At 38.0% G+C, this 246,575-nt stretch overlaps 3 protein-coding genes and 1 pseudogene across 3 annotated transcripts; 3 read left to right on the top strand and 1 right to left on the bottom strand.

Annotated features, from left to right (window-relative positions):
• Positions 1 to 10,818: 10,818 nt before the first annotated feature.
• On the top strand, positions 10,819 to 96,896 carry LOC104653785 (microtubule-actin cross-linking factor 1, isoforms 1/2/3/5-like). The gene is given in 43 exon segments (XM_030940156.1): positions 10,819 to 10,958; positions 11,151 to 11,301; positions 17,161 to 17,238; positions 17,845 to 18,006; positions 19,660 to 19,762; positions 20,397 to 20,494; positions 22,115 to 22,240; positions 24,699 to 24,725; positions 24,727 to 24,852; positions 27,037 to 27,191; positions 33,795 to 33,921; positions 34,472 to 34,655; positions 35,058 to 35,227; positions 39,702 to 39,877; positions 40,584 to 40,722; positions 41,408 to 41,601; positions 42,636 to 42,798; positions 44,134 to 44,217; positions 47,032 to 47,139; positions 47,334 to 47,360; positions 47,362 to 47,433; positions 48,624 to 48,776; positions 49,077 to 49,165; positions 51,655 to 51,790; positions 55,610 to 58,158; positions 58,160 to 59,670; positions 59,673 to 60,624; positions 60,626 to 61,055; positions 61,582 to 61,731; positions 64,995 to 65,220; positions 65,299 to 65,441; positions 72,037 to 72,270; positions 74,500 to 74,649; positions 75,808 to 76,041; positions 78,644 to 78,705; positions 78,707 to 78,774; positions 78,777 to 78,868; positions 83,380 to 83,898; positions 84,793 to 84,969; positions 85,247 to 85,370; positions 86,997 to 87,314; positions 90,668 to 90,859; positions 96,689 to 96,896. Coding segments are annotated over 41 exon segments (10,662 nt in total). The 3' UTR covers positions 87,050 to 87,314; positions 90,668 to 90,859; positions 96,689 to 96,896.
• LOC104665655 (10 kDa heat shock protein, mitochondrial-like) lies at positions 28,162 to 28,761 on the bottom strand. The gene is made up of 2 exons (XM_010367548.1): positions 28,711 to 28,761; positions 28,162 to 28,419 (listed from the first exon to the last, which is right to left on the bottom strand). Exons 1-2 carry the CDS (start codon positions 28,759 to 28,761, stop codon positions 28,162 to 28,164), a joined length of 309 nt encoding a protein of 102 aa, XP_010365850.1.
• A 51-nt stretch (positions 96,897 to 96,947) lies between the features above and the next one.
• On the top strand, positions 96,948 to 231,075 carry LOC104671823 (ankyrin repeat domain-containing protein 30A). The gene is given in 56 exon segments (XM_030941288.1): positions 96,948 to 97,267; positions 101,142 to 101,256; positions 101,461 to 101,634; positions 103,476 to 103,582; positions 105,163 to 105,300; positions 107,905 to 107,960; positions 111,055 to 111,395; positions 111,397 to 111,523; positions 117,102 to 117,132; positions 119,901 to 119,973; positions 127,331 to 127,424; positions 129,342 to 129,403; positions 129,676 to 129,766; positions 131,332 to 131,393; positions 131,680 to 131,770; positions 133,332 to 133,393; positions 133,668 to 133,758; positions 135,322 to 135,383; positions 135,670 to 135,760; positions 137,322 to 137,383; positions 137,658 to 137,748; positions 139,312 to 139,373; positions 139,660 to 139,750; positions 141,312 to 141,373; positions 141,648 to 141,738; positions 143,303 to 143,364; positions 143,651 to 143,741; positions 145,303 to 145,364; positions 145,639 to 145,729; positions 147,294 to 147,355; positions 147,643 to 147,733; positions 149,293 to 149,354; positions 149,629 to 149,719; positions 151,281 to 151,342; positions 151,617 to 151,707; positions 153,271 to 153,332; positions 153,620 to 153,710; positions 155,269 to 155,330; positions 156,770 to 156,860; positions 162,607 to 162,635; positions 162,729 to 162,801; positions 168,570 to 168,600; positions 171,502 to 171,574; positions 177,607 to 177,685; positions 177,910 to 177,971; positions 180,139 to 180,229; positions 182,408 to 182,436; positions 182,524 to 182,596; positions 187,525 to 187,586; positions 190,539 to 190,641; positions 205,916 to 205,941; positions 205,943 to 206,130; positions 207,763 to 207,946; positions 209,009 to 209,926; positions 221,880 to 222,105; positions 231,036 to 231,075. Coding segments are annotated over 55 exon segments (5,652 nt in total). The 5' UTR covers positions 96,948 to 97,043; the 3' UTR covers positions 221,889 to 222,105; positions 231,036 to 231,075.
• Positions 106,534 to 106,634, top strand: LOC115900543 (annotated as a pseudogene).
• Positions 231,076 to 246,575: the final 15,500 nt, after the last annotated feature.

The following is a 246,575-nucleotide window of genomic DNA, read 5'->3' as shown; positions in this document are numbered from 1 at the left end:
AACTACATATTGTATTACAGTGGCCTATGTATATCAATCTCCAGGCCCCTCCTTGCAGAAGAGAACATCCTTGAGGGCAGATACTAAATCTTATCTTTTTATCACCATTAGTTAACATAGTGCTTGACAAAATACTAATTGCCCAGTAAAAGTTGAATGAATCAATGAATTTTCTGCAGAAGACTGGAAGATCTACAAGGATGCCTTGGAGGCATGTGAAATCAGGGGTTGTGCTGCAGTGGAAAACAGGCTTAAGGCACCAGGATCCAGGGTTACCACCAGGTATTCAGAGAGAGGGGAAGTGTGGCCTCAGGGCCACAGCTTACAGACCCCAACTTATTTCTGACTCTGGGCAGCTTTAGGACCCTGGGAAAATTTCTTAGGAGGAAACATGGCGCCCTGGTCTCTAACTGTGGCCAGTGAAGTGGGTGAAAAGCTTGGGGTTCACCCTGGAGCTTGGGGAGCAGAAGGATGTCCCAGCTTGGGGCAGGAGGGATATGCCACAGCAACGCAGCAGAGAATGTGGCAGTGGCCATGCCAAAGAGGGCAGCAGAGTGAGCTGGAGGCCCCAGCAGCTCGGGAGGGGAGCAGCTGTCCATTCAGGGGGAGCCCTGATACCTCCAGCTTTAGCTGCAGGGGGCGGGGCACTCCCCACCTCAGAGTGTCTGCTTGTTACCATTCTGCCAGGATGGTGAATTGGATGCCACTTTAGCTGATGTGAATCTTTTCCAAGGCACTTTCACGGTCCCAGTCTTGTACTCCAAATCCTTCAAAGACCCCTATCTGAATAAACAGAGTAATTTGTGCACAAAAGGCCCACCACTATCAGGTTCCCAGATACATTTTTTTTGAGACAGAATCTCACTCTGTGCCCAGATTGGGGCTCGCTGCGATCTCTGCCTCCAGGGTTCAAGTAATTCTCATGCCTCAGCCTTCCGAGTAGCTGGATTACAGGCATGCGCCAGCACACCCGACTAATTTTTGTATTTTTTAAGTAGAGACTGGGTTTCACCATGTTGGCCAGACTGGTCTCAAACTCCTGGGCTCAAGTCATCTGCCCACCTCAGCCTCCCAAGGTGCTAGGATGACAGGCGTAAGCCACCGTGCCTTGCCCCATAATATACTTTTCACCCTTTCCCTCCGGCCCACTCACTTCCAAGAATCTCCAATTCCACAAAGCTTGTTGGTCCCAGTGCTCCTGTTCCTGCTTCCTGCACTTGCTCCTTGGGACACCCTGCCTGAATTACCCTCAGCACCAGCCTTAGGATGCAGGGAAGAAAAGCTATTGTTCTCAGCTCCACACCATCGCTGGGCTCATGAGGATCCACAGCAGCAAAGGGAGGTTGTGCTGGCAGGCACACATGCACACACACACACACGTGTGCACTCACATATACACAGACACGTGCAGACACTAGCGTATCCAAAGCAAAGAGGGCCACACTCTCCACTTTCATGGCCACCTCATACATTGCATTCAGTGTTCACTTTAAAGCTTTTGAGATACTTTCCTCTGCACTAAATGTTCTCTTGACATTCATTTTAACCTGATTTCAATTACATAAAACTAGAGGGGACCATGTAATTCACTTGCCAGTATTTAGGCCCCACATCACACTAGGAATGACCGAAAGTTCAATCATCCATTACATAATTTATTCAACCCATGAATTAAGAACTTTTTATGGGCCGGGTGAGGTGGCTCATGCCTGTAATCCCAGCACTTTGGAGGCCGAGGTGGGCGAATCCCCTGAGGTCAGGAGTTTGAGACCAGCCTGACCAACATGGAGAAACCCTGTCTCTACTAAAAACACAAAATTAGCAGGGCGTGGTGGTACATGCCTGTAATCTCAGCTACTTGGGAGGCTGAGGCAGGAGAATCATTTGAACCTGGGAGGTGGAGGTTGCAGTGAGCCAAGATCGACCATTGCACTCCAGCCTAGGCAATAAGAGTGAAACTCCATCTCAAAGAAAAAATTTAGTACTGATTTCTAGTGTCTCACATTGAATATATTATAATACCTTGGCTCTAACTGGTAGACAAGTTTGAGACAAGTAGTGGCTCTCAAATTTCACTGTGTATTAGAGTAACCAGGAGGTCATCCTAAAATATAGATGACCAGGCCAGGCACGATGGCTCATGTTTGTAATCACAGCATTTTGGGAAGCCATGGCAGGATGATGGCTTGAGGCCAAGAGTTCAAGACCAGAAAGGTAACATAGTGAGATCCTCGTCTTTTTCTTTTTTCTCTGTTTTTTTTTTTGTTTGTTTTTGTTTTGTTTGTTTGTTTTTGAGACGGAGTCTTCCTCTGTCACCAGGCTGGAGTGCAGTGGTGTAATCTCAGCTCACTGCAACCTCTGCCTCCCAGGTTCAAGTGATTCTCATGCGTCAGCCTCCTGAGTTGCTGGAACTACAGGCGTGCCACCACGCCCAGCTAATTTTTTTGTATTTTAGTAGAGACGGGTTTCACCAATGTTGGCCAGGATGGTCTCGATCTCTTGACTTTATGATCCGCCTGCCTCAGCCTCCCAAAATGCTGAGATTATAGGCGTGAGCCACCTCACCTGGCCTAGATCCCCATCTTTAAACTAACTAACTAACTAACTAACTAACTAACTAACTAACTAAATAAATAAATAAAAAGAAAGGCTGGATGCAGTGGCTCACACCTGTAATTCCAGCACTTTGGGAGGTTGAGGCAGGAGGACCACCTCACAACCAGCCAGGACAACATAGGAAGACCATATCTCTACAAAATAAAATTTTAAAAATTATCTGTGCATAGTGGAACACATCTGAAGTCCTAGCTACTTGGGAGGCTGAGGCAGGAGGATTGCTTGAAGCCAGGAGTTCGAGGCTGCAGTGAGCTATGATTGCGACACTGCACTCTAGCTTGGGGTAAAGAGCATGCCTGCAAAAACAACAATAACAACGACAACAAAGAAAGATTTCTGCGGGTTCCGGATCTACCTCTGCAGATTCACTGCCTTGTGTTCCATCCAAGTAAACCTCCCCAGCTGGAACAAGCATGTTGCCTCTGCCACGACACTGAGCGAATGAAATTCCAAAACACCACAGAGAGTTTTTGAAATTGAACTCCCGTCTTAACAGAGTAACTTGACAGAGGAGGGAGGGATGAGTCAGCCATTTAAAATCAGGTACAGGGGATTACTGGGGCTGGATGTGCACTGGTACAGCATACCAGAATTATTACAAAGAATGTCAGGGGCCCCGGGCCCCGGGCCTCATCTGAAGCAGCCTCAAAGCCACTCACCTCCTCTGACACCCGTAGTCTGGCTCTGGAGAACCTATTGGGAAGAGAACTTTCCTGCTCCAGGTAAGTTAGAGGCAGTGCTGGAGAGGCTTGAGGCTGGAAACCCAGATAGGGCCATCAGTCCTAGACCTAATTTCTTTCCACCACACACTGACTCCAGTTAAAGCATTCCTTCCTTCCTCCCTCCCTCCCTCATTTTTTCTTCTCTTTCTTTCTTTCTTTCTTCTTTTCTCTTCTCTTCTTTCTTTCTCTTTTTCTTTTTCCTTTCTCCTTCTTCCTTTCCCTCCCTCTCCTCCTCCTCCTCCTTCTCTTTCTCTTTCTCTCTTCTTCTCTTTTCTCTTTCCTCTTTCTTCCTTTTTTTTCTTTTTCTCTCCTTCCTTCCTCTCTCCTCTCTTTCTTTCCTTTCCTTTCTCCTCCTTCCTTCCCTTTCCTTCCTTCCTTCCTTCCTTCCTTCCTTCCTTCCTTCCTTGAGAGGGAGTCTCGCTCTGTCGCCCTGGCTAGAGTGCAGTGGCCGGATCTCAGCTCACTGCAAGCTCCGCCTCCCGGGTTTAAGCCATTCTCCTGCCTCAGCCTCCCGAGTAGCTGGGGCTACAGGCGCCCGCCACCTCGCCCGGCTAGTTTTTTGTATTTTTAGTAGAGACGAGGTTTCATCCGTGTTAGCCAGGAGGGTCTCGATCTCCTGACCTCGTGATCCGCCCGTCTCGGCCTCCCAAAGTGCTGGGATTACAGGCTTGAGCCACTGCGCCCGGCCTCATTCTTTCTTATTTTTTTAGAGATGGATCTCACTGTATTGCCCAGGCTACGCTGCAATGTGCCATCATAACTCACTGCAGCCTTGAACTCCTGGACTCAAATGATCCTCCTGCCTCAGCTTCTCCAGTAGCTGGGATTATAGGCTCCAGCTAAAAGTATTTCTTTCACCCCATCCAGATTGTTTCAGGATTTGAGAATTTGAGCCATTTAAGTAATTATTATTATTATTATTATTTTTTTTTTTTGAGACAAAGTCTCGCTCTGTTGCCCAGGCTGGAGTGCAGTGGTGTGATCTCAGTTCACTGCAACCTCCACCTCCCGGGTTCAAGGGATTCTCCCTGCTTCAGCCTCCCGAGTAGCTGGGATTACAGGAGCCTGTAATCATGGCTGGATACTTTTTGTGTTTTTAGTAGAGATGGGGTTTTGCCATGTTGGCCAGGCTGGTCTCCAACTTCTGATCTCAGGTGATCTACCTGCCTCAGCCTCCCAAAGTGTTAGGATTACAGGCATGAGCCACCACACCAGCCGTTCTCAAAGATTTTTAAAGGAGAGAGAGAGAGAGAAAACAACAACAACAACAACAACAACAAACTTTTGGTAGATTTTTTTATTTTTTATTTTTTGTCTTTTTATCAAGATAGGGTCTCACTCTGTCTCTCAGGCTGGAGTCCAGCAGTGCAATCATAGCTCACTGCAGCCTCCAACTTCTGGGCTCAAGCGATTCTCCCATCTTGGCCTTTCAGGTAGCTGGTACTACAGGCATACACCACCATGCTTGGCTAACTTTTTAACTTTTTGTAGAGATGTGGTCTCACTACATTGCCCAGGTAGGCCTTGAACTTCCGGCTCAAGTGATCCTCCCATCTCTGCCTTCCATGTAGCTGTGATTACAGGTGTGAGCCACCATATCCAGTTAACTTTCAGTACCTTATGTTTCTGATAAAGCCATGCCTGCCTCAGAGGGAAGGCAGGATGGACTTTTACCCACCAGAGAATCCTGGTTCAAATGCTGAAATTCCCCCAAATAGCAGCAATCTTACTACCTGCACCTTTGGTTCCTCCCCCAGCAACCTAGAAGGCCAGGACTCTAAGCCTCACCAAAGAACTTGACTCTGAACTTCACTCTCGAAGATCAGGCTGAAATAACTGCCATTTATATTTATATTTTATTTTATTTATTTATTTTGAGATGGAGTTTCCCTCTTGTTGCCCAGGCTGGAGTGCAATGGTATGATCTCAGTTCACTGCAACCTCCACCTTCTGGGTTCAAGCAATTCTCCTGCCTCAGTCTCACCAGTAGCTGGGATTACAGGTGTCCACCACAACGCCCGGCTAATTTTTTAATATTTTTAGTAGAGACGAGGTTTCACACGTTGGCCAGGCTGGTCTTGAATTCCCGACCTCAGGTGATCCACTGGCCTCGGCCTCCCAAAGTGCTGGTGAAGGGGTGGCCTGCCCCTCCACCCCTGTGGGCATTTCTCGTTAGGTGGAACGAGAGACTTGAGAAAAGAAATGAGACACAGAGACGAAGTATAGAGAAAGAAAAGTGGGCCCAGGGGACCGGCGCTCAGCATACAGAGGACCCACGCCGGCACTGGTCTCTGAGTTCCTTTAGTATTTATTGATAATTAGGTTTACCATCTTAGAAAAAGGGAAGTGACAGGATAATAGGATCATCGTAGGGAGAAGGTCAGCAGTAAGACATATGAATCACATGTCTTTTGCAAGGACAAGGTTGGGGGTAGGGTCACAGATTAACAGCATCTCAAATACAGAACAAAATGCAGTCTCTTATGTCTACTTCTTTCTATACAGACACGGTAACAGTCTGACCTTTCTTTCTTTTCCCCACAGCTGGGATTACAGGCGGAGCCACTGTGCCCAGCCCTATTTTATTTTTTGAGACAGTGTGTCACTCTGTTGCCCAGACTAGAGTGAAGGGACATGATCATGGCTCACTGCAGCTTCAAACTCTTGGGTTCATGTGATCCTTCAGTGTCAGCTGCCTGAGTAGCTGAAATCACAGGTGTGTGCCACTATACCCAGCTAGTTTTAACTTTCATATAGATGGAGTTTCACTATGTTACCCAGGCTGGTCTCAAACTCCTGGGATCAAGTGATCCTCCCACCTCGGCCTCCCAAAGTCTGCAATTACAAGCATGAGCCACCATGCCCAGCTAGAACTGGCATTTATAAAGTATCACCAGGAAGCACCTCTTCATATCACTGGACTCTCCAAATCCTCCCTCCAGTCAAGCTGGACCACCAGAAAGTGAGTGGCTTAGGTGGTTTTATTCCACTTTGCTGCAGATTTGTCAGAGTTGAATGTTGACATCACCAGCTCTGCTAGCCTCCACCTTGTTCTGCCAACTTTCACGGACTTCACCAAAAGCTCCTTCATTCTTCAGCTCTAGGACCTGGAAAGGAGGGAGATATTTGACCAGGGACTTGGGCTGTGAGTGGTGGGTCATGGCAAACATGGGTGCTTGCTTTCTGCAGGGAACCTGGGCCTTTTCCAGCATTGTGAGGCTGGGTGACACCGGGGCTTCTAGAAGTGGTGATCTCAGCCCGGACTCAAGTTTTGCAAGATGGGCTGTCTCAGCAGGGCAGTGCTGACATACCTTCCACAGCAGTGTCTGGGAACCGGAACAGGAGAATGAAAATGCAGAGAAGGGCCAGGGATGGTGGCTCACACCTGTAATCCCAGCACTTTGGGAGGCCGAGGGGGTGGATCATTTGAGGTCAGGAGTTTGAGACCAGCTTGGCCAACATGGTGAGACCCTGTCTCTACTAAAAGGACAAAAATTAGCTAGGCGTGGTGGTGCACGCCTGTAATCCCAGTTACTTGGGAGGCTGAGGCGAAAGAATCCCTTAAACCCAGAAGGCAGAGGTTGCAGTGAGCCGAGATCGTGCTACTGCACTCCACCCTGGGCAACAGTGAGACTCTATCTCAAAAAAAAAAAAAAAAGGCAGTGGATACTTTGGTGATGGTTGCTGATGGACTGGTTGAGGGCAACCCTGAAATATTTTGAAGGAGGGTCTATTTGGGTAGGTGAGAACTTGGATATGTATTCCCAATGTGTCATGAAATTTTATGAATTAAAAAAAAAATTCATGAATTTTGACTCGACACCAAAGTCTCTGGCATCTAGAATTATACAGTACTAGTTTCTCATCAATTATTAACATAAAAGAAATCACTGCATCTAGATAAACTAGGTAGATTTAAATACAGCTGTAAGGCTTTATCTGGTTGGTGGAATCAGTGTTATTAATTCTCTGGATCATATTTTTAAATAACCATCTATACCCTTATTAGGTATTGAATAGTTAAAGGAATTGATGTACATAAAATGGTACCCACATATCCTGATGTCATCTGTATTATGAAAGCTTCCCCCCTCCCCAGTACTGCCATAAACGCTTTGCTGGCACTGAATATTTAATGTCTTGAATTGTAGCTATTGGAATAGCTATCTTATTCTGACCTCTAGATTGTCCTTCTTTTACTCACCTTTATAATTCTGTAATATTTAGCCAGTGCTTCCTGCAAGGAAGGTCTTTACTAACTGAATGTGGAATCAAATTTAAGTGAATTGAGTGCAGGCGTGAGAGTCAGAGCTGGAGTTTTTGGTTGTAGTCCTGGCCCAGTCACTGGAAAGTCGTATCACCTGGCTAGTCATTTCTTTGAGCCTTGGTCTTCTCCTCTCCCCTTTATCTCTCCCGCCTCCTCCCTACTGTCATCATTTGCTATCCTGTCCTGGACTTTGTTACCCTCTGCCTTCTTCACGGTAACTGCACTGTACTACGCTATACGTTCCCATGTGGCAGCGTGGAAGCACGTACTGTTTTGTTTTTTTTAATTTTCTTTTGTGACGGAGTTTTGCTCTTGTTGCCCAGGCTGAAGTGCAATGGCGCCACGTCGCTCACTGCAACCTCCGCCTCCTGGGTTCAAGCGATTCTCCTGCCTCAGCCTCCCGAGTGGCTGGGATTACAGGCATGTGCCACCATGCCTGGCTAATTTTGTATTTTTAGTAGAGACGGAGTTTCTCCATGTTGGTTAGGCTGGTCTCAAACTCCCAACCTCAGGTGATCTGCCCACCTCGGCCTCCCAAAGTGCTGGGATTACAGGCGTGAGCCACTGTGCCCGGCCGTACTGTTTCCAGACACATTATTTTATTTAATGTTCATAACTTGACTGGGTGCTGTAGCTCACACCTGTAATCCCAGCACTATGGGAGGCTGAAGCAGGAGAATCGCTTGAGGACAGGAGTTCAAGACCAGCCTGGGCCACATAGTGAGCCCTTATCTCTACAAACAATTTAATAATTAGCTGGGCATAGTGGCATTTGTCTGTAGTCTTAGCCGCTCTCCAGGCTGAGGAAGGATTGCTTGAGCCTGGGAGTCTGAGGCAGCAGTGAGCTAAGATTGTGCCATTGCCCTTCAGCCCGACAACAGAGCAAGGCTCTATCTCAAAAAAAAAAAAAAAAAAAAGAAAGACTGACTCAATCTATGAGATCTATGAGATGGATATGAATATAATAAGCTCTACTTCTCTACTTTTCAGCTAATAAGACGGGCTGGAGAAAGAGTGAGAATTATGTCTAAGGCACTAGTAAATGGCCAAATATGGATCTGAACCTAGATCTGTATAATGTCCTATGTACTCTGGTTATTACTGAAAAATGACGTTCCATTAGAATTATTTTGAGAAAGCCCCACTCTAATTTATTATACTCAAGCTAGTATACCCCTCTGAACTAGTATAGCATGTAAACAGTATACATTCTCTGCCACGCAGTGGCTTGAGCTGTAATCCCAGCACTTTGGGAGGCTGAGGTGGGCGGATCTACCAGCCTGGCCAGCACGGTGAGACGTTGTCTCTACTGAAAATACAAAAATTAGCTGCACGTGGTGGAGGGCACCTATAATCCCAGTTACTTGGGAGGCGGAGACAGGAGAACCGTTTGAACCCAGAAGGCGGAGGTTGCAGTGAGCAAGATCACTGCCACAATCTTAGCTCACTGCTGCCTCAGACTCCCAGCCTGGGCAACAGAGTGAGACTTGGTTTCAAAATAAATAAATAAAATAAAAATACATAAATAAATTAAAAAAAAAATAAAATAAACTAGTACAACATTCTAAACTAGTAGTATACTCCTCCCATGCATAAAAACAGAAACAACACCTATAATTATCAGTAATTGTTGTTGTGGATCCAACTATCTATGTAAGAAGCAAAAAACCCACAGCAACAGTTGTTGTCATCGTTGTCACAAACTTAATTACTGGGTAGAAATGTCTAGTGCTGCAGCCAAACAGCATAGGAGGAGCCTTTCCCAGGACTGAGTGGAAGGAGGGAAACCTAGACTATTTCTGGGTCTGCCTTGAGCTTTCTCTGCTGCCTTGGTTGGGCAAGTGACTTTGGCCCTTGGTCAATGTCCTGGTGTAAGATGGGGCTAGCACCACTGCACTGATTTGCTGGACAGGTGGTGGAAAGTGGTGGTCCAGGGCTGGGAGAGGAGAGGAAGGGCAATGTTTCCTAGGAGAAACTGCACTGTGCTGGGGCAGCTGTGGTGCTGCAAAGCGCAGGGAGTGTGGCAAAGCGGACGAACCTCGTGTCTTGTTCTCCTTGTTTTAAGATTGGAGGTGGAGTGGGATGGATGGTCAATCGCCAGCTCTTCCAGCTCTAAGTGCTCAAGTTCTGCGCCAACCCAGGACAGCTTGATTGCTTTCACGTCCCTTGGAAATAACTGGCAAAAAGAATTTCACATAGTCTGGAATGGGCTTGGGACAGGGACCATCTTTGCTGACATTTGTCATTCTTTAAACATAATGACATACATTTATTAAGGAATCATAGTCCATAACTAAGACAAAATGAGCTTCAGCTAAGTTCCCTAACTCGGTTCACGTTCCCTCAGAACTTCTCAAGCCCCGCATGTCACTCATCGCGGAGTCAGAGCCTTCCTCGGGGTTCAGGCGTCTGCGTTAAGCGCGGGCACATCGTGGGGATCCCCGCGTGAGATTTCTCCACGGGCGTCAGAATAGACTGTTCACGGATTCGCGTTAGGATTGCTTATGCTGCAGAACTTCAAAGAAAGAAATGTATCAGAATTGCGATGTTTAAGGTCTCAATCTATTTAAGCGAGTGGGTCAGCGGAGGGTCAACAGGAAACTTCAAGGTAAACAGTGACAGCTGGAAAACGCCGTCGCTCACAGCTTCCCCACTGCCTCCCCAGAGCAGACTATTAATTCTTGCGTTTCAGGCAGAATCCGCCGCTGCCCGACCCTGCAGCCGAGCTAGGGAGCAGGCAGGGCAGACACGCAGCAGAGCAAGCTGCAGGCTCGAGTCCCCGAGGGCGGAGGGCTCGGGCTGGAGCCTCCGGGGCGATGAGGAGGGGACTCGCCGCGCTGAGCAAAAACTGCTTTCCCCGGGAGCGCCTGCACCCGAAACCCTCCAGTCCGAGGAAGGGGATTAAAAGTGACAAAGGAAAGGGAAGGGGGGGGCTCCGTGGAGACCTCTGGAGGCGTGGAAGGGGCGTCCCCGAGGAGGGGCGAGCGCAGCCCTGCAGGGTGCTGGGCGGGCCGGGTGAAGGAGGCTGGGGGACGCCCGGGCCAGGGTTGCTGGGGGCAGATGGCCGCCTGCCCGGGTTGGCGGTGGGACCAGGGGTCCCGCGCCTCCGGAGGGAGGGAGGAAGGCCGGCCCCAGAGGGCGGTGGCGGGGGGCGCGGGCTGCGGTCGTGCGCTCCGCCCCGCGCGGGTAGCCGGCCGCGCCTCCCCCTGCCGCATGTGCGCGTGTTGTGTGGCCGGCCCTGCTCCTCTCCCTCCCCTCCCCTCGCGCCGTCCCCTCCCCCAGCGGCCCCGAGCGAGCGCCAGCGCCACACAGCCCCGGGCCGCCGCCGGCGAGCGCGCCGAGACGCCGAACAGGTGGCCGGAGGCTGCGGGCGCCGCGGCGGGGAGAGGCGAGGCGAGCCCCGGGCGAGGCGAGGGTGGCCGGGCCGGACCGGGCATGCGAGCTGAGCGGCTCGCCGGCGTCGCCGCCGCCTGCCCTCGCCCTAGCCGCCTCCGCGCCCAGCGTCCCTGGTCCCGGCCCCGGCTGCTCCGGCTGCGCTCGGCGAGGGGGCGCGGGCCCGCCCGCGGCGGCGGCGGCATGAAAGTGACCGTGTGCTTCGGACGGACCCGGGTGGTCGTGCCGTGCGGGGACGGCCACATGAAAGTTTTCAGCCTCATCCAGCAGGCGGTGACCCGCTACCGGAAGGCCATAGCCAAGGTGAGGGGCCGGGAGCGCGGGCGGGGAGGGGGCGGCGGCGGGGACGGCGCCGGGATCAATATGGCGCTTCCTGGAAGGGGGAGGAGAGGCGCAGGAAGGCGGGGAAAGGGAAAGTGCGGCCTGGCCGGCCTCGCGGGCGCCCCCCGCCCCGGGCTGCTGGCGCCAAAGTTCTCAGCGCGGGCCGGGACGCAGCCTTGGGGGCACTCAGCCGGGTCCCGCGGCTCCCGCCATCCCCCTCCCCAACCCCCTCTCCCCGGGAGCTCCGGCCTCGGGAGCGCGGGGCGAGCCGGGCAGCGGCGCTCAGGCCGGCCGGCGCTTCCCTGGAGTCTGTAGAGCCAGCCAAGCCCCGAGCCGGCGCGCAGGGGGCGCGGGCCGGGAAATCCAGCCCCAGGCCTCTCCCAGCTCCCAGGCCCCGCGGGCACAGGCCGGGGACTGGGAACTTTTGGTGTGAGGAGAGTTCCGTGACTGCCCTCCCGACGGAGGCGGGCTGCGAGCCTTCTGTCTCCTCTCCCTTCCTCGGGCGGGGGCGGGACCGCGGCGGGGGGGTCTTTTCCTCCACTTCCCCCGCGGGCAGGGGCGGGCAGGGGCGCGCGTCCAGGGGCTGCAGGGTTTGGGGAGTAGCGGGCTTGGGATCGGGGAGGCGTTCCCGGGAGGGCCACCGCTGGCACTCCGCACTCGCTTGCGAGCATTTACTGAGCTGATCCCCCTTGCTGGGCTCTGGAAAGCACAACCTTGAAACAGTCGCGGAAAGAAAAGTTTTCCTGCGAGGACCTCAGCTCCTACCTATCCTGGGCTGCTTCCATGTGGCTGGGCTGCGGAGCCGGGCCTGACTTCAGAGTTGAGTGGATTTCCCTTTTTCCTGCTGTAGTGATAACATTGTCTCCACTTCACAGCATTCCTCTACTGTGTCAGAAGTGAAAAGGCATTTTGTTAAATTGTTTTACCGACTGTGTCTGTGTTTGACAACAGCCCACGCTGAAGTTTCTCCCAAGCACCCGGGTATATTTCCTTTGTAGTAGAGTCCTCTTTAGTGGGGAGTGCATTCACTTCGGTGCAGTATTTCCCATTTGTTCCCGACAGTGGCCTGGCCCCTGTGGGCTTGGGGGCTGCAGATGACGTTGGAAAGTGGCTTGGTCAGCCCTATTGAGCGTACACAGGGTACTCCGGTGGCATCTTCAGTTCTCTCAGAAATTAAGAATACAAAGCTTTTTAGACTGCTGTTTTGCTGTTAGTATACACTGGAAAAAATAGCATAAATTTGGGCTTTTAAAGATAATTTTGGGGGACGTTTAGGAACCCGGCACAAGGATGGAAGACTTTGGCTTTAATAGCTCTGTTATGTTCTTTACAGTTGGTTGAACTCTTTTATTGAAAATCAAATAAAATTAGTGGGAATTGGGTACCTGTGTATCTTACAAAGCTGGCAAAGGGAAAGAAAACCATCTCAATGGGCATTTACCTTTTTTAAGTGTTGTTTATGTGTGACAGTTCATGCTTTAAGTGTTCCGAAAGAGTACTCAAATTGTTCAGACACTCTGCAAACCAACAAAATACTTTGTGCAAGGAAAGAGAAATAAAGTAATATGCACTCTGCAGTATGTCTAGGCTCCTGAATAGGGAGAGGGTGATCGACATTTTCTTTCACTTTATTAATTTTATGTGATTAAAATTGTTTTACCTACTGTGTCCCATGTTTCATCGTGCACAAAATAGACATAGGCTGAACTGCCTATTTGACAGTAGTTCAAATGTAGTTGTTTGAGGCATTCGTTCCACAGAAATTCTGAAGCTTTGACTGTGTCCACAGCACTGTTCTGGGTGCTGGACATCTAGGGGACCCACCGGCTGTGAGAGGCTGAGCAAGAGGCTGTGCAGTCCTCCAGGTGAAGGTGCTGGTGGTGACATGGGGAGAAGAGGGGCCTCTGGGATGCTGGGTGGCTAAAGCGCAGGGCCTTGGTCACAGACCTGGTCCTTGTTATTAACAATTAGCAGTGGTTGTTTCACAGGGCATAGAAAAGGGAGTGCAGTTTTCTTACGGGTGTCTGGGAAGGTGTCACAAAGAGAAAAGGGGGCCTGTGAGCTGAAGGAAGGGAGGGTGATAGTGACATGGGAGTTGGAGATGAGAGGGAGGGTCAGAGATGGATCAGGGGTTCCAACGCTTACATGCTCTTTAAGTACAACTTAGAGTTCAGTAGGTGAATTTTACCGGGGGCTTTGCAGTATACCAAGTTCAATCATTGGAACCCAAGACTGTTGACCCTCAAATGTTGCCAGAGCTTGAGTGTCTTCTAGGTCTCCTTTTTCTCGTTTTTATTCTGAAATTGCTAGACAATGATTGAGATTAATTTTCAGTCTTCCTTACTACTTTTCCCATTCTATATTAAGTGATGAGGAAGTGATATTATGTATTTAACACTGTTTTAAGTTTTATTCCCTGTTCCTTACCGGTATTGCCTAATAGAACAAGAGAAATTCTGTATGAAGAATTAAGTGGCTGGATAGTTGTGAAGTGGTGTTTAGGTTGCTAGGTGACATGTGGTGTGATGAACTCCCATCTGGTGGGGAAAAATGTGGGCAGATCGTGTTTATGGCTTTGTATAATAACCAACCAAGCCAAAAATAAAAAATAAAAAGGAAAAGAGAAAGGTCCCAACTCTCAAATCACCAAGGCTTTCTCTGCAGTAAACATTTTCTGGTGTGGTGGGGCTAATTTTCTGGCATTGCATCTGGGCTGTTTTCTCTTCAGGTTACACAAATCAATTTTTCTGGATAGTGAAATGTCATGATTTAATACTAGACATGTCCTCAGTGAGTAGATATTTGAAGGCTTACGCTTAGTCATGTGTGACATTTCTTTTTTCCTTTCATGAAAGATGTTTTGTGGTTGTGATCACTGATGAGTGGGAATAGCTCTTCATCCTCATCCACCCATCTGCATTAGGAGCCTTGCTGAGGACAGTGCGGTGCTAGACATTGGGAACCATGTTACATGGACCATTCTCATGGTGGTGTAGGATGGGAGGATGGACTGTGTCTGCATCTGTTCTTCTGTGCTTGCGACCTGACACCCATGATTATGGTGCTGAGCTGCAGCGCTAAATGTGGGGTCGGTTGAAGGGCTGCTGTGTATAAAAAGTCATGCTGTATGAAAAAAATATAAGATTGAATTCGTGCACATTTTTAAAACAAGTATAATCTAGGAGACAGGAAGAATATATAACAGTGTAAATAACAGTAGGTGGTAGCATTATTGGCACCAGTGTGATACAGTCAGTAATCGCTTCTGAATATTGGAGATGGGTGCTATCATTATGGGGTGTGTGTGGGAGTCTCATTTAGTCACTAGGATTTGAACTGGGCTTGGTTGGTGGGAAGGCTGAGCTTGATATAGGGCAGTGCTTGCTAACTGGGTAAGGCATCTGCCTGCAGGGGCAGATGGGCTCTGGGTCTGTAGGTCTGCAGTTGGGGTCTAGGTGTGTGAATCTGCAGAATGTCTGCTACGATTCTGAGAAGTGAAAGGGAGGGCATTCCAGGAAGGCAGTATGGACAAAGGCAATTCAGGCATTCAGCCCAGGGGGTCAGGATCAAAGTGAGGAGGACTGAATGCCAGGGCAAGACCCTGGGACTTCATGCAGTAGGAAGGACTGTGGCATTCAGCTTAGAGTCAGGGTAACAAGTAGTTCTAGGAGGATGACCTGAGCAACTGAGGTTTGTATGGATAATTTCTTAGCATTTCAGTCTAAATGAATGTTGCTGAGTGACCAAAAGGGGAAGGAGAGAGTGAAGGGCAAAAGTGAGGGCGAGGAGGTGCTGGAACCCCGTTGCCGTCTGCTTCCACCTCCCTCATAGCCTGTAGCCTCTCAGCCTGTAGGGGAGCTTTGGATCAGGTTTGGTGACCTAAGTTTACAAGCCATTTAACCTTGGGTGCACCAACCCTATAGAGCCCCATTATCTCAAGTGGAATATTCCCTGGCAGGGTTAGTGTAAGTATTGAATAGGATGATGAGAGGGAAACTCTGAAGTCCTGAGCCCAGCCCATACTAGCTGCTCCGTAAAGATGAATGGAATCACCAATATGTTTTATCCACCAAGCAGTTTTACACCCTGGGAACTTTACCAAGTGTCCTACTATTGCTGCTTGGATTTTTCCCCTTTACTTAAAAAGGCAGCATGTAATTTCATTGAAGGATGGGTAAGAATGTTAGATTGAATGATGTGCAGCACCACAATCAGGAGAACAAAATTGTGTGTTGCATGTGTGTTTGGGCTGAGGAAGTAAAAGCTGCGGTTGTTGGCTTGATTACAGGTTGATTATTGGGGCCTCTGGCTTCTGTCCCCAAGCACATCACTTTAGAGTGATTTAATGGCAACCTGTTGTTATTACAGGTTGAGCATCCCTTATCCAAAATACTTGGGACCACAGAAGTGTTTTGGAGTTTTCTGGACTTTGGGATATTTTTGTATATCTAATGAGATAGGTTGAAGATGGAACCCAAGTCTAATGTATTGTTAGAATTTATGTATGTTTCCTATGTACCTTTTATACACTGCATAAAAAGGTAATTTTATGCAGTATTTTTGTGCTTGAAAAGAAGTCTGTGTTAAGTACTTATATGTGGAATTTTCCAGTTGTGGCGTCATGTGGGTGCTCAAAAAGTTTCAGATTTTGGAGTATTTGGATTTTGGATTTTTCAATTAGGGATGCTTGACCTGTGTTTTTTAAAAAGTTGAGTCCATGGACAGAAACTTTTGAAAATGTACTTTTTTAGTGGCGGGATACTGTTGATTAGTAACATAATGACAGTCATGGTTTTTGTGAAAAATCTTGTGGTTGGTTTGGAATTTTTCTGTGAGTATGTGTATGACTGCATGTTATTCATTTACAAGCGTATTGAAACTTTTAGGAAAATAGTTGTATTGTTGCAGAGATTGAAAGAAAATAGAGGCGAGCATAAAAATAGTGAAATGAAAGCAGCTTTATTATTATTTTTAACATTTTCTGCCTTCTCAAAAAGGAAAAAAACTACACAATTTTGAAAGGCTGATCTAAAGCATTCAAGTCACATTGTCCTCTGGTGCTGAAGCACCTTTGTTCTGCGTTCTCCAAGTCCTGCCTTCTGAGCACAGCCTGTTCCTGTAGGGACCCCTTTTGCCTTCCAGCCACCCCCTGGGACTCACAGACCCTTCGCTGCCTCTGTTCTGGCATTTTCTGTTTCTTCTGCCTGGAACGTTTGCTCCCTCCTTGCACTCATTCGTGAGTCTCGGCCCATACCAGCCATCTCTGGGAGGCTGGCTCTCCGTCTCAAGCTGCTAGAGGATGTTTCTCCCTGCCTGCTGCCTTACTAAAAAGAAAAGTGATACTAGAAGCTGAGAGGTCAGAATTAGTAAGTAGTGGATGCAGATCCAAACTCAAGCCCTCTGCCTCTATAAATTCAGGCACTTTTTACTTCCCCATCTGCCTGCAGTTGAGAGCTGGTATAGAGAAACTATTCACACAGTTTTCTCTCTCCTTCAGTTTCTGTTCTATCTTCCTATTTTATATTTCAACTCTTACCTTCAAAAAAACAATTGAGTGGGAGTCATCAGGCATTAGTTTTGCTTAGAAGCTAGCTACCAGAATTGCTGGAAACATGGGATAGTGAGGTCTGTTGTTTGTAATTACCATGCTCAACAGTTGCCCACTTAGTGCTGCTCCAAGCTATAAAATGTGACTCAGAAATTTGTTGTCCAAGCTTCTGTTTTCTTAGAGCAACCAATCCATATCTCTATCTAGACATAATATTTGCATAGTTGCAACAATAACACATAGTTTACTTACTCTTTCTCTAATGTATTTTTATTTCATTCTTTTCTAATCAGGGAAAGATGTCCCAGAATTTCCATACCAGCTATGCTGAAACTCTTAGAAAGCTGGAGACACAGTATTGTAAATTGAAGGTAAGTTTCTGTCGATTGTCTTACGTTCTGCTCATACAGAGTCTGGTGTCCACCAATCAATTCTCTTACCTAATTCAGAAATCTCCTGGTTTGGCCCTGTTTTGGTTTTCTGCTTATTAGGTTATGCCATTTACTATGCACTTATTCATATGTATTATAACATTTTCTCAGTTTTCTTAATGGGTCAGAAACTACTGTTCTTGAAAGTTTTAAATAAATATAACCTATCCTAGGTATTATGCTTTAGCAAACCTGTGGCTATATGCACTTTGAGAGACTAAAAGTTTGAGATTGTAGAGAGGTGGCTTTCCCTCTGATCTGTTGTTTTTCATCCCTGTTTATCAAGATTGTCCAGAGTAGGACAGCCCAGGACCATTCTTTATCCAGGGAGCACCACAAAGGCCTTATGAATTCTGTCTTCTACTTAGGATTGACAAGAGTTCTGGGAGTCTTATATCAAACTTATACAAAACTTGAATCCATGGGGAAAAAATCCAGAGATTAAAAGCAAATTCATTTCCTGAGTTACTCTCTCCTTTGATGTCAAATGTGCTATCTTCTACACAAAGGCTAGCAGTCTAACCTTATAATCCTTGCTTTGTCTAGGAAACTTCTAGCTTCCGGATGAGGCACCTTCAGAGCCTACATAAATTTGTTTCTAGAGCTACAGCTGAGTTGATCTGGTTGAATGAGAAGGAGGAGGAGGAACTAGCATATGACTGGAGTGACAACAATTCCAGTATCTCAGCCAAGAGAAATTACTTCTCTGTGAGTCTAGCACAGTGGCATATTTATTTAACAGCAGAAGGAGACAGGGGCTAGTCTGCTGAAAGCTTGGGTGGCTGGAGTTGCATTCTGCTAGATAGAAATAGGGGCCCTACTCAGTGCATCCATGCATGTGAGAAGTGTAAATGGAGAGAGGGACAGTAGAACCCTAGAATTAATTTATCTAGAATGCATTTAGAATGGCAGTGTGGTGAATACAGCAGCAATCTGTAAATTGAGTCATTTCAGAAGCAATACAGCTTTGTGGTTAAGATTATAGGCTTTGGAGCGCCTAAGTTCAAATTTTTATTCTTCCACTAACTAGCTCTGTAACCTTGGGAAGTCATTTGATCTTTCTGGATCTCCATAAAATGAGATAATAGCACTACTTCAAAGCTATCCCCTTCCCTAATAGCACGTATTCCCAAAGGGTTGTATAAAAGATTAAGATTTAATAAGCTAACCTAGACAAAGCATTTAGTATAGTATTGTTTAACTGGGATATACTCTGGACTTTCCACAAATTTCTGAATTCTCCTTAATTCATTTATTAACTTTTTTGTTTCAATCTCTTTGTTTGTAAAATGGGAAGGGAAATTTAACATTGGACAATAGGACACTGCTTTTTATTCTTTTCACTGAAAGATGTAGACAAGTTAGGATTAGTTTTTGCTACTTTTAGTATTTTCACACTCAGAAGATTTTTAAAGATTTTGTAAACTATGCAAATAGGGAGTTTCTTGTTTTTGTTTTTAACATGCACTTTAGATACTTTAGAAGGAAGAATGCATACTATAATACAATAAACAGGCTATGTGAGAACTGAAATTAGGCTATAACAGAGATATGAAGAAAGTGCTCTGAAAGCATAGTAACGATCAGTATCCAGCTTCACAGAAGAGCTGGCATTTAACTTGGGTCCTGCAGTTAATAGAATGTAGTCAGTGGAGAGCATTGTAGGCTGAATAGTCTAAGCAAGGCCAGCCAGTCACTGATACCCATGTCCTGGTGTGTCATGTACTGGTGTGGGTGCTGATGTGCAGGAACTGTCCACTCCAGACAAATTATCTCCTTTCTGTGGTCCAATGCTCATTCTGTGTTCCCGCATTTTACTCACATCTGGGTCAGGTCCCATGTCCTTTGTGAATATTTTCCAGTAATTCTAGTGTTTGTGCCCTTCTCTGCAATCCTCTGGCATGCACTGTTTATACATCTCATTTTGCCACCAATTCTATATTGTAGGTTCCTTTAAAATAGGGGAGGGAAGGCCAGGCACGGTGGCTCACACCTGTAATCCCAGCACTTTGGGAGGCCGAGGTGGGCGGATCACGAGGTCAGGAGATCGAGACCATCCTGGCTAACATGGTGAAACCCCGTCTCTACTAAAAATACAAAAAATTAGCCAGGCGTGGTGGTGGGCGCCTGTAGTCCCAGCTACTTGGGAGGCTGAGGCAGGAGAACGGCATGAACCCGGGAGGCGGAGCTTGCAGTGAGCCAAGATGGAGCCACTGCACTCCAGCCTGGGCAACAGAGCGATACTCTGTCTCAAAAAAAGAAAAAAAAAAAAAAATAGGGGAGGGAACACAGCTTTTATTTATGCTAGCCACTCCCCACTGCAAAGGGCACTTATTCTGTAAAATTGAATTCAATTTTCAGGAGTTGACAATGGAACTGGAGGAGAAACAGGATGTGTTTCGTTCTCTACAAGATACAGCAGAACTACTTTCACTTGAGAACCACCCAGCCAAGCAGACAGTGGAGATGTGTGACTCGAGAATATGTGGAGGTCAAATGTTGAGAGGTTGTTGTTATAAAAGTGTTCAAATTAGAGACTTTGTTCAACTGAAAGACTTCGAGGAAGTGTCAGGGATCATTTGTCTTGGGTCTTCTCTCTTTTAATTTCTGACTGTTCCTGTGTCCCTCAAAAGCCTGCAAACATTTCTGTTAGTCTGAGGAGACTGCTGAGAGAAACAGTAGAAGGTACATTGGCTCCCAGCTTTCGGAGAAAAAGCAGACCTGACCATATTTCTTCAAGTAACTGTCCAGACAGATCCTGACTTGACTCTTGTTGGTGTGGTGCCTTTGCCAAAAGAAGAGAAACAGTGGAAGAATTCTGGAGGAATTTATGCCTGGGTTTTGCTGCCTGGATCATTTACTTACAACTGAGTGTGGAAGAGGCCTTTTCTATGTAACGCCCTCTAACAAAACCATTTTGGATTAAAGGAACACCTCTTACACATGGGAAGCATTGAGCAGATGCCAGTTAAGTATCTCCACATCTTTTCTGTTGGCTTCTCGATCATTAGCAGAGTTGTACTTGGAAAATAGGATTGCACATAAATATATTGAGTCTGTTAAACTCATGCCCTTCTGTCTGTGTGCTTGTTTATTGCAGGCTTATAGTGCTGCTGTCCAGTCCCAGTTGCAGTGGATGAAGCAGCTGTGCCTGTGTGTTGAGCAGCATGTGAAAGTGAATACTGCTTATTTTCAGGTATGATGGATTTCTGTGTTTGTGTGTGTGTGTACATATGTATGTTGAAGGTGAGATTACAAACACATCTGCATTAGTGTGCTTTTGCTGTATAAACCACCACCTTAAAATTCAGTTGCTTAAAACAATAGTCATTTAGATAGCTTGTGATTCAGTAGGTGGGCACTTTGGGCAGGGCTCAGCTAAGTGGTTCATCTTATCTTGCCTGTCTTACTCATGGCTGCAGACAGGCTGGGGGCTGGTTGGTCCCAAATGGCATTGCTCATGTCTAAGAGTTGGCTAGGTGCTGGAGCACCAAGCCGTGTGTCTCTAGCATCCAGCAGCTTTCTTCACGATGTGGCTGTGTTTCATAAGCAGCAAGAGAGAGCAAGTCCTAGAGCACAAGCCCTTTTTTTCTGCTTCTGTCACATTTATTAATGTGCCTTTGGTTAAAGCCAGACATGTGGCTATGCCTAAATTCAAGTTAAGGAGAAATAGACTCCACTTCTTGATGGTAGGAGCTGTAAAATATTATGATCTTTTTTTTTCTTTTTTCAGTCTGTCAGAACATGAAAGAATGTACTGCTGGTCGGGCGCAGTGACTCATGCCTGTAATCCTAGCACTTTGGGAGGCCAAGGCGGGCAGATCACTTAAGGTCAGGAGTTCAAGACCAGCCTGGCCAACATGGTGAAACCCCTTCTCTATTAAAAATACAAAAATTAGCTGGGTGTGGTAGCACACACCTGTAGTCCCAGCTACTTGGGAAGCTGAAGCAGGAGAAATACTTGAACCTGGGAGGCAGAGGTTGCAGTGAGCCAAGATCACACCACTGCACTCCAGCCTGGATGACAGAGCAAGTGTCTTAAAAAAAAAAATGTACTGCTTATTTTCAGGTGAGGTGGGAGGAGGAAATAAGCCGTTATCTCTGTTTTTGCCCTAATTTTTTTTTTTTTTTTTTTTTTTGAGACGGAGTCTCACTTTGTCGCCCAGGCTGGAGTGCAGTGGCGTGATCTCGGCTCACTGCAAACTCTGCCTCCCGGGTTCACGCCATTCTCCTGCCTTAGCCTCCTGAGTAGCTGTGACTACAGGCCCCCGCCACCACGCCCAGCTAATTTTTTTTGTATTTTTTTAGTAGAGACGGGGTTTCACCACGTTAGCCAGGAAGATCTTGATCTCCTGACCTCATGATCCGCCCACCTCAGCCTCCCAAATAGCTGGGATTACAGGCATGAGCCACCATGCCCGGCCTTTTGCCCTAAATTAAATATTCTCCCTGATTATTTATAATATGAATTGAAACATTTGATCACTCAACCTTAGGTTTTTCATGAAATACACCCCACAGCCAACTACTGTACCTAGCCAGAAGTCAAGAGGAAAGAGCAGTGATTTCTGAGGGGGTGAAACATCTAACTTTTCTATAGGGTAGGGTTTGGGGTAGTCAACACTAATATTTTGATGCATGGCTTTTTAAGCCCTTCGGTTTATGTTTCAGTGGTCCTTGTAATGAACTCTCACTAATCCAGTAGGGTGTAATCAGCTTTGCTAAGCTCTGCATGGTAAAATTGTTCTTTCTCAGTTAACATTCCGGGTGTTCTGATGTTTTGAGCAGAAGGCATCCTTCCTTTGTATTCCCATAGTTCTTCAGTGATGCGCGAGAACTGGAGTCATTCTTGAGGAACCTCCAAGATTCCATTAAACGAAAATATTCCTGTGACCACAACACCAGCTTATCCTGCCTTGAAGACCTGCTCCAGGACTCCATGGTGGGTGTTGCCTCAGTGGGGATGATTACTTCTGAGAAAGAGAGTAAACCATATCAGCTGCTGCTGTTTATATCCTTGAAAGCTCCAGGGCGGTGGGCCGTTGTTGTAATAAAGTTTGGCTTACATTCAAATAGAGTTTAATCGATGTTGTTCTGTCTCTTTCCTTTTTTCCTTTTCTTTTCTTAAAGAAGTTGCTAATAAGATTTCTTTGGGTATGTTATTGAAGTAAAGGCCTAGTCTTCTCCTCTGAGCCACTTTGAGCCCCTTATACTTTCTTTGCATTTTTCCTGTTTTAATGTAATAGTTGGAGCCAGGGATGAGGTGTTGAGCATGAAAAAAAGGTTGAAGGGGATTAGTTTATCAAATTCTTTGTTACTCTCATATGCAAAAAAAGAACTAAAAAAAACAAAAACAAAAACAAAGAAATACACCTAAGTCAAAATTTTCCTCCTTGGTAGTTTTCTTTTGGATGATAATTAAAATTGATTTTAATTCAAAGAAACATGTAATGTAATATTTGTGCAGTTATTTATGAAGCAATATTAATTTTAAGAAATAGTTTTATATTCAGTATTTAGTTCAAATCAATTTTATATTCATTTTCTCCAATGAATTATTTCTTCAGGAGTGCTGGTAATTAGCGGAAAGACTACTTGTGTTTAGTGAATGTACGTTACACAGAGTTGGCAAGACAAGGCTCAAGCTATACCTCAAATTAAGATAGAAATGTATATGTAATAAGGAACTTACTTTTCCTTTGTGAGAAGCAAGGGGAACCTCGCATTTCAATAGAAAAGTCTAAATAAGAGAACTAGAGTAACCCAAAACAGTTCATTTTTTTTAGGGGGTAAGATTTGAGCATTTGTGAATATAAGGTTTTTTTATTTTTATTTTTTTACACTTTCAGGAATTGTAAACCTATGAGTGGTTTTACATTCACCTGGGCAAATAGTCTGTTAATTTAATTTGGAATGAAGGATGAAAACCTGACTTTTCAGATGTTGTCTCTAAAATGTCTCTCTCGGAGGTACTACAAATATGAAGGAGGAATATAATCCTTGGCTATTATCTCCTCCCTCCCACAGAGTACCTTCTGTCATAGGGTAACTCCTCTGCAATGGTTGTCATAGTTGTCATATCTTCTCTTCTCGAGGGTCGCTGCTCTGTTCCCTCCTCTCCAGGTCAGGGTCATCGGGTTGGCGGCGTCATCGGGGCATGGAGTCACCTGGGTCTGTTCCTCAGCTTGTCCGTCAGGTTTGGGAGCATCTGTCCTGGCTTCTGGTTCTTTTCTGAACTTTTACCATGCTGAGCACTTGGTCTCTGGAGCTTGAGCTGTTTGGCTGTGGGCTAGACAGAAATTGACATCTTATTTCAAGGAAACTGAAATGGGTAGACCAGCTCTCAAGTATGGAAATGTGGCTGTCGCCCTGATGTATTCCATTCCTCTTTCTTAACTAATAAGTTAAAGTTGTATTTCTTCCAATCATGCTCCCGGGGACAGGCACAGGTAGTTTATTTAAGCATTTCTTTTTCTTTACTTGCATATTCTTAGTTCTTTAATGGCGTTTCCTAACATTATTAACTCTTTACTCTCATCGCATCTATATCCATCCTAAGAAAGCCATCTTCTGGGGAGACTTTTACACCTCAAAATGGGCTTGAAACATCCGGGTTAATGGATAAAGTTTATCTTTTACTCTTTAATGGAATTAAAATGGTTTACTACCAATTTTGTTAACAAGAAGTTTATTCGTTTTTAAGATTATTGGATTTGCAGAGATTTGAGAGTTTCAATTTTGCATGATACTTCTTTCTAACCAATCAAATTTATATGAATATAGCACAGCAAATACTGAGAGGTAAACCCTAAATCATTTGTCTTGATACCTTCACCAACAGCATTGTTGGCTGAAGAGCTAAGATCTTTCTCTAGAAAGCTTGACTTAATTTAGGAAAATAAAATATTTAGAGTAGAGCTTGGGAGATATAATTATTTTTAAAAATTTAAATGAGTATAACTAGCTTCTCCTAAGCAAAAAGGGAAGAACTAGTTTCTACCAGTGAGAAATTGACTAATAATAATATACCTATTACTGATTTTAACTTTCATGTTCTCTGAATCATGTTTAGATAAATTTTTTATTAGCTATATAGCTGTATTTGGAAGCTAGAAGTATTTGTTTTTATTTTGGTTTTTGCATGTGACTTTATGGTTCATTGAAAGTGGCACAGGGAGAAAGCTGCAAAGTTTGAGTGCAAAAGCACTTGATAGAAGACAGAAACATTCTCTCCTTTTTTCTTTATCCTTGTCTAAGTCTTTAAGATGGCTCCACCAACCATCCCTACTTAACTGAGAGATGACATTCTCTGAGGGAGTGGAGTATTCAGTTTTCTTTGTTAACTTAGTCACCCTGAGTAGCAACATTAATGTCATTTTGTTTTTCTTCTCATTTTGTAGGATGAAAAGGAGCAGCTTATACAGTCTTAAGAGTTCCGTTGCCAGACTCGTTGGGAGATCAAAAACCATTGTTCAGCTAAAAGCACACAGTCCAGACCATTTGTTAAAGAGCACCATTTCTGTTAAGGCCATCTGTGACTATCGGCAGATCGAGGTGAGGAGGTAGAAAGGGTACCTCTGGGACACAGAGGGAAGGAAGAAAGAAGGGAAGCCTTCAGTTGGGGTTATGATGATAAGGAAAGATCAAATTACAGAGTTTTTAAAATTTAAACATGCTGAAGTCTCTCCTATCATTAAAAAAAAAAAAAAAAAAAACTAAAAACTTCAACCCTATAATCTTGACCTGCTCCCTGCCTCAGTGATTGGCATCATTATCTACTCAGTTGCCTAAGTGTTGACAGAGATGGTACTTTGTAGCACCTGGGAGATATCCTTGACTCCCCCACCCCTCTTATCCTCCACAGCTAATAGGACCATCAAGTTTGTACTAATTTGTAAATATCCCTTAAACATACTTTTTCTGTCCCTGCTAGTATTTCCCTAAGAGCATAAGCAGCTGGGTGCAGTGGCTCATGCCTATAATTCCAGTGCTTTAGGAGGCCGAGGCGCGTGGATCACTTGAGCTCAGGAGTTTGAGACCAGCTTGGGCAACATGGTGAAACTACATCTCTACAAGAATCGCTTGAGCCCAGGAAGTGGAGGTTGCAGTGAGCCAAGATCGCGCCATTTGCACTCTAGCCTGGGTTACGGGAGTAAAACCCTGTCTCAGAAAAAATAAAAGGCATAAGTTTATTTCACTTGGTTTATTGTATCAGCCTCCCCATTTAGTGCACAAAGGATCCTACCACCAGCATGTTCTTTTTTTTTTTTTTTTTTTTTGAGATGGAGTCTTGCTCTGTGACCCAGGCTTGGAATGCAGTGGCACCATCTCAGCTTACTGCAACCTCCGCCCCCTGGGTTCAAGCAATTCTCCTGCCTCAGCCTCCCAAGTAGCTGGGACTACAGGCATATGCCATCACTCCCAGCTAATTTTTTGTATTTTTAGTAGAGACGGGGTTTTACCATGTTAGCCAGGATGTTCTTGATCTCCTGACCTCGTAATCTGCCCGCCTCAGCCTCCTAAAGTGCTGGGATTACAGGCATGAGCCACCGCGCCTAGCCTTTTTTTTTTCTTGAAATTACAATCCTATGCTTAAATCTTATACTAATTACTCATTGCTCTTGGGGAAAAGCCTAAACTCCTTACGGTGGCTTTAAGTTCTTGAGTAATCTGTCTTTACCCCTCTAGCCAAGACTGGGTCATATCCTTTATTCCCTGGTAAATTGCATTTGTCACACAGTATTATAACTACATACACCACCAGAATATGTGGAAATACAGACTATGTTTGTCTGCTTACCACTGTACCTTTTTATTTATTTATTTATGTTTTGTGATAGTGTCCCACTCTGTGCCCAGGCTGGAGTACAGTGGCACTATCATGGCTCACTGCAGCCTTGACCTCCTCGGGCTCAGGTGATCCTCCCACCTCAGCCTCCCGAGTAGCTGGGACTACAGGCATGCACTGCTATACCCAGCTAATTTTTGTGTTTTTTGTAGAGATGAGGTTTTACTATGTTGCCTAGGCTGGTCTTGAACTCCTGGGCTTAAGCGGCCTGCCTACCTTAGCCTTCAGAAGTGCTGGGATTATAGATGTGAGCTGCTGTGCCTGGCCAATTGTACTGTCTCCAGTATCCTAGCACAGAGTAGACGCTCAAGAAATATGTATTATACAAAAGAATGAATGAATTAAAAAATGGAAAAAAATAAAAATTTAAAAATGGGACTGCACTTTTGTGTGTCTCGATATTTCTGCCTATAAGTTAGGGATAATAATCTTGATCACTTGTCTCTCAAGAGAAAGACTTGATAATTCTAAAATGCTTAAATGTTTTCAGGGGTTTGGGTGGTATAGGAAGGGGGGAGAGGAAATATCATAAAAACAATGTTTTGATTATTCACGTTCCATTAGTTTTTACTCTAGTGGATTTTTGTGCTGAGATCACTCTTGAGCCTTTATAGTCTTATTATAACTTTCATATTCTGGGTTACTTGACATGTAACATGTATTTAATACATACTTGTTTCCTTGATTTATTTGGTGTCACAGTTTTTCCTGTGTTGTAGATTTATACCCATTATCTTTTGGCAAAAATGAGAAGCCCTCACTAAGTGATAGCAGAAATTTTCTTACGCAGATTTTTTTCTTAAGGATTTGATAGTTTTGGGATGAGGCACCAGGTAATAATGGGTTGTTGCTTTATCCATTAGCAATAACTGGTAAATTTATCTCTTCAGATTACTATTTGCAAAAATGATGAATGTGTGCTAGAAGATAATTCTCAGCGGACCAAATGGAAAGTGACCAGCCCCACAGGGAATGAGGCAATGGTGCCATCAGTCTGCTTCCTCATTCCCCCACCCAATAAGGATGCCATTGAGATGGCCAGCAGGTAACTTGGCTCAGCTGCCACTGGTACACCCACCTCTGCTGTTGGCCTCGGTGAACCAATGGAGGGATGAGTGTGCATTTGTGATCTTCTTGCACACAGTTGTAAAGTTCCTCCTGGGAGAGGCTTCTCATTGGAGATATCGAGTCTCCTACTGGCAGTCACATAGTAGATCTTCAATAAATACTTCTGTTCAACTAGAGTATATTCAGTGATATTTCTTTTTTAAAGAACTCTTGCTTATAAATAGTTTACTCTCAAAAGATTTTTTTACCAGCCTGGCCAACATGGTAAAACCCCGTCTCTACTAAAAATACAAAAATTAGCTGGACGTGGCGGCGCCTGCTTGCATGCTTGTAGTCCCAGCTACTCGGGAGGTTTAGGCATGAGAATCACTTGAACCCAGGAGGCGGAGTTTGCAGTCAGCTGAGATCGCACCACTGCACTCCAGCCACCTGGGCGACAGAGCCAGACTCTGTCTCAAAAAAAAAAAAAAAAAAAAAAAGATTGGGCTGGGCACAGTGGCGCATGCCTGTAATCCCAGCACTTTGGGAGGCCAAGGCAGGCGGATCACTTGAGGTCAGGAGTTCAAGACCAGCCTGGCCAACATGGTGAAACCTCGTTTCTACTAAAAATACATAAAACACAACAAAAAAAAGCTGGGCATGATGGCAGTCGCCTGTAATCCCAGCTACTCGGGAGGCTGAGGCAGTAGAATTGGAGAATCACTTGAATCTGGAAGGTGGAGAATCGCTTGAACCGAGATTGCACCACTGCACTCCAGCCTAGGCGACAGAGGGAGACTCTGTCTCAAAGAAAAAAAAAAAAAGGTTGATTTTTTTTGGGGGGGGTCATTAGTTATCATTAGTTTATTATAAAAGAGAGATATGGAAATTGTTTACATGATGAAAGATTTCAGAACTTCAGTGGAATGGCCAGCTTCACGTTGATGCCATTTCAATAGTGACTTATTTCACTCTACATACTTTCTAAGAATGTCATTGTCTTTAAATAGGAAATAATCCTTGTCATCTAGAACTACTTTGGTGCCTCCATATTCTGGGAGAAGAACTTTATCTCCGACTTTCATGCTAACTGGTTGAATCTCTCCACCCTTTCCTTTAGAACCTGATCCAACAGCAACTACTGTTGCTTGAAATACTTTTCCTTGAGATTTTTCTGGAAGCATAATGCCTCTTTTGGTTATAGTTTCAGCAGCACTCCTTTCAAACTTTTTTTTTTTTTTTTTTTTTTTGAGATGGAGCCTTGCTCTGTTGCCTAGGCTGGAGTGCTGTGGTGTGATCTCAGCTCATTGCAAGCTCCGCCTCCCGGGTTCATGCCATTCTCCTGCCCCAGCCTCCTGAATAGCTGAGACTATAGACGCCCACCACCATGTCTGGCTAATTTTTTGTATTTTTAGTAGAGACAGGGTTTCACCATTTTAGCCAGGATGGTCTTGATCTCCTGACCTTGTGATCCGCCTGCCTTGGCCTCCCAAAGTGCTGGGATTACAGGCATGAGCCACTGCACCCAGCCTGAGTGGAAGAAACTTTCTAAATGCTTGTCCTGCCATGACTCTCTCTGCCTGAGACTCTGATTTTTTTTTTTTTTTTTTTATGGCAGCTAATTTTCTTTAATTTTTTTTGAAGTAATATATGGGCCGGGCACCATGGCTTATGCTTGTAATCCCAGCACTTTGAGAGCCTATTTTTGGATTACTTGCGGTCAGGAGTTTGAGACTAGCCTGAGCAACATGGTGAAACTCCGTCTCTACTAAAAATACAGACAATTAGCCTGGCGTGGTGGTGCACAATTGTGGTCCCAGCTACTTAGGAGGCTGAGGCAGAAGAATTGCTTGAACCCAGGGTGTGGAGGTTGCAGTAAGCCGAGATTGCGCCACTGCACTCCAGCCTGGGTGACAGAGTGAGACTCTGTCTCAAAAAAAAAAAAAAAAAAAAAATATATATATATATTTATATGTATGTTTATGTACATATTTTAGAAAGCTGGGTTATACTACAAAGTTTATTATAATAAAAATTAGCTATCACCTCTCCTGTCCCAAAGTTCCACTTTCCAGAGTCAACTGTTTTCAGCAGATTTTGCTGGGTTATAAACCCACATTTCCAAATATAATTTTTTCCTGCTCTTTCCTTGTTTGTTTTCAACTTCAAAAATTATCTATTAACTTCTTACTCTAGGAAATTAACGTTTAGCTTTCTCTACATGCATATATGCATACGCTTCTTTCATCTTCCAAATGTAGTTATGTCACAGTTTTTGTTTAAGTTGATATTTTTTGTTTTATTAGTACATGCATTGTTTAAAGCTGAGCCAGATAGTACTCTAGGGGACTATTGTGAGGCGACTGTGCCTTACGTCTCTGAACTCATCCTCTGCCACTCTCCTTGCTTGTACTTAGCTGCAGTCACTCTAGTCTTTCCTCTGTTTCTCACACACAGACAACATATTCTTGCCTCGGGGCCTTTGGACTTCCTGCTTGCCTCTGATATTTACATGATTCACTCCCTCACTTTGTTCAGTTTATCTTAGAACCCTCATGGACCACCATCCCCACTCACTGCATGCCACTCTCTGTCTTCTTTACTCATTTTTTCTTCAGAACTTTTAATACTGCCTAACAGATTATGTGTTTGTTTGTTCTCTCCTATTACAGATTTTTGTCCATTTTGTTTACTTCTGTATCTTTAGCACTTAGAACCATTCCCAGCACATAGCAGGTATTCAATAAATGGTTGTTGAATGAAAGAATGAATAAGTAGGTGAGTGAATATATTCACGAATAGATTATTTTATTTACTTTCTTTTTTTTTTTTTGTTTTGAGACCGAGTCTCCGTCTGTCACCCAGGCTGGAGTGCAGTGGTACAGTTTGGGCTCACTACAACCTCTGCCTCCTGAGTAGCTGGGATTACAGATGTGTGCCACCACGACTGGCTGATTTTTGTAGTTTTAGTAGAGACGGGGTTTCATCATGTTGGCCAGGCTGGTCTCGAACTCCTGACCTCAAGTGATACCTGCCTCAGCCTCCCAGAGTACAGGGATTACAGGCATGAGCCACTGTACCTGACCCCTGTTTTATTTATAGGCATGAGCCACTGCACCTGACCCCTGTTTTATTTACTTTCTTATATGATTTTTGTTTCCTTGGAGTGGGTAATCGTTTTTGTTTTTTACTTTGCTTAGTTGTCCCCAAACTCTCCTACCTTACTGTAAAAGGATTCCCAATATGGCCAAACACCACAGACAATTTTCATATTTCTTTTGGAAACATTTATTCTAGACCATTCTATCTGTGTGTGTGTGTGTGTGTGTGTGTGTGTGTGTGTGTGTGTGTACCTGTTCTGTAGGCCTGATTTGGTCACATCTCTGTGATATTTCACACTATGTTGGACCCACTGATTGCTAGATTCCAAGTCTTATTTATTAGTGTACTCCTTGGTTTGGTGGATTACACTCTCCAGTGCCTTATTGAAAAAGGCTGCCGGGTGCGGTGGCTCAAGCCTGTAATCCCAGCACTTTGGGAGGCTGAGACGGGCGGATCACGAGGTCAGGAGATCGAGACCATCCTGGCTAACACGGTGAAACCCCGTCTCTACTAAAAATACAAAAAACTAGCCGGGCGAGGTGGCGGGCGCCTGTAGTCCCAGCTACTCGGGAGGCTGAGGCAGGAGAATGGCGTAAACCCGGGAGGCGGAGCTTGCAGTGAGCTGAGATCTGGCCACTGCACTCCAGTCCGGGCAACAGAGCGAGACTCCGCCTCAAAAAAAAAAAAAAAAAAAAAAAAAAAAAGAAAAAGGCTGAGTAGGAGGTAAATTTTTTGAGACCTCATATCTGAAAATGTTTGTCTTCTTCTTCCTCTAACTGGCAAGATATATATTTTTTGGAAATTATTATTATTATTGAGATAGAGTCTTGCTATGTTGCCCAGGCTGGAGTGGAGTGCACAATCTTAGCACACTGCAGCTGCCACCTCCTGGGCTCAAGTGATTCTCCTACCTCAGCCTCCCAAGTAGCTGGGACCACAGGTGCATGTCCCCATGCCCGGCTAATTTTTGTATTTTTAGTAAAGACAGGATTTCACCATGTTGGCCAGGCTGGTCTCGAACTCCTGACCTCAAGTAGTCTGTCCGCCTCGGCCTTCCAAAGTGCTGGGATTACAGGCGTGAGCCACCATCCCCAGCCTGGAAATTATTTTTACTTTGAACTTTGAAATCATTGCTCTATTGCTTTCTAACTTTCAGGATTTCTTGTTTAGATGTATAGTGCCATTTTCATTCTTTCTCTCTCTCTTTTTTTTTTTTAGTCTTACATAATAGTAAAACTCATCTTTTGTCATGAGCAGTACTATTGGTTTTGACAAAGGCTTAGAATTGTTTATCCTTCACCACTATCATGATACGGAACAGTTTGATACTTTCACCTTTTGAAAGAAATCTTTATTTCTCTGGAGGTGTTTAAATGCTTCTCTTTGTCTCTAATCTTGAAAAGGGATGCTGTACCTTTGAGTCTTTGTATTCATTATACTAATGAACACAAACTAGAAACTTGCTTTCAGGTTTGAGGAAGTTTTTTCTTGCATGATGATGATGATGATGATGATGATGATGATGATTTGAGACAGTCTCGCTCTGTCGCCCAGGCTGAAGTGCAGTGGTGCAATCTTGGCTCAGTGCAATCTCTGCCTCCTGGGTTCAAGCAATTCTCCTGCCTCAGCCTCCCGAGTAGTTGGGACTTACAGGCACGCACCACCACAGCCAGCTAATATTTGTACTTTTAGTAGAGACGGGGTTTCACCATGTTGGTCAGGCTGGTCTTGAACTGCTGACCTTGTGATTTGCCACCTTGGCCTCCCAAAGTGCTGGAATTATAGGCATGAGCCACCACGCCCAGCCTGGATTATTTCTTTTTTTTCTTTTTTTTTTTTTGAGATGGAGTCTCGCTATGTCACCCAGGCTGGAGTGCAGTGGCGCGGTCTTGGCTGACCGCAAGCTCTGCCTCTTGGGTTCACTCCATTCTCCTGCCTCAGCCTCCTGAGTAGCTGGAACTACCGACATGTGCCACCACGCCTAGCTGATTTTTTATATTTTTAGTAGAGACGGGGTTTCACTGTGTTAGCTAGGATGGTCTCTATCTTCTGACCTCGTGATCTGCCTGCCTCAGCCTCCCAAAGTGCTGGGATTACAGGCGTGAGCCACCACACTGACCTTATTTCTTTAATTATTTTATTCTCCTTTTTTTTTAGTTCTTGCTTTTAAGAACTCCCATTTGTTGAATGTTGGACCTCCTGAACTGATTTTCTAATGTTCTCTTATTTTCTTTTTTGTTGTTGTTGTTGTTGCTTTTTTATATTTTTATTCTTCTTTGAGATTTCCTGAACTTTGAATTTCAACTCTACTGAAATTTTAGTGGGACTTTTGGAGAGAGGGAAGATTAAACTTGCGGATTTAATGCCTCTTGTTTAACTGATGTCCTGGCTTCTAGTTTTCCATCCTGTTCTTTATATCTTGCATGTTTTTCTCAACTTGAAGAAATTCAAGGTAACATAGTGGGTGTGTAAGAAAGAGTGTGTCTGTGTATTTGTGTATTCGTAAGTCTTCTTGAAATCAAGATTGAATTAGACATGAGATGCTTGGGGAAAAAAAATCTCAAACCCTTCATACTGCAGTTTTCTTTTTTTCTTTCTTGAAATGGAGTTTTGCTCTTGTTGCCCAGGCTGGGGTGTAATGGCACGATCTCAGCTCACTGCAACCTCTACCTCCCAGGTTCAAGCAATTCTCCTGCCTCAGCCTCCCAAGTAGCTGAGATTACAGGCATCTACCACCACACCTGACTAATTTTTGTATTTTTAATACAAAATTGTTGGTCAGGCTGGTGGTCCATGTTGGTCAGGCTGGTCTTGAACTCCCGACCTCAGGTGATCCACCCACCTCAGCCTCCCAAAGTGCTGGGATTACAGGCGTGAGCCATGCAGTTTTCTTTTATATACCAGGTGAATTTCTTAAACTGCTCTTAGCTTCTCAGTATTTTAGCATTTTTATAAATATTTGGAACACAGCAAATCAGTTTGTAAACATTGATATAATCATTTTTCAACAATTCTGGATGGGATGTTGTTTATGCCTTTCCCTAGTATTGTTCTCTCTGGCTTGTAATCATCGTATTATAACCAGGTAACATTTATGAAATTACTAAATATGTGCTAACGTAATATGCATAATGCTATAGCAAAATCCAAGTTGAAGATCCCAATTAATTAATGTAGTTTAGTTTTTTTGTTTTTTTGTTTTTTTTTCAGTGGAGATGAGGTCTCACTATGTCAACCAGGCTGGTCTTGAACTCCTGGGCTCAAGCAGTCCTCCCACCTTGGCCTCCAAAAGTTCTGGGATTACAAGCATGAGCCACCATGCCAGCCTCAATTAATTTAGTTCTAAAAATTCCTGGGATGTTAGTATTTGACTTGTTGCCTTACTCTGCTCAACGTATAAGCTCAGTTCTGCTAAGGCAATCACATTTTTCCTTAGAAGATCTCTAATGTGGAGCTGAAGTCTTACAAAGGTAATAGTCAGGTTTTGTGTTATTTCTAGGGTCAAACAATCTTATCAGAAGGTGATGGCCCTTTGGCACCAGCTACATGTTAACACCAAAAGCCTTATATCTTGGAACTATCTGCGTAAAGACCTTGACCTTATACAGACCTGGAACCTAGAAAAGGTAATTGTGAAAACCTTACCCCAGGCTCACATTCTGTTGGCAAGATTTTTTCAGAAGGATCTTTTTTTCCTTACTGTGAGACTTTTCCCCACCCAAATGGAGTAAAGTGGACTCAGGGATACCATTTTAGAGTTAGAGACCTGAGGTTCTTACAAGTTAGAAGTAGCAATTTGAATGGTAAAGGAAACTCCTAATTAGAATAAGTAACATCTTTGGTCTTCTTGGCAAGGGTAGAAGGTTGCAGGCTTTTTCTCACTCTGTAAGACAAGCATGTCTTTTGCATAAGAATACGTAGTAGGTGAATACTTCTGAACAATTATCAAGAGTTACGTCCAGTGGGGGCACAAAGGGTGCTTCTGGGGTGCTGGTAATGTTCTGCTTCTTAATCTGAATGCTGATTAAATGGAGGAATTCAAATTATAAAAATCCACATGTTTACAATTATGGTTTGTGCACTGTTTTGTATATATGTTACTTCAATAAAATGGAGGAAAAGAGAAAGTGTTATGTTTTTATTCTGTTGCAATTTCTTCTGGCTTTTTCTTTCTAGCTTCGATCCTCAGCACCAGGGGAGTGTCATCAGATTATGAAGAATCTTCAGGCCCACTATGAAGACTTTCTGCAGGATAGTCGTGACTCTGTGCTGTTCTCAGTGGCTGATCGCTTGCGCTTGGAAGAGGAAGTGGAAGCTTGTAAAGCCCACTTCCAGCACCTGATGAAGTCCATGGAGAATGGTGTGTGCACCGGGAAGAGGGAAAGAGAATAGTAGAATGAGAGCCTTTCAAGGGGTTGCTATGAAACCCTTCATATAAATGAGAAAGCATCACTGCTTTCTTCCATTTGAGTTGCTACGAACTTGAGATAGAGAAGAACTTACAGATGAATTCTCAAAATCAGATCATGGAAGAAGAGGTCTGTTGATATTTCGTTTGTTACTGCTAATCAACCTATCACATTGTCTTGTGGCTGTAACATGTTTGGACTCTCAAAGATTAGTATGCAATATGTGAAATTTAGGATCAGGTAGAATCAGGCAGAAGATTCCCTATATAAAGCCTTGCTTTCGTCAGTAGGATATCAGGTCTGCTTATCTCTGATGTCGAACTTACTGGTCTTTTGTGTTTGTTCATTCACAGAGGACAAAGAGGAGACTGTGGCCAAGATGTACATTTCAGAGTTGAAGAACGTCCGGCTACGCCTGGAGGAGTGTGAACAGAGGGTGGTCAAACGAATTCAGTCTCTAGCCGGCTCTAGGACTGACAAAGATGCCCAGCAGGACAGTGCATTAAGGATTGCAGAGCAAGAAGTAAGCCCTAAGAGCAGTGCGGATGCTGGTTGTGTAGTGAATGCTTTCAGAGTTCATTGGATGGCAAGAGTATGGAACCTAAGAAATAAGGCAATAGACTCAAGACAGTCCTTCTCAGGACTTCTTCTTGCAGTCTGTAAATGTCTTTTACCTGTGGAGAAGTGTGATTTCAGCTCCGTGTGTATTGCTGAATGTTGATTAGTTTCCTACAGAGTTGAGAAGGCAAACAGACTAGTAAATTGTTCTAAGCAGTATATTTGGGCTATGTATTTTGAAACTGCTTTCAATTTTGAAATTCTATCCCTTTTGCGCCTGTGTTACTTTCAGTGACTTGGTTACCTTCAGTCATATGACCAGTAAATACAAGGAATGACTCTGATTTGAATGTGGGCTCTGATATATGCTCTGTCTGTGACTTTGAGCAAGTGAACTCTCATCCCTAGTTTACTTTCTTGTAAAATGGAGATGGCAATGCACGATACAGGGTTATTTTGAAAATTAAATGGTATAGTACATACAATGAGCTTCCTGAAAAAGTAAAATACTATGAAAATGTAGGATAGTATTCTTGAAGTAAAAGCAGCAAATATATATTGCTTTATTAAGTCTTCTGAGGCATACAAAGAAAAGTAAGCCAAGGTCCTTGTTTTTTGGCTTATAGTGTAGTGAAAGAAAAATAAAAAGTTAAAATTACGATTAGAGACTTCAGTATAAGATATAAGAGATGTCATGAATATAGTAACTAGTATATTTCCAAGCAAAGATTACTGTAGGAACTTAGAGTGTTTCTAGAACATTTCTAATTAGAATGGTATGAGAGAGCTCTATGAAGGCTATTAAATTTGATCTGGGAGCTTAAAGGAGATGGAAAGGAACGGCCAATGAGGAGGAGTGATGTTTCCAACTTTCTATTTTTTTCCCCCAAACCTGAAGAGAAGGGTGAGAAGGAAGTATAATTTTTACTGGTGGAGAGGGAGGTAATATGAGGCATATTATATGAGCCTGGGAATTCTCATGTGGGAGCTTTTTACTTTTCTATAGGGTGATACAAAATCTATTTGTCCCTGAAAAATAGGACACACTAAGAAATAAAGGTCGACTGGATGCTTTGGGAGGCCAAGGTGGGAGAATCGCTTAAACCCAAGAGTTTGAGGCTTCAGTGAGCTATAACTGCACCACTGCACTCGAGCCTGAGTGAAAGAGTGAGACCCTGTCGCAAGATACATATATACACACATACATCTAAAATACCTCTTTCTTTTTAAAACTTTATTTTGAAATAATTTAAGATATATAGAAAAGTTTTATTCTCTTATACGTCTCACCTAGAGTCCCCAAATGTTAACATTTTTGTACATTTGCTTTATCATTTTATTCTATGTATTATACATAATACTATTCCTTTTTTATCTTGAGAGGAAGTTCCAGACATGAAACTCCTTTATTCCTGAATACTTCAGTGTACATCTTCAAAAAACAAGGACAGCCTCTTACATAACCACGGAGCAATGATAAACATCAGGAAATTAACATTGATACAGGTCGGGCGTGGTGGCTCATGTCTGTAATCCTAGCAGTTTGGGAGGCTGATGTGGGCGGATTGCATGAGACCAGGAGTTGGAGACCAGCCTGGCCAACATGGCAAAACCCCATCTCCACTAAAAATACAAAAAGTAGCCGGGTGTGGTGGCAAGTGCCTGTAATCCCAGCTATTCAAGTGGCTGAGGTATGAGAATCACTTTAACCCAGGAGGTGGCGGTTGCAGTGAGCCAAGATCACACCATTGCCCTCCAACCTGGGCGACAGAGCAAAACTCTGTCTCAAACAAACAAACAAACAAACAAACAAACAAACAAACGTTGATATAATACTGCTATCCAAGCTCACACCCCATTAAAATTTCATCAGTTGACCAAATAATGCCCTTTATATCCTCATACCATCCATCCCTGGCAACCCCAAGAAGGAAGGTCCAGGATTCAGTCCAGGATTACATATTGCATTTGGTTGCTGTGTTTCTTCAGATTTCTTTAACTTGAAACAGTTTCTCAACTTTCCATCATCTTTCATGACCTTAACATTTTTTTTATGAGTGTAGGTCATTTATTTGGTAGAATAAATGTAGAATATTTTGTCCTTCTGTTTGTGGTTATCTGAGGCTTCTTCCTGATTAGCGTTAGGTCTTACAATTTTGGCAGGAATCCTACAGAAGTAATACTGTGTCCTTGGTACATTAGTGTGTCATATAAGGATGCATGTGACGTTACTGGTGATGTTAACTTTGATCTCTGGTTCCTATTTTCCCTTTGTAAGTACTAAGTATCTTATGGGGAGGTACTGGAGACTATGTAAATATCCTATTTTTCATCAAATTTTCACCAACTAGTTTTAACATCCATTGTTAATTCTTGACTGAATCAATTATTAGTATCATAGTTGCCAAAAGCTGCTTTTCTAATTCTGTCATTCCTTCTACATAAAAAACATTTACGTTCTATGGAAAAAGAAAAACCAACCTTCTTTCCTTTTCTGTAGTTTGTCTTCCTTCCTTCCCTCCCTCCCTTTTTTTCTTCCCTCCTTCCCTTGCTTTCTTCTTTCATTATTTATTTATGTCAATATATACTCATGGATTCTTATTTTATTCAGTGGTGTGTAATTTGTTACTGTCATTGTTTTCATTGTTTTGATGCTCAAAATTTCTCAAAGTTAGCCAATGGAAGCCCCTTCAAGCTGGCTTTTTTGTCCTTTTAACATGTACCCATCATTTTTTGAGTTATTTCTTTCTCTTTTTTTAGATAGAGATGAGGTCTCACTATATTACCCAGGCTGGTCTCCAACTCCTGGCTTCCAGCAGTCCTCCTGCCTCAGCCTCCCAGAAGTGCTGGGATTACAGGCATGGGCCACGATGCCCAACAAAGTTCTTTCTTTTTGGCAAAATAAGATCTTCCAGGTTCATCTTGCTTTTTCCAGTCTCAACCCTGGAAATCAGGTTTCTCCAAGGAGTTCTGATTCTTTTGGGCAGAGAATATTATTTAGAAGCTAGGATCTGGGTGCTGAATGTACTCATTGTTGTGGGGCTATTATTGCTTATAGGCCCACTTAGCAGACAGAACTAGAAAACATAGGCTGGGTGTGGTGGCTCACACCAATAATCCCAGCAGTTTGGGAGGCCAAGGCAGGTGGATCACCTGAGGTCAGGAGTTGGAGACCAGCCTGGCCAGCATGGTAAAACCCCCGTCTCTACCAATAATACAAAAATTAGCCGGGCATGGTGGCACGTGCCTATAATCCTAGCTACTTGGGAGGCTGAGGCAGGAGAATCGCTTGTACTCAGGAGATGGAGGTTGCAGTGATCTGAGATCGTGCCATTGCAGTCCAGCCTAGCAACAAGGTGAAACTCTGTCTCAAGAAAAAAAAGAAACATATTTACAAATATATATATGTGTATACACATACATGTACACACATGTGTTACATATACACATGTATGTAAGTTTACAGATATAAATATAGGTCAGTATATTTATTGATCTCTCAATTTCTCTCTCTCTCACACAAACACATACACACACACACGAATTCATATGTATTTGTCTCCATCCAGTTCCCAACCAATAGCACAGGGATTATTCTAGCCTCTTTCCATATTTTTAACCCCCTTCCCCAAGTCTGAAAAACCTGCTTTATGTTATCCACAATATATTTACTTATTGTTCAATCCTAGCATTTACAGATAGTAGTTTCAGCATTGTTAACTCACTGCAATAAACAAACCTACCAAACTAGAGTTTAGCATTTATTTATAGTTCCTTATGTCTTTAACCTAAAGGTATATCTATAGTTCGAATACTATGTTTGGAAATTACTTGCATGTGTTCATACCCCTTATTCCCTTTCAGTGTGATTATGTTATTTATCTGAAACACAGTTAGGCTTATATATTTCTGTTGTGTTCCATTTGAGAGCCACCCTTCAATTTTCCTTATTTATTTCTTTATAAGAATGTAAAACATTAACATGGTTCTAAAAGTCAAATCTATACAAAAAGAAGTGTATTGCCCTCTAGCTAGTCCTTTTATCCCATTTGCCTTCATTTGATCCTTTCAATTCCATTCTTTTAATCTCATTAGTTTCTGGTTATTCTTTCTGTCTGTCCGTTTGCATAAACATATACACATATATTTTCTCATTTTCTGTTCTTTTATATACAAAATATAACATACTATACTCTGTTGACTTTGCTTCTTCTACTTAAAAATATATGCTAAAACCACTTAATTCCCAGAAATCTTTCTCATTTCATTTACAGCTGAATAATTCCCCATCATATGGCTGTTTCATAGTTTATTCAACCAGCCTCCTGTATATGGGCATTTAGGTGGTTTCCAATATTTAGCTATTACAAATAAGGACTTCTTTCTACCTTTTTTGTTCAGTTTTGTCTCCCTCTTTATGTGTGTCTTGTTCCTGGCAGCACACCCAGGAGGATTTACAGCAACTGAGGTCAGAGTTGGATGCAGTTTCTATGAAATGTGACAGCTTTCTCCAGTCTCCATCTAGTTCAAGTGTCCCAACTCTGCACTCAGAACTGAATCTTCTGGTGGAGAAGATGGACCATGTCTATGGTCTCTCTACTGTATATCTGAATAAGTGAGTGAGCTGAGGTTTTGGGTCCAAGGGCAATATTTTTCATTGGGATAAGAAAGAGAAAGGCTTAGAGTGTTTCATGAATAATAGAGAGAGATTATAGATCCTGAAGAGCATGTACTGATAATGAGAGGTCTTGGCTTTAGTTCCTGGTAACATTAAGTAGGTTCATTTGGACTGCAGTGTAGAAGTGCCAGTGATACGGATGGGGAATTAATTTGCAGTGTTAGGACTATGATTTACCTCACTTCTGTTTGATTAAATATTTCTGAAAATAATACTTAATGGCATGAAGAGAAAGGAAGAGAAACTAAAGAATAAAAAGAAAAGTTTTTAGTTGAACTAGGTATTAGACTTTGAAGGTCTTCCCTTTTCCCACCCATCTCTACCCATGACCTTGAAGAGTAGCACATCTTAAACTTTATAGTGTAAAATGGGTTTCTGGCTTCATGCCTTTCCTCCATGAGTCCACCACATGTATACATGTTCCAGTGCCACTTAGAACTTTATTAACTTTATTTTGAATTGGCTTAAATTGGCAGCATAAAAACCATGTTTACTTGTTTTCAGAAAACCCTGTCAATATTTAAAAATGGTGGCATTGATTTTGGTCATTTTGTTTTATGAACCTCTCTATAGCACTCCAGGGATATAACCCTGGCTCCTAAAATTCATGCGTTAATGAGGGAATGTGTATTTGTCCCCATAGGTTAAAGACAGTTGATGTTATAGTACGTAGCATACAGGATGCCGAACTCTTGGTCAAAGGTTATGAGATTAAGCTGAGTCAAGAAGAAGCAGTACTGGCAGATCTCTCAGCTCTGGAGGCCCATCGGTCGACATTACGGGTGAGTTGCTCTGAGTTTCTTAGGAGGCCGACTTAACATATTCATCACTTTGGGTTAGCAGAGAAATGCAGTTTTCGATGGCATGACACTGATTTAAATTAGCATTTGAATAAGGCAGAATGCCATATTAAACATATTTTAATATGTTTTCGAAGAAGAAGGGACTGAGAAGTATGTCTAGCTAGAAAGGCAAGAGAAAGGACTATGTTTTTCTATTTATTTTTTCCCTTTTCACCTTAATAAAATCATGGCTTAATTGGATACAGTCAGTGGTTGTGCCGTAAGTTTATAAATCACTTAGCTGTTATCTAATTTGATTCTCACAAGTCACTCTGTGAGGTGGACAGAAGAGATTTTTATTTCCATTTACAGGTGAGAAAACCAAAACTTAGTCTGGCTAAATGACTTATCTTGGTTTCATATGTTATAAGTGGGGAAGCCAGGTTTCAAACACAAGTACTATGCACATTTCTCCATAGAGTACTGCCTGTCCTTGACATCCCAGTGTGTATCAGGAAAGCAGAGACCATGACATGTGGAGGCAGTCCTGCCACAAACATTCCAGGGCACCATCACAGATACCATGTGGAATTAGCTGTAGACCGTGTCCTTGTTTCCTACCTTAGACTGACTCCTTTTTAGCATGGAAAGTACATAGCCTGTTTCTGTACTTATGTTTCCATAGCACTGGTTTAGTGATGTGAAGGACAAGAATTCAGTGTTTTCAGTCCTGGATGAGGAAATTGCCAAGGCCAAGGCAGTGGCAGAGCAGATGAGTCGTCTGACGCCAGAGCGAAACCTGGATTTGGAGCGCTATCAGGAAAAGGGCTCCCAGCTGCAGGAGCGTTGGCACCGAGTCTTTGCCCAACTCGAGATTCAGTGAGTGGTGGCCCCACCTTTTTCTCCTATCAGAGTTCAGGGACTAGGTCTTAAACAAAAACAGAGTTATATCTGTACGTTTATATTTAAAGGTAGAAATGTATACGGAGAGGTGGAAATTTAAAAACCACATAAATTCTGGACAAGGTAAGTGACAGAAAGGTGAGACCCGCAATCCCAAAGCAGATGTAATGCCTCTCCTGTGTCCCAGGTCTTTTCTAGTTAAGACGTTGATGTCAGTGGCTTCCTGGAATGTAGACTTGAAAGGTCACTTCTCAAGGACAAAAACCTATACTCTAGTTCTTGTTTTATCAGCTTTGTATCCAAATATGAGCCATTTTTTCATGATGGGGCTTTACAGAATTTCTTGCTTTCATCTCATTTGCTAATTCAGTAATTTTTCATCTCTGTTGCTAGAGGTCCTGCTTCTAATGACAGATATAAATAGGAAGGATAGAAACTGTACCTTTTGGAGGCTAAGCTGGTTAGGGAAATTTGTAGGGAGAGGAGCTTAACAGCTCATGTAAGTTTTCATTCTAATTGGAGTACTATCACAAAGCTGGTTAGACCAAGAGAAGTCTAACCAGGAAGTAACAGGAAATAATGACTGTTTTTCAATTCTCTCCCCTCTCTGCCCTGAGAAATTATAGTGATTCATAAATCATAGCTGTGCTATACTGACAGATACTCTCATCAGGGAATAGAACTGTACAGCCAATACTGACTTATTGGTCACCCCGGTAATTCTTGGCAACGTAGGTGAAAAGCTTGACAAGGATTATTGTGGGATGCTAGACTACAAGGCAGCATCCACGGCTAGCAGGTCACAACTGGTTTCTACTCACTTTTTCGACCATAGTGTGCTGATACATGCATAGGTCTCACTCAGCCTTACATCGCTGTTCCCCATAGATAAAGATGGATCATTTGTGGTCAAGCCCAACTGGACACATGGGTTAAAGAGGGAATTACCTCATTTACTTTAATGTATTTGTACCAAGGTATCTGATAGCAGTTTCCCTTTGTTCTTCTAGCCAATCTGAACTAGAAAGTATCCAGGAAGTTCTGGGAGATTACCGAGCCTGCCATGGAACTCTCATCAAGTGGATTGAGGAAACCACTGCCCAGCAGGAAATGATGAAGCCAGGCCAGGCAGAGGATAGCAGAGTGCTTTCGGAGCAGCTCAGTCAGCAGACAGTGAGTGTGGTATTAGCTCTGGAGGGAAGAGTTAGAAATTTAAATTTTCTTTATCATAAAAGAAAATGATGTACTAGCAATTAAAGCTTCCTCCAAATGGAAGATATTCCAAGTTCCCTTTTCTTAGCGTGGTTTGAACAGGATGGTCCCAAGATACTGGCTTTGCATTTAGACTAGAGAACCTGTAAGGTACCTTCAGTTCTGAGTTTCTGTAACTGTATTGAAACCACTAGATGGACAGATTAAAATTGTCTTTATTTTGTTTCTTTAGATTACATTTTATTTTACTAGGATTAGATACGGGGTTTTGAAAACCAAGGGAAAATTCTAAGTAGATGAAAATGATTCTTTTTTTTTTTTTTTGAAAATGATTCATTTTAAGCATTTTTGTTGTTGGCGTTTTGTTTTGATTTGTTTAGCATTATGGTTAAGAGTATGAGGCCAGGCGCGGTGGCTCATATCTGTAATCCCAGCACTTTGGGAGGCCGAGGCGGGTGGATCACGGGGTCAGGAGATAGAGACCATCCTGACTAACATGGTGAAACCCCGTTTCTACTAAAAATACAAAAAATTAGCTGGGCGTGGTCCTGTAGTCCCAGCTACTCGGGAGACTGAGGCAGGAGAATGGTGTGAACCCAGGAGGCAGAGCTTGCAGTGAGCTGAGATCACTCCACTGCACTCCAGCCTGGGCAACAGAGTGAGTCTCCATCTCAAAAAAAAAAAAAAGTATGAGATCTGGAGTTGTATTGCCTGGATTCCAATCCTGGCTCACTTATCTGCTATAAGCCTTTGAAGAAGTTATTTAGCCTCGCAGTGTTCTACTTCCTTATCAATAAAATGGACATAGTTTGTTATTTATTTAACCTTATGAGATTATTGTTGCTAGGATTAACTGAAGTGATACGTATAAAATACTTAGAATAGTAGTTCGCAAAGTGTGGACCCCAGATTAGCAGCATCCATATCATCTGGGGACATGTTAGGAATGCAGGTTCTTGGATCCAGCACAGTGGCTCCTGCCTGTAATTGCAGCACTGTGGGAGGCTGAGGCAGGGGGATCACTTGAGGATAGGAGTTTGAGACCAGCCTGGTTAAGCAAGCGAGAACTTGTCTCTACAAAAGATTAAAAAGACAAAAAAGTACAAATTTTGTGAACCCAAACCCACTGAACCAGAAACTCTGGAGGTGAGGCCCCACAGTATGTGTTTTAACCACCCTTTCCAGCAATTCTGATGTAGCTAAGGTTTGAAAACTACTGCCTTAGAACATAGTAAATATTCAGCTGTTTTAATGGTGGTAATGGCAATGATAATGTTGTGATATTTTGCTTCCTAGGCTCTCTTTGCAGAAATTGGGAGAAATCAGACAAAACTGGATCAATGTCAAAAGTTTTCCCAGCAGTACTCTACTATTGTAAAGGTAACTTTACCACATCTCAAAAAGAACATGAATCATCACCAGCTCAGGAAAAACTACATCTTCACTGTAGGTTCTATTTCTGGACAAATTAAGCAGAGTTCTTATGCTAGAAGCTGGCCTGATCCTTCAGTTAAGCAGATGTATATTTCCTGCAACCCCATGTTTGGGGTTGCTTGAAGAAGTAGTAGATGTTGGCTGTGATTTGAGGAATCTCCATTTGCACGATGTAGGCCTTTTAAACTTAACATGGCAAAAACAGAATGTTTGAGTTTTCTTCTTAAATATGCTTCTTACTTGTCTTTCCTATCTCGGAAATAGTATTGCCATTTTTTTGTAGTTGCTGAGGCAAAAAACCCAGGAGTCATCCTAAACTCTTCTCTTTGCCTTCAGCTTTATATTCTCCGTTGGCTGTGTCTTCAGGCATGTCCCAAATCTGACTACCTGTCATTATCTCCCCCTATATTTCCCTAGTTCACATTCCAGTGAACAATCTTCTACTGAAGACTACTACAGTACCCTCTGAGCTGGTCTCTTGCTTCTGCTGTGGCCCCCACAGGCTGTTTTCCCACACAGTAGCCAAAATCGCCTTTTTAGAACATATTGCATGTCACTGAATCTTAGACTCCATTGATTACAAGCTACACCATAATTTTCTGCATGCCAAAAAGAGGAAAGAAGAAGAAACTCTGCCAATTATGTGACATGCCATTGATTCTAAGATATATTCCAATTTGAAAGACTAAAATGTGGAGAAAATGTGTACCTTAGCATAGATGAAATATGGTAAATAAGATCATGTGAATAAAAGTCATAATAAAATTCTAAATCCTTACATGGTTTGTAAGGCCGTGAATGATTTAGCTCTCCCCTATTTCTCTTAGAACATCTTTAAAGAAAAATGACTTGAGACCAGGTGTGGTGGCTTATACCTATAATCCTAGCATTTTAGGAGGCCAAAGCAAGAGGGTTACTTGATTCCAGAAGTTTGAGACCAGCCTGGGCAACACATCAAGATCCCATAATTACAAAAAATTTTTAAAATTAGCTGGGTGTAGTGGTGTGCACCTGTAGTCCCAGGTCCTCAAGAGGCTGAGGTGGGAGGATCACTTGAGCCTGAGACATTGAGGCTATTGAGCCATGATTGTGTCGCTGCACTCCAACCTGGGCAACTCTGTCTCCAAAAAAAAAGAAAAAAAATAACTTGAGATTATTGTATATTTATTTGTTTATTCTGTGACACTTACTAGAATATAAGTTCCAAGGGAGCAAAGTTTTTCCTGACTTGTTTCTCAGTATGTGTGTGTAGCACTCAAAACAATGACAAGTACATAGAAGATGCTTAACAAATACTTTTGAATGAAGGCATTCCTTTAGTTAATAACAGAACACTCACTGTAAGAAAGAGTTGAGTTCAGACCCTTCACCATTTTCCAGGCTTACTTTGAGTATGCGCTTAGCGTATGTTTCTGTTACTATATCTATAAAATGAGAACAATAATACCTCACTGAGTGATTGCAAAGATTAAACGAGATAATGTATACATAGGACCATGCCTCAAACTTAAAGTGCACTCATAAGTGGTAGCAACTGCTTTGATTATAATTATTTTAATGTTGCTACTACTGTTTTTTATGGATTCCTTTACAAATTCATTCCTTGTTTTCCTTGTACTCAGAGTTTTTTTAAGTAGACAGCAGAAGGACGTTTTAGGCAAAGGAACTGCATAATCCCAGGCAGAGAAGAATGAAAATACTTGATTATAGAGGAAATAGAGAGTATTCTGGTATAGCTAGAAGACACAGTAAGGAGCAGTGACTATCGAAGATGAGCAGTGAGATTGGGGCCAACCCATGACAGGCCTTGTTTCATTGTTTTGGCTTTGTCTTCTATTCTTGCTTCTCAAAGTGTTACCTTTGAACCAGTAGCATCAGTATCGCCTGGGAACTTATTAGAAATGTAGAGTCTCAGACCTGCTGAATCAGATTGTGCGTTTTAATAAGATCCCCATGTAATTTATATGCATGTTGGTGTTTGAAAAGCTCTATTCTAGATCACTGAAAGCTTTTTAAGGAGAAGAATGATGTGGTCATCTTTGGGGTTTTAGAAAAAGTATTCTGGTGGAACAATAGAGAATAGATTGAGATGAGACTAGAAGCAGTGAAAGTACATAAGAGGCTACTGCACTCATAAGGCTACTTCATGTGAGAGAAGAAGCGAGTAGACTAGGGCAGAACTTGCATGGTTGCAGAGGAAGTGGCAGAATAGTATGGTAAAATGACAACACTGGTTTAGGGATTAGAAAACTAAGATTCTAATCTTGACTCTGTTACTTACCCACTTTGTTAATTAGGGAAATTCACATCCCCTCTCTGGGTTTCACTTTCCCCACAGATGAGATGAAAGGGTTGGTCAGACTGCAACTAAGGCGTCAGCAAACTATGACCCACAGGCCAAATTTTGTCCACACACCTGTTTTTGTATGGCCAATGAGAAAAGGTTGAAAAGAAAATCAAAAGAATAATATTTTATGATGTGAAAATTATATGAACTTCAGTTTTCAGTATTCATAAGTAAAGTTTTATTCTAACAACCACACTCTTTCATCTATATATTGCCTATGGCTGCTTTCACTTATAATGAGAGAGAGAGTATGGCCTGATATTTTCTGCCTGGCCTTTTACAGGAAAAGTTTGCTAACCTCCAGCCTGAGTGGTCACCAAAATGCTTCCAGCAATAAAAAGCTATGATTTATTACATGATGTATGTGAATTATAAAACCCTGAGTAACTGTAGTGAAATTTATCCTTTCCTAGGACTATGAATTGCAACTGATGACATACAAGGCCTTTGTGGAATCGCCGCGGAAATCCCCTGGCAAGCGCCGTCGCGTGCTTTCCTCTTCAGATGCCATCACTCAAGAGGTGAGAGGGTGGCAAAAGGAAATACACCACTGTCTTCCCTTAAGGAAAGATTCATTTGCCTGGGCCTTATATTTTGGTTTAGGGCTCACTTTTCTGGTGAACATGTGACTCCATGAACATTTCCTCTTGTTTTCAACTATTTACATTTCATTTTCTGGCAGATGATTTACTTAAATTGTTCTTTTGAACCACAGTTCATGGACTTAAGGACTCGCTACACTGGCATTGGTGACTTTAACAACTCAACACATGATATACATCAGTGATGCACTCCGGCGTCTGGAGGAGGAGGAGGTGAGGACAATTGGGTCCAAAATTATCTTGAAAGTGCAGTAAAACAGCTTAGCCAGCATGGTGGTGTGTGCCTGTAGTCTCTGGTACCCAGGAGGCTGAGGTGGGAAGATCACTTGAGCCTAGGAGTTTGAGTCCAGCCTGGGTGACATAGGGAAATCCCCTCTCTACAAAAAATGTTTAAAAATTATCTGGGCATGGTGGCACATGACTGTGGTCCCAGTTACTTGGGAGGCTGAGGTGGAAGGATCACTTGGGCCTGGGAAATTGAGGCTGCAGTGACCCATGATTGTGCTACTGCACTCCATCCGGGGCAATAGGCTGTCTCAAAAAAAAAAGCCCAAACTATCCCATGTACCCCATAAATATATACACCTACTATGTACCCACAAAAATTAAAAATTTTTTAAAAACCAGCAAAAAATTATATATGTTATATGTGTAAGATATATTATACAATTAAATTGTTATATAATATTTGAGAGACGAGGAAGTTAGAATACTATGTATAGTTATGGTTTCATTAAAAACAAAACTGTATACTACAAAGACATAATAAGGCATAGAAAGAAGTTTATAGGCATTTATACCAAATTTCTGTGGAAATAAGATTAAATTACATAATTATGTATTTTAGACTTGTTTGAATTTATTGTAATGAGCATGTCATCTTTTTGTAATTATAAAAATCTTCTGTCTTTGTAAAGTAAGTTTCTGCATATTCAGTCTCTCTTATAAAAGAAAAGCTGTTAAAACATTAACCATACCATCTTTTGCTTTTTAAATTAGCAAGACTTTCTTTATATCCATACCTACATGATATAATCTCAGTAGGCTTCAGTCTCTTCTCCTCTTCTTACAGATTCACCTGTAAACCTAAGAATTATGAAAATGAGTAAGATGCTATATGTGAAGAGATTTTTAAAAATTCATTAAATAATTATTGAGTGCCTATTATATTTGTTTGTATTTTTCAGAAAGGTATTAAACCTAGGTATAACAAATTCAGCTCACAAACACCTGTAAGCAATACTGTAGCCTGGCTAAATTATACTTGGGGTTATTTTCACAGCCTACTTATTTAGGTAACTTTTGTGTCTGTTTTTAGGAAGACTTCATTTAAGAAAATCTGAAGTCATGCCAACCTAATAAAAGACATTGCTAGAATACTGATTTTCTATTTCCTATTCTAGAAAGTGGTAGAAGAGGAGAAACAAGAACATGTGGAGAAGGTTAAATAACTTTTGGGCTGGGTGTCTACCCTAGCGAGAAATACACAAGGAAAAGCTACCTCATCCCAGACCAAAGAATCAACAGACATTGAAAAAGCTATTTTGGAACAGCAGGTGAGAATAAGGTCCATCTCTGTTTATCTGGGTAGAATAATATGTGTTAATGCATTAGGTGGAATAGTAGAAGTCACATGTGGGCCATTCCAGAAGTGATTGCTACCTAAGTAAATGTTAACTTAAAGAAATTTAAGAAGCCATCTTGTTTGTTCTTGTACCTTTTTATCAGCTGTAGCTCATTGGTGATAATTTGACCTAAGCTGCATGTTTTCTCTAGGATTAAAAAAAATTTTTTTAATACATTTTGACTGTTTTTCTTGGGTTTTGAAGCTTTTTCTCTTTATTTCTACCATGTAGGTTCTGACAGAAGAGCTGACAACAAAGAAAGAACAAGTCTCTGAAGCTATTAAAACATCACAGATCTTCTTGGCCAAGCATGGTCATAAGTGAGTATTAAATGAGAGATTATGGCACATCTGGGGCACCTGGTCTATCAGGCTAAAACTTATGGCTGTAATGAGATTGCAGACTGGAGAATTCAGGGCAGCAAGAGTCAGATTATGGGGGATCCTGTAGTTCATACTGAGGAGTTTCCATTTAATTTGTTGGCTATGGGAAGAGATTTTAAACATGATTGTGTTTTGCTTTTAAAGGTTGCTAGAACAGTTATATAAAGAAAGGACATGTAGTGAGAATAGAGGCTGAGAGGTCTGTTAAGAGGCTATTCTGATAATGTAGGCAAGAAATCATGAGGAATGGAAATGAAGAAACTAATATTCAAGAGATATTAAGGATAGTGAATCTATGGGTTTGGTTACACATGAAAATTATCACATAAAGTGACAGATTTGAATTATTAGTGTATTAGAAAGCATGAGGGTAGATTACCTCAAAGGGTTTTTAGGTCTTCTCAGCCTGTTGAGGAAGCCTCAGAGAAGGAAAAGGAAAATTATGAATGATAACTCAGAACCCAAGAAAGAACAGAGTTCTAAAAAGGAGAGAAGTTCAGAAGTCAAGAAAAGTTGAGAAATATCTGTACATTTGGCAAGTTAGAAGTCTCTGGTGCCTCTGGTGACAAGTTGTGGGATGAGGTCAGATTTAGTATGGTGAGGAGCATATTGGAGGCAAGGAAGGTGAAACAGAACTGCTCTTTCAAGAAGCCAGGACATAGGAGAGGAAAAATGTAATAGAGTCAATATTTAAAAATGGAATATATGATCAAGAAGGTTTTGTTTTCTTAAAAGCTACAATGGACTTAACTATGTTTTGGAGTAAGTCGCAAGGACAAAGGGGAGGAAATAATTAGAGAAAGGTCCAAGTGGACATGCAAGAGGATGAAACTCATTGATCATTAGAAAGTACAACCTTAAACAGGAAATTGGGACCACTTTTTTTCTGAGGTGGAGATGAGGGAAAAGAGATTAAGAAAGGTAGGGATAGAGGTAAATTTGTTAGGACTGAAGCCAGGAAGTAGGAGAATTAGTGCCCAGTGGTCTGTATATTCTCTTTGAAATAGGCGGAAAGGTTTGTTGAAAGGATGGTGCCCAGGAGAAAGGAAGAAGAACTTGGCTGGAAATTTACAAGAGGATTGTCAGGAAATATTGTGGCCCAGTTGAGATTGGAAACCAGTTGGCTCTCTCTGTGTGGTTGTGGAATTTTTTTTTTTCCCTCTAACTGGATTTACCTAGCAGCCTTAGTGTAGGAGCAGAAGAGACTGATGGTTTGATTGAAGGGGGTTGAGCATTTATCAGGTTAGTGAGTGGAGAGTGCAAGGATAATGGTAGGGAACTGATCAAGAATGTGGATTGTGGGGTCTGGCCTCTGTAGAAAAGAAACTTAATAGAGAGGACTGATAGAATAAGAGGAAATGGAGGTGTTAAGGAAGGCTTAGGACATATCCATGAGTTGATGGATAGTTCCCATTTGAATCAACAGAGTTCATTCTAAGAAACATAATGTGGAATGGAAAAAGAAAGTTGCAGGATTCATCAGATTCAAGAGGTGGTTACCTTTGGGAAGAAAGGGAAAGGAATGGACTTGGTGATAAATATACAGTGGGCTTTAATTATATCTGTAATGTCTTATTTCTTAGAAAAGGGGTCTAAAGTGGCCAGGTGCAGTGGCTCATGCCTATAATCCCAGTGATTTGGGAGGCTGAGGCAGGAGAATCACCTGAGGTCAGGAGTTTGAGACCAGCCTGGCCAACATGGTGAAACCCTGTCTCTACTAAAATTACAAAAATTAGCTCAGTGTGGTGGCGGGCACCTGTAATCCCAGCTACTCGGGAGGCTGAGGCAGGGGAATCACTTGAACCCGGGAAGTGGAGGTTGCAGTAAGCCAAGACTGCACCACTGCACTTAAACCTGGGCGACAGAGCGAGACTTCATCTCAAAAAAAAAAAAAAAAAAAGAAAAAGAAAAGGGCCTAAAGCACATATGTAAAATAGTAAATCATGAAATGAAAGCTGGGTAGCTAGATAACAGGTAAATGAGAATTTGTTATATTCTTCTGCCTGTTTAAATATTTTATTTTAAAAAGAAAATAGGTATAGAAGGAGTAAAGAAAGATAAAACTGGAAGGTAGAGTTATAATCATATAGTGGATTATTGAAGTCTAAGATTTCAGAAGCAGAATAATTTCAGATGATAGAAGGGTCTAAGTTTGACATTTGTAGGTGGGGCTAAAGTGGAGATGAGGTCATTTGAACTACAAGCATGGGGTGGACATAGCACTGACATCACCAAGAACCGTGACTTGATCTGAGATAGACAGAAAAACTGAGTGAAATGCCAAAGTCTCCCATGAATATGGAAGAAGATCATCCATCCAAGATGAAGAAGTAGTAATTTTGAAGCAATAGAGCAGAGTTTGGAGATTGTTTTTTTTTTTTTTTTTTTTTTTTCCCCTAAAAAAGCTTTAATGCTTCATCTTCCAGGCTCTCAGAAAAAGAGAAGAAACAAATATCTGAGCAAGTGAATGCCCTAAACCAGGCTTACCATGACCTTTGTGATGGTTCTGCAAATCAGCTTCAGCAGCTTCAGAGCCAGTTGGCTCACCAGACAGAACAAAAGGTACTTTTAGTTTTCATCTCCAAATATTGGGTGGATACCTTTTGAATGGTATGAAAGCAGCTTTGCTGATTCAGAGTCATGATCACTAGCTTTCCATGACCAATGTGACTTAATTTTTAACCTCACCTTAGCAGTCATGTGTCTTGTGTTTCTTTACTGGGGTTCCATGATGTGTTGGTCAGTCAAAAGCACTAGAAGACACAGTTAACCCTTTAGACCTGGTTCACTTTTTTTGTCTTGTGCCATTTTCTGGCAGACAGCAGTTGAGGAGAACATAAATTCTGTATTGTATATGATCACAGGCCAGTAAGATACTCCCTTGTGGCATTGTCACACGAAAGTTGATAGCCAAGAGTTCTGGATATTGGAAAGAAAAACCTGTGAACCTCTTCCCTCCATACTAAGGCAGTGAGAAATATTAAGTTCCAAAGCAAACTAGTAGAGTAGTTTCACTGACTAAGACGCTGGTTCCCCTCACCCATAGTCATCTCATCATGTGGCATCTTTACCAGTTCCCCTCCATGTTCATTTCCTGGACCATATGAAAGTTGTCATATTTCCTGCTGGTTGTCCTAAGTTCTTCCTGGATACCTGTGCGTGTGTGTACACTTACCATATTATATACATGTGTCTCTGGGATATATATGTGTGTTTGCCTGCTTATTTCCTATGTTGTGAAGCAATGGCCAACTTATATGGGGCAGGCCAAAATTAAGCTCATGTGATAGTCAAATTTGGTCCAGATGATGCTCAAAATGATATTCAGACAAAGCATGTCTTGATTCTGGTCCTTGGATATAAATTTTGTGCAACAGGAGCTGGAGTTGTAAAGACCACAAGACAGAACCAGCAATGATTTGATGGTATATTTCCAAAAACAAAGTGCTGGTGTAACATTCTCCATTTAAGGTAGCCCACTTCCAGTGGCTTGTTGCTTCACCATATAAGGGAGTATGTGAAAAGTTTTAACAATTGCTTGCTGAGAACATCCAGTTCTCATTTGAAAGGTTAAAAAAGGGGGGGAAAGGAAAGAAAGAAAAAAAGGAAGACAAGCTGCTGAGCATCACTACATTGAGCATGATGTGTCTCCTGTACTGTTTGCGTGTTTCATGTGAAGTATTGTTCTGATTAACTGACATCCTTGCTTACAAGTTTCACTAACCCTTTGGAGTTTAAGCACAAATGCACAAAGGGAAAAGAGGACGACCTGTTTGGGGTTCTTTTTTGCAAAAACAAATAGTCGCATGCTGGACGCTAACACCAAGCTTACACTGTGTGTGTGATACGGCTGAGCTGCTCCATAAGGCTCTATCTTTTGTCTGCCTGAAGCGTGCCCTGCAACTCCGGTAAGTAAAAGCCTTTTATGTTTTCTTTCCTCCTCTCCTTCTATCTCTTAATGCTTGTTTAGGTCAGAATGTCCATGTTTGGTAGGATAGAAATGAGTTTCTCTGGATTTTTTCCCAGCTGAGTGTTTCCTGCCTATTCTCCAATTATGAGGGTGTTGGAAGTAACATTGTAGACTTTTCTCTTTGGCTAGACTCCAGGCATTTCTTCAGTGTCAGCATTTTTGAGACTCCATGAACCTCACAAAAGAAATGAAAAGTTCTCAAAGGAATGTTTTTCTTTGTCATATTGTCTCTTCTGAATAGTCTTTCATGAATTTTCTAAAAGGAATTTTTCAGGTATCTTGAAATTTTTCAGGTATCACATTCCAGTGAACTTTTTCCTTCAATTTCTTTAAAACAGACACATAGGGAATTTGCATAATATATATATTTAAATTATACAGATTGAACTTTCTCTTCTTGGTCAGAAAACAAGGAGATAGGGGATAAATAATACTTTAGTGTAGAGAAGTCTGTCAGTTATTCCACTGATTGAATACATATGTAGAAATGGAGATGAGAACCAAATATACTGTTCTTTCATTTGCTGTCCGTACTGTATTCTTATTGTGTGCACGTCATCAAGCTTGAAATCCTCAGTGCATGTTTCTAAAATCTGAGGGGAAATGGTTTAATGATTTTAAGGGTTTCCTTATTATTTATCCATATTCGTCCCATGTTTATTGAATGACAGCTACTGCTCCTAGACCTTCATGGGCAATGGATCAGCTCTTATGGAACTTACTCACTGAGGTAAAATGGAATGCTATTATTTAGAAGGCAGGGAAGTAATTGGAAACTGCTTCTACAAGATCCTCCATCAGTAAGGTAGAGAGTTAAATAAGTAATCAGAAAGTAGCTCTGACCAAAGAGGGACAGATAAAATTATATACAGAAAATGAAAATAATGAACATAAACAAGAGCTGAAAAGTTGGAGAGTAATAAAAATGATGAAGTGTTGTTAAGTGGTTAAACACTTAAATAATTTAAAATCTGAATGTATTATTCTGTGATAAAAGATCTCAAAATGAGAATTCTTTAGGAGCTCTTTCTAGGATTTGCAAGGGTAATTTTGACAGTGTATATGCCTTATTCACTGACCTTAGGACCTAACTCCTGTGTTAAGATGTGACTCCACTGTACTTGTCTTTTATAGTTTTCTGGGTCTGTCTGTGGGAGGGCATACAAGATTTAAAGTCAGACCTTGATTTATTTCTGGAACTTACTAGTTTTGTGACCTTGGACAAGTTACCTAAACTCTGTGCCTCATTTTCATTTCTTCAAACTAAAGGTTCAAACAATTGTTTTCATAGGACACTGTGAGAATTAAATGTCAGTGTTCAATAGATCTAATAATAAGTGACGGCTGTAGTCATGGTTATTGTGCTACCCATTCTAGCCTGGACCAGAAGAAAAGTTACTAGTGGTTCCGTAGGCAAGGGTCCCCGATCTGTTTCTTCCTTGTCTTGCTACTTCCAAGTCCTAGAACTAATTTAGTTTAGAGCCATTGCCTTGGGAGAAGCTAGCATTGTCCAAGAATACGAGTATCCCAGTTGCTAAAATACTTTCTTGAGTAGTATACACAGGCCTGTTTACTGGGATGCACAATTCTTCTGGAGCTATTGGACTGCATAAATCTCTCTTACTCTGTGGACCAGTCCTGCTATGCTCATCAGCAGGGAATTGCTACTTCCAGAGTCTTCTGTGTGGTTTACAACAGCAAAAACTTGTTTTATGGGGTTGAATTCTCACTTTGGGGGAACTGTTATGCGTCTGTAAGAAACTTTATGATGATTTGGTCTTAAAAATAAGATTAAATCCTGTCACTTTCACTGCTTGCCACCCTGTAGAGCTTGTCACTCATATGCTTAATGCCACTATCTCTCAAGTGATCTAGGAACTTCTGGTCTAGTAAACATTCTGTAGTGTAGAAAAACTCTTTTTTAGTATTAACACTGGGTGGCTTGCTTCAGAATATTTCCTACATGTTGGGGCTTATCCCATGCTGGGTTTTTCTTGTGGTCAATTTTATATACTATAGTTCTTTTTTTTTTTTTTTTTTTTTTGAGATGGAGTCTCACTCTGTCACCCAGGCTGGAATGCAATGATAAAATCTCAGCTCACTGCAACCCTCCACCTCCCGGGTTCAAGCAATTCTCCTGCTTCAGCCTCCTAAGTAGCTGGGATTACAGGCAGGCACCACCAAGCCCAACTAATTTTTGTATTTTTAGTAGAGACGGGGTTTTCACCATGTTGGTCAGGCTGGTCTCGAACTCCTGACCTCATGATTTGCCCGCCTTGGGCAGATTATAGGCATGAGCCACCATGCCTGGCCTAAATACTATAGTTCTTTGGATGACTCCTTTCAATAGTTGTGCTTTGCCATTGGCTCTGATTCAGTTTTCTTTTCCTTTTCTTTTTTTTTTTTTTTAGGATTGCAGAGCAGTTGCTGGGGTGATTGACCTAGGCACAGTGGAGATATTTCCTATCTTCAAAGCCATGCAAAAGGGCCTCCTTGACCAAGACACAGGCCTTGTGCTTCTGGAATCTCAGGTTATCATGTCTGGCCTCATTGCCCCCGAGACTGGTGAAAACCTCTCTTTGGAGGAGGGCCTAGCCAGAAACCTCATTAATCCCCAGATGTACCAGGAGCTCCGGGAGCTACAGGATGCCTTGGCCTTAATAAGCAGGCTTACTGAGAGCAGAGGCCCTCTTTCTGTGGTGGAAGTAATCGAGAAGAGAATAATCAGTGAGAGAGTTGGAGTGAAAATCTTAGAAGCTCACCTGGCAACTGGAGGTTTCAGTCTTTCCCCTAGTGAGAACTGTATTAACCTGGAAGAGGTTTTTCATCAAGGTCTCATTTCTGCATGGCTTCATTCAGTATTAGAGTCTCATCTTAGAACATCCAAGAATTTGATAGACCCTAACACAGCTGAGAAAATTGGTTTGCTGGATCTGATGCAACGATGTATTGTCCACCAGGAATCAGGATTCAAATTGCTGCCTGTCAAACAATTGGCAGGGGGGATGGTGAGCTTGAAATCAGGCCGGAAGGTTAGCATTTTCCTTGCAGTTCAGGAAGGGCTGATAGATAGGCAGGTCACTGTCCGGTTGCTGGAAGCTCAGCTTTTTGCTGGTGGCATAGTAGATCCAAGAACAGGACACAGACTTACAGTGGAAGAGGCTGTAAGACATAATTTGATTGACCAAGATATGGCCTGTGGTATCCTCATAAGGCAGCTTCAGACAGGAGGCATCATAGACACTGTCACGGGGCAAAGGCTAACAATAGATGAAGCAGTGAGCAATGATCTAGTAGCTGCTAAGATCGCCCTTGTGATTCTGGAGTCCCTCTGGTCATTCATGGGTTTGCTGTGGCCTGAATCTGGAGAGATCCTCCCAATTACAGATGCCATAGAACAAGGTATTGTGTCTACTGAACTAGCACATAAAATCCTTAGTAACCGACAGCATATTAAGGCTCTGTTTCTACCAGCAACCACAGAGATTATGTCCTGGAGGAAAGCAATAGAAAGTGGTATCCTGGACAGAGATCTTGCCAATAACTTAAAATCGATTTGTATACCTGATATGATGCCCCACATGCAACTAGCAGACTCTGCAGAACAAAATATTAATCCTGGAGCAGCAGTTCTACCGTGCACCAAGAGCCAACCCAAGGCCATAGCAAGCAAGAGTGAGAATCTGTTGTTCCAGCTGATGACTCACAGCTATATTAATGTACAAAATGGACAGAGGCTGCTTCTGTTAGATAAAGAGCTGATGGGGATACTAACATCCAGAGATGAGTATCAAACAAGTCCTCCAGAAGTGGTTGAAACTGGGCATCAAAGGCAAAAAACTCCTGAGGGATTGCAAGAGTCAGCTAATGTGAAAATCTCAGGAACTTTCAGTGATGGGTGGACTGTGAGGCTGCCTGAGTTCCAGTTTTCTTCTCAGAACAAAGAATATCCCAATCAGGAAGATTGCACTACAGAAAAAGGCAAAAAGACCACTGTAGAAACAGAAGATTCTTCTGTAGAGAACCCTGAAGAGGATCTGTTTGTAGAACAAAAAGAGAGAAATTCAAATGTTGACTCTTTGAAGGTAATAAATAAAGTCAAATTAGAGGTACAAAGGCAGTTGATATATACCAAAAGGGAAGACCAAACAGCAGTGTCTATCAAAGAAAATGCCAGCAGGGGACACCTCCTGACTGTACCTTCTGCGGAGGCAGAAGGTGTGCTGTTGGTGGTTGACAAAGATCTTTTTTCTGTTGAAACACCAAAGAAAGAACATCAGCCTCTCAGAAACACTTCCTTTACATGTCAGAATGAACAAGCACACACTCTTGAGACTGAATATATTCGTGATGAAACTGGAGGATCTCACATAAAACCCCAAAGCAAAAAGTCAGAAGTTCAGGTAAAGAAAACTCTAGGTGTAAAGTTAGAACTAAAGTCTGAAACTGATGTGAACATTCATCCTCTGGACAAAAAGCAAATGTTAAAGAAAACATTTTTGGCTAAGGATGACCATAAAGAAAGTCAAGAAGCACAGAACATCGCAGGTGGTAGTATGATGATGTTAGAAAAGACTGATGAGGAAGATAATGGCAGGGAAACTTTTCTGTCCTACAGTCGTCCATAAGAATTGCTTGAAGAAGCTACCTTAAATGTATTATCTGCACAGTTACTAGATGGTGGTATCTTTCATGAACAAACAGGTCAGAAGCTCTTACTAAATGAAGCAATATCCCGAGGCATCGTGCCAAGTCACACTGCCGTGAAGCTTATGGAGAAGCTGAACATGTTTCAGGGGTTCTTTGACTCTCAGACGTATGAGTCTTTGACAACTGAAGAAGTCATTAATGAAGGTCTGATGGATGAGAAATTATTACATAATGTCCTCATGGCAGACAAAGCTATAAGTGGTATCTTAGACCCCCGTGCCCATACACTATGCTCTGTAAAGGATGCAGTTAACGGTTCTTGACAAGGAAATAGCCACCAGAATTTTAGAGAGACAGGTGGTGACTGGTGGAATTATTGATCTGAAACGAGGCAAAAAAGTTTCAGTAACTTTGGCCTCAACTCTTGGCTTGGTGGACATTGCTAACCAGCCAGAGCTTATAAATCTGGAGAAAGCTTCCAAAGGTAGAGATGCTGAAAAAACAGTTAGGGAGAGATTAATTAGTTTACAAATGGAAACAACAGGACTTATAGACCCTGATAGTAAAGCCCCTTTAACAGTTGTGCAGTCCATTGACAGAGGTCTTTTGGAGAGAGAGGAGGCCATTCGTTTGTTGACTAAGCAGGTGCTAGATGGAGGTATCATTCACCATATATCTGGGATGAGACTTTCTGTTGATAATGCCTTCAGACATGGCTTAATTGGTGAAGAGTTAGCCAAGAAACACAAAAGAGTTGAGAACTTAAACATCCATCAGATTTTTAATCCTGAAACAAAGGAAACTGTTTCCCTCCCTAAAGCCATAAAATTAGATCTTGTTACCCCAGACCTGAAAAGAGAAATCCAGGAGGTTCAGGCCTTTACTGGAAACTTTGTGGATCTAATTTCTGGTCAGAGATTGACCTTGGCAGAAGCTAAAAAAGAAGGACTGTTAACTAATGAAGCAGTGTTGTCTCCAGGAATGATGCATGGCATTGTAGATCCCGAGAACTGCAGAATTGTCCCCTACTCAGAATTAGTCAAGAAATGTAAGATTGATATTGAATCTGGACAGAGATATCTAGAAGTAATTCCCTTCTCAGACATTAAAGATGGAGTGAGCGACAAAGTGCTTACATTGTCTCAAGCAATTCGGCTTGGAAAAGTAGACTTTGCATCTACACTGAAGGTTCTGGAAACCCAGGCAAATACTGGTGGAATCATAGACACTGCTACTGGAAAAAGACTGACATTGGCATCAGCTTTGGAAGAGAAACTGGTGGATGAAAACATGGTCAGAATTATTGCATCTCATCAGGCATTAAATGGAGGAATTGTTGACATATTTAGTGATCAGAGAGTGACTTTAGCGGAAGCTATTGAGAAAAGACTGATCAGTCCTGAACTGGCAAATATGATCCAAATAGATACTTCAGAGTTCAGCGATCACAGGGCTCAGATTGAAAAGCAAGAGGGGATTGAAGGGTGTGCATTGCAAAATGAATCTCTAAGAAAGGATATGTTAATTGCTTGTAATCAGACTGCTGAAATGAGTTGTAATAAAGTAGAAGAGAGTGAGAGATTACTTCAAGTTGAAAATCAGTCTGCACAAGAAAAGGTTAAAGTGAGAGTTTCTGATAGGGAGCAGGCAAAAAAGAGCAGGGAAATTTCCTTAAAGGAATTTGGGTGCAAGGATCAACATAAGCCAAGAATGTCTCCAGATGCTAAAGAATTTATCAGTATCATAAATCCTCATAATCTTAAAGGTAAATCCTTGAGCCAAGTGTCATTGACACATACTTACTCTGAAGTTTGTGATTTAAACTCAAAGAAATGGCTAGAAATAACATGGGAAATGATACAAATGAAGAGCAGAAAAAAGCAGTGACAAAAATAGAAATTATTTTTCATATGAAGCAGTCTCCCTCATGTCTAGATTCTGAAGAAATAAGAGAAAATCGAGGGGAAGTGATTTTGGAAGTACAAGAAACATATTGTGAAACATCAGGCAAATTGCCGAGTGAGCAGGTTTTGCAGCAACCAATGAATGCTGGGGTGAAAAGTAAGAGAGAGAAGAGGGAGGTGATTGTAGAAGAAAGCATCAGAACATGCAAATCAGCATTTCTTTCTGAAGAAAAGTTATATCAGGAAACTGCCATTAGAGATGAGCATGACTCCCATATAAAGAGCCAACCTAGGGAAATGACCTCAAGTGAAAAAGGGAAAGAAGCTGATATAGAAAAGGGATTTTCTGTTATTTTTAAAATTGAAGACTCTTCTTCCCAAGTGGTACCTCAAACAATTTCTGTAAAACATCTAGATGCTTTAACACTCTTCAGCTCTAAACAGGCCAGTGAAGGAAAAGTAAACAATTTAAGTCTCTGCTTGACTTTAAAACCAGAAGAAAACTTATCTCAAGAAATTACTTGTGGGGCCCAGAGTGAACCATTCCCTTCTATGATGCCAAGACCTGAAGGATTGCACTACCAGGAATCAGATGGAAAAGCCCAAGTGACAGGCTCATCCCAAATTTCCAAAACAGACAAGCCTTTCCAAGGAACCACCGGACAGGAGACCAACTATCATCAAGATTCCTGTGTTACTTCTAAAACCAAGGAAACCAAACATCTCATTTCCTCATCTAATGAATGTAAAGAAAAGTTATACCAAGAAGTATCCTTTGACCCAGCAAGAGGTCTTAAATTGGAAGAAATTACTGTTTCTAGACCAGATTCAAAAGAAGTCAGTTATCTAGAATTCTCAGACAGACCTTCATCATCAGGGCAGCAAAAGTGATGATAAACTTTGTGGAACTCTCAAATCTGAAATAGCAACACAGGAAATAACTGGAGAGAAATTTCTAGAAATGGCAAACCCTAACGTTACAGGTCTACAAGCAGGATCCATTGAGGACATAGTGACTCAGAGAGGTTCTAGAGTCTTGGGATCCTTTCTTCCAGAGAAACTATTCAAAGGAGTGTCTCAGAAAGAGAATACAGGGCAACAGAATGCCATCATTAGTCCTACTGTTTCAGAGACCAGTGAAGAAAAGACAGTGTCCCTAACAGTATGCTCTACAGTGAAGACAGAGAAGACACTACAGGAAAAGCTCAGAGAAAGCCCTGGCATTGAACAAACTCCCTTCATGACTGCACTTGGAGGAAAGGGAAATGGAGGTTTAAACCCAGAGCCCTTCAGAGCAACTCAAGTAAGTGGTGTGCTTTTTTTTTTCCCCTAAAGATATAATTAGTTTAATGCTAAAATTCTTAACTGGGTACAGAGTTTACATATGTATAATTGTATACCTATATACATTTTAAGGCACTAGATGATTCTCTAAGATATAACTTAGTTTATCGTCATCTGTTTGCAACAAAGTTGTTGAAAAATTAGGCATTGGCTCTGAATGTCTTTCTGAAATCTGCAAGGGTTTTAAATAGAAACAAGCTAATAGAAATACTAGGATGATGCTACCTAAAATCGGAATAACTTTTGGAAATTTTGGTAAAATGATGCTTGTAGATTGATAGCTCTGAGCTTCTGCTCTCTAAGGAAATTAGTAAAATCACCTTTGTCTATTGATTTGAAATGACTTAAACAAAATGTTTTATTTTATCCTACTCTACATGCAGTAAAAATTGCTTCTATTTGTCTAACAAAAAACCCTGCCTGCTTCTAAAGCTGACTTACAGGAGAATGTCAGAACTGAGTCAGTTTTCTTTTTGGCTCCACAGAATGTATTTACCCGGCAACTCTGTTTAGAACATGATGAAAAGCTAGTATCCTATCTGTCTCTGTTACGGAACATTGAAGTGAGGACCAGACAGATTCAGCCTTTGGAGCTAAACCTGGCAGAACTACAGGATCTGCTGTGTCAGGCCAAGGTAGGTTCCCAGAGACTTCCACCACAGACATCAGCTTCAAGATAGCTGCCTCCATCTTCCTTGAAGATTTCAAGACTTACTAGGACCTGCTTGCACTCTATTCTAGGGTAAACAATCTCAGTCAGACCCTTGTCAGATAATTATGGGATGGGCCACATTTGGATAGATTGGATAAGATTTATAAAGGATAGACTTTAACAGACCTTGGATTTGGCTATGAATGTAATTACTACCAATTGTTTTTTTTGAGATGGAGCCTTGCTCCATCGCCCAGGCTGCAGTGCAGTAGCGTGATCTCGGCTCACTGCAACCTCTGCCTCCCAGGTTCAAGCAATTCTCCTGCCTCAGCCTCCCGAATAGCTGGGACTACAGGTACCCGCCACCATGTCTAGCTAATTTTTTTTTTTTTTTAAGTAGAGTTGGGGTTTCACCAGTTGCCCAGGCTGATTTCGAAGTCCTGAGCTCGGGCAAGCCACCTCCCTCGGCCTCCCAAAGTGCTAGGATTACAGGCATGAGCCACCACACCCGGCCCTACCAGTTGTTATCTGTGTGGTTTTGGATTGATTTAAGTAAATTCAAAGGCAGAGTGATTGGTTATGAAACTATTGCAGTAATTCAAGCAAGAAATGTTGGAGGCTTAAAACAGTAGATTAGATATATAAGTTAATCTCTCTTACTTCCTAAAACTATACTAACACATCAGGAAAAAGGGTTTTTGTGTTTTAAGCTCGTAAATTCATAAAGAAAAGAGTAAGAAAGGAGAAAACAGCAGTAAAGTTTTAGAATTTAGAAAGCAGGTGGATGAGGAGGTAACTACCTTAGCAAGCTAGAGTAAACCAGATCCTCAACTTACAGTGGAGGAAGCTAAGGAACAACCTGATTTACACTACAGAACTCCCCAAAACCTCAAAAATTGGGAGCACCAGAAAGAGATGAAAATGGATATGCAAACAGGCTTCTAATTGGTTTAACGTCTGTTTAAGAAGCAATTAGACCTTTAGATTTTCAACTTACTTCACATAGCCTGGCAACTGCTCATGCCGTGCACTAACAGAAGACTGGATGTTCATCCTCTGAGGAAAGTAATTCAGAGTGTCTCTTGACTAGGGAGAGCAGCCATTTATTGAAGGTAAATATTCCATACAAAAATCAGTAGGATTAACTGGAAGTTCACATACATACTGAATTTTGAGCTATATCCTTGCTCCCGCTATGGTTTGACCAGCCCAAGGAGAAGGACCTAATGGTACTGATATAAGTGGTTTCCCAACTGTATGGCCCAACTCCATCACCCTCAGTGAAGACTACAGCCAGTAGAGTTTGTAGTCAGCTTTTTAGGGCATTACTGTCCACTTGAGCATCCGGAAAGCTTCTGTTACAAAAGGAGAGGCTAAAACAAAGAAAAAGAAACTTGGACAAAATAGAGACTATTTAGGAAGAAAAACATACTCAGGGCCAGTCACAGTGGCTCATGTCTATAATCCCAGCACTTTGGTAGGCCAAGACAAGAGGATTGCTTGAGCTCAGGAGTTAGAGACCATCCTGGGCAACATAGTAAGAAATTAGCCAAGCCTGGTGGTGTACACCCTAGTCCCAGCCACTCAGGAAGCTGAGGCAGGAAGATTTGCCTAAGCCCAGGAGTTTGAGGTTTCATTGAGCTATGAATGCACCACTGCACTCCAGGCTGGGAGATGGAGTAAGACCCTGTCTTAAAAAAAAAGAAAGGGCCGGGTGCGGTGGCTCACACCTGTAATCCCAGCACTTTGGGAGGTCGAGGCGGGCAGATCACGAGATCAGGAGATCGAGACCATCCTGGTGAACATGGTGAAACCCCGTCTCTACTGAAAATACAAAAAAATTAGCCAGGCGTGGTGGCGGGTGCCTGTAGTCCCAGCCTCCCTAGAAAGGGAGACTGAGGCAGGAGAATGGCGTTAACCCAGGAGGCGGCGGAGCTTGCAGTGAGCGGAGATCGCACCACTGCACTCCAGCCTGGGCGACAGAGTGAGACTCTGTCTCAAAAACAGAAAAAAAAAGAAAGAAAGAAAAGTATATTAGAAAGTACTACCATTTAAAGGACAAAAAATAAAATAGATTGGAAAAATCTAACTGGAGATCTCTGAAGAACACCTGGAAACACTCATCTCACAGAAACCAAAGGAGAAGGAGTCAGTCCTAGCAACTGCCGCAGGGAGATTGAGTACAATGAGGACTAAAGGGGAGATTCAGCTCCTGAAAGTTATTGGTGATTTTGAACAATTTCAGTGGAGCGATGGGATATAAACTAACTTGCAACTGGAATAAATGGGAGGTTGGAAGGTGGAAACAATTAATATAGGTCATTCTTTCCAGAAGTCTTAGGTACAGGCAAGGAATGAGGTGGGACACTACTTGAAGGAGATGGATTGAAAGGAATGTTTCGAATGGGTTTTGGACTGAGGAGAAAGAACCAATTGAAAAAGAGAACTTGAAGTTAGAAGAGAGAGGAAGTGGTAACTGATAGAACCAGTCCCCTAAAAACATAGAAAGACAGCCTTGAGAGGGAGGAAGAGTGGCTATTTCACTGAAATTGGAGGTTAAGAGTTGTCATAGGATTGGAGTCACAATGAAGACAGATTGTAGTGGTTTGCTGGTTCTCTCAATATCTAGTGTGTGGCCTTGGGTAGGATGGCTGAACCGGGGCTGAGGATGATGCACCAAAGAACTATATCAAGTTCTTCCACAGCTTATTTCTGGCTTCTGTGTTGAGGACCAGAAAATGACAGACTAGATGAGTGGGAAAGCTGGTTGGGGATAGCTTTGTGTTCTTTGGTTCCATGACCCTGGAATTTAGAGTGGAAGAGTCATCCTTTGGGTTTATTTTGTAGCACATTAATTCTGCACAGTTGCTCCTTGGAGAAAGGCATAATGACACTCTCAGAGAGGCAGTAAGTTACAGTGGAGGGAGTACACTGCACTGAGTCAGAAAACCTGAATCCAAATCCTGGCTGTACTGCTTACCAGCTGGGTGACCTTGGACACTGTTCACATTTTTTTAAAGCAATGAGACATCTCTTCTGTAAATCCAGAACAATAACGTCTACCTTGCCTACCTCATGAATTAGTGATTGCGAGAACCAAGTAAATTAATGAAAGTACATAAAAACATTTTCTAAGCCCTAAAATGTGTGTAGACATGGGGTAAGAGAGAAATGTATTCACAGCTCATTCCCAGAGGGTTTCAAACTAGTCTTGCTTTTATAGGTAACTCCACTTTATTCCCTCAGGTATTAGACAGGGAGTTAAAGGATCTGACCACCTTGGTCAGTCAGGAATTAGAGTGTGTGAATCAAATTATCATCAGCCAACCTCAAGAAGTTCCTGCTCCACTGTTGAAGGCTCTAGAGAAAGATGCCAAGAATCTTCAGAAGTCTCTCAGTTCTGTGAGTGGCACTTGGAATTCCAGGTTACTCCACTTCCAGAATGCTGTGGAAATAGAAAAGGTAGCATTTTGCTTTTATTCATAAAAGCTCACAAAGTCTGGGTGGCTGGGAGATTTTCATAATGTGATTTGCCATTTATTTCTTAAAGTGTTAAATCAGCACACACAGCTAGAAGGCAGACTTCAAGATCTGAGAGCCTGGGTTGTCAATACCATTCTTATTTTGAACAGCAAGGCATCTAACAGTGAAACAGATGTTGACAGCCTGAACCGCTGTCTCCGACAATATGAGGTAAGCTCTCCACCCATTCTCAAGCATGTTTTCCTTGTCCTTTGAGTTGTATCAATTTTATTTTCCTGCTAGGCAAACCAGTATCCATATTTATCTTTCTTTTTGAGATGGAGTCTTGCTGTGTCGCCCAAGCTGGAGTGCAGTGGCACGTTCCCAGCTCACTCTAACCGCCGCCTCTCGGGTTCAAGTGATTCTCTTGCCTCAGCCTCCTGAGTAGCTGGGACTATAGGTACCTACCTCCACGCCTGGCTCATTTTTGTACTTTTTAGTGGAGATGGGATTTCATCATGTTGGCCAGGCTGGTCTCAAACTCCGGACCTCAGGTGATCTGCCCACCTCGGCCTCCCAAAGTGCTGGAATTACAGGTGTGAGCCACTGCACCTGGCCATTTATCTTTCTTAGAAAGATAAATTTCCAAGAAAGTCAGCTATGTTTAGGTTTTTAAATTATCATATCCCTGGCTGGGTGTGGCAGTTCACACCTGTAATACCAGCACTTTGGGAGGCCAAGGCAGGTGGATCACCTGAGGTCAGGAGTTCAAGACCAGCCTGGCCAACATGGTGAAACCCCGTCTCTACTAAAAATTCAAAAAAATTAGGCGGGCGGGGTGGCAGGTGCCTGTAATCCCAGCTACTTGGGAGGCTGAGGCAGGAGAATCGCTTGAACCTGGGAAGCGGAGGTTGCAGTGAGCCGAGATCACACCATTGCACTCCAGCCTGGGCAACAAGAATGAAACTCCGTTTAAAAAAAAAAAAAGATCATATCCCTGGAGCTTCAGTGATTATGATCATTTCTCCCTTCAGCTGTTCTCTGAGATACCGTCTACAGAATGACCTGTTATTATCAGTCTCATCTTCTCTTTCTAAATGAGCATCTAGGATCCATCCTTTGTTTCTCTTTTGACCAAGATCCAATCCTACATACACACACATATACCAGTTTCAGGGGATCTTTTTGTTGTTGTTTGTACATGTGCAGGTTTGTTATATAGGTAAACTGCATGTCATGGGGATTTGCTATACAGATAATTTTATCACCTGGGTAATAAGCACAGTACCCAATAGGTATTTTTTCTGATCCTGTCTCTCCTCCCACCACCTCACTCTCAAGTAGGCCCCAGTATCTGCTGTTCACCTCCTAGTATCCATGTATTCTTGTTTAGCTTCCACTTATAAGTGAGAACATGCTATATTTGGCTTTCTGTTCCTGTGTTAGTTTGCTTAGGATAATGGCCTCCAGCTCCATCCATATTGCTTTAAAGGATATGATCGCATTCTTTTGTATGGCTGGATAGTATTCCATAAAATGTGGTGTCCACATTTTCTTTATCCAGTCTACCATTGATGGGCATTTAGGTTGATTCCATATCTTTGCTATTGTGAATAGTGCTATACGGAACATACACGTACATGTGTCTTTATGATAGAATGATTTATATTCCTTTGGATGTATACCCAATAATGGGATTGCTAGGTCAGATGGTATTTCTAAGTTCCTGTGAAATCGCTGCAGTGCTTTCCACCGTGGCTAAACTCAGGAGAATTTTTGATTGGTTATTTAGAGCATGGGTTGGCAAACTTTTTTTTTTTTTTTTTTTTTTTTTGAGACGGAGTCTTGCTCTGTCACTGAAGCTGGAGTGCAGTGGTGCGATCTCGGCTCACTGCAACCTCCATTCCCCTGCATCAGCCTCCCAAGTAGCTGGGATTACAGGCACACACCATCGTGCCTGGCTAAATTTTTTTTGTATTTTCAATAGAGACGGGGTTTCACCATGTTGCCCAGAGTGGTCTCAAACTCCTGACCTCAGTCAATCTACCCACCTTGGCCTCCCAAAGTGCTGGGATTACAGGCGTGAGCCACAGCGTCTAGCCACAGCGTCTGGCCACAGCGTCTGGCCAGCAAACTTTTTAAATAAAGGGCCAGATAATAAATATTATAGGCTTTATGAACCATATGCAAAAGGCCTATTTCTGTTGCAATCACGCAAAATTAAAGCAGCCATAGATAGTACATAAACAAATGGCTATGGCTATGTTCCAATAAAACTATTTACAAAAACATGTGACAGGCCAGATTTTGCTTGGGGGCCATAGTTTGTTGACCCCCCTGCTCTAGAGAGATGCTTTTCTTCTTCTTAAGCCCCAGATTAATTGATTCTTTTTATTAGTCAATGAGAGAAAAGTTAGGACATGAGATACATGTGAACCAGAGAGTTTTCTCCCAAATATTGTTCTCTTTTTTTGTTCTATTTAAGATTGTATCAGGTATTACAGTGGTTTATCAATCCTCTGCTATAGAGAGAGATCCCTCTCCTTCAACTTTTTAGAACGTCAAAACAGAACTAGAAATGACCCCTTCTTCTGTTCTATCTTCTCCCTCTTCCCCAGTCTTAAGAGAAGCAGACATAAAAGTTTGTCCATGATCAACCTTGTACACAATGTCATCCCTCTTTATCACGTAAGAGTTGACCGGCCTCCTTTTTTTATACCCTTTATCCAAAGACATCACTGAGGGAGAGAGTTTCAGACTTTATTCAGGCTTTATCTGTTTGCTAAGATATTACAAAGAGGCAAGCATGAAAAAAATTCCCATGACATAGTATGAGATATAAAAACATAGAGACATAGAGCATCTCATACATTGGTGCCCTCCCCTAGTTATAACATACGAATCCTCTTGTTGGCAGAGAACAGTCTGAGCCTTGTTTTCCCAGTGATAGTTTCCTAAATTATTATGTTCACAGAGGAAGGAAGCTTTGTCTTATTGTTAGCAGCGGCAAATTCATGTGAGTCTGCAATAGCTCGGTTCTTGCCTCCTCACGCGAAAGAATTTGACCAAGGGGCATAAGGCAGAGGGAGAGACTGAGGCGAGTTGTAGAGCAGGAGTGAAAGTTTATTTAAAAGTTTTAGGGCTGGGCACGGTGGCTCACGCCTGTGATCCCAGCACTTTAGGAGGCCAAGGCAGGCGGATCACGAGGTCAGGAAATCAAGACCATCCTGGCTAACACGGTGAAACCCCATCTCTACTAAAAATACAAAAAATTAGCCGGGTGTGTTGGCAGGCGCCTGTAGTCCCAGCTACTTGGGAGGCTGAGGCAGGAGAATGGTGTGAACCCAGAAGGTGGAGCTTGCAGTGAGCCGAGATTGTGCCACTGCACTCCAGCCTGGGCGACAGAGCAAGACTCCGTCTCAAAAAAAAAAAAAAAGAAAAAAAAAAAAAATTAGCCGGGCGTGGTGGCACACGCCTGTTATCTCAGCTACTCATGAGGCTGAGGCAGGAGAATCTCTTGAACCCGGAAGGCAGAGGTTGTGGTGAGCTGAGATTGCACCATTGCACTCCAACCTGGGCAACAAGAGGGCAATTCCGTGTCAAAAAAAACTCCATCTCAAAAAAAAAAAAAGTTTTAGGGCCGAGCGTGGTGGCTCATGCCTATAATCCCAACACTTTGGGAGGCCAAGGTGGGAGGATCACCTGAAGTTTAGGATTTCAAGAGCAGCCTAGCCAACATGGTGAAACCCCGTCTCTACTGAAAACAAAATACAAAATTAACTGGGCATGGTGGCAGGCGCCTGTAATCCCAGTTACTTGAGAGCCTGAGGCAGGAGAATCGCTTGAACCCAGGAGGTAGAGATTGCAGTGAGCTGAGATCATGCCACTGGACTCCAGCCTGGATGACAGAGTGCGACTGTGTCTTAAAATAAAAACCAAACGTTTAGAGCAGGAATGAAAGGAAGTAAAGTACACTTGGAAGAGGGCCAAACGGGCAACTTGAGAGATCCAAGTGTGTTGTCTGTCCTTTAACTTGGTGTTTTATATGTTGGCATGCTTCAAGGGATTATGTTTTTCCTCCCCTGGTTCTTCCCTTGGGGTGGGCTGTCTGCATGTGCAGTGACCTGCCAGCACTTGGGAGGGGTCGCACGCGCAGTGTGTTTACTGAAGTTGTTGTTGTTGTTGTTGTTTTTTTTTTTTTTTTTTTTTTTTTGAGACGGAGTCTCGCTCTGTCGCCCAGGCTGGAGTGCAGTGGCCGGATCTCAGCTCACTGCAAGCTCCGCCTCCCGGGTTTACGCCATTCTCCTGCCTCAGCCTCCCGAGTAGCTGGGACTACAGGTGCCCGCCACCTCGCCCGGCTAGTTTTTTTTGTATTTTTTTTAGTAGAGACGGGGTTTCACAGGGTTAGCCAGGATGGTCTCGATCTGCTGACCTCGTGATCCGCCCGTCTCGGCCTCCCAAAGTGCTGGGATTACAGGCTTGAGCCACCGCGCCCGGCCTGAAGTTGTATACGTGCTCACTTGAGGCATTTTTCCCTTACCAGTCGAGCGTTCCTAGAAGTAGTTCATATACCGATTTAAACACCGCCACTTTGCCTCTTAGTGTGCAAGCTTGAGCCCACTTGCCCAGCTCCTGAGATCTTATCGGGAAGCTGCTAATCACCAGCTTTACATGTTTTCTATCTATTAAGAGCATGCCTTTCTCTGTTGCCGACTACAACCAATTATTATTTTAGAGAGATGGTTGAACAACCACCTGACCATCACTTGATGGTCACCTGACATTCTTGGAGGTGACCATCAGGTGATGTGGAGGTGGGCAGGGCCTCTCATGCCCTGCTCATATCTGCCTAACTACCTACTGTAACATTATGATAAATATTCAAGAAGTCGTTTCTGCCTGCTTTGCAGGATTGACTACTCTCAGTTGATGTACTCTCAGTTTCAAAGTGATGGAGATCCAGTATAACATAACTGATAATCACTGAATGTTTGTGGGAAGATTACTTGCTTTTAATAGTCTGAAAATAGATGATTTTAGTGTTTGGATAGTTTTTACTACTTTAAGGGAAAAATACAACTATAACACAAAGTCTGAGTGTAATCTTTCACAGTTTTAAAAATAGTATGAACAGCATCATTTACTCAAAAAATGAAAATTTAGGCTGGGTGTGGTGGCTCATGCCTGTAATCCCAGCACTTTGGGAGCCTGAGTAGAAGGATCGCTTGAGCCCAGCAGTTCAAGACCAGCCTGGGCAATGTAGTGAGACACCATGTCTACAGATAATTTTAAAAATTAGCTGGGCATGGTGGTGCACACCTGTGGTCCCAGCTACTTAGAAGGCTGAGGTGAGAGGATTGCTTGAGCCTGGGAGGTCCAGGCTGCAGTGAGCTTTGTATGCATCACTGCACTCCAGCCTGGGTGACAGCAAGATCCTGTCTCAAAAAACGAAAATTTTAGCAAATCACAAACAAAATTATGTATTTTCTCAGTACTGGCCTACCAGTAACTCATTGCTGGATGGATACAAATAGATATTTGAACCTAAGAAAGTACAATTAGATACATCTCAGATCAGAAATTCATGTTATATTTTCCAAAACTTTTTGAAAAAATTTATGGCCAGGCGCGGTGACTCACGCCTGTAATCTCAGCACTTTGGGAGGCCAAGGAGGGCGGATCACTTGAGGCCAGGAGTTCAAGACAAGCCTGGCCAACATGGCAAAACCCTGTCTCTACTAAAATACAAAAAATTAGCTGGGCGTGGTGGTGCACACCTGTAGGCCCAGCTACTCAGAAGGTGGAGGCATAAGAATTGCTTGAACCAGTGAGGCAGAGGTTGCAATGAGCCGAGATTGTACCACTGCACTCCAGCCTGGGCAACAGAGCAAGACTCTGTTTCAAAAAAAAAAAGACCGAGTGCAGTGGCTCACACCTGTAATCCCAACACTTTGGGAGGCTGAGGTGGGCAGATCAAAAGGTCAGGAGATCGAGACCATCCTGGCTAACACGGTGAAACCCCTTCTCTACTAGAAGTACAAAAAATTAGCCAGGCGTGGTGGCAGGCGCCTGTAGTCCCAGCTACTTGGGAGGCTGAGGCAGGAGAATGGCATGAACCCAGGAGGCAGAGCTTGCAGTAAGCCAAGATCGCGCCACTGCACTCCAGCCTGGGCAACAGAGCGAGACTCCATCTCAAGAAAAAAAAAGTCTCTCTCACTTTCAGTCTCTCCAAACTCCTCATAAATTAGAATTAAGTTTCCTTTACTGGACCTACCTTGATTTCCAAATGCAGTAAGCAGCTCTATTATTTATGCTAGCATAATTATACTATTGCTAATCCAAAATATCTGTGAATTTATTTATTTATTTTATTTTTATTTTTTTGAGACGGAGTTTCGCTCTGTCGCCCAGGCTGGAGTGCAGTGGCGCAATCTCGGCTTACTGCAAGCTCCACCTCCCGGGTTCACGCCATTCTCCTGCCTCAGCCTCCCAAGTAGCTGGGACTACAGGCGCCTGCCACCACGCCTGGCTAATTTTTTGTACTTCTAGTAGAGAAGGGGTTTCACCGTGTTAGCCAGGATGGTCTCGATCTCCTGACCTTGTGATCCACCCACATCGGCCTCCCAAAGTGCTGGGATTACAGGCATGAGCCACCGTGCCCAGCCAAGAGAGACTTTAATTCTAGTTTGGCCCTAGAATCATTAGTGCCAGTTATGAGAGTACAGGAAATTAGGCTCTCTGATTCTGTTGGTTTTCTTCATGGACTGAGAAATGGAAGTATCATGGTTTTGTTTTGCTTTTTGTTTCCTTTTTCCATTTACCTTACGATTTGAAACAGCCCATGGCTGAAAGGAAATCTCAGCTGGATGCTCTTGCTTTTGATGTTCAGTTCTTTATCTCGGAACATGCCCAGGACTTGTCCCCTCAGCAGAATCGACAGATGCTGAGGCTTCTGAATGAACTGCAGAGGTCCTTCCAGGAAATTTTGGAACAGACTGCAGCTCAGGTGGATGCCTTGCAGGGCCATCTTCAACAGATGGAGCAGGAGGCCCTGGTGAAGGTCAGACTGAACCAGCAGCTGGGCTCAGTTTGTCTGTGGGGATGTCCTCTGTCATTGGGTTTTCTGGCCAGACTCTGTGCATCATGATTGCAGGAGCTTGGGTTTACCAGTTTTGAAATTTCGTGTCATGCAGGCCAGTATGGTTCTAGTCCAGGAGGCACCTGTTCTGGCTGTTTTTCTTGCCATGTCTTTGGTTTTATGTATGTGTGAGAGAATGTATGTGTTGACATGTGTATACATATGCAAGTGTTTTCTTTTAGTGAGACTTTTCCTTCACTGTATCTCATTGTCTCTGACTTTCAAATGAAAATCATGTATCTAGTCCTTTCCCTACTTTACTTTCTCCTTTAGCATTGTTTTGAGGGCTCGTAAGAACATCTAGATACTCTGAGCTCTTGAGGAGAAGCGTTCTGAAATTAGTTTCATTCTATTTAATCTATTTCAAATGATTTACAGTAAGGTTCCCTGACAATCCTTAAGTGGCTGACAAGGACATTTTTATTAGAATCGTATTAATTTTTGGTTCTTTAAAAATTAATATTATTTTCTTGCACCTTTCCTCACACTGTAGTGCCCAGTGCTTATTCAATCATGGAAAATAGTATGTAGAAGCAGGCATGATACTAAAACAAACAAACAATTAAAAAACTGACCATCCTACCATCTTCCATCATAACTCACTTCTTGCAAAGCTCAGCTCAACATAATTGCATAAATAATAACATTAAAACCTTAGAATACCTAGAATGGTGTTCATGCCATTTCTGCTATTTGAATAGTAAGTTGGCATATAACAAGATGATATTAGAGTTGTCATTATCACCATAAAATTTGTCTCAAGGGCTCCTTTATTAAATATTGTGCAAAAAATTGAGCTTTTGAGTCAGACTTTAAGGGAATTAGGGTAGTTTGTGCCATATGTTCACTTTTACTGGCTAATTTTTTCAACTGTATTGAAATTGAGACATACTAATGGAAAGCCTTAGGTTACCTTCGAAAACTGAGCGAGTTTATATAGCATGATATAACCTTTGGATAATTAATGAAGTAAAATTCGTCTGAGCCACCTTAAGACAAGACCCAGCCCAGATTCAGGGTGGATGCCTGAGCTGCAGCAGGTGATAGAAGTGCATGTGAACATTCTCCCTGAGCATGTAATTAATTCCACAATGCTTATTAACCTTGTTATTATCAGAAATGCTCTGCTTCTCTCAATATTTCCCCTGAATGTGTGTGTATGTCTCTGTGTTGTTTGCTTTGCTTTTTTCAGATTCAGTCTGCACCCATCCTAACCCATGAAGATACTGTTTTACAGCTGAAGAGCTCTTAGGAGTTCTCTTCCAGAGCCCTTCTATTTGTCCTAAAGAGGGGGAGAGAGGGCCAGTTGGGCACCTGTTTGTAAGTGTAGGTGACTAAAGCGCCATCAGAAGGTAGAAACTGGTGGAAAATGGTTTTAGAAGGATGGTCAGGAGAACACATCATGCTCAATTGCTCAGTCAGGTGCTTCAATGTCATACAACTGAGATAAAATCTAGAGAAAGGATCAGGCACAGAAACATATTCCCTCTCTCCTTGGGCCCTACCTGTTCCTTTGATATTAGTGTAGACACCTAAAGGACTGAGCCAGTTGCTATTCTTGGGCACTTTCCTTCTCAAAATAGCCAAATCTAGCCCTTCATGCCTGGCATGTAATCATTTTATTTAATGAGTCTCTGGATTGGTGAGATATTTGATTTATAAAGTCAGCTCAATTATTAAGAAGCTCAATTAACTTGTGAATTATCCAGGTCTTTGATTTTTCTTTCTACTCCAATTCTTCTACTTTTGCATATTATGTAGCAAGTCTCTGGTTCTAGTGGAGGGATTGATCAGAACCACTGAATTATTATCATCACCATTATCGTGTGGATTTCAAGCATCTGGGCTGTTTCTTCTCTATTTCCCAAGATAATAACAGCAGTCTGGTGAAGGAGCCCCCAAACCAAAACCTGAACTAGAAGCATTCTCATAATTATCCTGATTATTATCGAATCCATAGACCCAGATCAATGGACTGTCCAAATGAGGGGAGCTTTCTGAATATGACTTCTGTGTCTTTTCCTATTCTAGTCTCCCATCAACGTTTCCATCCTTGAGATATAACCTTCTTGTTTTACATTTCAGGGAGTTTCTTGTATTTGTAAAATGTGAGTTAGTGAATGTTTTTTGACCCCTTTGCATTTTAGTTAGACCCTGCAGAAACAACAAAATACCTGTCACCAGCAACTGGAGGATCTTTGCAGTTGGGTAGGACAGGCAGAAAGAGCACTGGCAGGCCACCAAGGCAGAACCACCCGGCAGGATCTCTCTGCTTTGCAGAAGAACCAAAGTGACTTGAAGGTCAGTGTGAATCCGTCAGTTTTGACACAAAGTCTCACTCTATCGCTCAGGCTGGAGTACAGTGGCATTATCTTGGTTCACTGCAGCTTCGACCTCCTGGGCTCAGGCAATCCTCCCACCTCAGCCTACCCAGGGGCTGGGACAAAGTCATGAGCCACTGTGTCCTCATTTTTTAATTTATTTTGTAGAGATGGGGTATCACTATGTTGCCAAAGCTGGTCTCGAACTCTGGGCTCAAGCATCCTCCTACCTTGGCCTTTGCCTCTCAAAATGTTAGGATAACGGGCATGAGCCACCATGCCTGGCGATGTTTTCATTCCTTCGACAAATATTTAGTGCTTAAGGGTTAGCAATAATGGTAAACAGACATCATCCCTGGCCTTGTGAAGCACACAGTCTAGCAGGGCATACAGAAATTTTACAGATTATTATAAAAATGAACATAAAATTATTAACTGTTATATCTGTGACGGAAAACTCATATGAGAACATATAGCAGAAAGACCCAATCTAGAGTAGAATTTCAGAAAAGATTATCTTGAAGAATTGTCACCTAAACTTGAGAAATGAAAGATATGTAGGGGTTAATGCATGAAGAGGTAGGAGGAGGAAGAGAACATACCAGGCAGAGGCTTATGTATTGGTCTTGAGGTGGGAATGGTATTGAGCACAACATATTCAAGAGCTGAAAGAAAGCTAGTTCAATTGGACTGCAAAGAACAAGAGGAAAATTAGGGAAAGTTGAAGTTGGAGGGGTAAGTGGGACCTATATCACACAGGACCCTGTAGGCCACATTAAGGATAAAGAGTGATACCCAAGAGAGTATAAAGGCCCATCAGGCCTCAACTGTGCTAAGATCATGTTGTCAACAATTCTTTATGGAAAGAATGATCCCTTTGAGGATAATGCATTGCAAAATGAAAAATCTCTCATGCTTATGTTTGTGGACAACCTTCTTTTTTGGCTTCACTAAATACTTGCTTAGAAAATGAAATAAAATTTCTTTGCATTGATTTAAGCCTAAACCTGAAAAAAATTGTAGTCAGGGACTATATACAGGACTATATGTCATCCTAGCCACTCCAGTCTTTATACCATTAGAGGACTTAGAAGCATGAAAGTTGAAGGCTCTGCCATTCCTATTTTCTTGTGTTAAGGATTTACAGGATGACATTCAGAATCATGCCACCTCATTTGCCGTTGTTGTCAAGGACATTGAGGGGTTCATGGAAGAGAATCAGACCAAGATGAGCCCACATGAGTTGACAGCTCTTCGGGAAAAGCTTCATCAGGCTAAGGAGCAATATGAGGCGCTCTGGGAACAGACACGGGTGGCCCAGAAGGAGCTGGAGGAAGCAGTGACCTCTGCCTTACAGCAGAAGACTGAAAAGGTAATAAACTGCTATGACACTTGATGGTTTTCAAAAAAGAATTTTGGTACCAACACAAAAGACAATGAGGGGAAAACAGTCTTATAGCATGCACAGAATCATGAGAAAGGGCTACTTCAGGAGCTAGTCTGGTTTTTGTTTTTTGAGACGGAATCTCTGTCACCCAGGCTGGAGTGCGGTGGCATGATCTCGGTTTACTGCAACCTCTGCCTGCCGGGTTCAAGTGATTCTCCTGCCTCAGCCTCAGCCTCCCAAGCAGCTGGGATTACAGGTGCCCGTCACCATGCCTAGCTAATTTTTGTATTTTTAGTAGAGATGGGATTTCACCAGGTTGGCCAGGCTGGCTAGTCTGTATTTTTACAAGAATCTTTATTTTTAGAAGAAACGTCCAGGAGGAGTTTGTAAAGGAGTTTGTCAGTACAGTTGGTAAAAAGTACATATTCCTCCCCCGACCCCAAAACATCTTGCTATCTGTATACTCAGTCCTCTCATTGAAAAATATCAGAAAGAACTTAGTGAGGAAGGGTATTATTATGGGGAGGATAAAAGCAAATGGCTTTTTTTTTTGAGACAGAGTTTTGCTGTGTTGCCAAGACTGGAGTACAGTGGTGCAATCTTAGCTCACTGCAGCCTCTACCTTCTCGGTTCAAGTGATTCTCGTGCCTCAGCCTCCTGAGTAGCTGGGACTACAGGCACATGCCACCACACCCAGCTAAATTTTGTATTTTTAGTAGAGTTTAGGGTTTTACCATGTTGACCAGGCTGGTCTCGAGTGATTCTCCTCCCTCGGCCTCTCAAAGTGCTGGATTTACAGGTGTGAGCCACTGTGCCCTGCCAAATGATACTCGTGCCTCAGCCTCCTGAGTAGCTGGGTCTACAGGTGTGCACCACCACGCCCAGATAATTTTTTGTATTTTAATATGAATCTAGACTGGTGATCTAAGAGTACTAGGGAAAAATATCTATGAAGTCTTAGTGAGCCAAAAGTTGTCCCTGAACTGCCTCTATAGTTACAGTGGGAATCGTGGCACTGGGATAAACCACAGAGAAGCCAAAGTCTCAAATGGTCTTCTGCACCCCACTCAACACTGGCGGATTGAATTTGAATCTTTTGTTTAGCCTTGGATGCAGACACTAATGAGGAAAGTAGAGAACATGGAAAAGAAAAATAAATTACCTGAAGATGATTTTTTTTTTTTTTTTTTGAGACAGTCTCGCTCTGTCGCCCAGGCTGGAGTACAGTGGTGCAATCTCGGCTCACTGCAAGCTCTGCCTCCCAGGTTCACGCCATTCTCCTGCCTCAGCCTCCCGAGTAGCTGGGACTACAGGCGCTCGCCACCTCGCCCGGCTTATTTTTTGTATTTTTTTTAGTAGACACGGGGTTTTACCGTGTTAGCCAGGATGGTCTCGATCTCGTGACCTCGTGATCTGCCCCCCTCGGCCTCCCGAAGTGCTGGGATTACAGGCGTGAGCCACCATGCCCGGCCCTGGAGATGAATTTTGAAATAGATAAATATATAACTTGGCATAACCTATTTAATTTATTAAAATACATGTAGAGCCAGTAAATAGCATTTCAAAGGCAAGTTGAAGAATTAAATGTTTCCCTATAGCCTCAGGTGAGAGAAAAAATTTAAAAAGATCTACATGTTCTGTTTAGTTGAGGAAAGGATGAAAGAAGTTTGTCTTTCCTTTAGGAAAGAGCAGCCAGGTAATTGGATGTGACCGTGCTATTTCTTACCCTACCAAGCCAGTCCAGCACTTCTGTGTACCTTGAAAGATTCTGTGAAGCATTGCTGAGGTGGCAGGACTAAATGATCTCTTAATAAAATATTTCTGAATCCTAAGATTTGTTTTGTTTTGAGACAGAATATTGCTGTGTCACCCAAGCTGGAGTGCAGTGGCACGATCTTGGCTCACTGCAGTCCCTCCACCTCCCAGGTCCAAATGATACTCGTGCCTCAGCCTACTGAGTAGCTGGGTCTACAGGTGTGCACCACCACGCCCAGTATTTTTTGTATAGTAAGACGGGTTTCGACCATGTTGACCGGCCGGTCTCAACTCTGACAGTGATCCCCAGGCTTCAAGTGCCTAATAGCCTGGCACGGCCTCCCTTTTTTGTTTTTAGCAGTAGAATCTGAATGTAGAGATATTTTAAACTTTTTTTTTTTTTTTTTGAGGCGAGTCCGCTCTGTCGCCGGACAGTGCTGGCCGACCAGCTCATGCGCTCCGCTCCCGGTTTAGCATTCTTGCTCAGTAGCGGGATACAGGCGCCCGCCACCTCGCCCGGCTAGTTTTTGTATTTTTAGTAGAGACGGGGTTTCACCGTGTTAGCCAGGATGGTCTCGATCTCCTGACCTCGTGATCCGCCCGTCTCGGCCTCCCAAAGTGCTGGGATTACAGGCGTGAGCCGCCGCGCCCGGCAGTAATTTTTCAAAAGATTTTAAAAGATGTGAATTCTCTTTTGTATGTGCAAAGACTGTTTATACCCAGTCTTAGAATTAGCATAAAATTATCTCCTCCCCTTTACCCCATTGCTTAACCTGTGGTTGTATGATTGAGTATGTAAAGCCTTCTCACTAGACAACCTCTGTGACTTCAGAGTAAAGCAGCAAAGGAACTGGCAGAGAACAAGAAGAAAATCGATGCTCTCCTTGATTGGGTAACTTCGGTAGGATCATCTGGTGGACAGCTGCTGACCAACCTTCCAGGAATGGAGCAGCTCTCAAGAGCTAGTTTGGAGAAAGGAACCTTGGACACCACTGATGGTTACATGGGGGTGAATCAAGCCCCAGAGAAACTGGACCAGCACTGTGAGAAGATGAAGGTAAGGGTGTTAGCTTATCCTCACTATGCTAGAGAAATCTCTCCTGCCCTGAGCAAGTAACCACAATCACCTTGCCCCTAAATCCAGTGAGAACCTCTCAGTTTGTGTCTTCTTTGATGTCTCAGCAGCTTTGACACTGTTGGCCACTTCCTGAAATACTTTGTCCCTTGGTTTCCATACTACTACTTTGCCCTGACCATCTTTCTTACTTTCCCCTGGCCAGCTTTTCAAATACTGATGTTTCCAGGTGTATCCTAGGCCCTCTTTTTATCTTTCAGAACATACTTTCCTTGGGCAGTCTCATCTACTCACAACACTGTAATTGCCATTTGCACTAATGAATTCTGTGTATGCATTTCCTTCTAGCCCTGATTCCTGTCCTGAGCGTCAAACCAGTATATAAATCTGTATGCCTATTTGCAACTTGAGCCCACAAGCACATCAGCCTGAAAATGGAACTCTTGTTTCCTATGATACTCCTCCCACAATCAAACATTCTCTTTCTTTTATTCCCACTTCATTGTCTGAACTGGACATCATCCTAGATTCCATTCTCTCTCTCACTCTCCCACGTCAAATCAGGCATCAGATCTCATGCTAATTATATTTCTTTCAAAGTCAGCTACACTTCTTCATCTTTATTGAGATATTATTGTAGTTTAGAACCACTGTCTGCTTTCACTGGTATTATTATAGTAGCTTCTACTGGTCTTCTTGCCTTTTGGTTTTTACCTTCCAGTCCATTCTCCTTACTACTAAGGAGTCGTTCTAAAATGCCGTGTCCTTGCTTAACCCTTTTTATGATTACCTGTTGCCCTCAAGATTACATGGTTAACTCTCCTCTCAGCCCCTACCCACTGGGATCTAGTCTACTTATTTGGCCTTATCTGTCACCTTCCTTTATACTTGAGCATCTGCTTATATTGATTCCTTTCAGTTTATTGGCTAAACTGTGCTCTCACTTTCCTCTGGGCCTTTATGTGCTCTTGGAACTTACTTGCTTCTCCATTGCATAAAGTAAGGGAGGGGCCCAGCTATTGGTTAATTTTTACTCATTCTTCAGATCTCAGCTTAGAGTTCACTTCCCCTAGGAAGCCCATATTCATCACCACTCACCAAAGTTAGGGTATATATTCCCCCATATGCTCTTCTTTCTCTCTCTCTCTCTCTTTTTTTTTTTTTTTTTTTTTTTTTTTTTTAAAGACAGAGTCTTGCTCTGTTACCCAGGCTGGAGTGCAGTGGCATGATCTCGGCTCATCGCAACCTCCATCCCCTGGAGTCAAGCGATTCTTATGCATCAGCCTCCCAAGTAGTTAGGATTTACAGGCACGTGCCACCATGCCTAGCTAAGTTTTGTATTTTTAGTAGAGATGGGGTATCACTATGTTGGCCAGACTGGTCTCAAACTCCTGACCTCGGGTGATTTGCTCACCTCCCAAAGTGCTGGGATTACAGGTGCCCAGCCTATAAGCTCCTCTTATACCCTTTCCTACTTTGTAACATTTCTCATTCTATATTGTTTTGTTGTCTGTATTGCCCTCTAGATGCCAGGCTTGAAAACACACACTGTTTCTTACAGGCTTCCTGTTCTGTAACAAAACAAAACAAAAAAGCAGAAGTCACTTATTACTGTTTATTGCTACTCATTTATTTATTCATTTAGCAATGACTGAATAGCTGCCATATGCCAGGAATTAGAAATAAGCCAGTGAGTCAACCCAGTAAACCATCTTCAAGGGCATCAACTGGCGTATACAGGCACATTCTATTGAGTGATTGAAAGAAGATTACATATTTAGGACACTTACAACACATGGATCATATATTTTAGTGGTGGCACCTTTGTAGAAAGAATATTGGCTTAGTTGGAATACTTGTGTTGAGTGGCCTGTGTGGACCATTGTCATATTTTATATTAATAGGATTTCTGCCTCTTGCATTACGCTTTTGGAAGGTCCATCATAATGTGTTCCCCAAAGCCCTGGTAGTCTTATAAGAGGACAGAGCAAAAATGGTTCTGCTGTCATAGGGCGCTTCTGACACCTTTTGCTGGCAGCAGTCAACCTAACCAAGTGGTATCTCCCTTCCAGGAAGGAAACTGCCTTATGGGTAGGTGAGTTGGAGGGTGAGAATGGAGGACACCTGAGTGATATACAGACAAAGTTGTAGTACTGCTCCTGTTTCGCTAATTGAGCAAGATATATTTGTCATTCCAGCTTTCTTTTTTTTTTCCTTCTGCTTTTTTTTTTTTACTTTTTTTTTTGTTTTGTTTTGAGACAGAGTCTCACTCTGTCACCAGGCTGGAGTGCAGTAGCACAATCTCAGCTCACTGCAACCTCCGCCTCCCGGGTTCAAGCCATTCTCCTGCCTTAGCCTTTCGAGTAGCTGGGATTACAGGCGCACACCACCATGCCCAGCTAATTTTTGTATTTTTAGTAGAGACGGAGTTCAACCATGTTGGCCAGCATGGTCTCGATCTCTTGACCTCGTGATCCACCCGCCTTGGCCTCCCAAAGTGCTGGGATTAGAGGCGTGAGCCACTGCGCCCAACTGTTTTTTCTTTTGTAAAGAGATGAGGCCTCACTTTGCCACCCAGGCTGAAGTGCAGTGGTACGATCATAGCTCACTGTAACCTTCAAGTCCTGGGCTCCAGTAATCCTCTCAAGTAGCTAGGACTACAGGTGTGCACTCACCATGCCTCATTCATTTTTTTTTTTTTTTTTTTTTTAAGAGACAGTTTTGCTATGTTGTTGCTCAGGCTGGTCTCAAAAACCTAGCTTCAACCTCCTAGTCACTCAGCTTTCTTGAAATGATGTGGGAAGCTGAGGCGATCAGGTTGCTGTTGATACAGGCTAAAAGTAGACGATGCTCAGTAGTCCTTCTCTAAGTAGTGGCATAAACAGTATAGGTAGTCAGGAATACTGACAACTCCCACTGTCTTCTAGACTCGGGAAGAACATCTTGTGTTTCAAAACAGAAACTCACAGCTCTCCTCAAAGAACTCGTATTCCGTTGGAATAGAAAGAAGGTCTGTGTATAAGCACATAGACAAAGTACATACAAATAGAAAGTACCAATTACTTATTATTACCCAGAAATACAGTTTACTCTCTAATTATCGAATTAATTTTCCATGGCCTTTCCTAGTAGGGACAGTCTTCATGGACACATGAGTGACAGTTAAGAACTTGCATTTTTTTTTTTTGAGATGGAGTCTCAGTCCGATGCCGGGCTGGAGTGCAGTGGCATGATATCGGCTCACTGCAACCTCTGCCTCCCAAATTCAAGCAATTCTCCTGCCTCAGCCTCCCAAGTAGCTGGGATTACAGGCACATGCCACCATGCCCAGCTAATTTTTGTATTTTTAGTAGAGACGGAGTTTCACCATGTTGGCCAGCATGGTCTCGATCTCTTGACCTCGTGATCTACCCACCTTGGCCTCCCAAAGTTCTGGGATTACAGGCATGAGCCACCGTGCCTGGCCGAACTTGCAGTTTTTATATTGTCGTATGTATGATTTATTCAGCTACCCTTCCACTAATGTAGATGATTATTAGTTGTCCATTTGTATAGTTTAGCTAAGAGAGTCAGGTTTGAGTTGCAGTTCTGTTCCTTAACAAACTGCATGACCTTAGTCAAGATATATAACGTCTTTTTGGTATTCAGTTAATCCTTTTTTTTTTCTTTTTTTTTTTTTTGAGATGGAGTTTCGCTCTTGTTGCCTAGGCTGGAGTGCAATGGCATGATCTTGGCTCACTGCAACCTCCGCCTCCTGGGTTTAAGTGATTCTCCTGCCTCAGCCTCCTGAGTAGCTAGGACTACAGGCACACACCATCACACCCAGCTAATTATGTATTTTTGGTAGAGATGGGATTTCACCATGTTTGGTCAGGCTGGTCTTGAACTCCCGACCTCAGATGATCCGCCTGCCTCGGCCTCCCAAAGTTCTGGGATTACAGGCGTGAGCCACTGCACCCGGCCGGTATTCACTTATTCTTAATATGGGTATTATATTGTCTACCTATATTATAGGTTGTGCCACAAAGCAAATGAGATAATACATGTAAAATCTCTTTGAAAACCATAAAGTCCTATACATGTCAGTTCAGAGGGGATTGGCATGTGGCATACTATTTAGAGAGTGACTGATATTGATGATTTCTGAGCAGCTGGAAAAGTGGTCTATTGAGTAGAGATAGAGACCTCTCCCTACTTCTAGCTTATATGTAGATGGTCCTTAAAGATTATAAGTACAATTTAAGAGTCAGCATCTAAATTAAAGGGCTATACCTAAAACAAGGGGCTGAACTGAATAAAATGAAGTTAACGGAAAAATGTGACATGCAGCAAAACTGAGAGAGGTGTATGACTTGACAGCAATGTGGGTGAAAAGACCAAGGCTTAATGTGAGCAGACCTCACATGGAGTATGCAGTCCAGTCTTGTATACCTCAAATTATTGTGGATTCCCTACTGATTGTCCTTTGTTTGGGGGGATATTTTTTTTACCAGGCCCGTCACCAAGAATTGCTGTCCCAGCAGCAACATTTCATTCTGGCCACCCAGTCAGCTCAGGCCTTCCTGGATCAGCATGGCCACAATCTCACACCTGAGGAACAACAGATGCTGCAAGAAAAGCTGGGAGAGCTAAAGGAGCAATATTCTACTTCCCTGGCCCAATCAGAGGCAGAACTGAAGCAGGTGCAGACACTTCAGGATGAGTTGCAGAAATTTCTGCAGGATCATAGAGAGTTTGAACGCTGGTTGGAACGATCTGAGAAAGAGCTGGAGAACATGCATAAGGGAGGCAGCAGCCCCGAGGCCCTTCCCTCCCTGCTGAAGCGGCAAGGAAGCTTCTCAGAGGATGTCATTTCCCACAAAGGAGACTGGAGATTTGTGACTATCTCAGGACAGAAAGTCTTGGACATGAAAAACAGTTTTAAGGAAGGCAAAGAACCATCAGAAATTGGAAACTTAGTAAAGGACAAGTTGAAGGATGCAACAGAAAGGTACACTGCTCTCCACTCAGAGGTAAGGGGGCAGTTCCTGGCATCTTTGTGAAACAATCATGGCAGCCCTCACACAGTGTAGGTAGTGTCTGGGGCTCAGAATAAGAACCCCAGGTTTTTTTTTGAGATGGAGTTTCGCTCTTGTTGCCTAGGCTGGAGTGCCTCTCAAATACAGTTGCCTACGACCCTGGAGTTCTCCAGCAGCAGCTTGCAGGACACAGTAGGAGAGCTGATTTATACTTGAACCATGGGCAGAAGGTCTTCACAGACAATGCAAAAAAATGTAACATACATAGGTATTAGCCCAAAGGCCTGATAGCTAGCTAATACCTAATACCTAGCACTGGCAGGAGTATGTCACACTGATGATGAAGGTGGAAGTATTCACCTTCCTGTATCCTGACTAGCAGACTTGGGCTCCCAAGAGACATAGCACACAGAGGAAATTTAAACCAACTGCACAGTTTTTATTTCTGGACAGAGCATCTAGGGTATATCCTTACCTTCCTTCCTATCTAAAGAACTTCCTCTTTCTTCTAAAGTTTAGAATCCAGTCAGCTCTTCTTACCTGTCTTATGCCTTCTGCCAACACTTCTAATCCCCAAGAAAGAAAACTTTTTGCACTTCTTAACCCCTACCTTTGTCTGCAACCTGCTGTTCATTTCTTTGGGGGCTTGTCATATATCTCATTAAATTTTCCTGGATATGTAAGAAGGTCGAGGTGGATAATATGGAGCAAACAGTGGGGACCCACACTTACAGATCATTGCTACCCATCTATCTATGGGTTCTGGCACTACCCTTTTCTGAAGTTACAGTGAGTTCTCTGTAATAAAGCCAGGCCTCTTTCTTTGGGCAACTGCTGCCTCTGGCCTGACCTTGCTTAAGTCTGCTTACCTTCCTTTCTTTGGCACAGTGTACACTATTAGGATCTCACCTGAATATGCTGTTAGGCCAGTATCATCAATTCCAAAACAGTGCTGACAGCCTGCAGGCCTGGATGCAGACTTGTGAGGCCAATGTGGGGAAGCTCCTCTCAGATACAGTTGCCTACGACCCTGGAGTTCTCCAGCAGCAGCTTGCAACAACAAAGGTAAGTTAGGATACAGGCTGTGTTGTGGTGTCAAGACCTAGTATTCCATGGCGTAAAGTACTCCAAAATAAAGCAAATGCTTACATAAAATAAAGGCAGTAGTTGGGATGCCTTGGACGAGATCTGAGTGCTAAATACTTGCTTCTAATATTTATGGCTATGGGTAAACTTAGAATTTTTCTGTAAAGCTGTTCAGTAGCTCCGGATTCCTAGAATCAGCTTTGATTACTTACTTAGATGGTTTTTTTGTTTGTTTGTTTTTTTCATGGACAAGCAGTAGTTGCAGGAGGAATTGGCTGAGCACCAAGGACCTGTGGAAAAACTCCAAAAAGTAGCTCGTGACATAATGGAAATTGAAGGGGAGCCAGCCCCAGACCACAAGCATGTTCAAGAAACTACAGGTATAAAGCAGCAACAGTATAATAGTACTCCTTAATTCCTAGTATGTACCTCTGTTCTGCAATATGTCACATTGGGTTGTGCAGATATCTGTGGTGCCAGGCTAGAGGCTGAGAATGTAAACATGAATAGACATAGATTGTCATCAAAGAGCTCATCCTCTAATGAACTTTATTCTTGCACCATTGAAGGACCTTCACAATCTGGCTTCAGTCCCTTTTCCCCAGGCATCTATCTTCTAGCCACACCTACTTCTTTTCTTTCCCAAGTAAACCACTTACATTGTATTACCCCTGAAATTTTTCCTATTGCTTAGCTGCTAACATTTATTGGTTGCTTACAAAGCATGGTGAAATCTTGCCCATGCTTCAAGATGTCACCATGCTTTGTATACAGGCCAGGCGTGGTGCCTCACGCCTGTAATCCCAGCACTTTGAGAGGCTGAGGCAGGTGGACCACGAGGTCAGGAGATCGAGACCATCCTGGCCAACAAGGTGAAACCCCATCTCTACTAAAAATACAAAAAATAAAAAAAATTAGCCGGGCATGGTGGCGGGCGCCTGTAATCCCAGCTACTCCGGAGGCTGAGGCAGGAGAATAGCGTGAGCCTGGGAGGTGGAGCTTGCAGTGAGCTGAGATTACGCCACTGCACTCCAGCGTGGGCAACAGAGCGAGACTCCGTCTCAAAAAAAAAAAAAAAAAAAAATGTATATATATATATATATATCTCGTATGCTTGAAAATTGCTGTGAGAGTATATTTTAAGTGTTTTCACCACAAAAAACTGGTAAGTATGTGAGGTAATGCATGTGTTAAATAGCTTGACTTAGCCATTCCACTCCTGAAAAGAAACGAAAGATAATTATTCTTCCTTCTGGGCTTCTCAAGGATAGTACTTCTAGTATTAATATACCACTTAAGATTTTATTTTTATCATTAATTATGATGTGTCTTCCTCTGCCTATGCTCTGTTTCAAAGTCTTTAAGTTGTAGATGTCAGATAAGATACTTCAGTATCTTTAGTCCTCAGCATCTAGTACAATTTCTGGTTCTTTGTATGCGGTAAATAACTAATGCTTATTGAACTTGGCTCTAATACTAATTCATTTCAAGCTTATTTCTTCCATTGGTCTTAATGTCAATTATTATTACAATTATTATGTTCAGTGTAGGACTGGGCATGGTGGCTCATGCCTGTAATCCAGGCACTTTAGGAGGCTGAAGTAGGAAGATTGCTTGAGGCCAGGAGTTCAAGACCAGCGTGAGCAACATATTGAGACCACATCCCTATAAAAAAAGTGACAATAGTGAAGATTTTAAATGAGCAGTTTAAATACATTCTTTAAAAGCATAATACAAAAATTGTCTCCAATCTTAAAACAAGATTTAGAAATGATAACTAATCCATGTAAAGATATTTCTACCCAATTGAGCTGGAATGAAAGTGGTGATAGCAAAGTCATGTGGTAGAAGGAGTGGAGAGCTAAGGGGATGAGATGTGTGGTCTTCTGAAGGCTCAATTGCAGTCCTCCAGTCCCCCTTGTGATATAGCATATAGTTATTAGTTTGTGGCTCAGATGTCCTGGAATAAGTGAGCCAGGAGCTGACAGACGTGTTCTTCATGACAGAAATTGAAACAGGACATTGCTCGGCAAAAGAGCAGCTTGGAGGCCACCCGTGAGATGGTGACCCGATTCATGGAGACAGCAGACAGTACCACAGCAGCAGTGCTGCAGGGCAAACTGGCAGAGGTGAGCCAGCGGTTGGAACAGCTCTGTCTACAGCAGCAAGAAAAGGAGAGCTCCCTAAAGAGGCTTCTGCCCCAGGCAGAGATGTTTGAACATCTCTCTGGTAAGCTGCAGCAATTCGTGGAAAACAAAAGTCGGATGCTGGCCTCTGGAAATCAGCCAGATCAAGATATTACACGTTGCTTCCAACAGATCCAGGTGAGGATATATCTGCCATGTTAGCAGAATAAAGGGAAGAGAAGGGCCGGGAGAGAACCAGCATTTACTGAGCACATACTACGTCAGTCAGTATGCTGGAAACTTTACCTGCATTATCTTTGGGAATTATTACAGTGATCCTGTAAACTAGGTATCATTTGTCCATTTTTTAACCAACACAGTCAATATTTATTTTTCATTCTTACTACATGTTCAACCCAAATCAGCGGAGCCACTCAGCTTACCATAGTCACTCAAGGAATGCAGATTGATGGAGATTTCATCCTGATAAAAGCTTTCATGATTACTGCTTCAGTGGGAAAAGGGCATATTTTATCCATTTACATTTTATTAGTCAAATCACTTTCCACAAAACCACCTATACCTTTCAAGAGGGTGAGGAAATGTAATCTCACCACATACCTAGAAGGTGCAAAGCTAGAAATATTTGGTAAAAAGTATTAACAACTACCACAGATATATACCCAGAAGTAGAATTGCCAAGTCATAGCATATGCATATATTAATTTAATTTGACTCAATAGTGCCCAATTTAAGCTCCACAATGGCTGTAACAGCACACATTCCCACCTGTAGTACTTCAGCATTCCTATATCTCTGCATTGCTGCCTTCGCTTTTTCCAGCTTTCTAACATTTTCCATATTAAAGTGGAATCTCGTTGTTTGGTTTTGTTTGCTCTTCTTTTTGCTTTGAATGATTTCAAACTTTACAGAAAAGCAGAAGGAATGGTCCATTAAACACCAGCGTACTCTTCATCTAGATTCACCAGTTGCTAATTGTTTTCCCTCTGTTATAAAAATATAAAAGAGTATCATTATGGGCTTCTATATTTAGTATTACCATTATTCTTTATGATACTTAACGTTTTCCCAAATGTGGTCCGTGGGAGCCCCTTCAAGCTATCTCCTGTGGCTTTTTTTTTTTAATAATTTCACATTGCTATATTTTATATTCAAGTAAGTTACAGCAGACATGTACTAAATTGAAAGTACAAATGGGAACAGATAAAACTTTTGTTCCTGTGGCTTTTTGACATGTCTTCCTCAGCGTAAGAGCACTTTTGGCACTTCAGGTATTTGTGTCATAATAATGTATTTTCTTGTCCCCTATCTGAGATCAGCTATTTATCCAAGGAGCCCCACTTATAATGGGGAATGATATTTAGAAACCAAATCTGGACACCAGGTGAGCTACTGGAGTGTCACTACTTTAGTCCTTTTTAATAGATAGTGTTAGGAAATATATGCGTATGTTTTTTATATCATAAAATCATACTGACAGTCTAGTGTCAACTCAACACCATAGGAATCTTCCTTCTTTCCACATTTGTATCTTCCTTTCAAACTGTAGGGAGAACCCTAGTTCCCAGCAACAACTTCAATATATTTACTTATTTGTTTTATTCTACAATAAATATAAGATAGTTTTAGGATTACACTAGTATTTCTACCAATCACAAACCTGCTAAATAAAATTGAATATTTCTTTGGATTTGTTTTAGTCCTTAGCCTATGACCCATTGTGTACTGTATTCAAAAATTACCTGAATTATTTTTTCTGTAATTTCATATATAATTAGATTTGTTTCTATTTGTATTCAACTTTAGGACTTTATTTTTCTATCTTTGTTGATTAAACTTATTTTTAAATATGTAAAGCATTAACATAGCTCAAAAGTTAAAACTATTCAAAAAGTTATACTCAAGGTATAGGAAGTGAATAAGGATACATTCTCATTGTCTTTCCTGTCTCTTCCATCCCATTTTCACCCATCCACAAAGTAACACATTTCAGGTTTATTTTTTTCTATTTCTTTTTACCAAAATGAACATACACACACATTCTTATTTCCCATTCTTCCTTACAAAAAAGAAGGGTATATTACATAATCCTTTGCTTTTTTACTTACTATGTCTTGGAAATCACTTAATATGGATTCACAGGCATCTTCATTTTTTAAGCCATACATTCATTGTGTAGAAGAATTATAGTTTAATCAACAAGACTCTTTTTTTTTTTTGGAGACAGAGTCTTACTCTGTGCCCTGTAGCCCAGACTGAAGTGCAGTGGCATGATCTTGTCTCACTGTAACCTCAACCTCCACCTCCTGGGTTCAAGCGATTCTCCTGCCTTAGCCTCCCAAGAAGCTGGGATTATAGGCGCCTGTCACCATGCCCGGATAGTTTTTTTGTATTTTTATTAGAGATGGGGTTTCACCATGTTGGCCAGGCTGATCTCCAACTCCTGACCTCAGGTGATCTGCCTGCCTTGGCCTCCCAGAGGGATTACACGCGTGAGCCACCACACCTGGCCAACAAGACTTATATGTGTGGACATTTCAGTTGTTGTTTCCGAAATTGTGCTATTACAACTGAATAACTGTGTGTATTTTTTCCTATTAGAATAAGTTCCTAGAGTGGAGTTGTTGCATTAAAGGGTAAATACATGTGTAGTTTTGTTAGAAATAGCCAAATTCCCCTCCTTTGAGATTTCACCATTTTGCATTCCCACCAGCAGTGTATTAGAGTACCTGTTTCCCCTACAGCCTCACCAACAAAATTTATTATCAAGCTTTTAAATTTTTTCTGATGTGATTGGTAAAACATGATAAGTGAATGTGGTTTTAATTTTTATTTCTCTTATAAGCGAGGTTGAGTATATTTTTACATTTAAGAGTCATTTATTTGTGAACTACCTGTTCATGCGTTTTGTCCTTTTTTGGTCAAGATTTTTGGTCTTCTCTCAAGTTTTAGAGTTTAAAAAATTTTTTTAGAGTTCTTATATATTAGAGAGATTAATTCTTTATCTATGATACATTAGAAATATTGTTTCCTAGTTTGTGCTTTTGACTTATGGTGTTTTTTGACATGTAAATGTGGAATTTTTGTTCTAAACAGAAGATTTTATCAGTATTTTATTAAATATGTATTTTTAGTCAAAGTTTGAAAGATTTTTGTCACACCCAGGTTATGAAAAACTTATGCTTTATTCTAAAACTTGTTTTAATTTTTTTTACATTTGAATCTTTTAACAATTTAAGCTTATTCTGAAGTACGAATCATGTTTATCTTTTTCTATCATGTCTATCTAGTTCTTCATAATACAAGTTGAGTGTTCCTAATCCAAAATTTGAAATGCTCCAAAATCTGAAATTTTTTTTGAGGCGGAGTCTTGCTCTGTCGCCTAGGCCGGAGTGCAGTGGCGTGATCTCAGCTCACTGCAAGCTCCGTCTCCCGGGTTCATGCCATTCTCCTGCCTCAGCCTCCCAAGTAGCTGGGACTACGGGCGCCCACCACCACCCCCGGCTAATTTCTTTTTGTATTTTTAGTAGATGGGGTTTCACCGGGTTAACCAGGATGGCTACGATCTCCTGACCTTGTGATCCACCTGCTGTGTAGAGGACTTCTACAGGAAATTGAAAGGACTCAATGACGCGACCACAGCAGCAGAGGAGGCAGAGGCCCTCCAGTGGGTAGTGGGGACCGAAGTGGAAATCATCAACCAACAATTAGCAGATTTTAAAGTAAGTCTTAACCTTGTTTTTCTTTTTCTTTTGCATGTATTTATTTGCTTGTAACTTGGAAACCATTCGAGTATACATTTTAACTTCTGTCCCTAGTTTTTTTATTGTCACTTCCATCACCATGAAAGCACACTGTCTGAAGACTAAATAGTCTCTTGGACTTCTGAGCAAACTGGTTGGAGCATTTTCCTTTTTTTCTTTTCTTTTTTTTTTTTTTCTGAGAGAGGGTCTCCCTCTCTCACCCAGGCTTGGAGTGCAGTGGTGCGATCTCGGCTCACTGCAGACTCGACCTCGTAGGCTCAAGCAGTCCTCCCACTTCAGCCTCCCAAGTAGCTGGTACCACAGGCGCCACCATACCTGGCTAATTTTTTGTATTTTTTGTAGAGATGACGTTTTGCCATGTCTCCCAGGCTGGTCTCAAACTCCTGAGCTCTGGCAATCTGCTCACCTCAGCCTACCAAAGTGTTGGGATTACAGGCATGGGCCATCAAGCCCAGCCAGAGCATTTTTCTATTGTAGTTTATTTCAGTCTAACCAATTAAGGATATAGAAAGAAATGTCCAAGTCTTATCTCTTACTCTAAGAATTTCCTCTTAGGATTTCTTGAGATTTCAGATTACCAGATTTTGTAATAGCAGTGAATGTATCTTCAGGTCTCTGTTTTTCTTTTTTTTTTTTTTTTTTTGGAGAGAGAGTCTTGCTCTGTTGTCCAGGTTGGAGTGCAGTGGTGCGATCTTGGCTCGCTGCAACTTCTGCCTCCTGGGTTCAAGCGATTCTCCTGCCTCATCCTCCTGAGTAGCTGGGACTACAGGCGTGTGTCACCACGCCCAGCTAATATTTGTGTTTTTAGTACACATGGGGTTTCACCATGTTGGCCAGGATGGTCTTGATCTCTTGACCTCGTGATCCACCTGCCTCAGCCTCCCAAAGTGCTGGGATTACAGGTATGAACCACCACACTCGGCTGCAAGGTGACTTAAATTAATCAACAATTTAATCTTAATGCACAATTTTTGTCATTTGTAATATTTTCCAATAGCTTATCTGAAATCATTATGATCAGATTTCAAACTAAGATTTCAAAGTCAGATTTCTTTGAAATCACAATTCAAAGATATTTAGATTTTAGAAAGGTAATGTGGTAAATATACTGCATATTATGGAATATCCCTAGTGGCAAATCATATGAATAATCACATGAACTGGGATCAGTAAAGACTACCCTTGCCTGGGTGCGGTGGCTCACACCTGTAATCCTAGCACTTTGGGAGGTTGAGGTGGGTGGATCACCTGAGGTCAGGAATTCGAAAACTGCCTGGCCAACATGGTGAAACTTTGTCTCTATTAACAATTAGCTGAGTGTGGTGGCAGGTGCCTTAATCCCAGCTACACAGGAGGCTGAGGCAAGAGAATTACATGACCCCAAGAGGTGGAGGTTGCACTGAGCCAAGATTGTGCCATTGCACTCCAGCCTGGGCAACAGAGCAAAAACTCCGTCTAAAAAAATAAGACTATAAATACCTCTACATCAGCATAGATCGGATTTTACCAAACTTATGTTTAGGTATTCATAAATGTTGAATTTTGTAATTCCATATGAAGAATTGTAGATATGCATATATTTTCAAATACTAATAGTTATAATTCCATAGTTTATAAGTCAAATTTTTGGTTATTTTCATTATTAATACTTTTCCATTCATCTACCCTTTCTAAGAGAGAATATTTTCTTTTTTTTTTTTTTATGAGATGGGCTCTCGCTTTGCCCTCCAGGCTAGAGTGCAGTGACACGATCTCGGCTCAGTGCAACCTCCAGCTCCCAGGTTCAAGCAATTCTCCTGCCTCAGCCTACTAAGTAGCTGGGACTACAGGCGCGTGCACCACGCCCAGCTAATTTTTGTATTTTTAGTAGAGACCGGTTTCATCATGTTGGCTAGGCTGGTCTAGAACTACTGACCTCAAGTGATCCACCCACCTCCGCTTCCCAGAGTGATGGGATTACAGGCACGAGCCGCCGCACCTGGCCAAGAATACAGTATGTTTCTAAGTTGATAGTCTATCATTTATCCACGTTTCTGTGATGAATTTAAGTAATTTGTAATTTCTCCCTATTGAAAATAATGATGCAACAAATAATTTCATTTATGTATACTTTTGTTCATTTGAACAATTTCCTTAGAATAAATTCCAAAGCATAAGCCAGTAGATCAAAGAGAATTAAATCCTTTTATTTTTAAAAACATTGACAGATTTCCTCCAGAAAGCACTATGCTAATTTACAATGCCCCCAGAAAAATATTAGTGTGCCTTTTTGGTAGTAGTATTAACTGGACCATCAGTGTTCCTTTCTTATGCCCCTTTAATAGTGTAGGATGGTTCATTTACTCTTTTTTATGTTAGCATTTCTTTAATTGCTACTAGTGAAAAGAATACAGTCCCATGTATACATGTATGTGTTAAAAGTGCATTCATTTTCTTTGTCCTTTTATTGATCAAGGTCTTAGTGGTGGCCATGTATATTTGAATATGTTTTTATTTATTAACCCTTCTTCACGTTGTAGTTATTTTGGTCATTTTACTGATGCTTAATTGGTAAGAATCAATTTCACTAGGGATAAAAGTCAGAAGAACAGAAATTGTGAGTTTCTTTGTGAAGATCCAAGGACCTTCAAGGACTCCTGAAGAGCCAAGAATAATCATTCCTATTTTTCATCTCCAATGGAAAAGAGAGCACATTATACCTTTCTAGCCTATTCTGAAATAAATAATTAAATTTTAGTGTAAACTAACAAAGAAAACACTGCAAGTTAATGAAATGTAGTCTCTACAATTTGTTAGACTTTTTAATTTTTATTTTTATTTTTAGTTAGACTTTGTTTTTGAGATGGAGTCTCGTTCTATTGCCCAGTCTGGAGTGCAATGGCTTGATCTCCACTCACTGCAACCCCTGCCTCCCAGGTTCAAGTGATTCTCCCTGCCTCAGTCTCCCTAGTAGCTGGGATTGCAGGTAGGCAGCACCACGCCCGGCTATTTTTGGTACAGACAGGGTTTTGCCATGTTGGCCAGGCTGGTCTCCAACTCCTGACTTCAGGTGATCTGCCCGCCTCGGCCTCCCGAAGTGCTGGGATTACAGACCTGAGCCACGGCGCCAGGCCACAAGCTAATTTTTGTATGTTTAGTAGAGATGGGGTTTCACTCCATGTTGGCCAGGCTGGTCTCGACCTCGACCTCAGGTGATCCACTGGGCTCAGCCTCTCCAAGTGCTGGGAGTACAGGCCAGAGTCACCGTGCCCGGCCAGCATTTATGTTACTTAAATTGCAAAGTAATTGGCCAGGCATGGTGACTCATGCCTGTAATCCCAGCATTTTCAGAGGCCGAGGCAGGTGAATCACCTAAGGTCGGGAGTTTGAGACCAGCCTGACCAACATGGAGAAACCCTGTCTCTACTAAAAAAAAAATATATGTATATACAAAATTAGCTGGCGTCGTGGCACATGCCTGTAATCCTAGCTACTCAGGAGGCTGAGGCAGGAGAATCGCTTGAACCTGGGAGGCGGAGGTTTCAGTGAGCCCGTCACACCATTGCCTTGTAGCCTGGGCGACAAGAGCGAAATTCATCTCAAGGAAAAAAAAAAAAAGGAAAAAGAAATTGGATGGCTCAAGCCTGTAATCCCAGCACTTTGGGAGGCTGAGGCTGGCGGATCACGTCAGGAGATCGAGACCATCCTGGCTAACATGGTGAAACCCTGTCTCTACTAAAAATACAAAAAAATTTAGCCAGTTGTGCTGGCAGGCACCTGTACTCCCAGCTACTCTGGAGGTTGAGGCAGGAGAATGACGTGAACCCAGGACGCGGAGCTTGCAGTGAGCAGAGATTGCGCCACTGCACTCCAACCTGGGCGACAGAGCGAAACTCTGCCTCCAAAAAAAAAAAAAAAAAAAAAAAAAATTACAGCGGGGCACGGTGGTTTATTCTTGTCTTATAGTCCCAGCACTTTGGGAGGCTGAGGCAGGTGGATCATGAGATCAGGATCAAGACCAGCCTGACCAACATGATGAAACCCAGTCTCTATTAAAATACGAAAATTAGTTGTGTGCGGTGGCACACACCTGTAATCCCAGCTACTTGGGAGGCTGAGGCAGTAGAATTGCTTGAATCCAGGAGGCAGAGGTTGCAGTTAGCCGAGATTGCGCCCCTGCACTCCAGTCCAGGCAATAGAGCGAGACTCCGTCTCAAAAAAAAAAAAAAAAAAAAAAAAAAAAAAAAAAGTAACCAATGCAGAGCACCGAGAGGAGAAGTTTGAGAGTTGGTTTAGTGAAGTAGTCCATATTTTCTGATGATAAATTGGCACCCAGTCAATTTACTCATCAGAAAGGAATACCTCAGCCTGGTCTGCTGGCTGGTCCCCCGTCCCTGTCAGCGTCACCAGCAGCGCAGAGACTTCAACCAGAAGCCTCCAGGGGGCCTAAGTCAGGGGGTGGGTCCCCCGCTGCAGAAGGGTGGAACTGACGCTCAGTGCCACCCCAGAGGCTGCACCCTGCCCAGTGCCAGGGTCTAGCTGCTGGATCGCACGTCGAGGAGGGTCCGGGAGTGGCTATGTCAACCGGGCCGTGTGGCGTGGCGCCCCCCATGTTCCCCGGGCGGCTCACTGCAACCTCTGCCTTCTGGGTCCAAGCTATTTTCCTGCCTCAGCCTCCCTAGTAGCTGGGATTACAGGAATGTGCCACCATGCCTGGCTTATTGTGTATTTTTTTTCAGTAGAGACGAGATTTCTCCATGTTGGTCAGGCAGTTCTGGAACTCCTAGGCTCAGGCAATCTGTCCTGGGATCAGGACTTTGCGACCCTGGGCAGATTGCCTGAGCCTAGGAGTTCCAGACCCACCTACCCAACATGGAGAAACCCCGTCTTTACTAAAAAAAATACAAGATTAACCTCCGCCATGGACTCAGGTACAGCTCCCACCTGAACATGGCACGCAGCAGCAGGGGCTGCAACCCTGACACTGTCAACGTCACCAGCAGCGCGGATCCTTGGGCCAGAAGCCCTCGGGGCGCCTAAGTCAGGATGTGTGTCCCTGGCTGCAGGAGGGCGGGAACCGACCCTCAGTGCCACCCCAGAGGCTGCACCGTGCCCAGTGCCAGGGTCCAGCTGCTGGTTCTCAGATCGAGGCGGGGCCGGGAGTGGCTATGTCAAGGGGGCCGTGTGGTATGGCGCCCCCCATGTTCCACGGGCGGCTCACTGCAACCTCCGCCTTCTGGGTCCAAGCTATTTTCCTGCCTCAGCCTCCCTAGTAGCTGGGATTACAGGAATGTGCCACCATGCCCGGCTTATTGTGTATTTTTTTTTTAGTAGAGACGAGATTTCTCCATGTTGGTCAGGCAGTTCTGGAACTCCTAGGCTCAGGCAATCTGTCCTGGGATCAGGACTTTGCGATCCTGGGCAGGATTGCCTGAGCCTAGGAGTTCCAGACCCACCTAACCAACATGGAGAAACCCCGTCTTTACTAAAAGAAATACAAAATTAACCTCCGCCATGGACTCAGGTACAGCTCCCACCTGAACATGGCACGCAGCAGCAGGGGCTGCAACCCTGACACTGTCAGTGTCACCAGCAGCGCGGATCCTTGGGCCAGAAGCCCCCGGGGCGCCTAAGTCAGGAGGTGCGTCCCTGGCTGCAGGAGGGCGGGAACCGACCCTCAGTGCCACCCCAGAGGCTGCACCGTGCCCAGTGCCAGGGTCCAGCTGCTGGATCGCAGGTCGAGGAGGGGCCGGGAGTGGCTATGTCAAGCGGGCCGTGTGGCATGGCGTCCCCCATGTTCCTTTCCAGGGAGGCCCGCCAACACGGAAGCGCCTCAGCGGCAGTTGCCACCTGCACGCGGTGCCTGGGGAACGTGGCCAGGGCTCGTGTCTCCTCAGCCTGCTGAGCTGCGCATTCGCTGCTGGCTAACGGCTCTGCTCTGCACGTTTCTGCTGAGAGAGGCCTGAGTGTGCAAGAGCTTGGCGAAAACAGAACTTTTTACGGGTATCGAGGCAGTGCGTGGACTGAAGAAGGGCGAGAGCGATCGGGGTGGGAGGGGGCGTGTGTTGGCTGGGGAAGGGCTAGCGGAAAGCGAGGGCCAAAGGAGGGGGTTGGGGAAGGGCGATCGGGAGGCGCGGGCTCTCTCTGGCAGGTTGCCGCAGCCATGCAGTGGCTGCCTCCCATGGCTGTGGAGAACTTGCCCACGGTCCAGGAGCGCCCAAGCGCCTTCAGCCAGCTAGTGTACACCAAGAACGACTCCTACATCATCCACTATGGGGATCTTAGAGAGATCCATAAAGCTGCCTCCCAGGGCCGAGTCTCAAAGCTACAGAAGATGACAGTGAAGAAGAAGACCATCAACCTTAATGTAAAAGACGCCAAGAAGAGGTACCAGGCCGTGCTTCAGCCGGGGCTGCAGAAGGAGATGCTGGCTGCGGGAGTGTCGGCCCTTCAGAGTCTGGGCCTGGGGGGCCTGGGGAGGAAGGGAGCAGGTGGAGGAATGGCTGGCGGCGGGGCGGCCACCCTGGGCCCCGGGGTCTAGGCCTTCTTCCCGGGCAGGCCTCCAGGCCTGGGATGGGGGCGCCCTGCTGGGTGGAAGGCCCAGGCCACCTTAAAATCGACCCCAAACTTTAGCTGCTTTCTCCTTCACTCCTGCTTCCTCTCACAGAGCACTGTGTAGAGAATTTTAATGATTTAACTCACAAAATTAAGTACATACAGGGTTTTACTTTTAATGTACAGGCTTTAAAAGATAATGTTAGCTACATTATGAAATGGTGCATAATGAAATCATTCCCATAATATATGTACTTCTTGGCTAAAAATTCTTTGGATAAAGTCCAATATCCATTTTGATAGCAATGAATGTCTATGTAAATATGTTCTTTGCTGAGGGACCTTAGAAGGAAACTTTGAGGTGGGAAGATGGTTTATGTTCTTGAACTTAAGAAGACTGATTTTTCTTAAGATGTGGGTTTTTTATCAATTTTACATAAACCAAATAAAGTTATCAATGTTTTAACATTTTTTGAATTACACAGGCTTTTACTATTGTGATGACATTTTAAATATTTTGTAATGGAGTAGAAAAGTCTTGCCCTTCTAGATAGCAAAATGTGCTATTAACTTGCACAAGATGGGCCGGGGGTGGTGGCTTATGCCTGTAATCCCAGCACTTTGGGCGGCTGAGGCGGGTGGATCACCTGAGGTCAGGAGTTCAAGAACAGCCTGGCCAATAAGGTGAAACACCGTCTCTTACAAAATCACAAAAATTAGCCAGGCATGATGTCGGGTACCTGTAATCCCAGTTGCTGGGGAGGTTGAGGCACAGGAGTGGTTTGAACCCGGTAGGTGAAGATTGTAGTGAGCCGAGATCCCACCACTGCAATTCAGCCTAGGTGACAGAGAAACTCTTGTCTCCCTAAAAAAAAAAAAAAAAAAAAAAAAAAAAAAAATCACAAATTGTTTGCTAACAGCTGAAAAGACAGGTAAATTAATACGACGGAATAGAAAATCCAGAAACACCCAAACATATGTAAGAATTTAGAACTTGGTAATGGTCACACTTTATACTAGTAGGAAAATAATTAGTTTCCTAAGTGAAATGCCTGCTTTTTGGAGAAAACTAGATTTTTATGCCAGAAAATAAGTTCCTGATGGAATATAGATTAAAAGTTTTTAATGTACAAAATGATAAAAATAACAGAAGAAAACATATATGCCTATTTACAGAGATACATTTTTATGTTGACAAAACCTTTATAAGAATGTCAGAAGCAAGCATTCTGAAGGGCAACTTAGTAAAACAAAAATTAAACCACCCTGCATATGAGAAAAAATAAAAGGCAGCATACTTGTAAAAATATTTACTACACATGTGTGTGTATATATATATTAGATTTAAAAATCTTCATTTTATAGAGAATTCACTCAAATCAACAATCTCTCTAATTTAAAATTGGGCAATTTAAATTAGAGATCTAAATTGCAGATCTAAAAAAAGTACTTGGCCTGTAATTTAAAATTGGGCAAAGTCCTTTTTTAAGATCTGCAAGTGACCTATGCACAAAGGAAACAATATTTAGTGTTCCCGGTTAGGGAAGGCATTTAAGTTAAAAAAGGAGTCAAATACTGTTCTCTATCCACAAAGTTTGTGAGGGTAAAAAGCAGTGATATTTATAGTACTCCTTAAAGTTTAAGTTGCAGATAACTTTTCAAATAGACAATTTGATGGTAAGTACCATATTTTAAAAATTGTATATGCCCATTAGTGATGAATTCTATTACACAAAAATATTTTTAGAAAATAATGAAACATACAATTTCTTTTCTGAACACTGCTTAAAATATCAATGTATTAATAATAATCCATTTAATGGCTTTTATAAATACATTTCAGTGAGTTTACAGCATGGGATAATATGTGATCACTCAAGGTAGAAATATATTCAGAAACATGTTGACATTTGAAAATGTATTTTGGTATACTAAGTGAGGGTAAAGTTCAGTTTGATTATACATACATAAAGACTATGGTCTTGTGTTATCTGAAATTATGTACAAAACATAAAATTTGTTAAGGACATTTGTTTTAATATAAAATGTTTTTCCTTTTTATTATCTTTGATTTCTGCATTGAGCATGGACAATGCTATTAGTAAAGGTTTATTATTAATGACATAATTTTTGGGAGGAGCAGCAATATGAATTTTGCACAGATAAAATAGTCTCTTGCTTTCTATATTTTAATTTTTATTTTTTGTGGATTAGTATGTTCTGTGAACTTTTAGCATCTTCAGAAGAGAATCTTTTTATCTGTGCTTATTGATTTACATACACATTTTATTAGACACATATTTTTATTATATAGATTTATTACATATGTCAATAACTATAGATTAATCACTTTAATGTAGTGTCATTATTAGAAAAATAAAAGAGCAAATATAAGTGCTTTATTTATAGCAGTTTTTTAAGATACTGAACTTCACAACTGTATTGATCCATTCTTTTAATCCATTTATCACATGTAAGCTGAATGCCTATTACGTAGAAGATACATTCTAACTCTCAAGACCCTTTCATCCTTAAAAATTTCACACTTACTTGCTCAGCCTGAGCAAAGTGAGAGATTTAAAATTGGAGTATTAGGATTGAATCTCAATTGAAGCTTTTCCTCTCATCTTTCAAACAAAAACACTTCTGAAGTGAGAAACTAGTAAAAGATAACTACCAACCGTGATTTTGGAAATTTATAATAGTTTTAAATAGTAATATTAATCATTGGAAATACCTAATTTACATGTATTCTATAAATCTAAATATGAATTTACATACATTCTGTAAATCTAAATACGGAATTAGATGAGCCATACCTATTTATTTGAGTCCCAAGTTTCCTTTGGCTTGAAGCTTTTAAAATATTAAAGAAGTACTGTGTTTTAAAAATTTGTTGTTTTTATTTCAACTCTCCTTTTGCTTAGTACTCTTAAAGGCTAAAATTTTTTTCAGTGTTAATCCTGTGACTAGGACTGCCCTTGTCCTGTTGTATGTACTATATTCCACTTCTTGGAAGGCACTGTGAATTGTGTGATGCCTCCTTATTTTATGCACCAGTAAAAGATTGTTTAAATTTCTGCCAAACATAGTGGTAATAAATAATGAATTATAAGTGGCATTTCAATGTCAGAAATGTTAAAATATGAGAAACTGAGCATCTTAGAATCATTAAAATACAGTGTTATCTCTAACCTTTAAAACACACCACAAAGTAGGCATAATTGCACCATTTTACTTAAAATGTTGTCTTTGTTAAGCAGTAGTAATAATTATAATATCTAACAATTACCGAGCTGTTACATGTGCTAGGAACTCTCCAAAATACTTTGCATAGATTCTCATTGAGGCATCATAGTGATAACCTGTGAGATAACTGCTGTATTCATCTTCATTTCTTTGATGAGAAAATTGAGGTGCAGAAAGTTTAAGTGACAGCTAGAAAGTGAAAGACCTTAAAGTGATATTCAAGCCCAAGTTGAACTGAATCCAAAGACCAAGCTCTTTCTATTCAGATAGGCCACTCTTTCATTAATGTAGTGAGTAATGAGAGCAAATGAATGCTGTACTTTCTTCAGGAGAATATTAAATATTTGTTTTGAAGGCAGAAAAAGAGCATGGCATTTAATGTTTACAGTTACATAAATAATTGTATGTTTTGAGACAGTGGACTAAATTATGCCAAAAAGTCCTTTCACTCTCATAGGACTGCTCTACACTGGGCCTGTGTCAACGGCCATGCGGAAGTAGTAACATTTCTGGTAGACAGAAAGTGCCAACTTGACGTCCTTGATGGGGAAAACAGGACACCTCTGATGAAGGTAAACAGTAGCCAGTTTTTTTCAGCAGGAGATAGATTTGGTTTAAATACATAGAATAAACATGAATTTATCTCATTGAAATACAACTAGTTTTGAAACCTGTGGAATATTTATTTTGATTTCCTATACTTTATAATTTATATTATTTATAATTTATATTATAAATTATTTAGTTTATAATAATTCTTGCTTTAATACTGACAGGCTCTACAATGCCAGAGGGAGGATTGTGCAAATATTCTGGTAGATTCTGGTGCCGGTCTAAATATTGTAGATGTGTATGGCAACACAGCTCTCCATTATGCTGTTTATAATAAGAATTTGTCAGCGGTGGCAAAACTGGTGTCCCATGGTGCAGTCGTCGAAATGCAAAACAAGGTAGACATTAACCAATGTTATTTTCAAAATATTTGAAATCAATTTGTTTTAATATTAACATATGTATGTTTTTTTATATTTGGAAGCTCAAACATTCCTTGAATGAAAATAGCTTGAAAGAATTTAATTGTCTAAGATTTTACTTTAAATATTTATGTTTTTACAAGAACTATTAGAGAGTATGGCTTTTCTGTGCATTCATGATAAATATTTGAATTTGTTAAAGGTAAAAGTTTTTCAAATATTCTTTCCCACACAAGTGTTTTTTTTCTTTCCAGTTAGTGTAAAACTAGAGGAAAGCAAAATTTGCCTGCATAAATTGAGTCAACATGTAAAATTTAGGAGACATGCAGAAATCTGGGTTTCCTCTTAAAGGATTGAATCTGGTGTCTCTGGAGCCCATATGACTGTTTGGTATACTATGAAGACGTTCTAGCTTTACATAAAGCATATGTTTCCAGTTTGCTTCTGTGCCCACCTAGTTACATCACTTACTCGACTTATCTCTTTTGCCTCTGCAAATATTTCAGTTATCAATTCCTCTTTCATAGTATATTTTGGTAAAGATTTCAAGGTATTCAAGACAGTTGATAGGTGTTTATAGTATATAGTTTATATAGTTTATATTTTACATTAATTCATTAATAATGGGGTTGACTTCTAGAATTTAGAAGACTTTTTAAACAATGATTTTTCTATATATAAACCATAAATAATTATCTTCTATTAAAATGCCTTTAAGCCTTTTTAGATTAATCATGGTTATATTTGAATAGCAGAAAATATTACATCCTTCTCCTCAGAATTGTCCCTTAAAATTCAAGTGATTTAGTGGCTTCTATTATGCTAATCCATATAGATGAGTTAGAACTTTCATTAATAAGTCATTTTATTCATAGTTTTGATATTTTGCCAAAAATTAAGTGGTAACTACAATAGAAACCAGAATAAAAATGGATTGTTGCATTTTAAGAAGTAGATATGCATTAGAATCTCAGGATTATCATTATAATTGAGAATAAACTTTCATATTGAATTGTTAATGCTGAGATAAAGTTCTATTGTCTTGTAATAGGAGAAACCCCATGGACCATTTAATAATAAGCAATCAAAGTTCATTTGAAGCCAATCTCTGTTAATTTAGAGTCACTTCCTTAGTAGAACAGGTGTGCCTGACATTGGCATCTGAGATCTTGGGATTATTGATAGAAGAGAATCAAGCGAGTTTGTATCACCCAGAGGAAACCTCCATTTTTCTTGGGAAACTTTCAGATCTGTATCCCTGAAATTATGACAATATTAACATTGTCAAATGTTAATGTCTGCCACAGAAATATATTGTCAAATAAGGAATAGTCAAAGCTCAAGTCATTTATTGAATAATGGACATTTAATTCACAGTTTTATAATATTTCTTGAAAATAGATAATGGTAGAATCTGTTGAGGTATAGTGCTTCTAGTAAGGTAATTATTCTTTGGAATATAGTTTAAGAAACACTGCTTTAGAGGTAACAATTTGGATTACTAATTTAGTCAAAAACAAGGTATTTACTACTATGTCTTAGGGTTTAAGGATATAGAGATAAAAGATACAGCCCTTGCCCTCAAGAAGCTCTTGGTTTAGATGAGATAACTAGAGTTAACATGGTGATGCAGAGGCTGAATATTTACAAGGGAAGGTGCAGTGCATGGGAAAGCACAGAAAAGGGACAAAGAAGGGACTGCTGTTGACTTACTTTCTATTTTATGTGTTTAAGTTCATAGGATATTATATAAGGTTTTCAGTTCAACTGAGAAATATGTAATTTCCTGAATTTTAAATTGTTTTGCTATTTTACAGGCTAGCCTCACACCACTTTTACTGGCCATAACGAAAAGAAGTGAGCAAATTGTCCAATTTTTACTGACAAAAAGTGCAAATGCGAATGCAGTTAATAGGTTTAAATGGTATAGTATTTCTTTTTTTTATTAAAAAACACTTGAGCAGTGTTCTAGAGTAATAACACTTGTCAGAAATATTAATAACATTTACTTAAAATTGTTAGATTATAGTGAAAATATCAACACAAATTATCAGAAGAAAAACAATTATTTTGACTGGTCAACATAAAGAACAGTATATAGTAGGATTTATCTTCTTTATTATATTGACTGATTCCTATGTGTAATCTGATGTTTTTGGTTGCATTATCTTCTGTTAGCTAAAGTGGTTCTCTATTAGTTTTAAGAAGTATGAACTTTTAAAGTTTACTTTATAATTCAATATTGAATGAATTATATAGTATTTTTCTGACTTCTGTTTTTTGTACACTTTTTAAAAAATGCAATATTTGCTGGGCACGGTAACTGTCGCCTGTTATCCCACCACTTTGGGAGGCCAAGGTGGTTGGATCACTTGAGGCCAGGAGTTTGAGACCAGCCTAGCCAACATGGTGTAACCCCGTTTCTACTAAAAATACAAAAATTAGCTGGGCATGGTGGCACATGCCTGTAGTCCCAGCTACTCGGGGGGCTGAGGCAGAAGAATTGCTTGAACCTGGAGGCAGAAGTTGCAGTGAGCTGAGATAGTGCCACCACACTCCAGCCTGGGTAACAGAGCGAGATTCTGTCCCAAAGGAAAGAAAAAGCAAAATTAAATAGAAATAGGAGTTTAAAACCATTTTGTCTTTAGGATAACTGTTTGCTTTAAGTTGTTTTCTTTGAAGAATATTAATTTTAGGTTATCCCTACGTGACTATTAATTGCTATCACCAGATACTGTGAATTTATTATTATTTTTCCTTTTTTATTCATAGTGTGTTTTTATTTTTAATTTGTGTGGGTAGAGGGAAGAAATACATCTTTAATTGGATTAACATTTTAGTTAATTAAGATAAGCCATAGGTGAGTAATAAAGAGAAAAGAGGCTTTTGATTCATACAAGATTGAGTTTAATTTCTAGCTTCCTCACTTGATAGGTGTGACCTTGCAAACATTACTTAATACCAAGTATGATTTTCTATATGAAAATGAGAATAATAATATGTCCTTTAAGGATGACTGCGTTGAAGTAACATTATGAATATCAACAGCATTTAATTCAGGGTCTCATACATTCTTATCAGCATCATTAACTAAACTTACCATGACTACTAATATCATTATTCCTAATATTATTTTAAGCCTTCAGATTGCTGTCACTGGTCTGACTTCTAGCTGATTTTGAAGTATAAACTATTACATCAGACTAAGGAAGGAATAGATATTTCTTCACTTAAATCTTTGCCTCTGTTAGATTAGTGAACAGAGCATAATTTCTTGCCCCTCAAAGGACTTTATATTAGTCAATTCTAGTATGCCATATCCCATTGGGACATGAGTCTTTTTGCTCCTTCCTTTCAGCCTTCGTGGTGATTTACAAGGATAAACATTTGAGCACTCAAGATACTTACGTTTGTTAGTACATGTAAATGGTTAATTCTACACTGACAGGCACATATTAAATTGGTTCTGCTCATAGTAATGAATTTATCTCTTTGTTATTTTAGCACAGCTCTCATGCTTGCTGTATGTCATGGATCATCAGAGATAGTCGGCATGCTTCTTCTGCGAAATGTTGACGTCTTTGCTGAAGATACGTGTGGAATGACTGCAGTACGTTATGCTGTTGCTTGTGGATTTGATCAGTAAGTGTTTACATTTAGAAGCTAGGTGAGATTTTATAGTTTGTTTCAGGTAGTTTTTAAATGTGCGTTAGTTCACTTCATCAGCCAGAAACTAGGCAAAAAGCTAGACTAGTTAGGAGTATTGTGTCCAAGATTCTTTATTTAAGGACTTTCAACAACTTTATCCCTAATGATGTCTAGTTGATTTTTCTAATTAGTTATTTGGGTCTTGAAATGTCCACTTTAGCAGAAAACCTGATAGTCTCCCCTAGCGACTGTCTTCCATATCTAAATACTTGAATTTAAAAAAAAAATCCAAGGGGTTACCTAAGTCCAAGGAAGACATTCTTTTTGTATAAGTCAAAAGGATTGGGGACGGAAATCACTATGTCTCAAGTAAGTTGGTTAGATTTAACAGAGTTAAGCCTCATCCATCATTGATCAGTCTTCACGTATAAAAGTAGGAATTTTGTTGTTTCCATTAACTCTGTTGCTGCATCATTGCCATTGAAACTGCTCCTGCAGTCTGGTAATGATTGACCTTTGTGACCTTACTGACACAGATCCCTCAGCCTTCATGGTGATCCATATGTAGACTTCAAAGTCATTACAGTTTTTTAAAGTTCACATACATATTCTCAGCCATTATTTCCAAAGTACTAGCACCCTGCTCTGGCAGCTAGGACTTTTAACTTTAGCCACACACATAGTGAGCAAATTGACCCTTCTCCTCCCACTCAAAACCTGATGTGACACCCACATCTTAGCCTGGACTTGGCCTAGAACTTCATGGTAAGTTATCCTTTGAATGACTTTTTTTCTGTTTTCTCTAGCAAATATTAGTTGTGATAGTTTAAAACTGTAAGACAGGTTGAAATAATGTTACAGGAATAAATTAGAGATCCATTTTTATTTTGTTACCAGATCTATATCCCTGGCAATTTATATCCTGTGAGGCACCATTTTACAGGTAGTGGAAGGCCTCATCTTATTCTGTAAGATCCCATGTCATCTTTCCAAATTTGTAGTCGGTTCCAACTTGTACTTGTCCCCTCAAGTGATTCTTTTTTCGTAAAAGCAAAAATCTCCCATGCTACTTGCATCTCTATCTCAAGTTTTTAAAATATTTTCAAATTCTGCATTACCATGAAGCCATTCAATAGACTTCACTCCATCTCAAGTAAATTGGTTAGATTTAACAGAGCTAAGCCTCATCCATCATTGATCAGTCTTCAAGTGTAAAAGTTGGGATTTGTGCTGGCTTCAGTGGTACATATACTAAAATTGAAACAATGTCGAGAAGATCAGCATGGTCCCTGCACAAGGACCAAATCTGTGAAGTGTTGCATATTTCTTGCAGTCCCCAAAAGGACATTTGACTACTTTCTAACTAGCTCCAAGGAAATGGTGTGAGTCAAAGCAAAATGCGTGACACCAAGTATTGCAGTTGTGATTTTCATACAAAAAATATTTATATAAGGTGATGTATGAAATGAGATGTGGTGAGTAACACATAGGATCTTCTGTGCAATATGTTGTAAGTAGGCATCTCAGAAATGAGAAAATAACAACTTGCATCTTCTTTGTGGAACTTACAAAAAATAGTGGCAGGGTTTTGTCTTCCACAGCAGCTGGAAATGCACTTAGTGACTAAGCCTCATTTTAACAAAGATTTGTTAGTTCAGGTTTAAGGAAGTAGATAAAGAGTAGTAGTAGTCCAAGCCAGATGCTGACATCTATTAGTTTTCTGCCCTTGGTGTGATTGATGAGCTCAGTAATAGAGGATAATCAGGTTATGCAATTTGATGAATTAACATATTTATAAATAAATTTCATTACAAATTATAAAATAGCTTAGATGCCTTGAATTACAAGCCACAGAGAATAGAACATCTAATAACCAAAAGTAGGAATTAATAACAGAAAACTGCAACATTTGAACATTATAACCTATGAAGAAACACTTTTTAAAAAAAATTTAATTTATTTTTTGTAGAGACACGGTCTTCCTATGTTGCCCAGGCTGGTCTTGAACTTCTGGGCTCAAGCAGTCCTCCTGTCTCAGTATCCCAAAGTGCTTGCGTCACAGGCATGAGCCACTGCACCAGGCCAACACATTGGATTTTATTGGGAATTTTAAATAGTTTCAGCAATAAGGTTCAAGAGCAAATTATTTCATTGCTTCACTATTTCTTTGAGCATTTTTAAAATGTTATTTTGTTAAATCTTTATAATAACCTAGTGAAAGGAGGCTCTAAAATCCTCATTTTTAGAAGACATTGAGCCTAAGAGAAGCAGCTTATTCAACAAAAAATACCTATTGGTAACATGCTAGGAATTTTTCTGAGTTAGGGACATTTTCCATTAAGCCAAGCTAACTGTAGTTAATTTACTGAGTTATACTGCCCTCAATTCATGACTATTTCATCTTACTTGAATTCTTCTTTAATTAGAAACTTACTAAGTTCATAGAGCTAACAAACTTAAAGTCTATGGAATAAGTAATGTTCTGATATTAGCCCTGATATTGTCTGAAATACTCTAAGAACTTAATAAATTTGGTAAATGTTTTTTATAATATCAGTGTTAAAATAGTAATTTTATTTATTACATTTTAATACATAGCATTCATCAACAACTTTTGGAATATATACGAAAATTATCTAAAAATACCGGTCCAGGTAAGACTTCTGATAGTAAACTACTCTTGGTGGTGCTAACATAAGATTATGGAAGTGTTGATCACAAAAAGGCAATTCAAAAAGCAATGTGTAAATAGCATGTGTTTACATATGTACATATATGTGTGTGTGTGTGTGTATATATGTAGCTTTAATTTTTTAGTTTATAATTCAGAATTAGTTAATAATTTCATTGTAGGTAGTTTATAATCTCAAAAAATATTATCTGAAAAAATATTTGTTTAATTATGGTCCCTAAAATCCTATATAATACTTTTCTATACATAAGTAATGCAATTTTTAAGTTTGTATATTGTATGTTTCCTCAATTGTCCTAACAACTTAGGCTTGTTATAAAATGTATAACCCTTGTTGTGATTGATGAACTCAGTAATAGGGGATGCTCAGGTTAGCCAATTTAATTTAAGCAGCTGAAAATCTGCTTCTTATATTAACGAATTAATATATTTATAAATGAATTTTATTACAAATTATAAAGTAGCTTACATGCCCTGAATTATAAGCCACAAAGAATTGAACATCTAATAATGAAAAGTAGGAATTAATAACAGAAAGCTGTAACATTTGAATATTATAACCTGCGGGGGTCTGTCCTACAGATGATTGAGACACATACCCAGACACCCATATTCAGTGAAAGAGCGACAAGGGTTCTGAGCTGATTACAGACACCAAGGAAGGTGCTGTAAAGAGTCAGTAGCTACAGTCCTGGCTAGCTGGCCCTGTGGGCGTTTATTAGCAAAGTTTTAATGACAAAGGCTTTGAGTCAACACACCTGTGGGTAATTAATCTGGTCACACCCCCCCCACCCCGGGAGAGCCATCCTGCCCATGGGTGATCAAAGGTTAGTCTTAAGACCACATAAGTAAACAAGCTATTTAGATAAACTACTCTACCTTCCTTTGTACCCACTTGAAGCTATTTACTCAAGGTAAGAATTAGGCTGCTTTCAGCCATAACCTTATCTTGAGACTTTTACAAAACCCTCTGGCCTTCCAGGAAGATTTGTGTCTATGTCCTATAACTTCATATTAAAATGTTTTTCACCAACCTGACTGAACTCCCACAATAACCGATGAAGAAACACGGTTTTATTTATTTATTTATTTATTCATTCATTCATTCATTCATTCATTCATTCATTCATTCATTCATTGTAGAGACAGGGTCTCCTTATGTTGCCCAGGCTGGTATTGAACTTCTGGGCTCTATTTAATTTTTACAATACATAGTTTGGATTTAGTAAATGATAATTAATTACAGTTGAGTCTTGAGCAATGAAAGTTAGGGTGCTGATCCCCCATGCAGCTGAAAATCTGCTTCATATGAAAATCTGTTTCTTTTGACTCCTCCAAAACTTTACTAGTAGTCCACTGTTGATCTGGAGCCTTACTGAAAGCATAAACAGTCAATTAACTCATAGTTTCTATTTTATATGTGAGCTGGAAGAAAGAAACTTTTATAAGAAGGAAAATGTATATTCACTATTCAGTGGAAGTGAATTATTATACATAAAGGTCTTCATTCTTATTTGCCTTCATGTTGAGTAGTCTGATAAGGAGGAGGCAGAGGAGAGATTTGTCTTGTTATCTTGCAGTGGCAACAGAAAAGAAAAATCTGTCTATTAGTGGGCTCCTACAGTGAAACCCTTATTCAAGGATCAACTGTGGGACATAGTGACTTGTGTCACTAAAAAAGTAATTGTCTTTAGAATTTGAAATTTAATAATACTTTTCTGGCACCATAAACAAATGCCAACAAGAATCACAGAACTTACCCAGGGTGCCTCAGTACCAATAGGAGATTATTTTTCAAAGATACTTACTGAATGTAGAAGTCAGAAAAGCAATTTTTTGTTGAGAAGCGCAGGTTATGTTACATAGTCTTGTACCAACAAGGTCTCACTATTATCAACTTCATTCCCCCTAAGTTGAAACCAAATAAGATATATTTACTTTATTAGAACAAGATATGTTGTTCTATCTGTTGGATAATTAGTGTGTTAATAGTAATTTGTTACAACAAGATACTGTGTTTCTAATAGTCAAAACGTTATCATTATAAATATTCAAATAGCTTAACTCTAGGCTCAAGAAATTATAATAAAGTTACAAAAATTTTTCATAATAACAAAAATGCTACTGTGATACCTAAATGTGACATAATGCATTGTACAATATGAACTATATGAGCACATCTTTATTATATATTTATCAAAGGACCTCTATAAGTTAGGTTTTGCAAGTTGGAAGAGACAAAGATAGAATACACATAGTTTGGGTCTTTGAGGTGTTCATAATACAGTACAGGTGTCCCTATTGAATTTCTGCATTTTTCCAACAGAATTTCCTAAAAAATATTTTTTATTCATTTATCCACTTGTCCACTTAACAAATAACTCTCAGGTATCTTTATGGCACTAAGCATCTTCCTTGTTATTATCATTGTCATTTTTTATTATTTACTACTTTACTAAGGTACTAAGCATTTTTCTTGTTATTATCATCTTTTTTATTATTTATTACTTTATTTAGTGCTTACTCTGTGCCAGAACCCCTTTGGGAGCTTATAATTATTACTTATTATGTCATGTTGTTGCTGTATTCAGTGTGTGTCAGACATTTTATATCCAAGGTGAAGAATTAAAGCTTTAAAAAGTTTGGTAGTGTCCAGGCACAGTGACTCACTCCTGTAATCCTAGCACTTTGGGAGGCCAAGGTGGATGTATTGCTTGAGCTCAGGAGTTTGAGACCAGCCTGACTAACATGGTGAAACCTGACTCTACTAAATACGAAAAATTAGCGGGGCAATGTGGCCCCTCGCCTATAATCCCAGCTACTTGGGAGGCTGAGGTAGGAGAATCGCTTGAGTTGCATTGAGCTGAGATCACACCACTGCACTCCAGCCTGGGTGACTGAGCGAGACTCTGTCTCAAAAAAGAAAGAAAGAAAGAAAAGTTTGGTAATATTTCAAGAAAGCATACAGAAGGGGTAGAAGTTTGCCAGGTGAAGAGTCAGGAGGATGATATTTAGTAGAAGAATCTAGTATAACCAGATTTTGTGTTTGGCAAAAGGAACATCTGCAGGAACACCTGATGAGACTGCACCCTTGGTGGAGGGAACACCTGACACAGCTGAAAGCTTGGTGGAAAAATCACCTGATGAGGCTGCACCCTTGGTGGAGGGAACACCTGACACAGCTGAAAGCTTGGTGCAAAAAACACCTGATAAGGCTGCACCCTTGGTGGAGGGAACACCTGACAAAATTCAATGTTTGGGGAAAGCGACATCTGGAAAGTTGGAACAGTTAGCAGAAGAAACACCTAGAAAAATTACGAGGCCTGCAAAAGAAACATCTGGGTATAATATATGTCCAGTAACAGGAAGACTTACTAAGATCGCATGGGAGAAAAAACCAAGACAGTGTAAAGACTGAACGCGTGGCAGTAGTAACATCTAATAAAACTCAAGTTTCGGAAAAAGGAACATCTAAGATGATTGCATGTCCTACAAAAGAAACATCTACAAAAGCAAGTACCAATGGTAAGATGAGCGAACTTTGTAAGGTTTATTGGCACTTCGGGTTCCCTAGTGAAAAAAATGTGATGTGGGAGTAGTTGGGAATGACTTGAATATCTTTTTTTTTTTTTTTAATTATACTTTAAGTTCTAGGGTACATGTGCATAACGTGCAGGTTTGTTACCTATGTGTACTTGTGCCATGTTGGTGTGCTGCACCCATCAACTCGTCATTTACATCAGGTATAACTCCCAATGCAATCCCTCTCCCCTCCCCCCTCCCCATAATAGGCCCGATGTGTGATGTTCCCCTTCCTGAGTCTAAGTGATCTCATTGTTCAGTTCCCACCTATGAGTGAGAACATGAGGTGTTTGGTTTTCTGTTCTTGTGATAGTTTGCTGAGAATGATGATTTCCAGCTGCATCCATGTCCCTACAAAGGATACAAACTCATCCTTTTTTATGGCTGCATAGTATTCCATGGTGTATATGTGCCACATTTTCTTAATCCAGTCTGTCACTGAAGGACATTTAGGTTGATTCCAAGTCTTTGCAATTGTGAATAGTGCTGCAATGAACATACATGTGCATGTGTCTTTATAGCAGCATGATTTATAATCCTTTGGGTAAATGCTCGTCATCACTGGCCATCAGAGAAATGCAAATCAAAACCACAATGAGATACCATCTCACACCAGTTAGAATGGCAATCATTAAACAGTCAGGAAACAACAGGTGCTGGAGAGGATGTGGAGAAATAGGAACACTTTTACACTGTTGGTGGGATTGTAAACGAGTTCAACCATTATGGAAAACAGTATGGTGATTCCTCAAGGATCTAGAACTAGAAGTACCATATGACCCAGCCATCCCATTACATGACTTGAATATCTAAATAAGGCAAGCTTAGGCTACACTTTTTAATAGTATAGGAGTAAGTAGCTCTTATTCTGTAGGCCCTGGAAAAATTCTCACAGTTTTTCTGGCTATAAATACTAGATGAACTAATGAACAATGGCTAAAACCGTAGGAACCAAAGTTGTTTTGGTGGTACAGGGATATCATAGGATCCCACTTTCTGTTTTTTTTTTTCTTTTTTCTTTTGTGAGACAGAGTCTCAAACTGTCGCCTGAGCTGGAGTGCAATGGCATGAGCAATCTCGGCTGACTACAACCTCTGCCTCTGGCTTCATGTGATTATCCTGCCTCAGCCTCCCAAGTAGCTAGGATTACAGGTGCCTGCCACCACACCTGGATAATGTTTTGTATTTTTAGTAGAGATGGGGTTTCACTATATTGGCCAGACTCAAACTTGTGACCTGCTGATATGCCCGCCTTGGCCTCCAAAAGTGCTGAGAATTCAGGTGTGAGCCACTGTGCCCAGCCAGGATTCCACTTTTGGTTGGTTAATTAGCAACAGCTCTAGTAATCATGCTCTCTCAAGACAATATTTAAAAGCTGGAAGGGTTACTTTTGTTCACATGTTTCTTTTAAAGAGGGAGAAAACTTGGAAGCTTGCAGTAATCTTCCTGTAACATTTTATTGGCTGGATTATACCACATGCTTATATCTAAACCAGTCACTAGGAAAGCAAATGTAATTACTGTGATTAGCTTACAATAATGATTTCTCTTTTTGAGATGGGATTGGGGTAATGGAATACTGAATATCTAAAGAAACTTATGTTTCTGCAGCAAGAAAGAATAAATAATGTCTATGCATAGGAAGCCAGCAACGTTTTCTGTAGGGATTCATTGAAAAAGTTTGAGCAGGGGAGTCACAAGATTAGATTTGAGTATCAGGGCATAATGGATATGGTATAAGGCAGAGACTGGCAAACTTTTCCTGTAAAGTGCCAGATAGGGAATATGTTAGGCTGCTGGGCACGGTGGCTCAAGCCTGTAATCCCAGCACTTTGGGAGGCTGAGGCACGTGGATCATGAAGTCAGGAGTTCGAGAACAGCCTGGCCAACATGTTGAAACACCATCTCTACTAAAAATACAAAAAGTAGCCAGGCATGGTGGTGTGCGCCTGTAATCCCAGCTACTTGAGAGGCTGAGGCAGGAGAATCACTTGAACCTGGGAGGCAGAGGTTTCCGGGAGCTGAGATCGCACCACTACACTCTAGCCTGGGTGACAGAGCAATATTCCATCTCAAAAAAAAAATGCTAGGCCATGTGGTCTCTATAACAGCGATTGAAGTCTGTATTGTAGGGTGAAAGCAGTCATAGATAATGTATGAGCAAACAGGCAAGATTGTACTCCAATAAAACTTTGTATAAAAACTGTCAGTTCCCTAGTTATTTGCTCCATTGCTGTCCACTCACAGTAAAGAGGATTAGGCTGCTTTCAGCCAAATCATTTACTGAAGTTGTGCAAACCCCTAACCAGGCCTTCCAAGAAGGTTTGTGTCTATTTCCTGTAACTATCTTTATAAGCATTTTTCTAATCACTTTTTCTGACCCCTGACAAGTAGGGTTTCTTTTTCCCTGTGAAAGCCATCAGTTAAGGGGACATTTCTAACTAGGAAATATAAATATAAAGTAAGTTTGTATTTCCAGTGGCAATGGAAAGATTAAGCAAAGGCAGAAAAGAGGTACAGTTAATATGATTTACTGATACTGAGTTTAAAAAGCTAGGGGACAGAAAAAAATCTCAGGTCATTGATAAGTTTCCACATTGTGCATTAGCGTTTACAATGCTCATGGGGAAGGAATAGGAAACTGTCAGGTCAACAGAGAAGTGCAAACAGTCATGGAACAGACCAAAGTTTTCTTTACATATTGAGTTTAATGAAACATTTATGTGGGATATTTTCAGTAAGTAACTGAATTATAGGTGTTTCTAGCTGGAGCTAGTACTCTGGTTGGAGATGCAGGCCTAGAATAATTTTATTACAATTATTAGGCAAAGCCATATATCTCAATGAGCTTATCCATTATGCAGAAGATGTAGAATAAGAAGAAAGCCATTGACAAAACCCTGGGACTATCAACATTTTACAGAGTCAAAGGACTTGGTAAAGGTGACTGAGCAGTGGCTAGTGAAAAGTAGGAGAGCAGTCAGAGAAAGTGATGTTGCAAATTTCTTTTAAATGTGAGAATTTCATGAGATTACTGAAAAGTCAATTGGATTTAACTTACAAGTGTTTCAGTGGTAATCTGTTCAAAAGAATTCTTTTAAAGGTGTTAAGTGTACTGTTGATGTGGTTAATGTTTCTGGTGTCCAAGAAGAAATTTCCCATGATCCTACCTAACTTTTTGTAACTGAAGCAGCCAACATACACAGGGTCTGGAAAATTGTCTAGACTGGGGAGTACATGTGCCAGCATTTTTCCAGAATTGTCAAAAGCTAAGGGTCATGTGTGAGGAAAAGTGCTGTTTTTTTTGTGTGCTTCTTGTGGAGAGTGGTGATCTGTGTTGTCTCTCTCTCTCTCTGTCTCTCTCTCTCTCTCACACACACACACATACACACATGCACAGTACAGTAATTCACCTTTATCCACAGGGGATATTTTCTAAGACATCCAGTGAATGTCTGAAACTGTGGATAGTATGGAACCCTATGCATTCATATTTTTTTCTATACATGCATATTTCTGATAAAGTTTAATTCATAAATTAGGCACAGAAAGAGATTAATAATAACTCATAATAAAATAAAACAATAACAATATATTATAATCAAAGTTAGGAGAATGTGGTCTCTCAAAGTGTCTTGTATTGTACTCACCCTTCTCACTCATATGGTAATTGTGAGATGATATAATGACTATGTGATGAGATGAAGTCAGGAGAATAAGGTAGGAGTTGTCATGTGGTGTTAGGCTACTAATTATTTCTGGCTATCTGACTACACATCAGAAGGAGGATCATCTGCTTCATGTGACCCTGGATCATTGAGCCATGATAGTGTTGATGGTTGGGATTCAAGAAAAGACCATTTTGATGACTAATGGGCAGATAGCATATGCAAAGGGATGATTCATGACCTGGGTGAGATGGAGCAGGGTGTCTTAATATTTCATCATATTCCTTAGAATGACACACTATTTAAGACTTATGACTTGTATATTTCTGGAATCCCCCATTTAATATTTTGGACTACAGTTGGCCACAAGTAGCTGAAGTCACAAAAATCCAAACCTTCAATATTATGTTGTGAAATATATGTTTGGTCTTCAACACTGTTTTGTGGCATACAACTCATAAAATGTTTAGAATCTCCAAAGTGATGTCTTTGTATGCTAATAATTGAGTGATGACTGGCAGTCCCTAGATAGCTTCAGGAAAGGAGCTTGTCACAAAAAAGAACAAGGCATGATTAGAGTGTTGGGACTTTCAGCCCCACCCCTAAACCTCCTAGGAGGTGACAGGAGCTGAAGATAAGGTCAATTACCAATGGCCGCAGATTTTTTCATTCATGCCTATGTAATAAAGCTTTCTTAAGAACCCAGAATGACTGGGATCAGAGACCTTCCAGAAAGCTGAATGTATGGAAGTATTTGGAGGCTGATGTGCCCTGGGAGGGCATGGAAGCTCCATGCCCCTTCCCCCATAACTTGCCATAAGCATCTATTCATGTGTCTCCTTTTGTGATACCCTTTATAATAAACTGGTAAATGTGTTTCCCTTCATCTTTGGGGCACTCTAGCATGTTAATCAAACCCAAAGAGGGAGTCTTGAGAACCCCAACATGAAACCAGCTGGTTAGAAGTTTCAGAGACACAGATTTGCAATTGGTGTGGGAGGGCAGTCTTTTTGAGACTGAGCCTTCAACCTGTGGAATCTGAGACTATTTCTAGATAGACAGTGTTGGAATTGAATAGAGGACAACCAGCTGATTTCTGCTGCAGAATTGATTGCCTACTTGTTGGTGGAGAAAATCCTCCAAACATTTGGTCGCAGAAGTCTTCTGTTTTGATGTTTGTGGTGTGAGAGCAGAGGGAAATCGTGTGTGTGTTTCTTTCTGTAAGTAGAGCAGATCAAGAGAGACTACTGTATCCTCTGTTCTAACTGCTCCGAGTTCATTTGTCTAGAAATTATACTTTCTAAGGTTGACACTGTCCACTTATACTAATTCTGCTAATAATACAATTTTCTGTCAGTCTTATAAGATTCTGTTTGTATTATGGCTATTGTACACTGTAGTTCACTTTTAGATATCAAATTGTGCTAAATTCGATTTTTCCTCTCATTTGAGAACTATAAAGGAGGGGAAATAATAGTTCTTAATGCATCAATTTTCTACCAATAGTATACTTAATAATAATTTTACTATAGTCTCAATGTATGGTCCCAAAGGAATGCTGTATATCAAATCATCTCAGTCTTTGTAACAAAGCATCTGAGTATTATGCTTTTTTATACAATATCTGGATCATGCATGAAAGTGTGCATGATTCTTTTAAATTACGTTAAAGTATCGTGATGTCTCCCAGGCTACTTTCAGACTCCTAGGCTCCTCCGGTGATCCTCCTGCCTCACCTTCCCAAGTAGCTAGGATTACAAGCATGTGCCATTATGCCCTCTTATGTTTTTAATATTCTGTATTTTCTATCTATATTTGTTGATTTAATGTATTTTACTTTTTCTCTTTAATAGTGCGTGTGAGTTCTGTAGAGTCTATATTCAGGTAAGACTTTATGGTTTTTTAAAACGTATATTTTAACTCAGAAAAGATAGAGGAAAGAAATCACTATCTGTTGAGTATTCTACTCTGGGCTAGACAACATATTATGTGCTTAATATTTATCATCTCACATAGTCATCACAAAGCTTTGCAAAACATCTGTGCTACTGTCACCTACTTTGTATTAGTCAGTCAAATGTGGTTCAGAGAGGTTGATTAATTGGCCTATGATTTCATAGCTAAAAAGTAACTGACTCTTGAGTTTGCCATCAGCCTACCTTTCTCCCAAATCCCTTCTCTTGCCCCTCAGCACAGATTGATGAATACCTGTGCATCATTAGGATCAAGGTCCAGGTCCAGATAGGATCAATTCACAAAGTCACATTTTGTCATTAACTCTTTTTAGAGATTTCCCTTAGAACACTGGTTAATCCAAGACTTTGTTCTAACATGTTTAAGAGTTAAAGAGGTATACCAGTACCTTGTTTATATCATCAAAGTTTTGAGAGCAGATCTGACTTAGCTGTGGTGATAAGACATAGATTTTTGTTTCATAAGCAAGACCAGGTAAATCCTATAGATGAATTATTTTACTCTTATTGGAGAATATCTACATAGAGATATGTTAATCATATTTAGAGGCTATTTCTTATAGATTTCTCTGTTTACTGACTTCCCAGCTTAGTTTTTCTTCAAAGCAGTACCCTGCCTAGTTGCATGCACTCTTCTTTTTTTTTTTGCTAGAGTCTTTTTTTCTTCTTCCATGACTTTTCTATGATCTTTTCCTGATTACTTTCTTCTCTACTTTCCTTGGTGTTCTTTTCTTCTATTATTTTATTGCTTTCTACCAGCCCCATTTTTCTATAGGTAAAATTAAAAGTACATGGAATTTTAGGATTTTAAGGACTCTTGGAGACTAATCAAAATACTTTCATATTTCAACCTGTATTTAATATCCTGGAAAAATGGTTGTTCAGATGGAGAGTCTGAAACTCAAAGTGACCTATTTAAATATAGGCGGTAACAAGTAATATTTAAACTCATTTCAAAGCCCATTACTCTTGTTTTTATATCACCACGTAAGTGAGTGTTTGAATAATAGAAAGGAAGAGGAAATGGGTCTAATTAAACAAATTGAAAAGGATAAGAATGGAATTAGCTGGAGAACCCAGTGGAAGTAGGTAACAAGGGAATTAGCAGGGAAAGGCCAAGTCTGAAGAGAAATAATCCCAGGATTGGTAGGAGTAAGGGTTTTAGGTTTTACCAAAGAGATCAGAATGTTGGATCTTATGACAAGATTGATGAAGATAAATTAGAACAAACACAGTAGACATTGGGAGTTATCTAGAAAGGCATATTAAATACAGTGCAAAAGAAGTCCTGAATAGGTCACTGCTTTTTTGCTTGTTTAATTGGAGGAATGGACAAACTTCAAGATTTCTGTTGAAAGGGTAAAAAGAAAAAAAAAAGTCTCTAAAATCAGATAGAAATGTCCTATTCTGTTCTTTCACCCCAAATCTCACTGGAGAGGCTTAGAGCCCCTTGAGTGCTAGGAGATTGAAGGTTGCTGAATTACACAGATCTGTGGCCCAGGGCAAGTGTCCCCTCCCCTTTGCCTCTTTTTCCAAGCTTCTAATGTCCTACCCATGTACATGTAAGATTGGCTGTCAAATAAGTCATGGAGCTTCAGTTGGGTTTTTGGTAACATGCTTATGGTGGAGGTGAATGACTGACTGAGACTCCATTTAGTTGTTTTCCAGGAACAGGTAAATACAGAGCTTCTTGGCTGGTCATTGAGTTTATCTTTTCAGTAATCTGTGCTTTGATGAGCTGAATATTTAAAGGTTGGAGACTGCCATGAAACCCTGCAGAAAAAAGATGTGGAAGTGAGAGACACTTTCACTATATATAGTGGCTCCCACTTCCAGATCTTTCTCTCTGTGTATATATGGTACTTAGAGAAATCCAATTATCAGGACTCAGTTTTTCTAGCAGTCTCTCTCCTTGGGAATAAGTACAAAGATTTTTAAGGTTTTGCTAGTTGATGTAGCCCTGAACAGGGAAGGACAAGTGTAAAATAAGTAGTTAGATTTTATTATTTTTAAAGTTTCAATTTTTGTTGAGAAAAATATTCCCAATAAGAAATATACATTTGTGATTTGACATTTGTAGGTTCAGCTTTTCAACATTTCAAATATTTCAGGGCATCGTCTGTAGTGTTTTAGGGTGAAGGGAAGCAACAGGGTCTTCTTAAGTGGTTTTTATGCTGAGAAACAAAGAATGTCATTTTCCTGTGACACAGATTAGTCTTTGAATCAGAGATAGATAATGGAAAAGGGATACGGTAACTGTGTCTTTCTTCCTCATTTTAGGTTATCAAGTTTGTTCCGGTTTAGATATCAAAAGTTATGTCAGTTATTAAGTAGATTTCTAGTTCATCATTGAGGACAGTTTGTGAGGACAAATTATACTCAGGGTATGCCAATTATATTGGCTGTCACTATTTTTTATGAAGCTAAGAGTGAGTGTTCATTGAATGTTATAGGTTGGGGAGGTAGAGTCAAAAATACGTAACTAAAATATTTTTTAAAAACAGAGGGCATATTTTAATTTTACCAAGAAACATGATTTAATATACAGAGGACTGATCTTTTCCCAGATTTTGCTTTTTGTTTTCATTTTTTAAAGTGAGCACCAAGATATGTACTAGCAGATTTTATTTTTAAAATATGTGAATTTGTTGATTTATGTTGTATCTTTTTTCTCTAAAGTCAATTTGGCAAACCGCCTATTGAAAATTCACAGTCTACAAAACTTGAGGAAGACTTTAATCCTGCTACCGAGGTAAAATGGTCTCTTGTGAAGTTGATTTTCTCAGTTGGAATCTAGTTCTGTATAGTATTTACTTTTCATGTTTTGCAGTGCTGTAAGTATCATTATTTCATGTTGGCAATATAAAGTTGGTCAGATAAGAACATTTTATATAAAATATGAGTAGTTGATTTAAACTTTTTTTTACTTTAGTAAATAATAAATGTTTGGTAAATACTTTGAGGGTGTGAGGGCCCAAAAAAGGAATGGGCTGGAGAATATATAGTGACAGGAGCATTATATTAGAAAAAACTTTTCCACAGTAGAGAATATATAAAATCTGGTAAATTTTTATTTGGATAAGTGTACTTACTGTGAGTTTTAAAATTGTCCCATTGTAACTTTAAAAAAAAACCTCATGCTTAAATTTACCTTTAATGGATCAAGTTACTTATAGTAATCAAGGAATCTCTCTGATACTATTCAGTTCCAAAACTGTGCCACGTAGCATATAGGTTTTCTTGCACTTAATATTTTGATATCACGTAGTTTACAGGAGAAAACTTTGTCTCAGTTTCTCTTCTTGGTTCTTTAAATACACCAAAATAATATTATAAGTTGTGAAAATTTGTTTGGGCATGGTGGTGCATGCCTGTAATTCCAGCTACCAAGGAGGCTGATGCAGGAGGATTGCTTGAGCCCAAGAGTTTGAGACCAGTGTGGGCAACATAATGAGACCTTATCTCTAATTAAAAAAATAATAGTAGAAATTTAGAAATGTAAATTCTCTTTCTCAGAATCTGTATTATTAAGGGATGCCAGTGTGTTTTCTAAGTTACTAAATTAAAAGTAGACTTTAAAGTCTTCATCTAAATGAAGAATGCGGGTTTTACCCCAAGTAAACAACCAGTTCTGGAAGCAGAGACTCTTAATAAGCATATGGCAAGATTTTAATTTCAGAATTTTTAAATTGTAGTTTTTAAACATACTGTTCTAAGATCTTTGATCACATTTGAAAATTTTAAATTTCAGAAGATTTTGTATTTAGTTGTTTACATAATTGTTTTGAAGCTCTTGCATCACTATGAGATACTGCGAGTTAGAAAACATACTTGTGTGCATCCTAGTGTACCCAGAATACAGTCTTGTGTATAAAAAGCATTTTAAGAGGTTTTCAATGTGAATAAATAAGCAGACAAATGAATTTTTATGCTATGGAATGTTACAAGTGAGATAATATGCATAATATATCTTATAGTTAAACCTAATGTATTTCTAAAATATGGTTTAAATTTGTATTTTTTTGATATTTAGAATACATAAATTCATGTGAGTTATCTTGAGAAAATATGTCTTAAATAAGAAGACAATCAGTGATATGTAGTAAATAAGAAAGAAGGTTACACTATGTTTTCTAATATCTTCCAAGTGGAGTTTAGATTAAAAAAAAATTTAATGAATTTAGTCTCAACTCATGCTCTTTTTTTTTTTGAAACGGGGTCTCCCTCTGTCATGCAGGCTAGAGTGCAGTGGCACGATCTCGGCTCACTTCATCCTCCACCTTCCAGGTTCAAGCAGTTCTCCTGCCTTAGTCTTCTGTGTAGCTGGGACTATAGGCATGTGCCACCACGCCCAGTTTATTTTTGTAATTTTAGCAGAGACAGGGTTTTACCATGTTGACCAGGATGGTCTCACTCTCTTGACCTCATGATTTGCCCTCCTGGGCCTCCCAAAGTACTGGGATTACAGCGTGAGCCACTGAGCCCGGCCGAAAGTCATGTTCTATTAAACATATATTTTTAAGGAATACATTACTCTGAAATTCTTATTACCAATACTTTCTTCAGGTGAAAAGTTTCTGAAACATTCCTTTTAAAATTTTTTCTCTCTCTGTAGTAAGAAAGTTCTTGCTTTTAGGTATTGTGGCTGACGACCATGTTTAACTAATTGAGTGTCTTATTATATAATAATAAAATTTAAATCTTTGTTACATAGGTATTAACAAAATAACTAATTATAGTGTAAATACGGATCAGCATTATAGGAATATGTTATGAACAAAAGTCTGTATTTTATGTATTTCATCACATGTCTTATAGTAGTTGTTTTTCATTTTCTTTCATGACTGAAGCTATACTTGATTGACTGGTCATGTCTCTTGTTTGTTTCTCCCTCCTTCACCTTTTTAAAAATGATTTACCCCAGACTTTTTTTCTCACAGAATACATTTTTTCAGTGTCTGCTTTTGAGAGGGCATCACTGTCTCCATTGTCAGCATATTTATTTACAGGTTTCTATTTAGTTGCTATATAGGATTTTCATTAATCAATCATTGCCCTCCCCATGATTTACTCTTTCTTTCTCTGTTTCTTCGAAGAAGCAGAATTTATACAATTATTTATACTTAGCTTTTTGCCACACAGAATAGAAACAACCCACACCATTTCAACGCAAACTCAGTTAAATAAGGTACTATTAAAAACTAAAGTCTCACATTTTTCCACACAAGAGGTAATTAATGAAACTGTGAAGAAATATTTCAAAATATAACATGTAATTTAACTTTTAAAATTTTAATTATTTCTATAATATTGTAAACCATGTAAGGGTAAATTTTTGTCCTAGGTTATTTTGGTTAAAAAAATAATGTAGGGGCCGAGTGCGGTGGCTGACGCCTGTAATCCTAGGACTTGGGAAGCCCAAGTGGGTAGATCATGAGGTCAGGAGATCGAGACCATCCTGGCTAACATGGTGAAACCTCGTCTGTACTAAAAATACAAAAAATTAGCCAGGCGTGGTGGCGGGTGCCTGTAGTCCCAGCTACTCAGGAGTCTGAGGCAGGAGAATGGCGTGAACCTGGCAGGCGGAGCTTGCAGTGAGCAGAGATTACACCACTCCAGCCTGGGAGACAGAATGAGACTCCATCTCAAAAAAAAAAAGGAAAAAGAAAAAAGAACAATAATAATCTAATGGATACCACCATATTTCTATAATAATAAATTATATGAAGGGGTGAAATGAAATAATTCATTCATTAATGGATACCACCATATTTCTCTAATAATGAATTACATGAACGGGGTGAAATGAAATAATTCATTGAAGAAGGGTAAGATAAACATAGAGACTCCATGAGAGAGTCAAGATGACACAGATTATTATTTAAAAAGAAACAAAAAGGTTGTTTAAATGAGAGCAGGAACGCTCTAGAATAAAAGATATTATATAAATGATTTAAAATAAAAATTGAGAAAACATAACCAAGTAATAAAATACGGCTCAGATGTTTTTGAGTGACTTGTAACTGATTTTAATAAAAGGCTGAAAGAAAATATAAGGATAACTATAGGTAAGAGCAATTTGTTGTACTCTTTAAAATACCTAGTAGAGAATGATTTGAATGTTTCTAATATATAGGAAAGATAAATACTTACAGTGATTAATATCTCAATTATTGTGTTTTGATTACGTGAATGTATTAAGTGATAATATGTACTCCCAAAACATGTACATTTATACTGTGTCAACAAAAAATTTATAAATGGCTGGGCGCGGTGGCTCACATCTGTAATCCCAGCACTTTGGGAGGCCAAGGCAGGCAGATAATGAGGTCAGTAGATCGAGACCATCCTGGCTAACGTGGTGAAACCCTATCTCTACTAAAAAATAGAAAAAAATTAGCCAGGCGTGGTGGCGGGCACCTGTAGTCTCAGTTACTCGGGAGGTTGAGGCAGGAGAATGGCGTGAACCCGGGCGGCGGAGCTTGCAGTGAGCTGAGATTGCACCACTGCACTCCAGCCTGGGCAACAGAGCCAGACTCCGTCTCAAAAAAAAAAAAAAATTGTAAACAAGGAACAAAAATTTAATTCTCACTTCTTTTATTAACTTTATGTTTTATATTTAATTTAGTCATATTAATGTAGAATGCAAAGTAAAATCTGTTTTAGGCCTTGTCAGCGATATTGTGAATTATCAATTTTTGACTCTTTGGTTTCTGGTTTAAGATTTCTAATTTAATGTTTGACATAGTCTTAGGTTATTTAACTAATTTATCTTACTCTTTGATGTAACCGTGGTAGCTGTTTTGAATATTTTTAATAATAGAGTATAAACAAATAAGCATTTTATTTAAGCTTGTTATTAAAATTAAATTTTCTGATCATATGAACAATGTTCTTATTCTGTGTCTCTTAAATTTTTAATCACTTTTTTAAAATCACTTTTAAGCTAGTACACTCTCAAATAAATAAATGTAGAAATTATTAATCTCTAAAAATATTCTGATATCTTTTGTTCATAGTATGTATGTAGTGGTATTATATGCACACAACAAATGAATGTATTCAATATTTGTGGAATTTTTTTTAAAGTAAAGTGCCTATTATCATAGAATCATATGTGAGGGAAGATTGTTAACAGAGTATACAAACTTAACATCGGAAGAATTGTTTTTACTCTTAAAATATCTCTTGCAATGGGGATCTTTTATATTATTTCCAGGAAGCCTTGTTAACTTTAGTCTTCATAATTATTAAACGTTGCACATACATTTGTTTATTTCTAAAACTCAGGAATCCTGTTGACTTGAATTTTTTAGTTTCTTTCTTCACTTCTCCTGTGAATACTGAATTCTGCTTGGCAATCATACATATACATGAAAACTATTAAATCTTCAAATTGAATAATTATTGCTTAATTTTCTTTATGTGAGATCTTTTCTCCAATTTTAAACTACCATCCTATATGGTGTAAGTAGGCAATTCGAGCTAGTATTATATTGTTTACAGGAACATAAGAAAAGCATGTGAATTTTAAAGCAGGGTTTCACATTTCTATCTCACTTTATAGTAGTACTTAAAAATGCCTCATAATTCTATGGGTAAGCATTTCTCTTGTACAATTAAGAATTTCAAAGTTTTTATATAGGTCATTTTGCAGGCTGTTGTTTTAGAATTAAATGTTTTCATTCAATTCAAAGATGCATATTGCAATAATATTTCAGAAATAAATATTTACATATATAAATAAAATTATATTCTTGAAACAAATTTGGAAATACATGACAGAGAAACTTAATCCCACGTTTTTCTCTCTCCTTTGATTTCATTTTCAAAATTTCAACAGTCTGTGTAGATTTGTGTTGCTTAATTCTACCGATTTAGTCTATCTTATAAATATTTATTTTCTTATCACTATGGAATTTTCCTCATGTAGATTATCTACTCATACTCCAAATGTATTTATCCAGATCTTTCTTCCAAGCCCCTTGGATGCCTCAAATCTTAGAGGTCTCAAACTGAAAGCATCTTCTTTTTATTCTTTTCCTGCCTCTTTTCTGACTCTTTGTAATATACTCAGTCATCTGGTTTCCCCATCCTAGGAAATAACACCTAGGAAGTAGCCATGAAATGCTCAAGCACTTCAACCTCAATTTTAACTGTCCCCCACATCCTGCACTTCAACCCTCCTCCAGGTCACCAAGCCAGTCACACACCAAAATTTGTATTATCTACCTTCTTATAATTTTCCATATCTTATTACCGTAATTAACTCTCTACCTATAATTTTGAAGTACTCCTTTCTAGTTTTGCCCCATCTCCCCATGTTCATCTATCTTTACATCGCTGGAAGGGTCACCTTTCTAAAATATATTTGTAATGATGTAACTCATCTGCATATTGAGCGGATACCCATTACATGAAGGGTTAAGTTCACATTCTAGCGTGACACATATCTTATATGGTTTGGCCCCATTTTATCTCTTCAACTCATTTCCTCTGACTGTGTTCCAGTTTTACCATGTCACTTTGGCACCCCTCAGAGTGGCAGCAGAATTCTATGGTCAGAGTTGATCTTTCTGAGACTGCCATTTAATCTCCATCTCAAAGATGAGGCGTATGCCATATGAAAGTCTAGGAGGAAGACATTCTGAACAGAGAGAACAGTGGACCATATTTGTTCGTCATTTTGTTCTTAACCTAGAATGACTAGGAAGTAGAAAGTGGAGTAACCACGAACGTCATCATCATCCTCATTATTCTAAAGTGAAGAAAAATCTGCAAATACGTGTCTGGCACATGTTACACGTTTCACGAATACATGTTTTGGTTTTTCTCTTTTTATGAAGGCTTACTCTACTTTTCTGAAGTTGTGTCTTAATCAATCGCATACTTTATCTAATGACTGTTTGCTTTCATTTAAAAGTAACATAAATATAAGTTTTCCTTCTGAATCTTTCCTTTTATTCAAGCAGTTCTTTATCAGCAAAAAACTTGTAAAAATTATTCTTATTATCTTAAGCCCTTGTTTTCCTAAATGAAACAGTTTCTACAGAGTTCTATTCCTACTCTGTATGACATACTCTGAAAATTCTCTTCATGCCGTGCATAGTTTTTAACAAAAATTCTATAATTATGCATATGTCAAGTGTTTAATCATATTGTGTTCTGTTTGAAATGCCCTATTACTTTTGGTGAGGACTACAGAGTAAGGCAGATACTTTGAATTTAATTCCTTTTGTACACGAGTGAATTTTTCTGAATATGTTTCATTTTCCATGCTCAGTAACCTAGTCAATAGCGACATGAAGATAAAAGATAAGTTTGATATACAGAGCACATTTGAGGTTTTCTCTTGAAATGTTTTGGTGTTCAATATGTGAACAGCTTTAAATCTAATTGTCTTTAAAGTAAAAAAAAAATATGTTTTAAGAATTTTTTTTTTGAGATGGAGTCTCGCTCTGTCACCAGGCTAGAGTGCAATGCCTGATCTCGGCTCACTGCAGCCCCTACCTCCTCGGGTTCCAGCAATTCTCCTGCCTCAGCCTCCTGAGTAGCTGGGATTACAGGCAGCCTGCCACCATGCCCAGCTAATTTTTGTATTTTTAGTAGAGATGGGGTTTCACCCAGTTGGCCAGCATGGTCTCGATCTCTTGACCTCGTGATCCACCCGCCTCGGCCTCCCAAAGTGCTGTCATTACAGGTGTGAGCCATCCTGCCCAGCCCATAAAAAAGATTTTAAATAAAAGTATTGATGCTTGTCATTTTTATTATTTTGAAATTGAAAGTATTTATTGATGTGGCTCACGCCGTAATCCCAGTGCTTTGGGAGGATGAGGCGGGCGGATCACTTGAGATCAGGAGTTCAAGACCAGCCTGGCCAACATGGTGAAACCCTGTCTATCCTAAAAATAGAACAAGTTAGCCAGGCGTGGTGGCTCATGCCTGTAGGCCCAGTTACTTGGGAGGCTGAGGCAGGAGAATTGCTTGAACCTGGGAGACAGAGGTGGCAGTAGGCCAAGATCACACCAATGAGCCACGCTGCAAGACTTCATCTCAAAAAAACAAAAAAATGAAATAAACAAATTATTTATTGATATTACCTTTAACAGATTATCTGTAAGAGTGCTGAACAGAATTATATGTGTTTACCTGGTGCTGCTATATATGAAGATGATGTCAAAACGATAAATCACAAAATAGAAGGTAAGAACAATTTTTTTAATTTAAGACATCGTTTGACCAAATGTTTGTCTAAATGCATGAGGAGTGATACACTCTGACAGCCAAAGAAAATTATTTTTTAAATGCATAGCATAGAAGAACAAAAGGAGTGAAAGTTATATGCCTTCTCAGGTGTTAGCAACAGATTATACTGACGGTGCCAAAAAAAAGAGAGGAATTATTAGTTTAAATTCAATATACTGTAAGACCTGAGCAAAGGAGTAAAAGAGGGAATGAAGACAGAGGAAGACAGAGAATATATGGAGTACGTGAGGGAACAAGAAGCAGGTTTATATAATGGCGGATGGTAAAATAAAATAATTCTTTAGAAAAAGATAGGTCATGGTTAGAAAGATTTGAAGAATGTAAAGTGACTTTTCATTACCAAAATTTGCCAGGGAATTATAGCAAAGCGTTGTCGCTCCTGTCTTTCTCACTGGTGGGAAAGCATTAGGGATGGAAGCACCTGACCATGGAGAGTTGTGTTTTATCTGCAATAGGTGAATATAAGCATATTTTCACAGCCACATGTGTATATAATTTGTCATATAGACTCGGTATAGATCAGAAGTTTTGAAACTGTAGAAAATCAGCTGAATACCTTGTTAACAATGCACGCTGTGGTTCAGCAGGCTTGGGATTCTGGCATTTTAAAATAAGTTCTCAAGTGATGCTGATACTGGTGGTCCTTCGACCTCACTCTGAAGTAGCAAGGGAACAGCCTTTCCTTTGGAAAAATCTGGAAGAAGGGCAGTTGGGTAGAAGGTCAAGACATAATAGGGTCAAGGGAAAGCATTATATTGCTTTTATTTCTGAGTATGTTTCTGGCCAGAGGGGAAAAAAGGTAAATAAATAGTAATTACAGATGTCAGATACTACCCCTAATCAAAGAGAAAGAAAGTGTTGGGAAAATTGATTTTAAAAGATGTTGAGTGGGAAGAATCAAGACCACAGATGTAGACATTATTTTGGCTAAGGAAGAGGGATTGTGAGGCAGGAAACGGGCAAGAAAGAAGATAGCCAGGCAACTTTAGAGTTTCTGAAAAGGAAATGTGAGTGAATTCACTTCAGATGCATTTAGAATATTTCTGTTATATATTCGTTTTCTGCCTCATGGCTCTCAGTACTCCTTGGACCTTGCATGGACCTTGATTTAATTCTATGAAATGTTGGAAATTTAGGTTAGTTACAGCACTCATTTTTCCTGTAAGTTTCTAATGTTTCTCCAAGGAGTCACAAGTTGATTCTGAAGATATTGTTGCATTGAGGAAATACTATCTCATTGTAATTAAAGCAGCTTTTAATTTATATGCAGTACAAGTTCTTTAAGCTTATTTATCTAAAACACATTCACATCAAATATATTGCCATGGCCTATATTTCAAAGAGTTGCCATGAAATTTCAAAGGGTTGGATGTATATTTTGCTAATATCAAAAAGTTAGTATCTTGAAGAATCTTACTTATTAATAAATAATCTTTTTTGAAGAACCATGTAATAAAGATTGCTTAATCAAAGTAAGTAATAATAAAAAATAAAAACTTAGAAATGACAGATGATAGGTAATTAAAATTATCTGAGTGAACAGCAAATATCTGACATAGTGGGTTTCATGGGAGAAGAGAATATTACTTCTTTTGTGAAGAAATAATTAATACAAATTACTCAAACTTTTATTGTTTTTTTGCATTCTCATGAATATGAAGTTAATTTTTAGATTTTTAAGATTGCAGTTCTAACCAACTGACTATAGAAGTGGTGCTTGTTATCCACCAATAGAATATACAGGCTACAGAAGAAAGTCCAAAGATTCATGAATGAAAATAGATTTGTGTATGTTTTCAAAATTTATAGTAGAGAAATGTCCTCATGAATGTATCTGTGATTTACCTTTTATAGATCAGATGATCCCATCAGAATCCAAACAAAAGGGTGAAGAAGAAAATTCTTGGGATTTAGAGGTACTATGTATTATCAATTTTTTTTTAATATTAGTATTGCATGATATGAAAACATAAAATCAGAGGCTTAGACTTTATCTTCTCACCTCTGCATGTGTCACCCCAATTATTTTTGGTATTTTTCAGGATACGCTTCATAGAGAATCTATGTGCTAGGTAGATTACTGCTTCATAGTGAATTTTTTTGAAGAAGATTTTAATTAGGAAATGTTGATACTCACCCTTATTAGGATTTTTCCATTGAAATTGTTTACTGATATTACTTTTAACAGGGTGTGCGTGAGACTGTTTCACAGAAGGATGTGTGTTTACCCAAGGCTACGCCTCAAAAAGAATTCCACACGATAAGTGGAAAATTAGAAGGTAAGAACAGTTTTTTATTGAAAAAGTCATTTGACCTAATATTTCTCTAAACTGATGAGGAAGGATATCCTCTAATAGCCAAAGAAAATGACCTCCTAAATGCAAAGCACAGAAAAAAAGAGAAGTGAAATGGTGATATGTTATACATCTTTTCAGCTCTAGGCAGCAGACTATATTGAGAGTTCTGAAAAGGAGGTGAGTTATTAGTTTGAATTCAAGATATTTCAAGACCTGAGGAAAATGAGAAAATAAGAAAGAAGAAAGTAGTAAAAGAGGAAATAAAGACTGAGAAAGACAGAGCGTACAGAGAGTACATGAAGGAACAAGAAGCAGGTTTATATAATGGAGGATGATAAAATAAAGTGATTCTTTACGAGAAGATCGGGTATGGTTAGAAATTGGGAAGAATATAAATTGAACTTCTCGTACAAAAGTTTAGCAGAGAATTACAGCAAAGGATTGCTGACACTTCCTGTCTTTCTCACTGGTGGGAAGCCATTAGGGATGGAAACACCTGACCATGGAGAGCTGTGTTCTATTTGCAGTAGGTGAGACTAAGCATATATGCACGGCCACACATGTATATAATTTGTCAGATACACTCCGTATAGACCAGAGGTTTTCATAGAAAATCAGCGGAAAACCTTGTTAACAATTCACACTGTGAGTCAGCCGACTTGGGATTCTGCATTTTTCATAAGTTCTCTGGCGATGCTGATGCTGGTGGTCCTTGGACCTTGCTCTGAGTTATTTTTGATGTAAATTCATTTTCTGTCTCAAGGGCCTGAGAGCTCCTCAAGTTTTCTATGGGCCTTGATTTTTATCCTATAACATGTGGGAACATTAGGTTACTTAAGGCAATTATTGTTTCCTGTACATTTCTGATGTTTCTCCAAGGTGTCACAAGCGGACTCTGAAGATATTACTGCTTTAGGGAAGAACTGTGTCTTTGTAATTAAAGCAGGTCTTAATTTATATGCAATAAAAGTATTTTTAACTTATCTTCCTAAAACATAAACACAGCCAAAACACGCCCAGTAGGCTGTCATGGTGTATTGAAATGTAAAAACCTTGGACAAGTATAGTTTACTAACATCAAAAAGTTAATATCCCTAAAAAATCTTATTCGTTGATAAATCATATGTTTTGACGAACTGTGTAATAAAGATTGCTGAGTCAATCGAGCTAAGATATACTACACAGTAACAATTTACAAAGAAATGAGAGATGATAGGTAAAGTTTTCTGAATGGACAGCCAATAAAAGACATACAGTGTTTCACGGGAGAAGAGGGTATGACTGCTTTGTGAGGAAATAATTCATACAACGTAGTCAAATTTCTATTTTTCTGCATTCTAATAAATGATATGATGTTAATTTTCAGATGTTTTAGATTTCAATTCTAATGGATTGACTGTAGAAGTAGTGATCGTAATCGATATTTTAAAAAGAGTATATGGGCTATGGAGGAAAACCACATTCGTGAATGAAAAATTTGTATTTGTTTTTAAAATTTATAGTAGAGAAATGTTCTCATCAATGTATCTGTGATTAACTTTTTATAGATCAGATGATCCCATCAGAATCCAAACAAAAGGACGAGGAAGAAAATTCTTGGGATTTAGAGGTACTATGTATTACCAATGTTTTTTTAATACTAGTATTGCATGATATGAAACATAAAATCAGAGGCTTAGGCTTTATCTTCTCACCTCTGCATATGTCACCCCCGAGTTATTTTTGATATTTTTCAGGATACACTTAATATACTTTCAGGATACCTAATCTATGTGCTAGGTAGATTATTGCATCATAGTGAAATTTTTAAAAAAAGATTTTAATTAGGAAATTTTGGTACTTTTCATTATTAGGATTTTTCCATTGAAATTGTTTACTGATATTACTTTTAACAGAGTGACCGTGAGACTGTTTCACAGAAGGATGTGTGTTTACCCAAGGCTACGCCTCAAAAAGAATTCCACACGATAAGTGGAAAATTAGAAGGTGAGAACCATTTTTTATTTAAAGAGTCATTTGACCAAATATTTCTCTAAACTGATGAGGAAGGATATCCTCTAATAACCAAAGAAAATTACCTCCTAAATGCAAAGCACGGAAAACAAGAGAAGTGAAATGGTGAAAAGTTATACGTCTTATCAGGTGTTGGTAACAGACTATATTGAGAGTGCTGGAAAGGAGCTGAATTATTAGTTTGAATTCAAGATACTCCAAGACCTGAGGAAAATGAGAAAATAAGAAAGAAGAAAGTAGTAAAAGAGGAAATGAAGACTGAGAAAGACAGAGTGTACGGAGAATACATGAAGGAACAAGAAGCATGGTTATATAATGGAGGGTGATAAAAAATGATTCTTTACGAGTAGATTGGATATGGTTAGAAATTTGGGAGGAATATAAACGAACCTTCCAGTACGGAAATTTACCAGAGAATAACAGCAAAAGTAATCTGACTCTTCCTGTCTTTCTCACTGGTGGGAAGCCATTAGGGATGGAAGCACCTGACCATGGAGAGTTGTGTTCTATTTGCAATAAGTGAGACTAAGCATATATGCACGGCCACACATGTATATAATTTGTCAGATACACTCCGTATAGACCAGAAGTTTTCATAGAAAATCAGCTGAAAACCTTGTTGACAATTCACACTGTGATTCAGCCGACTTGGGATTCTGCATTTTTCATAAATTCTCAGGCGATGCTGATGCTGGTGGTCCTTGGACCTTGCTCTGAGTTATTTTTGGTATAAATCCATTTTCTGTCACGGGCCTGAGAGTTCAAGTCTTGTGTGGGCCTTGATTTTTATCCTATAATATGTGGGAACGTTAGGTTACTTAAGGCAATTACTGTTTCCTATACATTTCTAATGTTTCTCCAAGGTGTAACAAGCTAACTCTGAAGATATTTCTGCATTAGGGAAGAACTGCGTCATTGTGATTAAAGCAGTTCTTAACTTATATGCAATAAAAGCTTTTTAAGCTTATATTCCTAAAAGATACACACAACCAAAACACACCCAATATGCTGTCATGGCCTATTGAAGTGTAAAAGGGTTGGGCATATAGTTTACTAACATCAAAAAGTTAATATACCTAAAAAATCTTATTCGTTGATAAATCATCTTGTTTTGACGAACCGTGTAATAGGATTTGCTGTGTCAATCGAGCTAAGATATACTACAAAATAAAAATTTACAAAGAAATGAGAGATGATAGGTAATAGAAAAGTTTTCTGAATGAACAGCAAATATAGGACATACGGTGTTTCACGGGAGAAGAGGGTATGACTGCTTTGTGAGGAAATACTTCGTGCAAGTTAGTCAGCTTTCTACTTTTCTGAATTCTAGTGAATGATATGATGTTAAATTTCCGACGTTTTGGATTTCAATTCTAATGGATTGACTATAGAAGTAGTGATTGTAATCGGTACACAGAATATATGGGCTACAGAGGAAAAACCACAGATTCGTGAATGAAAGATTTGTGTATGTTTTTAAAATTTACAGTAGAGAAGTGTTCTCATGAATGTATCTGTTACTAACTTTTTATAGATCAGATGATCCCATCAGAATCCAAACAAAAGGACGGGGAAGAAAATTCTTGGGATTTGGAGGTACTATGTATTAAATCAATTTTTTTTTAATATTAGTATTGCATGATATGAAAACATAAAATCAGAGGCTTAGACTTTATCTTCTCACCTCTGCATGTGTCACCCCAATTATTTTTGGTATTTTTCAGGATACGCTTCATAGAGAATCTATGTGCTAGGTAGATTACTGCTTCATAGTGAATTTTTTTGAAGAAGATTTTAATTAGGAAATGTTGATACTCACCCTTATTAGGATTTTTCCATTGAAATTGTTTACTGATATTACTTTTAACAGGGTGTGCGTGAGACTGTTTCACAGAAGGATGTGTGTTTACCCAAGGCTACGCCTCAAAAAGAATTCCACACGATAAGTGGAAAATTAGAAGGTAAGAACAGTTTTTTATTGAAAAAGTCATTTGACCTAATATTTCTCTAAACTGATGAGGAAGGATATCCTCTAATAGCCAAAGAAAATGACCTCCTAAATGCAAAGCACAGAAAAAAAGAGAAGTGAAATGGTGATATGTTATACATCTTTTCAGCTCTAGGCAGCAGACTATATTGAGAGTTCTGAAAAGGAGGTGAGTTATTAGTTTGAATTCAAGATATTTCAAGACCTGAGGAAAATGAGAAAATAAGAAAGAAGAAAGTAGTAAAAGAGGAAATAAAGACTGAGAAAGACAGAGCGTACAGAGAGTACATGAAGGAACAAGAAGCAGGTTTATATAATGGAGGATGATAAAATAAAGTGATTCTTTACGAGAAGATCGGGTATGGTTAGAAATTGGGAAGAATATAAATTGAACTTCTCGTACAAAAGTTTAGCAGAGAATTACAGCAAAGGATTGCTGACACTTCCTGTCTTTCTCACTGGTGGGAAGCCATTAGGGATGGAAACACCTGACCATGGAGAGCTGTGTTCTATTTGCAGTAGGTGAGACTAAGCATATATGCACGGCCACACATGTATATAATTTGTCAGATACACTCCGTATAGACCAGAGGTTTTCATAGAAAATCAGCGGAAAACCTTGTTAACAATTCATACTGTGAGTCAGCCGACTTGGGATTCTGCATTTTCCATAAGTTCTCTGGCGATGCTGATGCTGGTGGTCCTTGGACCTTGCTCTGAGTTATTTTTGATGTAAATTCATTTTCTGTCTCAAGGGCCTGAGAGCTCCTCAAGTTTTCTATGGGCCTTGATTTTTATCCTATAACATGTGGGAACATTAGGTTACTTAAGGCAATTATTGTTTCCTGTACATTTCTGATGTTTCTCCAAGGTGTCACAAGCGGACTCTGAAGATATTACTGCTTTAGGGAAGAACTGTGTCTTTGTAATTAAAGCAGTTCTTAATTTATATGCAATAAAAGTATTTTTAACTTATCTTCCTAAAACATAAACACAGCCAAAACACGCCCAATAGGCTGTCATGGTGTATTGAAATGTAAAAACCTTGGACAATATAGTTTACTAACATCAAAAAGTTAATATCCCTAAAAAATCTTATTCGTTGATAAATCATATGTTTTGACGAACTGTGTAATAAAGATTGCTGAGTCAATCGAGCTAAGATATACTACACAGTAACAATTTACAAAGAAATGAGAGATGATAGGTAAAGTTTTCTGAATGGACAGCCAATAAAAGACATACAGTGTTTCACGGGAGAAGAGGGTATGACTGCTTTGTGAGGAAATAATTCATACAACGTAGTCAAATTTCTATTTTTCTGCATTCTAATAAATGATATGATGTTAATTTTCAGATGTTTTAGATTTCAATTCTAATGGATTGACTGTAGAAGTAGTGATCGTAATCGATATTTAAAAAGAGTATATGGGCTATGGAGGAAAACCACATTCGTGAATGAAAAATTTGTATTTGTTTTTAAAATTTATAGTAGAGAAATGTTCTCATCAATGTATCTGTGATTAACTTTTTATAGATCAGATGATCCCATCAGAATCCAAACAAAAGGACGAGGAAGAAAATTCTTGGGATTTAGAGGTACTATGTATTACCAATGTTTTTTTAATACTAGTATTGCATGATATGAAACATAAAATCAGAGGCTTAGGCTTTATCTTCTCACCTCTGCATATGTCACCCCCGAGTTATTTTTGATATTTTTCAGGATACACTTAATACACTTTCAGGATACCTAATCTATGTGCTAGGTAGATTATTGCATCATAGTGAAATTTTTAAAAAAAGATTTTAATTAGGAAATTTTGGTACTTTTCATTATTAGGATTTTTCCATTGAAATTGTTTACTGATATTACTTTTAACAGAGTGACCGTGAGACTGTTTCACAGAAGGATGTGTGTTTACCCAAGGCTACGCCTCAAAAAGAATTCCACACGATAAGTGGAAAATTAGAAGGTGAGAACCATTTTTTATTTAAAGAGTCATTTGACCAAATATTTCTCTAAACTGATGAGGAAGGATATCCTCTAATAACCAAAGAAAATTACCTCCTAAATGCAAAGCACGGAAAACAAGAGAAGTGAAATGGTGAAAAGTTATACGTCTTATCAGGTGTTGGTAACAGACTATATTGAGAGTGCTGGAAAGGAGCTGAATTATTAGTTTGAATTCAAGATACTCCAAGACCTGAGGAAAATGAGAAAATAAGAAAGAAGAAAGTAGTAAAAGAGGAAATGAAGACTGAGAAAGACAGAGTGTACGGAGAATACATGAAGGAACAAGAAGCATGGTTATATAATGGAGGGTGATAAAAAATGATTCTTTACGAGTAGATTGGATATGGTTAGAAATTTGGGAGGAATATAAACGAACCTTCCAGTACGGAAATTTGCCAGAGAATAACAGCAAAAGTAATCCGACTCTTCCTGTCTTTCTCACTGGTGGGAAGCCATTAGGGATGGAAGCACCTGACCATGGAGAGTTGTGTTCTATTTGCAATAAGTGAGACTAAGCATATATGCACGGCCACACATGTATATAATTTGTCAGATACACTCCGTATAGACCAGAAGTTTTCATAGAAAATCAGCTGAAAACCTTGTTGACAATTCACACTGTGATTCAGCCGACTTGGGATTCTGCATTTTTCATAAATTCTCAGGCGATGCTGATGCTGGTGGTCCTTGGACCTTGCTCTGAGTTATTTTTGGTATAAATCCATTTTCTGTCACGGGCCTGAGAGTTCAAGTCTTGTGTGGGCCTTGATTTTTATCCTATAATATGTGGGAACGTTAGGTTACTTAAGGCAATTACTGTTTCCTATACATTTCTAATGTTTCTCCAAGGTGTAACAAGCTAACTCTGAAGATATTTCTGCATTAGGGAAGAACTGCGTCATTGTGATTAAAGCAGTTCTTAACTTATATGCAATAAAAGCTTTTTAAGCTTATATTCCTAAAAGATACACACAACCAAAACACACCCAATATGCTGTCATGGCCTATTGAAGTGTAAAAGGGTTGGGCATATAGTTTACTAACATCAAAAAGTTAATATACCTAAAAAATCTTATTCGTTGATAAATCATCTTGTTTTGACGAACCGTGTAATAGGATTTGCTGTGTCAATCGAGCTAAGATATACTACAAAATAAAAATTTACAAAGAAATGAGAGATGATAGGTAATAGAAAAGTTTTCTGAATGAACAGCAAATATAGGACATACGGTGTTTCACGGGAGAAGAGGGTATGACTGCTTTGTGAGGAAATACTTCGTGCAAGTTAGTCAGCTTTCTACTTTTCTGAATTCTAGTGAATGATATGATGTTAAATTTCCGACGTTTTGGATTTCAATTCTAATGGATTGACTATAGAAGTAGTGATTGTAATCGGTACACAGAATATATGGGCTACAGAGGAAAAACCACAGATTCGTGAATGAAAGATTTGTGTATGTTTTTAAAATTTACAGTAGAGAAGTGTTCTCATGAATGTATCTGTTACTAACTTTTTATAGATCAGATGATCCCATCAGAATCCAAACAAAAGGACGGGGAAGAAAATTCTTGGGATTTGGAGGTACTATGTATTAAATCAATTTTTTTTTAATATTAGTATTGCATGATATGAAAACATAAAATCAGAGGCTTAGACTTTATCTTCTCACCTCTGCATGTGTCACCCCAATTATTTTTGGTATTTTTCAGGATACGCTTCATAGAGAATCTATGTGCTAGGTAGATTACTGCTTCATAGTGAATTTTTTTGAAGAAGATTTTAATTAGGAAATGTTGATACTCACCCTTATTAGGATTTTTCCATTGAAATTGTTTACTGATATTACTTTTAACAGGGTGTGCGTGAGACTGTTTCACAGAAGGATGTGTGTTTACCCAAGGCTACGCCTCAAAAAGAATTCCACACGATAAGTGGAAAATTAGAAGGTAAGAACAGTTTTTTATTGAAAAAGTCATTTGACCTAATATTTCTCTAAACTGATGAGGAAGGATATCCTCTAATAGCCAAAGAAAATGACCTCCTAAATGCAAAGCACAGAAAAAAAGAGAAGTGAAATGGTGATATGTTATACATCTTTTCAGCTCTAGGCAGCAGACTATATTGAGAGTTCTGAAAAGGAGGTGAGTTATTAGTTTGAATTCAAGATATTTCAAGACCTGAGGAAAATGAGAAAATAAGAAAGAAGAAAGTAGTAAAAGAGGAAATAAAGACTGAGAAAGACAGAGCGTACAGAGAGTACATGAAGGAACAAGAAGCAGGTTTATATAATGGAGGATGATAAAATAAAGTGATTCTTTACGAGAAGATCGGGTATGGTTAGAAATTGGGAAGAATATAAATTGAACTTCTCGTACAAAAGTTTAGCAGAGAATTACAGCAAAGGATTGCTGACACTTCCTGTCTTTCTCACTGGTGGGAAGCCATTAGGGATGGAAACACCTGACCATGGAGAGCTGTGTTCTATTTGCAGTAGGTGAGACTAAGCATATATGCACGGCCACACATGTATATAATTTGTCAGATACACTCCGTATAGACCAGAGGTTTTCATAGAAAATCAGCGGAAAACCTTGTTAACAATTCATACTGTGAGTCAGCCGACTTGGGATTCTGCATTTTCCATAAGTTCTCTGGCGATGCTGATGCTGGTGGTCCTTGGACCTTGCTCTGAGTTATTTTTGATGTAAATTCATTTTCTGTCTCAAGGGCCTGAGAGCTCCTCAAGTTTTCTATGGGCCTTGATTTTTATCCTATAACATGTGGGAACATTAGGTTACTTAAGGCAATTATTGTTTCCTGTACATTTCTGATGTTTCTCCAAGGTGTCACAAGCGGACTCTGAAGATATTACTGCTTTAGGGAAGAACTGTGTCTTTGTAATTAAAGCAGTTCTTAATTTATATGCAATAAAAGTATTTTTAACTTATCTTCCTAAAACATAAACACAGCCAAAACACGCCCAATAGGCTGTCATGGTGTATTGAAATGTAAAAACCTTGGACAATATAGTTTACTAACATCAAAAAGTTAATATCCCTAAAAAATCTTATTCGTTGATAAATCATATGTTTTGACGAACTGTGTAATAAAGATTGCTGAGTCAATCGAGCTAAGATATACTACACAGTAACAATTTACAAAGAAATGAGAGATGATAGGTAAAGTTTTCTGAATGGACAGCCAATAAAAGACATACAGTGTTTCACGGGAGAAGAGGGTATGACTGCTTTGTGAGGAAATAATTCATACAACGTAGTCAAATTTCTATTTTTCTGCATTCTAATAAATGATATGATGTTAATTTTCAGATGTTTTAGATTTCAATTCTAATGGATTGACTGTAGAAGTAGTGATCGTAATCGATATTTAAAAAGAGTATATGGGCTATGGAGGAAAACCACATTCGTGAATGAAAAATTTGTATTTGTTTTTAAAATTTATAGTAGAGAAATGTTCTCATCAATGTATCTGTGATTAACTTTTTATAGATCAGATGATCCCATCAGAATCCAAACAAAAGGACGAGGAAGAAAATTCTTGGGATTTAGAGGTACTATGTATTACCAATGTTTTTTTAATACTAGTATTGCATGATATGAAACATAAAATCAGAGGCTTAGGCTTTATCTTCTCACCTCTGCATATGTCACCCCCGAGTTATTTTTGATATTTTTCAGGATACACTTAATACACTTTCAGGATACCTAATCTATGTGCTAGGTAGATTATTGCATCATAGTGAAATTTTTAAAAAAAGATTTTAATTAGGAAATTTTGGTACTTTTCATTATTAGGATTTTTCCATTGAAATTGTTTACTGATATTACTTTTAACAGAGTGACCGTGAGACTGTTTCACAGAAGGATGTGTGTTTACCCAAGGCTACGCCTCAAAAAGAATTCCACACGATAAGTGGAAAATTAGAAGGTGAGAACCATTTTTTATTTAAAGAGTCATTTGACCAAATATTTCTCTAAACTGATGAGGAAGGATATCCTCTAATAACCAAAGAAAATTACCTCCTAAATGCAAAGCACGGAAAACAAGAGAAGTGAAATGGTGAAAAGTTATACGTCTTATCAGGTGTTGGTAACAGACTATATTGAGAGTGCTGGAAAGGAGCTGAATTATTAGTTTGAATTCAAGATACTCCAAGACCTGAGGAAAATGAGAAAATAAGAAAGAAGAAAGTAGTAAAAGAGGAAATGAAGACTGAGAAAGACAGAGTGTACGGAGAATACATGAAGGAACAAGAAGCATGGTTATATAATGGAGGGTGATAAAAAATGATTCTTTACGAGTAGATTGGATATGGTTAGAAATTTGGGAGGAATATAAACGAACCTTCCAGTACGGAAATTTGCCAGAGAATAACAGCAAAAGTAATCCGACTCTTCCTGTCTTTCTCACTGGTGGGAAGCCATTAGGGATGGAAGCACCTGACCATGGAGAGTTGTGTTCTATTTGCAATAAGTGAGACTAAGCATATATGCACGGCCACACATGTATATAATTTGTCAGATACACTCCGTATAGACCAGAAGTTTTCATAGAAAATCAGCTGAAAACCTTGTTGACAATTCACACTGTGATTCAGCCGACTTGGGATTCTGCATTTTTCATAAATTCTCAGGCGATGCTGATGCTGGTGGTCCTTGGACCTTGCTCTGAGTTATTTTTGGTATAAATCCATTTTCTGTCACGGGCCTGAGAGTTCAAGTCTTGTGTGGGCCTTGATTTTTATCCTATAATATGTGGGAACGTTAGGTTACTTAAGGCAATTACTGTTTCCTATACATTTCTAATGTTTCTCCAAGGTGTAACAAGCTAACTCTGAAGATATTTCTGCATTAGGGAAGAACTGCGTCATTGTGATTAAAGCAGTTCTTAACTTATATGCAATAAAAGCTTTTTAAGCTTATATTCCTAAAAGATACACACAACCAAAACACACCCAATATGCTGTCATGGCCTATTGAAGTGTAAAAGGGTTGGGCATATAGTTTACTAACATCAAAAAGTTAATATACCTAAAAAATCTTATTCGTTGATAAATCATCTTGTTTTGACGAACCGTGTAATAGGATTTGCTGTGTCAATCGAGCTAAGATATACTACAAAATAAAAATTTACAAAGAAATGAGAGATGATAGGTAATAGAAAAGTTTTCTGAATGAACAGCAAATATAGGACATACGGTGTTTCACGGGAGAAGAGGGTATGACTGCTTTGTGAGGAAATACTTCGTGCAAGTTAGTCAGCTTTCTACTTTTCTGAATTCTAGTGAATGATATGATGTTAAATTTCCGACGTTTTGGATTTCAATTCTAATGGATTGACTATAGAAGTAGTGATTGTAATCGGTACACAGAATATATGGGCTACAGAGGAAAAACCACAGATTCGTGAATGAAAGATTTGTGTATGTTTTTAAAATTTACAGTAGAGAAGTGTTCTCATGAATGTATCTGTTACTAACTTTTTATAGATCAGATGATCCCATCAGAATCCAAACAAAAGGACGGGGAAGAAAATTCTTGGGATTTGGAGGTACTATGTATTAAATCAATTTTTTTTTAATATTAGTATTGCATGATATGAAAACATAAAATCAGAGGCTTAGACTTTATCTTCTCACCTCTGCATGTGTCACCCCAATTATTTTTGGTATTTTTCAGGATACGCTTCATAGAGAATCTATGTGCTAGGTAGATTACTGCTTCATAGTGAATTTTTTTGAAGAAGATTTTAATTAGGAAATGTTGATACTCACCCTTATTAGGATTTTTCCATTGAAATTGTTTACTGATATTACTTTTAACAGGGTGTGCGTGAGACTGTTTCACAGAAGGATGTGTGTTTACCCAAGGCTACGCCTCAAAAAGAATTCCACACGATAAGTGGAAAATTAGAAGGTAAGAACAGTTTTTTATTGAAAAAGTCATTTGACCTAATATTTCTCTAAACTGATGAGGAAGGATATCCTCTAATAGCCAAAGAAAATGACCTCCTAAATGCAAAGCACAGAAAAAAAGAGAAGTGAAATGGTGATATGTTATACATCTTTTCAGCTCTAGGCAGCAGACTATATTGAGAGTTCTGAAAAGGAGGTGAGTTATTAGTTTGAATTCAAGATATTTCAAGACCTGAGGAAAATGAGAAAATAAGAAAGAAGAAAGTAGTAAAAGAGGAAATAAAGACTGAGAAAGACAGAGCGTACAGAGAGTACATGAAGGAACAAGAAGCAGGTTTATATAATGGAGGATGATAAAATAAAGTGATTCTTTACGAGAAGATCGGGTATGGTTAGAAATTGGGAAGAATATAAATTGAACTTCTCGTACAAAAGTTTAGCAGAGAATTACAGCAAAGGATTGCTGACACTTCCTGTCTTTCTCACTGGTGGGAAGCCATTAGGGATGGAAACACCTGACCATGGAGAGCTGTGTTCTATTTGCAGTAGGTGAGACTAAGCATATATGCACGGCCACACATGTATATAATTTGTCAGATACACTCCGTATAGACCAGAGGTTTTCATAGAAAATCAGCGGAAAACCTTGTTAACAATTCATACTGTGAGTCAGCCGACTTGGGATTCTGCATTTTTCATAAGTTCTCTGGCGATGCTGATGCTGGTGGTCCTTGGACCTTGCTCTGAGTTATTTTTGATGTAAATTCATTTTCTGTCTCAAGGGCCTGAGAGCTCCTCAAGTTTTCTATGGGCCTTGATTTTTATCCTATAACATGTGGGAACATTAGGTTACTTAAGGCAATTATTGTTTCCTGTACATTTCTGATGTTTCTCCAAGGTGTCACAAGCGGACTCTGAAGATATTACTGCTTTAGGGAAGAACTGTGTCTTTGTAATTAAAGCAGTTCTTAATTTATATGCAATAAAAGTATTTTTAACTTATCTTCCTAAAACATAAACACAGCCAAAACACGCCCAATAGGCTGTCATGGTGTATTGAAATGTAAAAACCTTGGACAATATAGTTTACTAACATCAAAAAGTTAATATCCCTAAAAAATCTTATTCGTTGATAAATCATATGTTTTGACGAACTGTGTAATAAAGATTGCTGAGTCAATCGAGCTAAGATATACTACACAGTAACAATTTACAAAGAAATGAGAGATGATAGGTAAAGTTTTCTGAATGGACAGCCAATAAAAGACATACAGTGTTTCACGGGAGAAGAGGGTATGACTGCTTTGTGAGGAAATAATTCATACAACGTAGTCAAATTTCTATTTTTCTGCATTCTAATAAATGATATGATGTTAATTTTCAGATGTTTTAGATTTCAATTCTAATGGATTGACTGTAGAAGTAGTGATCGTAATCGATATTTTAAAAAGAGTATATGGGCTATGGAGGAAAACCACATTCGTGAATGAAAAATTTGTATTTGTTTTTAAAATTTATAGTAGAGAAATGTTCTCATCAATGTATCTGTGATTAACTTTTTATAGATCAGATGATCCCATCAGAATCCAAACAAAAGGACGAGGAAGAAAATTCTTGGGATTTAGAGGTACTATGTATTATCAATGTTTTTTTAATACTAGTATTGCATGATATGAAACATAAAATCAGAGGCTTAGGCTTTATCTTCTCACCTCTGCATATGTCACCCCCGAGTTATTTTTGATATTTTTCAGGATACACTTAATACACTTTCAGGATACCTAATCTATGTGCTAGGTAGATTATTGCATCATAGTGAAATTTTTAAAAAAAGATTTTAATTAGGAAATTTTGGTACTTTTCATTACTAGGATTTTTCCATTGAAATTGTTTACTGATATTACTTTTAACAGAGTGACCGTGAGACTGTTTCACAGAAGGATGTGTGTTTACCCAAGGCTACGCCTCAAAAAGAATTCCACACGATAAGTGGAAAATTAGAAGGTGAGAACCATTTTTTATTTAAAGAGTCATTTGACCAAATATTTCTCTAAACTGATGAGGAAGGATATCCTCTAATAACCAAAGAAAATTACCTCCTAAATGCAAAGCACGGAAAACAAGAGAAGTGAAATGGTGAAAAGTTATACGTCTTATCAGGTGTTGGTAACAGACTATATTGAGAGTGCTGAAAAGGAGCTGAATTATTAGTTTGAATTCAAGATACTCCAAGACCTGAGGAAAATGAGAAAATAAGAAAGAAGAAAGTAGTAAAAGAGGAAATGAAGACTGAGAAAGACAGAGTGTACGAAGAATACATGAAGGAACAAGAAGCATGGTTATATAATGGAGGGTGATAAAAAATGATTCTTTACGAGTAGATTGGATATGGTTAGAAATTTGGGAGGAATATAAACGAACCTTCCAGTACGGAAATTTGCCAGAGAATAACAGCAAAAGTAATCCGACTCTTCCTGTCTTTCTCACTGGTGGGAAGCCATTAGGGATGGAAGCACCTGACCATGGAGAGTTGTGTTCTATTTGCAATAAGTGAGACTAAGCATATATGCACGGCCACACATGTATATAATTTGTCAGATACACTCCGTATAGACCAGAAGTTTTCATAGAAAATCAGCTGAAAACCTTGTTGACAATTCACACTGTGATTCAGCCGACTTGGGATTCTGCATTTTTCATAAATTCTCAGGCGATGCTGATGCTGGTGGTCCTTGGACCTTGCTCTGAGTTATTTTTGGTATAAATCCATTTTCTGTCACGGGCCTGAGAGTTCAAGTCTTGTGTGGGCCTTGATTTTTATCCTATAATATGTGGGAACGTTAGGTTACTTAAGGCAATTACTGTTTCCTATACATTTCTAATGTTTCTCCAAGGTGTAACAAGCTAACTCTGAAGATATTTCTGCATTAGGGAAGAACTGCGTCATTGTGATTAAAGCAGTTCTTAACTTATATGCAATAAAAGCTTTTTAAGCTTATATTCCTAAAAGATACACACAACCAAAACACACCCAATATGCTGTCATGGCCTATTGAAGTGTAAAAGGGTTGGGCATATAGTTTACTAACATCAAAAAGTTAATATACCTAAAAAATCTTATTCGTTGATAAATCATCTTGTTTTGACGAACCGTGTAATAGGATTTGCTGTGTCAATCGAGCTAAGATATACTACAAAATAAAAATTTACAAAGAAATGAGAGATGATAGGTAATAGAAAAGTTTTCTGAATGAACAGCAAATATAGGACATACGGTGTTTCACGGGAGAAGAGGGTATGACTGCTTTGTGAGGAAATACTTCGTGCAAGTTAGTCAGCTTTCTACTTTTCTGAATTCTAGTGAATGATATGATGTTAAATTTCCGACGTTTTGGATTTCAATTCTAATGGATTGACTATAGAAGTAGTGATTGTAATCGGTACACAGAATATATGGGCTACAGAGGAAAAACCACAGATTCGTGAATGAAAGATTTGTGTATGTTTTTAAAATTTACAGTAGAGAAGTGTTCTCATGAATGTATCTGTTACTAACTTTTTATAGATCAGATGATCCCATCAGAATCCAAACAAAAGGACGGGGAAGAAAATTCTTGGGATTTGGAGGTACTATGTATTAAATCAATTTTTTTTTAATATTAGTATTGCATGATATGAAAACATAAAATCAGAGGCTTAGACTTTATCTTCTCACCTCTGCATGTGTCACCCCAATTATTTTTGGTATTTTTCAGGATACGCTTCATAGAGAATCTATGTGCTAGGTAGATTACTGCTTCATAGTGAATTTTTTTGAAGAAGATTTTAATTAGGAAATGTTGATACTCACCCTTATTAGGATTTTTCCATTGAAATTGTTTACTGATATTACTTTTAACAGGGTGTGCGTGAGACTGTTTCACAGAAGGATGTGTGTTTACCCAAGGCTACGCCTCAAAAAGAATTCCACACGATAAGTGGAAAATTAGAAGGTAAGAACAGTTTTTTATTGAAAAAGTCATTTGACCTAATATTTCTCTAAACTGATGAGGAAGGATATCCTCTAATAGCCAAAGAAAATGACCTCCTAAATGCAAAGCACAGAAAAAAAGAGAAGTGAAATGGTGATATGTTATACATCTTTTCAGCTCTAGGCAGCAGACTATATTGAGAGTTCTGAAAAGGAGGTGAGTTATTAGTTTGAATTCAAGATATTTCAAGACCTGAGGAAAATGAGAAAATAAGAAAGAAGAAAGTAGTAAAAGAGGAAATAAAGACTGAGAAAGACAGAGCGTACAGAGAGTACATGAAGGAACAAGAAGCAGGTTTATATAATGGAGGATGATAAAATAAAGTGATTCTTTACGAGAAGATCGGGTATGGTTAGAAATTGGGAAGAATATAAATTGAACTTCTCGTACAAAAGTTTAGCAGAGAATTACAGCAAAGGATTGCTGACACTTCCTGTCTTTCTCACTGGTGGGAAGCCATTAGGGATGGAAACACCTGACCATGGAGAGCTGTGTTCTATTTGCAGTAGGTGAGACTAAGCATATATGCACGGCCACACATGTATATAATTTGTCAGATACACTCCGTATAGACCAGAGGTTTTCATAGAAAATCAGCGGAAAACCTTGTTAACAATTCACACTGTGAGTCAGCCGACTTGGGATTCTGCATTTTTCCTAAGTTCTCTGGCGATGCTGATGCTGGTGGTCCTTGGACCTTGCTCTGAGTTATTTTTGATGTAAATTCATTTTCTGTCTCAAGGGCCTGAGAGCTCCTCAAGTTTTCTATGGGCCTTGATTTTTATCCTATAACATGTGGGAACATTAGGTTACTTAAGGCAATTATTGTTTCCTGTACATTTCTGATGTTTCTCCAAGGTGTCACAAGCGGACTCTGAAGATAGTACTGCTTTAGGGAAGAACTGTGTCTTTGTAATTAAAGCAGGTCTTAATTTATATGCAATAAAAGTATTTTTAACTTATCTTCCTAAAACATAAACACAGCCAAAACACGCCCAGTAGGCTGTCATGGTGTATTGAAATGTAAAAACCTTGGACAATATAGTTTACTAACATCAAAAAGTTAATATCCCTAAAAAATCTTATTCGTTGATAAATCATATGTTTTGACGAACTGTGTAATAAAGATTGCTGAGTCAATCGAGCTAAGATATACTACACAGTAACAATTTACAAAGAAATGAGAGATGATAGGTAAAGTTTTCTGAATGGACAGCCAATAAAAGACATACAGTGTTTCACGGGAGAAGAGGGTATGACTGCTTTGTGAGGAAATAATTCATACAACGTAGTCAAATTTCTATTTTTCTGCATTCTAATAAATGATATGATGTTAATTTTCAGATGTTTTAGATTTCAATTCTAATGGATTGACTGTAGAAGTAGTGATCGTAATCGATATTTTAAAAAGAGTATATGGGCTATGGAGGAAAACCACATTCGTGAATGAAAAATTTGTATTTGTTTTTAAAATTTATAGTAGAGAAATGTTCTCATCAATGTATCTGTGATTAACTTTTTATAGATCAGATGATCCCATCAGAATCCAAACAAAAGGACGAGGAAGAAAATTCTTGGGATTTAGAGGTACTATGTATTATCAATGTTTTTTTAATACTAGTATTGCATGATATGAAAACATAAAATCAGAGGCTTAGGCTTTATCTTCTCACCTCTGCATATGTCACCCCCGAGTTATTTTTGATATTTTTCAGGATACACTTAATACACTTTCAGGATACCTAATCTATGTGCTAGGTAGATTATTGCATCATAGTGAAATTTTTAAAAAAAGATTTTAATTAGGAAATTTTGGTACTTTTCATTATTAGGATTTTTCCATTGAAATTGTTTACTGATATTACTTTTAACAGAGTGACCGTGAGACTGTTTCACAGAAGGATGTGTGTTTACCCAAGGCTACGCCTCAAAAAGAATTCCACACGATAAGTGGAAAATTAGAAGGTGAGAACCATTTTTTATTTAAAGAGTCATTTGACCAAATATTTCTCTAAACTGATGAGGAAGGATATCCTCTAATAACCAAAGAAAATTACCTCCTAAATGCAAAGCACGGAAAACAAGAGAAGTGAAATGGTGAAAAGTTATACGTCTTATCAGGTGTTGGTAACAGACTATATTGAGAGTGCTGAAAAGGAGCTGAATTATTAGTTTGAATTCAAGATACTCCAAGACCTGAGGAAAATGAGAAAATAAGAAAGAAGAAAGTAGTAAAAGAGGAAATGAAGACTGAGAAAGACAGAGTGTACGAAGAATACATGAAGGAACAAGAAGCATGGTTATATAATGGAGGGTGATAAAAAATGATTCTTTACGAGTAGATTGGATATGGTTAGAAATTTGGGAGGAATATAAACGAACCTTCCAGTACGGAAATTTGCCAGAGAATAACAGCAAAAGTAATCCGACTCTTCCTGTCTTTCTCACTGGTGGGAAGCCATTAGGGATGGAAGCACCTGACCATGGAGAGTTGTGTTCTATTTGCAATAAGTGAGACTAAGCATATATGCACGGCCACACATGTATATAATTTGTCAGATACACTCCGTATAGACCAGAAGTTTTCATAGAAAATCAGCTGAAAACCTTGTTGACAATTCACACTGTGATTCAGCCGACTTGGGATTCTGCATTTTTCATAAATTCTCAGGCGATGCTGATGCTGGTGGTCCTTGGACCTTGCTCTGAGTTATTTTTGGTATAAATCCATTTTCTGTCACGGGCCTGAGAGTTCAAGTCTTGTGTGGGCCTTGATTTTTATCCTATAATATGTGGGAACGTTAGGTTACTTAAGGCAATTACTGTTTCCTATACATTTCTAATGTTTCTCCAAGGTGTAACAAGCTAACTCTGAAGATATTTCTGCATTAGGGAAGAACTGCGTCATTGTGATTAAAGCAGTTCTTAACTTATATGCAATAAAAGCTTTTTAAGCTTATATTCCTAAAAGATACACACAACCAAAACACACCCAATATGCTGTCATGGCCTATTGAAGTGTAAAAGGGTTGGGCATATAGTTTACTAACATCAAAAAGTTAATATACCTAAAAAATCTTATTCGTTGATAAATCATCTTGTTTTGACGAACCGTGTAATAGGATTTGCTGTGTCAATCGAGCTAAGATATACTACAAAATAAAAATTTACAAAGAAATGAGAGATGATAGGTAATAGAAAAGTTTTCTGAATGAACAGCAAATATAGGACATACGGTGTTTCACGGGAGAAGAGGGTATGACTGCTTTGTGAGGAAATACTTCGTGCAAGTTAGTCAGCTTTCTACTTTTCTGAATTCTAGTGAATGATATGATGTTAAATTTCCGACGTTTTGGATTTCAATTCTAATGGATTGACTATAGAAGTAGTGATTGCAATCGGTAAACAATATATGGGCTACAGAGGAAAAACCACAGATTCGTGAATGAAAGATTTGTGTATGTTTTTAAAATTTACAGTAGAGAAGTGTTCTCATGAATGTATCTGTTACTAACTTTTTATAGATCAGATGATCCCATCAGAATCCAAACAAAAGGACGGGGAAGAAAATTCTTGGGATTTGGAGGTACTATGTATTAAATCAATTTTTTTTTAATATTAGTATTGCATGATATGAAAACATAAAATCAGAGGCTTAGACTTTATCTTCTCACCTCTGCATGTGTCACCCCAATTATTTTTGGTATTTTTCAGGATACGCTTCATAGAGAATCTATGTGCTAGGTAGATTACTGCTTCATAGTGAATTTTTTTGAAGAAGATTTTAATTAGGAAATGTTGATACTCACCCTTATTAGGATTTTTCCATTGAAATTGTTTACTGATATTACTTTTAACAGGGTGTGCGTGAGACTGTTTCACAGAAGGATGTGTGTTTACCCAAGGCTACGCCTCAAAAAGAATTCCACACGATAAGTGGAAAATTAGAAGGTGAGAACCATTTTTTATTTAAAGAGTCATTTGACCAAATATTTCTCTAAACTGATGAGGAAGGATATCCTCTAATAACCAAAGAAAATTACCTCCTAAATGCAAAGCACGGAAAACAAGAGAAGTGAAATGGTGAAAAGTTATACGTCTTATCAGGTGTTGGTAACAGACTATATTGAGAGTGCTGAAAAGGAGCTGAATTATTAGTTTGAATTCAAGATACTCCAAGACCTGAGGAAAATGAGAAAATAAGAAAGAAGAAAGTAGTAAAAGAGGAAATGAAGACTGAGAAAGACAGAGTGTACGAAGAATACATGAAGGAACAAGAAGCATGGTTATATAATGGAGGGTGATAAAAAATGATTCTTTACGAGTAGATTGGATATGGTTAGAAATTTGGGAGGAATATAAACGAACCTTCCAGTACGGAAATTTGCCAGAGAATAACAGCAAAAGTAATCCGACTCTTCCTGTCTTTCTCACTGGTGGGAAGCCATTAGGGATGGAAGCACCTGACCATGGAGAGTTGTGTTCTATTTGCAATAAGTGAGACTAAGCATATATGCACGGCCACACATGTATATAATTTGTCAGATACACTCCGTATAGACCAGAAGTTTTCATAGAAAATCAGCTGAAAACCTTGTTGACAATTCACACTGTGATTCAGCCGACTTGGGATTCTGCATTTTTCATAAATTCTCAGGCGATGCTGATGCTGGTGGTCCTTGGACCTTGCTCTGAGTTATTTTTGGTATAAATCCATTTTCTGTCACGGGCCTGAGAGTTCAAGTCTTGTGTGGGCCTTGATTTTTATCCTATAATATGTGGGAACGTTAGGTTACTTAAGGCAATTACTGTTTCCTATACATTTCTAATGTTTCTCCAAGGTGTAACAAGCTAACTCTGAAGATATTTCTGCATTAGGGAAGAACTGCGTCATTGTGATTAAAGCAGTTCTTAACTTATATGCAATAAAAGCTTTTTAAGCTTATATTCCTAAAAGATACACACAACCAAAACACACCCAATATGCTGTCATGGCCTATTGAAGTGTAAAAGGGTTGGGCATATAGTTTACTAACATCAAAAAGTTAATATACCTAAAAAATCTTATTCGTTGATAAATCATCTTGTTTTGACGAACCGTGTAATAGGATTTGCTGTGTCAATCGAGCTAAGATATACTACAAAATAAAAATTTACAAAGAAATGAGAGATGATAGGTAATAGAAAAGTTTTCTGAATGAACAGCAAATATAGGACATACGGTGTTTCACGGGAGAAGAGGGTATGACTGCTTTGTGAGGAAATACTTCGTGCAAGTTAGTCAGCTTTCTACTTTTCTGAATTCTAGTGAATGATATGATGTTAAATTTCCGACGTTTTGGATTTCAATTCTAATGGATTGACTATAGAAGTAGTGATTGTAATCGGTACACAGAATATATGGGCTACAGAGGAAAAACCACAGATTCGTGAATGAAAGATTTGTGTATGTTTTTAAAATTTACAGTAGAGAAGTGTTCTCATGAATGTATCTGTTACTAACTTTTTATAGATCAGATGATCCCATCAGAATCCAAACAAAAGGACGGGGAAGAAAATTCTTGGGATTTGGAGGTACTATGTATTAAATCAATTTTTTTTTAATATTAGTATTGCATGATATGAAAACATAAAATCAGAGGCTTAGACTTTATCTTCTCACCTCTGCATGTGTCACCCCAATTATTTTTGGTATTTTTCAGGATACGCTTCATAGAGAATCTATGTGCTAGGTAGATTACTGCTTCATAGTGAATTTTTTTGAAGAAGATTTTAATTAGGAAATGTTGATACTCACCCTTATTAGGATTTTTCCATTGAAATTGTTTACTGATATTACTTTTAACAGGGTGTGCGTGAGACTGTTTCACAGAAGGATGTGTGTTTACCCAAGGCTACGCCTCAAAAAGAATTCCACACGATAAGTGGAAAATTAGAAGGTAAGAACAGTTTTTTATTGAAAAAGTCATTTGACCTAATATTTCTCTAAACTGATGAGGAAGGATATCCTCTAATAGCCAAAGAAAATGACCTCCTAAATGCAAAGCACAGAAAAAAAGAGAAGTGAAATGGTGATATGTTATACATCTTTTCAGCTCTAGGCAGCAGACTATATTGAGAGTTCTGAAAAGGAGGTGAGTTATTAGTTTGAATTCAAGATATTTCAAGACCTGAGGAAAATGAGAAAATAAGAAAGAAGAAAGTAGTAAAAGAGGAAATAAAGACTGAGAAAGACAGAGCGTACAGAGAGTACATGAAGGAACAAGAAGCAGGTTTATATAATGGAGGATGATAAAATAAAGTGATTCTTTACGAGAAGATCGGGTATGGTTAGAAATTGGGAAGAATATAAATTGAACTTCTCGTACAAAAGTTTAGCAGAGAATTACAGCAAAGGATTGCTGACACTTCCTGTCTTTCTCACTGGTGGGAAGCCATTAGGGATGGAAACACCTGACCATGGAGAGCTGTGTTCTATTTGCAGTAGGTGAGACTAAGCATATATGCACGGCCACACATGTATATAATTTGTCAGATACACTCCGTATAGACCAGAGGTTTTCATAGAAAATCAGCGGAAAACCTTGTTAACAATTCACACTGTGAGTCAGCCGACTTGGGATTCTGCATTTTTCCTAAGTTCTCTGGCGATGCTGATGCTGGTGGTCCTTGGACCTTGCTCTGAGTTATTTTTGATGTAAATTCATTTTCTGTCTCAAGGGCCTGAGAGCTCCTCAAGTTTTCTATGGGCCTTGATTTTTATCCTATAACATGTGGGAACATTAGGTTACTTAAGGCAATTATTGTTTCCTGTACATTTCTGATGTTTCTCCAAGGTGTCACAAGCGGACTCTGAAGATATTACTGCTTTAGGGAAGAACTGTGTCTTTGTAATTAAAGCAGTTCTTAATTTATATGCAATAAAAGTATTTTTAACTTATCTTCCTAAAACATAAACACAGCCAAAACACGCCCAATAGGCTGTCATGGTGTATTGAAATGTAAAAACCTTGGACAATATAGTTTACTAACATCAAAAAGTTAATATCCCTAAAAAATCTTATTCGTTGATAAATCATATGTTTTGACGAACTGTGTAATAAAGATTGCTGAGTCAATCGAGCTAAGATATACTACACAGTAACAATTTACAAAGAAATGAGAGATGATAGGTAAAGTTTTCTGAATGGACAGCCAATAAAAGACATACAGTGTTTCACGGGAGAAGAGGGTATGACTGCTTTGTGAGGAAATAATTCATACAACGTAGTCAAATTTCTATTTTTCTGCATTCTAATAAATGATATGATGTTAATTTTCAGATGTTTTAGATTTCAATTCTAATGGATTGACTGTAGAAGTAGTGATCGTAATCGATATTTAAAAAGAGTATATGGGCTATGGAGGAAAACCACATTCGTGAATGAAAAATTTGTATTTGTTTTTAAAATTTATAGTAGAGAAATGTTCTCATCAATGTATCTGTGATTAACTTTTTATAGATCAGATGATCCCATCAGAATCCAAACAAAAGGACGAGGAAGAAAATTCTTGGGATTTAGAGGTACTATGTATTATCAATGTTTTTTTAATACTAGTATTGCATGATATGAAAACATAAAATCAGAGGCTTAGGCTTTATCTTCTCACCTCTGCATATGTCACCCCCGAGTTATTTTTGATATTTTTCAGGATACACTTAATACACTTTCAGGATACCTAATCTATGTGCTAGGTAGATTATTGCATCATAGTGAAATTTTTAAAAAAAGATTTTAATTAGGAAATTTTGGTACTTTTCATTACTAGGATTTTTCCATTGAAATTGTTTACTGATATTACTTTTAACAGAGTGACCGTGAGACTGTTTCACAGAAGGATGTGTGTTTACCCAAGGCTACGCCTCAAAAAGAATTCCACACGATAAGTGGAAAATTAGAAGGTGAGAACCATTTTTTATTTAAAGAGTCATTTGACCAAATATTTCTCTAAACTGATGAGGAAGGATATCCTCTAATAACCAAAGAAAATTACCTCCTAAATGCAAAGCACGGAAAACAAGAGAAGTGAAATGGTGAAAAGTTATACGTCTTATCAGGTGTTGGTAACAGACTATATTGAGAGTGCTGAAAAGGAGCTGAATTATTAGTTTGAATTCAAGATACTCCAAGACCTGAGGAAAATGAGAAAATAAGAAAGAAGAAAGTAGTAAAAGAGGAAATGAAGACTGAGAAAGACAGAGTGTACGAAGAATACATGAAGGAACAAGAAGCATGGTTATATAATGGAGGGTGATAAAAAATGATTCTTTACGAGTAGATTGGATATGGTTAGAAATTTGGGAGGAATATAAACGAACCTTCCAGTACGGAAATTTGCCAGAGAATAACAGCAAAAGTAATCCGACTCTTCCTGTCTTTCTCACTGGTGGGAAGCCATTAGGGATGGAAGCACCTGACCATGGAGAGTTGTGTTCTATTTGCAATAAGTGAGACTAAGCATATATGCACGGCCACACATGTATATAATTTGTCAGATACACTCCGTATAGACCAGAAGTTTTCATAGAAAATCAGCTGAAAACCTTGTTGACAATTCACACTGTGATTCAGCCGACTTGGGATTCTGCATTTTTCATAAATTCTCAGGCGATGCTGATGCTGGTGGTCCTTGGACCTTGCTCTGAGTTATTTTTGGTATAAATCCATTTTCTGTCACGGGCCTGAGAGTTCAAGTCTTGTGTGGGCCTTGATTTTTATCCTATAATATGTGGGAACGTTAGGTTACTTAAGGCAATTACTGTTTCCTATACATTTCTAATGTTTCTCCAAGGTGTAACAAGCTAACTCTGAAGATATTTCTGCATTAGGGAAGAACTGCGTCATTGTGATTAAAGCAGTTCTTAACTTATATGCAATAAAAGCTTTTTAAGCTTATATTCCTAAAAGATACACACAACCAAAACACACCCAATATGCTGTCATGGCCTATTGAAGTGTAAAAGGGTTGGGCATATAGTTTACTAACATCAAAAAGTTAATATACCTAAAAAATCTTATTCGTTGATAAATCATCTTGTTTTGACGAACCGTGTAATAGGATTTGCTGTGTCAATCGAGCTAAGATATACTACAAAATAAAAATTTACAAAGAAATGAGAGATGATAGGTAAGAGTAAACTTTTCCGAATGAACAGCAAGTATAGGACATAAAGGGTTTCACGGGAGAAGAGGGTATGACTGCTTTGTGTGGAAATAATTCATACAAGGTTGTCAATTTTCTATTTTCCTGCATTCTAATGAATGATATGTTAAATTTCCGACGTTTTAGATTTCAATACTAATGAATTGACTACAGACGTGGTGATGGTAATAGAGAAAAAGAATATAAGGGCTACAGAGGAGAAACCACAGATTCGTGAATGAAAGATTTGCATACATTTTTAAAATTTATAGTAGGGAAATGTTTTCATGAATGTATCTGTGATTAACCTTTAATAGATCAGATGGTCCCATCAGAATCCAAACAAAAGGATGAAGAAGAAAATTCTTGGGATTTAGAGGTACTATGTATTATCAGTGTTTTTTTAATATTAGTATTGCATGATATGAATACATTAAATCAGAGGCTTAGACTTTATTTTCTCACATCTGCATATGTCACCCCAAATTATTTTTGATATTTTTCAGGATATGCTTCATAGAGAATTTACGTGCTAGGTAGATTATTGCTTCATTGTGAAAATCTGCTAATGTGTAGGATTAATTTAAAAAGCCAGCGTAGTATAGTCACTTAGAAGTCACTAGCAATTCTCATGGGATCTGAAGAACATTTGTGTAAAAGCGAAGGAATTACACTGAGTCCAGCTATGGGCAAATATATGCTTCTGTGATATATTTAGATGTACAAACCTTCTAACTGGCTTCATAGAGAGACAGTTTAAACTGCAGTAGTGTAAAAGCTGGGACCTGAAAAGTTAATGGCTGGGACTTGAACGTATTGACATATCTTTATTGTTCAATATAGAGCTGAGGGAACATTTCAGGAGAAAGAAAAGTCTGAGGAATAGGAAACCTTGTGGGACTGTAATAACAAGAGTGTTGGTTGAGTATTCTTTTAAAAAATATAAATTATTTTCACACATAGAACTCCTTGAGTCCCTTTGTGACAGTCAAGCTGCAGCAGCGTGAGCGTCAAATAGTAGTGATGTATTTTAAGGTCACAACTATGGAAAGACATAGAAAGGATCTGACCTCTTACAAACAAGCAGCTGCTGCCTGGTGGTAACAGCAAAGGGTGGAAGTGAATAGACAGGTAGATTTTATCTGGTTTGTCATTAGACAAAAAAACTTTAATATTTATTTGCTTTCATTTAGACATGACATAATTTTTTTCTTACTGCATTTACATTCTATTCAAGCACTTTTTCTGTCAGCATAAATTTTGTCAAAAACATATTGCTGATTTTAAGCCGCTGTTTACCAAAATAAAGCAGCTTTTTCAACATTCTGTGCATATATTATATGTCAGACTCTAAAAGTTCTCTTCATGACATGCATCATTTTTAACACTAAACAATTCTATAATCAAGAATATTTTAAATGTTTAATGTGGTATGCGTTATGGTAAGTAGCATGTGTGTTGTATTTTGTTTGAAAAGTCATGTTTAGTTTTGATGAGGACTACAACATAAGTTAGATACTTTAAAGAGATAGTTTTTGAAATATGCCTGAGTGAATTTTTTCGGGATTGTGACGTGTTTTTTCTGGTCAGTAACCAAGTTAATGGCTACATGAATGTAAAGATAAGCTTGATATAGACAGTGTTACATGAGGTTTTCTATCAAAACATTTTGGTTCTCTATACATGTCTGCTCTTAAGTCAAATTGCTTGTAAAGTAGGAAATTGTCTTTTTAAGAAAGATTTTAATTAGGAAATTTTGATACTCACCATTATTAGGATTTTTCCATTGAAATTGTTTACTGATATTACTTTTAACAGGGTGTGTGTGAGACTGTTTCACAGAAGGATGTGTGTTTACCCAAGGCTGCGCCTCAAAAAGAATTCCACACGATAAGTGGAAAATTAGAAGGTAAGAACTATTTTTTATTGAAAAAGTCATTTGACCAAATATTTCTCTAAACTGATGAGGAAGGATATCCTCTAATAACCAAAGAAAATTACCTCCTAAATGCAAAGCACAGAAAAAAAGAGAAGTGAAATGGTGAAAAGTTATACATCTTATCAGGTATTGGTAATAGACTATATTGAGAGTGCTGAAAAGGAGCTGAATTATTAGTTTGAATTCAAGATATTCCAAGACATGAGGAAAATGAGAAAATAAGAAAGAAGAAAATAGTAAAAGAGGAAATGAAGACCGAGAAAGACACAGCATACAGAGAGTACATGAAGGAACAAGAAGCAGCTTTATATAATGAAAGATGATAAAATGAAATGATTGTTTACAAAAACATGGGGTATGGTTCGAATTTGGGAAGAATAAAAGGTGACCTTCTAGTACCAAAATTTACCAGAGAATTACAGTAAAAGTATTCTGACTTTTACTGTCTTTCTCACTGGTGGGAAGCCATTAGGGATGGAAGCACCTGACCATGGAGAGCTGTGTTCTATTTGTAATAGGTGAGAGGAAGCATATATGCACGGCCACACATGTATATAATTTGTCATATACACTCTGTATAAACCAGAAGATTTCATAGAAAATCAGCTGAAAACCTTGTTAACAATGCACACTGTGATTCAGCCAACTTGGGATTCTGCATTTTTTAACAAGTTCTCAGGCGTTGCTGATGCTGGTGGTCCTTGGACCTTGCTCTGAGTAGCAAGCGGAGACGCGAGGCGCCTTTCAGTGGGAAAAATGTGGAAGAAGAGCAATTGGACAGAAGGTCAGGACAGAAAGGGGGCAGGAGAAAGCATTATGTTGATCTTATTTTTGAGTATGTTTTCAGCCAGAGGAGAAGAAGAAAGGGGCATCGCAATAGAAATTATAGATGGAAGATATTACCACTAAACAAAGAAAAAGGAAAGAGTGGGGAAAAGAAGTTTAACAAGTGTTGAATGGGAAGAATCAAGAGCACAAGTCTAGAGATTATTTTTACTAAAGAGGAGAGATTGTGAGGCAGGAAGCAAGGGACAAGATAGAAGCCAGCTAGATTATTTTGGATTTTCTATGAAGGAAAATTGAGTGAACTCACTTCAGAAGCATTTAGAATATTTTTACTGCAGAATGTTAGAGTGTTGGTGCGCAGAAGACTACCGGGATCATGAGGGTTAGTAGAATTGGACTAAACCTCAGTGTCTCATTAATTTTCTTTATTAATATGAGGCATCAAATATATACATGTATATATTTTGTTGATATTTGCGATTTGAATAAGAGATGCTTGAATGTAAGAACCTTGGCTTGGCTTTATTTTTAAGGAAGCAAATTTTGTTGGTAAAATTGCCATTTTATAAAAATTCATTAGAGAATAACATGATACACCAAACCAGACTAATTTAAGAAACCATAAAATTCTGAATTTATGACTTGAATACTTAAGTTATTGTTATTCATGGGTATTATGCTGATTTTTACATAGAAAATGTTATTAATATTTAACAAGTCTGTTGCAAATAAATTAAAAACAAATATATCAATATTGAAAGCTTATTAAATTTGCTGTTCTTGATGAGGTTTGTACATTTTCCTCCATGAGTGGATCAAGAAATACTGAGATGGCTAAGCTAGAAATTACAAAAATGTTGGCATACTATTATACCATATGGGTATGAAAATCAATGAATATTTATATTTAGTATTATGCTCTAAGTATATATCCAAGCTGATTAATTCATAACATTTTCACTGATGAGATGTTAATTCTACATTCAGCTGAACTGTCATTCAAACTGTGTACTTTCTCAATGACAGGGCATATTAAAGAACATGATGAATGTTTGTAATGATATAAATTATTACTATTACTATTACTATTATTATTATTATTATTATTATTATTATTTTGAGACGGAGTCTCGCTCTGTCGCCCAGGCTGGAGTGCAGTGGCCGGATCTAGGCTCACTGCAAGCTCCGCCTCCCGGGTTTACGCCATTCTCCTGCCTCAGCCTCCGGAGTAGCTGGGACTACAGGCGCCCGCCGTCTCGCCCAGCTAGTTTTTTGTATTTTTTAGTAGAGACGGGGTTTCACCGGGTTAGCCAGGATGGTCTCGATCTCCTGACCTAGTGATCCTCCCACCTCGGCCTCCCAAAGTGCTGGGATTACAGGCTTGAGCCACCGCGCCCGGCGATATAAATTATTATAATGTGTTGCATTAAAGACACCTGGTGTAGCATTCAACGTTCAGCCTTTGTATTTATTTTCTCAGTGTCATGATTTGCTCCTCTGATTCAAGATCACTTCTCTCCTCATCACTAAGCACATACATATTGGTATTAACACTTTTTGCAAAAATCATATATAAATGGTTGTACAATGTTCTTGTCATTCTATAGCAACTTTTTATTTTTTGTTCAGCGATTAGCTCGTTTTTCATTTATTTTAAGATTTCAGGCTGTGCACGTTGGCTGACGCCTGTAATCCCAGCACATTGGGAGGCTGAGGTGGGCGGATCACGAGGTCAGGAGATGGAGACCATCCTGGCTAACATGGTGAAACCCCATCTCTAGTAAAAATACAAAAATTAGCCGGGCATGGTGGTGGATGCCTGTAGTCCCAACTACTCGGGAGGCTGAGGCAGGAGAATGGCGTGAACCCAGGAGGCGTGGCTTGCAGTGAGCCCAGACTGCAGCACTGCACTCCAGCCTGGGCCACAGGGCAAGACTCCACCTAAAAAAAAAAGAAAAAAAATTCATAGTGTGCATTTTTACTTTGCACCACATTGAATTAGACTCTCTTCATGGTGACTAAAAAGCAACATAAATATAATTACAGATGTTAACAAGCCTTTGTTAAAGTGTATGTCCTACTTCATGCTATATTAGAAATTAAAAGTGAAGTACTCAAAATACAAGTATGCACAGCCATTCATTTCAATAGCCATTACAAATGTGGCTCACTAATCTTTAGAGCTATGCGATGTGACCTGTCCTGACTCTAAAAAACTCCAGTGTACCCCTTTATAAAAATAAAAGTAACAAAAAAATAACTAAGGTAGTATTTCCCTACCTGGTTCCTCTGCATGGAATCAGATCACGATTTAGAACCAGTTTTCAACCATACATAGGATTCTTAAGTGTCAAGTGATAAATGGTTCCTTGATGATGAGATAGCCCTTAATGTTTCATCTCTTCGTGTTTTGCTTTTTTATCTTGTGTTAGAAAGTTTAAAGCCAGCTATTGTCTTTATAAGGGAAAATATTTTAGTTACATATCCATTTCCTGTCTCATGGCACTCTGCTTTCTTTGCACTTAGTGAGGATATACATATATCATATTTTTACCTAAAACAAGCAGATGAATTAATGGTATAATTTCTTATATATGAATTTCTAAGTTTTCTTCACTGCTTCAGAAGTAAATTTTAAAGATATTAATGAATCGAGAAGGACTTTCTCATTGTAATTAAAGCAGGTTTTTATTTAAAGTGTATTGAATACAATTTTAAGCACTTTTTTCCTTTTTTTTTTTTTTTTTTTGCCTAAAATTGTGACTGTTTATTGAAAAGTATTTTTTTTTTTTATTATTATACTTTAAGTCCTAGGGTACATGTGCATAACGTGCAGGTTTGTTACATATGTATACTTATGCCATGTTGGTGTGCTGCACCCATCAACTCGTCAGCACCCATCAATTCATCATTTATATCATGTATAACTCCCCAATGCAGTCCCTCCCTCCTCCCCCCTCCCCATGATAGGCCCCAGTGTGTGATGTTCCCCTTCCCGAGTCCAAGTGATCTCATTGTTCAGTTCCCACCTATGAGTGAGAACATGCAGTGTTTGGTTTTCTCTTCTTGTGATAGTTTGCTAGCACTTTTTTCCTAAAACACATACATGCAATATGGTCATGCGTATTTAGCCTTCAAATGGGTAGACATAAATTTTGTGTGTTTTAGCGAGTTTATATCCCTGAAGTGTCTTAATTATTGATCAATTATGTCTCAATGAAAACCACATATGTAGTTGGTATTTCTTTATTTTTTTTTGTTGTTGTTGTTGAGACGGAGTCTTGCTCTGTTGCCTAGGCTGGAGTGCAGTGGCCGGATCTCAGCTCACTGCAAGCTCCGCCTCCCAGGTTTACGCCATTCTCCTGCCTCAGCCTCCGGAGTAGCTGGGACTACAGGCGCCCGCCACCTCTCCCGGCTAGTTTTTTGTATTTTTTTAGTAGAGACGGGGTTTCACCATGTTCGCCAGGATGGTCTCGATCTCCTGACCTCGTGATCCGCCCGTCTCGGCCTCCCAAAGTGCTGGGATTACAGGCTTGAGCCACCACGCCCGGCCTGTAGTTGGTATTTCTAAATGTACTAAAGTGTGTCATACTGAAAAAATAAAAAAGTAGAGAAAAATGAGAGATTAAACATGTTTTATTCATATTATTTGATGAAATGAGATATATTTCTATATCAAAGAGATGTCTGCTTTTTCTTGAAGCTAAATTTTCTGTAAGAATTTTTTCATAACAGTAGTTTAACAACTCACATGGTAGAACAAATAGAATTAGTTTCAGAAACAAAACAATTGTAATATTCATTCCTTGAACACTAAAACTGTTATTTTCAATAACCATTATTCTAACATTGAAATACACAGGTTAATGATATGTAAAAAGCCTCTGGAAATTTACTTCTAGTTTTTGATACTTTCATATTAGATTTCTTTTTTTTCTTTTATTGAGACAGTGTCTTGCTCTGTCATCCAGGCTGGCATGCAGTGTCATGATCTTGGCTCAGTGCAACCTCCACCTCCTGGGTTCAAGTGATTCTTGTACCTCAGGCTGCGAGGTAGCTGGGAGTACAGGCATGTGCCACCATACCTGGCTGATTTTTGTATTTTTAGTGGAGACCGGGTTTCGCTATTTTGTCCAGGCTGGTTTGGAACTCCTGGCCTTGAGAGATCTGCCCTCCTCAGCCTTCCAAAGTGCTGGAGTTACAGGCATGAGCCACTGCACCTGGCCTATATTGGTTTGTTGATGGGTGTGTTTGAACCTTTTTGTATAAGTGGATCAGGAAATTTTAAGAGAACTAAACTAGAGAACCCCATAAATGTAAAAATGCTTGTATTTCACAGAGGTACAAAAATGAATGTTTATTAACTTTTATTCTATAAGTAGATATGCTGATAAATTTAGAACATTCTCTGTAATGATAAGTAAATTGTACCTTTGAACTCTCATCACAGCTTTGCAATTCCTAAATTACAGGACAAATTGAAGAACATAATAGCTACATATAGTATATTGACATAAGTGATTCTGATGTGTTTCCTTAACAATATGACATTGCATTCTACCATTGTCTTGGGTATTTATTTTTGTTGGGGGGGGGCGGGGGCATGACTTGGTCATCTTACTGAATACAACTTCTTTCCTTATACAGCAGCTTACTCTTCTATTAGGATTTTTGTGCTTTAGTTATTGTCACTTTAAATATATTTTCACTGTTGAAATCTTCACAGCATGTTTGGTGAAATCTATTTTTGGGTATATTTCTGTCAAGTAGGCATGTTAACAAATACAATCACCCAAAAGAACCCAAAACCTAGTGTAATCCCTTTTCAATCCAAGCATGAGGATTCATCTTCATATTCACACTGTATGAATGTTTGGTAGGCTTTGACAGGCTTGCATATAATCAATTATATATGTCCCTTTTCTTTTAGAGTCTCCTCATAAAGATGGTCTTCTGAAGGTAATACCTTTTATATTTTTATCTTGAGTACTAACTACATATTTTATGAAGTATACATTATATATTAATTATTTTGTTTCCAAATCCATTTAGCCTACTTGTGGAATGAAAGTTTCTATTCCAAATAAAGCCTTAGAAATGAAGGATATACAAACATTCAAAGCAGGTAAATTTTGTAATTTTAATTTTACTCTGAAAGAAGAATATTAAAATGTTTGAAATGCTGAGAGCCTTATATTCCCAATGTTGTTTTCTTTTCAAAATTTGATGGGAAAATTTGATACAAATAATGCCAATGTTAGTATTTATGTTTGAAAAAATGCCATTTACAAGCGTAAGATTTAGAGATTAAAAAAAAAAAATCCGCTTTACCTCATGTGGTTCTACTTTAATGTCCTGATAGTATAAAGTTTCCAACTGGCAATTTCTGTATGTGCTTGGTTTTAAGGCAGGTGAAATTTGAGACTGTCAAATATTTGCAGTGGTTCAAATACTGATTGGAATTCTGATATTTACCTAGAGGAATATTTCACTTGCTGACATGACAGTTGTGAGTGTTGTCACTCTGAGAATCTAAAGAAAATCAGGTTTTTTTTTTTTTTTTGATTAGCTGACTGAATGTGTGTGTGAGTGTGACTTATAATATTAAAAAGTAAATCAAGTAATCATTACTTGATGGCTCTTTGCTAGACACAGTATTTTAGAAGAGTGACTCCAAAGCATTTGGCCTTGGTGTCTTTTTATGCTACTGTAATTAATTGCCTAGAGGTACAAAACAGCCTGAATTAGTTTTTGTTGTCATTCCCATGCACATTTAAAACATTTTACAACAGGCTGTGCACAGTGGCACATGCCTGTAATCCTAGCCTTTTGGGAGACCAAGGTGGGCAGATAACTTACGGTCAGGAGTCCCAGACCAGCCTGGTCAACATAGTGAATCCCCATCTCTACTAACAATAACAAAAAATAGCCAGTTGTGGTGGTGGGTGCCTGTAATCTTAGCTACTCTAGAGGCTGAGGCAGGAGAATCACTTGAACCTAGGAGGCAGAAGTTACAGTGAGCTGAGGTTGTGCCACATTAGCCTGAGTGACAGAGTAAGACTCCATCTCAAAAAGCAAACAAAAAAACAAAAATTCTCAACATATGTGTGCGGTTATAGACTATATGTAGAATTTGTTTTCTTGTCTCATTATACTGTACATATTATATTGGAACTTCCTTTTTTGTTTACTTATATATTTTAGTTGTACTTAATACAATTAGCTCCACTTTGATTTAAGACCTCATAGTTTGTCATTTTAACTCTAAAAACATTTAATTAGGCTGTCTTTCATAGCCACTAAAAGTCAACATTAAATGACAGCTTGTATCAGAGAGCTTTTATTGAAGTGGGAGTATTTACTGCTTCAATTAATGTTAAAAATTAAAGTGAAAATATTTAACATACAGGAATACATTTTAAATATTTATCTTTTTGGAGACAGAGTTTCACTCTTCCGCTTTTGCTGGAGTGCAACGGCGTGATCTCAGCTCACTACCACCTCTGCCTCCCAGACTCAAGTATTTCTCCTGCATCAGCATCCCAAGTACAAATACTCATTTGTACCAGTCACTAGAAAAGCAAATGTTATTAGTGTGATTAGCTTAGAATCATTTCTCTTTTTGTAGATGAGATGGGAGTAATGGGATAATAAACATATAAATTAACTTGTGTTTCTGTAGCAAGAAAGAATAAATAATGGTTATGTGTAGGAAGCCAGCAATGTTTTCTGCAGGGATTCACTGGAATTGTTTGAGCAGCGGAGTCCCAAGATTAGATTAAAGTATTAGGGCATTCTGGTCATGGTACAAACCAGAGATTTGCAAACTTCTCCTGTAAAGGGCCAAACAGGAAATAGGTTAGGTGATGTGGTCTCTATCACAGCTTTCCAACTCTGCCATTGTAGCATGAAAGCAGTCATAGATAGTGTGTGAGGAACTAGGCATGATTGTACTCCAATAAAACTTTGTCTAAAAACCATTTGGTGAGCTGAATTTGGAATTCCATAACCATGGGTTATGGAATACAACAGTTTGCATCAGGTCCCTTAAGTGAGCCTGCGATACCGAGGCGCCACTAACTTTAAGCAGCTTTTTCAATACTTTTATATACTGTTTCTGTTGAGCTGATAATTGTTGTCCCATGATGAAACCCTAGCCTGAACAATTCTCCCCGAACTTGGAAATCCTGAGTGGGCACCAATGACTTACTGACTCACTTACTGCGCAGTCCTTTTCACCTTCATTTTTGAGTGGTCCGTCGTGATCCTTTTGCAGCATTCATCTTGCGGGGCACCACCTGCGGGTTCCATCCCGTGGAACCTGACCTAGCAAGGGATGAGAGATGTACACTGAAATAGATATTTTGCCTGTCAGTGCGGCTCGGGGCTCTGCTGCCTGAGTCTGCATTGTTGGCCTCGATGAGGTGGCAAAGTTCACATTATTTAGAACAGAGTAAATGACAAAGATCTCGAGTAAACACCACTAGAGTGTAATTAACATTGCTGACCCCCAGTACAGAGCAATCATGCACCCTCGGATGATCAAAGTTTGGTCTTAGGACCACGTGAGTAAACAAGCTATTTGGATAAACCCCAGCCACATTCCCTAGATATATGCTATATTGCTATCAACTTAAAGTAAAGCGGATTAGGCTACTTTCAGCCGAATCATTTACTGAAGCTACGCAACCCCACCGGCCTTCCAACAAGGTTTTTGTCTATTTCCTGTAACTATCTTTATAATTTTTCTAACCACTTTGTCCGATCCCCTACAGGTAGGGTTTCTTTTTCCCTGTGAAAGCCATCAGTTAAGGGGCCATGTCTAACTAGGAAATATAAATATAAAATAAATAAGTTTGTATTTCCAGTGGGAATGGAGAGATAAAGCAAATGCAGAAAAGAGGTACAGTTTAATATGACTTACTGATTATTGAGTTTAAAAAGCTAGGGGAGAGAAAAAATCTCAGGTCATTCATAAGTTTCCATGTGGGGAATGCTCATGGGGAAGGAGTCAGAAATTGTCAGGTCAACAGAAAAGTGCAGATAATCATAGGACAGACCAACAATTTTCTTCACATATTGAGTTCAATGAAACATTTATGTGGGATATTTTCAGTAGGTAATTGGATTATTATAGGTATTTCTAACTGGAGATAGAACTCTGGTTGGAGATGCAGGCTTAGAATAATTTTATTATAATTTTTAGACAAAGCCATAGATCTCAATGAGTATATCCATGATGCAGAAGATGTAGAATAAGAGAAAAGCCATTGACAAAACCCTGGAAATACCACCATTTCACAGAGTCAAAGGACTTGGTAAAGGAGACGAACAGTGGCTAATGAAAAGTAGGAGAGGAGTGAGAGAAAATGATGTTGCAAATTTCTTTTAAATGTGAGAATTTCAAGCAGTGAGATTACTGAAATGTCAGTTGGAGTTAACTTACAAGTTCTGCAGTGATAATCTGTTCAAAAGAATTATTTTAGAGTTGTTAGGTACACTGTTGATGTGGTTAATATCTCTGGTGTCCAAGAAGAAATCTCCCAAGATCCTACCTAATGCTTTGCAACTGAAACAGTCAACATACCCAGGGTCTGGAAAATTGTCTAGACTGGGGAGTATGCGTACCAGCATTTTTCCAGAATTGTCAAAACCTACGGGTCATGTATGAGGAAACGTGCTTTTTTATGCGCTTCTTGTGGAGAGTGGAGATCTGTATTCTTTCTCTCTCTCTCTGTCTCTCTCTCTCTCTCTCTCTCTCTCTCACACGCACACATACACACGTACCGTAATTCACCCTTATCCATGGAGGGTATTTTCTAAGACACCCACTGGATGTCTGAAACTGTGGATCGTATGGAACCCTATACATCTATGTTTTTTTAAATAGGTGCATATTTATGATAAAGTTTAATTCATAAATTAGGCACAGTGAGAGATTAACAATAAGTCATAATAAAACAATAACAACATATTGTATTCAAAGTTAGGTGAATGTGGTCTCTCAAAGTGTCTTTTATTGTACTCACCCTGCTTGTTCGTGTGATGATTGTGAGATGATATAATGCCTGTGTGATGAGATGAAGTCAGGTGAATGAGGTAGGAGTTGTCATGTAGTGTTAGGCTACTAATTATTTCTGGCTATCTGACTACACATCAGAAGGAGGATCATCTGCTTCACGTGACCCTGGATCATTGAGCCATGATAATGTTGATGGTTGGGATTTTGATGACAGACCATTTTGATGACTAATGGGCAGTTAGCATGTACAAAGGGATGATTCATGACCTGGGTGAGATGGAACAGGATGTCTTAATATTTCATCATACTCCTTAGAATGACACCTTATTTAGAACTTATGATTTATATATTTCTGGAATTCCCCATTTAATATTTTTGGACTATGGTTGACCATGAGTAACTGAAATTACAGAAATCAAAACTATGGATATTATATTTTGAAATATATGTTTGGTCTTCAGCACTGTTTTGTGGCATACAACTCATAAAATGTTTAGAATCTCCAAAGTGATGTCTTTGTATGCTAATAATTGAGCGATGGCTGGCAATCCCTAGGTAGCTTCAGGATAGGAACTGGTCACAAAAAAGAACAAGGCATGATTAGGGTGTTAGGACTTTCAGCTCCACCCCTCAACATCCTAGAGGTGAGAGGAGTTGAAGGTTATGTCGATTACCAATAACCACAGATGTTTTCATTCATGCCTATGTAGTAAAGCTGTTTAAGAACCCAGAAGGACTGGGATCAGAGACCTTCCAGAAAGCTGAATGTATGGAAGTGTTTGGAGGCATATGTGCCCTGGGAGGGCATGGAAGCTCCATGTTCCTTCCCCTATAACTTGCCCTATGCATCTCTTCATGTGTCTCCTTTATAATACCCTTTATAATAAACTGGTAAGTATGTTTCCTTTAGGATTTGGGGCACTCTAGCATGTTAATCCAACCCAAAGATGAAGTTGTGAGAACCCCAACATGAAACCAGATGGTTAGATGTTTCAGAGATCCAGATTTGCAACTGGTGTGGGAGGGCAGTCTTGTGAGACTGAGCCCTCAGACTGTGGGATCTGAGACTATTTCTAGATAGACAGTGTTGGAACTAAATAGGGGATAACCAGCTGGTTTCTGCTACAGAATTGATTGCTTATTTGTTGGTGGAGAAAATCCGCCAACATTTGGTCACAGATGTCTTCTGTTTTAATGATGGTGGTGTGAGAACAGAGGGAAATCACGTTGTGTGTCTTTCTACACATAGAGCAGATAAAGAGAGACTACTGTATACTCTGTTCTAACTGCTCCAAGTTCATTTGTCGAGAAATTATACTTTCTAAGGTTGATACTGTCTGCTTATACTAATTCTGCTAATAATACAGTTTTCTGTCAGTCTTAAAGGGTTCTGTTTGGATTATGACTCTTTGTACACTGTAATTCACTTGCAGATATCAAATTGTGATAAATTCTGTTTTTCCTTGCATTTGAGATCTATAAAGAGGGGAAATAAACATTCTTAATGCATTAATTTCATAACAATAGTATACTTAATAATAATTTCACTATAGTCTCGATGTATGGTCCCAAATAAATGCTTTATAACAAATCATCTGAGTCTTTGTAACAAAGCGTTGGAGTATTATGCTTTTTAAACCAAGACCTGAATTATGCATGGAAGTGTGCATGATCCTTCTAAACTAAGTTGAAGTCTTACGATGTCTCCCAGGCTGCTTTCAGACTCCTGAGCTCCTCAGATGATCCTCCTGCCTCACCTTCAAAGTAGCTGGGATTATAGGCATGTGCCATCATGCCCTCTTATGTTTTTAATATTCTGTATCTTTTATTTATATTTGTTGTTTTAATGTATTTACTTTTTTCTTTAATAGTGGATGTGAGTTCTGTAGAGTCTATATTCAGGTAAGACTTTGCTGTTTTTCTAAAATGTATATGTTAACTCAGAAAATACAGAGAAAAGAGACCACTATCTGTCGAGTATTCTACTCTGGGCTAGACAACATTACGTGCTTAATATTTATCATCTCACATAGTCATCACAAAGCTTTGCAAAACATCTGTGCTACTGTCACCTACTTTGTATTAATGAGGCAAATGTGGTTCAGAGAGGTTGATTAATTAGCCTATGATTTCATAGCTGAAAAGTAGCTGAACCTTAAGTTTGCCATCAGCCTACCTTGCTCCCAAATCCCTTCTCTTCCCTCTCGGCATAGATTGATGGAGACCTGTGTATCACTAGGATCAAGGTACAGGTCCAGATGGGATCAATTCACAAAGTCACATTTTGTTATACGTTAACTCATTTTAGAGATTTCCCTTAGAACACTGGTTAATCCAAGACGTTGTTCTAACATGTTTAACAGTTAGAGTGGTAACCAGTACCTTGATTTATCATCAAAGTTTTTAGAGCAGATCTTACTTAGCTGTGGTGACAAGACATAGGTTTTTGTTTCATAAGCAAGACCAGGTAAATCCTATAGATGAATTATTTTACTCTTATTGGAGAATATCTACATAGAGATATGTTAATCATATTTAGAGGCTATTTCTTATAGATTTCTCTGTTTACTGACTTCCCAGCTTAGCTTTTCTTCAAAGCAGTACCCTGCCTAGTTGCATGCACTCTTCTTTTTTTTTTTTTTGCTAGCGTCTTTTTTTATTCTTCCATGACTTTTCTATGATCTTTTCCTGATTACTTTCTTCTCTGCTTTCCTTGGTGCTCTTTTCTTCTATTATTTTATTGCTTTCTACCAGCCCCATTTTTCTATAGGTAAAATTAAAAGTACATGGAATTTTAGGATTTTAAGGACTCTTGGAGACTAATCAAAATACTTTCATATTTCAACCTGTATTTAATATCCTGGAAAAATGGTTGTTCAGATGGAGAGTCTGAAACTCAAAGTGACCTATTTAAATATAGGCGGTAACAAGTAATATTTAAACTCATTTCAAAGCCCATTACTCTTGTTTTTATATCACCACGTAAGTGAGTGTTTGAATAATAGAAAGGAAGAGGAAATGGGTCTAATTAAACAAATTGAAAAGGATAAGAATGGAATTAGCTGGAGAACCCAGTGGAAGTAGGTAACAATGGAATTAGCAGGGAAAGGCCAAGTCTGAAGAGAAATAATCCCAGGATTGGTAGAAGTAAGGGTTTTACCAAAGAGATCAGAATGTTGGATCTTATGACAAGTTTGATGAAGATAAATTAGAATAAACACAGTAGACATTGGGAGTTATCTAGAAAGGCATATTAAATATGGTTCAAAAGAAGTCCTGAATAGGTCACTGCTTTTTTGCTTGTTTAATTGGAAGAATGGACAAGCTTCAAGGTTTCTATGGAAAGATTTAAAAAAAAATGAGCCACTGGGAAAAGTCTCTAAAATCAGATAGAAATGTCTTATTCTGTTCTTTCACCCCAAATCTCACTGGAGAAGCTTAGAGCCCCTTGAGGGGATTGAAGGTTGCTGAATTACATAGATCTGTGGCCCAAGGCAGGTGCCCCCTTCCGTTTGCCTCTTTTCCCAAGCCTCTGATGTTGTAACCATGTACATGTAAAGCAGGGCTAAGATTGGCTGTCAAATAAGTCATGGAGCTTCAGTTGGGTTTTTGATAACATGCTTATGCTGGAGGTGAATGACTGACTGAGTCTCCATTTAGTTGTTTTCCAGGAATAGGTAAATACAGAGCTTCTTGGTTGGTCATTGAGTTTATCTTTTCATGTATACACAGAAAGAAAGATCTAGAAGTGGGTGCCACTATATATAGTGAAAGTGTCTCTCACTTCCATATCTTTCTTCTGCAGGGCTTCATGGCAGTCTCCAAGCTTTAAATATTCAGCTCATCAAAGCACAGATAGTAATCTTTAAATAGAATATTTAAAGCTTGGAGACTGCCATGAAGCCCTACAGAAGAAAGATGTGGAAGTGAGACACTTTCACTATATATAGTTGCTCCCACTTCCAGATCTTTCTCTCTGTTTATATATAGTACTTAGAGAAATCCAATTATCAGGACTCAGTTTTTCTAGCAGTCTCTCTCCTTGGGAATAAGTACAAAGATTCTTAAGGTTTTGCTAGTTGATGTATCCCTGAACAGGGAAGGACAAGTATAAAATAAGTAGTTAGATTTTATTATTTTTAGTTTCAATTTTTGTTGAGAAAAATATTCCCAATAAGAAATATACATTTGTGATTTGACATTTGTAGGTTCAGCTTTTCAACGTTTCAAATATTTCAAGGCACCCTCTGTAGTGTTTTAGGGTGAAGGGAAGCAACAGGGTCTTCTTAAGTGGTTTTTATGCTGAGAAACAATGTCATTTTCCTGTGACACAGATTAGTCTTTAAATCAGAGGTAGACAGTAGATAAAGGACAAGGTAACTGTATCTTTCTTCCTCATTTTAGGTTATCAAGTTTGTTCCAATTTAGATATCAAAAGTTATGTCAGCCATTAAGTACATTATCAGTTCATTACTGAGGACAGTTTGTGAGGACGAATTATACTCAGGGTATGCCAATTATATTGGCTGTCACTATTTTTTATGGAACTAAGAGTGAATGTTCTTTGGATGTTATAGGTTCGGGAGGTAGAGTCAAAAATAGTTAACTAAAATATTTTTTAAAAACAGAGGGCATATTTTAATTATACCAAGAAACATGATTTAATATACCGAGGACTGATCTTTCCCCAGATTTTGCTTTTTGTTCTCATTTTTTTGGAGTGAGCAGCAAGATATGAACTAGCAGATTTCCTTTTTAAATATATGAATTTGCTCCTTTATGTTGTATCTTTTTTCTCTAAAGTCCTTTTGGCAAACCGACTACTGAAAATTCACAGCCTACAAAACTTGAGGAAGACTTTAATCTTGCTACCAAGGTAAAATAGTCTCTTGTGAAGTTGATTTTCTCCGTTGGAATCTAGTTCTGTATAGTATTTACTTTTCATGTTTTGCAGTGCTGTAAGTATCATCATTTCATGTTGGCAATATAAAGTTGGTCAGATAAAAACATTTTATAGAAATACGAGTAGTTAATTTAAACAGTTTTTTTTTTTTTAATTTTAGTAAATAACAAATGTTTGGTAAATACTTTGAGGGTGTGAGGGCCATAAAAAGAAAGGGCTGGAGAATATATAGTGACAGGAGCACTATATTAGAAAAAACTTTTCCACAGTAGAGAATATATAAAATCTGGTAAATTTTTATTTGGATAAGTGTACTTACTGTGAGTTTTAAAATTGTCCCATTGTAACTTTAAAAAACCTCATGCTTAAATTTATCTTTAATGGATCAAGTTACTTATTATAGTAATCAAGGAATTTCTCTGATACTGTTCAGTTCCAAAACTGTGCCACATAGCATATAGGATTTTTGCACTTACTATTTTGATATCACGTAGTTTTCAGGAGAGTGCGTTGTCTCAGTTTCTCTTCTTGTTTCTTTAAATACACCAAAATAATATTAGAAGTTGTGAAAATTTATTTGGGCATGGTGGTGCATGCCTGTAGTTCCAGCTACCAAGGAGGCTGATGCAGGAGGATTGCTTGAGCCCAAGAGTTTGAGACCAGTGTGGGCAACATAGTGAGACCTTAATTCTAATTTAAAAAATAATGGTAGAGGCCGGGTGCGGTGGCTTACGCCTGTAATCCCAGCACTTAGGGAGGCCAAGGCGGGTGGATCACGAGGTCAGGAGATCGAGGCCATCCTGGCTAACACTGTGAAACCCTGTCTCTATTAAAAAATACAAAACAAAATTAGCCGGGCGTGGTGGCGGGCGCCTGTAGTCCCAGCTACTCGGAAGGCTGAGGCAGGAGGATGCCGTGAACCCGGGAGGTGGAGCTTGCAGTGAGCCAAGATTGCGCCACTGCACTCCAGCCTGGGCGACAGAGCCAGACTCCCTCTCAAAACAAAAATAAATAAATAAATAAATATTAGTAGAAATTTAGAAATGTAAATTCTCTTTCTCAGAATCTGTATTATTAAGGGATACCAGTGTGTTTTCTAAGTTATTTAATTAAAAGTATACTTTAAACTCTTCGTCTAAATGAAGAATGCAGATTTTATCCTAAGTAAACAACCAGTTCTGGAAGCAGAGACTCTTAATAGGCATATGGTAAGATTTTAATTTCAGAATTTTTAAATTGCAGTTTTTAAACATATTGTTCAAAGATCTTTGATCACATTTGAAAATTTTAAATTTCAGAAGATTTTGTATTTAGTTATTTAAATAATGTTTTTGAAGTTCTTTAGTTATTTAAATAATCTTTTTGAAGCTCTTGCATCACTATGAGATGCCGCAAGTCAGAAAACATACTTGCGTGCATCGTTGTGTACCCAGAATACAGTCTTGCCTATAAAAAGCATTTTAAGAGGTTTGCAATGTGAACAATAAGCAGACAATTGATTTTTTATGTAATGGAATGTTACGAGTGAGATAATATGTATAATGTATCTTATAATTAAATCTAATGAATTTCTAAATGTGGCTTAAATTTATATTTTCTTTTAATATTTAGAATGCATAAATTCACATGCATTATCTTAAGGAAATATGTCTTAAATAAGAAGACAGTAAATCAGAGATATGTAGTAACTAGGAAAGAAAGTTACACCATATTTTCTAGTATCCTCCAAGTAGAGTTTAGATTAAAAATATTGTAATATATTTTAGTCTCAACTCATGTTGTTTTTTTGTTTTTGAGACGTAGTCTCACTCTGTCACCCAGGCTGGAGTGCAGTGGCATAATCTTGGTTGACTGTAGCCTCTGCCTTCTTGGTTCAACCAATTCTCCTGCCTCAACCTCCTACATAAGCTGGGACTACAGGTGCATGCCACCACGCTCAGCTAATTTTATATTTTTAGTAGAGGTAGGGTTTCACCATGTTGGCCAGGATGGTCTCGATCTCTTGACCTCATGATCTGTCCTCATCGGCCTCCTAAAGTGTTGGGATTACAGGCGTGAGCCACAAAGCCCAGCCAAAACTCATGTTCTATTAAACATATGTTTTCAAGGAATACATTACTCTGAAATTCTTATTACCAATAATTTCTTCAGGTGAAAAGTTTATGAAACATTCCTTTTTAAATTTTTTCTCTCTCTGTAGTAAGAATGTTCTCGCTTTTAGGTATTGATTGAAGACCATGTTTAACTAATTGAGTGTCATTATATAATAACAAAATTAAAATCTTGATTACACAGATATTAACAAAATAACTAATTATAGTGTAAATACTGATCAGCATTATGGGAATATATTATTAACAAAAGTCTGTATTTTATGTATTTTGTCACGTCTTAGGGTAGTTGTTTCTCCTTTTCTTTCACAACTGAAGCTCATACTTGATTGACTGATCATGTCTCTTGTTTGTTTCTCCCTCCTCCGTCACCTTTTTAACAATGATTTACCCCAGACTTTTTTCTCACAGAACATGTTTTTTCAGTGTCTGCTTTTGAGGGCATCTCTGTCTCAATTGTCAGCATATTTATTTACAGGTTTCTATTTAGTTGCTATGTATGATTTTCATTAATCAATCATTGCCCCCCCCCATGACTTATTCTGTTTTTCTCTGTTTCTTGGAAGAAGCAGAATTTATACAGTTATTTATACTTAGCTTTTTGCCACACAGAATAGAAACAACCTATACCGTTTTAAGGCAAACCCAGTTAAACAAGGTACTATTACAAACTGAAGTCTCACATTTTTCCACGCAAGAGGTAACTAATACAACTGTAAATTGTGAAGAGATATTTCAAAATATAACATGTAATTTTTAAATTTTAATTATTTCTGTAATACTATAAACTATGTAAGGGTAAATTTTTGTCCCAGGTTATTTTGGTTAAAAAAGTTATCTAATGGATACCACCATATTTATATAATAATAAATTAGATGAAGGAGATGATAGGATATAAGGAATTGAAGAAGGGTAAGATAAACATAGAGACTACATTAGAGAGTCAAGATGAGCCAGATTTTTATAAATACACAACAAAAATATTGGTTTCAATGAGAGCAGGAACTCTCTATAATAAAAGATATGATATAAATTATTTAAAATAAAAATTAAGAAAACATAGCCAGCTAATAAAATATAGCTCAGGTGTTTTTGAGTGACTTATAGCTGATTTTAATAAAAAGCTGAAAGAAAACATAAGGACAAGTATAGGTAAGAGCAGTTTGTTGTACTCTTTAAAATACCTTGTAGAGAATAATTTGAATGTTTCTAACATAAAGGAAAGATAGATACTTAAGGCGATTGATATCTCAATTATTCTGATTTGATTATGTGAATGTATTAAGTGATAATATGTAACCCTAAAACATGTACATTTATAGTGTGTCAACAAAAAATTTATAAACAAGTCATGAAAATTTAATTCTCACTTCTTTTAGGAACTTTATGTTTTATATTTAATGTAGCTATACTTATATTAATATAGAATGTAAAGTAAAATCTGTTATAGGCCTTGTCAGCTTTATTGTGAATTATTAATTTTGATTCTTTGGTTTCTGATTTCAGATTTCTAACTTAATATTTGACATATCCTTAGGTTATTTAACTAATTTATCTCGCTCTTTGATATAACTTTGGCAGCTGTTTTGAATATTTTTGATAATAGAGTATAAATAAATAAGCATTTTATTTAAACTTGTTATTAAAAATAAATTTTCTGATCATATGAATAAAATTCTTCTGTGTCTCTTAAAAGAGAAAAATCTCTTTTAAGCTTCAGTACTCTGAAAGAAATAAATGTAGAAATTATTAATCTCTGGAAATATTCTGAGATTTTTGCTCATCATATCTGTATGTAATGGTACTATATACACACATCAAATGAATGTAATCAACATTGGTGAATTTTTTAAAGTAAAGTACCTATTATTATAGAATCATATGCAAGGGAAGATTGATAACAGAGTAAACAAGCTTATAATTGGAAGAATACTTTTTACTTTTAAATATATCTTTTACAGTGGAGATATTTTATATTATTTCCAGGAAGCCTTATTAACTTTAGTCTTCATAATTATTAAACCTTGCACATACATTTGTTTATTTCTAAAACTCAGCAATCCTGTCGACTTGAATTTTTTAGTTTGTTTCTTCACCTGTGAATACTGAATCCTGCTTGACAATCATAGATATATATATAAACTATTAAATCTTCAACTTGAATAATTATTGCTTAATTTTCTTTATTGGAGATCTTTTCTCCAATTTTAAACTGCCATCTTATATGGTGTAAATAGGCAGTTTGAGCTAGTATTATATTGTTTACAGGAACATAAGAAAAGCATGTGAATTTTAAAGCAGGGTTTCACATTTCTGTCTCACTTTATAGTAGTACTTAAAAATGCCTCATAATTCTATGGGTAAGCATTTCTCTTGCACAATTAAAAATTTCAAGGTTTTTATAAAGGTTGTTTTACAGAATCTTGTTGTTTTAGAAGTAAATGTTTTCATTCAATTCAAAGATGCCTATTGCAATAATATTTCAGAAATATTTACCTATGTCAATAAAATTATATTCTTGGAACAAGTTTGGAAATATATAACTTAGAAACTTAATCTCACGTTTTTCTCTCTCCTTTAATTTCATTTTCAAAATTTCAACAGTCTGCATAGATTTGTGTTGCTTAATTCTACCCATTTAGTCTATCTTGTAAATATTTATTTTCTTATCACTATGTAATTTTCCTCATGTAGGTCATCTACTCATACTCCAAATGTATTTATCCAGATCTTTCTTCCAAGCCCCTTGGATGCCTCAAATCTTATAGATCTCAAACTGAAAGCATCATTTTAATTCTTTTTCTGCCTCTTTTCTGACTCTTTGTAATGTACTCAGTCATCTGGTTTCCCCATCCTAGTAAATAACATCTAGGAAGTAGCCATGAACTGCTCAAACACTTCAACCTGCATTTCAACCGTCCCCCACATCGCACTTCAACCCTCCTGCAGGTCACCGAGCCAGTCACACACCAAAATTTGTATTATCTACCTTCTTATAATTTTCCATATCTTACTACTGTAATTAACCCTCTACCTATAATTTTGAAGTACTCCTTTCTAGTTTTGCCCCATCTCCCCATGTTCATCTATCTTTACATCGCTGGAAGGGTCACCTTTCTAAAATATATTTGTAATGATGTAACTCATCTGCATATTGAGCAGATACCCATTACATGAAGGGTTAAGTTCACATTCTTTTTTTTTTTTTTTTTTTTTTTAATTATACTTTAAGTTCTAGGGTACATGTGCATAACGTGCAGGTTTGTTACATATGTATACTTATGCCATGTTGGTGTGCTGCACCCATCAACTCGTCAGCACCCATCGGGTTAAGTTCACATTCTAGCGTGACACATATCTTACATGGTTTGGTCCCATTTTTTATCTCTTCAACTCATATCCTCTGACTGTGTTCCAGTTTTACCACATCACTTTGGCATCCCTCAGTTGCCATGTTGTTTCATACCTTATTATTTTGCACATGCTGTTGTACCTCAAGTCTTTGTATCCGGACTCTGCCCTTTACCTGTCCTTCCAAATATGGCCCCATTATGGCAGCATTTTCTATGCTTTTCAGGTAAATCTCATTGTTCTCTCCTTTGTACCCTTATGCATTTTATTGACTTAAATTGTAGAACTGGTGAATTATACTTTTCTGTTCTTTTTTTGTTTTCACATATCTCTGCCATTTCTTGAATATAGGCCAGAATCTATCTTCCATGTATATTTTCTGCTTCTCCCAGGATAGTGCCTATTATTTGATAGATACAGTGTATGTTTTTTCTTGTTGTTCTCTTTTGTCTTACTGATAAATTGTGTGAGTGAGTGAATAAATACAATTTTTTCCTGAAGTTTTTTTTGTTATTGTTGCTTTTGTTTATTGTTTGTAATAGGAGGAAGCAACAAAGACAGTAACTGGACAACAAGAAAATGATATTGGCATTATTGAACAAGCTCCACAAGATCAAACAAGTAATGACAATTTTATTTTTATACCAGCTATTAAAAAAAAACTTTCTGATATCTTTCTTCATGCTATCAATTCTTTTTACTGAACCTGCTTCAATTCTGAAATTCTATTTTTGCTGTTAGTTTTATTTTTGAAATACTCATAAATGGCAATAGATTTGTATATGGTATTCCAATTTACAGTAATAAATGTTCTCATATATGTGTCTGTGAATAACATTTTGTAGATAAGATACCCACATCAGAATCAGGACAAAAAGAAGGTACAAAATCATCTTCAGATTCTGAGGTATGTGTATTGTTGTTGTTGTTGCTATTTTAAAACTTAAGTAATGAGTAATCTTAAAACATAAAAAGGTGATTTGACTTTATACTCTCACCTCTGCATGTGTCCGTAAGGTGGGTGATCATGAGGTCAGGAGATTGAGACCATCCTGGCTAACATGGTGAAACTGTCTCTACTAAAAATACAAAAAAATTAGCCAGGTTTGGTGGTGTGTGCCTGTAGTCCCAGCTACTTGGGAGGCTGAGGCAGGAGAATGGTGTGAACCCAGGAGGTGGAGCTTGAAGTGAGCCAAGATCACGCCACTGCACTCCAGCCTGGGTGACAGAGTGAGAATCCATCTCAAAGGAAAGCAAAAAAAAAAAAAAAAAAAAGAAAAAGAAAAAGAAAAAAAGCATTTATTTTCTGACATTTATCAGAACATACTTCATAATCATGTGCCAAGTAGATAATAGCTGCATAGTGCAATTCTGCTAATTTGCAGATTAATTTTGAAGCCAATGTAGAATAGTGCAAAAGAAAATAAGGCTTAGAAGGCACTAGGAATCTATTTGAGTTCAAAGTTGAGTTTGTCTAAAAACTGAATAATTTCTCTCTGTTCATTTATGGGCACATACATGATTCTGTGTATATCTAGATGTACAAAAGCTCTAATTGGATTCAGGGAGAAAGAGTTTAAAGTGAAGTCTTAGTCTTGTTCAACTTGGAACTTGAAACGATAATGCCTGGGACTTGAAAGACTCCATCTCAAAAACAAAACAAAATAAAAAAACCAAAAACAACAACAAAAAAACACTTATAAGTCATTATAAATTTTTCTTAAAAACAAAACAGAGAATGTTTGGTTAGAGAAAATTGAAGAACTTTGTAATTAGCACGGGTATGGGAGTGGCAGTGGAATTCTATGGTCAGAGTTGATCTTTCTGAAACTGCCATTTAATCTCCATCTCAAAGATGAAGAGTATGTCATATGAAAGTTTAGGAGGAAGACATTCCGAACAGAGAGAACAGTGGAACATATTTGTTCATCATTTTGTTCTTAACAACCTAGAATGACTAGGAAGCAGAAAGTGGGGTAACCACCAACATCATCATCATCCTCATTGTTCTAAGGTGAAGAAAAATCTGCAAATACGTGTCTGGCACATGTTAGATGTTTCATGAATACATGCTTTTATTTTTCTCTCTTTATGAAGGCTTGCTCTACTTTTTTGAAGTTATGTCTTAAGAATGAATTGCATACTTTAATGATTGTTTGCTTTCATTTAAAAATAACAAAAATATATTTTCCTTATGAATCTTTTATTCAAGCAGTTCTTTATCAGCAAAAAACTTGTAAAATTTATTCTTATTATCTTAAGCCTTTGTTTTCCTAAATGAAACAGCTTTTACAGAATTCTATTCCTACTCTGCATGACATACCCTGAAAATTCTCTCCATGCCGTGCATAGTTTTTAACAAAAAATCTGTAATTATGCATATGTCAAATGTTTAATTCTGTTGTATTTTGTTTGAAATGCCCTGTTATTTTTTGCAAGGACTACAGTGTAAGGCAGATACTTTGAATTTGATTCTTTTTGAAATATGCACACGATTGAATTTTTTTGGGAATATGATTTATTTTCTTTGCTCAGTAACCCAGTCAGTAGTCACATGAAGATAAAAGATAAGCATGATTTACAGAGCGTATTTGAGGTTTTCTCTTGAAATGTTTTGGTTTTCAATATGTGAACAGCTTTAAATCTAATTACCTTTAGAGTAAAAAATTTTGTTTTAAAAAGAGTTTAAATAAAAAATATGATGCTTGTTATTATTTTTAAATGGAAATTATTTATTGAGGCAGGCTATGGTGTCTCACACCTGTAATCCCAGTATTTTGGGAGGGCAAGGTGGGCAGATCACTTAAGGTCAGGTGTTGGAGACCAGCCTAGCCAACATGGTGAAATCCTGTCTCTATTAAAAATACAAAAATTTAGCCAGGTGTGGTGGCTAATGCCTGTCGTCCCAGCTACTCGTGACGGTGAGGCAGGAGAATCACTTGGTCTTGGGAGCCGGAAGTTGCAGTGAGCCTAGATTGTACCACTGGGCAACCCTGTGAGGCTTTGTCTCAGAACAAAACAAAACAAAAAAAATAGTAAAAAAAGAAATTATTTATTGATATTATCTTTAACAGATTATCTCTGTGAGTGATACACAGAATTATGTGTGTTTACCTGAGGCTACATATCAAAAAGAAATAAAGACAATAAATGGCAAAATAGAAGGTAAGAACCATTTTTTATTTAAAATATCTTTTGACCAATTATTTGTCTAAAAGCATGAGGACTGATATACTCTGACAGCCAAAGAAAATTATTTTTTAAATGCCTAGCATGGAAGGACAAAAGGAGTGAAAGTTACATGTCTTCGCAGGTGTTAGCAACAGATTATATTGAGAGTGCCAAAAAAAGAGCTGAATTATTAGTTTAAATTCAATATACCTGAGGAAAGGAGTAAAAGAGGGAATGAAGACTGAGGAAGACAGGGAGTACATGAGGGAACAAGAAGCAGGTTTATATAATGGAGAATGGTAAAATAAAATAATTCTTTAGAGAAAGATAGAGCATGGTTAGAAAGCTGGGAAGAGTAAAAAGTGACCTTCTATTTCCAAAATTTGCCAGGGAATTACAGCAAACATGTTATCACTCCTGTCTTTCTCACTGGTGGGAAGGCATTAGGGATGGAAGCAACTGACCATAGAGAGTTGTCTTTTATCTGCAACAGGTGAATATAAGCATATTGGCACAGCCATGCGTGTATATAATTTGTCCTATACACTCAGTATAGACCACAAGTTTTCACACTTTATAAAATCAGCTGAATACCTTTTTAACAGTGAACGTTGTGATTCAGCAGACTTGGGATTCTGGCATTTTTAATAAGTTCTCAAGTGATGCTGTTGCTGGTGGTCCTTGGACCTCACTCTTAAGTAGCAAGAGAATAGCCTTTCCTTTGGAAAAATCTGGAAGAAGGGCAATTGGATAGAAGACATAACAGGGTCAAGGGAAAGCATTATATTGCTTTTATTTCTGCATCTGTTTCTGGCCAGAGGGGAAAAAGAGGTAAAGAAATAATAATTACGGGTGTCAGATACTATTCCTAATCAAAGAGAAAGAAAGTGTTGGGAAAATTGATTTTAAAAGATGTTGAATGGGAAAAATCAAGACCACAGGTGTGGACATTATTTTGGCTAAGAAAGAGGGGTTGTGAGGCAGGAAACGGGGCAAGAAAGAAGATAGCCAGACAACTTTGGAGTTTCTGAATAGGAAATTTGAGTGAATTCACTTCAGATGCATTTACAATATTTGCACTCCAGAAGATTAGATTTTGGGTACTCCAGAGACTACCGGAAGTGGAGGATTACTAGAATTGGAGTAAACTATGGTGACTTTTTAGTTTTCTCTATCACTATCAGGCATAAAAGGTATATATTTTGTTGATATTAACTATTCAAATGAGAGGTATTTGAATCTAAGAGCATTGGCTTTATTTTTAATGAAGCAAATTGTTTTGGTAAAATTGTTGTTCTATGAAAATCCATTAGACACTTTAATAAAGCAGAATAATTTTTAGAAACAAAAAATACTGAATTTATTACTTGAATTCTAACTTTTTTAAAAATATTTTTCTGATTTAAAAATATAAAATATTATTTGTATGTAATAAGTATGTTGCCATAAATTTTCAAATAAACATGCCAATATTGAAAGCTCATTACACAAACTTTTAAATTAATTTTGTATATATTTTTTACATGAGTGAATCAAGAAAATTTCTGAGGATAAACTAGAGGATACAGAAATGTAGGCATATGATTACACCACATGGATATGGAAAACAATGAATATTTTATTTAGTATTATCCCCTAAGTAAATATCCAAGCTGATCAATTTGTAACACATTCAGTGATGAGATGTCAGTTCTGCATTCAGCTGAACTCTCATCACAATGGTGTACCATCTCAATTGTAGGACAAATTAAAGAACATGATGAATGTAATGCTATAAATTATTCTAATGTATTTCATTAAACATATGGTGTAGGATTCTATGTTCAGCTTTGACATTTATTTTTTCAGGGTCATGATTTGCTCCTCTGATCAAAAATCATTTATGCTTTCATCACTCAGCATATACATATTAATATCAACACATTTTGCATGCAAAACACATTCCCACTTTTGAAATCTTAAATGCATGTTTGATGAACCCTAGATTCCTAGTTTCTTCAGTGTATTTCTGTCATGTGAGTGTCCTAAACAAACAAAAGAAAATCTCCTAAATCTAAAGGAATCATTCTCAAAGCTGAGCAAGAGGACTCAGTTAGATACTATCACTGGGTTCATTTGTGGTTGGTTTTGTTATATTTACCTACGACTAATAATAAATCTCTTTTGCTTTAGAGTCTACTGAAAAGCCCTCTGACTTTGAGGTATTGAGTTTTATAATTTTATCTTGAATTATTTATTAACTATGTATTTTGTGTACATTCGTTATTAATCATTTTTCTTCCATTTAGCCTGCCATTGAAATGCAAAACTCTGTTCCAAATAAAGCTTTAGAATGGAGGAATAAACAAACATTGAGAGCAGGTAATTTTACAGTTCAACTATATTAAAATGAATATTTCAATAGTTGACATATTAATAGTCTCATCTCCCCAATGTTTATTTTTCAAATATTATGGAAATATTTGAGTTAATAATGTCCATAGTGGTATCCACATTTGAAAAACTGATTATTTACAAGAACATGAATTTAATTAGTTTTTTTTAAAATTAGCTTTAATTTCAGGTGTTTCTACTTTTATGTCCTGATACTGTAATGTTTTGTATTGGGAATGTCTGTATGACTTAAAGATTCAAGAAAGTGAAGAGAAAGCTTCACTTTTTGACATGCCAATTGTGTTTTAACATTGGTTACCTCATGTGAATGTAGTCATTTGAAGCATCCTAAGGAAATCAGTTATTCTGATTAGCTTACTCTGTGTGTGTGTGTGTGTGTGTGTGTGTGTGTGTGTGTGTGTGTGGTGTGCATGTTTGTGCCTGTGTGCATGTGTATGTGTGTTTGTGTGTGGTACCCTTAGTTTTTAAAAATGGGAGAAGTAATCATTTCTTTATAATTATATTTGTAAAACTGTGATTCTGAAGCATTTGGCTTTAGTGTCTTTTCATTGTTTAGAGGTAAACAATTGTCTAAAGTAGTTTTTAAAAAATTATTCCTATGCATGCTTAAACATTATACAACATATGTGCACAGTCATAGATAATATGTAGAATTTGTTTTTAACTTCTAATATGTAAATAATTGTACATTGTGTGTAATTTTCTGTAACATTCTTTGTTTGATCAGCATTATATTGTAAGATCCGTCCATAATAGACAGAATTAGCTCTGGTTTTGTTTTTATTGCAGTCTTTATATAATTCCATTATATAACTGCACCACAACTAATTAAAGTTTGTTTATGCAAAAAAGAAAAGCAAATGCAAATTTCAGTCTTCATTTAAGTTGATCTACTGATTTTTGATATATTAGAAATTAAAACTAAAGAATTTCAAGTATAACCATGTACAATCATCTACTTTAATAAAAATGAAAACTGTGACCTATGGACCATTAAAGCTATGCTGTTGTAACACATTATTTCCCTGAAACAGTGCAGTATACACTTCTAAAAATGAGATTGAAAATAGTCAATAACAAAAGTATGATTTGAGTTTTGGATTCTCTACGTGAAATTTGAACTTTAGGGATGCTCATCTCACAACTTAAAAGCACATTTGAAAACCAGATATATTGGCCGGGCGCGGTGGCTCAAGCCTGTAATCCCAGCACTTTGGGAGGCCGAGACGGGCGGATCACGAGGTCAGGAGATCGAGACCATCCTGGCTAACACGGTGAAACCCCGTCTCTACTAAAAATACAAAAAAAAAAAAAAAGACTAGCCCGGCGAGGTGGCGGGCGCCTGTAGTCCCAGCTACTCCGGAGGCTGAGGCAGGAGAATGGCCTAAACCCGGGAGGCGGAGCTTGCAGTGAGCTGAGATCCGGCCACTGCACTCCAGCCTGGGCGACAGAGCAAGACTCCGTCTCAACAGAAAAAAAAAAAAAAAACCAGATATATAGTTCATGCATGTCAAATTATAAGTGTACCCTTAATATTAAAATAGTATTTAAAGCTTCAGTTGTGTGTGTTTGCTTTTCTCTTTGAATTATGTTAAATAGTTAATATTTGAAAAATTTGTTTGCAAGAGAAAACAGAACATTATTTCTGTTTTATGTTTGTTTTCTATCTTATGGCTCCTTGATTTTCATATTCTATTATATGACTGTACCACAATTAATTAAACTGTTTTATGCTGATAAAATACATAAAAATAAAAACAAATTCAGATTTTGATAAGCCTTTTAAGTTGGCTTTGTATTTTATTTTTAATATATTAAAAATCAAAAGTATAGTATTTAAGATATAAGCATGCACAATCATATATATTCTGATGGCAATTAGAACTATGAGTTAAAAATTATTAGAGCTATGGTGTTACAACACAGTTTGTCTCTGAAACATTCCAGTATACACTTCTAAATAAATGCAAATGAACATGGTCAACAACAAAAGTATGATTTGACCTCTTGGATTCCCTGGAGGAAACTTGAACTCCAGGGATATTCTGATCAGAATTTAAGATCAGTTTTAAAAATCACATTTTGGATATTAGCCCTTTGTCAGATGAGTAGGTTGCAAAAATTTTCTCCCATTCTGTAGGTTGCCTGTTCACTCTGATGGTAGTTTCTTTTGCTGTGCAAAAGCTCTTTAGTTTAATTAGATCCCATTTGTCAATTTTGGCTTTTGCTGCCGTTGCTTTTGGTGTTTTAGACATGAAGTCCTTGCCCATGCCTATGTCCTGAATGGTACTACCTAGATTTTCTTCTAGGGTTTTTATGGTATTAGGTCTAACATTTAAGTCTCTAATCCATCTTGAATTAATCTTCGTATAAGGGGTAAGGAAAGGATCCAGTTTCAGCTTTCTACTTATGGCTAGCCAATTTTCCCAGCACCATTTATTAAATAGGGAATCCTTTCCCCATTTCTTGTTTCTCTCAGGTTTGTCAAAGATCAGATGGCTGTAGATGTGCGGTATTATTTCTGAGGACTCTGTTCTGTTCCATTGGTCTATATCTCTGTTTTGGTACCAGTACCATGCTGTTTTGGTTACTGTAGCCTTGTAGTATAGTTTGAAGTCAGGTAGCGTGACGCCTCCAGCTTTGTCCTTTTGACTTAGGATTGTCTTGGCAATGTGGGCTCTTTTTTGGTTCCATATGAACTTTAAAGCAGTTTTTTCCAATTCTGTGAAGAAAGTCATTGGTAGCTTGATGGGGATGGCATTGAATCTATAAATAACCTTGGGGAGTATGGCCATTTTCACGATATTGATTCTTCCTATCCATGAGCATGGTATGTTCTTCCATTTGTTTGTGTCCTCTTTGATTTCACTGAGCAGTGGTTTGTAGTTCTCCTTGAAGAGGTCCTTTACATCCCTTGTAAGCTGGATTCCTAGGTATTTTATTCTCTTTGAAGCAATTGTGAATGGAAGAATCTACAAAGAACTCAAACAAATATACGAGAAAAAAACAAACAACCCCATCAAAAAGTGGGGAAAGGATATGAACAGACATTTCTCAAAAGAAGATATTCATACAGCCAACAGACACATGAAAAAATGCTCATCATCACTGGCCATCAGAGAAATGCAAATCAAAACCACAATGAGATACCATCTCACACCAGTTAGAATGGCAATCATTAAGAAGTCAGGAAACAACAGGTGTTGGAGAGGATGTGGAGAAATAGGAACACTTTTACACTGTTGGTGGGATTGTAAACTAGTTCAACCATTATGGAAAACAGTATGGCAATTCCTCAAGGATCTAGAACTAGATGTACCATATGACCCAGCCATCCCACTACTGGGTATATACCCAAAGGATTATAAATTAGTCTACTACAAAGACACATGTACACGTATGTTTATTGCGGCACTATTCACAATAGCAAAGACTTGGAATCAACCCAAATGTCCATCTGTGACAGACTGGATTAAGAAAATGTGGCACATATACACCATGGAATACTATGCAGCCATAAAAAAGGATGAGTTTGCGTCCTTTGTAGGGACATGGATGCAGCTGGAAACCATCATTCTTAGCAAACTATCACAAGAAGAGAAAACCAAACACCGCATGTTCTCACTCATAGGTGGGAACTGAACAATGAGATCACTTGGACTCGGGAAGGGGAACATCACACACTGGGGTCTATCATGGGGAGGGGGGAGGGGGGAGGAGGGAGGGATTGCATTGGGGAATTATACATGATATAAATGATGAATTGATGGGTGCTGACGAGTTGATGGGTGCAGCACACCAACATGGCATAAGTATACATATGTAACAAACCTGCACGTTATGCACATGTACCCTAGAACTTAAAGTATAATAAAAAAAAAAAAAAAAAAAAAAAAAAAAAAATCACATTTTTAGTTCATGAATGTCAAATAATCAGTTGACCCATAATGATGAAATCGTCCTTAAAGTTTTTGTTAGGCATATTTGCTTTTTTCTTCAACCTGTCTTAAATAGTTCAAATTTGAAAATTTTGTTTATAAAGAAGACTGGATATATATATGTGTGTGTGTGTGTGTATGTGTGTGTGTGTGTATATATATATTTATTCTGTCTCATGTCTCTCAGTACTCCTTGGATCATGTGTTGATCCTGATTTAATTCTATTAAATGTGGAAACAGTAGTTCACTAATGTGTAGACATTGATTTATTTCTTTTTTAGGGAAAAATTAGGTTACTTAATGCAATTATTTTTATATAGATTTCTAATGATTCTCTAAGCCATCACACGTTGATTCTGAAGATACTGAATTAAGGAAAGCCTGTCTCAAAACAACTAAAGGAGTTTTAAAATTTAATGTATATGCAATAAAAGCTTTTTAAGCTTATTTATTTATTACACATACACAAAATATACTGTCATGCATGTTGAAACTTAAAATTGTTAGACATAAAGTTTGTTAACATAAAAAAGTTTATATTTCTCAATAGTCTTATTTATTGATAATCTCATTTGAATAACTAACAGATTGCTGAGTCAATCAAACTAAGTAATGCTAAAAAATAGAAAAAGATAACATATAATTAAAGTTACCTCATTAAATTTCAAGCATAGGACATACTGTGTTTCTGGGAAGAAGAACACATTACTGCCTTGTTGAAGAAATAATTTATACAAGTTAGCCAAATTTCTATTTTTTTCTATTCTAATGAATAGAATATTTTAGTTTGCAATTCTATTAGGTTGACCATAAAAGTTGTGGGAATAATCTGAAAAATGTATGTACAGGTTGATTAAGAAACACCACAGATTCGTGAAAAAATAGATTTGTATACTCTTTTAAAATATATCATAATAAATGTTCTCATTAATATATCTGTGATTAATATTTTATAGATAATATGTTGACCTTAAAATCAGGAAAAGAAACATATGCAGAATCACGTTGGAGTTCTAAGGTATTGTGTAATTTTGTTTTTATTATTATTTAAATATAAATATTGAGTGATGTTGAAACTTGAAAGTAGAGACTTTGACTTTATTGTTTTACCTCTACATATTGCCCTTCAGTAATTTCTGATATTTTTCAGAACATACTAAGCAGTTATTATTTGCTAAGTAGATTACTGCTTCATAGTGCAATTCCACGTATTTTCAGGATTAAGTTTAAGAAGGTAGTGTAGTATAGTGTGAAAATACGTCTTAGAATTCTAGGAATTTATTTGGGTTCTGAATCTACAATTGTCTAAAAACTGAAGAATTTCAGTTCAGGGGTCCACCTGTGGGCAAATTTATGATTCTCTGGTATATCTGGATTCAGAGGAAAAAGGTAAAACTAGTTTTGTATATCTTGGAACTTGAAAGGATAATGCCTGGGACTTGAAAGTATTGCTGTATTTGGATTGCACAGTGCAGATCTTAAGGAATATTTTGGGCAAAGGAAAAGCAAGAAAAATAGGAAACCTGAGAAACTACAGTAAAAACAATTTGGTTGAGTAGTGTTTTAAAGAGTAAACATTATTTTCACAAATAGAACTATCTGAGTTATTTCATGGCAGCCATGCTTTCAGCCACATAAATATCTGTATTCTGAGATCACAGCTGTGCAAAGAGGTGGAAAGGGCCTCACTAGTTGTTAGAAGTAGCTGCTTTATAGCAGTAACAATCACGAGTAGAAGTCAAAAAACCAGTCAGTATTCTGGTTCTGTTACTTACTAGTTAGGTAACCTCGGAGAAAAGTATTTAATGTATTCAAATGTCAGTGGCTTTGTTCATTGAATTAGTGCTAATATCTACCTCTTAGGTATGTTTAATTGAGCAATGTTGTAATAAAAGTGAAAATATTTTGCAAACTGAAAAATGTGTATACAAATGTAAGATAATGATGACAGTGGTATTCAGTGGCTTAATAAATACCGAGGGTACTTTTTCTAAACATGAAGGCAGTATTGTCAGAAAAATAATGGGGGAATACAACAGACATGTGGATTTCTAGTTTAGTGTACAGGTATGTTAAGTATCAGCAGGCTACTACTACTATATTCTAAACTTGCTAGGAATTTAGCAAATTAGACCTCTCTGATGAGATTTTAAATGCTTTGACTATTAGTAATGTGCTTCCTGAATAGCATAAGTGTGCTAAGCAGTGAGACCTGAATACACAGGATGAGGACTTACATTAAAGTGGTAGGAATAGAAAAGCAAGTTAACAACACTTATAAGTAAATATAAGTGATCTCTATATAAAGACAGATAGTGTTAGGTTAGATAAAATTGAAGAAGTTTACACTTAAAATGGGAATGGGGGTGGCAGTCAAATTCTGTAGTCAGAGATTTCTTTGAGACTGTCAGTCAAGCTCCCATAACGAGCATGAGAGGTAGGATGACATGTATATACCCAAAGGATTATAAATCATGCTGCTATAAAGACACACGCACACGTATGTTTATTGCGGCACTATTCACAATAGCAAAGACTTGGAATCAACCCAAATGTCCATCAGTGACAGACTAGATTAAGAAAATGTGGCACATATACACCATGGAATACTATACAGCCATGTAAAAGGATGAGTTTGTGTCCTTTGTAGGGACATGGATGCAGCTGGAAACCATCATTCTCAGCAAACTATTGCAAGAACAGAAAACCAAACACCGCATGTTCTCACTCATAGGTGGGAATTGAACAATGAGAACACTTGGACACAAGGCAGGGAACATCACACACTGGGGCCTATTATGGGGAGGGGGTGGGGGGAAGGGATGGCATTGGTAGTTATACTTGATGTAAATGACAAGTTGATGGGTGCTGATGAGTTGATGGGTACAGCATACCAACATGGCACAAGTATACATATGTAACAAACCTGCACATTGTGCACATGTACCCTAGAACTTAAAGTATAATAAAAAAAGAAAAAAAAAAGAAACAAGGAGAAATCTCCAAAAAAAAAACAAAAAAACAAAAAAAACACACACACACAAAAAAAAAACAAAAAAAAAAAACAAAGTCTAGGTGAAAGACATTTGGAGCAGAAAAAAAACAGATCACATTTCTTTATAATTTTTCTCTTAACATTCTGCAAAGACTAGGAAACGGAAAGTGGGGTAAACATTATCATCATCATTTTCATTATTGTAAGGTGTAGAAAAGTATGCAAATGTGTTCCTGGCACATAATAAATGTTTTATGAATAAATGTTCTTATATTTTTATGAAGGACTTGCTATAGTTTTCTGAAATTATGTTTTAATTGAGATTGAGTTGCATATTTTATATGATACTGGTTTCTTTTCATTTAAACTTAATAGAATGTTTTTCTTCTTTTAAATTTATTCATGCGTTTCTCTGTTATCAAAAATTTTCTCAAAAATATTTGATTATTTCAAATTCTTGTCTACCTAAATAAAGAAGCTTTTACAATATTCTGTCTCATACTCTGAAGGTTCTTTCTTTAAAGTGTCTTATTTTAACCCTAAAAATTTATAATTATGAATATTTTTAAGGTTTAATGTTGTCAATGTTATATAGCAAGAAGCAGGTGATTGTCTTTTGTTTTAAATGCCCTCTCTTTTTTCTTGAGGACTACAAAGTAGAGTTAGATATTTTGAATGTAATTTCTTGTTGAAATATGCACGACTAAATATTTTTTCTGTGGATATGTTTTTATATTTGGGTTTTCATGCTTAGTAACTGTTTCAATAGCTAAATGAAAATGAAAATAAGCTTGATTTAGAGAGCATATGTGAAGTCCTTTTTATAAATGTTTTGGTTTTCAATAGGTTTCTATTCTTAAATCAAATTGCCTTTAAAGTAGGAAACTGAGTATGTTTTGAAATATGTTAGGAAATCTTGATGTCACTCATTATTATTATTATTATTATTTTAAAATTGCAATTCATTATTGATAGAACTTCGAACAGAGTGTTTCGGAAAGTGCTGCACAGAATTACACGTGTTTACCTGAGGCTACATATCAAGAAGAAGTCAAGAATATAAATGGAAAACTAAAGGGTAAGAATCACTTTTTATTTAGAAGTCATTTGACAGTATGTTTATCTAAAAATTTGAGAACTGTTATACTGTAATAGCCTCAAAACATTACGCACTAAATGCGTCGTATAAAAATAGTGAATTAAAATGGTAATAAGTTACATATCTTGTCAGGTGTCAGCAACAGAGTATATAGGGAGTGCCAAAAAAGGAACTGAGTTATTACTTTAAATTCAAGATATTCTAAAACCTGAGGTATCTCAGGAAATAAGAGGAAAAATGTAAAAGAGTGAATAAAGAATGAGGAAGACAGAAAGTACAGGGAGGAAATGAGGGAAAAAGAAGCAGGTGTATACAATGGAGGTTGATAAGATAAAATAACTCTTTAGATAGAGGAAGAGTATGGTTAGAAAGGTGGGAAGAATATATAGTGAGCTTCCAGTACAAAAACTAGTAAAAGAATTACAGCAAAAATGTTCCACCCAAGCTAAAAACCATGGCACAAGATGTACATGACACATGCACAAGCTTCAGTAGCTGATTCGATCAAGTGGAAAAAAGGGTATCAGTGATGATTGAAGATCAAATGAATGAAATGAAGTGAGAAGAGAAGTTTAAAGAAAAAAGAGTGAAAAGAAACAAAGAAAGCCTCAAGAAATATGGGACTATGTGAAAAGACCAAATCAACGTTTGATTGGTGTACCCGAAATTGACAGGGAGAATGGAACCAAGTTGGAAAACACTCTGCAGGATATTATCCAGGAGAACTTCTCCAACCTAGAAAGACAGGCCAACATTCAAATTCAGGAAATACAGAGAACACCACAAAGATACTCCTCAAGAAGAGCAACCCCAAGACACATAATTGTCAGATCCACCAAGGATGCAATGAAGGAAAAAATGTTAAGGGTAGCCAGAGAGAAAGGTCGGGTTACCCACAAAGGGAAGTCCATCAGACTAACAGCAGAGCTCTCAGAAGAAACTCTACAAGCCAGAAGAGAGTGGGGGCCAATATTCAACATTCTTAAAGAAAATAATTTTCAACCCAGAATTTCATATCCAGCTAAACTAAGCTTCGTAAGTGAAGGAGAAATAAAATCCTTTACAGACAGGCAAATGCTGAGAGGTTTTGTCACCACCAGTCCTGCCTTACAAGAGCTCCTGAAGGACGCACTAAACATGGAAATGAAAAACAGGTACCAGCCACTGCAAAAACATGCCAAATTACAAAGACCATCGATGCTAGGAAGAAACTGCATCAACTAATGAGCAAAATAACCAGCTAACATCATAATGACAGGATCAAATTCACACATAACAATATTAACCTTAAATGTAAATGGACTAAATGCTCCAATTAAAAGACACAGACTGGCAAATTGGATAAAGAGTCAAGAACCATCAGTGTGCTGTATTCAGGAGACACATCTCATGTGCGGAGACACACATAGGCTCAAAATAAAGGGATGCAGGAAGATCTACCAAGCAAATGGAAAACAAAAAGAAAGCAGGGGTTGCAATCCTAGTCTCTGATAAAAAAGACTTTAAACCAACAAAGATCAAAAGAGACAAAGAAGGCCATTACATAACGGTAAAGGGATCAATTAAACAAGAAGAGCTAACTATCCTAAATATATATGCACCCAATACAGGAGCACCCAGATTCATAAGGCAAGTCAATAGAGACCTACAAAGAGACTTAGACTCCCACAAAATAATGATGGGAGACTTTAACATCCCAGTGTCAATATTAGATAGATCAACGAGACAGAAGGTTAAAAAGGATATCCAGGACTTGAACTTGGCTCTGCACCAAGCAGACCCAATAGACATTTACAGAACTCTCCACCCCAAATCAGCGGAATATACATTCTTCTCAGCACCACATCTCACTTATTCCAAAACTGACTATATAGTTGGAAGTAAAGCACTCCTCAGCAAATGTAAAAGAACAGAAATCACAACAAACTGTCTCTCAGATCACAGTGCAATCAAGTTAGAACTCAGGATTAAGAAACTTACTCAAAATCACACAACTACATGGAAACTGAACAACCTGCCCCTGAATGACTACTGGGTATATAACAAAATGAAGGTAGAAATAAAGATGTTCTTTGAAACCAATGAGAACAAAGACACAACATATCAGAATCTCTGGGCCACATTTAAGCAATGTGTAGAGGGAAATTTATAGCACTAAATGCCCATAAGAGAAAGCAGGAAAGACCTAAAATTAACACCGTAACATCACAATTTAATGAACTAGAGAAGCAAGAGCAAGCAAATTCAAAAGGTAGCAGAAGGCAAGAAATAACTAAGATCAGAGTAGAACTGAAGGGGATAGAGATACAAAAAACCCTTCAAAAATCAATGAATCCAGGAGCTAGTTTTTTGAAAAGATCAACAAAATAGATGGCTAGCAAGACTAATAAAGGAGAAAAGAGAGAAGAATCAAATAGACACAGTAAAAATTGATAAAAGGGATATCACCACCGATCCCACAGAAATACAGACTACCATCAGAGAATACTATAAACAACTCTACACAATTAAACTAGAAAATCCAGAAGAAATGGATACATTCCTGGACACACACACCCTCCCTAGACTAAACCAGGAAGAAGGTGAATCCCTGAATAGACCAATAGCAGGCTCTGAAATTGAGGCAATAATTAATAGCCTACCAACCAAAAAAAATCCAGGACCAGACGAATTCACAGCCGAATTCTACCAGAGGTACAAAGGGAGCTGGAACCATTCCTTCTGAAACTATTCCAATCAATAGAAAAAGAGAGAATCCTCCCTTGCTCATTTTATGAAGCCAGTATCGTCCTGATATCAAAGTCTGGCAGAGACACAACAACAAAAAAGAGAAATTTAGACCAATATCCCTGATGAATATCAATGCAAAAATCCTCAATAAAATACAGGCAAACTGAATCCAGCAGCATATCAAAAAGCACCATGATCAAGTTGGCTTCATCCCTGAGATGTAAGGCTGTTTCAACATATGCAAATCAACAAACATAATGCATCACATAAACAGAACCAAAGACAAAAACCACATGATTATATCAATAGATGCAGAAAAGGCCTTTGACAAAATTCAACAGCGCTTCATGCTAAAATCTCTCAATAAATAAACTAGGTATTGATGGGACATATCTCAAAATAGTAAGAGCTATTTATGACAAACCCACAGCCAATATCATACTGAATGGGCAAAAACTGGAAGTATTCCCTTTGAAAACTGGCACAAGACAAGGATGCCCTCTCTCACCACTCCTATTCAATATAGTGTTAGAAGTTCTGGCCAGGGCAATCAGGCAGGAGAAAGAAACTAAGGGTATTCATTTAGAAAAAGAAGAAGTCAAATTGTCCCTGTTTGCAGATGACATGATTGTATATTTAGAAAACCCCATCATCTCAGCCCCAAATCTCCTTAAGCTGATATAAGCAACTTCAGCAAAGTCTCAGGACATGCAATTAATGTGCAAAAATCACAAGAATTCCTATATACCGATAATAGACAAACAGAGAGCCAAATCATGAGTGAACTCCCATTCACAATTGCTTCAAAGAGAATAAAATGCCTAGGAATCCAACTTACAAGGGATGTGAAGGACCTCTTCAAGGATAACTACAAACCTCTGCTCAACAAAAAAAAAGGGGACACAAACAAATGGAACAACATTCCATGCTCATGGATAGGAAGAATCAATATCATGAAAATGACCATACAGCCCAAGGAAAATTTTAGATTCTATGCTATTCCTATCAAGCTACCAATGACTTTCTTCACAGAATTGGAAAAAACTACTTTAAAGTTCATATGGAACCAAAAAAGAGCCCTCATTGCCAAGACAATCCTAAGCCAAAAGAACAAAGCCGGAGGCATCACGCTACCTGACTTCAAACTATACTACAAGGCTACAGTAACCAAAACAGCATGGTATTGGTACCAAAACAGAGATATAGACCAAGGGAAAGGAACAGAGCCCTCAGAAATAACACCACACATCTACAACCATCTGATTTTTGATGAACCAGACAAAAACAAGAAATGGGGAAAGGATTCCCTGTTTAATAAATGGTTCTGGGAAAACTGGCTAGCTATATGTAGAAAGCTGAAACTGCATCCCTTCCTTACACCTTGTACAAAAAATTATTTTGAGATGGATTAAAGACTTAAATGTTAGACCTAAAACCATAAAAACCCCAGAAGAAAACCTAGGCAATACCATTCAGGACATAGGCATGGGCAAAGACTTCATGACTAAAACATCAAAAGCAATGGCAACAAAAGCCAAAATGGACAAATGTGATCTAATTAAAGAGCTTCTGCACAGCAAAAGAAGCTTCCATCAGAGTGAACAGGAAACCTACAGAATGGGAGAATATTTTTCCAATCTACCCATTTGACAAAGGGCTACTATCTGGAATCTACAAATAACTTAAGTTTACAAGAAAAAATCAGACAACCCCATCAAAAAGTGGGCAAAGGATATGAACAGACAGTTCTCAAAAGAAGACATTTATGCAGCCAACAGACACATGAAAAAATGCTCATCATCACTGGCCATCAGAGAAATGCAAATCAAACCACAACAAGATACCTTCTCACACCAGTTAGAATGGTGATCATTAAAAAGTCAGGAAACAACAGGTGCTGGAGAGGATGTGGAGAAATAGGAACACTTTTACACTGTTGGTGGGAGTGTCAATTAGTTCAACCATTGTGGAAGACAGTGTGGCGATTCCTCAAGGATCTAGGACTAGAAATACCATTTGACCCAGCAATCTCATTACTGGTTAGATATCCAAAGGATCATAAATCATGCTACTATAAAGACACATGCACATGTATGTTTATTGTGGCACTATTCACAATAGCAAAGACTTGGAACCAACCCAAATATCCATCAATGATAGACTGAATTAAGAAAATGTGGCACATATACATCATGGAATACTATGCAACCATATAAAAAAGATGAGTTCATGTCCTTTGTAGGGACATGGATGAAGCTAGAAACCATCATTCTGAGCAAACTATCACAAAGACAGAAAACCAACACTGCATGTTCTCACCCATAAGTGGGAATTGAAATATGAGAACACTTGGATACAGGGTGGGGAACATCACACACCAGGGCCTGTCATGAGGTGCGGGGAGGGGGGAGAGATAACATTAATAAAAATACATAATGTAAATGATGAGTTAATGGGTGCAGCACACCAACATGGCACATGTATACATATGTAACAAATCTGCATGTTGTGCACATGTACCCTAGAATTTAAAGTATAATAAAAATAAATTTCCACTTTTACTTACTCGCTTGTGGAAGACATTAGGGATGGAATTACCTGACTGTGCAAAGCTATGTTTCATCTGTTATTCGTGAATATAAGCATATATGGGCAGCCCCACATGTATATATTTTTTGAGTATGGTCCAGAAGTTTTCATACTTTAATAAATCAGCTACAGATCTTGTTAACAATGCACATTCTGATTCAATAGACTTGAGATTGTGCAATTTTAATAAATTCTCAGGTGATGCTGATTCTGGTGGTTCTTGGACCATGCACTGAGTAGCAAAGGTATAGAGTTTTCATTGAAGTAATTTGGAAGAAGAGCAATTGGATAGAATGTCAAGACATAATAGAGTCAAGGGCAAGCATTATTTTGATTTTGTTTCTGAGTATGTTTTTAGTCAGAAGAGAAGAAAGAAGTTGAAAAACAACAACAGAATTTATAGATGCCCAATATTACTTCTGAACAAGAGAAAGAAAGTGGTAGGAAAATTTATTTTTAAAAGCGTTGAAGGGAAAGAATCAAGACCACAGATCTGGAGATTATTTTTGCTAAAGAATAGCAATTGTGAGGCATGAAGGGGGAGGGGAGGAGAAGCTAAGTAGGTAATTTTGAAGTTTCTGAGAAGGAGACTTGAGTGAACTCACTTCAGATGCATTTGGAATGTTTGCACTCCAGAAGGTTAGATTATGTGTGCTCTGGACAGTACTGGAAGAAGCAGGGATTACTAGATTTGGCGTCTACCACAGTGACTCATTACTCTTTTCTATTACTTTCAGGATTCATAGAGACATGTTTTGTTGATATTATTTATTTAAGTGAGATGAATTTGAATATGAATCCATTGACTTTTTTGGTAAAATTGCTGGTCCATAATAATCTGCTAGATGACCAGGCCCAGTGGCTCACGCCTGTAATCCCAGCACTTTGGGAGGCTGAGGCGATCACATGGGGTCAGCAGTTCGAGACCAGCCTGGCCAACATGGTGAAACCCCGTCTCTACTAAAAATACAAAAAAAAAAAAAAATTAGCTGGGTGTGGTAGCACACGCCTGTAATCCCAGCTACTTAAGAGGCTGAGGCAGGAGAATCGCTTGAACCCAGGGGGTGGAGGTTGCAGTGAGCCGAGATCGCTCCACTGCATTCCAGTCTGGGTGACAGAGTGAGACTCCATCTCAAAAAAAATAAAAATAAAAAAGTAAAAATTTGTTAGAGACTAACATGATAAATCAGTCTAATTTTAGAAACAAAAACTAAATTTATTACTTGAATACTAAAACTATTTTTAAATAAATATTATACTGATTTCAAAATAAAAATGGTTATAACTAATTAACATTTAGCAATCAAGTTTTTGAATACATATTTCAATATTGAAAGTTTTTTATACATTATTTTCTTTATGAGTTTTATATGCCGTCTTATATGAAGGGATGAAAAAACATTCAGATGGATAAATGAGAGGATGCAAAAATGTAGGCATAAAATTACACCACATGTGTGTGGAAAACAATGAATATTTTTATTTACTATTATTCCCTAATATACATCCATGCTCATGAATTCATTACACTTTCGTTAATGAGACATCAATTTTACATTCTTATTGTAACTGTGTACCTTCTCAATTATAAAGAGTATGAAGAATGTTTGTAATTTAACGATATAAGTGATTCTGAAGTGTATCTTGTAGTTCAGAAACTCTCATAATTTATAACCAGTATATGTTAGCCATGTGTGAGATTCATAGATGTCATATGATAAATGAACTCTAGATGATGAAATGGTTTGTAAAATTTTCCTTGTGTGTTTTTTGCTTTTTTTCTTTTTCACATAAAAATTTTAAACTCAGTGTTTTTATTTATAAAGAAAATAGTTACATATTTACTTTTTGTCACCTGGGACTGCACACTTTTGATATAGTTTGAACCTAGACTTTTTTTTAACTTGTGAAAAATTAGGTCACTTATGACTATTATTTTTATATAAATTTCTGATATATTCAAAATTTCACAAGTACATTCTTAATATATTGGTGCTGTAGAAAGAGACTATATCATTATAATTTTTTCAAATATATTCAATAAAATGTTTTAAAGTCCATGTCTGTATCATTCATTGACACAATAGTTTCATTCATCTTTAAACTTTAAATGACTAGACATAAATTTCGGTTGATATAAAAGTATACATATCTTTGAAGAATCTTATTGATGAATAATTTATCCTGGAAAATGAGCTAGTCATAAAGCTTGCTGAGTCAATCAAAGAAAGTAACAGTAAAATATTAATTCCTGAAAGAAAATGAGGGTTGATATTTAACTAAACTTATCTGGGTAAATGGCAACTATCAGATATAGTGTGTGTTTTGGGGGGAGAGGAAGACAGGAGACTGCTCTTGTGAAGAAAAAAAATCATACAAGCTTTTTATGAGTCTTACGTCAGGGTTTTGATAAGGAAGCAGAGCCATTCATGACCACTCAGGACATAGAACTGATGCTGCGTTTTCTCTTTCCTCTGGGAGCCTCTTTGCAATTCACTAAGAGCTTTTCCTGAGACCCTTGTCTTGACTGGTGCTTGTGCTCCTCATTAGGGTATCCAAACTTCAGGCTAGTTTTGTCAGTCCAGTCCAGTTTGTCAGTGTACTTTTGTTCAGCTTCATCCTTCTTTCTGGAGCTGAGTACAGAATTCAGGGCGCTGGGCATTACACAGACCTGTCGATAACCCGAGGCAACGAAGAGTTCTTACCAGTAAGACAAAGACAAAGCATATTCTTACCCACTTCTGCTACAGTATATTCTAACCTGCGGTCACCATTTGTTGGCTGGGAGGTTGCACTGCACACCCCATTACAAAATTTGCTGACTCAAGTGTGGATAGGAAAATGATGTAGGCTTCTTGAGACCTCCACTTTCTCATTTCTGCAGCAAATCAAGGGCCTTCTCACATGCCCAGTATGCTGCCATAAGAACTAGCATTTGGGAAAACCACCATACTAAGTTTACAAATAACCAAAAGAATCATACAGAGGCTGACTCCCCTGGCAGCACCCAGAAACAAATTGCATTCCTTAGTATATGTTAAAGTCACACCCTCCAGGGTGACAACATGTCTCAAGCAAGTGAAAGTAAACTTAAATAGAAGAAGTGACTCTCTTTTCAGGTTAGAAAGATGAGCCAAAATTTCGGAAAGCTGAAAAAACACAGGGTATCAACACACAACTTTGCTCCTCAACCCTTTGGCAACCACTAATCTTTTTACTCTATCCATAATTTTGTTTTCTGGATAATGTCATTTTTGGAAATATGCATTTAAGTCTTTTCATAGCTTGATAGTTCATCTCTTTTTAGTCCTTAGTAATATTCCATTGTATGACTATAGCACAGTTAATACACTCATCTTTCTAAGGTTATCATTGTTGCTTCACAAATTGGTTGAATTTTGCATGCATGTTCATAAGGCAGTTCTCTTGTTTGTAATAATATCATCTGGTTTTGATTTAGAGTAATGCTAGCATTATACACTGAGTTGAAATGTACTCTGTATTAGGCTATTTGTGCATTGCTATAGATAAATACATGAGATTGGGTAATTTATGAGGAAATAGGTTTCATTGGCTCACAGTTCTGCAGGTTGTACAGGAAGCATAACATGGGGCTCTGCTTCTGGGGAGGCCTGTGGAAGCTTACAATTATGGTGGAACGTGAAAAAGAACTTGCACATCATATGGCTGGAGCAGGCGCAAGAGAGAGAGGTGGGAGGTGCCATGCACATTTAAATGACCAATTTTCATGAGAATCACTATTATGAGTACAGCACCAAAGGCATGGTACTAAATTGCGAGAAATCTTCCCTCATGATGCATTCACTTCTCACGAAGCTTTACTTCCAACACTGGGGATTACATTTCAATGGGAGGTTTTGGTGGGGACACACATCCAAAGTATATCATAATTTTTAATTTTAGGGGTAGAGTTTGTTTAAAATCATCTCTCTTTTTTTTTTTCTAAAATATTTGGTAGAACTCACCAGTGTAGGAATCTTGGCCTGGACTTTTTTTTTTCACTCTAGGAAGATTTTTAACTATGACTTAATCTTTTATATATTTAGGGCAATGCAGGCTATCTATTTTTTCTTCTGATACTTGTATTTTTTTGACTACTGACTAGATTTCATTTTCCTGTTGTTGACATCATTTATATTTTGGCAAAAGAGAGTTTGATCTTTTCCATAAATATTTCCCCTGAACCTTTGCCAGAATCACTATACTGTCATTCCTAGTTAAAAAGATTTTCTTATATTATACTTTAAATTCTAGGTTACCTGTGCAGAATGTGCAGGTTTGTTACATATGTATACACATTCCATGGTAGTTTGCTGTACCCATCAAACCATTATCTACATTAGGTATTTCTCCTAATGCTACCCCTCCCCTAGCCCCTCACCCCCCAACAGGCCCTGGTGTGTGATGTTCCCCTCTCTGTGTCCATATGTTCTCATTGTTCAACTCCCACTTATGAGTGAGAACATGTGGTGTTTGGTTTTCTGTTCTTGTGTTAGTTTGCTGAGAATGATGGTTTCCAGCTTCATACATGTCCCTGCAAAGGACATGAATTCATATCCTGTTTTATGGCTGCATAGTGTTTTGTGGTGTATATGTGCCACATTTTCTTTATCCAGTCTATCATTGATGGATATTTGGGTTGGTTCCAAGTCTTTGCTATTGTGAATAGTGCCCCAATAAACATACGTGTACATTTGTCTTTATAGTAGAATGATTTATAATCCTTTGGGTATATAACCAGTAATGGCATTGCTGGGTCAAATGGCATTTCTAGTCCTAGATCCTTGAGGAATCGCTACACTGTCTTCCACAATGGTTGAACTAATTTTCACTCCCACCAACAGTGTAAAAGTGTTCCTATTTCTCCATATCCTCTCCAGCATCTGTTGTTTCCTGATTTTTTAATGATCACCATTCTAACTGGCATGAGATGGCATCTCATTGTGGTTTTGATTTGCATTTTTATGATGACCAGTGATGATGAGCATTTTTTCATGTGTCTCTTGGCTGCATGAATGTCTTCTTTTGAGAAGTATCTGTTCATATCCTTTGCACAGTTTTTGATGGGGTTGTTTATTTTTTTCTCATAAATTTGTTTAAGTTCTTGTAGATTCTGGATATTAGCCCTGTGTCAGATGGGTAGATTGTAAAAATTTTCTCCCATTCTGTAGGTTGCTTGTTCATTTTGATGCTAGTTTCTTTTGCTGTGCCAAAGCTCTTTAGTTTAATTTAGTCCCATTTGTCAATGTTGGCTTTTGTTGCCATTGCTTTTAGTGTTTTAGTCATGAAGTCTTTGCCCATGCCTATGTCCTGAATGGTATTTACTAGGTTGTCTTCTAGGCTTTTTATGGTTTTAGGTCTTATGTTTTAGTCTTTAATGCATCTTGAGTTAATTTTTGTATAAGGTGTAAGGAAGGGGTCGAGTTTCAGTTTTCTGCATATGACCAACCAGCTTTCCCAACATCATTTATTAAATAGGGAATTCTTTCCCCATTGCTTTTTTTCAGTTTTGTCAAAGATCAGCTGGTAATTTTCACATTTCAATGAATTTGTCAATCTTTTCTAAGTTGTCATGTTTATTCACATAAATTTTATATTATTACCTTGTATTTTTAAGTATCTGTAGAATCTGAAATAATGTCACATTAACTCATTTTCAAAGTTGGTAATTTGTAGCTTTTTCTTTTCAAGAGCTAGTTTGGCTAGGTAGACTTTTGCTTTTATTGATCCTCTCAAAGTGTTTGGTATTGTTCAAGTTTTCTATCATTTTTGTGTTTTATTAGTTCCATCTCTGATGTTTTAGTTCTCTCTGCCTATTATTTTAAAAATCTATAGTTGGGAGCTTATCAGCAACATAAATTGAATTCTCACAATTTTGGAAGCTGCACAGTTCAAGATCAAGGTATCATCAGATTTGACGCCTGAAGAGGTACCACTTCATGATTCATCGATACATTCTTTTCCCCTGTGTCCTCACATGGCAGAAAGGCTAAAGAGGCTTGCTGGGGTTATTTCTATCAGAGCTTAAATCCATTTATGAAGGGTTGGCCCTCGTGACCTAATTACATCCAAAAACTCCTATCTCTATGATTTGATTTTAGCATATGAAGATTGCAAGGAGAAAAACATTCAAACCAATACAGATATTTATCATTTCCTGTCCTCTGCTTCCACTGAGTTTACTTTCTTCTTCTTCTTCTTTTAGTTTCTTAAGGTAAAAGTCAAAATTATTTATTTGAGAGTCTTCTAATATAGACATTCAGTGCTGAAAATTTTTATTTAAGCGCTGTTGTAGATGCATTTTACAATATCTAATGTGTTGTGTTTTCATTTGAAGTTAGTTCAAAATACTTTCTAATTTTCCTTTTCATTATTTTTTGAACCAACCCAGGGTTATTTGGATGTATGTTACTTAATTTGCAATGGTTGAGTTGTTCCAGGTACATTTTTATTATTGATTTTTAATTTGATTGCTTTTGGGTCAGGTAACATGTTTTGTATGACTTAAAACCTTCTTGATCCTTTTATTAAGATATGATCTAGAATATAGTCTTTGAGTACTTCAGAAGAATGGTGTTGTCTATCATATTCTTACTGATTTTCCGCCTCCTTATTCTACCACTTGAGTAAAGGGTTTAGAAATTTTAGACTATACTTGGGCATTTGTCCATTTCTTTTGCAGTTCTATTTTTGTATCATGTATTTTGAAGCATTTATGTTATTATGTACATAAATATTTAGGACTGTTATGTTTTCTTGATTAAGTGATCCCTTTGTTACTATAAAATGAGTTTGTTTATTGCTGGTAATAGTTTTGCTATGAAATGTACTTTGGTATTAATACAACCACTCTTCCTCAACCTTCTTTTGTCAAGTGGTAGTGTGGTATATCTTGTTTCATCTTTAACCAATTTTTGTCTTTATATTTAAAGTTTATTTATTATAGGCATTATACAGATAGATCTTACTTTTATATCCATTCTAACAATCTGCCTTTGAACAGTGGTTTTTTGACCAGTTTAATTTATTATGTAATTATTGATATGATAAAAGTTGTCTGTCATCATGCTGTTTGATTTCTATTAGTCCCAGATCTTCTTTGCTTTGCTTTTGTTCTTTATCTGCTTCCTTCAGACTAGTTTAGTAATTTTTATGATTTAGTTTTATATGTGTATATATATAGGTATAATATTTTTTAGTTATTGGTCTAGTTTTATATTTCTTTATGATTTAGTCATATCTTTTTGTGGTATAAGTTTATTTGGTTATTAGATATAACTCTTTGCTTTGCTGTCTTAGTGGTTTTTTAGGATTTATAGTGTATGGATTTACCTCATCACAACCCACCTTCAAGTAATATTATATCATATCATAGATGGTATAAGAAATTACAATTGTGTATTTTCATTTCTTCACTTCCAGCCAGATTCCAGCCTGGATCTGTGGGATTGTAGCTTTCATTAAGTTTAGAATATGTTTAGTCAATTTTTGCTCGAATGTTTTATTCTGTCTCTCCTCCTACCTGTTTGGGGACTTATATATTACCTGCTGGGAGTTTGCTCATAGTTCTCTAGTGTCTGAAATTTGTGAATCTTTTCTTTCGTGATGGCAAATCAATCTATGCTCATATCTACTCAGTGTAGCTTTCATCTCTGGCATTGTAACTTTTATCTATACAAGTGCAATTTAGTTTTTGAAAGTATCTTCTATTGCTCTACTTATCTTATTGATTTTTATTGTAGAATAGAGTTGAGATACTTATAAACAACTTGATCCTTTTCATTTTTGCTTTTCATGGTATGAGCTAACTCCCCACACCTGAGGCAAGGTCTTTCTGACTATTCATTTTCCTGTGAAGTCTGAGTCTTTGAGGTAAATCTATAAAAAAATCTATAAAAATATACTCTTCTTGCCACTATGTGAGCACCAGGTGTGATTTTCTCTAAATTTATAAGTCCCCCGCTCTGACCCAGCTTGGTCTTAGGTAGTTTTCTGGCTCACATGCAATCTTTATTATTTTGCTAAATACTGGGAGGGAGTTTCTAGGGGTTTCTTGCTGTTGCTTCTATATCTCTCTCTCCTCCTTAGTGCTTTGTTCTGTAATGTCTCTCTGCTTTCGTTTTACCAGAACTCTAAGCTTCATCACTGTAACCAAGAGAGTCTGGTAGGTTCCAGTTCAGTTTTTTCTTCCTGTGTCATGTCTTGGAATCTCTGTCAAGGCAGGAAGCTGAAACATTCATAAGGTTTGTTTCCCATTTTTTTTCTGTTTTTCAGGGATTATCATCTTCTTTGCCTAATGGTCAGTGTCTAAAAAAATGTTTAATGTATTTCATGTGTTTTATTTTTAGTTATTTGAGCTAAGAAGAAAAATCAATACCCGTTGTTCTCTCTTGGCAGACTACTCTAGAGCTTCAGCACATGCCACACACTGGATAAAATGCTTTTCTTCCCCCTTTGCTTAGCTGCTTCCTTTTCAGTCTTCTTTCCACAGTGTAGCCATACATTCCTCAGGGGAATTTTCCATGGGCCTAGTATATATCTTATTCTTAGCAATCTGTTTTCTTAAAGTATCTATCTGAATTTATAATTGCCACTTTTCTGGGGCTTTGCTTTTCAGTATATTTTAAGCTAAACAAGAGCAGAGGGTTTTTTTTTTTTTTTTTTTTTTTTCTGTTTAATCTGCAGAGCTTAGTATAATGCCTTCCACATGGTAGGAAATCAATATATATTTGTTCGGTGTTGCGGGAAGTCAGGGACCCCAAACAGAGGGACCAGCTGAAACCAAGGCAGAAGAATATAAATCGTGAAGATTTCATGGACATTTATTAGTTCCCCAAATTAATACTTTTATAATTTCTTATGCCTGTCTTTACTGCAGTCTCTGAACATAAATTGTGAAGATTTCATGGACACATCACTTCCTCAATCAATACCCTTGTGATTTCCTATGCCTGTCTTTACTTTGATCTCTTAATCCCATCATCTTCATAAGCTAAGGAGGATGTATGTCGCCTCAGGACCCTGTGATGATTGCATTAACTTCACAAATTGTTTGTAGAGCATGTGTGTTTGAACAATATGAAATCTAGGCACCTTGAAAAAAGAACAGGGTAACAGCAATGTTCAGAGAACAAGGAAGATAACCTTAAACTCTGACTGCCGGAGAGCCAGGCAGAAGAGAGCCATATTTCTCTTCTTTCAAAAGCAAATAGGAGAATTATCACTGAATTCTTTTTCTCAGCAAGGAATATCCCTAAGAAAGAGAATGTGTCCCTGAGGGGAGGCCTCTAAAATGGCCACTTTGTGGGCGGCTGTCTTTTATGGTCGTAGACAAAGGGATGAAATAAGTCCCGGTCTCCCATAGCGCTCCCGGGCTTATTAGGACAAGGGAATTCCCACCTAATAAATTTTGGTGAGACCAATTGTCTCCTCTCAAATGCTGTCTCCTGATAAGATATTATCAATGACAATGTGTGCCTGAAAATTCATTAGCAATTTTAATTTCAGCCTGTCCTGTGGTCCTGTGATCTCACTCTGCCTCCATTTGCTTTGTGATATTTTATTACCTTGTGAAGCATGTGATCTTTGTGACCCACACCCTATTTGTACACTCCCCCTTCCCTTTTGAAAATCGCTAATAAGAACTTGCTGGTTTTACGACTCAGGGAGCATCACGGCACCTGCTGACATGTGATGCCTCCCCCAGACACCCAGCTTTAAAATTTCTCTGTTTGTACTCTTTCCCTTTATTTCTCAGACCAACTGACACTTAGGGAAATAGAAAAGAACCCATGTGAATTATCAGAGGTGAGTTTCCCCCAGTAGTTCAGTGTATAAGTGATTGTTAAAATATGCAGCCCTTTATATCCCAAAAGTACTAATATATTTTATTTCTATCTCCTCCTTGAGACAGATTCAACTAGCCTATCAAAAAGCTTAGGATGCAGTTCCTTCTTGTAAAAGAGCAAGGGAACTTAAAAAAGATCACTGTGAACAACTTACGGGAAAAATTGAACGAATGAAAAATAAGTTTTGTGTACTAAAAAAGGAACTATCGGAAGCAAAAGAAATAAAATCACAGTTAAAGAATCAAAAAGTTAAATGGGAACAAGAGCTCTGCAGTGTGAGGTATGACATCCTAGTTTTAAATAAATATTTCAACTATTTATACTAAAATTATGTAGGATACTTTTTTTTTTTTTTTTTTTTTTTTTGAGACGGAGTCTCGCTCTGTCGCCCAGGCTGGAATGCAGTGGCCGGATCTCAGCTCACTGCAAGCTCCGCCTCCCGGGTTTACGCCATTCTCCTGCCTCAGCCTCCCAAGTAGCTGGGACTACAGGCACCCGCCAACTCGCCCGGCTAGTTTTTTGTATTTTTAGTAGAGACGGGGTTTCGCCGTGTTAGCTAGGTTGGTCTCGATCTGCTGACCTCGCAATCCACCCGTCTCGGCCTCCCAAAGTGCTGGGATTACAGGCTTGAGCCACCGCGCCCGGCCTGTAGGATACTTTTTGTAATAGCTGACTTACCTTCTGAGGTTTAACTGGAGAAAAAAATCTCTGTCTTGTAGAGTGTCAAATTCTTTTAAATAATACAAGTTCTTAAATGTGAATACTTCTGCTGATAATTAAATGCATATTTATTTAAATCACAATTTTAATGGCTATATAGAAGGCCATTATTTGGAAATCCTTACTTAACTTACTTAACAAATTAATTTTTTTGATTTTTAAATTTTTGTATTATAAGTGATGCAAGGCATAACTGCATGCAAATATTTTTCTACCTTTCTAATTATTGACTTGGAATAAATTCTTCAATATAAAAATATCTGGTTAAATTATAGGAAGTTTTTAAGAAGTTATTTGTTCGTTACTTCTAAATTGTTCTCAAGAAAATTTATGTTCATTTACAGCTCAACAAACAGAGTGTGAAATGGCCATTCTTTTCTCCCCAAAAATCAATTTCTTTTAATTATACACTTTTAATGTGCATGGAATATGGAGAAAATACAGAATAATTTATTAGTTTATTCAACATCTCTTGCTCTCCTACATAAATAAAATTAATTCAGAGTTCTATGTTAAATGCATATTATTTTTATTCTTTAAGTATTATATTCTGTCTTGTGATAAAAGAGATTTAAAATTTGTTGATAAAATATATAATAATCAACAAGATACATTTAAAGCATTACTCAAAAAAGAAACAAAAGATATATGGGATAACAGATATTAGACTATTTAACCTAATCTGAGATTTTACTATTAAAATTATTTTTAGGGATACTTGCCATATTTTATAAGTATGAATATTTGTGTCTAATAAATCAGTAAACTTGTTAATAAAAAGTAACCAGTTAACTTTAATCAGTCACTTTAATCAGTTAACTCTAAATGATCTGTCCTCATTGAGGAGTAATTTTGACTGTGTAAGATTTTTTAAAAAGTAATTTTCAGCTTGTGAATTTGCTGGATAGCTTCCAGTATTCTTTTCCATAACAGTCATTGCTAGTTACAGAAACAGTCGTTACCAGTATCGGCAACTTTCTAACTAGAAGATGTTCTTTCCTCACTATTTTTCAAGTATGTATATCATTTGGAAGAGGTTCGAGTAATAAATACCTGAGAACTAGAAAGAAAAAAAAATTCAAGAATATAGAAATTTTATTGGAATAATAAACCAATGTAGGAATAAATATATCTCAAAGTGAATTCCATTTTCTAACAAAATGAATTTTAAGATAAGTGTGTTTAATGGCAGATTGACTTTAAACCAAGAAAAAGAGAAGAGAAGAAATGCCAATATGTTAAATGAAAAAATTAGGAAAGAATTAGGAAGAATCGAAGAGCAACATAGGAAAGAGTTAGAAGTGAAACAAGAACTTGAACAGGCTCTCAGAATACAAGATATGGAATTGAAGAGTGTAAGAAGTAATTTGAGTCAGGTAAATCAATCTCTAAATAAAAATTTTATATTTCTAACTTTATTTCCCTCTGATTTAGTATGAATTATTCAGGTCTAAATCAAACAAAAATGTTATCTTAAAATTATCACTTTTGTAGCTATGGTTATTTATTATAAATTATGACATCCATGTAGTATCTTATTTCAGTACAAAGAGCTTTTGAAAACAATGATTATCCCTACCATATACTTAGTGATAATTTATTGGTAAGTAGTTTTTTCCTAGCAACATAGTTAACATTTAATACTGACTCAAACATTATGAAGAGGAAGCAAAAGTTATTGTCATAGTAAATTCATGGTTTTCTATGTAGGGCTCTCTAGATTTTATCGTCTTTCTTTTGTCTTTGAAATTGAAGACTTCTTTTATATTTACATATTTACCCAGTAGAATTAACTGAAATTTGGTGGAGATGTCCTGGATGTAGACTCATAAGACTGGGAGAAAATCCTACAACTTGTTTATATTTTTAATCTTTTCCTTTCAGAATTGTGATAACTAAAAGTGCTTGTTACAATGTCTCAATTTATCAAACATAAAGATAATTCTTAAAATTAACTATATATTTTTTAAAAATAGAATATCTAGAGAATATTCTCAGGAAAAAGGAACTGAAAGAACTTTGGGAAATTTTATCTGTCTAAATATACGTAGCACTAAGGCTCTTAGTATGGGATCTTGTATAAGTTAGACATCAGAGTGTAAACCAAATTTTTGCAGGCAGTCAAATTGATTAATCTTTTATTTTATGCTGTTGAGTTTGTTGTAATTCAGGGAAAGTTTTTTTTTTTCAATTCTGAGGCTCTTAAAAATTCTCTAGTCATTTCTTTTGTACTTTCATGAATTCATTGTCTTCAAATGTTTGAACTTTGGTGAATTTATCCTCTATAGCGTTTGAAGTTTTGATTCAATGGTTCTTCAACTGATACCTACTTATAAAAACCCTTTCATTGTATAAATGTACAAGTTATTATTTAGTTTCAGAGGAACCATGATATGCCATTTTGACTGCTAGCTAAAAGTTTATTTTGTTTTATTTAGGTTTCTCACACTCAGGAAAATGAAAATGCTCTCTTACATGAAAATTGCATGTTGAAAAAGGAAATTGCCATGCTAAAACTGGAAATAGCCAAACTAAAACACCAACACCAGGAGAAGGAAAATAAATACTTTAAGGACATTAAGATTTTAAAAGAAAAGAATGCTGAACTTCAAATGACTCTAAAACTAAAAGAGAAAACATTAACAAAAAGGGCATCTCAATATAGTGGGCAGCTTAAAGTTCTGATGGCTGAGAACACAATGCTCACTTCTAAATTAAAGGAAAAACAAGACAAAGAAATACTGGAGAGAGAAATTGAATCATGCCATCCTAGACTGGCTTCTGCTGTACAAGACCGTGATCAAATTGTGACATCAAGAAAAAGCCAAGGACTTGCTTTCCACATGGCAGGAGATGCTTGTTTGCAAGGCAAAATCAATGTTGATGTGAATAATACAATATATAACAATGAGGTGCTCCATCAACCACTTTCTGAAGCTCAAAGGAAATCCAAAAGCGTAAAAACTAATTTCAATTATGCAAGAGATGCTCTGAGGGAAAATACATTGGTTTCAGAACATGCACAAAGAGAGCGAGATGAAACACAATATCAAATGAAGAAAGCTGAACACAGGTATCAAAATGAACAAGATAATGTGAACATACACAATGAACAGCAGGAGTCTCTGGAACAGAAATTATTTCAGCTACAAAGCAAAAATATGTGGCTTCGACAGCAATTAGTTTATGCACATAAGAAAGCTGATAACAAAAGCAAGATAACAATTAATATTCAGCTTCTTAAGAGGAAAATGCAACATCATCTCCTAAAAAAGAAAAATGAGGAGGTATTTAATTACAGTAACCATTTAAAAGACCGTATATATAAATATGAAAAAGAGAAAGAAGAAAGAGAAGTAAGTATCAAAAAATATAAATACTTGTCAACCTTCCTGAAAGAAAATTTAAAGCATATTTGGCGTTGGTTAAATGCTGAATCTAGTTGAAAAAAAAAAATATATATATGTATATATATATACAAAAATAGATGATAAATATACTTACTATGTCAGCTTAGAAACATGCCTCATCTCCACCAAATGAAAGTTAAAGCTGAGAGAGACGTTACACTTTGAGTAAAGACATTGTGTCACTGATGAAATTTTAAGATTTTTAATAGATGAACATTAATGACATTGGTTTTTACTGTTGAAATAACGGTTTTAATGTCTCTTTGTGGCCACATTTTATGACCACATTGAAGCAGATAAATGGGAATGCCCATATCAGCAATTAGTATTTTGAAATTAAGATTCAGTTCAGCAGTCTACTTTGACAATTAATTATAAATTTTCCAGAGGAACTGAAGTGTATTTGAAGTATATTTTGAAGTGTACATTTCTGCATCTTGTAATAATACTTTTTTTCAGTAGCTTTCTGTATATTTTAGTTGATATAATTTTATTTTCATTTATGTCAGTTTGACTTAAATCTGAACATATTTGAATCTCAAATTATGTATTGTTATAACCTCTCAATTTTTTAAAGACATCTGCATTTTATTAAATCATACCTTAGGACAAATGTAGTGAATTTTACAATATCAAATTTGATTTAATCACCCCACTAGTATTTATAACTTATTTTGAATATTGTTACAAATAATTTGCTCATAATTTCTATTTCAAGGCTCAAAGACTATCATGTCCCAGAGAAAGGTCATTGTAGCTATCTGTGATTTATTAGCTTTGCATTGGATCCCCATTTTACAATTCATGTGGGATGGCAGCGTTCATGTATAGTACAAAATAAGCGAAGAAAGTAGAGAAGAGAAACATAGCAGCTGAGGTCAGGAGAGATGTGGAGAGCAGGTTACCTAGGGTCTCTAAAGGCTTTAAAATAAAAATAATTTTATTCTGAGATAGAAATCTATTGGAAAAATTTCAGCAGGTGATTGAATATGTGAGGAACTTTGATGTTGATTTGTGCTTCTAATACAGAAGAAGGAAAGCATTCCACTGTGTAGAATTTGCCAACACTAGTCCTGCCCCAACTTTTTTTTTTTTTTTTTTTTTTTGAGACTTCAGTAGGTTGTGAAGCATTACAGATTCATTAGGGGACAAATGACTAGTGGGATGAATCTGGTGTCTAGTAAGAGACTACCAGTTTGGCAGGAAGATAACACCTTCTTTTGTCCTTGAGTGGATTCAGTAATAAGCAGCAATGTGTACAAATGAAGAAAATAAGCTGAATCAATATATTTGGGGATTTTTTTAAATATTGTTAATTTGATAAGATGATTTACAAAATCAATAACAAATATGTCTTGTCAAGTCATTGTGAGACAACTTCAAAAACAATTGGCTGATCTCAATAAACAGTGTGTGTCTGAGACTTCACTAGAACTTACATCACATTAACACATTAATCTCAAAGATGAGATATAGGATTTAATGAAGAAATGATTTCAAGTCAAAAGTCAAGTATGTATTAAATGTAACATGCCAACAGTGAATCTATAGCTGGTTAAATAATATAAATTGTTTTATGATACTAATTTCCATGGGAAGACTTCTTTTATATGTTCATTATAATTAGTTTGATTACAATTCTATTTATAATGTGCTTATTTTAAAAACTGTGGCTGTCATTCTGCAATGTTTTTCTTATAATTACATATTTTTTCATAATATTTACACTTAAGAAGAGTAAGAATTATACATTGTTTATACCACAAGTTGAGAGACTATTCTTCAGATAAACAGTATTTTTCAGTGATTTATGTTGCCATGGTGAGGCAAGCCATATTTAATCAGAGAAGAATGTGTAATGGAATATTCCAGAAAATTATCTTATTTCTTAGCTCCACTTTTGTGAATGGATGCCAAGGACATTATACTACTCTCCAAAATGCAAATGTTTAGGTTAATAAACACAGTATTTGAATAGCTAGGCAATTCTTTTATTTTTTCTTTTTAATTATATTGTATAAACATATACATATTTAGATCATGTGTAGTAGGCATATTCAAAATAGAAAATAAAGGAAATTATCTTGATACTGCCATTGGATGTTTAAAAAGGAACTTTATTGGGAAAAAATTCATGTATCATACAGTTCACACATTTAAATTGTACAACTCAATGTCTCTTAATATATTCACAATGTTGTATAACCATCACCACAATCATTTTCAGAACATTGTCATCACCCTAAAGAGAAACTTCGCATGTCTTAGTCATCCCCACCATTCACTCCTATGTTTCTCCACCTTCCCCAGTCCTAGGCAACCATCATCTAATTTTTGTCTTTATAGATTTTCCCGTTCTGAACATTTCATAGAAATGGAATCATACAATTTGTAGTGTTTAATGAGCAGCTTCTCTTACTTAGCGTAGTGTTTTTAAGGTTCATCTATTTTGTAGTACATGTCAGTATTTCATTTTTATTTACTGTCCAATAATACTCTATTGCATGGCTACAGCAGCTATTCATTCACCAGTTGATAGATCTTTAGGCTGCGTCTCTTTTTGGCTATTATGAATAATGCTGCTATAAGCATTCACTTACAAGTTATTGTGTGGACCTATGTTTTTATTTCTCTGCCACTGGATTTTGTATTTACTAAATTGGGCCGATTTCCTTATCTCTCTGCCTTCCTCATGCTGTTCTTCCATTTTCAGTTTTTGTTCATCTGTCCTCCTTCATTCAGACTTGGTGGACACATTTTCCATTTTCATGAAGCTTTCTCTGACTATTCTGACTCTCATTGACCTTATGCTTCAGGATGTGTTTTCTAGTTGATGCAGAACAATTTAACTTTCAATTGTACATTGCTTTATTTTTTCATGAGACATAATCATGTCTTATTATAAATTTGCCTAAGCAGAGGATTATATCTGACATACAGGCTACTTGTTATTGTATAAATTGAAAATATTCTATCTTACCAGTTGTTAAAACACAATTAAATGTATTATACTGATAATTTATTTTTTAGACATTGACATAATAGTTTTATTTGAAATATATTTCAATCAATAAATATAAAACAGAAACCACTCTAATAGAGGAGAATTGTTCTAGTCAATACTCAAATTGTTTCTGACTGTTGAGAAAAATTATGTGTGCATTTTAAAAGTTTCAGATTTTGAAGCTTCAGATTTTAGAGTAGGGATTTTCAACCCGCAGTACAAGGTCTCCTCAGTTTGCAATGGCGTTACATCTTGATAAATGCATTATAAGTTGACAATATTGAGAATGAGAAACATAGAAAACACATAAACTTTATCTAGAGAAAAATGGTTAATAAAAAAAAGAAAAATCAAAAAACCATAAAAGAATGCTTACAGAGAATGAGCATAGTTACCTTATCCTGAAGTTAGGTAAGAATCAGAAATGTTGTGGGGACCAAATGAGAGCTTTCAAAAAATTATCTTTCTTTCATCTGAATGAACAAACCTGGAGTATTATGAACTATTGATGACAATGCTTTGAGGTCATCTTTGGCACCAAAATATAAATATAACTACTTATTTTTTCACTTATTGTTAGCATTTAGTATTTTATGCATAAAAACTTTTTTACCAAATAAATTTTGGCAGTTTAAATTCTGCAAATGATACTAATGAAAGTATAAATCATTTTGGGTTGTTTTAAAAAAGGTTATGTTATGTTTCAATCTGTCATTATCAGAATAAAGTATATAACTACATGTTATAAAATGGTTTACACATATATAACTCATGAACCCAAGAAAAATAATATTTTTAGGAAAGAAGAGTGTCTCTAGAGTTTTGATAATAATTTAACTTCTTTAAAAGACTGGAGATAGAAAAGAGAATTAAATGAATGTACTGTGACTTAATGCAATCTCTGGAGCATAATTTGGATTGGGAAATAAAGAAAAAAATGAATTAGGAAAAGAAATGATAAGGTTTCAATATTTTAGAACTTTAAAAATATATATTAACTATAATTTCAATATATTTATTAAAATTGAGATACAAGTTTTACCTATATCTGCATTTTTATAATTAAACAAATTATGCAGTCTTAATGCTTTATCAGAGATGCCGCATAAACTGCAACTTTTTTTGAATACCTAAATATCACCCTCTTATTCTTTAATGATTTTGAAAACAATAATGACAATGCCTTTGGCATATAATGTCAACTGCTCTCTTCATTATCTACTTTGAATTTTTATTTCTGAAGATATGTTTGTATTTGGTAATCTTCCTGGTGGTAATGTGCATATCTGCTGTTCTTTAATATCTGAAAATCTGCCCTTGTTGTTTTTAAACATCATCAAAAATTATCTCGATTAACTTTTATTTCAGTCTCTTTGATTCTGTTTAGTTTTTAAATATATTATGGATATTTACTTATTTTCGTTTTTTTTTAAGACGAAGTCTCACTCTGTCACCCGGGCTGGAGTGCAGTGGCCGGATCTCAGCTCACTGCAAGCTCCGCCTCCTGAGTTTATGCCATTCTCCTGCCTCAGCCTCCCGAGTAGCTGGGACTACAGGCGCCCACCACCTCGCCTGGCTAGTTTTTTTTGTATTTTTTTAGTAGAGACGGGGTTTCACCATGTTAGCCAGGATGGTCTCGATCTCCTGACCTCGTGATCCGCCCGTCTCGGCCTCCCAAAGTGCTGGGATTACAGGCTTGAGCCACTGCGCCCGGCCGTATTTACTTATTTTCTACTGGTACCTCCCATGCATATGTGAGTTATGTGTATATATCACTAAACTTCTGCTGTTTTTGATACACACACACACATATGTGTATATATACACATATATGTATATATATGTTATAATAAAAATATGTATTACCTAAAAAAGTGAAATGAGTAATTATGTTTCTGCCACCGAGATTAAAAACAGAATTTTCCTCAGTGCCTTTGAAGCCCCCAACATGGCTGCTTTTCTATTTGCTGAGAACTTTAATTTGTTCTCTGATTCAAATTAATATTTTTCTCTCATCTTTCTCTGCATGGTTTTGGATGCCTTTCACTTTGTTAGCACTGTTCTAGCAAAGATCTTTAGATCTCTTCCTACAACTGTCGTTAAGTCTTCACATGGTCTCTCATTTCCTTTTCCCTCCTCAACTCAGACTGTTTTCTTTTCTTTCTATTCTACTTTGAATAATTTTTGTGATAATTTGTGTGTGTGTATTCTTTTCTTCCTATAGACTGTGGTCAAAATGTATCAAAAATGTATTTTTGTGTCTTTTGCAAACATTCACATATAAATATGCTTTTCCCCTTTGATGCTCATCTCTGAGTGAAAACTTGTATTTAATAATAGGTTAGTATTTTATATTAACATATTAGGTTGGTACAAAAGTAATTGTGGTTCAAAAATCATGATTACTTTTCCCCCAACCAAATACTAAAATAAATATTAATAGTTTATTTATAAAAACTCTATATATGGTTATAATATCAATCCTTTATCTGTCATATATGTTGTAAAATTTTCTTCATATTACTTACATAAAGTTAAATTTTGTTAGAATGTTTTCAAACTGTGTTACATTGAAACAAAGGAGAGAGGGTCATAATTTATTGATTTGTTTCTTCGTAGGTTAGAACACGTTTGTTTAAGAAATTATTAAATATTAGTCTGGAACATTTTGATTTAGTCATTCTGTACATGCCTGCAGATATAAGGAGCTTTTGGAAATGACAGAAAAGAAGTTAAAGGAATGTGAAAATGGAAAGCTTAATTTCCATGGAGATTTTAAAACTGGTCTACTTGAAATGGATATTCAGATGAATAAGCTAACACATCAAGTACATTTTGGGACCAAAAGAAGTACCCAAATACTTTGGGGAAATAAAAATCTGTCAGTGCTTTGAGAAGTGAAAGAGATTTGTTTTTTAATTTTATGGACTTGATTCTAATGGAAAGAATACATATTTAATGTATTCTTTTTCTATAAGATGGGCATACTGCTCATTCTGTGTCTTAAACCCTGGCCAATGATATAAAAGCAAGCAGTACACCATCCTATGACGACTTCAAGTCACTAGTATCAAAGCGATTTTCCTGGTAACAATTTTATTGAGGTATAATTAACATGCCATGCAATTCACTCTTTGAAAGTGCACGGTTCAGTGGCTTTTAGTATTTTCACAGAGTTATACAATCATCAACACAATCTATTCTGGAATATTTTTATCACTCTTAAAAGAAATTCTACATTTTTGTCACCCACAGGTTTCCCATTCCTTGCTCAGTTCTAGGGAACCACCGATCTACTTTGTTTGTATGTATTTGCCTGTTCAGGAAGCTTTATCTTGTTCAAATCACAGTATGTGGCCTTTTGTGACTGGATTCTTTCACTTAGCATAACATTTTCAGGGTCCTCTGTTGTAGCAAGTATCGGCACTTCATTTCTTCTTATTGCTGAGTATATTTCATTGTTTAGATATAACAAACATTTTATCTACCCACACATCAGTTGATAGATCTTTAGGTTGTTTCCATTTGGGGCTATTATTATTAACAATGCTGCCTTGCACTTTTATGTATAAGTTTTTGTGTTTGCATATGTTTTCATGTCTCTTGGGTGTATACTTACGGGTGGAATTGAAGAGTCATTTGGTAGTCTATGTTTAACTTTATGCCTGTACATTTTCCAAAGCAGCTATACCATTTTTTTTTTAATTTTTTTATTATACTTTAAGTTCTAGGGTACATGTGCATAACGTGCAGGTTTGTTACATATGTATACTTATGCCATGTTGGTGTGCTGCACGCATCAACTTGTCAGCACCCATCAATTCATCATTTATATCATGTATAACTCCCCAGTGCAATTCCTCCCTCCTCCCCCCTCCCCATGATAGGCCCCAGTGTGTGATGTTCCCCTTCCCGAGTCCAAGTGATCTCCTTGTTCAGTTCCCACCTATGAGTGAGAACATGCGGTGTTTGGTTTTCTGTTCTTGTGATAGTTTGCTAAGAATGATGGTTTCCAGCTGCATCCATGTCCCTACGTAGAAAGGACGCAAACTCATCCTTTTTTATGGCTGCATAGTATTCCATGGTGTATATGTGCCACATTTTCTTATTCCAGTCTGTCACAGATGGACATTTGGGTTGATTCCAAGTCTTTGCTATTGTGAATAGTGCCGCAATAAGCATACGTGTGCATGTGTCAAGAAGAGAGTGGGGGCCAATACTCACAGGCTATACCATTTTTCATGAGCAGTATGAGGGTTCTAACTTCTCCACATTTTTACCAGGGATGATTCCATGCTAGTGGTGGGAAGTGGCACCCCTCTATGGCTTTGATTTGCATTCCCTAATGACTAATAATTTTAATCTTGTTTTAATGTGCATCTTAGCCATGTGTATATCTTTTTTGGAGTAATGTATATTTCTTTCCTTTGCCCATTTTCTAATTGGGTCATCTTTTTCTTTCTGAATGGTAAGTGTTCTTTATATATCCTAGATATAAGTTTTCTAAGAGAAATACAGTTTTCAAATATTTTCTCCTACTCAGTGTCTTGCCTTTTTACTTTACTGTTAGTATATTTTCAAGCACCACAGCTTTAAATTATAATGTTAATCCATATTTTGAGTTGTTATATCTAAGAAGCTACTGCCAAATATAGTCACAAAGATTTATTCCTGTCTTTTCTTCAAAGAAACTTGTAGTTTTAGCTCTTAAATTTAGCTATTTTATTTTCAGATAAATTTTAAATACAGTATTTGCTGGGACGCCAACTTTATTCTTTTGCATATGGATATCCATTTGTCCCAGAACCATTTGTTGAAAATGCTATTCTTTTCTCATATAGTAATTTTGTTATCCTGGTTGAAAATCAATTGACCATACATGTGCAGGTCTATTTTTGGATTCTAAATTCTAAAACATTGATCTCTCTATTCCTATGCCAGTACCAAATCAACTTATATGAGAACTCTTTTTCAATCATTTTGCATATCACCAGCTATATATTATCATGCATAATAAAAGTTCAATATAGAGAAACATCTTTGCTTTTTGTTTCTTGAAAGATTCCATGGCCAGCTTATTCCTTGCTGACTCCATGACATGATGGGAAGTAAAGCTTACAGAGACAAGAGTCCTTTCCTTTGTTTCTCTATTCAAACCTTTAGTCTCTCATTGAATGTCTCTCTCGAGTCCCATTTCCATCAAATCTTGGTCACATCATCTTCTGACAGTCTACTATTTCATGCATTAGGTTTTATTAACTCATTGTAATTTGCACAGTCATCTGTAGATGTTATCCATCCTGGGAGGAGAAGAATCAGTCCAGGCTATAAGCTTTTCTCATTGGAAATGGAGCTAATTCATCATCTTGCAGTTCACAGGTAGATCCTCTTTTGACCTGGCACCTGATTCTTACGTATAACACCTGGGATGATCTTTTCTTGGTACAGTTCCTGCATTCTCAGAAATCACAATTCTCTGTAACTACCTCCCTCTGCTTAAACAGATCAAGATGCACAGCTATATTTTATAGCTTCATACTTTTTTTGGAATAAATATTTTATCCTATTCAAATAAAAAGTTTCGGAAGTTCAGCACTAAAAAATAGGTTATGTTCAGGCAATTTATAAGAGACAATAGTGAAATTAGTTGTTTAAATTTCAAAATATCAAAGCTAATTTTTTTGTATGTTATGAAGAAGGATTGTGGTACAGCATGAAGATTAAATGATCTTAACTTCTTCGTATAGACAAACTTGAAGTACAGTGAAGGGTAAATTGTATTTAATTTATTAACATTCAAAACCCACTACATTTATTTTACTTCTGAGATAATTAAAAATGATTCTATAATGTTCTCTTTATTTTCTCATTGAGGAAAGGAAAATGAATAATGAATGCCAGATTGATTACTTCATTACTCTGCTGCTTAGCTTTCTTAAGATTTTACTTCCGTGAAATCAGATAATGTCTGATTTTGATTGTTAAACCAAATATTTTTAGTTTTCCAGCTGTTGCACTTCAAAACTTGCCTCTTTGCTTCCCTGTCTTACTGATTTCCTAACTTGAGTGGAAATCCTAAAGAAGCACACTTGCCTAGTAATAAGAATTTTTAATTAAAAGGAATTTTAGGAAATCTTTCTCCTCAGTAGCTTTTATGTCTGTCTGTCTTCTACTTTTCTACTGCTTCTCATTAGCATAGTTTGACATGAAAAAATTAATATCAGCCTCTATTAGATCATACTTTAAAGGTGACTAGTTCCTACTAAGTTTTCTATTGTAATTTTTTAAATCAATTTTTATTTTTATTGTTTCCTAACAATCACCCACAATTTAGTGGGTTAAAACAACATTTGTTGTATTAATAAATCTGCCATTTGGGAGAAGCTTGGCTAGGACAGCTTGTCACTGTTCCTCTTATCTTTCCTGGGGACAGCTCAAAGACTGGGAAAGTACAATAATCTGAAGGTTTGCTCAGCTGTGTAAGTCTTGTTGTTAATGCTGGCCATTGCCTGGAACGTTGGCTGTGGCAGGCAGCCAGATCACCTACATTGGAGCTTCTAGGCATTCATAAATGGAACTTGCTTTGAATAAATGGAACATGGTAAGAGTTACACCATGAGATTTGCAACATTAGCTTAGAAAAGGCTCTCTATCTCAAACTGCTTGCCCTTGGTACCCCCTTCCCCTGTTTTGAGTGAGGATGGTCAGGCCACATACTATTAATTAGCTGTAAGTCACTAAGTTTGGCCCGTATTATTATTTTTTTAATGAGATGAATTTTTTTTATATTTTTAGTTGACATGTACATACATGTTTATGGGATATAAAGTAACAGTGATATCTCCTCTGTATATGTATACAATGTGTAATGCTCAAATCAGGATAACTAGTATGTTCAATACCTCAAACATTTATTATTTGTTTCTGTTGGGAACATTTCCAATCCTCTTTTCTAGCTTTTTGAAAGCATATACCATAAATTATAGCTAACTGTATTCACCCTACAATGCCACAGAACACCAGAACTCATTATCCTATCTAGGTATTAGCTATTATCAATTTAGTAAATATTGCTGATAAGTATTTTAAGCTTCAGCTTCTCTTTCACGTATTTAAAATTGCTTTCTGAATCACTGACTTAAAACAAAAGGAAACAAATATACAATAATTATGATGCTTATAATTACTTTAAAATATACCCTTTTGATTTGTTTTCTTTTTAATTTTAATTTTTGTGGCTACACAGTAGGTGTCTGTGTACATATATATATATGTGTGTGTATGGGTTACATGAGACATTTTAATACAGGCATGAGATGCATAATAATCACATTAGGGTAAATGGGGTATTTGTCACCTCAAGCTTTTATCCAATGTGTTACAAACAAATTAATTATACTCTTTTAGTTATTTTTAAATGTCCAATTAAATTGTTTGTTACCGTACTTTTAATTTGTTTAAACACAAGCAGAAACTCAAGGAAACCTATAGCACTTAAGAGAGCATGGTATTGTTTCAATAAATAAGATGGAGCTGATAGTTAAAGATCTGGAATCCGAACTCTCCAAAATGAAAACTGTAGAAGACTTTAATAAAACAGAATTAGAAAAATATAAACACCTCTATTTAGAGGAATTAAAATTTAGGGATTTGTTGTCAAATGAACTAGTCCGTCAAAATATAATTATAGAAAATAAGCTCATTAATTTACCTCAAAAGTTTAATTTTTAGTGAGACAGGTTCACAACATCAGTGGGAAGTGAAAGTTAACTAGATAATATAATTATGGAAACATGATGTTAGTAAATGAACTGAGCTTTCAAATGTTTGTCTGGGAGCGTTTATGTCTCTCCACATTTGTTGGTTTTATATGGCTTTTTTTCCACTTCAGATTCACATCTAGTCAACCTGATCTATTAGTCTTTCAGCTAAGTATTTTTGAAGCATTTAATTCAGACAGTAGTATTGTCATTAAATGGCTCTTCAGCATGTCCCCAAATAGAAATACTAATAAGTTTAACTATTGTTTGGAGGATTAAAATTGAGACCAAAATGGTCAAGTACAATTACTACTACATTTCACTTTCTGGCAGTTGGTAAATTAACTTTGATAGTGATCTTGGGAATTATCATTAGACAGCACCCTGAGAAAACACCCTGTATAGTTTTCTCATTCTTTATAAAAACATCCTTATGAAATGGGGAATTACTAATACAAAGATTAAGGGATGTATAATTCACAAAATGGTTAAAAATAACACTTTTGTTAGCCTGAGGGTGTGTGTGGAAGACAGAAGGCACAGGCCCCACCTCCGATGCCTTGGTCACAATGTTAATAGCTAATTGCCTTTGAAGCTGTTTTAGTTCTTTTTGATCTCCCATTCAGCTATCTTTGTCTCCCCTAGGAGTTGTTTGTGTGAATTACTTCTCAGTGTCAAATGCTTAATTGATCCCAAATAATGCGTGAAAATGTACAAGAAATGTTAAATCAAATGCCTGAAAATATATTTGAGGGATAATTTTTTAAAATCTTTAACCTGGTTTAATAAACACATATTTATAGCTTTTTTAGTTTTAGTTTCTTAATTGTATGTATTTAAGAAATACAACATGATGTTTTGATATATTTCTACATAGTGAATTAGTCATGGCAGGCAAAAAAAAAAACTTTTTGTTAGAAATTCTCCTAAAATATATATGTACTTTTTAAGAACAATTTAAAACCTATAATTGCATACATTAGGCATGCTGTCACACGTCTTCATTGTTAAAGCATGGTTTAATGGGAAATGTTATTTATTCTTCTAGAAGGGTTTTCTTTTTAAATACAAGTCCTTTTCTAATTATGTAGGAAAAAATAAAATACTAAGCTTTTTTCTTTTGCAATCTTCATAGAACTCATGAGAGACAAGCAGAGACCAGTAAGAAACTTCTTTTGGAGAAACAACAGACCAGATCTTTATTCACAACTTATGCTAGGAGGCCAGTCCTAGAGTTACCTTGTGTTGGAAATCTTATCGATAGTTTGAGTCGACAGAATACTTATTTTAGAAGAAAAATTCATGATTTCTTCCTGAAGCCTACGACATAAAATAACAGTGCGAAGAACTACTTGTTCAAGGTTAGTTATATTATCTTTCTTCCTTTGGTTTTCAGGTTTCTGATGCGATTCTTGTTTTTAAGTAGGTGAAATACTGAGTTAATTGACTCGTGTGTTAAATAATGGTCAAACATTACCTGTGTTAACAAAGAAAGAAAACAGAAATTTTACTAAAAGTCCCTGGAGCTCTCATTTTTATGAAATATCCATTTGTTAACTTCATTCAATAAACTTAAGTAACACGTTTTGAATTGCTTTAAAAACTGCATTTAAGTTATATTTTAGAAAGTGAATATTATTCCCTAGTTACTAAATATATACTTTGAGATGTTTTGACTTACTTTCTGATTGGTTTGAGTTTAACTGTTGTTCATAACACTTTTAATGTTTTCCTGTACCATCTCAAGTTTTATACCCCAATCAGAAGTGAATGTTTGACATCCAAACAGTTAATCACATGTAGATGTTCATTATTTAAAGTAATCTAAAATAAATACATTTATGAAGTAAATAAACATGGAACACTTAAAGGATTCATTTTTGTTTTGTTTTTAAGTTAAAAGTCTTATAATTTTTTACACAAGACTGGGTCTTTAATTGCCACTATACCTACATCACATTTTTCTCAGTTTTTGTAAACTCTCTGTTATTGCTGTGCAGTTTTACAATAGCTTGAAAATAGCTAAATCGTTCACCTCTTTAAATTTTTAAAATGATGTTCACTTATGTCTATCACTTGAATTACTGATGACTAATATGGCAATGATATTGAGTCTTTTAATAGCAACTACAACCACACATAAACCATTATCTTCTTTCTACCCAGAATTCCATAAAGCTGTGCAGGGTTCCTATCTACCTTGATGATGTAGCAGACATCTTACAATCCAACCAGGTGATTTTATTCATAGTGAGAATCCATTTCTGGAGATCCCAAAATGATGCCAGCAATGACAAGATATATAAATTAAAGCATTGGTTATAGATAGATAGATACTCCATTTTTTGACTGGGGGAGAAATTTTAAAACTGTGTGCAGTCATCCTAGCTACTTAGGAGGCTGAGTAGGCAAAATAATCACTTGAGCCCAAGATTTACAGGCTGTAGTGTATCATAATCACAGCTATGAATAGCCAATGCCCTCCAGCCTGGGCAACTTAGTGAGTCCCTGTTGAGGAAAAAAAACAAAAACAAAATAAATTATTAAAAAACCCACAAGTTTTTGAACTAAAATAAATAGGTAGCAACTAGTTTTCAATGTGTATCACTGTCACTGAAATATCCATTTCAATCAATGCACATTGGCTTATAGTTTTTATGGTGATTTCACAGTCTCTTTAATGCAGAGAAAAGTAGTGTATGCTTATGTTAAATGAAATGTTTTTTCTTTACCTGGCTTCATATTCTAAAAAATTCTAGAGGAGTAAATCTAAACTTTCTCAGACAGCATTGCTGCCAAATAAAGGGGAACAATTAAATGATTGTTTTAATACATAAATTAGATGATCCTAGCTAGCTTTTAATTATTTTGATAGCTTAGTTTTATTTTTCTGAAAAAAGAGTGATATCAGGATCTAAGTGCTTCAGGGTCATAAAACTGCACTTCTGGGTACAAAAAGAGGAAGAATGTTAAATACTACTGTGAAGTTTAATCATGATGCACGTATGAAATTTTCTTATCTGTTTTTTCCAGAATAATCAGCTCATGTATTATTTCACAAGATAATGAAAGCATGTATAAATACAAATGTAGTGCAAGCAAAGATTTTTGAGAAAATATTTTCTCTTAGTTTTTAGGGGGTAAAGTGCTATTTATTTTTAGTATTTCCAAATATGTTGAAAGACAGTTCATCTTAAACTTCATTAGTAGTTCCAAAGAGTGCAGGGTTTCTTTGTGGGCGTTTGGTTTGCCAAATCGTGTTTGACTTAATAGTTCTATGAAGATTCAGTGACATGTTTTCATAACTTCTTTAGAATGACCTGAAAAAGTTCTTGTGTAATTGTTTACAAAACTCTTAGAGATACAGAAAGAAGGTGCCTACTAGAGTTGCTAAAATTTAATTATTTCTTCTAGGAAAACATCTAATAATACTATGAGAGTTGGTACAGATTATCTAAAATAATACAAAAGGTAGGTTTTTGGAGGGAGTATTACAAACAAGAAGACATTTAGACATTTTTGGGTATAATGCTAGAAAATAAAATGTTAAAATATCTAAATCTAACATAAAATATGTTAAAATCGCATGGATATTGAATGTATTTTTCTTCTTTATTTACAAGGTTGTGATATTTTGGAATATTGTTAATTTGAATTTCTTTCTTATGCCGTTTTTTTAAACTATAAAGAAACTGATTGTGTATCATTTCTGTTGCATGTGATTGAAGTTGTGCTGGATGTCAAAGCCAGTGTTCTCTATCTTGATATCTTTTGCCAGTTCTTGCACCTGTCACCAACACATTAAGTTTAGCCTTACCATTTAACACTATTATAGCCATCATAGATATAACTATGTATACTTTTTCCAAACATTTACTTTGTTTTTATTTAAATTCTGAGATGCTTTGTTCCATATATGGGAAGGAATTTTATAATTTTATTGGTTCTTTAAAAAATTATATTGTAAAATTCAAAAATTAAAATTAGCTTCAAAAATACATCAGTCATTGGATCCTTTTGCACATAGAATGTTTTTGTGATAACTGAAATCTTCACTTTATACCACATTAATGAAAGATAAGACTTAGCTGGTTTAAAGGTTTTTTTTAGGTTTGAAAGTTGTATAGTACCTGTGTGTCTAAGACAGTGTATGACACCCAGTAGTCACTTGGTACATGTTTTTTAAATGTTTGAGAGAGGAAGACTCATTTCTACATTGATTGGATTTGGACTTCCAGTACATTACTGACTCAAAAAGTTTCTAATAATTTATTTAAGTAACTTTTCTATTTCTCAAGTGTTCATTCAGTTTAGCAACTTCTTTTCTGAATATAGTTATATAGATATGTCCAAGCTAAAACCATATTCCTAAGACTGTAGCTTTTTAAATGGTGGAACATTGTGTTGCATGGTGGAACATTGTGTTGCATGGTGGAACATTGTGCCACATGGTGGAACTTTGTGTCACATGATGGAACACTGTCATATCAGAATGTTGAGTTGCACATTTTCCACAGAATGTTGAGTTGCACCTTAAATATATGTGTGGATCTATGCTTAATCTATCAGCTCTTTGGTCAATGAAGTGTTCCCCATTTTCTTTCTCTGTGACACAGTGCATGTATTTAATACTCACAAACTAGCAAGTGTAATTGCCTTCAGACATTATTGATATTTTGATCTTGAATTGCAGTGGTTTAAATGTGCAAACTTACTTGATTATGCTACATGGGAGTGCATAATTACTGTCATAAAACTTGAGTGCTTCTTATAATACAGAATGATAGTATATTTTAATTTAAAAACATGGTTACTTGAAAATATATTAATTATGGAAAAGTATGTGTGTGATGTATATGTATTTATCAAATTGGTCTCAAAAAGACAATACAGCAGTATTTTTAAACTTATAATATCAAGTACAATGTAATAGTAGCCTGTCACTAAGTTGTTGTTGAAATAGTGAACATTGTATTTGTTGGGCTTTACTATTGTGATTGATTTCACTATATTTCTTTATTTGTTTATTTATTTATTTATTTTGTTTTTTTTTTTTGAGACAGAATCTTGCTCTGTCACCCAGGCTGGAGTGCAGTGGCGTGATCTCGGCTCACAGCAAGCTCCACCTCCCAGGTTCACACCATTCTCCTGCCTCAGCCTCCCAAGTAGCTGGGGCTACAGTCGCCTGCCACCACACTTGGCTAATTTTTTGTATTTTTAGTAGAGATGGGAGTTCACCGTGTTAGACAGGATGGTCTCGATTTCCTGACCTCATGATCCTCACACTTCGGCCTCCCAAAGTGCTGGGATTACAGGCCACTGCGCCCGGCCTGATTTCACTCTATTTCTTTATTTACAATCTTTCTTCCAGCCCTTTCTCTTGTTAACACGGGGGTTGTGTTGAGGAATATAAAGTTACAAAGTCAAGGAAGTAGGAAACATTTTTACAAGTATTATGTAGCCATCTTGGTGGGGCTGTGGTGGGGTAGGCTGCAAATGATGCTCCTATTTTTTCTCTGAGTTCAGAACATAGGAATCAGATGGATAGACATCAACATACCAGCTTTATTGCTGACTTATGACAACTAATGGGAAGATGTGGCTCAGATGTGCAGCCACAGTGAGCTTCTGAACATTTCTTCTCAGACTAGGCTCTTACACACAGTTGCAAGTGAAAGAAAGAGATACTTGACACCGCCACAGAAGCAGGCAGCTTCCTGCAGAGATGACAGCCAATCCAAACTCATGTCACTGTAGGCAGACACATGTTTGCAAAGAGACTGAAAGCCAAACAAATACACTCAATGTGCTTTGCCCAAATTTACCCATTACAAAAATCTTCCCTCCTCCCAAGAGGAAAGTAGAGAGAGCATGAGCCCTCACATGGAAACTTGAAGCCAGGGAAATGAAGGCTCACCAATTATTTGTGCATGGGTTTAAGTTATCCTTGGAATTAAGTTCAGATCTTTCTTTGTATGTACCAATTAATGACAAGAGGTTAGATAGAAGTATGCGAGATGGTGAAGAGAAATCTGTTTTGTGTCTTCAATTTTGCTAAAAATGACCCAGAACATGGATAATTCATTTATTAATTGATTTTGGTAAGCCAAGTCCTATTTGGAGAATATTAATAGTTTCTCTAAGAAAGAATTTTCTCAATATCACCTGGCTTGATAAAGTTTTTCTCCTTTGAGTTCCTTTTTTTCCTTTTTTCCTTTTTTTTTTTTTTTTTTTTTGGAGTTTAACAAACTTGTGTTTTACAAATTGATTATGTTGACTGTCACTCACAGATGTTACAATATTAATTTCTATTGCTTACTTTGTATTCATAATTTTAGAATTCACTATTTAGCTGGACAGCTACTTTTTAACCTATTGCACCTAAACATGATTGAGCTACAAGACAGTTTTACCATATGCACACATTTTCTCTGAGTTACATTTTTAAATCTATACATTTCTCCTAAATATGTAGGAAATCACTGGCATCAAATGCCAGTCTCAGACGGAAGACCTAAAGCCCATTTCTGGCCTGGAGCTAATTGGCTTTGTGACCTATGGTGAGGCATAAGTGCTCTGAGTTTGTGTTGCCTCTTTTGTAAAATGAAGGAGTTTGACTTAATCAGTGACTTTCATAGCTTGAAATTTTTTTGAAGAACAGAACGTTTTTTAAAAAAAAGTTAGATGCAACCATATTATATAAAACAGAACAGGTACAAGAAGAGCTAACTTGCTAAAGAAAGGATGGAGGCTCTGAAGCTGTGACTTCATTATCCCTTAATACTGCTATGTCCTCTGTAGTATCTTAGATTTCTATGGGACATCATTTAAAAACTATTGTTTATGCGAGAGCCTTGCTAATTTGCTAGAAATTGTAGATACATTTTTTTCTCCCATGTATAATTTTCTCACCTTCTATTTATAAAGAAAAAAAGTGTCAGTGTAGTATTTAACCCTATAAGGAGCTAATACAACTTTTGATTTAGTATTATTCATAAAATTAGGTTAGCAGTTTATTAAGCTTCTGTATTTCCTCTGGCAATGTTTAATATCTCATAAGCTACACATACTTCAAAGCCATCACCAACACCCTTTTGTCACTGAATAGAACAGTGATTGATGTCATGAAGACTCTTTTATCTCCTTTTGCCTTCCATAATTTGTGCCAGGTACTGTATGAGGTTGCTTGATTGGAAATAATAATTCTGAATTTCGATTAAGAGAAATATGAGAAATGTGTGGATTTAATAGGAAAGAAATAACAAAATTGAAAGGGACTTACAAAAACTAATGTAACATTGAACAGTTTATACTTGAAAATATGCGTAAAACCACCCAACTCTTTCAACAGCCAATAATAATAATAACAATAGAGGTGGAGCCATGAATATCTGACACCCTTTCCCTAAGCTTCTGGATGCCCTCATAGAGAAGCTTCCTCCCCATGTTTTGGATTTGTCCCTTTTCTCTCTGAGCATTCGCGTCTGACCTGGTATCTCTTTCTCAAAGGAAGTCACCCTCGGCAGTTCTCTGTGGGGTAGAGGGTTCAAAGGTCAGTGAAAGGCTGGAAGATACTTTATGTAGGGAGAGGCCACTTCAGCACTGCAAGAGAGGCAGCTCCTTCTACCATTTATTTTTTGAGAGTTAGGAGGGTAAAAAATGGCCTCACTTAAGTTTGTTAAATTAAAATATTCCCTACGGAGTTCATATTTCTTCAGTACAAAATTAGACAATCTGTTGAGAAACATGTTTGATTTTTACCGAATCAAATTTATGTATTATAAAAATATAAACAGGATGTAAAGAAGTAATGTAATCTATTACACACAGGAATTAAATATTAGAACAAGAACTTTTTGGGGAAAAGATAATAGCATTGCCTTAGTAGTTTTTTAGTTGAAGTCACATGAAAATGTACATTTTCATACTGTTTATTAATGGTAATATAATATTCTTCCAGTACAGCCTCCTTCCTTTATCTGGTGTTGAGTTATTTCCTTTACAAGACCTCTCTAGTGATGTGTATTGTCACATCATTAAATTTACCAGGAGTGTCTAACATTATAGTCACAGATATGTTATGAAGTACAGTCTCTCAAAATATGAGAAAACATGTTTGTATGAAAATGGTGAAGGCTTTAAGTATCATATTATCATTGGTGTTAAAGTGTCCAGTATGTACAGTACACAATTTCAGACCTTGTTGGCATACGGCGAGAGAATACCTCTTATACAAAAGATGTAAAGAAGAACACTCCAGATGGAAACACTTGCAATGGAGCTTGAAATACTCCCACACATTTCATCATTAAATAGAAAACTATAATTAAATGATTCTTAAAACTGATACTAATTTCTGAAAAGGCATCAGTGTTATAAATATGCAGCTATTTAATACTTTCCTTCTTTCTAATTCTAGAAAGGTATAAATCAAACTAACTTTGAAAACTGGTTCTAACCTATATTCTTTTTTCAAACAAATTTTCTGAAATCTATGTGTTCATATAAAGAAATATTAATCATAACATAGATCACATGATATTCTTACTTATTCTCTTGCCAGTCCAATTTTCTCATGACATTATGCTAGTACCACTTTCTTCGCTTGTGTATTTAAGGTTCTGTGCTGAAAAGTTGATAACATATAACATATATTAAAATGTAAATTTTCTGAAGGGGGAGAATGGGACGTTAATTTAAGGAAAAATCTATTGAAGTGAAAAAACTGAACTTTTATAAAGGACAGAGTTTTGCTAAGAATTAGAAAGAAATGCATTCATTGCAAAATATGACTTAAATTCTCTAACCTCTGTAGTAGTAAGAGAAAAACTCATAAAACAATATTATTTGTAATTTTTTTCTCAGATTAAACAGCACTACACATGTATAATCTCTATTATCTAAATCTAAAATAAGTAAGAATTCTAGGTTATTTATATGATTGTGTTTTTCTATTTAAGCAATTCTCATGTTCAGTATAGTCTCTGAAAATATTAAAGGGCACAATTCTGTAAGTGATACATCATTGTCAGGATAATTTCTCTTCTTAAAATTAAACATTATAAATAATATTTGACTTATTTAAAATGTAGCAGGAGTGGCAGAAAATACCACTAGAGCAGGAGAAGGTACATTGCAAGATGTATTAGTTCAATTCAGATTTATTAATTGGCTTCTAAAATAAACTATAAATAGGAAATGGCTATTTACAGTTTGCTTAATTGATAAGTACATCAGTTGGCTATTGTTTGTTTAATAGATAGTATGTTAATTATTTTTGTATACACATTTAATGAAAGATATAAGCACATGCTTATAATTAAGAGTATATTTATGATTCTCAGCAAACTGTCGCAAGAACAGAAAACCAAATACCGCATGTCCTCACTCATAGGTGGGAACTGAACAATGGGATCACTTGGACACAGGAAGGGGAACATCACACACTATGTCCTACTGTGGGGAGAGGGGAGCGGGGAGGGATAGCATTAGGAGATATACCTGATGTAAATGACGAGTTAATGGGTGCAGCACACCAACATGGCACATGTATACATATGTAACAAACCTGCACATTGTGCACATGTACCCTAGAACTTAAAGTATAATAAAAAAAAAAGAGTATATTTATGCCTCATTAATTTGTCATGTTCCATATCTTTAGAAAACTCTCAAGTAGTCAACGTATCTGTTTTTGGCTCTAACTCTCTGCCATCCCTATGGAACTTTTAGCCTACACACTGCAGTTGTTTTGAGAAAACAAGGGCGTCATTCTCTTCTCAGGGTTATGGTTGTGATTTAAGGTCAACAGACCTAAGACTCATCTTGTAATGCATAGCCAAGCAGTTATAGTTCGCAAGCAGTCATGTGACTGGTGACATTTTAAATCTTCAGTCTTTGACGTTGTCATTGGTTGACTTTCATCTTCAGTAAATGTTCTACATTTATTGGAATACAATAAAAAATGCCCAAGTCAATTTGGTTGTTGTCAAGTTACTGAGATTTTTCTCACCACTTACTAGTACTCCACCTCTAGCATCCAGCCAACGAGACTACATAGAATTTCACAGTGATCTTTCCCAACTCCAGCTCTTGGCATTTGCTCCTGCCTTCTATCTGACATATGTTTTTGTTGTCCTTCTGGTATCAACCTGCATATCTCCTCCACCAAAAAGTCTACAATATTGACCCAAAACTTGGATGTCCCATCTGTGTGTTCCAGTAGTGCCCTATTTTAAATCTGTCATGATATCTATTACTCTGTGTGAAAATTACCTGTTTGTTTTTTCAGGTTATATAATAGTGTAACATTGCCAAGAAGTGGATTATCTCAGTCTTCATCCTGTAATTCCAGTGTTTGTCACATGGTTGTTGAATAAATGAATAAAGAATGAGAAAGCCAGAAGCTCTGATACATAGTCATAATGATAATTATTTCAATGCACAACTATGGGTGAGTTGTATTTAACAGCAATTTTGTATAATAGTTATATATACATTTTTTTATTCTCAGTAACACAGAGCAGGTTCTCAACTCTTTTCTGACTTCCACTTAGTTTACCATAAAAACTTTTAGGTGAAGAACATAAATATTTTTCTTTCCAGGATGGTGCTGAACTACAATCTATATTTTCTGCAACTGGCTCCTCTAGGATCTACTAATGATTTAAGTCTAAAAGATGAAGTTAGTAAAGCATCAGAAAAAAAGGTACTAACTTTTATTTTAAAATTCTATAATATAAAAAATTGTAATATTTTATTACTGGAATGCTTACTTGAACTTTTAATGGTTTTTTATTTAACATAAAACATATAAAAATTTTTCTTAAAAAGGATAATATTTTTATATCATACATGTGTGGTGAAAATTTATGACTGGGCGCGGTGGCTCACACCTGTAATCCCAGCACTTTGTGAAGCCGAGGCAGGCAGATCACAAGGTCAGGAGATCGAGACCACGGTGAAACCCCATCTCTACTAAAAATACAAAAAATCAGCAAGGCTTGCTGGCGGGTGCCTGTAGTCCCAGCTACTCAGGAGGCGGAGTCAGGAGAATGGCATGAACCCGGGAGGCAGAGCTTGCAGTGAGCCGACATTGCACTACTGCTGCACTCCAGCCTGGGTGACAGAGCAAGACTCTGTCTCAAAAAAAAAAAAAAAATTAAATTATGTGGTTATGTGGCATTTTAAACCATGTTTCTAGACTTCTTTTTTTTTTATTTTTTATTTTTTGTTATTATTATACTTTAAGTTCTAGGGTACATGTGCATAATGTGCAGGTTTGTTACATATGTATACTTGTGCCATGTTGGTGTGCTGCACCCATCAACTCGTCAGCACCCATCAACTCGTCATTTACATCAGGTACAACTCCCAATGCAATCCCTCCCCCCTCCCCCCTCCCCATGATAGGCCGCAGTGTGTGATGTTCCCCTTCCTGAGTCCAAGTGATCTCATTGTTCAGTTCCCACCTATGAGTGAGAACATGCGGTGTTTGATTTTCTGTTCTTGTGATAGTTTGCTAAGAATGATGGTTTCCAGCTGCATCCATGTCCCTACAAAGGACACAAACTCATTGTTTTTTATGGCTGCATAGTATTCCATGGTGTATATGTGCTACATTGTCTTAATCCAGTCTGTTACTGATGGACATTTGGGTTGATTCCAAGTCTTTGCTATTGTGAATAGTGCCGCAATAAGCATACGTGTGCATGTGTCTTTATAGCAGCATGATTTATAATCCTTTGGGTATATACCCAGTAATGGGATGGCTGGGTCATATGGTACATCTAGTTCTAGATCCTTGAGGAATCGCCATACTGTTTTCCATAATGGTTGAACTACTTTACAATCCCACCAACAGTGTAAAAGTGTTTCTATTTTTCCACATCCTCTCCAGCACCTGTTGTTTCCTGACTTTTTAATGATTGCCATTCTAACTGGTGTGAGATGGTATCTCATTGTGGTTTTGATTTGCATTTCTCTGATGGCGAGTGATGATGAGCATTTTTTCATGTGTCTGTTGGCTGTATGAATGTCTTCTTTTGAGAAATGTCTGTTCATATCCTTTGCCCACTTTTTGATGGGGTTGTTTGTTTTTTCTTGTAAATTTGTTTGAGTTCTTTGTAGGTTCTGGATATTAGCCCTTTGTCAGATGAGTAGATTGCAAAAATTTTCTCCCATTCTGTAGGCTGCCTGTTCACTCTGATGGTAGTTTCTTTTGCTGTGCAGAAGCTCTTTAGTTTAATTAGATCCCATTTGTCAATTTTGGCTTTTGCTGCCGTTGCTTTTGGTGTTTTAGACATGAAGTCCTTGCCTATGCCTATGTCCTGAATGGTACTACCTAGGTTTTCTTCTAGAGTTTTTATGGTATTAGGTCTAACATTTAAGTCTCTAATCCATCTTGAATTAATTTTCGTATAAGGAGTAAGGAAAGGATCCAGTTTCAGCTTTCTACTTATGGCTAGCCAATTTTCCCAGCACCATTTATTAAATAGGGAATCCTTTCCCCATTTCTTGTTTCTCTCAGGTTTATCAAAGATCAGATGGCTGTAGATGTGTGGTATTATTTCTGAGGCCTCTGTTCTGTTCCATTGGTCTATATCTCTGTTTTGGTACCAGTACCATGCTGTTTTGGTTACTGTAGCCTTGAAGTATAGTTTGAAGTCAGGTAGCGTGATGCCTCCATCTTTGTCCTTTTGACTTAGGATTGTCTTGGCAATGCGGGCTCTTTTTTGGTTCCATATGAACTTTAAAGCAGTTATTTGACCACAATTTTGATTTGGCCTGTTACTGGTGATGTTAGATTTTATTATTAATGGTGGTATCTGCTGAATATCTTCTCTGTCATGTTATTTTTTTCACTTTTTAATGAATTACTATTTTGTAGGGAATTCATTTGAGACTATATGAATATCTCTTTCTCATTAAACCTTCAAGTTATTAATTTACTTGTATCAGTATAGATTCATGGTTCATTCTATTTAATAGGTTATAACTTGTTAATATTTTTCAAAACTTTTTCTTTGGAGAAATGTTCAACTTTTTCATATAAAAAAATCATGACTTTACATCATTGGAGCACTTGTGGCATCAATAGTGGCACTTCACATGTTTTGAGGTTCGTGGCATTGCAAAAAGAATAATGGAAAACAGACAAGAACCATGAGAAATCACCTTTTACTGTACAACACATTTTCCTAGGTAAACGAATTGCTCCTGTGGAGATGATTATCATCACATGAATTTTTGAGCTGATACTCCCAACACTTGAGCTCACTGCAGTAGTACCAGGTGGTCATAAACTTACTACAGTAGTGCAATACATACTAAAGTTAACTTTGTGCAGTTATAATTTAATGCTGCATTTTTATGCTTGTTTACATTTCTCTTAGCTGAAGCTGGCATCATGTTCTTTGTATGCATACATTTTGATAAATTTTCACTTTTTATAATTGATTTTGTACATTTCATGGTAGCAATGATAAAATAGACTAGTAATTGTATAAATATTTTTGTTTGCTATTTCTGTTATTTGGTTCATCTGCAGGTTTTTACAAATTGCCATTAATTTCCAAATTGTTTTATATTTCTTGAAAAATATCTGCCAACAAGAGCACCCATGCAGTTCACACCATGTCATTCAAGGTTCAATTCCATCTGTAACTCCCATCTCTGATAGTAACCTGGCTCCCTCATGATAGTAACCATACTCCCTTCATGGTTACTGAAGGGAGTAACCATACTCCCTTCAGGCTTAGTATATAGTAAGTCCTTACTTAATGTGGTCAATAGGTCTTGGAATTGAGCTTGAGTGAAATACGTATAATAAAACCACTTTTACCATAGGCTAACTGATATAAATAAGAGTGGCATTCCTATGATATATTTCTGGGCCCAGAAACATCACCAAACTTCTAAATAAGGACCCAAAACACTTCTAACAAACACTAAACATTGAAATCAATGTGAGCTTTACATAGCTTTACATAGCTCACATTGATTTCAATGTTTAATGTTTGTTAGAAGACTTTTTTAAAGATTAATAAAAATAAGTAAGATATTTTTTACTCAGATTTCTGGCAAACCACCAAGTGATGGAAGTTGTAGTGGTGGTGGGTTACATCAAGCAATCAATGTCAGCAGATTTCAGATTGTAAGGAGCACCACTTACCATGATGCAGTTCAGAAACAGTAACAAGTATGTCAGCCTCACAGAGTGCTTTTGTATGGCATCATTGTCAACCAGAGCATTTTTGTGATTATCATAGTTCTCACAGATTTTTATTTTACAGTAATTTGCATTCATTCATTTGATCCTTTTCCAACCTGCTTGTTCCAGTTCGGGTCTGCAGATGGCAGGAGCTTCTCCTGGCAGTTTTGGGTGCCAGGAGGGAACCCTATTATTATAGAGTTTCTTTGTCAATGCTGTTCAGTGATTTAATCTAAATGATAAGTGTTTGAAAAGGATTAATTGTCCTACATCAAACTTGTAAGCAATGTCATGTACATGATGACATTACACAGTCACTCGCACACACATCCACTGTTGGTTAGACTGGCATCATGTAGACACATCAGTTAATCTCATGTACAGAGCTTTGGGATGTAGGACAAAAACAGAGTCCCTAAAGAAACTCCACACAGACATAATGAGAACATTTAAACGCCTCACAGACAGGGACCTCAGATGAGATTTGTTTTTCATCAATGTTATAATGAAATGCCATTATTCAAGGACCTTCTGTACTCACTTATTTGTTTGGTACCCTTCTGTGTGTCCCTGCCCTTAGGCGAGTCCTCACTCCTTCTGGAACTTCAACATCCTTCATCAGGTTGCCTCTGCTGCTTTCCTTCTGTCTTCACCCCAGTCTTTCTCAGATATTTTGTGCCAAGCTGCCCTTTTAGGCAGAAATTTTTTTCTGCTCAGGTGCTGAAAACCAATGCTAGGCTGTCCTTCTCCATCCCTGCATGGATGCCTCCTGACTCTATTTAGTTTTTGACATTTTATTATATTTCACCCACCATTCAGGGGTGCTCTCAATTGATTCTTTTCTTTTCTTTTTTTTTTTTTCATTATACTTTAAGTTCTAGGGTACACATGCACATATTACATATGTATACATGTGCCACGTTGGTGTGCTACACCCATTAACTTGTCATTTACATTAGGTATATCTCCTAATACTATCCCTCCTCCCTTCCCCAACCCCACGACAGGCCCCAGTGTGTGATGTTCCCCTTCCTGTGTCCAAGTGTTCTCATTGTTCAATTCCCACCTATGAGTTCTCACTCATAGGTGGGAATTGAACAATGAGGTGTTTGGTTTTTCTCCTTGCAATAGTTTGCTGAGAATGATGGTTTCCAGCTCCATCCATGTCCCTACAAAGGACATGAACTCATCTTTTTTATGGCTGCATAGTATTCCATGGTGGGTGTATATGTGCCACATTTTCTTATTCCACTCTATCACTGATGGACATTTGGGTTGTTTCCAGGTCTTTGCTATTGTGAATAGTGCCGCAATAAACATATGTGTACATGTGCCTTTATTGCAGCATGATTTATAATCCTTTCGGTATATACCCAGTAATGGGATGGCTCTTACCTAAGGTCAGAGTTGATGGTCAAAAAATGTGTACATGTTGCTTATTTACCAATGTGATGAGTCCTGGGGTCTGTGGGTAGAGCTTATATGATAAAAGAGCATAGTTTAGTAAGTTCAAGAGAATCTTCTCCAAGGAAGTGATATTGAAGTTATTGAAAGATAAGTAGCGGATGGCTATACAGGTCAGGGAGGCATAAGGAAGGATTCAGAGAGGGAGGCATAAGGAAGGATTCAGAGAGGGAGGCATAAGGAAGGATTCAGAGAAGGAGCATTCATGGCCAGGATCAAGCAGAGGCATAGGATTTGAGTTGCTGTGGCTATGGGAAGTGTTTTAGTGGGGATGGGGATGGGGATGCCTGAACTTGACTCTTCTTTGCCAGACTGTGATGAGGGGTTCAGGACACTGGGCACCCCGATCCTGGCCAGTAAATATGGCAACCTTCTACTGTGATCTGAATGTTTGTGCCCCCATACCCCTACATTTTATATGCTGAAACCCAAAATCATAAAGTGATAATATTAAGAGATGGGGCCTCTGGGAGGTGATTAGGTTTTGAGGGCAAACCCCTCACAAATGGTGGGATTAGTGATTAGTGTCCTTACAGAAGGGACTCCAGAGAGCTCATTGCCCCCTGCGCCTGTGAGATATAGCAAGAAGACACCATCTATGAGAAACAGGCCCTTGCCGAACACCAAATCTGCCAGTTCCTTCATGTTGGACTTCTAAGCCTCCAGAACTATAGGAAATTAATTCACATTGTTTATAACCCATGCAGTTTATAGTATTTTTTTCATAATAGATCAAAAGACTAAGACACTTTCCTCTCACTTTCCCTATCCTTCTGGAGCTACCAATCAAAACACACCTCTACACATTTCTAGCATCCCCTATAAGGTGGGCAGCCACCCCCCAGTCAAGATAACTACAGCATAGAGAGGAGGTGGGGGCTAGAAAAGAGGGCAGAGAAGTGAGGGAGGACTTTATCACTAACACCTGGGTGGAGGGACTTCTCAATGAAGAGTTGGAGTTAGGAGAGTCATGTGATAAGATTTGCTTCTGAAGAAGATAGGACTGCTCTGTAGAGAAAAACATACAATCTGGCAAGAGTGGGGGTTGCTGTTGGGTTGGGGGAAGGGAAAGGTGGCAGAAATAAGGATTGCAAGCTCCAGAGGACCAGGATATGACAACTGATTGGAGTACTTGTTTATGTGTGCTGATTTGCTGTCCTAAGTACAGTGAGTTCTTACTATACCCTTAATTGTCATTTAGAAGAATTTATTCTCCTCACTCCCAAAAAAGCATAGAAACATGGCACCAATTTGAGACAAACTGGGGTTCCGTCAAAGTGAAGCGACCCTTGTCTAACAGCGGGACACCTTCAGGCTTACTTACTTTCCCCAAGTGCTGCCTGAAGCTGTCCCTTAGATGCCTGCCCACACCCTGAGCCCCACATGAGTTTTGTTTGACCACGTACTAAAGTTGCTAAAGTGGCTTCATTTCTTCTTTTGATACTGTGTGGATCATGTCACAAAGACAGGAAATCTTACCAATTTTCTCCACCATCCATACAGAGAGCCTCAAGTATAAATCAGCAATGTTCACCATGGGCAAAGCAACATGATTATTTGAAAAAAATATTTTTGAGAACGTATGGGTGCATTGTTCATTTGCTAGAATGCTTCCAAGAATTTCACTTTGCTTATTTGCATGTGATTTTAGAGAGAGTTTTGAAAGTGCTCCTTTGCTGATGGAGTTTGTGATAGTTCATTTTAAGTTTCAGAATAAATTTTTCCACTCAAGCAATTCAGTGAATCAAATTTCTTTCAACCATCACAGCCATATGCATACTCCCATGGTTGCTCCTAGCCTTTGATCTAAAAACTGATTCGAGGTTAAAACTAGCATGTCACCTTTACAGGAACCCAAGTCCATTAAGAGCCCTGGTGTCAGGCCATACTGGTGTTTTCCCACCATGTGTCCAGTCAAGCATAGCTGAGCAACCCTCCTTGAAGTGTAATGTGGTTATTGACAGGAGAATGAAAAACCCGTTTTGATTTTAAATTGTTCTTGTTGAAATTTTCAAGGGAGGTGATGGAAAAGAGAATATACTTACCATAAAAAAAAGACTCCTGAAAACATTTGTTCTTGATTCCCCAGAGTCCACACCATGGGAACCAATTCTTCATCTTTTAAGAATACCATATGGATACTTATAAATGGGCATGAATTAAGCAACCGGGCCTTTCAACAATTTTGGAGAAGGCCATTTCACACTTTTAAAATAAATGTGCTCCCATAAGATCAGGTATGTTTTAATACTAAAATAACAGTGCACATGTATAAAATAAAACGTAGTGGTACCTCTCTCTGCTCATGGAATTGTTGAATCATAATAGCTTAAACTATTTCTTACCTATACCTTATTACTGTCCACCACAATTCTTTCCTAGAAATTTTCTATTAGATGTCAGTTTTTCAAATGAGTACTTCTTAGTCTAATTATTTTTGTTTCCTCTGAAGTTATCTTTTTTTAGTCTTTGGAGTCCATTATTCTATCCCGGTTCATGAATATAAACTCGTTTATAAAATTTACAGTTTTTTTTTTACTAACTCTGTAACCTTGGACATATTTAACTTCACTTTTCTGCACCTAATTTGGAATATGCACTTAATTACACTGTTTCAAATAGTTGTTAAAGTATTAAAGGCGCTAATATATGGAAGGTTCTTAAAACTGTGACTGTCATATATAAGTGCTTATGTAAGAATTTTTTCAGTATAGAATTTCTTATAATATCTAACAATTTTGTTTATTATGTATACATCCATAATAAATGAAACACATTGTCCTTTTAGACAAATGCCTTTTATGTTTAATTTATTTTAGTCCAAGAATCAACCAGCATTGGAAATACTGGTATTAGAAGGAAACTCAAAAACTTGTAAAACCATAACTGCAAAATTTGATTTTCAGCTTAGTTTCTCACAACTTCTAAATTTTTCACCAATCAAAGTTTTCTGTAGGCTCCCTTAGGGCAAATGCAAGCGGAAAGCGAAGGCACACATTTCTACCTTCAAAATAATTTCAACTTGCATCACTTCTTACCTTCTCCATCATAGCCACTCTGGCCCTGCATTGTCTGATAGAACTTTCTGTGAGGATAAAAATGTGCTGTATCTGTGCTGTACAATACAATAGCCACTAGCCACATGTGGCTATTGCATATTTAAAGTGACTGAGGAACCAAATTTTTAATAATAACTTTATTGAGATACAGCGTATGCCATACAATTTATCTATTTAAAGTGTACAATTCTATGGGTTTTTAAACAGTCATAGAATTCTACAACCATTACCACAATCCATTATAGAATATTTTTATCTCCCCTAAAAGAAATCCTTTATTCATTAGCAGTCACTCTCCATTTCCCCCCAGGCAGCTCTAGTCCCTGGAAACCACTGCTCTTCTTTCTGTCTCTATAGATGTGACATTTCTGGAAATTTCCTAGAGATGGAATCATACAATATGTGGCCTTTGATATCTGGCTTCTCCATTTATTATAAGGTGTTCTTTTTCTTTTCTTTTTTGAGAAAGAGTCTCACTCTATCCCCCAGGCTGGAGTGCAGTAGTGTCATCTTGGCTCACTGCGAGCTCCGCCTCCTGGGTTCACGTCATTCTCCTGCCTCAGCCTCCCAAGTAGCTGGGGCCAGAGGTGCCTGCCACTGTGCCTGGCTAATTTTTTTGTATTTTTAGTAGAGACGGGGTTTCACCGTGTTAGCCAGGATGGTCTCAATCTCCTGTTCTCGTGATCTGCCCGCTGGGCCTCCAGAAGTGCTGGAACTACAGGCGTGAGCCACTGCACCCAGCCTATCATAAAGGTTTTCCAGGTGCATTCATATTGTAGCCTGTATCGGCACTTCATTAATGTTTATTGGCTAATAAATTTGTATTATAGGCCGGGCGCGGTGGCTCAAGCCTGTAATCCCAGCACTTTGGGAGGCCGAGGCGGGTGGATCACGAGGTCAGGAGATCGAGACCCTCCTGGCTAACACGGTGAAACCCCGTCTCTACTAAAAATACAAAAAACTAGCCGGGAGCGGTGGCAGGCGTAGTCCCAGCTACTCGGAGGCTGAGGCGGGAGAATGGCGGAAACCCGGGAGGCGGAGCTTGCAGTGAGCCGAGATCGCGCCACTGCACTCCAGCCTGGGCGACACAGCGAGACTCCGTCTCAAAAAAAAAAAAAAAAAAAAAAAATTGTATTATATTGGTACAACACATTTTGCTTACCAGTTCACAGTTGGGTTATGAACACTTGGGTTCTGAACAGGCTACTGTGAATAATGAAAAATGCTATGTATTATTTTAGGCTATTATGAATAATTATGGTAATGCTGCTATAACATTTAGGAACAAGCTTTTGTATGTTTCATTCATAAATTTCATTTCTCATGGGTATGTACCTAGGAATGGAATTGCTAGGTCATAAGCTACCTATGCATAATCTTTTCGGCCACCATCTCACAGTTTTCCAAAGTGTGTACTATTTTACTTTCCCCCTGGCAACGTATGAAAGATCTAATTTCTCTACATCCTCACCAACACTGATTATTGTTTGTGCTTTTTTATTATAGGTACACTATTGGGTGTTAAGTGATGTCTCCTTGTCGTTTTGATTTTGTATTTTCTTGATGCCTAGGGATGTTAGGCTTTCTTATGCACTTATTGGACACTGTTATATCTTCTTTACAAAAATGCCTATTTAAATGTTTTGCCTATTGTTATTTTGTTTCTTTTTATTGTTGAGTTGTAAAAGTTCTATGTGTATTTTAGTTACAGATTTCTAATCAAATATATAATTTGCAAACATTTTCTACACTTTTCTGGTTGTCCTTTTATTTTCTTTTTTTGTGTGTGTGAGGTGGAATCTTGCTCTGTCGCCCAGGCTGGAGTGCAGTGGCACCATCTCCACTCACTGCGAGCTCTGCCTCCCGGGTTCATGCCATTCTCCTGCCTCAGCCTCACAAGTAGCTGGGACTACAGGTGCCCACCACCACACCCAGCTAATTTTTTGTGTTTTTAGTGGAGATGGAGCTTCACTGTGTTAGCCAGGAGGGTCTTCATCTCCTGACCTCATGATCCGCCCACCTCAGTCTCCCAAAGTGTTGGGATTACAGGCGTGAGCCACCGTGCCCGGCTCTGTCCTTTTATTTTCTTTGTTATGTCCTTTGAAGGACAAATGTTTCTAATTTTGATGAAGCCCAGTTCATTTTCTTTTATCACTGTGCTTTTGGTGCCATATCTAAGAAACTCTTGGCAATCCCAAGGCCATAAAGATTTATTGCTATTTTTTATCCTAAGAATTTTATAGTTTTGCAACTCAGAAACATAAAAATCAAATACTGCATGTTCTCACTTAAAAATGGGAAATAAATAATGTGTGCACATGAACACAGAGTATAAAATGATAAGACACTGGAGACCCAGAAGGCCGAGAGGGTGGTAAGGGAAAGGGTGATGAGAAATTGGGCAGTTTATCACTGTTCCAGTGATAAACACACTAAAAGCCCAGACTTCACTCCTACCCAACATATCCATGTAACAAACTTGCACTTGTACTCATCAAATATATACAATTAAAAAAATGGTTTTAGGGTTTTGCTTCTATGATTAATGTTATAATGTTTTATTGTGGTTAAAGCATATGTAATAAGCTTTGCTATTTTAACCATTTTAAACATAAAATTCAGAGGCATTGATTACATTCAGAATGTTGTGCAATCATCACAACTATGTATTTTCAAAAATTTTTTGTCACCCCAAACTGAAACTCTGCACTCATTAAGCAGTAACTCCCCATTCTCCCTTTCCTCCCGAGACCCTGGGAAGAATAAATTTTTATGGCATTTTAATTAATTTAAATGTAAACAACTAATGCAGCTGGCAGCCATCATATTGGACCTCACAGTTTTAACACCACCAATATCAACGCCTGGACAGATATAATCATTTCTAAGCTTCCTTTGCATTTATTGTTATGCTATTTATGGTAATCTATGATCTGTTCTCCCATAAAAGCTGGACTATTCCTGTAAGAACATAACTTATACCATTTCGTTCCCTGCTCTGAATCCTCCAGTGGTTACCTATCACAATTAACAAAGAAATCCAAGCTCTTAACTATGGTCTGTGTTTTATCTGCTCCTCGGACTGTGTGCATTCTCCTTTCCTCCTCCCAGTGCCTGCAGTCTGACTGGTCTTTGTGGTGATCTTTGAGCTCATCAAGCGCTGTCTGTATTCAGACTCTGCATAGTGTCTCTTCTCTCTGCCCTCTAGACATTCACTTACCTCACTCCGTCATACCATGCTGACCTGCTCAAGTGTCACCTCCTCAAAAAGATTGTTCCAGAGCTCCCTATCTAAAGTAGCAGTCCCTGTCTCCCTGAATGTGATTACCCTACCTTATGTTTCTTTGTATTATTATGCTTTTTTATTTAGATAAGGTCTCACTCTGTCACCAAGGCTGGAATGCAGTGGCACAATCATGGATCACTGCAACCTCAAACTCTGGGGCTCAAGCAGTCCTCTTGCCTCAGCCTCCCAAATAGCTGGGACTGCAGGAGAACACCACCACACTTGGCTAATATATTTCTTCATAACAGTTATTACACCCATCATTTTAGTGTAGAACTGTTGATGAATGCTTGTTCTATCTCTGTCACTGTACTGCAAGCTACATCAAGACAGACCTTCTCTCTCCAGTTCCCATAATTGTACCCAGCATAAAAGAGGCTGTAAGTAAACATTCATTGAGCATGTAAAAGAAGAATCTTATTCATTTTTAGGCTATAATCTATGTTAGACTCAAAGAAATAGACTAATCTATGTTAGTCTATGTTAGACTCAAAGATTATTCTCCTGAATAAATGGAAATGTTTCTTTATTGAAAAGAATTACGTATGGTGGATAAGTTTTTGGATGTGCTGTTGGATTCATTTTGCCAGTCTTTTATTGAGGGTTTTCACATCGATGTTCATAAGGGATATTGGACTGAAGTTTTCTTTTTTTGTTGTGTCTCTGGCAGGTTTTGGTAAGGATGATGCTGGCCTCATAAAATGAGTTGGGGAGGAGTCCCTCTTTTTCTATTGTTTGGAATAGTTTCAAAAGGAATGGTACCAGCTCCTCTTTATACCTCCGGTAGAATTTGGCTACAAATCCATCTGGTCTTGGGCTCTTTTTTTTTTTTTTGGTTGGTAGGCTATTAGATACTGGTTCTATTTCAGAACTTGTTATGGGTCTATTCAGGGATTCAACTTCTTCTTGGTTTCATGGTGGGAGGGTGTATGTGTCCAGGAATTTATCCATTTCTTCTATATGTTCTAGTTTATTTGCATTGAGGTGTTATAGTATTCTCTGGTGGTAGTTTTTATTTCTTTGGGATCAGTGATGATGTCCCCTTTATCATTTTTTATTGTGTCTATTTGATTCTTCTCTCTTCTTTATTAGTCTAGCTAGTGGTCCATCTCTTTTGTTAATCTTTTCAAAAAAATAACTCATGGATTCATTGATTTTTTGAAGGGTTTTTCGTGTCTCTATCTCTTTCAGTTCTACTCTGTTCTTTATTGTTTTTTGTATTCTGCTAGCTTTTGAATGTGTTTGCTCTTGCTTCTCTAGTTCTTTTAATTGTGATGTTAGGGGGTCAATTTTAGATCTTTCCAGCTTTCTGTTGTGGGAATTTAGTGCTATAAGTTTCCCTCTTAACATTGCTTTAGCCGTGTCCCAGAGATTCTGGTACATTGTCTCTTTGTTCTCATTGGTTTCAAAAAAACTTCGTTATTTCTGCCTTAATTTCATTATTTACCCAGTAGTAATTCAGGAGCAGGTTGTTCAATTTCCATGTAATTTTGTGGTTTTGAGTGAATTTCTTAATCCTGAGATCTAATTTGTACATATACAAATTAGAGTACACCATGGAATACTATGCAGCCATATAAAAGAATGAGTTCATGTCCTTTGGAGGGACATGGATGAAACTGGAAGCCATCATTCTCAGCAAACTAACACAGGAACAGAAAACCAAACACTGCATGTTCTCCCTCATAAATGGGAGTTGAACAGTGAGAACACATGGACACAGGGAGGGAACCATCACACACTGTGGCTTGTCAGGGATTGGAGGGGAAGGGAAGGGAGAGGATTATGACAGATACCTAATGCATGTGGGACTTAAAAGCCAGATGACGGGTTAATAGTGCAGCAAATCATCATGGCACATGTATACCTATGTGACAAACCTGCACGTTCTGCACATGTATCCCAGAACTTAAAGTAAAAATTTAAAAAAGGATATACATATCATATACATAAAAAAGATACAAAATGCTTATGAACAGAAAGATTCTATATTGTAAATAAGCCATTTCTACTTATTAAATTGTGGTTGAATGCAATGCTATTCAAAATCCTATCAGGTAATTTGAAAATTGACAAGCTAATTTTAAATGTATTTGAAAATATAAAATACCAAAAAGAGTCAAGAAAGTTCTGAAGAAGAGCAGCGCTCAAGAATGTATACCATCAGGTGTTTCAATCTTTATTACAGTTAAAATAAGATGATATTAGCAGAAGGACATATAAATAAAGAAACCAGAAACAAACTCATATTTATACCATCCCCTGATTTATGACAAAGGTGAAACTGCAGTGTAGTGAGGCCACAATAATCTTTTCAATAAATGTTAGTAGATCACTTGGATATCATTATGGGGGAATAAAAGAATTTGACCCCTATCTTACATCATAAACAAAGGTCAATATAGATGGGTTATAAAGCTAAATGTGAAAGGTTAAAATTTTTTTTATAAAGCTTCTGTAACAGCCGGAAGCAGTGGCTCATGCCTGCAATCCAAGCACTTTGGGAGGCCGAGGCGGGCGGATCAGGAGGTCAGGAGATTGAGACCATCCTGGCTAACAAGGTGAAACCCCTACTCTACTAAAAATACAAAAAATTAGCTGGGCGTGGTGGCGGGTGCCTATAGTCCCAGCTACTCGGGAGGCTGAGGCAGGAGAATTGCTTGAACTCGGGATGAGGAGGTTGCAGTGAGCCGAGATCATGCCAGTGCACCCCAGCCTGGATTACAAAGTGAGACTCCATCTCAAAAAACAAACAAACAAGCAACAACAAAAAACAAAGTTTCTGTAGTATAAGAGAATATCTTTATGACACTGAGGTTGACAAATATTTCTTGAGTAAGACTAGATAAGCATTAATTATACAGAAAAAGTCTGATAAATTGGACTACATTAAAATTAAGAACTTTGTGTTGAGAAAGTCACCATTAAGAGAAAGAAAAGGCAAGTTAAAGTGGGAGAAGATACCGGCAATGTTTATGTCCAATCAAAAACTTATATCCAAAATATATGAAAAACTCCTATAAATCAGTTGCAGAATATATTCAAAGAGCCAATTAAGCATCAGAAAATGTCTTCATCAAGGGCATGCAACTTAAAGCGACAATGGGATACCATGACACACAGACCAGTCTGGTCAAAATAAAAAATACAGACACTGCCAAGTGACTGCAAGGATATGGAGCAACTAGAACTGGCAAAGGTAAAATAGCACAACCACTTCAAAAAATTCTTAGGCAGCATTTGATGAAGTTAATATGGACATATTTTAAGACCCAATTTCATACTTGTTATATACCCAACAGAAATGAATACAAGTGTGTACCAAAAGACATATAAGAATGTTCATAGCGGCCGGGTGCGGTGGCTCAAGCCTGTAATCCCCAGCACTTTGGGAGGCCGAGACGGGTGGATCACGAGGTCAGGAGATCGAGACCATCCTGGCTAACACGGTGAAACCCCGTCTCTACTAAAAAATACAAAAAACTAGCCGGGCGTGGTGGTGGGTGCCTGTAGTCCCAGCTGCTCGGGAGGCTGAGGCAGGAGAATGGCGTGAACCCGGGAGGCGGAGCTTGCAGTGAGCCGAGATCCGGCCACTGCACTCCAGCCTGGGTGACAGAGGGAGACTCTGTCTCAAAAAAAAAAAAAAAAAAAAAAAAAAAAGAATGTTCATAGCAGCAGCATTTGTCATAGTCAAGAGCTGGAAGCAACCCAGTTGTGCATCAGTGGTAGAATGGATGACTAAATTGTAGTGTATTCTTACAATAAAATACTATAGAGCAATGAAAATAAACAAACTATGGCTATGTTCAA

The sequence above is a fragment of the Rhinopithecus roxellana genome, chromosome 11, assembly GCF_007565055.1.
Source record: "Rhinopithecus roxellana isolate Shanxi Qingling chromosome 11, ASM756505v1, whole genome shotgun sequence".
Taxonomy (NCBI): domain Eukaryota; kingdom Metazoa; phylum Chordata; class Mammalia; order Primates; family Cercopithecidae; genus Rhinopithecus; species Rhinopithecus roxellana.
Note: the sequence above shows the minus strand (reverse complement) of the source record. Positions and strands in the feature narration are given on the sequence as shown.

Bases quoted from the DNA above. Each gene is read 5' to 3' on its own strand.
- LOC104665655 (XM_010367548.1), bottom strand. From the start codon at position 28,761: ATGGCAGGACAAGCATTTAGAAAGTTTCTTCCACTCAGGCTGGGTGCA. The intron at 28,420-28,710 runs GCTCATGCCTGT...AAAAAAAAAAAG, and splicing joins CACTCAGGCTGGGTGCAGTG to TTTGAAAGGAGTGCTGCTGA.